This window comes from Mustelus asterias, unplaced genomic scaffold (genome assembly GCF_964213995.1).
Source record: "Mustelus asterias unplaced genomic scaffold, sMusAst1.hap1.1 HAP1_SCAFFOLD_220, whole genome shotgun sequence".
In the NCBI taxonomy this organism is placed as follows: Eukaryota; Metazoa; Chordata; class Chondrichthyes; order Carcharhiniformes; family Triakidae; genus Mustelus; species Mustelus asterias.
Genome location: NW_027590204.1, coordinates 496358 through 746450, shown reverse-complemented (window position 1 = coordinate 746450; position 250093 = coordinate 496358). Strand labels below are relative to the sequence as shown.

The 250093-nt window shown below is 46.0% G+C and overlaps 6 protein-coding genes, 3 non-coding genes and 2 pseudogenes across 15 annotated transcripts; 7 read left to right on the top strand and 4 right to left on the bottom strand.

Moving 5' to 3' along the window:
* The first annotated feature begins 36225 nt into the window (after positions 1-36225).
* On the top strand, positions 36226-36405 carry LOC144485794 (U2 spliceosomal RNA; annotated as a pseudogene).
* A 3183-nt stretch (positions 36406-39588) lies between these two features.
* On the top strand, positions 39589-39661 carry trnav-aac (transfer RNA valine (anticodon AAC)). The gene has a single exon. It is a non-coding gene; the product is annotated as a tRNA-Val (tRNA).
* Positions 39662-48067: 8406 nt separating this feature from the next.
* Positions 48068-48140, top strand: trnav-cac (transfer RNA valine (anticodon CAC)). Its single transcript has one exon. It is a non-coding gene; the product is annotated as a tRNA-Val (tRNA).
* A 3725-nt stretch (positions 48141-51865) lies between these two features.
* Positions 51866-73261, top strand: LOC144485791 (ER membrane protein complex subunit 4-like). 2 transcript variants are annotated; one of them, XM_078203878.1, is made up of 7 exons: positions 51866-52049; positions 52702-52813; positions 53020-53173; positions 56541-56701; positions 57483-57616; positions 69148-70327; positions 72931-73261. In XM_078203878.1, exons 1-5 carry the CDS (start codon positions 51970-51972, stop codon positions 57516-57518), a joined length of 543 nt encoding a protein of 180 aa, XP_078060004.1. In that variant the 5' UTR covers positions 51866-51969; the 3' UTR covers positions 57519-57616; positions 69148-70327; positions 72931-73261. The 2 variants fall into 2 exon arrangements, with proteins under 2 accessions (XP_078060004.1, XP_078060003.1); XM_078203877.1 differs by lacking the exons at positions 51866-52049; positions 52702-52813; positions 53020-53173; positions 56541-56701.
* Positions 61714-151553, bottom strand: LOC144485784 (uncharacterized). The gene is made up of 5 exons (XM_078203869.1): positions 150740-151553; positions 98652-99061; positions 90432-90445; positions 79167-80101; positions 61714-63958 (listed from the first exon to the last, which is right to left on the bottom strand). The coding sequence occupies exons 1-5, from the start codon at positions 151379-151381 to the stop codon at positions 62993-62995; spliced, it is 2967 nt and encodes a 988-aa protein (XP_078059995.1). The 5' UTR covers positions 151382-151553; the 3' UTR covers positions 61714-62992.
* On the bottom strand, positions 89875-89946 carry trnae-cuc (transfer RNA glutamic acid (anticodon CUC)). Its single transcript has one exon. It is a non-coding gene; the product is annotated as a tRNA-Glu (tRNA).
* Positions 103750-107975, top strand: LOC144485787 (uncharacterized). Of its 2 annotated transcripts, none has more exons than XM_078203873.1 (2): positions 103750-104646; positions 106406-107975. In XM_078203873.1, the coding sequence occupies exon 2, from the start codon at positions 106765-106767 to the stop codon at positions 107779-107781; it is 1017 nt and encodes a 338-aa protein (XP_078059999.1). In that variant the 5' UTR covers positions 103750-104646; positions 106406-106764; the 3' UTR covers positions 107782-107975. The 2 variants fall into 2 exon arrangements, with proteins under 2 accessions (XP_078059999.1, XP_078059998.1); XM_078203872.1 differs by lacking the exon at positions 103750-104646 and adding an exon at positions 105780-105878.
* On the top strand, positions 112593-127928 carry LOC144485775 (uncharacterized). 4 transcript variants are annotated; one of them, XM_078203857.1, is made up of 3 exons: positions 112595-112695; positions 119224-119315; positions 123888-127928. In XM_078203857.1, the coding sequence occupies exon 3, from the start codon at positions 124230-124232 to the stop codon at positions 124986-124988; it is 759 nt and encodes a 252-aa protein (XP_078059983.1). In that variant the 5' UTR covers positions 112595-112695; positions 119224-119315; positions 123888-124229; the 3' UTR covers positions 124989-127928. The 4 variants fall into 4 exon arrangements, with proteins under 4 accessions (XP_078059984.1, XP_078059983.1, XP_078059986.1 ...); XM_078203858.1 differs by lacking the exon at positions 119224-119315 and having other exon boundaries at positions 112593-112695; XM_078203860.1 differs by lacking the exon at positions 123888-127928 and having other exon boundaries at positions 117873-119238.
* LOC144485793 (small ribosomal subunit protein uS3 pseudogene) lies at positions 136358-137166 on the top strand (annotated as a pseudogene).
* Positions 151554-157352: 5799 nt separating the features above from the next.
* Positions 157353-159942, bottom strand: LOC144485789 (uncharacterized). The gene is made up of 2 exons (XM_078203874.1): positions 159303-159942; positions 157353-159135 (listed from the first exon to the last, which is right to left on the bottom strand). The coding sequence occupies exon 2, from the start codon at positions 158801-158803 to the stop codon at positions 157880-157882; it is 924 nt and encodes a 307-aa protein (XP_078060000.1). The 5' UTR covers positions 158804-159135; positions 159303-159942; the 3' UTR covers positions 157353-157879.
* A 79222-nt stretch (positions 159943-239164) lies between these two features.
* On the bottom strand, positions 239165-242329 carry LOC144485776 (uncharacterized). Of its 2 annotated transcripts, none has more exons than XM_078203862.1 (2): positions 242276-242329; positions 239165-240207 (listed from the first exon to the last, which is right to left on the bottom strand). In XM_078203862.1, exon 2 carries the CDS (start codon positions 239856-239858, stop codon positions 239268-239270), a length of 591 nt encoding a protein of 196 aa, XP_078059988.1. In that variant the 5' UTR covers positions 239859-240207; positions 242276-242329; the 3' UTR covers positions 239165-239267. The 2 variants fall into 2 exon arrangements, with proteins under 2 accessions (XP_078059988.1, XP_078059987.1); XM_078203861.1 differs by lacking the exon at positions 242276-242329 and adding an exon at positions 242043-242163.
* Between the last annotated feature and the right edge of the window lie 7764 nt (positions 242330-250093).

Sequence of the window (250093 nt, the reverse complement as noted above, 5' to 3'; positions counted from 1 at the left end):
CCCCATTCATCCCCAGATGGAGAAACAGAGCAGAGATCAGGACAGATTATCCAGAGTAGGAGAGACCGGGGCAGAGATGGGGTATTGGATATATATATGTAGATCTGGGGGGAAAGAAAAAGAGACACAGAGGGGGCTGGACAGGTTCAGAGATAGAGGCAGAGAAACGGGCAGAGAGAAAGAAACAGCGAGAGACAGAGGGAATGGGAGAGAGAGGTGTGACTGTGCTCGGAGTGGAAGGTTCCCTGTTCATATCGAATGTACAAACAGCCCCAATCCTGGAGTGACTCATTATTTTTATTTGGGGTGGGGGAGAGATGGAGGGGGGGGGGGAGCGAGGGAGAGAGAGGAAGAAGTGTGGTTCCCTCATTGCCCACTCACTTTAGCCCAATCCTCACTTAAAATATCACTTTGTATCTGGCCCTGCTCAGACTGTGTGTGGGATCTTGCTGTGCCCTCCTCCCCACCCCATATTCTCTGCACTGTGACAGCGCCCCACACTTTAAACATGAAAAGATGGAGAGGAAGGAGGGTGGGGTAGAGAGAGAGGAACAGAGAATGGGTGGGGAGTGTCGGGGGCTCAGTGGAGGGGGGTAGGGGGATAGAGACAGAGGCTCTGGGGGTGGAGGGGGAGGTGGGTGTCCTCCTGCAGTGTGGGACTCCCTGTGGATCCTGATTGCAGCATTCCCAGTCTCTCTCTCTCCCTTTCACTGTGAAGCACTCGGGAGGGAGAGGGAGCTGAAATTCAAATTCCTGAGCCTGGGGGAAAGGCTTGTTCTCAATCCCACAGTCCTGCTTGTGTTTTTAGACAGGGCGCTGGGATTTGTGGGTGTGGATGGAGAAGATTGTTCTGTTTAACTGGGGGGTGGGAGAGAGGGGGGTTTGTTCTTTCTACCTGAGGAATAATGCAGCCTCTGTGACGAGACCGCACTTCATGGCCTAAATCTCAGCAGCACTTTTGCATTCGCTTAATTCCCCAACAGGGTTTAAGTGGCTGAATTCAATGGTTCAATAAAATGTGAAGCAGCCGCTTCAGGGTGGGATTGTGGATTTTCCTGCCCGACTTGCCCCCTCTCATTTCCCTTTTGATTGTGAGTTTTATTTTAAACGGTCAGACAGAAACTTAGAGAGAGCATTTCAATCCAGATTCACCTCGAGGTAGAGAAACAGAGCAGAGATCAGGACAGGTTATCCAGAGACGGGGTATTGGACAGATATAGATCTGGGGGAAGTGTGTAGGAGACGGAGAGGGAGAAACAGAGGGGGGGGGGGGGAGAGGTGACTGATAGAAGTGGGAACTTCATTGGGGCCTCCTGTGTTTATTCACTGGCCTGTCTCTGGAGTAAAGCCCCCAGAATGCTTTGATGTGTTTAATAAATTCAATATCGGGACAGTCAGGAGGCAGTTGGAAGTTCATTGCATTTGAAACGTGTTCCCATTTTGTCAGGGTTTAATAATGAGGAGGTGAAAATGAATGTTTCCCCCACCCCCCCCAGTGAGATTGTGAATTTCAGCAAGTCCTGGGATCTTGCTGTGCCTTTTATTGTTTTTAATCAGCTTTTGTTTTGTGTTTAATCAAATTTCACTTTATTTTCTCTTTCTCTCTTCCAAGGAGAATTCCTTTGGAAACTTTGGCGATGCAGAGAGCGAATAGTTTTGCCGTGAGGAATCCTCGGACAAGAGCTATAACCAGAGAGAAAAATATTAATAAAAGTCCCCGTGTCTTTGTCGTTCATTTTTATACACAGATAGACTGGTGGGGCTTTTACACTGAGGGTTAGTGGTCTGTGTGTCAGGGGGAGGGGGTATTCCCAGTGATCCCTGCTCCAATGTAATCCCACAGATTTCAATCCCTCTCCCTGAAGCTCTGTCTGTGCAACTCCCCCATCCTCAGAACTGTTTCTCCACATCTTTCCAATCCCTGTCTCTCCTCATCCTTTATACCTCAGCCTCTCACAATGGCAGCATCTTTCCCCTGTCTTTCACTCTCTCTGAAACGTTGTCACTCTGTCTTGCCAAAGCCCCACTTTCTACTTATCTCCACATCTCACTTTGTATCTCAGCCTCTCTGGACATCTCCCTCTCTCTCTTTGTGGATCATTTTATCTCAATCACAGCAGCCTCCTCTCCGTCTCTCTCTCTATCTCTGCTCCCCCCTCTGTCTATCTCTGCTCCCTCTCTGTGACTCATTCTGTCTGAAGTACAGCAGCATTCTCTCTCACTCCCCATCTCTATATCTTTTCACAATAACTTCATTGCAGTGTTAATGTAAGCCTACTTGTGATTAACAAATAAAATTTTAACTTTAACTCTACTTTTGTCTCTTATCTCTCTCTCTATCGCTTCCCTCTCTCTATCTGCTTCCCCCTCTCTCTGATCTCTGCTTCCCCCTCTGTGAATCAGTCTGAATTACAGTCGCATCCTCCCCATCTCCATCTCTCTGATCTCTGCTTCCCCCTCTCTGTGAATCATTCTGTCTGAATTACAGCAGCATTCTCTCTATCTCCATCTCTATATCTCTGCTTCTCTGTCTCTTATATCTCTCTCTCTGCTCTCTCGTGGGGGACGGGCCAGATCACGGGTTTGCTGTTCACAAGCAGCAAAGGCCCAGGAACGCAGAGGGAGGGAATCAGGGGCAATTCAGAGGGATCCAGCACTGCTGAAAGGGGGGAGTGTGTAATACAGGGGCTTGTTCAGAGCCGGGGCTATTAGACAGAGAGGGAAGGGGCCGGTGGGGGAGGCTGTTGTACAAGAGCGGGAAAAATTATAACACAGGCTGACCAGAGTCAGGGGTTATCAGAGAAAGGGGGCAATGGAGGAGGGGAGGGGGAATCAGACAGGGGGTCTGTTGTACAGGATGGGGGTGGGGGATGTTATAACACAGGCTGCTCAGTGTCAAGGGAATTAGTCATTTGAACGTTAATGTTTAAAATGGGCAGAGTTTCCACATCCAACTCCACCAGGAGCTGTTTACAGGGGGGTGGTGGACGGGGATGGACGCGCGGAGGGGGGGGGGGTACTAATTAGAAAGGGGGGGATCTGTCAGTCCAGAGGCTGTTCACAGGGAGGGAGTGGGAATTTGCCAGGTTGAGAGGGGCGGGGGGGGGAAAGAGGGGAACTTAGAGGGATACGGGGCTCAGAGGGAAGGATCGGGAGATTTAGAGGGATTGTGAGGAGGGACGACAGATTTGGCTGGAGTGGGGGGGGGATTGAGGGGGATTAAAGGGGGAGAGTGGAGAGGGATGTAGGGGGAGACTCAGGGATTGTGGTCGGGAATTAGAGGGATTCAGGGGGATTTAAGGGTCTCATGGGGACTTTGGGATTTAGCGGGGCTGAGAGGGAGGGAATCGGGGGAATTCGGGAAGAGGGGGCTCAGAGGGGGATTTCTGGGGTTCTGAGAGACACAGGAGGGATTGGGGGGTTTACGGGGATTAAAAGACATGGTTTGGTGCTCAGACAGATAGAAGGGGTGGGATTGGAGAGGGAGCAGGATTCGGGGGCAGAGGAATGTGGCGAGGGTGGGTGCGATCTCGGGAGACATTCAGGGGGGATTCCAGAGGAATCTCAGGGGCTTAGAATCTGGGGAGGGTCTGGATGGGGTAGGGAGTCAGAGGGAGTTAGCAGGGGGGCGAGTCGGGGTGGAGGGAAAGGGATTGAGGGCGGGGTGGATTTATAGGGATTTGGGAGGGGGGAAATTCAGAGAGGGATTTAGGGTGGGGCCTTGCATCAGGGTTAGAATTGGGGGGGTGTCGAGCGATTCGGAGTGGGGGGGTGACTCAGAGGGATTCAGGGGTGGGGAGGACTGAGGAAGGATTGGGTGGCTTGATTTTGGCAGGGGGGGGGCAAAGGGAGCCTTTGGGGGGGGCTGAGGATTTGGGGCAGGAACTTGGAGGATTCAGGGGGCTGAGAGTCAGATTGGCAGTGGGTGTCAGAGAGATTGAGCGGGGGGAGGGGGTGCTTACAGAGTCGGATTAAAGGAGATCGGGCAGAGGGACAGGGAATCAGGTGGGGGAAAGAGGAGTTTTGGGGGGGAATTAGTGGAGATTGAGGGCAGCGGGTTGAGAAGGATTGGGAGTGGCTCAGAGGGCTTTGGCGGTGAGTTCCTGAGAGAGAGTGAGTGGGGGGGGGGGTGATTAGAGTGGGATTGGAGAAGATTGGGCAGAGAGGATCGGGGGGAGGGGCCGAGAGAGATTGGGCAGCAGGGAGGGTTAGAGGCGTTGAAGTGGAGGGATTTAGAGTGCGTTTCTGGAGTGGGGAATTAAGGAGGGGTTTGGGGGGGGGAGGGGAATTTGGGGGTGAGAGACTGAGGGTGGCGGGTTTAAAAGGATTGGGAGTGGGTTCAGGAGAAGGGTTCGGGGGGGATTGAGCTGAGAGAGGAATCTATAGGGCATTGGCAGGAAGGGGAGGGGGGGGGGGGGGAGATTCAGCAGCGGTTTTTGTGTCTGGTGGGAACAGCTGGAGACGGGAAGCGGGGGGGGCGCAATTCGGGGGGGGGGCAATGCCAGGGGGGGGGCAATGCCAGGGGGGGGCAATGCCAGGGGGGGGGCAATGCCAGGGGGGGGGCAATGCCAGGGGGGGGGCAATGCCAGGGGGGGGGCAATGCCAGGGGGGGGGCAATGCCAGGGGGGGGGCAATGCCAGGGGGGGGGGCAATGCCAGGGGGGGGCAATGCCAGGGGGGGGGCAATGCCAGGGGGGGGGCAATGCCAGGGGGGGGGCAATGCCAGGGGGGGGCAATGCCAGGGGGGGGGCAATGCCAGGGGGGGGCAATGCCAGGGGGGGGCAATGCCAGGGGGGGGCAATGCCAGGGGGGGGGCAATGCCAGGGGGGGGGCAATGCCAGGGGGGGGGCAATGCCGGGGGGGGGGGGGCAAAGCCCAGGGGGGGGAAAAAGCCCAGGGGGGGGGGGAGGGACAAAGCCCAGGGGGGGGGGGGGGAGGGACAAAGCCCAGGGGGGGGGGGGGAGGGACAAAGCCCAGGGGGGGGGGGAGGGACAAAGCCCAGGGGGGGGGGGAGGGACAAAGCCCAGGGGGGGGGGGAGGGACAAAGCCCAGGGGGGGGGGGAGGGACAAAGCCCAGGGGGGGGGGGGAGGGACAAAGCCCAGGGGGGGGGGGAGGGACAAAGCCCAGGGGGGGGGGGAGGGACAAAGCCCAGGGGGGGGGGGGGGGACGACAAAGCCCAGGGGGGGGGGACGACAAAGCCCAGGGGGGGGGACGACAAAGCCCAGGGGGGGGGGACGACAAAGCCCAGGGGGGGGGGACGACAAAGCCCAGGGGGGGGGGGGACAAAGCCCAGGGGGGGGGGGGGACAAAGCCCAGGGGGGGGGGGGGGGACAAAGCCCAGGGGGGGGGGGGGACAAAGCCCAGGGGGGGAAAGATTGAGACAGAGAGAAAGACAGACACAGAGAGAGAGAGAAAGAGCGAGAGAGAAAGAGCGAGAGAGAAAGAGCGAGAGAAAGACACACAGGCAGAGAAAGACAGAGAGAGAGAGTGAAGGACAGAGAGAGAGAGAGAGAAAGAGAGAGAGACAGAGAGAGAAAGAGAGAAAGGGAGAGAAAGGGAGAGAGAGACAGACAGAGAGACAGAAAGAGAGAGACAGAGAGAAAGAGAGACAGAGAGAAAGAGAGACAGAGAGAAAGAGAGACAGAGAGAAAGAGAGACAGAGAGAAAGAGAGACAGAGAGAAAGAGAGAGAAAGACAGAGAGAGAGAAAGACAGAGAGAGAGAAAGACAGAGAGAGAGAAAGACAGAGAGAGAGAAAGACAGAGAGAGAGAAAGACAGAGAGAGAGAAAGACAGAGAGAGAGACAGACAGAGAGAGAGAAAGACAGAGAGAGAAAGACAGAGAGAGAAAGACAGAGAGAGAAAGACAGAGAGAGAGAAAGACAGAGAGAGAGAAAGACAGAGAGAGAGAAAGACAGAGAGAGAGAAAGACAGAGAGAGAGACAGACAGAGAGAGAGAAAGACAGAGAGAGAAAGACAGAGAGAGAGAAAGACAGAGAGAAAGACAGAGATAGAAAGTAAGATTGAGAGAGAAAGATTGAGAAAGACAGAGCGAAAGATTGAGAGAGAGATTGAGAGAGAGAAAGATTGAGAGACAGAAAGATTGAGAGATAGAAAGACAGAGATTGAGAGAGAGATTGAGAGAGAGAAAGATTGAGAGAGATTGAGAGAGAGAAAGATTGAGAGATAGAAAGATTGAGAGAGAGATTGAGAGAGAGAAAGATTGAGAGAGAGAAAGATTGAGACATAGAAAGATTGAGACATAGAAAGATTGAGACATAGAAAGATTGAGACATAGAAAGATTGAGAGATAGAAAGACAGAGATTGAGAGAGAGATTGAGAGAGAGAAAGGTTGAAAGAGAGAAAGATGGAGAGGGAGATTGAGAGGAGGCTGCAAACAGAGAGAAAAGCAGGGCTGAGGCGGGAAAGGTGCGGACAGAAAGTGAAGAGGTTCATACTCACCATCGCACATCTTTTCCCTCGGTGATCTCTCCAACTCCTTCCATCCCCTCTCCCATGGTGGGGAGAGAGATCCAGGAACAGGGGCTTTGTGCTGGGAAAGGGGGGGTTACAATATCAGAGCTGGAACTCCATGCAAGCACACACTGACTCACTCACTCACAAAGACACAGCTTACCTGATACTTACCAACCCACGTGTAGAGAGAGACTGGACAATGCATCGCCAGCCTTTTTATAACCTCACTGAGTCCCACACCTCCCCAATCAATCCTTATCCAACCACAGCTCCTCCACCTCACCTGAACACACCTCCTCCTACCTGGCCCAGTCCAACACCAACCTGTCTCTGAGTGTGTGGGGGGGTGTTTGTGTGTGGGGGTTAGTGAGCACCAGGCAAATGGTTTATCCCAAGGCTCTCCCTCCCCCCCACTCCCAGCTTCACATCACCAGCACTGGGAGCTGAGAGAAGATGGGTTTCAATTAACTCGCAGCCCTGCACTGCCAGAGAGAGAGAGAGGCCAGGTCTGAATGTGGATTGTACAACTTGTTCATCCAGGACTCCATCTGCTACAGGTTTGCACCCTTTGCTGATTCTTGCAAAATTCACTTTTCCTTAAGTTGCCTGAACTGAAACAATATCTTGCAAAGTTCTTTGTTGCTGCATTTACAAATCCCAGTTCTGATTTACAATCTGCCTGTTGTCTGTCCGGGTGTCTGAATGTGTGTGTGTGCCCTGTGCTTAGTGGTTAATAATTCACCAGAGATCAGAGCTGCAAAATAAAGCGTTTAAACTTTTTTTAACAGAAGCACTGGCTGGGGGAGGGGAGGGAGAGAATGAGAGTGAAGTTTCTGTCTGATGAATGCTGTAAATGTGTCTTTAACCAGCAGCTCTGCAGAGAGACAGATGCAGGATTTTAAACTCTCTGGGAGCTGCAGGCAGGAACTCACACACACACACACACACACACACAGATAGACATCAGCTCCTGTTTCACACCAACAACCAGGCTGGAGTCTATGCAGCTAATTTCCATCCAGAAATGTACTTGATCCATGAAGTCAGTGAGGGTTACATTCCCATGACTTCCCATTCAGTCCAATCCAGCTCAGTTTGTTGGAATGCAGTGTGGGAGCCTCTGAGGGAGTTTGGCTCTGTGGGGGGGGTTCACTTTTCTCTCATTCAATCTCTCCTGTCTTCCACCCTCTCACAGACCTTCCTTTCGTCCCTGTCCCACCCGCCCCTTTCTCCAAACCTGTTACATTTCTAACTTTCCCCAGTTCACAGGAAAGGTCACAGAGCTGAAATGTTAACTCTGTTTCTCTCTCTCTCTGCACAGATGCTGCCGAACCTGCTGAGTTTAATTCCAGCATTTCCCTGTTTTCTAAGATTTCACAGAATAGTGTTGGTGCAGGAGGAGGCCATTTGGCCCATCGTGTCTGCACCAGCTCTCCAATGTGCTGTTAAATCAGAGATTGGTGTAAAACTGGGATCTGTTCCTGACTGAGAGCAAAACGGCAGCTTCACATTTCCAACCTGAAAATAACTGGCCAATATTTTGTGCAGATTGTTCCCAGTTCCTTGCTTGTGGTCTATCCCTAACTGCCCTTGAACTGAGCAGCTTGCTTGCTGGGCCATTCCAGAGTCAACCACATCGTGTGGACCTGGATTCACATGAAAGACTTACAGGGACTACCAGACCTGCTGAGATTTTCCAGCATCCTCTGGTCTTATTCTGGAGTCGGATAAATTCCTTCTCTGAAGGGCATCGGTGAACCAAATGGGTTTTAACGGCAATGGTTTCATGGCCATCACCAGGCCTTTAATGACAGATTTTTATTGAATTGAGATTTCACTATTTGCTGTGGTGTGATTGGAAGCTGTCTGCCCAGTGCATTACCCTCGGACTCTGGGCTCCCAGTCCAGTGACAATACCACCACACCATCAGATTGAGAGCATTTGTGTGATAGTCCCCAGTCTACCACTTTCAGGCCGGTCTCAATATGTTTAAAATAAACCGTTTTAAAATAAATCAATTCAAGTCTAATTAAATACGAGTTGGAGGAATTCACAGGAGCCTGGGGCAGTTTTCTAACACATTACCATCTTTCTATAGATAAGGAATCAAGTATTGTACACAATACTCCAGATGTGGTCTCTCCAATGCCTTGCACAATGGAAACATACTGGAATTTAGAAGAATGAGAGATCACTGACAAGATGATAAAAGGTACGGATAAAGTAGACGTGGAGCGGATGCTTCCTCTTGTGGGGCATTCTAGGACGAGAGGTCACAGTCTTAGGATAAGGGGCAGCAAATTTAAAACAGAGTTGAGGAGAAACTACTTCTCCCAAAGGGTTGTGAATCTGTGGAATTCGCTACCCCAAAGAGCGGAGGATGCTGGGACAGTGAGTAAATTTAAGGAGGAGTTAGACAGATTTTTAATTGGTGATGGGTTGAAGGGTTATGGGGAGAGGGCAGGAAAATGGGGATGAGGAGCATATCAGCCATGATCGAATGGCGGAACGGACTCGATGGGCCGAATGGCCTAATTCTGCTCCTATATCTGAGGAATTTCTGACCCGTCCTATTTAATAATACATTCTCTCGTAATAAATGGTAACATTTTATGACATTTCTAATTAATTGCTGTACCTGTATATTAGCCCCTTTTGATTCATGCCCAAGGACGGCCCAATCCCTCTGTCCCTAGAATGTTGTGATCTCGCACCATTTAGTTATTAAGTGTATTTTATATTCATCAGGCCAAAGTCGAGCCGGTACGATCGCCCCCTGTATCTTTCTTTCACACTCAGACTGAACAATCAGCCTTATTCTTGAGGCAGATTTCACAGAATATAATGTCCTCTCGCTGATCAAAATGAAAGAAGAAATTCTTAGTTTAAACAATTCCTGCTCGCTACACAGATTCCACAAACATTGAGGTGAATACAGTGTGGTAACAACAAAATGACAACAATACAGTTCAGTAACAACAAAACAAACTTAATTTAAACTTCATCTTTTTTTTTATTATATTCCTCAACCTAATTATTTTAATTTGATCAGTTTTTTGTTAGGGATGGGTAACTTCTGTTCTTTATAAACTGATTCACTCATTTTGTTAATTCTACATGGGTTCAGAGAATCAGAACCCAGACTTTATCATCCTTATCCTTTTTCTCCTTTTGCCACCACTCCCTCTGTTTTGCGGGAGGGTCGTGGGGATTCCAATCAGAACTAATCATTTCATCATAAAAGTGAAATACTGCGGATGCTGGAATCTGAAACAAAAACAGAAAATGCTGGAAAATCTCAGCAGGTCTGACAGTATCTGTGGAGAGAGAATAGAGCCAATGTTTCGAGTCTGGATGTCCCTTTATAAGAGCTCTTCTGAAGTGTCATCCAGATTCGAAAGATTGCTCTATTCTATAATGATTTTATCGATAAGTTTCTTGTTCTTAGTTTCCAAATGGCAGGTAAGAGACCTGTCCAGTCCCCACTCGAGCTCTGATTTTTCACTGGCCATGCTTGGGTAGGATTATAACCATTAGAATCTACTCTCAGAGATCTGCTTTTCAATCCAGTGCTACTTGGAGTATACCGTCACTTCACCGACTATCAGGTCACAAATTTATGATAAAATAATTCAAATAATGCCTGAGAATGCTTCTTAACCAACTACCTATCATCGTTTGTTGATTGATCAGGCCCACGTTTCACAGATTCAAGTATCTCAGCCGCTGAACACCTGCCGATCCTGGAATAAGTTTAATTCTAACTCATTCTGAGTAAATATTCTCACCAGGTCCTCTGTCGGGGCCCTGCTAAGCAGCTTTAATGGTTCATGATTGCAGAAACTGAGCAGTCACAGGAATGTGGTCAAGATAGTCCAGTCCCATAATGCCTCACATTCAATCTGCAGTCCTTCAATTATAACAGAATATGTGGCTGTATGTAGCTGCCTCGGCCACGATCAGCGCCAACACTGCCTTCCTGAACTGCTACAATGCCTGAGGTGTAGGCACACCCACAGTGCTGTTAGGGACGGATTTCCTGCTTTACATCCCTGACACGATTCTGACAGGTTTCGATAAGGTGGACAAAGGAAAGCGGTTCCCATCTGCTGATGGGACAAGGACAAGGGGGACACAGATTGAAGGTTTTGGGTCAGAGATGCGAGGGAGGGGAACGTGAGGAAGAATATTTTGATGCAGTGAATATTAATGGGCTTTAACTGGCTGCCTACGAGGGTGGCGGAAGTGGAGACAATAAACAATTACAAAGGAAATTTGATGGGGATTTGGGGGAGTTTCAAACAGAAATGCTGACTAAATATCTCTGAAGTTCCGAGCACCAGCCACTGGAGGCAAAGTCATGAGACCGGCCAGTCCAGCAGAAAGAAACCCTCCGACCCTCCCCATTGACCAACTGTGAGAATGAACTAAATGCAGTCCTGGATGTAATTGAGAGCAGAAACAATAACAGCAGAATCCAACCCCTGGAATCAGTTGTGAACTTGTTGGTGTCTCAGCAGGTGGGATGAAACTCTGAATCCCTTCCCACACAAATTGCAGAGGGTCTTGCAGAGGTATTTGCTTCATCCCTTTCCACTGACAAAGTTCTGGAAGACGAGAGATTGGCTAATGTTGTTCCATTGTTTAAGAAGGGTTGCAAAGAGAAGCCTGGTAATTACAGGCCGGTGAGCCTGACAACAGTGGCGGGTAAGTTACTGGAGAGGATTCTGACCAACCTTTGGATAGTCAAGGTCTGGTTAGGGAGAGTTGTCAGAGATCCTGGGTCACAGCAACTTTAGGCATTCTTAGTCGACTTGAGTACAAACAGCACTGGACACCACGCACAATCCAATGTGGGGCCTTTAATAACTTGTGCACAATGAGAAACCCTGTGCAGCTGTCCCGCAAGTGGTTCTGATGTTACAGAAAAATAACTTGGCAATAATAGTCAATTACAGCAAATCAGAAACCAGGAATGTTTCTAATCCTTCATTGACGGACATATTCGCCAATTAAATCCTAGCTTTTCACTCTTTCACATTCAAAATTGACTTCTGCTCATCTTTTATTTGCATAGCATATCCCCATATCTCGCCTTTGGTATTTGTTATGGAGAAATCTGGTCTTGCTCACCCTCTGGTGAAGGCCGAAAAGCAGAATGTTCTGGGGCCTACGTAGGTGAAGATTAGCCTGTTCGTGCTGAAATAGCAGACACTGACTCCTTTGAAGGTCTGCAAGCCGAAAAACATTTTCACTCGCTGTTACAGAGAAGGCAGGAAACTATAATCTGAGCATTTCCACATAGTCAGCCCTGCTTCGTGCATGTGTTAGAGTGGGCCAAGGCTGAGGCAGCTGTCCTATATATATTTATAGAGAGAGAATAGACCAACGTTTCGAGTCTGGATGACCCTTTGTCAGAACTCTGATGAAGGGTCATCCAGACTTTAAATGTTGGCTCTATTCTCTCTCCACAGATGCTGTCAGACCTGCTGACATTTTCCAGCATTTTCTGTTTTGGTTTAAGATTCCAGCATCCGCAATATTTTGCTTTTATATGTATTTATATATCCAAATGTGCTATGTTAACAAAATGGACCGTTACTAACCGAAATATAAAGCATCATGTGATTTAGCTGACTTGACCATATTCCTATAGTTATTCAGTCATTAAAGACACAGTCATGGAGCATTAAACTTGCCTCGCAGGGCCCCTTGTATCAACACACAGGCAGCTGCTTTGTGAGACTGCGAGCAGCACAGACAAGTCAGAGATAAGAGTGTCCTGAGAAGAGAGATTCATTGTGAAAGCTCAGGGACGGTTGATAAGGTGTAAGAACTCTATGATTCTAATGAACATTCTTTCCTCTCTCATTCCCCAAAAGCTGTAAATCTCCATTCCACACACTCTCCCTCCATTCTCACTCTGCTGTATCTAATATCCACCCTCCCAATTCTCCTGAAGGTGCTGATTGAGGCTGATTGACGGATCCATGCTCACTGCTTCCTGTCCACCACACACAAATCATAAGAAACAGGAGCTGCAGTTGGCCATTCAGCCCATCGAATTGCCTCAACCATTCATTGAGAATTGGCTGATCTACCACAGCATCATTTCCCACGCTATCCACCAGATGGAGAGAGAAAAGAGCCAATGTTTCGAGTCTGGAGAGAGGAAAGAATGTTCCATAGAAACTAGAATTGTGTGTTCTGAATTTCTATCCTGCACTGACACTGATGACTTCTGTAAACTTGTTTTACAGGATATTGAAAGAGGAATCACAGGCCGAAATCTCAAACGTCACATCTCGATCTGACAGTCACATTCCTTGGGACCTGAATATCATTGGCCTTTGAATCGAGGAGAAATGGTTGTCCGGCCTGATGACTTGAAAAGATTTCAAACATTAATGTGACTGTAAAAGCGCCAACACATTGCCACACAGGAGTGAGAGTGTTCCAGTGCACTGAGCTTGAACCAGTTACACAGCCTGAATAAATATCACACCATTCACAGCGGGGGTGGGGGGACTGTTCTGTGTGTGGACGAGTCTTCAACTGAAGAGAGAGGCAAGGACACCTGCACCATGGAGAAACCATGGAAATGTGCAGACTGTGGGAAGGGATACAGATACCCACATGAGCTGGAAGCTCATCGGCGCAGCCACACTGGGGAGAGACCATTTACTTGCTCTCAGTGTGGGGAGGGATTCACTCGGTTATCTCACCTGCAGGCACACCAGCGAGTTCATACTGGGGAGAGACCATTCACCTGCTCTCAGTGTGGGAAGGTATTCACTCAGTTATCCAGCCTGCAGGCACACCAGCGAGTTCATACTGGGGAGAGACCGTTCACCTGCTCTCAGTGTGAGAAGGGATTCACTGATTTATCCAGCCTGCGGAATCACCAGCGAGTTCACACTGGGGAGAGGCCGTTCACCTGCTCTGAGTGTGAGAAGGGGTTCAGTCAATTAGCTAACCTGCAGAGACACGAGCGAGTTCACACTGGGGAGAGACCATTCACCTGCTCTCAGTGTGAGAAAGGATTCACTGATTTATCCACCCTGCGGAGACACCAGCGAGTTCACACTGGGGAGAGGCCGTTCACCTGCTCTCAGTGTGAGAAGGGATTCAGTCAATTATCTAAGCTGCAGACGCACCTGCGTGTTCACACTGGGGAGAGACCGTTCACCTGCTCTCAGTGTGAGAAGGGATTCACTGATTTATTCACCCTGCGGAGACACCAGCGAGTTCACACTGGGGAGAGGCCATTCACCTGCTCTCAGTGTGGGAAGGGATTCAGTCAATTATCTAACCTGCAGACACACCAGCGAGTTCACACTGGGGAAAGGCCATTCACCTGCTCTCAGTGTGAGAAGGGATTCTGTCAGTTATCCAGCCTGCAGGCACATCAGCGAGTTCACACTGGGGAGTGGCCATTCACCTGCTCTCAGTGTGGGAAGGGATTCAGTCAGTTATCTAACCTGCAGACGCACCAGCGAATTCACACTGGGGAGAGACCATTCACCTGCTCTCAGTGTGGGAAGGGATTCACTGATTTATCCACCCTGCGGAGACACCAGCGAGTTCACACTGGGGAGTGGCCTTTCACCTGCTCTCAGTGTGGGAAGGGGTTCAGTCAATTATCTGACCTGCGGACACACCAGCGCATTCACACTGGGGAGAGGCCATTCACCTGCTCTCAGTGTGGGAAGGGATTCAGAGTTTCATCCCACCTGCTGAGACACCAAAAGGTTCATGAGTGATTCCAGGGGTTGGATTCTGCTGTTATTGTTTCTGCTTTCAATTCCATCCAGGACTGCATTTTGTTCATTCTCACAGTTGGTCATTGGGGAGGGTCGGAGGGTTTCTTTCTGCTGGACTGGTCGGTCTCACGACTTTGCCTCCAGTGGGCTGATGCTCTTTGAGTCTTGTTGCGAATACCTGGTTTCAGATTTCTCAAGGATCACAGAGTGACAGTGTTAGGAAGTTCAGAGATATTTAGTCAGCATTTCTGTTTGAAACGCCCTAAATGTCCAACCAATTTCCTTTGTAATTGTTTATTGTCCTTCACCCTTGTAGGCAGCGAGTTCCAGGTCATAACCATTCGCTGCATCAAAATATTCTTCCTCACGTCCCCCCTTTCTCTCTGACCCAAAACCATAAATCTGTGACCCCCCTCGTCCTTGTCCCGTCAGCTAATAGGAACAGCTTTTCTTTGTCCACCTTATCTAAACCTGTCAGAATCTTGTCCACCTCTATCAAATCTCCCCTCAATCTCCTTTGCTCCAAGAGGAACAACCCCAGCCTGACATTGACCATAAAGAACAAACTAACAGAATATGTTAATCCCTGAAATCAAATGGGAATGTTTAATTTATGTTTTAAAGAAATCAAGGAATTTACAAAAGTCATCACTGTCAGCACAGGAGAGAAATTGAGAACAGACAATTCTAATTTCTATGGAACATTCTTTCCTCTCTCATTCCCCAAAGCTGTGAATCTCCATCCCACACACTCTCCCTCCATTATCAATCTGCTGTATCTAATATTCACCCTCCCGATTCTTCTGCAGGTGCTGATTGAGGCTGTTTGACAGATCCATGCTCACTGCTTCCTGCCCTGGACACAGCTGAAAATTTCCCTGCAGGCTGCCAGACAGATAAATGTCTACATTACTGGAGTTAAATGTGTGGAATATACAGACTGAATTCACTTCCTTTCCCTTCAGTTGCTGCAAGTCCCCAATTTCCCCCAGAATGAGAAAAGAAATGGAAACGGGAAACATTGATTTCCTCCCAGATGTTGTCCAGAGGAGGAAGTTTCACTCTGAAGCTCATTGGCCAACTTCCGCATTGTGACATCACAATGGAGGCCTGCCTGAATCAACCAATCGGAATCACTCTGCTCCGCGGTGACGTCTCCGGGTTCCAGTGCGCAGGCCCTGGCGCGCGGACCCGGGAGCCCCGCCCCCACCCATTGTTCCCCTCTGGTGGCAAAAGGACTAAAATGGTCAGGATGATAAAGTCTGGGTTCTGATTCCCGAGCCCATGTAGAATTAACAAAATGAGTGAACCAGTTTATAAAGAACAGAAGTTACCCATCCCTAACAAAAACTGATCAAATGAAAATAATTAGGTTGAGGAAAATAATAAAAAATTAATAGATGAAGTTTAAAATCAAGTTTGTTTGGTTGATAGAGAAGTTTTTTAAACTTGTATAAAGTGACGTAATTGTGTGCCAAGTTTTTCCCGCTCACTCCCCACCCCTTTAGGTTCTGTAGAAAAGTTAATCCTTTCAGCAGACATTTGATTTGTTTTTAAATCACCCAGAAACTAATCTGTCTATTTTAGTTTATAATTGAGGATTTATAGGATCCAGTTAAATGTGGAAATTTACGCATAGCCTGGAGGAATTTGGAATAACTGAGAATTTTATCGTGTTGTCACCTCAACCTCAGGTAAAGAACAAAGATTTTTCCGCTGGTAACTTGTTTGCGATTTTGCCTATGAACCAGGTCTTGGAAGTTAGCTTGAAAAGGTTAAGTTAGAATGGAGGATCTTGTATCTTATTCAAGGAGTTGTGAGCTTGTAGTGCTCTGTCACTTTAAGAAGCTATAGCTGAGAGAGAGAGAGAGAACGCTGACGATTCATTGTTTGAAATTTACGAGCTGTGAGAACCTGCATGTTTCATTTGTTTTATGTGGATGTTTGTTAATGCGTTTTGTCATTGTTTTGGGCTACATTTGTTAAGGTTTATCTTTCTGGGGAATTAACCTTATCTTGAGTCTTTAATTAAAGGCATTTCTGGAAGTTTAAAAGCAGAACCACAAGAACGCTTAAGGAATTCATTCTGGTTATTGTTGTTGTAAAGCACATGCTAAGTTTCTCTGCCTGTGTATGGATGATATTTGTGGGTTGAATGCTTCAAGCTTTCAGGTTTTCTGTCTGTGATTTAAATCAAACAGATTTTAAATAAGTAAGTGTAGTTAATAAAGCTTTTTTTCATAAGTTATAAACCTGGAACCATATTTACTGGCCAGAGATATGATTCCAGGATATTTTACTAAACATGCAGGAATTTCAATCCCGATACAATTCACATGTGAGAATGAGAGTTTTAATTTGTAATGGTTATTTAAAATTTGGGACATGTGAAATGATTCTGACCAATCCTGTGTTGGATTGATCTTGAGTTAAACTTCCTGTCGGATCCAAAGATTTATCCCTGATGCAATTAACACAATGAAAAGGAAAATTCTGGAATTGGATACTGAAGGAAAGAGTTTAAAAGGAGAGATTATGAAATTGAAATGATTCCCAGACCATGTGGTCATTAGATTAAAACAAAGAAATGGCGCTGACATCCATGGTGGCACAGTGACAGTGACGGCATGGTGGCACAGTTTTTAGCACTGCTGCCTCACAGCGCCAGGGACCCGGGTTCGATTCCCGGCTTGGGTCACTGTCTGTGTGGAGTTTGCATATTCTCCCCGTGTCTGCTTGGGTTTCCTTCGGGTGCTCTGGTTTCCTCTCTGTCTGAAAGACGTGTTGGTTCCGTGCATTGACCTGAACAGGCATCGGAGTGTGGCGACTGGGGGAGTTTCACAGTAACTTCATTGCAGTGTTAATGCAAGCTTTACTGTGACAAATAAATAAACTTTAAAAAAAACTAATTTTGAGAACTTTTAATCCACCCTTTTTCAAATGTTTCACGATGTTGTGCCGAAACTTTTCCGAAACCAAGATCAAGCTATCCCACTCCCTATCATTCTAGTGTGCTCCATGTGCCTATCCAATAACCGCTTGAAAGTTCCTAAAGTGTCTGACTCCACTATCAGAGCAGGCAGTCCATTCCACACCCCAACCACTCTCTGAGTAAAGAACCTACCTCGTACATCCCTCCTCTATCTTCCACTACGAACCTTATAGTTATGCCCCCTAGTAACAGCTACATCCACCCGAGGAAATAGTCTCTGAACGTCCACTCTATCTATCCCCTGCATCATCTTATAAACCTCGATTAAGTCGCCTCTCAACCTCCTCCACTCTAAAGAGAAAAGCCTTAGCTCCCTCAACCTTTCCTCATAAGACCTACCCTCCAAACCAGGCAGCATCCTGGTAAATCTCCTTTGCAGTCTTTCCAGTGCTTCCACATCCTTCTTATAGTGAGGTCACCAGAACTGCACACAATATTCCAAATGTGGTCGCACCAAGGTCCTGTACAGTTGCAGCATAACCCCACGGCTCTTAAACTCCAACCCCCTGTTAATAAACACACAATAGGCCTTCTTCACAGCTCTATCCACTTGAGTGGCAACCTTCAGAGATCTGTGGATATGAACCCCAAGATCTCTCTGTTCCTCCACATTCCTCAGAACCCTGCTGTTGACCCTGTAATCCACATTTAAATTAGTCCTACCAAAATGAATCACCTCGCACTTATCAGGGTTAAACTCCATCTGCCATTTTTCGGCCAGCTCTGCATCCTATCAATGTCTCTTTGCCACCTACAACAGCCCTCCACCTCATCCACTTCTCCACTAATCTTGGTGTCATCCGCAAATTTACTGATCCACCCTTCAGCCCCCTCCTCCAAGTCATTTATAAAAATCACAAATAGCAGACGACCCAGCACTGATCCTTGTGGTACACCGCTGGTAACTGGTCTCCAGTCTGAAAAATTTCCATCCACCACCACCCTCTGTCTTCTATGAGATACAGTAAGAAGTTTAACAACACCAGGTTAAAGTCCAACAGGTTTATTTGGTAGCAAAAGTCACAAGCTTTCGGAGCCTTAAGCTCCTTCTTTAGGTGAGTGGGAATTCTGTTCACAAACAGGGCATATAAAGATACAAACTCAATTTACAGAATAATGGTTGGAATGCGAATACTTACAGCTAATCAAGTCTTAAAGGTACAAATAATGTGAGTGGAGAGAGCATTAAGACAGGCTAAAGAGATGTGTATTGTCTCCAGGACAGCCAGTGAGACTCTGCAAGTTCAGGCAAGCTGTGGGGATTACAGATCATCATTACAGATCGATTGTGACTGAGAGTGAGAGTGAGGAAGGTAGCTTGCAAACAGAGAAGGGTTATAGGCAGTGCAAGAGGGCAGGTGGACTGGGAACAGAGAAGGGGAGAGGTCAGACCATAGGATTGAGAGGTGTCTACTCTAATGCCAGGAGTATAGTGAATAAACAACTAGCTAAAGGAGGAGAGGGCTTGGGAGATGTTAGTAGCGCTTCAACAAACCGGGTCCAGATAAAGGCTGGCATAAAGACACTTTGCCTGAATGCACGAAGCATTCGAAACAAAGTAAATGAGTTGATGGCACAAATCCATACAAATGAATATGATCTAGTGTCCATCACAGAAACGTGGTTGCAGGGTGACCGGGACTGGGAACTGAATATACAGGGTTATCAGGCATTTAGGAAGGATAGACAGGTAGAAAAAGGAGGTGGGGTAGCTTTGTTAATAAAGGATAATGTCAGGATGGTAGTGAGAGACGACATAGGCTCTAAGGAGCAAAGCGTGGAATCATTGTGGGTGGAGATAAGGAATAGTAGGGGGAGAAAGACACTGGTAGGCGTGGTCTATAGGCCCCCAAATAATAACTTCGAGGTGGGGAGGGCTATAAACAAGCAAATAATGGATGCGTGCAAAAGTGGAACGGCAATAATCATGGGGGATTTTAACCTACATATTGATTGGTCGACTCAAATTGGACGTGGAGGGCTTGAGGAAGAGTTCTTGGAATGCTGTCGGGATTGTTTCATTGAACAGTATGTTACAGAACCTACGAGAGAGCGAGCTATCTTGGATCTGGTTCTGTGCAATGAGACAGGTAGGATTAAGGCTCTTCTTGTGAAGGATCCTCTTGGGATGAGTGATCATAATATGGTGGAATTTCTGATACAGATGGAGGGTGAGAAAGTAGGGTCCCAAACCAGTGTCCTCTGCTTGAACAGAGGGGAGTACGATAGAATGAGGGTGGAATTGGCTAATGTAGACTGGGCGAGCAGACTGGTAGGTAGGACAGCTGAGGAACAGTGGAGGATTTTTAAGGAGATTTTTTTAAGTACTCAGCAAAAATATATTCCGGTGATAAAGAAGGACTGTAAGAAAAAGGATAACCGGATGTGGATAACGAAGGAAATAAAGGAGAGTATTAAAATAAAATCAGATGCGTACAGAGTGGCCAAAAATAGTGGAGAATTAGTGGATTGGGAAAGCTTTAAAGAAAAACAAAGAACGACTAAGAAAGCGATTAAGAAAGGAAAGATAGATTATGAAACTAAACTAGCTCAAAATATAAAAAATGATAGTAAAAGTTTTTACAAGTATATAAAAAGGAATAGAGTGGCTAGAGTGAATGTTGGACCCTTGGAAGATGAGAGGGGGGATTTAATAGTGGAAAACGAGGAAATGTCTGAGACTTTAATTAAGTTCTTTGTGTCGGTCTTCACGGTGGAAGACACAAATAGTTTGCCGAATATTAGAGATCGAGAGTTGGTGGGAGGGGAGGTCCTTAATATAATTACTGTTACTAAGGAGGTGGTGCTTGGTAGACTAATAGGACTGAAGGTAAACAAGTCCCCGGGCCCGGATGGAATGCATCACAGGGTACTGAAAGAAATGGCTGAGGTAATAGCAGATGCGTTAGTAGTAATTTATCAAAATTCGCTGGACTCTGGGGTAGTGCCGGCTGACTGGAAAACAGCTACTGTTACGCCGCTGTTTAAAAAAGGAAGTAGACAAAAGGCGGGTAACTACAGGCCGGTTAGCTTAACGTCCGTAGTTGGGAAGATGCTAGAGTCCATTATTAAAGAGGAAATAACAGAGCACCTGAATAAGAATGGTTCGATCAAGCAGACGCAGCATGGATTCATGAAGGGAAAGTCGTGTTTGACGAATCTACTGGACTTTTATGAAGATGTCACTAGTGCGGTTGACAGAGGGGAACCGGTGGATGTGGTGTTTTTAGATTTCCAGAAGGCGTTCGATAAGGTGCATCACAAAAGTTGCTGCAGAAGATTGGGGTACACGGAGTTAGGGGTAAGGTGTTGGCGTGGATTGGGGATTGGCTATCTAACAGGAAGCAGAGAGTTGGGATAAATGGGTGCTTTTCTGGTTGGCAGTTGGTGAGCAGTGGCGTGCCGCAGGGATCGGTGCTGGGGCCTCAATTGTTTACCATTTACATAGATGATCTGGAGGAGGGGACTGAATCTAGGGTATTCAAGTTTGCTGATGACACGAAGGTGAGTGGGAAAGCGAATTGCGTGGAGGACGCGGAAAGTCTGCAGAGAGTTTTGGATAGGCTGAGCGAGTGGGCGAGGATCTGGCAGATGGAATATAACGTTAGCAAATGTGAGGTTATCCACTTTGCAAGAAATAATAGTAAATTGGAATATTATTTAAATGGAGAAAAATTACATCGTGCGACTGTGCAGAGGGACCTGGGGGTCCTTGTGCACGAATCGCAAAAACTCAGTCTGCAGGTGCAGCAGGTGATCAAGAAGGCAAATGGAATGTTGGCCTTTATCGCGAGGGGGATAGAATATAAAAGCAGGGAGGTCTTGCTGCAACTGTACAAGGCACTAGTGAGGCCGCAACTGGAGTACTGTGTGCAGTTTTGGTCCCCTTATTTGCGAAAGGATATATTGGCCTTGGAGGGAGTGCAGAGAAGGTTCACCAGGTTGATACCGGAGATGAGGGGTGTAGCTGATGAGGAGAGATAAACAGATTGGGTCTGTACTCGTTGGAGTTTAGAAGGATGAGGGGTGATCTTATAGAGACATATAAGATAATGAAGGGGCTGGATAGGGTAGAGGTGGAGAGATTCTTTCCACTTAGAAGGGAAACCAGAACTAGAGGGCACAGCCTCAAAATAAGGGGGGGCCGGTTCAGAACAGAGTTGAGGGGGAACTTCTTCTCTCAGAGGGTAGTGAATCTCTGGAATTCTCTGCCCATTGAAGTGGTGGAGGCTTCCTCATTGAATATGTTTAAATCACGGGTAGATAGTTTTCTGATCGATAAGGGAATTAGGGGATATGGGGAGCAGGCGGGTAAGTGGAACTGATTCGCTTCAGATCAGCCATGATCTTGTTGAATGGCGGGGCAGGCTCGAAGGGCCAGATGGCCTACTCCTGCTCCTATTTCTTATGTTCTTATGTCATGTGTGTGGAACTTGGCTATCAGTTTCTGCTCAGCGATTCTGCGCCGTCGTGTGTCGTGAAGGCTGCCTTGGAGAACGCTTACCCGAATATCAGAGGCCGAATGCCCGTGACCGCTGAAGTGCTCCCCAACAGGAAGAGAACAGTCTTGCCTGGTGATTGTCGAGTGGTGTTCATTCATCCGTTGTCGCAGCGTCAAAATGGAGGAGAGAGTTCAGGGTGTGAAGTTGAACTCAATGTTGAGTCCAGAAGGCTGTAAGATGAGGGGCTGTTCGTCCAGCTTGTGTTGGGCTTCTCCGGAACATTGCAGCAGGCCAAGGACAGAAATGTGAGCGTGAGACCAAGGTGGGGAATTCTAATCACAAGTAAGCGGAAGGTCAGGGCCAGGGAACAGGCTGCAGATGAATTAAAGAGAAACTATTTGGGTCCAGAATATTGTGAACATCCTTTTACTCTGGTTGTCTTTGATCCTCAAGTCATTTTCTGTTTGTTTTAACCATGTTCTGTTTCATTAATAAACTTTTATCAGTAAAATATTTGATTGTTCTGGACTTTTCCTGATGAGATTGATGCACTTTAGGGAAAGTGGGTGAGAGGGGTTGGCAGGTTCTTTAACAGAAAGTGAGTCCCTCTAAGGTAATTGGCAAAGGAGCCAGAGGGGGAGATGAGATTTTATTTTATATTTTTGACACAGCGAGTTGTTCTGATCTGCCTGAAAGCAGATTCAATAGAATCTTTCCAAAGGGTAAAGACTTGAAAGGGAAGAATTTGCAGGGCTGTGGGGACAGAACAGAGCAGTTGGATGAATCAGTCCTTTCAAAGACATAGCATGGGTATGATGGGCTGAATGGACTCCTGTCAATCTCAGACTCCTGCTTCTGTGCAGGTTAAAAGGGACAGATTTCAGTGCAGCCTCTTCCCTGTATCTGTATTTAAAGAGACAGGTTTCTCTTTAGCTCTGAGTGACTGATATAACAATTGGTTGGAGGCCCATTTCCCAGTCAGTCCTCCAGCACCTTCCTGTCTCTCTATTAGTGCCACGCTCATGGCAGTTTCTCAAGTGGGGCACAGGCCCTGTTATTCTCAGCTCAATTCAGCCCTTAGCTCCACCGCCTGGCTGTCATTGACACGATAAGTCGGGAGACAGAAAGGTGCCCGAGGCTCAAATGGGAAGTTGAAACTTGTGGCTCTAAACCAACACTTCAACATTTGTCATCAAATCCATGTTATTTATACTGAAGTTTTTATTATTAGGTTTAGACACTGGAGGCAAAGGCTGGGGCTTTTTAAAGGGTAACTTTCCCTTTCTAACTTCGTGTTGTCTATAATGTCAGCCGTGGCTCAGTGGGTACCATTCTCACCTTTGAGTCAGAAGGTTGTAGGTTCAAATCCCAGTCCAGGGACCTGAGGCAAAAATCAAATCCAACATTCCTCATCCAGCACTGAGGGGGTGCTGCACTGTCAGAACAGCCTTCTTTCAAATAAGATGTTAAACTGAGGCCCTGTCTGCCCCTCTCAGGTGGATGTAAAAGATCCCACAGCCACTATTTGGAAGAAGAGCAGGGGAGTTATCCCCGGTGTCCCGGTCAATATTTATCCCTCAATCAACATCACTAAAAACACATCATCTGCTCATTATCACATTGCTGTTTGTGGGATCTTGCTGTGTGTAAATTGGCTGCTGCGTTTCCCACATTACAACAGTGACTACACTTGAAACGTACTTCATTGGTTGTAAAGCACTTTGGGACATCCTGTGGTTGTGAAAGGCGCTATAGAAATGCAAGTGTTTAAATTGAAGATTTCTGTTCTCTGACCTTGTTATCTGGAACTGAGTTGATTTCAGCCACCCCCCAACTTACCATTGAATAAATTCACTTTGGTTCAGACAAGACTTTAACCAATTAAGGCAAAGGCAGAATTCTCTGGATAGTAAATTTAAAAAGAAGTTTACTCAATGAAAAGATTTTGTGAACAACTTTAAGACATTGACTTTTACAACTTCATGCAGATGATCAGTCCGTAGAAGCGTAACCCTCTCTGGTTCCTTCTCTGACAGGAATTTCCTTGGAACTCAGCCTCGGGAGTTTTCAGTATTTGGCTCGCAAGGAAGACCTTCGGAACCTCTACTTTTATCCACAAGGTGACCATTACCTCACGTCAGAGTTGGGCCTGTTGCAACATGACAATTGGTCAATTTGATCACGAGATTAATTTAATTGGTATCTAATTACTTGGACCACCCTTGCTCATTATCTTAGACAGGAATACAAGAGAACTGGTTCATGCTGTCCCTTTATCTGATTCTATACAATCCCTTATTCACACAGTTTCAAATGTTGAGGCTAATCAGAGCTTGAAGGTCTCTCTCGCCAGTACATTTATCCTCATTGCACATTCTTTACATACACAGCAATTAAACTTTTAAATTTTTACAGCAAATAAAACTCAATCTTTTACGATAACTACTGATTTGTTATTCATTGATTAACTATAACTCAATTAAGGCTCACTACTTACTCATCTGTTCATGACCAGCAGCTAATAAATACAGTAATACAATGTGGTTGACTCTCAACTGCCCTCTGAACAAGGGCATCTAGGGATGGGCAATACATGTTGGCCAGCCAGCGACGCCCATGTCCCACAATTGAATACGGTTAATACAAGATATACTGGTTCGAAAAGACACTTGCTGCAAGCCAATAGCTTTCCTTCTTACTTGAACTGAACAATCAACCTTATTCTTGAGCCAGATTTGACAGAATATAATTCCTCTAGCTAATCAAATTAATAGAATAAATTATTCATTTATACAATTCCTGCTAGCTATGCAGCTTCCACAAGCAATTAGGTGAATACAACATTCATTTTTAAAATAAAGCTCCAGTCACATGTTAGCATATAACATGACTTCCTGGACCTTGTTGCTTATAATGTGCAAAGAACCAGCATGGGCACAATGGGTCAAACTGTCTCCTTTTGTGCTCTCAGTCCCTCTTTTGCATTTGAAGAAAGTGGTAAATATCTGGAACTCACTTCCTACAAGTGGGGGAGAAGCAGAGTTGATGGAATGTTTCCAAAAGGAGATTGGACAGGCATTTCAGGGAAATAAATCCACAGGCATACGCAGTGAGAACAGGGAAACGGTTTGATCTGCAGAGAGTCAGCATGGACTCAATGGGATGAATGGCCCCATTCCCAATCCTAATGCCTGTCTGATCTAAAGAGAGAAATTTCAGCTGTTCCAGTCCCTCCAACTCACTGAAGTCCCTCATCACTGGAGTCATTCTCGTAAAGCTCCTCTGCAACCTGTCTAAGAATTTCACATCTTTCCTAAAGTGTGAGGCCCATATACAGGGTTCCATTCTAGAGAGATAGAATTGAACAGCAGGGAGGTTCTGTTCAACTTGTTTGGAGCCAGGGTTAGACTGCACTGGGAGCACTGTCAACATTTGTGATCGTCATTGATGAAATGGAAATAGAGGCACTGGAGAAGGAGCAACAAAAATTCACAAGAATAATCCCAGAACTGAGAGCATTTAACCCTCAGGAAAGGCTGGGGCTGCTTTTCTCTAGAAAAGAGAAGACTGAAGGGTGACCTGATACGATCATAAAAGGGTTCAATAATCCAATCATGATTTCTAGGGCGGCACAGTGGTTGGAATGTTACCTCACAGCGCCAAGGACCTGGGTTCGATTCCCAGCTTGGGTCACTGTCTGTGCGGAGTTTGCATGTTCTCCCTCTGTCTGCGTGGGTTTCCTCCGGGTGCTCCGGTTTCCTCCACAGTCCAAAAAGACGTACAGGTTAGGTGCATTGGGGCGTGCTAAATTCTCCCTCAGGTGTACCCGAACAGGCGCCTCAGTGTGGCAATGAGGGGATTTTCACAGTAACTTCACTGCAGTGTTAATATAAGTCTACTTGTGACTAATAAATAAACTTTAACAGGAGAAACCTCTTTACCCAGCGAGTGGTGAGAATGTGGAACTCACTACCACAGTGAGTGGTTGAGGTGAACATCATGAATGCATTGAAGGGGAAGCGAGATACATACATGAGGGAGAAAGGAATAGAAGGATATGCTAATGGGGGGAGATGAAGAGGGGTGGGTGGAGGCTCATGTGGAGCATAAATACTGACACCGACCAATTGGGCCGACTGGCCCGGCCCTGTGCTGTAGACTCAATGGAACAGAGACAAATGTATTTATTGTACATCGATCTGTAGTGGGAGGAGAAACAGTATTTACTATCCAGGGTTAAATGAATGTCCTTCATCAGCTTTTGTGGATCATTTCAGCGGAAATATCCTGCTGTACTCTCTGATGGTCCTCATCACATTAGAACATAGAATGAATCACCTCACATTTATCCGGGTTAAACTCCATTTGCCATTTTTCAGCCCAGTTTTGCATCCTATCTATGTCTCCTTGCAGCCTACAACAGCCCTCCACCTCATCCACTGCAAATCCACCAACATTCTGCAAATCCACCAACCTTTGTGTCATCCGCAAACTTTCTAATCAATCCAGTTCCATTTTCCTCCAAATCATTGATATATATTACAAACAGAAAGGTCCCAGCACTCATCCCTGAGGAACGTCACTTGTCACAGCCCTCCATTCAGAAATGCACCCTTCCACTGCTACCCTCTGTCTTCTATGATCGAGCCAGTTCTGTATCCACCTTACCAGTTCACCTCTGATCCCATGCGACTTCACCTTCTGCACCAGTCTGCCACGAGGGACCTTGTTAAAGGCCTTACTGATGTCCATGTAGACAACATCCACGACCCTACCCTCATCAATCATCTTCGTCACTTGCTCGAAAAACTCGATCAAATTAGTCAGACATGACCTCCCCTTCACAAAACCATGTTGCCTCTCGCTAATACGTCCACTTATTTCCAAGTTGGAGAAAATCCTGTCTCGAAGAATCCTCTCCAATAATTGCCCTACCACTGACATAAGGCTCACCGGCCTGTAATTACCTGAATTATTCTTGCTACCCTTCTTAAACAAAGGAACAACATTGGTTATTCTCTAATCCTCTGGGATTTCCCCTGTAGCCAGTGAGGATACAAAGATTTCTCTCAAGGCTCCAGCAATTTCCTCCCTTGCCTCTCTCAGTACTTTGGGGTATAAGAACATAAGAACTCGGAGCAGGAATCGGCCATCTGGCCCCTCGAACCTGCTCTGCCATTCAATAAGATCGTGGCCGATCTTTTTCTGGACTCAGTTCCACTTACCCGCCCGCTCACCATAAACCTTAATTCCTTCACTGTTCAAAAATGTATCTATCCTTGCCTTAAAAACATTCAATGAGGTAGCCTCAACTGCTTCACTGGGCAGGGAATTCCACAGATTCACAACCCTTTGTGTGAAGAAGTTCCTCCTCAACTCAGTCCTAAATCAGCTTCCCCTTATTTTGAGGCTGTGCCCTCTAGTTCTAGTTTCACCCGCCAGTGGAAACAACTTCGCTGCTTCTACCTTATCTATTCCCTTCATAATCTTATATGTTTATATAAGATCTCCCCTCATTCTTCTGAATTCCAATGAGTATAACCCCAATCTACTTCGTCTCTCCTCATAAGCCAACCCTCTCAACTCCGGAATCAACCTCATGAATCTCCTCTGCACCCCCTCCCGTGCCAGTATATCCTTCCTCAAGTAAGGAGACCAAAACTGTACACAGTACTCCAGGTGTGGCCTCACCAGCGCCTTATACAGCTGCAACATAATCTCGCTGTTTTTAAACTCCATCCCTCTCGCAATGAAGAACAAACTTCTATTTGTCTTCTTAATTACCTGCTGCACCTGCAAACCAACTCCTTGAGATTCCTGCATAAGGACACCCAGGTCCCTCTGCACAGCAGCATGCTGCAATTTTTTACCATTTAAATAATGGTCCATTTTGCTGTTATTCCTACCAAAATGGATGACCTCACATTTACCAACATTGTACTCCATCTGCCAGACCCTCGCCCACTCACTTAGACTACCTATATCCCTTTGCAGACTTTCAGCATCCTCTGTATACTTTGCTCTTCCACCCATCTTAGTGTCATCTGTGAATTTTGACACACTGCACTTGGTCCCCAACTCCAAATCATCTATGTAAATCGTAAACAATTGTGGTCCCAATACTGATACCCCATTAGGCCCTGAGGACTTGTCTACCTTAATGTTTCTCAAAAACCCCAATATCTCCTCCTATTTGATCTCAATATGACTCAAACTATCTACATATCCTTTCCCACGTTCATCATCCACCAACTCCTTCTCTTTAGAACATAGAACATAGAACATTACAGCGCAGAACAGGCCCTTCGGCCCACGATGTTGCACCGACCAGTTAAAAAAAAACTGTGACCCTCCAACCTAAACCAATTTCTTTTCGTCCATGAACCTATCTACGGATCTCTTAAACGCCCCCAAACTAGGCGCATTTACTACTGATGCTGGCAGGGCATTCCAATCCCTCACCACCCTCTGGGTAAAGAACCTACCCCTGACATCGGTTCTATAACTACCCCCCCTCAATTTAAAGCCATGCCCCCTCGTGCTGGATTTCTCCATCAGAGGAAAAAGGCTATCACTATCCACCCTATCTAAACCTCTAATCATCTTATATGTTTCAATAAGATCCCCTCTTAGCCGCCGCCTTTCCAGCGAAAACAATCCCAAATCCCTCAGCCTCTCCTCATAGGATCTCCCCTCCATACCAGGCAACATCCTGGTAAACCTCCTCTGCACCCTCTCCAAAGCCTCCACATCCTTCCTGTAATGTGGGGACCAGAACTGCACACAGTACTCCAAGTGCGGCCGCACCAGAGTTGTGTACAGTTGCAACATAACGCTACGACTCCTAAATTCAATCCCCCTACCAATAAACGCCAAGACACCATATGCCTTCTTAACAACCTTATCTACTTGATTCCCAACTTTCAGGGATCTATGCACACATATACCTAGATCCCTCTGCTCCTCCACACTATTCAAAGTCCTCCCGTTAGCCCTATACTCAACACATCTGTTATTCCTACCAAAGTGAATTACCTCACACTTCTCCGCATTAAACTCCATCCGCCACCTCTCGGCCCAACTTTGCAACCTGTCTAAGTCTTCCTGCAAACTACGACACCCTTCCTCACTGTCTACCACACCACCGACTTTGGTGTCATCAGCAAATTTGCTAATCCACCCAACTATACCCTCATCCAGATCATTAATAAATATTACAAACAGCAGTGGCCCCAAAACAGATCCCTGAGGTACACCACTTGTAACCGCACTCCATGATGAATATTTACTATCAACCACCACCCTCTGTTTCCTATCCGCTAGCCAATTCCTGATCCAATTTCCTAGATCACCCCCAATCCCATACATCTGCATTTTCTGCAGAAGCCTACCATGGTGAACCTTATCAAACGCCTTACTAAAATCCATATATACCACGTCCACTGCCCTGCCCCCATCCACCTCCTTGGTCACTTTCTCAAAAAACTCAATAAGGTTAGTAAGGCACGACCTACCTGCCACAAAACCATGCTGACTATCACCTATCAATTCATTACTCTCCAAATAACTATAAATCCTATCCCTTATAATTTTTTCCAACATCTTGCCGACAACAGAAGTGAGACTCACCGGTCTATAATTCCCGGGGAAGTCTCTGTTCCCCTTCTTAAACTTGGTGAATACTGACACAAAGTACTCAATTAATACCTCGCCCATTTCCTCTGGCTCCATACAGAGATTCCCTCCCCTGTCCTTGAGTGGGCCAACCCTGTCCCTGGCTACCCTCTTGCTCTTTATATATTCCACACTTGCTTCATGTGTTCCCAGCCTTGACAAGTGCTTCCTTTTTCTCTTTGACTAGACTCACAATATCTCTCGTTATCCAAGGTTCCCTAAACTTGCCATTTTTACCTTCACATGGCTGCAGGGTGACCAGGGGTGGGAATTGAATGTCTCAGGGTATTCAATATTTGGGAAGGACAGGGATAAAGGAAAAGGTGGTGGAATGGCACTGCTGGTTAAAGAGGAAATTAACACAGTAGTGAGCAAGGATATTAGCTCTGACAACGTGGAGCCTGTATGGGTAGAGTTGGGAAATATCAAGTGGGAATTCTCTGAGGTTTCCCCTGGGGTGCTCTGTACTTGTTGAACCTCACGCAACCAATACATAAACTGCGGAAGACAGTATATAGTTAAGGAATGAAAATGAATTTATTTGCTAATGCATGCATCAGGAGAGAGACACACAGTCAATGGGGGTTCACTGTCCTCTCAGAGCTAATATTGCAAGGTAAAATTATTATATTATTCTGAACATTTCAATATCCCGCCTAGTCTCGTCATTCAGACTGGAGGGCCCAATCACAACATTCAACATTATTACCTGAGCCAATAACATTCTACCGGTCAACAGGAATAAGAGATTATTAGTTTATTGCCCATGGGGTTCCTTCCCCTTTACCTGGGAAACCCAACCCACGACATCACCAGTAACCAAGGCCATAACTAATACCTGCAAATTTTAATGATAAAATGGTAAATGCGGGCAATTGGGATTAGCTAAGGGGTTTTAAAAAAAGGGTAGCATGGACAAGTTGGGCTGATGGGCCTGTTTCCATGCTGTAAACCTCTATGACTCCATAGTCCAGTCCCACAATGCCTCACATTCAAACTACAGTCCATCAATGATAATGGAATATGTGGCTGTATGTAGCTGCCTCGGCCATGGTCAACCCCAACACTGCCTTCCTGAACTGCTACAATGCCTGAGGTGTAGGTACACCCACAGTGCTCTTAGGGAGGGATTTCCAGCTACACATTCCAGACTTTCACTAGAATGTAAGTGGGTTCCAGATTGATATATTCCATTCAACCACTCCCAAAGTGAGTTATTCCAATTCCTTTATTGTCCAGGACAATATATTCACAATTTCTTTAAAACAGAAATTAAACATTCCCATTTGATTTCAGATATTAACATATTCTGTTAGATTGATCTTTATTGTCAATGTCAGGCTGGGGTTGTTCCCCTTGGAGCAAAGAATGTTGAGGGGAGATTTGATAGAGGTGGACAAGGTTCTGACAGGTTTAGATAAGGTGGACAAAGAAAAGCTGTTCCCATTAGCTGATGGGACAAGGATGACAAGCAAATTTAAAGTTTTGGGTGGGATCATAGAATCAGATAAACCCTACAGTGCAGAAAGAGGCCATTTGGCCCATCGAGTCTGCACCGACCACAATCGCACCCAGGCCCTACCCCCATATCCCTACATATTTACCCGCTAATCCCTCTAACCTATGCATCTCAGGACTCTAAGGGGCAATTTTTAGCATGGCCAATCAACCTAACCTGCACATCTTTGGACTGTGGGAGGAAACCAGAGCACCTGGAATAAACCCACGCAGACATGAGGAGAATGTGCAAACTCCACACAGACCCAAGCCAGGAATTGAACCCAGGTCCCTGGAGCTGTGAAGCAGCAGTGCTAACCACTGTGCTACCGTGCTGCCCACGTGAGGAAGAATATTTTGATGCAGCGAATGGTAATGATCTGGAACTCGCTGCCGACGAGGGTGGAGGAAGTGGAGACAATAAACAATTACAAAGGAAATTGGATGGGCATTTGGGGGGTTTCAAACAGAAATGCTGACTAAATATCTCTGAACTTCCTAACACCCTGTCACTCTGTGATCCTTGTGAAATTTAAAACAAGGTATTCGCAACAAGACTCAAAGAGCATCAGCCCACTGGAGGCAAAGTTGTGAGACCGACCAGTCCAGCAGAAAGAAACCCTCCGACCCTCCCCATTGACCAATATAATTGAGAGCAGAAACAATAACAGCAGAATCGACCACTGGAATCACTCGTGAACTCGCTGGTGTCTCAACAGCTCGGATGAATCTCTGAATCTCTTCTCACACACAGAGCAGGTGAACGGTTTCTCTCCAGTGTGAACTCGCTGGTGCCTCCGCAGGTGGGATGACTGAGTGAATCCCTTCCCACAATGAGAGCAGGTGAATGGTCTCTCCCCAGTGTGAACTCGCTGGTGCCTCCGCAGGTGGGATGAACAAGTGAATCCCTCCCCACACACGGAGCAGGTGAATGGCCTCTCCCCAGTGTGAATTCGCTGGTGTGTCCACAGGGTGTATAATCGAGTGAATCCCTCCCCACACTGAGAGCAGGTGAATGGCCTCTCACCAGTGTGGACTCGCTGGTGTGTCTGCAGGCTGGATGAATCACTGAATCCCTCCCCACACTGAGAGCAGGTGAAGGGTCTCTCCCCAGTGTGAACTCGCTGGTGTCTGCACATGTACGATAACCGAGTGAATCCCTTCCCACACTGAGAGCAGGTGAACGGTTTCTCTCCAGTGTGAACTCGCTGGTGAGTGCGCAGGGTGGATGACTGAGCGAATCCCTCCCCACACTGAGAGCAGGTGAACGGCCTCTCCCCAGTGTGAACTCGCTGGTGTGTCCGCAGAGTGTTTAACAGACTGAATTCCTTCTCACACTGAGAGCAGGTGAACGGTCTCTCTCCAGTGTGAACTCGCTGGTGTTTCTGCAAGGTGGCTAACAGAGCGAATCCCTTCCCACACTGAGAGCAGGTGAACGGCCTCTCCCCAGTGTGACTGCGCCGATGAGCTTCCAGCTCTGATGGGGCTCTGTATCTCTTCCCACAATCCGCACATTTCCATGGTTTCTCCATGGTACAGGTGTCCTTTCCTCTCTCTTGGGTGGACAATGAGTTGAAGCCTCGTCCACACACAGGACACTGGTACAGTCTTTCCTCACTGTGAATGGTGTGATATTTATTCAGGCTGTGTAACTGGTTAAAGCTCTTTAGTCAGTGCACTGGAACACTCTCACTCGAGTGTGGCCGTGTGTTGGTGCTTTTCCAGTCACACTGATGTTTGAATTTTTTTCAAATCAACAGACTGGACAATCATTTCTCCTTCTAGATTCAAAGGCCGATGATATTCAGCTCCCAAGGAATATGACTGTCAGATCTAGACGTGACATTTGAGATTTCAGCCTGTGGTTCCTCTTTCAATATCCTGTAAAATGAGTTAGAAATAGAAGTAGAAATTCAGAACAGACAATTCTAGTTTCTATGGAACATTCTTTCCGTTCTCATTCCCCAAAAGCTGTGAATCTCCATCCCACACACTCTCCCTCCATTCTCACTCTGCTGTATCTAATATTCACCCTCCCAATTCTCCTGAAGGTGCTGATTGAGGCTGATTGACAGATCCATGCTCACTGCTTCCTGTCCACCACATACAAATCATAAGAAACAGGAGCTGCAGTTGGCCATTCAGCCCATCGAACTGCCTCAACCATTCATTGAGAATTGGCTGGTCTACCTCACACTATTTCCATAGCGCCACTATTTCCCAAACTATCATGGAAGTTAGTAAGATAGAGGGTTATAGGTAAGCCTCGTAGCTAGGGACATGTTCGGTGTAACTTGTGAGCCGAAGGGCCTGTTTGTGCTGTAGCTTTTCTATGTTCTGTCCCCCATGTTGCTCAATGCCTCAAAAGTTACCAATCTCTCTCTTGAAAATATTTGATGACTGAGGCTCCACAGTCCTCTGGAGTGCAGAATTCAAAAACTTCACCACATCCTTGAGTGAGGAAATCCCTCCTCATCTTAACTTTCACTCCATTTTCCCACTTGTTCTCCATAACGCTTGACTCCTTTATCAATGTAATATCCACCTAACTCATCCTCGAATATCTTCAATAACCCTCAGCTTCCACTGATCCCTGTGGAAGAAAAATCCAAAGACTAATGATTCTAATAAGCAAGAGATGAATAACTGGAAATATATAATATATATACTATTCAGGCTGATTGACAGATCCATGCTCACTGCTTCCTGTCCTGGATGTGGAGACGCCGGCGTTGGACTCGGGTAAACACAGGAAGAAGTCTCACAACACCAGGTTAAAGTCCAACAGGTTTATTTGGCAGCACAAGACACTAGCTTTCGGAGCGCTGCCCCTTCATCAGGTGAGTGGGATTTCAGTTCACAAACAGGACATATAAAGACACAAACTCAATTTACAAAATAATGGTTGGAATGCGAGTTTTTACAGGTAATCAAGTCTGAAAGGTACAGACAATGTGAGTGGAGAGACGTTTAAGCACAGGTTAAAGAGATGTGTATTGTCTCCAGCCAGGACAGTTAGTGAGATTTTGCAAGCCCAGGCAAGTCATGGGGGTTACAAATAGCATGACACGAACCCAAGATCCAAGTTGAGGCCGTCCTCATGTGTGCGGAACTTGGCTGTCAGTCTCTGCTCAGCGACTCTGCGCTGTCGTGTGTCGTGAAGGCTGCCTTGGAGAACGCTTACCCGAAGATCAGAAGCCGAATGCCCGTGACCGCTGAAGTGTTCCCAACAGGAAAAGAACACTCTTGTCTGGTGATTGTTGAGCGGTGTTCATTCATCCGCTGTCATAGCGTCTGCATGGTCTCCCCATTGTACCATGCCTCGGGACATCCTTTCCTGCAGCGTATCAGGTAGACAACGTTGGCCGAGTTGCAAGTGTATGTACCGTGTACCTGGTGGATGGTGTTCTCACGTGAGATGATAGCATCTGTGTCGATGATCCGGCACGTCTTGCAGAGGTTGCTGTGGCAGGGTTGTGTGGTGTCATGGTCACTGTTCTCCTGAAGGCTGGGTAGTTTGTTGCAGACAATAGTCTTTTTGAGGTTGTGCGGTTGTTTGAAGCCAAGTAGTGGGGGTGTGGGGATGGCCTTGGCGAGATGTTGGTCTTCATCAATGACATGTTGAAGGCTCCGGAGAAGATGTCGTAGCTTCTTCGCTCCGGGGAAGTACTGGACAACAAAGGGTACTCTGTCCTCCTGTCCAGTGTTTGTCTTCTGAGGAGGTCCGTTTTTCGCCGTGGCGCATCGGAACTGTCGATCGATGAGTTGAGCGCCATATCCTGTTCTTATGAGGGCATCTTTCAGCGTCTGGAGGTGTCTGTTGCGATCCTCCTCATCCGAGCAGATCCTGTGTATACGGAGGGCTTGTCCGTAGGGGATGGCTTCTTTAACGTGTTTAGTGTGGAAGCTGGAGAAGTGGAGCATCGTGAGATTATCCGTGGGCTTGCGGTACAGTGAGGTGCTGAGGTGACCGTCCTTGATGAAAATGTGTGTGCCCAAGAATGCAACCGATTCCGGAGAGTAGTCCATGGTGAGTCTGATGGTGGGATGGAACTTGTTGATGTCATCATATCGTTGTTTCAGTGATTGCTCACCATAAGTCCAAAGGAAGAAAATGTCATCGATGTATCTAGTGTACAGCTTGGACTGAAGGTCCTGTGCAGTGAAGAGGTCTTGTTCGAACGTGCATGAAGATGTTGGCATATTGAGGTGTGAATTTGGTCCCCAAGGCTATTCCGTGTGTCTGGATAAAGAACTGGTTGTTGAAGGTGAAGACATTGTGGTCAGGATGAAGTGGATGATTGTAAAATTGCATCTGGAGATTGGCAGTTGTTGGCGTTGAGTACTGAGGCAGTTGCACCAATGCCATCGTCGTGGGGGATGCTGGTGTCGAGTGCCGAGACATCCATTGTGATGAGGAGTGCTGCTGGTTCAACTGCTCCATGTGTGCTGTTTCTGAAGGAAGTCCGTAGTGTCACGACAGAAGCTGGGGTTCTTTGTACAATGGGTTTCAGGATGCCCTCGACATAGCCGGAGAGTTTCTCACACAGGGTCCCATTGCCCGATACGATGGGACGGCCAGGTGTGTTTGCCTTGTGTATCTTCGGGAGGTAGTAGAGATCGCCAACGCGGGGAGTACGTGGGATGAGAGCACGGAGGGTGCTCTGAAGGTCCGGATCAAATGTCTTGATCTGTCTGTTGAGTTGACGGGTGTGTTCTTTGGTCGGATCTGCAGGTAACTGTCTGTAGTTTTCCTCATTGTTCAGTTGTCAGGACACTTTGCAATAATTCATTCTGTTCAGCATGATGATTGCCCCTCCTTTGTCTGCTGGTTTGATGACAATGGTGCGCTTGATCTTGAGAGCGCAGATGGCGTTGCGTTGTGCTTGGGTGATGTTCGGGGCTGTCTTGTGAGTGTGACTGATGAATCTGGCATTGACGCACCTCCTGACGGCTTGGGCATACATGTCAAGTCGAGGGCAGCGGCCTTCCGGAGGAGTCCAATTCGACTCTTTCCTCTTCGGTTGCTGTACCGTGGATCTCTCTATCGGCTGTTCCAGTTCATTGACTATCTCATTATGTTCGCTGTTGGCCTCTTGGGGTTTGTGGAAGAACTCCCGCAGCCTCATTTGCCTGATGAATTCCTCTGTGTCTGCTGCGAGACTGATGGGGTCTATTTTGGTGGTGGGGCAGAAATTGAGAACTTCGATTTCATCTGGTTGAAGTGTGTCCGACAAGTTGACAATGGACTTCCCTGCAGTGGTACTGTTTTCTACTGTGGTACCGGGGGAGGCTTGATTGCTGCTGGTGGTGATGCCGAGTTTCTCAAGTTTCCTGTTCTACCAAATGTGGCATTGTGACGATGGCTTTGTGCTACCAAATCGCTTCTCGGCCTTTTGGCTAAGATCAAGTGTAGTATGGATCGCCTGCACTTGGTTGGGGTCATTGGGTTACGCTGAGGCTTCATATGTTTCATATGAAGCAATTTTTAAAAGCGGCATCTCGGCCTTTTGGCTAAGATGCAAATGAGCTCAAGTCTTGAAGGAGGATCCTCCCCCTTCTCCAATCAGCTTGACTCATGTAGATCGGGCCCAGAACAGGGTGGTTTTGGTCTCCCGTCCTGTCTTGTCAGCCTGGATCGGAAATGTCTCAACTTGTTGAGACTCTGAATTGGATTTGATTTGATTGAATTGGAAAAGTACAAATAAATAAATAAACCTGTTGGACTTTAATCTGGTGTTGTGAGACTTCTTCCTGTTGTGGGCACAGAGAGCTGAAAATCTTCAAGCTGACAGTCACGTTACAGTTTTACATTTGGATATAAATGAGCAGACTGATGGTGTGTGTAATACACTGTATTACCCGGTTATAGATACATAGAGAATGTGAGGAGAATCTTTACTTCGGCAGCGAGTGGTGACCCAGAAGTTAAAAATTGAAGTGCAAAATGAGAAAAGAAATGGAAAGGGGGAGAAAAGGAAGTGTTTTACTCACAGATGTAGGAGACAGGAGGAAGGTTGAGTCTGTCTGAAGCTTAATCTTCATTCAGAGGGAGAGGAGCAGCAGCAACAATGGACGAAGCTCCATGCGGCCATTGACACAAGGCCCGGACTCTGATTGGCTGGAGGACCAGCGCCCATCCGGTCCTCCTGGCAACCATTGGTCAAAATGCCGCATGTGGACAATGAGGGGGCGGAACCCGAGCCCACGTGGGGGTGGGCGGGGCTCTGACCGCCAGCCGCGCTGAGCTGGTGTCCAATCCGCAGTGTGCGGCTTCTGTAACCAGTGATATTGCTGCCAATGGGACACTGTGTGCTGGGAACGCCCCTCTGAGTCATTGTGACGGCACAATGGAGCCCTGCCTCAATCACCCAATAGCAATCACTCTGCTCCGCGGTGACGTCTCCGGGTTCAGGCGCGCGGACCCGGGAGCCCCGCCCCCACCCATTGTGCCCCCAGTCTGTACATTCCACACATTGTTAGTCCAGTCATTTAGACAATTTCAATTCCACTCCGTTATTTTCCAGTTCTGTTCCTGTCCCGCCTGGGGTCACATCTACTCGACCTTTCCTACTCCTGAAGGAGCGCTGTCAGTTCTGGGTTACTAGTCCATAAAAGATGTAAAAGATTCTCCAGCTCTCTTTACCCCTATCCAACTTGTGGACAGTTCTTACTCAGTCTTATTTCTCCCAAGCCCTAAATGGGGCGGCACGGTAGCACAGTGGTTAGCACTGCTGCTTCACAGCTCCAGGATCCCGGGTTCGATTCCCGGCTCGGGTCACTGTCTGTGTGGAGTTTGCACATTGTCTGCGTGGGTTTCCTCCGGGTGCTCCGGTTTCCTCCCACAGTCCAAAGATGTGCGGGTTAGGTTGATTGGCCAGGTTAAAAATTGTCCCTTCGAGTCCTGGGATGCGGAGGTTAGAGGGATTAGCGGGTAAAATATGTGGGGGGTGGGATTGTGGTCGGTGCAGACTCGATGGGCCGAATGGCCTCCTTCTGCACTGTAGGGTTTCTATGTTAATTGTCCCAATCCATTATATGATCCATTTTACTGTAATTTTCCTCACTTTGTGAGCATGTGCAGTGTGTTTAATTGGATCCTGATTGTTTTGAACTCAGTTTCTCTGGAGTGTGTGTCAATGCCTTGATGGTGTCACAATGTTGTCTCAATGCCCTGGCCACATTAGCCATTTCATCTCCTGCTGTGTCTCAAGTAGCTGTGTGTGTTTGGGACCCGCTCTTCACTCCATCTCACCATGAATTTAGGCTTGCTATTTTTCACATGTAACAAATCACATCTGTACACTCACTCCGGTATCCCAAAATCATGTCACACATTCTTAACTCTCAGATGTGCTGATGAAAAGATCAAAGTGAGTGTCTGTCTTTCTTATCTCCTCTTGTTATGGTGCTGATATTTCATGTCGTGGCCGGGCTTTCAAATGTGGATTTCTTTAAAACAAAGTTCATGGATGTAGAAACGTTTCAGAGACCAAGTATTATGCTGGCTTTCCACTGATTTACAACTCAGCTCATACAAAGACCTCACAAAGAACAAAGAACAGTACAGCACAGGAAACAGGCCCTTCGGCCCTCCAAGCCTGTGCCGCTCCTTGGTCCAACAAGACCAATCGTTTGTATCCCTCCATTCCCAGGCTGCTCCTGTGACTATCCAGGTAAGTCTTAAACGATGTCAGCGTGCCTGCCTCCACCACCCTACTTGGCAGCGCATTCCAGGCCCCCACCACCCTCTGTGTAAAAAACATCCCTCTAATATCTGAGTTATACTTCGCCCCTCTCACCTTGAGCCCGTGACCCCTCGTGAACGTCACTTCTGATCTGGGAAAAAGCTTCCCACCGTTCACCCTATCTATCCCCTTCATAATCTTGTACACCTCTATTAGATCTCCCCTCATTCTACGTCTTTCAAGGGAGAACAACCCCAGTTTACCCAGAAATCTATTTTTAAATCGTTTTTCATCACTGAGAAACAGGAAACGCCACTCAGACAGATGAGGGAATCGAGTCTCAGCGCGGATCGACTGGACTTTCCGGTAAAGGTCGGGAAGTTATGCGCATGAATGTTTCACGCCCATAGTAAAAAAGGCTCAAGTGTCAGGAACAGATAATTCTTGATTTTTCTCCATTTCAATGTAGTTGACTTTGTTTAAAAGCTGGCCATAGTCAATCTCAAATTTGCGATCTGTATTACCCGGTGATTCGATTCGTTCTGTTGGGCAGTTATGTTTGCAATTCAGTGATGTTCAATTTCAGAGATATTCAATTCATAATGAAGACATATGTGTTAAATAATGCATTGATATTAAATAGTGAGACAAATACTGAGTACAATTGTACAATGAGCTTTGATAAAGTTTCACCTGGATTCGAAACATCCGCCCTTTTCACTCCTTACAGGTGCTGCCAGACATTGTGAGATTTTGCAGCATTTTCTCTTTTCTCATCCGCAGTAATTTGCTTTTATTACTGAGTACAATTGATTGAGACTGTTCGAAAAAAGATGAAAATTATGCATTAATGAATGGGCAGAAATCATTGCTCCCTCAGATATTTGCGAGACGAGCGCTTTTAAATGTTGATGTGTGGGATAAGTCGTACAATCAGATTGAAAGTAACGGTTATCTTCCAGAATTCAGTGACATGGGCTCTCAGTCTCACCATTGGAACCAACGTCAACACAGCGTAATTCAACATTGCAGACAGGCAGATTTGCTGCCAAGCTGTTTCTGTAGTGTAGTGGTTATCACGTTTGCCTAACACGCGAAAGGTCCCTGGTTCGAAACCAGGCAGAAACTTTCGTTAACCTTCCTCATGTCGTGTCAGGGAAAATTGCTTGATTCCAGTTTGTTGCTCATCATTATCCGAGCCTCGATGTTCAAGGCATGTTATCATTGCTCTGACATCACCCTCAAATCCTTTCTGTGAAATAAGCAACTTTTTGTTTTGACGCACTGACAGGAAATGTCGATTTTGACACCGGGCCCTTATTCGCATCTCGTTCAGTCTACAACAGAATTTAATGACTTTATAGGTGCAGACTAATATGGTTAATCACCATCTGAAATATCTGATCGGAGTGTGTGCTCAAAAAGACAGATACAAGTGATCCTGTAAGTGAACGAGAGGAAATGGCGCACATTTCACAGAAGATCTATTTTTAAATCGTTTTTCATCACTGAGAAACAGGAAAAGCCACTCAGACAGATGAGGGAATCGAGACTCCGCGCGGATCTCCTGGGCTTCCCTGGAAAGGGCCGGAATTTATGCGCATGACTGTTTCACGCAAATAATTAAAAAGGCTCAAGTGTCACGAACAGATAATTCTTGATTCTCCTCCATTTAAATGTAGTTGACTTTGTTTAAAAGCTGACGATAGTTAATCTCAAAACTGCGATGTGTATTACCCGGTGATTCGCTTCGTTCTGTTGGGCAGTTATGTTTGCAATTCAGTGTTGTTCAATTTCAGAGACATTCAATTCATAATGAAGACATATGTGTTAAATAATGCATTGATATTAAATAGTGAAACAGATCCTGAGCACAACTGTACAATGAGCTTTAATAATGTTTCATCTGGACTCGAAACATCCGCCCTTCTCTCTCCTGACAGGTGCTGTCAGACATTGTGAGATTTTGCAGCATTTTCTCTTTTCTCATCCGCAGTAATTTGCTTTTATTACTGAGTACAATTGATTGAGATTGTTCGAAGAAAGATGAAAATGAAGCATTAACGAATGAGCAGAAATCATTGCTCCCTTCGATATTTGCCAGAAGAACGATTTTGAATTTTGATGTTCGGAATAAGTCGCAGAATCAGATTGAAAGTGACGGTTATCTTCCTGAATTCAGTGACATGGGCTCTCAGTCTCACCATCGGAACCTGCAGCATCACAGCGTAGTTGAACATTGCAGACAGGCAGATTTGTTGCGCGCATGTTCAAGCTGTTTCTGTAGTGTAGTGGTTATCACGTTCGTTTAAGACGCGTAAGGTCCCCGGTTCGGAACCAGGCAGAAACGTTCGTTAAGCTTCCTCATGTCGTGCAAGGAAAAATTGTTGGATTCCAGTTTGATGCTCATCATTGTCCGAGCCTCGATGTTAAAGGCATGTTATCATTGCTCAGACACGACCCTCAAATGCTTTCTGCATAATAAAAATACTCTTTGTTTTGACGCACTGACAGAAAATTTCGATTTTGACACCGAGCACTTATTCGCATCTCGTTCAGTCTACAACAGAATTTAATGGGTTTATAGGTGCAGACTAATATGGTTAATCACCATCTGAAATATCTGACAGTAGTGTGTGCTCAAAAAGACAGATACAAGTGATACTGTAAGTGAACTCGAGGAAATGGCGCACATTTCACAGAAGATCTATTTTTAAATCGTTTTTCATCACTGAGGAACAGGAAAAGCCACTCAGACAGATGAGGGAATCGAGTTTCAGCGCGGATCGACTGGACTTTCCGGTAAAGGTCGGGAAGTTATGCGCATGAATGTTTCACGCCCATAGTAAAAAAGGCTCAAGTGTCAGGAACAGATAATTCTTGATTTTTCTCCATTTCAATGGAGTTGACTTTGTTTAAAAGCTGACCATAGTCAATCTCAAAATTGCGATCTGTATTACCCGGTCATTCGCTTCGTTCTGTTGGTCAGTTATGTTTGCAATTCAGTGATGTTCAATTTCAGAGATATTCAATTCATAATGAAGACATATGTATTAAATAATGCATTGATATTAAATATTGAAACAAATGCTGAGTACAATTGTACAATGAGCTTTGATAAAGTGTCATCTGGACTCGAAACGTTTTATTACTGAGTACAATTGATTGAGGTGATTCGAAGAAAAATGAAAATGATGCATTAACGAATGGGCAGAAATCATTGCTCCCTTAGATATTTGCCAGAAGAACGATTTTGAATTTTGATGTTCGGGATAAGTCGAACAATCAGATTGAAAGTAACGGTTATCTTCGTGAATTCAGTGACATGGGCTCTCAGTCTCACCATCGGAACCTGCAGCATCACAGCGTAGTTGAACATTGCAGACAGGCAGATTTGCTCCACTGTCATTCAAGCTGTTTCTGTAGTGTTGTGGTTATCACGTTTGCCTAACACGCGGAAAGTCGCCGCTTCGAAACCAGGCAGAAACATTCATTAAGCTTCCTCCTGTCGTGGAAGGGAAAATTGCTTGTTTTCAGTTTGTTGCGCATCATTATCCGAGCCTCGATGTTAAAGGCATGTTATCATTGCTCTGACATCACCCTCAAATGCTTTCTGTGAAATAAGAAACGCTTTTTTTTGGACGCACTGACAGGAAAGTTCGATTTTGACACCGAGCACTTATTCGCATCTCGTTCAGTCTACAACAGAGTTCAATGGGTTTATAGGTGCAGATTAATCTGGTTAATCACCATCTGAAATATCTGATCTTAGTGTGTGCTCAATAAGACAGATACAAATGATACTATCGGTGAACTTAGAGGAAATGGCTCACATTTCACAGAAGAATCTTTTGAAAATCGTTTTTCGTCATTGAGCAACAGGAAAAGCCACTCAGACAAATGAGGGAATCGACTCTGAGCGCTGATCGACTGGACTTTCCGGTAAAGGTCAGGAAGTTATGTGCATGAATGTTTCACGCCCGTAATAAAAAAGGGTCAACTGTCACGAGCAGATAATGCTTGATTCTCCTCCATTTAAATGTAGTTGACTTTGTGATCTGTATTACCCGGTGATTCGCTTCGTTCTGTTGGTCAGTTATTTTTGCAATTCAGTGATGTTCAATTTCAGAGATATTCAATTCACAATGAAGACATATGTGTTAAATAACGCATTGATACTAAATAGTGAGACAAATACTGAGTACAATTGTGCAATGAGCTTTGATAAAGTTTCATCTGGACTCGAAACGTCCGCCCTTTTCACTCCTTACAGGTGCTGCCAGACATTGTGAGATGTTGCAGCATTTTCTCTTTGCTCATCCGCAGTAATTTACTTTTATTACTGAGTACAATTGATTGAGATTGTTCGAATAAAGATGAAAATTATGCATTAATGAATGGGTAGAAATCATTGCTCCCTTAGATATTTGCGAGACGAACGATTTTAAATCTTGATGTTCGGGATAAGAGACAGAAAAAACTTGGAACTTGGCTATTGCGCACACATAAGGACGGCCTAAACCGGGATGTTGGATTTATGTCACATTATCAGCAACCCCACAGCTTGCCTCCTGGACTTGCAGGCTGTCCTGTCTGGAGACAATACAATCTCTTTAACCTGTGCTTAATGCTCCCTCCACCCACATTGTCTGTATCTTTAAGATCTGGCTGGCTGTAGGGATTCGCATTCTAATCAGTATTCTGTAACTTGATTTTTGTGGCTCTGTGCCCTATTTGAGAGCGCATTTCCACTCCATCTGACGAAGGAGCAGCGCTCCGAAAGCTAATGGTGTTTGCTACCAATTAAACCTGTTGGACTTTAACCTGGTGTTGTTAAAACTCTGACTGTGTTCACCCCAGTCCAACGCCGGCATCTCCACATCAGGGTAATAACCAGAGACAGACAGAGCTTCACCCCCATAGTTCCAGTCTGAACACCAGAAACAGAGGCAGTGATCACTGTCTGCATAAGACCTGGAAATTGAGAAGTTGAAACAGTCAGTGGACTGTTATGAGGTCGCAAGTGACTCCGTCTCTCCGCCCATTTTTAGATCTTCAAACATTCGCTTCCTCGAGAAGGGAATCGTGATTTTTCATAAGTGATCAGAGAGCGCCCTCCCGTGGACAGCAATGCCGCATATTGGAAACAGATACACACACGGCAACCTGCAAAGACTGACACATATCTAGATAATAGAATCATAGAATCATAGAATTTGTACAGTACAGAAACATGCCATTCGGCCCACCGAGTCTGTACCGATCACAAGTCTCCCAGGCCCTATTCCCGTAACCTCATACATTTACTCCGCTAATCCCCCTGACACTAGGGTCAATTTAGCATGGCCAATCAAACTAACCTGTACATCTTTGGACCGTGGGAGGAAACCGGAGCACCCGAGGAAACCCACGCAGACACGGGGAAAGCAGATACACACACGGCCACGTGCAAAGACCAACACGTGTAAGGATATATAACCATATAGATATATGCCCAGAGACTGACATCAATTCTAACGTCACTCGTTATAAATACAGAATTATTCTGTAGATTTCTGACACGTTAGTCTGGTTAGTTCCTCCCACAGTCCAAAGATGTGCGGGTTAGGTTGATTGCCCCTTAGTGTCCTGAGATGCGTGAGTTAGAGGGATTAGTGGGTAAATATGTAGAGATGGGGGTAAGGCCTGGGTGGGATTGTGGTCGGTGCAGACTCGATGGGCCAAATGGCCTCTTTCTGCACTGTAGGGTATCTAATCTAATCACTAAGGAAGATAAAAAAAACAGATTAACACAGCCACTGACACACTCAAGAGAAGTGCACTCATTGACTATCTCAAAAGCGTACTAGCTCCAGAGTAACTTTCTGAACTGGAATTCCCTAGGGTTATGTCAGTGCGGCAATATCGTGTTAGATATTCATTGCGATGGAACTGTCCATTTTAACAACAGGAACAGCCAGAAATCTATTCCTCATCAATGGTGATCATTAATTGATGACTCAACAGTGGACACTTTTGGAGAATAAGCAATAATGGATGTATTTATTTTAACAGCCAAACACATTCTGGATGTGTCCATATCATGTTTAAAGTTTATTTATTAATGTCACAAGTAGGATTACATTAATACTGCAATGAAGTTACTGTGAAAATCCCCTAGTCACCATACCCCGCCACCTGTTCGGGTACACTAAGGGAGAAATTTAGCATGGCAATGCACCTAACCAGCACGTCTTTCAGACTGTGGGAAGAAACTGGCGCAAATCCACACAGACACAGGAAGAACGTGCAAACTCCACTCAGACCCAAGCCAGGAATCGAACCCAAATCCCTGGCGCTGTGAGGCAGCAGTGTGCCACTGTGCCACCGTGCCACCCCGTGTGAGGTCGCTGTAGGTAAGATAGATTCCCCACCCATTCTCGAGGTTGCCAGATCGGATGTTTGGGACACAGGAGGACAACACAAGGAGACTGCTTCAGGTATAGGTGATTAATTCTCCTCTGTTATATTCCATACTCTGTGGAAAGTTGTGGAGTTAATATCATATATAATTCAGAAATAATGAGGAGATGCTTCATCCGATTAAACCCGTTTTGTAAATTCCATTTGAAATCAATTGCAGAAATAAATATATGCTTACGTTGAAAACTATATTGGGAAGCTATATCCAATACTTCATGCCATTGGGTCAGTGAAACGTTGTTACCTAAAGCAAACTGTACATGGATTCCACAGAAACTACTTCTTCAAATGGGGATTGGACAATGACTTGAAAGGGAGAAAAATCAGCTTCATGGAATGAGAGGAGGAAATTGAAATGAGAACAAAGAACAGTGCAGCACTGGAACAGGCCCTTCGACCCACCAAGCCCGCACCGACACGTCAGTTTGGTAACTCGTCATAAAATAATTGGATAGTCATGGTGGGTCGAAGGGCCTCTTATTGTTCTCTGCCATTGTCAACCATTTTCAATCATTACAACAATCTGAAGTCCCTATCTGCTTCAAGAAGCCGACCATCATCCCGGTACCTAAGAAAAATCAAGCAGCGTGCCTTAATAACTATCGGCCGGTGGCTCTGACATCCATCATGATGAAGTGCTTTGAAAAGTGTGTCATGGCACGAATCAATTCCAGCCTCCCGGACTACCTGGATCCACTACAGTTGCCTACCGCCGCAACAGGTCCACAGCAGACGGCATTTCCGTGGCCTTGCACTCAACCCTGGATCACCTAGATAACAAGGACACACTCCTATTTATTGACTATAGCTCAGACTTCAACACTATTATTCCCACGAAACTCATCTCCAAACTCCGTGACCTGGACCTCGGCACCTCCTCTGTGACTGGATCCTGAACTTCCTAACTCACAGACCATAATCTGTAAAGATAGGCAACAACACCTCCTCCACGATCATCCTCAACACCGGTGCCCCACAATGCTGTGTTCTCAGCCCCCTACTATACTCCTTATACACCTATGACTGTGTGGCCAAATTCCCCTTCAATTCGATTTTCAAGTTTGCTGACGATGCCACCGTAGTGGGTCAGATCTCAAACAATGATGAGACAGAGTACAGGAATGAGGTAAAGAATCTGGTGAACTGGTGCAGCAACAATAGTCTCTCCCTCAATGTCAACTAAATGAAGGAGATTGTCATCGACTTCAGGAAGCGTAAAGGAGAACATGTCCCTGTCTATATCAACAGGGACGAAGTAGAAAGGGTCGGGAGCTTCATGTTTTTAGGTCTCCAGATCACCAACTATCTGCCCTGGTCCCCCCATGACGACACTATAGTTAAGAAAGCCCACCAACACCTCCACGTCTTCAGAAGACGAAGGAAATTTTGCACGTCAGCTACGACTCTCACCAACTTTTACAGATGTACCATAGAAAGCATTCTTTCTGGTTGTATCACAGCTTGCTGTGGCTCCTTCTCTGCCCAAGACTGCAAGGAAATACAAAAGGTCGTGATTGTGCCCAATCCATCACACAAACCAGCCTCCCATCCATTGACTCTGTCTACACTTCCCGCTGCCTCGGCAAAGCGGCCAGCATAATTAAGGACCCCACGTCCCCGGACATTCTCTCTTTCACCTTCTTCCTTCGGGAAAAAGATACAAAAGTCTGAGGTCACGTACCAACCGACTCAAGAATAGCTTCTTCCCTGCTGCTGTCAGACTTTTGAATGGACTTACCTTGCGTTAAGTTGATCTTTCTCTACACCCTAGCTATGACTGTAACACTGCAAAGTGCACACTCTCGCTTCCTTCTCTATGAGCGGTATGTTTTGTCTGTATAGCGCGCAAGAAGCAATACTTTTCACTGTACGTTAATACATGTGACAATAATAAATCAAATCAAATCAAAATCATTCTTGGATCAATATGTCGACAGCAGTCCCAATGAGTGTTGCAACATTTCAAGAGAGTCCCATTGGGTCCTACAGACGCCAGCAGTTTCTGTAGTGTAATGGTGGTTGCATTCGCCTCACACACGGAAAATCCCTCGTTCAAAACCATGCCGAAATATTATTAAAATGTGTTCATTCAGGGTGAGGGAAGTTTACATGATTGAAATTTGTTGCTGAACATTATCCGAAACTCAATATTAAAGCCATGTTATCTTTGCTCTGACCTCGGCCTCAAAATCTTTCAGCAAAATCAGAGATCCTGTATTTTTATGACGCAATGAGAGGAAATAGATGTTCCTGTTTTGACACCGTGGACATATCAGCAACTCATTCAGTCCACAACAGAATTTAATGGCTTTGTTGATGCAGACTAACAAAGTTAATCATCACCTGAACCATGTCGAATAGTATTGTGTGCTCAAAAAGGCAGACACAAGTGAAACTGTAACTGAACTAGAGGAAATGACGCACATTGCGCGGAACCATTATTTAACATCGTTCTTCAGAGTAAAGAAATAGGGAAAACCATTCAGACAGTTGAGGAAATCGAGAATCAGTGCGGATCTACTGGACTTTCCTACAGCTGAACGGGATTAAGACGTCTGAGTGTTTCAAACACAGAATAAAGAGGGATCAAGTATAACTAACAAGTCATTCTTAAATCTATTCCCTTGAAAGATATTTGATTTTGTTTAAAAGCTGATTGTGGTCAATCTCAATTAAGCACCGTGACATGTGACTCGATTCATGTTTGCAATTCAATATTGTCTACTTCGGAGATATTTCATTCAGAATGAGGAGATATGTAATTAATAATAATATATTAATATTAAACATTGAACAACGAACAAATACTGGGTAGAACTGGTTGAAATTATTCGAAGGAAGATGAGAATGATGCATTAATGATTGAGCAGAAATCATTGCTTCCTTCGATATTTGCCGGACGACCGCTTTGAAAGGTTGAAGTTCAAGATAAGTTGAGAAATCAGGTTGAAAGAAACTGTTTTTGTCTTGTATTGAGTGACATGGGCTCTCAGTATAACCATTCAAACCTGCGGCAACACAATGGTGTTGAACATTGTGGCCAGGCCAATTGGTGGCGCTATACTATCAGTTGTTTCTGTAGTGTAGTGGTTATCACGTTCGCCTCACACGCGAAAGGTCCCCGGTTCGAAACCGGGCAGAAACATTAGTTATAGTTCTTCATTTAGCGTGAGGGAAGTTTTGCATGGTAGTTGTTGCTTAACATTATCCGATTCTCCATGTTGTAACCATGTTATCTTTGCTCTGAACTCGGCCACAAATGCTTTCAGCAAAATCAGAAATGCTGTGTTTTAAGACGCAATGAGGAAATAAATGTGTGTATTTTGACACTGTGCGCATATTAGCAACTTGTTCAGTCCATAACAGAATATAATGGTTTTACAAGTGCAGACTAACATAGTTAATCATCATCTGAAACATGTGTCATAGTCGTGTGTGCTCATAAAGACAGACACAAGTGAAACTGTAACTAAACTAGAGGAAATGGCGCACATTTCCCGGAAGCATATTTTTAAAATTGTTCTTCATTATAAAGAAATGGGGAAAAATCACTCAGGGAGATGAGTAAATCGAAACTCAGCGTAGAACTGCTGGACTTTTCTATAGATGAACGGGATTTAGGCGCCAGAATGTTTCACATGCAGAATAAAGAGGGATCAAGTATAACTAGCAAATCATTATTAAATCTTTTCCCTTTTAGGATGTTTGATATTGTTTAAAAGCTGACTGTCTCAAATAAGCACCATGGAATGTGTATTACCCAGTAACTCGATTTCTTTTATTGGTCAGTAATGTTTGCAATGCAATGTTGCATATTCCCGAGATATTCAACTCAGAATGAAGATGTATGTATTAAATACATGGATTCATATTTAATATTGAATAACAAAACAAATATTGAGTAACTCGCCAACGTTTCGAGTTTGGATGACCCTTCATCAGAGCTAAGGGCAAAGAAAATCAGACAAGATTTATATTATGAGGGTGGAAGGGGGGGGGGGTGCTGTAATTGGACAAGGGGAATGAAAAGGAGAATGCAGAAGGCTGAGAGAGGTGTGAAAAATGTTAATCAGAATGGTAGAGCAGAGGTACAGATGGTTTGCCCTGAATGGAGGGGGGGGGGGGGGGGGGGGTTGGTGGGGGGGAGGGGGCGGGTGCGGGCGAGAAGGAGAGCAGGGATGAAGAAGTTGAAAAATGGAAGTGAGAAAGAAATATGATAAAATGGATGAATGAGATGAAAAGAAGAAACAAAATGAAATAAAATAAATGGAAATGGGGTGAAGGTGGAGGGGAGAAACATGCTCTGAAGTTGTTGAACTCAATGTTCAGTCTGGAAGGCTGTAAAGTGCCCAATCGGAAGATGAGGTTCTGTTCCTCCAATTTGCATTGGGGTTCACGAGAACATTGCAAAAGGCCAAGGACGGACATGTGGGCAGGAGAGCAGGGTGGTGTGTTGAAGTGGCAAGTGACAGGAAGATCTGGGTCCTGCTTGCGGACGCACTGAAGGTTTTCAACAAAGTGGTCACCCAATTTGTGTTTGGTCTCTCCAATGTAGAGTAGACTGGATTGGGAGCAGTGAATTGAATAGACCAGATTGAAGAAGGTGCATGTGAAGCGCTGCCTCACTTGAAAGGGGTGTTTAGAACCCGGGAAGTGAATAGGGAGGAGCTAAAGCGGCAGGTGTTGCACCTTCTACGATGGCATGGGAAGGTGCCATGGGTAGAGGATAGGATGTTGGTTGGATGGAGGCATGAACCAGGGTATCCCAGAGAGAACGATCCTTGTGGAATGCTGGGAAGTGGGCGGGGGGCTGAGGGGAAGATGTGTTGGGTAGTGGCATCATGCTGGAATTGGCAGCAATGGCAGTGGATGATCCTTTGAATGCGGAGGCTGGTTGGGTGAAAAGTGAAGACAAGGGGAACCCTGTCCTGGTTCTGAGAGGAAGGGGAGGGAGTGAGACCAGTGGCTCGGGGGATGGGTGGACAGGGGCAAGAGCCCTGTCAACAACGTTGGGTGGAAAACCACAACTGGTGAAGAAGAAAGACATATCTGCAATGCTATTTAGGAAAGTGGTAAGATCAGAGCAGATGCAGCGGAGACGAAAGAATGAAGAGAATGGGATGGAGTCGTTTCAGGATGTGGGTGTGAAGAGCTGCAGTCACGATAGTTGTTGGAGTTGGTGGGCTTGTAATAGATACTGGTGGATAGTGTAACCATGAGAACCTGCGGCAACACAGCAGAGTTGAACCTTGCAGACAGGTCGATTGGCTGCACCTAACTGCTGGTAGTTTCTGTAGTGTAGTGGTTATCATGTTTGCCTAACGCGTAAGAAGTCTCTGGTTCAAAACCAGACAGAAACTTTATCATTTCAGGAAGTATGCATGATTTTGGTTATTTGCTGAACATTATCCAATTCTCAATGTTGTCGCCATGTTATCTTTGTTTTGACCTCGGTCTCAAATGCTTTCAGGAAAATCAGAAATGCTGCATTTTAAGATGTCGTTGCAGGAAAGAAATGTTTGTATTTTGACACCGTGCATATATTAGCAACTTGTTCAATCCATGAAACATGTCTAATCGTAGTGTGTGCTCATAAAGACAGACACAAGTGATACTGTAACTGAACTAGAGGAAGTGGTGCACATTGCACAGAAACATCTTTTTAAAATCGTTTTCATAATAATATAGGGAAAACCATTCATGCTGTTGAGGGAATCGAGGCTCACTGCAGATCTACTGGACTTTCCGATAGATGAATGGGATTTAGGCGCCAGCATATTTCACACCCAGAATAAACTAACTGATCATTCTTAAATCTCTTCCCATTAAACATATTTGATTTTGTTGATAAACTGACTGTGGTCAATCTCAAATAAGCATCATGGGGTGTGCATTAACCAGTGACTCGATCTGTTTTGTTGGCCAGTCATAGTTGCAATTCAATGCTGCATATGTCAGAGATATTCAATTCAGAATGAGGACTTGCAGAATAAATAAATGTATTGATGTTAAATGTTGAATAATGAACAGGGGTTCATTATCAGTTTTTGTTTCAGATTCCAGCATCCACAGATTTTTGCTTTTATTTATTCGCTCTGACTTGAACCTCAAAATTTATTCAGAGCGATCGGAAATACTGGATTTTCATGAGAAGAAAAAGATGATGTGTGGGAGGAAACAGGAGCACCTGGAGAACGTGCGGACTCCGCACAGTCACCCCAAGCCGAGAAACAAACCTGAGTCCCTGGTGCTGTAATGGCTGTCCACAGAGAGAATGTGGACAACCTGTGGTGATCCATTGTTGGTTGCCACCAGGAGTGCTGAGCCATGGTATGGCCAGTACGATGAGTCTGTAGATATGTTACTGTTGGGGTTAGGGTTGGGCTGTTCTACCTGTTAATATAGTCCTATGGTACACCCCAGTTGGCTCCGCCTCCTGGGAGAGGTATAAAGGTCACTGCTCTGCCTGGTGACCCTTTAGTCTGAGATTGTATATTGTATATAGTAGCTCCGTTATTGTTGGCAATAAAAGCCTTTATTTCCCGAGTACATCTTGCCTCCCGTGTGATATATCGCGCATCACAACCATGAGCAGTATTTTCCCCTGGTTTCATTCCTTCACCCTGCAGTATAAATATCTCCCACTTTCTATGTCTTTTTGCTTTGACAAAGGGTCATCTGGACTCAATATTGCAAATATCTCTGACATTAAGTGATGTCCATCGGGGCAAACGTGCTCCATTTGGCCAGAAGGTGAAGAGTCGGAACAGATGTGCCCCTAACAAAGATGACGACGATGTGGGGACGGGGCTTTGGGCGGTGCACGCAGGGCGGTGCACGCAGAACGCTGAGGCGGTTGGGATCGCACATGCGCATTGCAGCGGGAGTGTTTTGTTGACGGAAGCGTGCGGCTTCTTCTCTTGATCTGAATCAGATTTGAAAGCGGGGGACGGTTAACGGTCGGCGGCGTTGTCATGGCGGCAGGGGCGGGGCTTGTCCACGGCGCGCGCTGGCACAAGTGGACCTTCGAGCTTAACTTGAGCGGCAGCAGCAGGTGCGGAGGCCGCGCGGGAAGCCGGGGGCTCGAGTAGGAGGCAAGCCGGGTCAGCCCGTCTCTCCTGAGGGGAGGCCATCGCACACTGACCCGGGGATGTGGCACCAACCCAAAACTTCCCAACCCCGGGTTTTTCACGCCTCTTTTACCCCTCACCGAGCTCCTCAGCACAAAGCAGCCCCTCAAATCCCCCAGAAATCACTCAGACCCCACTTGGCATCTTTTCCCCAGGTCATGACCCTGAGATGCCCTTTTGGTTTCAGCCCCTCCACCTGATCAGGTGCCAACTGCGGTGGTGGTTGGAGGAACGATTGCTCGTTTCCAGGACCCGGTGCTGAACTGGATCTCTCTCAATGTCCCGCAGTGTTTGTTTTCAAGATACAATTTGGTACATCTGGTGATTTGTCACTTTGTCCCTAAATGGAGGGCAAGCGGATTGGCACCCTGATTATCAATTGACACTAATCCACTTCTGCCATCCTCCATTCCCGTGGCAGTTCAATGGACACAACGGCAGTGTGTGTCCGAGGTTTGCCCAAGCTTTAGTTCATGCTGGCACTATTGCCACCACGTTGGGGTTCTCAACAGAGAGACTCCCTCTTTAAAGAAGGTCTTGAAAGGGTGACCAATTTGTGTTTTCTGTTTCTCACAGGAGCCGTGATCAACAGTGTGGCCAGAGAGACTCCATGTACCCAGTCGCATATTCGGACAAACAGCTGCCAGACATCTGTGTCCAAGAAACAGACTGGATCCTGGTTGAGAAAGTAAGTTGGATTTGAATGTGTCTTTAGTGTGTGACTGACAACGCCCCTGGTTTGTCCACGGTGGTGAAGTACCTTGGTGAACCACAGCAGCCTGTGTGATAAAGGGTTAATCATCATGCTTACTTCAAGGCCTGGATATAAGATCAGTATATGGCCTCCCCTAACCGGCCCCCTTTACTGATACCCTGCTCACTTTCTGTTTTCAGCGCTGCTGGGACATCGCCTTGGGCCCATTGAAACAGCTGCCCATGAATCTGTTCATCATGTACATGGCTGGCAACACCATCTCCATCCTCCCTATCATGATGGTGTGCATGATGGCCTGGAGACCCATACAGGCCTTGATGTCCATGTCTGCAAGTGAGTATTGTATCGAATCTGCAGCTCAGAAACAGCTCTGAACCGGCATCACTTGAATGTAGCTTAGAATAGAGTTCTGGGAGTTGGGTAATTAAGGGAGTTAGAGAAGAAAGGGAAAGAGGTGCTGTTTTGCTTTCTAACTTTCTCAGCCGTCAGGAAGTGATCTTACTCTTCGACAGGAGAAGAAGCTAGATTTTTGGTGAGGATCTGCTAAGTGACTACGGTTTATTCTATTCTTAAGGATTAAAAAAGTACAGCAACTGGTGGTAAGGTTAATAAAATACTTAAAAACTAAAATACTTGAAAACAAAAATAAAATATGTAATTAGGTAAAATAATTAAACAGTTTATTCGCACACATTAAAGATGTGTCACAGCTGCAGCATGTGGGAGCTCCTGGCTGTCAGTTTGATCCAGGGCAACCATGTCTGCAGTAAGTGAAGTTCAAGCAGCTCTGGTTCAGAGTTTATGAGCTGGAGGCTGAACTACAGACACTGCAATGCATCAGGGAGGGGGAAAGTTACCTGGATTCTTTGTATCAGGGAGCAGTCACACCTCTTGGCCCAGGGTCTGCTGATTTGGTCAGTGGTCAGGAACAGGAGAGTGAGACAGATAAGGGAACTCACAGACAGGAGCCTTAGCCTTTAACATTGTCCAGCCAGTTTGAGGTATTTTCAGCTTGTTTGGATGAATGGGAGCTGCAGGATGGATGAACCAATTACCCATGGCACTGTGGTAAGGAAACCATTCCAGTGAGGGGAGCAAAAAGGAATGCAGTGATAATGGGGACAGTATAGTCAGAGGGATTGGCACATTCTCTGCAGTAAAGAATGTGAATCAAGGCAGCTGTGGTGTCTGTCTGGGGCCAGTGTTCAGGACATCTGATCAGGGCTGGAGAAGAAATTTCAGTGGGGAGGGGAAGGTTCCAGTTGTCCTCGTCAATGTAGGTATAAACAACAGAGATAAAGAAGGAGATTTTCAGTGTCGATATGAGGACCTAAGCACTAAATTAAGAAGCAGAACCTCAATGGTTATAATCTCTGAATTATTACCTGAGCCACATGCTAATAGGTATAGGACAGATCAGATCGGAGGGATGAATGCGTGACTGAAAGGCTGCGTTAAAGTTTATTTATTAGTGTCACAAGTAGGCTTACGTTAACACTGCAATGAAGTTACTGTGAGAATCCCCGAGTCGCCACACTCCAGTACATGTTCGGGTACACTGAGGGAGAATTTAGCGTGGCCAGTGCACCTAACCAGCACGTCTTTCAGACTGGGAGAAAACCGGAGCACCCGGAGAAAACCCACACAGATACAGGGTGAACGTGCAAACTCTGCACAGATAGTGACCCAAGGGGTGGCACAGTGGTTAGCACTGCTGCCTCACAGCGGCAGGGACCCAGGTTCAATTCCAGCCTCGAGTGACCGTGTGTGTGGAGTTTTCATGTTCTCTGTCTGTCTGCGTGGGTTTCCTCCGGGTCCTCCGGTTTCCTCCCATAGTTCAAAGATGTGCGGGTTAAATTGATTGGCTATGGTTCGTTGTCCCATAGTGTCAGGGGGACTAACAGAGTAAATACGTTGTGTTACAGGGATAGGGCCTGGGTGGGATTATGGTCGGTGCAGAAGCGATGGGCTGAATGGCCTCCTTCTGAATTGTAGGGATTCTAAGCCAGTATAGAACCGAGTCCCTGGTGTTGTGCGGCAGCAGTACTAACCACTGTGCCGCCCTAACTGGTGTGGGAGGTGGGTTCTGGTTCATGGGACACTGACATCAGTACTGGGTGAAGTGGGATCTGTACCATTGGGACAGTCAACACCTGAACGGTGCTGGGGCCGGTTCATGCGAACCCCATGATGAGGAAAATAGAGACGGTTTTAAACTAAATAGTGGACAAGGAATCAAATTTGGGGCAAGGAATGAAATTTATATGAAATTTATATGAATGACTGGATGATGGGATGTTTGGCAAATTTGCCGATGACACACAGATAGATGGAAAGTAAGTTGTGAAGCGGACATACAGAGAGTACAGAAAGATAGAAAGGTTAAGTGAGTGGGGAAATATCTGGTAAATGGAGTAGAATGTGGGCAAATTTGAAATTGTCCATTTCGGCAGGAAGAATGAAAAAGAAGCATTTTGTCTAAATTTTGAGAGATTGCAGAGCTCAGAGATTCAGAGGGATCGAGTCATAGAGGTTTACAGCATGGAAACAGGCCCTTCGGCCCAACTTGTCCATGCCGCCCTTTTTTAAAACCCCGAACCTAATCCCAATTGCCCGCATTTGGCCCATATCCCTCTAAACCCATCGTACCCATGTAACTATCTAAATGCTTTTTTAAAGACAAAATTGTACTTGCCTCTGCTACTACTTCTGGCAGCTTGTTCCAGACATTCACCATCCTCTGTGTGAAAAAATTGCCTCTCTGGACACTTTTGTATCTCTCCCCTCTCACCTTAAACCTATGCCCTCTAGTTTTAAACTCCCCTACCTTTGGGAAAAGATATTGACTGTCTAGTTGATCTGTGCCCCCTCATTATTTTATAGACCTCTATAAGATCACCCCTCAGCCTCCTACGCTCCAAAGAAAAACGTCCCAGTCTATCTATCCTCTCCTTTTAACTCAATCCATCAAGTCCCGGTAGCATCCTGGTAAATCTTTTCTGCACTCTTTCTAGTTTAATAATATCCTTTCTATAATAGGGTGACCAGAACTGCACACAGTATTGCAAGTGTGGCCTTACCAATGTCTTGTACAACTTCAACAAGACATTCGAACTCCTGTATTCAATGTTCTGACCAATGAAACCAAGCATGCCGAATGCCTTCTTCACCACTCTGTCCACCTGTGACTCCACTTTCAAGGAGCTATGAACATGTGCCCCTAGATCTCTTTGTTCTGTAACTCTCCCCAACGCCCTACCATTAACTGAGTAAGTCCTGCCCTGGTTCAATCTACCAAAATGCATCACCTAGCATTTGTCTAAATTAAACTCCATCTGCCATTCGTCAGCCCACTGGCCCAATTGATCAAGATCTGGGTGTCTGAGTGCATAAATCACAAAAGTCTAATATGCAGGTACAGCAAGTAATTAGGAAAACTAATAGAATGTTATCATTCATTGTGATGGGAATTAAATACAGAACTAGGGAGGTTATGCTTCAGTTGTACAGGTCACTAGTGAGACCACATCTGGAGTACTGTGTGCAGTATTGGTCACCTTATTTAAGGAAGTGTGCAAGTATGCTGGAGACAGTTCAGAGACGGTTTACCAGACACTGATACCTAAAATGGATGGGTTGTGTTATGAGGAAAGGTTCTCACATGTTCCTGAACTTCCTGCTTTTCCATTCTCGCTCTCAGTCTTTAGGGTCCTGGGGAATTCTTATCAGCACTGGCTGCAGTGTCTCATCTACTTCATCGGCAACCTGCTGGGGTTGGCCCTGGCCATCTACAAGTGCCAGGCAATGGGGCTGCTGCCCACACACGCCTCTGACTGGCTGGCATTCATCCAGCCGCCCCAGGTGAGATCCGCACTCTGTATGTGAGGGGGAGCCAGGAAAATAGGAAGAGGAAACCATTCAGGGCTGTGGAGCCTGAGAGGTTGAGTAGATTGGGCCCAATTATTTTTATTCATTCGTGGGATATGGGCATCACTGGCTGGTCAGCATTTATTGTCCATCCCTAGTTGCTCTTGGAGGGCAGTTGAGAGTCAACCACAGGAAATCTGCCGCCCTTACCTGGTCTGGCCTACATGTGACTCCAGAGCTACAGCAACGTGGTTGACTCTCAACAGCCCTCGAGCAACTAGGGATGGGCAATAAATGCTGGCCAGTCAGAGACGCCCATATCCCACAAATGAACAAAAACAAATGAGGGATGGGGGAGGAGTGCAGGGAAAGTGGGGATGTCTTTGGGAATTGAGAGATAGGAGGAAGAGTGTGGGGAAAGTGGGGATATCTTTGGGAATTGAAGAATGGGGAGGAGTGCGGGGAAAGTGGGGATATCTATGGGGAGGAGTGTGCGGAAAGTGGAGATATCTTTGGGAATTGAGGGATGGAGAGGAGTGCAGGGAAAGTGGGGATATCTTTGGGAATTGAGGGATGGGAAGGAGTGCGGGGAAAGTGGGATATCTTTGGGAATTATGGGATGGGGAGGAGTGTGCGGAAAGTGGGGATATCTTTGGGAATTGAGGGATCGGGAAGACTGCAGGGAAAGTGGAGATGAGGTTGATGATGAATTGTGGAGCAGGCTCGACAGAAGCTATTCCCACTCCGATTCTTACCACCTTCTCCTTTCACACAGAGAGTGGAGAACACGGGCGGGGGCCTGGTCCTGTGATGGTCCCACTCTCCTCCTGTCGCTCGCTGAGACACGGCCCGAGGACGATCGACACCGGATACAACCTACCGTCTGGCTAACCTGGGACCAGGCGTTCTGTAGGTAACATGCCCTCCCATCACTGCCCCCCCCCACGCACACACAGACATTGGCCCGTGCACCTGTGACCGATGTGGAATGGCCGGAGATATTGACAGCAGGGACTGTGTATTTTTTCACTGGGGATTCAGTTGTTTGTCATGTTGACCCCCTTTGCTGAGCCTCGGATAAGGGACCTGTTGGAGTTGACGATGGGACTGGAAGTTCCTGGATCAGTCATTCCAGGCTTATCCTGGTGCCTCTCATTCTCTCTCTCACCCAGGTCAGAAGGTCACAGGTTTGTGTAACCTGTTCCTGAGATTCGAGCTGCTGTAACAGGTTCTCCCAGGGGTCCCTCAAATCGTCTCTGAAATTTAAGTTCCCTGGCTGTGTGTTGCATCGTGCCTTGTGGGATCTTGCTGTGCAGTCACCATCTCTTCCTACAGAACGGCAGGAGGGAACATCAAAAGGAGGGAATGATTTAGCTCCTGTGCTTGTTCTGGGCTGTTCCAGAGCGCTCTGAATCAACACAGCAGCTTCCTGTTTCCAAAACACAGTCACTGCTGTTCACCTGGGAAACCCGGCAGGCACTGCACACAGCAGATCCCACAAACTGTCGGATAACCACCAAATGTTAGGCTGTTTGAAGGATAAAGATCGGCCCTCGGAAACCAGCGGGAGCTCTCCTTCGCTCCATCCAGTAGTGGCCGTGGGATTTTACTATCCACCTGACACAGCAGTGAGTGAGGAGGGGGGGAGCTTGGTTTCACTTCCTCCGCACTGACAGCCGGAGGCAGGTGATTGACAGTGTAGTGTGTGCAGCTGTCTGTGTGCCCACCTGGGCAGCATGGTGGCACAGTGGTTAGCACTGCTGCCTCACAGCGCCAGGACCCTGGGTTCGATTCCAGCCTCGGATAAATCATAGAATCCCGACAGTGCAGAAAGAGACCAATCGGCCCACTGAGCCTGCACCAACAACAACCCCACCCAGGCCCTATCCCCATAACCCCACGTATTTACACTGATAATATCCCCGACACTAAGGGGCAATTTAGCACGGCCAATCCACCTAAATCACACGTCTTTGGAGTGTGGGTGGAAACCGGAGCAACTGGAGGAAACTCTCACAGACACGGGGAGAATGCACAAACTTCACACAACCTGAGGCTTGATTTGAACCCAGGTCCCTGGTGCTGTGAGGCAGCAGTGCTCCCCATTGTCCCGCCCCTGTGTCTGTGTGGAGTTTGCACGTTCTCCCCGTGTCTGCATGGGTTTCCTCCGGGGGCTGTGGTTTCCTCCCAAACTTCAAAATGTGCTGGTTAGGTGGATTGACCATGCTAAATTGCTGCTTTATGTAACAAAATATGTCGATCAGGGTGATTAGTGGGGTAAATATATGGGGTAACGGGAATAGGGCCCGGGTAAGATGCTCTGTCAGAGAGTCAGTGCAGACTCAAAGGGCTGAATGGTCTCTTCTGCACTGTAGCAATCCTACGATTTTGTCTGTGAGCATGCACGCTTGTGCCTGAGTGTGTGTCTGTGTGGGTGTACACGCATTTCAGTTCATGTGTGTGTGTGTACCTGTGTGCGAGCACATACACACACACACAAAACATGTATGTCTGCTTTCGCTTTATTTAATGATTGTGTTTGAGTCGTTCCTCTGTGTGTGTTTGTGGGGGGAGGGGGGTGAGGGGAGGTGGTCACTAATCCTCCCACTCCCCATTCTGAGACTACACCCGAAGCAGGAGTGAACTGAAGAGGCCGGAGGCGAATCGATAACCTCGAGGTGAGTGAGGAAACAGTCAGTGTGAGTTTGATGCTGCTGTGAAGAATGTGTCATGTCTTTTCACTGATTCTGTAACTGTGGAAATAAAGAGTTTCAGCAAAATGGGATAAAAGCAAATTACTGCGGATGCTGGAATCTGAAACCAAAAGAGAAAAAGCTTTGTCAAAGGGTCATCCAGACTCGAAACATCAGCTCTTTTCTCTCCTGACAGATGCTGCTAAACCTGCTGAGATTTTCCACGTTTTCTCTATTGCTTTCAGCAAAATGGGGCCTCTGTAAAATGACAGCAGACAAAGACGAGACTCAGATTTCACTGACTTCACCAGCTTAAGACTCTCTTGTTCCACTTTAAACTCTGCAACACTCTCGCCTTTTCTCTCCCACAATATTCAGGCTTCAGTAACCCGAGCTGGTGGTTAAATAACCATTCCCTATTTGCTGACTCATTTCACCATCACTCCTGTTCTTCCAGCACAATCCTGATCCCCACTTCCACTGCTGAAGAACACTAACAGACATACCTCCCTCCGTGTTCGAGTCTTCAATGTTCACCTTTTCAGTTGGGTAGGGTTTCAATTGAGAATCAGAACACATCCCATTTCCATCTCCTCGTGGTGTCTGGGCCAGATCAGGTAAATTTTCCATTAAAAGGTCTGTTTAATCTTTCTCCCCAAAGTCCAGCATCTACAAGGGACAACTCTTCTGTCTAATTGAATAAGCTCCAATTTTCTGAATTAGTGCAGCTCCAACAACTCAGGAAGCTCAACACCATCCAAGACAAAGCAGCTTGATTGGCAATCCTTCTACAAACATCTACTCCCTCCAACACTGACTCACGTGGCAGCTGTGTGTACCACCTACAAGATTCACTGCAAGCACTCACCAAGGCTTCTTTGACAGCATCTTGCAAACCCGCAACCTCCAGCACCTTGGAGAAGGGCAGCAAATGCATGGGAACATCATCACCTGCACGTTCCCCTCCAAGTCACTCACCATCTATACTCAGAGATTGATTACAATGTGAAATTCACTGCCACAGGAACTAGCTGGACAACTCATCGTTTAAAAAGAAAACGTGATGAGTACGTGAGGGAAAGGAGATTAGAAAGATGAGCTGGAAGGCTGAAATGAGGGAGATGGAATGGGAGGTGTCTTGTATGAAATATAAACACCAGCACAGACTAGTTAAACCGAACAATGTCTTTCTGGTCTGGATATTCATAGAATCCCGACAGTGTAGAAGGAATCCATTCGGCCCATTGAGTCTGCACCCACCACAATCCCACCCAGGCCGTCTCCCCATAACCTCATGCATTTACCCTAGCTAGCCCCCCTGACACTCAGGGCAATTTAGCATGGCCAATCCACCTAACCCACACATCTTTGGACTGGAGAAGGAAACCGGAGGAAACCCACGCAGACACGGGGAGAATGTGCAAACTCCACACAGACAGTGACCCGAGCCGGGATTCGAACCCAGGACCCTGGCCATGTGAGTCAGCAGTGCTCACCACTGTGTCACCGTGTCGCCCAAGAATTAGAGAATTCTCTGTGATTCAATGTAATCTCTGACCGGTTCCTGATCAGTAAGTTCCAACATTTGCACTGCACCGGTTCAGAGTATAACCTGATGCTGAGTAATCACACTGAGATCCTGTCATGTGTAACATCACGAATTGTAACATTGTCATTGAAATTGGTGCACAGAAATTTTCATCAACCAGATCCACTCTCGAAAATGTTCTCCCAAACAATGCGCTCTCTCAGATCTTTTCAGCAAGGATCCACTTCCAGGATTTCAATCTCTCCTTTCACTATTCTTCTGCCTTAGATTATCACATGCATTCAAGCTTCCACGTAATCTCTCAGGTACCCAGCCATGCCAACAGAACACTACTGTTTCACAGGTGGTACCAAAGTCCTCAACCTTAGGATTACTTCAGAGTCTGGCTTTTCACCAGCTAACGTCACCATGTGTGTTGCCTTTAACTGGAAACCACTCTTTGCCCCTTTCTTTAACTTCAGGGAACAGTATCTTGTTCAGATTCCCTTTGACTTCAGTTTTCCTCAGACTTTTTTCATGCCCTGGTTTCTAGAACTATCTGTTCTTAAACTTCTGGGACTTTCTTTCTTGTCCTTACTCCATTGTTCTGCCCAGTGTTTCTGGCAGTTTCCTCTTCAGCTAACTCAGAAATTCTTTCGAACCCAAAATGGCCACTGGTTGCCAAGTAACAACCTAATCTTTTTTTACACGTGTGTTTTCACATTGTAAATTCTCTAAACAGAATACGGGCACAGTTTGAAATGAAACCAAAACCTCATACATGCAAACACCTTTATTTAACATTAATCTATGAAAGTTTTAACCCTTCTGTACACAGAAACACCGAATTAAACTCACTTAAATCTATACCTTATTTCTAATATCCAATAATACAAATATAGATTACTAAATCTACTGCTTGACAGAGAGAAACTAAAGAAAGATGAGTTTAAGCTTGGGAAAATTGTTAGACACAGTTTGACCCAGTGGAAGGGAGGGAAACAACAGAGGCAGCTGATCAGGTTGTCTCCATTTTAGTGACAAAGGAGCTCCATGAGCTCCTCAGACTTCTTGTTGTCGGTGAGGATGGAGGAGAGAGGGAGAACCCTTCAAAAGGAACTAAAACAGAAAATGCTGGAACGGTAGGCTTTGTCTGTATGGCGCGCAAGAAACAATACTGTTCACTGGATCCCAATACATGCGACAATAATAAATCAAACAAAAAATCAGATCAAAATAAGGTAATGTAGATACTGGAAATCGAACCTCAAAACTGAGTGAATCTCTTCCCAAACTCAGAGCAGGTGAATAGCCTCTCCCCAGTGTGAACTCGCTGGTGGACAGTGAGTTGGAATGATTCCCTGAACCCTGTCTCACAGTAAAAGCAGCTGAATGGTCTCTCATCAGCGTGAACACATTGATGAGACATCACTTTTCCACAGCTTTTATAGCAGTTCTCACAGTCTGGGCATTTAAAAGGTCTCTCCTCAGTGTGAAGCGGGGGTGGTTGGAGGGTAGATTATTGAGTGAATCCCTTCCAAAAGTGTCCTGGACCAGAACCCATAAATTATGTTCGGAAGCCAGATTAGATCCAAACAAAGTTTTCTATTTTGGCATAAATGTGAGGATAGGATGCTTCACTCCAGGAGTAATTCCACTGACAAATTAGGAATCTTTCATGGTAAAACAAACTTTATTTAATAACAGCTTAAATATAATTCCATAAAATGAAGCAGCTTAACTATTAACAGTTGAACAATATTTAAAAGTGAAAGGAAACAACTTTAATTTCTAATTTAGCACAATTTCAGTTCCAAATATGCAACATTCCTCAAATATGTAGATGCCACTTCAATTACAGTTAGAAACCATAAATATACTTGCTATAATGAGTATAGACTGTCCTGAAGCTTTCAGAGAGAAGACAAGTCTTAGAGCAGCTTGTAGAAACCCTCCATCTTCAAACAGTCCCCGGTGCTTCCAGCTCTGACAGGTAACTGAAACTCTCCTCACAGTCTGCACATTTTCATGGTTTCTCCCTAATTTTAAATCCAATTACAATAGTTAGTTGTGAATTCGCTGGTGCGTCAGAAGATTCGACGAGGTAACGTATCCCTTCCCACACTGCAAGCAGGTGAACGGCCTCTCCCCAGTGTGAACCCGCTGATGTATTGCTAGTTTAGATGACTGATTGAATCCCTTCTCACACACAGAGCAGGTGAATGGCCTCTCCTCTGTGTGGATTCGCTGGTGTATTGCTAGGTTGGATGAGTGATTGAATCCTTTCCCACACACAGAGCAGATGAATGGTTTCTCCCCAGTGTGAACTCGCTGGTGTGTCAGCAGAGTTGATGACCGACTGAATCCTTTCCCACACACAGAGCAGGTGAATGGCCTCTCCCCAGTGTGAATTCGCTGGTGTGTGAACAAGGTGGCTGACTGAGCAAATCCCTTTCCACACTGGGAACAGGTGAATGGCCTCTCCCCAGTGTGAACTCGCTGGTATTTCAACAAAGTAGATGAGTCAGCAAATCCCTTCCCACACTGGGAGCAAGTGAATGGCCTCTCCTGAGTGTGAGTTCGCTGGTGTATCAGCAGAGTGGATGAGTGAGAAAATCCCTTCCCACATTCAGAGCAGGTGAACGGTTTCTCCCCAGTGTGAACACGCTGGTGTATTGCTAGGTTGGATGACTGATTGAATCCCTTCCCACATTGGGAGCAGGTAAACTGCCTCTCCTCAGCATGAGTCCTCTGATGTATATTTAAGCTGGATAACTGAGTGAATCTCTTCCCACACTGAGAGCAGATGAATGGCCTCTCCCCAGTGTGACTGCGTCGATGAGTTTCCAGCAGGGATGGGTAATTGAATTCCTTCCCACAATCCTCACACTTCCATGCCATTTCCCTGTTGTGACTGCAATTATGTTCCCAAAGGCCAGATGATTGGTTGAAGTCTTGTCCACAAACAGAACACATGTACAGTTTCTCTCCACTGTGAACGGTGCTTTTTTCTTCCAATTTCAAAATACAATGATATTCAGGTTACAATAAATTGGCCGACTCATCAGATTCTGATATCATATTTTGTTTCAGTTTCTCAACTGCAAATCTTCTTCTTGTAAACCCCTGTGAAATTGATTTAAAACAGAAAAAAGTGAGTGAGAAAGAACCCACAAAAACACAACGGTGGGTTGTGAAATTGAGCTGAATGAATCTGCTCATTTGTGGAGCTGCCGTGAGGAAAGGGTAAACAAGAAAGCTGCTGGATTGTCATACAAACCCAACTGGTTCACTGATATCCTTCAGGGAATGAAACCTGCCACACAGCCTGGGTCTACATAAGACTCTTTTGGCACTTTGGGAGGAGATAGAGAGAAGTAGGAGTGGCTGAGGTGAAGGCAAGGGATTTTATACATCTACAACTTGACAAGAACTTTGACAGAATCTCACAAACCCTCAACTTCACCAACAAGAAGGACCGAGATAGCAGATGGGTATAAACACCATCACCTCCGAGTTCCCCCAACTCACACACCATCCTGACTTATCTGACTTCCAGTACTAAACAAACAGAAATTTCTTTCGTATAAATACTGGGAAGACTGAACCCACTGTCTTCAGTCCCCTCTCCAAACTCCACTCGCTTGCCAACAACTCTATCCCTCTTCCTGGCAACATGTCAAAGAACATGTTGTTTGTCATCTATATCAATGATCTGGATGATAATGTGGTAAATTGGATCAGCAAGTTTGCTGATGATACAAAGATTGGAGGTGTCGTGGACAGTGAGGAAGGTTTTCAAAGCTTGCAGAGGGATTTGGACCAACTAGAAAAATGGGCTGAAAAATGGCAAATGGAATTTAACGCAGACAAGTGTGAGATATTGCATTTTGGAAGGACAAACCAAAGTAGAACGTACAGGGTAAATGGTAGGACTCTGAAGAGTGCAGTTGAATAGAGGGATCTGGGAAGACAGGTACAGAATTCCCTAAAAGTGACATCACAGGTGGATAGGGTCGTAAAGAGTGCCTTTGGTACATTGGCCTTTATAAATCGGAGTATCGAGTATAAAAGTTGGAGTGTTATGGTAAGGTTATATAAGGCATTGGTGAGGCCAAATTTGGAGTATTGTGTACAGTTTTGGTCACCGAGTTACAGGAAGGATATAAATAAGGTTGAAAGAGTGCAGAGAAGGTTCACAAGGATGTTGCCGGGACTTGAGAAGCTGAGTTACAGAGAGAGATTGAATAGGTTGGGACTTTATTCCCTGGAGCGTAGAAGATTGAGGGGAGATTTGATAGAGGTGTATAAGATTTTGATGGGTATAGATAGAGTGAACGCAAGCAGGCTTTTTCCACTGAGGCTAGGGGAGAAAAAAACCAGAGGGCATGGGTTAAGGATGAAAGGAGAAAAGTTTAAAGGGAATATTAGGGGGGGCTTCTTCATGCAGAGAGTGGTGGGAGTGTGGAATGAGCTGCCGGATAAAGTGGTAAATGCGGGGTCACTTTTAACATTTAAGAAAAACTTGGACGGGTTCATGGATGAGAAGGGTGTGGAGGGATATGGTCCAAGTGCAGGTCAGTGGGACGAGGCAAAAAATGGTTCGGCACAGACAAGAAGAGCCAAAAGGCATGTTTCTGAGCTGTAATTTTCTATGGTTCTAACAAAGAACAATACAGCACAGGAACAGGCCCTTCGGCCCTCCAAGCCCGTGCCGCTCCCTGGTCCAAACTAGACCATTCTTTTGTATCCCTCCATTCCCACTCCGTTCATATGGCTATCTAGATAAGTCTTAAACGTTCCCAGTGTGTCTGCCTCCACCACCTTGCCTGGCAGCGTATTCCAGGCCCCCACCACCCTCTGTGTAAAATATGTCCTTCTGATATCTGTGTTGAACCACCCCCCCTTCACCTTGAACCTATGACCCCTCGTGAACGTCACCACCGACCTGGGGAAAAGCTTCTCACCGTTCACCCTATCTATGCCTTTCATAATTTTATACACCTCTATTAAGTCTCCCCTCATCCTCCGTCTTTCCAGTGAGAACAACCCCAGTTTACCCAATCTCTCCACATAACTAAGCCCCTCCATACCAGGCAACATCCTGGTAAACCTCCTCTGTACTCTCTCCAAAGCCTCCACATCCTTCTGATAGTGTGGCGACCAGAACTAGATGCAGTATTCCAAATGTGGCCGAAGCAACGTTCTATACATCTGCAACATCAGACCCCAACTTTTATACTCTATGCCCCGTCCTATAAAGGCAAGCATGCCATATGCCTTCTTCACCACCTTCTCCACCTGTGACGTCACCTTCAAGGATCTGTGGACTTGCACACCCAGGTCCCTCTGCGTATCTACACCCTTTATGGTTCTGCCATTTATCGTATAGCTTCTCCCTACATTATTTCTACCAAAATGCATCACTTCGCATTTATCAGGATTGAACTCCATCTGCCATTTCTTTGCCCAAATTTCCAGCCTATCTATATCCTTCTGTAGCTTCTGACAATGCTCCTCTAAGGAGCGGCATGGTAGCACAGTGGTTAGCACTGCTGCTTCACAGCTCCAGGGTCCTGGGTTCGATTCGTGGCTCGGGTCACTGTCTGTGTGGAGTTTGCACATTCTCCTCGTGTCTGCGTGGGTTTCCTCCGGGAGCTCCGGTTTCCTCCCACAGTCCAACGGTGTGCGGGTTAGGTTGATTGGCCAGGTTAAAAATTGCCCCTTAGAGTCCTGAGATGCGTAGGTTAGCGGGTAAATATGTGGGGGTAGGGCCTGGGTGGGATTGTGGTCGGTGCAGACTTGATGGGCCGAATGGCCTCCTTCTGCACTGTAGGGTTTCTATGATTCCTCACTATCTGCAAGTCCTGCCAATTTTGTGTCGTCCGCAAACTTACTGATCACCCCAGTTACACCTTCTTCCAGATCGTTTATATAAATCACAAACATGTCTGACCTGAAACAGGCTGTTCACAACCCTGGTGAAATATTTCACCCCAAGATGAGCTTCCAGCCACACATCCACATCATTATCACTATTTCCACCTCAGTAACATCACCCGACTCCACCCCAGTCTCAGCTCATCTGGAATTCTCATCCATTCCATTGTGATGTGAAACTCAGGGGAATGGGAGTACAGAGAGGGAATGGGACTGACTGAATTGCTCCACAGAGGGTTGGCATGGATTTGAACTGCCAAATGGATTCCTTCTATGTTGGAATGTCTCCATCAGTGGAAATAGGTAATGTTGACACAGTGCCTTTTATATGTCAAGACAAGAAATAGGGAATCATAAATAACATAGCACGTACCATATAACTACATTAAACATATCTCTGTCCCAAGCGAATTTACTGTTCATTTAAACAGTCTTCTCCTGGGAAAACTCCCCCTTTAATTGTGAACATTAGGTAAGAGGTTATCTTGTCAGACAAATAAATGTGACAACCTGAGGGAGCCAAAAGATGTCAATATCTTTGAGAGAGAGAAAGAAAAAGATACCTGGGTCTCGTCCTGCTCCTAATTCCGATGTTCGTCTGTAATAGTTCCAGTCTGCAGCCTCCCTGAATTCACTTCCTCTCCCTTCAGTTGCTGCGAGTCCCCAATTTCCCCCAGAATGAGAAAAGAAATGGAAAGGGGGAAACATTGATTTCCTCCCTGATGTTGTCCAGAGGAGGAAGTTTCACTCTGAAGCTCATTGGACAACTTCCGCATTGTGATGTCAATGGAGGCCTGCCAATGATGGGAAGAGATTTTGCAAAGTCCCCTCCCCCACTCAGCCAATAGGAATCAGTCTGCACCGCAGTGACATCCTCGGGTTCCAGTGCGCAGGCCCGGGCGAGCGGACACGGGAGCCCCGCCCCCACCCATTGTTCCCCTCCCTCTGCACCTCCTCGAGCCAAGGTTTCCGGGCAACCGGCTGGCGGCTCCGGCCAGAGCGAGAAGCCGCTCGGTGATCGCCCCCTCCCCCCTCTCTCTACGGCGGCTGCTGCTCCAAAAAGAGATCGAGAGCGACCGCTGGCGGCAGCCGCACTGCGCCTGCTCCGGACAGCTCGGCTGAGCAGCGCTCTCTGCGCCTGCTCCGGACAGCTCGGCTCAGCAGCGCTCTCTGCGCCTGCTCCGGACAGCTCGGCTCAGCAGCGCTCTCTGCGCCTGCGTGCTGGGCTGCCAGCTGAGGGAGTGGGGGAGGGGACTTTGCAAAATCTCTTCCCATCATTTTCTTCGAAGTCCCGCAGTTTGATTTGAAACAGAACAGCTTCTGTTTGTAGCTTCACCACAGACTCCAATTTCACCACAGACTCAAACTTCACACACAGACTCAAACTTCACACACAGACTCAAACTTCACCACAGACTCAAACTTCACCACAGACTCAAACTTCACCACAGACTCAAACTTCACACACAGACTCAAACTTCACCACAGACTCAAACTTCACACACAGACTCAAACTTCACCACAGACTCAAACTTCACCACAGACTCAAACTTCACACACAGACTCAAACTTCACACACAGACTCAAACTTCACCACAGACTCAAACTTCACACACAGACTCAAACTTCACACACAGACTCAAACTTCATCCTCTGGACAACAGCTGTGAGTAAAACACTTTCTTTCTCCCCCTGGGAATTACAGAGAGTTGTGGGACTCTGTAACTGGAATTAGAGCCAAATATACTGAGGGGGAAATGTTTGTGATTTTGTGAAACCTGTTTTTATTGTCTGAGCTTTTTAAAGTGTAATTTATCTTGTGCATTCAAATAGTGTTTCTCTCTTTGCATGATTTAGTGATGCTGGTTTTAGATTGATTTGTAAAGTATTTTTTAAAATGTGAAACCTTGTCCTTCAGTATTCCATTGGAACTTTCTGGAAATTTGTTTACTTTTTAGATTAGTCACAACAGAGATATAACTTGTGTTCATATATTTGGTATATTTATGTTTCGGTAATAAGATTCATTGTTTTATTCTTGTAATTATAGCATGTAGTTATGTTATATAATTCCAGTCAAAGAGACATTACAATTCAGAAAGATTGCTTTTAAAATCTGGAGTAAATATAGTTTTCTCAAATCTCCTTCCCATCACCTATCTAATTAAGAAATGCAGCATTGTATACCACATGTTTTTAGTCCAGTTATATTCAGAATTATCTGTTCTGAATTTCTATCCAGTACTGACGGTGATGACTTTTGTCAACTCCTTTTACAGGATAATGGAGGGAAGGATTTACAGATTGAAATCTCAAAGGAAACATCAAGTGAAGAATTAACAGAATTGTTTGATTATTGGTACCAGAATATTATCGGCATTTGAGTCCAGGAGAAATATTTCTCTCTTTTATCTGCTTGAAAAGATTTTAAACATTGGTGTAACACACACCCACACCAACCGCAACTGATCAGCAAACCTGGAGAGATACAAGGACACTGGCACCATGGAGAAACTGTGGAAATGTGGACATTGTGGGAAGGGATTCAGATTCCCCTCAGAGCTGGAAATTCATCGGCGCAGTCACACTGGAGAGAGACCATTCACCTGCACTAAGTGTGCAAAGGGATTTACTAATTCATCCGACTTAATGACACACCAGCGGGTTCACACAGGGGAGAGGCCGTTCATCTGTTCACAGTGTGGAAAGGGATTCTCTCGCTCCTCCAACCTCCGGATACACCAGCGAATTCACAGTGGGGAGAGGCCATTTACCTGCTCCAAGTGTGTGATGAGTTTCAGTCGGTTATCTCAGTTGCAGACACACCAGCGAGTTCACACTGGGGAGAGGCCATTCACCTGCTCTGAATGTGGAAAGGGATTCTCTCTCTCCTACAACCTACAGATACACCAGCGAGTTCACACCAGGGAGAGACCGTTCACCTGCTCTGAGTGTGGGAAAGCATTCACTACTTCATCTGACCTGCTGAGACATGAACGAGTTCACACAGGGGAGAGGCCATTCAGCTGTCCAGAGTGTGAGAAGAGATTTAATCGATTATCTCACTTGCAGACACACCAGCGAGTTCACAGTAGGGAGAGGCTGTTCAGCTGAGTGAGAAAGCAATCATTGATTCATCCAACCTTCTGACACACCAGTGTCTTCATGCTGGGGAGAGGCCATTCACTGGGTCTGTGCAGGATGGCATTCACTCAGTTATCCAATCTGTTCAGATACCAGCGAGTTCACAAGTGATTACAGGGACTGGATTCTGCTGTTATTGCTGCTGTTATTCACATCCAGAACTGAACCATGTTCACTCTGACAGTTTTATTATTCATTCGTGGGACATGGGTGTCGCTGGTCAGCATTTATTGCCCATCCCTAGTTTCTCTCGAGAGGGCAGTTGAGTGTCAGTCACATTGCTGTGGCTCTGGAATCACATGTCGGCCAGACCAGGTAAGGACGACAAATTTCCTTCCCTAAAGAACGCTGACCATCGACAACGGTTTCATGGTCATCAGTAGATTCTTAATTCCAGATATTTTTTAGTCAAATTCCACCATCTGCCGTGGTGGGATTCGAACCCATGTCCCCAGAACATTAGCTGCGTTTCTGGATTAATAGTCCAGCGATAATACCACTAGGCCATCACCTCCCCAAAGTGGGACGGTCGGAGGGTTTCTTTCTGCGGGACTGACCAATCTCATGACTTTGCTTCCAGTGGGCTGATGCTCTTTGAGCTGCTCCGCCATTCAATATGATCATGGCTGTTATTAATATGTACAGAAAATTGTAATATTCTAAATAGGATATTTAGATGGTGATACATTTTCATTTCTTCCTGAGGAAGAGGTTTGTGTCTGTCTAATCATTCCTGTTTTACAAATTAACTTTGAGCTTGAGAATTAGTTTTTAAAAAATGAAAAATCTGGGTTGAGAATCTGGTAAAAACACCCTAAGGGACTTTGCAATCACAAGGTGTGGCCCATGTTGATTTAAGGAGTCAAAGCTGGAAGGATAAGAACTGTAAAAGGACAGCTGGACTCTTCCTCTTTGAGTCACAGTGAGACATTTCTAATTAAATACACAGAGTAGCATAATTAACGCAAGATTTGGGACATTTAAACTCTTATTGAGCAGAGTACAGCAGCTAATGCTGTAAAAAGGGGGCTGGGCTCAGCCTCTTTTAGCAGGAGACCTGGAGACATTGCCGGAATTTTACCGGCACGCCCGCCTGCCCGAGGTTCGTAAGATCGTGCCCGAGGGCAACGGAGAATGCCGTTCTGTGAGCCTTGGCGAGCGTGCCGGTAAAATGAGGGCCATTGGGTCTGACACTTATTGTCCTGCCTTTGTTACAGAGGGGAACTCATCAGGCAGACCTCAGGGTCACATGTTTGGTTTTGAAATTACAAGTTAATTAATTTAAACATCTATTGGACATCCCAATTAGTCTCTGTTACCATGGGGATAAGTGATTCAGGGTGGAGCTTGGTTGGAATTTTGGGTGTTTCTCACAGAAAGCAGGCAGTCTGCAGTTAGCTTGGAAACCGTCAGCTGTGGGACCAGGAGCTGTGAACCAGCTATGGGACATGGAGCCGAGAAGGTCATTAGGAATCAGAGGTGTTCCCAATGTTTAAATCCCTCAGGAAGAACACAGTGAAGCCCATGCTTGAACTTAGAAGGCCACAGTTTTGAGGTCTTAATGGAAAGTTGGAGAGTTGTTTCATCAAAAGCTAATGGTCGGACCCCCATAAAATCTTGGAGCTTGGAGAATAGCTGGAAAAGTGAGGAGAATTGAAGTGAATCTTGGAGAGCTTTGACATTCCTTTGGGATGGTTCCTGGAACAGAAGTGAATGAACCTTCAAGAAGAAATTAGATCTAGCTCTTGGGTCGAAAAGGGTCAAGGGATAGGGAGGCAGGGAGGGATCAGGATATTGAAGTTGATGATCAGCCATGGTCACAATAAATGGTGGAGCAGGTTCAAAGGGCCAAATGACCTATTCCTGCCTCTCGTTTCGATGTTTCTATATTGTTAAATATAAGGGAACTCTTTTGTTGGGGTGGGGTGGGGTGGGGGGGGGGTGTAAAAAGTACAAACAAAAGCTGAAAAATACTGCAAAAACTCAGGACTGACAGCATCTGTGGTGAGTGAAAATAGAGTTCATGTTTTGAGTCCACGTGACTCTTCAGAACTAAAGAGGGGTCGAAAAGTAGAACTGAGTTTACAGCATAAATCTTCATAAAATATAATTGATCATGCTGATTTTTAATATTTCTTTTGTTTTATATATAAAGTTTGTTTTTGTTTAAAAACCTGCAATCTTCTGATGTAATCTTTTCAGTTAATCGCTGGGTGTTTAAATTTCTCTTGAAACGATGTTTCCAACCCGAATTGTAACAACTCACACAACAATATTTCAAAACAAATCGTAGAAGAAAAATATGATGTTCTTTATTTTGTACAAAGTATTACATTATAAGACACCGCTCTTCTAGGATCCACAATTTCTTAGCTCGAGCAATTATTTTAGTGAAACAATTCGATAATAAATGAATAAAAATTGTGCTAATTGTCATCCCTTCGAAAGCAGGTTTATCACCCAGCACAGAGGGTAATTTGGGATTTCTCCCAAACCAATTGACAAGGATTATACCCTCCAACCATCTGAAGTGAATTCTTTACATGAACCGTCCAGGCCAGTGCAGTTATCAACTTGCAGTTTGGCTGATCAGCTAAGATTTTCTGCAGCATTTCATCGATCACCGTGTGATTCCTTTCACAGAGTCCATCACTGAAAGGACTTTCAGCTGCCATGTTCATGACCAGAATGTTCATGTTTTCACACACGTCTCCAAACTCATCATTAACAAATTCCCCTCCATTATCAGCCAGAACCTTAGCTGGTGTCCCAGGTCCAGTCCCTGTCCACTTCTCAATGACTTGTTCTAGAATCACCCTTTTGTCCTTACCATGTATTATTGGAGAAAGACTAAGTTGGGTTACCATATCGATAAAGTGTAGAATTAAAATATTTCTGTCTTTGTCTCATACCTTTAGATGCGCAGCAACTTCTTCATGAGCCAAGGGAAGGATGTAACGGCTTTGTCCGATACTTTGTACTAATCTGTTCTGAGTCTCGTATCCTCTTCACCAACCAGCCCTGCATCTTGTAGCAGGATTTTTAATCTTTGTTCGATAGGACGAGCAAATTGTTTGTGCAGCTTTAAGACAATTTGTAATTTTTTTCTGTTTCTCTTCACCTGATGCCATGAATCCTTCTCAAACCCTATGATTAGAAACATCAGGTTTTGTTAAGAGGACACAATAATGTCCTGATTTGAGTAAATTGCAGATCACTGACTTTCCAAATAAAACAATCATACCTTGTTCCATGTCCAGTTGCATTTGTGCTCAACATTAAACTGAGCAGGTTCACTGTCAGACGCACCAGACTACACCAGTCCTGGAGTGCTGACTCCAGCTACTTTACATGGAATCAACACTCTCTTTAATGGCTTCAATCTATTGATATCACCAACTGGAAACCTTTCATACTCCTTAACCTTGTGTCACTCTTCACCATGAGGTGAATCTGGGTAACATCTTCAATCTGTTCCACACACTGTCGAGGTGCAGCCACTGTGGAATGGGATTATGAGGCAAGGTTAGACAGGTGAGGGTTTTGTCCCCTGGAGTTTAGATGAGTAAGAGGCAACTTGACTGAAACATATAAGATCCTGAGGCATTTTGACAGGGTGGATGTGGAGGGCATGTTTCCTCTAGTGGGAGAATCGAGAATGAGGGCTTACTGTTTAAAATAAGTTCATTTAAAGCAGAGATGAGGAAAGTTTTTTTTCCACAGGGTTGAGAGTTCTTGGAACTCTTCCTCAAAAGTTGCTGTCAGAATCCCTTTGAATATTTTGAAGGCAGAGCGAGATAGATTCTTGATTATCAAGGGGGTGAAAGATTAACGGGGTAAGTGGGAATTTGGGGTTGAGGTTACAATCAGATCAGCCATTATCTTACTGAACGACAGAGCAGACACGAGGGGCTGAGTGGCCAGTGCTTGCTCCTAACTCATATACTTGTATGTATCAAACACAGAACAGGTGACTGACTCTGTGACTAACACACTCATCACTGGACCAAATTCCTTATGATATTCCAATTCCTTCAGAGTGATAACCATCATCATTGTGTTCAGCCTCAGAATTCTCTGTGTTGTGTCTCACTGTGAAAGTTTATCACACGATGATGTTTTCATTCAGACATGAAACACCTGTTAATAGTTCCCCAGTCATTGCTGGGGTTCAATCACCTATTAGCGCTGTTCCAATCCTGTCTTTTGTTGCAATATCCAGACGCACTAAAGATGCTTTCACCCTCACACAAAACCTGTCAAAGTCCAATTATGCTTCACAGCCAACCAATAGATCATCTATCTTGTAAATCTCAATGAATCTTTATAAAAGATTCAAACCTTCATCAGTATCCAACTGATGGACATCCAGCTCACAAAATACTTTGCTTCTGATCTTTTTGTCAAGAAGTGACAGTGCCAAGGCCAGACCTTGTTTTCTCCTTAGTAGGGATGTAACCCGTGTCCACATCTCCACTTCATTCTTACATCGATCGTGTGGTTCAGACTTCAAGAACATCAGCGGGTAATCAGACCCTGACAATTCCCACTGGCTTTCAACCATTTCTCACAAAAGCTACTGGGATTGTAAGCTCCTGCCTGAAATATATTTTCCTTTAGTTTTTAAAATTCACCATGAGACAAACATTCCCTGTTACCATGTTATAATCCTGACAGCGTTATGGTGAAGGAAGAAACTGAAGCTAACCTTTATTTGGAATAGATTTATTTGCAGAGTAAAACATGACAAGTACATACCTCCCAACTCCACTCTGTGACAGTGTCTCTTTATTTGCACTCATCCAATCAATGCCCTCCATTTGTATATATTTAATCTCAAATAATTTAGTTAACACCCAGAGCAGATAATGGGTCTAATCTGAGTGATTGCCATAATGTCTCAACAGGGGTTGAATCATTCTTTTGCTCCCACACTGAGTGCCAGTAAATGGCCTCTCACCAAGATGAACTCTCTGGTTTCTCCACAGATGATGACTCAGTGAATCCTTTCCCAAACTCAGAGCAGGTGAATGGTCTCTCTCCAGTGTGAACTTGCTGTTTCTGCAGAGCAGATGACTGAGTGAATCCCTTCCCACAGTCAGCACAACTGAACAGCCTCTACCCCAGTGTGACTGCATTGATGAGTTTTCAGTGCAGATGGGTAATTGAATCCCTTCCCACAATCCTCCCATTTCCACAGTTTCTCCATGGTGCCAGAGTCCTCGTATCTCTCCAGGTTGAAGCTTCGTCCACACACAGAACATGTCTACAGTTTCTCCCCACGCTGCATGTTGTGATGTTTTTTTCAGGCCGTGTAACTCGTCTACAAAGAGTCAAATAGGTTTGAGAAACCCAATGCATTCCTTCTGAGCTGTAATGAGTCTGACTGGAAAGATACAGCGGAGCTACATGTAATATAGTTTAAGTTTATTGATTAGTGTCACAAGTAGGCTTACATTAACACAGCAATGAAGTTACTGAATATCCCCGAGTTGCCACACTCCGGCTCCTATTTGGATACACAGAGGGAGAATTTAGCATAGCCGATGCACCGAACCAGCATGTCTTTCCGACTGGGAGGAAACCGGAGCACCGGAGGAAACCCATGCAGACACGGGGAGAACGTGCAAACTCCACACAGACAGTGACCCAAGCCAGGAATCAAACCCGAGTGCTCACCATAATATGATAGTAAACGAATAAAAATAAAAATGTGCTGAATTAGAAAACCAAAAAAAAATGGTCCACCAATCACTTCAGTCTCCACATTTGCATGGTTTCTCCATAATGTGATTGAGAACGGAGTTGTTTCCTTCCATGTACAAAATTCTCTGCTGTTCAGATAATCTGATGCTTTGTACAAGTTTCCTGACCCCAAATCCTCCTCTTCTCAGACCAACTGTATTAACACCTAAACAGAGCTGAAGTTATTTTTCAATTCAGCAGAAACAGACCCAAAGGAACATGGTTTAGTCTGAATATGCTCAACAGGAAAATACAATCACAATAGTTCCTTGTGAATTCGCTGGTGTCTCAGAAGAGTGGATGAGGTAACATATCCCTTCCCACACCGGGAGCAAGTGAATGGCCTCTCCCCTTTGTGAATTCGCTGGTATATTGCTCGGCTGGATGAGTCAATGAATCTCTTGCCACACACACAGTAGGTAAAAGGCCTCTCTCCAGTGTGAACTCGCTGGTGTACTGCTAGTTTGGATGACTATTAAATCCCTTCCCACACTGGGAGCAGGTGAATGGCCTCTCCTCGTTGTGAGTTCGCCATTGTATTGCTCGGTTGGATGAGTCCAGCGAATCTCTTCTCACACTGGGTGCAGGTGAATGGCTTCTCCACGGTGTGAACTCGCTGGTGTGTCAGGAGACTGGATGACCAACTGAATCCCTTCCTACACAAGAGCAATTGAATGGCCTCGTCCCAGTGTGAATTTGCTGGTGTCTCAGCAGAGTAGATGAGTGAGCAAATCCCTTCCCACACTGGGGACAGATGAATGGCCTCATCCCAGTGTGACTGCGTCGATGAGTTTCCAGCAGGGATGGGTAATTGAATTCCTTCCTTGGTTGAATTTAAAATACAGATGGAGCGTGAGAAGGTAAAATCCAATGCCAGTGTCTTGTACTTAAACTAAGGAGACTATAAAGGGATGAAGGAGGAGTTGGCTGAGGTAGACTGGGACAAAAACTTTATGGTGGGACAATTGAGGAACAGTGGAGGATTTTCAAAGCAATCTTTCACAGTGCTCAGCAAAAGTATATACCAGTGATAAGGAAGACTGTAGAAAAAGAGATAATCAGCCATTGATATCGAAGGATATAAAGGAGGTATCAAATTGAAAGAAAATGCATACAAAGTGGCAAAGATAAGTGGGAACTGAGAGGATTGGGAAATCTTTAAAGGTCAGCAGAAAGCCATGAAAAAAGCTATAAAGAAAGGTAAGATGGATTATGAGAGTAAACTAGCTCAGAATATAAAAACAGAAAGCAAAAGTTTCTACAAATATATAAAACGAAAAAGAGTGGCAAAAGTAAACATTGATCCTTTCATTTAGGAGCAGATCCCAGTTTTACACCATCTCTGAATTCTCTCCAGGTAGTGAATAAGGCATAGTGTCATCTGCGAATTTTGACACACTACACTTAGTCCCCAACTCCAAATCATTTATGTAAATCGTAAACAATTGCGGTCCCAACACTGATCCCTGAGGCACACCACTAGTCACTGATCGCCAACCAGAAAAACACCCACTTACCCCCACTCTTTGCTTTCTGTTAGTTAACCAATCCTCTATCCATGCTAATACATTACCCATAACACTGCACCTTTATCTTATGCAGCAGTCTTTGGTGCGGCACCTTGTCAAATGCCTTCTGGAAATCCAGATACACCACATCCACAAGTTCCCCATTGTCCACTACACATGAAATGTTCTCAAAGAATTCCACCAAATTAGTCAAACATGACCTGTCCTTCATGAACCCATGCTGTGTCTTATCAATGGGACAATTTATATCCAGATGTCTCGCTATTTCTTCCTTGATGATAGATTCAAGCATTTTCCCTACTACAGAAGTTAAGCTAACCGGCCTATAGTTACCTGCCTTTTGTCTACCTCCTTTTTTAAACAGTGGCGTCACATTTGCTGTTTTCAATCTGCAGGAACCACCCCAGAGTCCAGCGGATTTTGGTAAATTACCGCTAGTGCATTTGCTATTTCTCCCGCCATCTCTTTTATTACCCTGGGATGCATTCCATCAGGACCAGGAGACTTGTCTACCTTTCGCCCCATTAACTTGCCCAACACTACCTCTTTCGTGATGAGAGTTTCTAGGTTCTCACCTGCCATAGCCTTCCTGTCATCAATTTTTGGCATGTTCTTTGTGTCTTCCACTGTGAAGACCGACACAAAATACCTGTTCAATGCCACAGCCATTTTCTCATTTCCAGTTATTACATCCCCCCTTCTCGTCCTGGGCAAAGAAATGGCAGGTGGAGTTCAACCCTGATAAATGCGAAGTGATGCATTTTGGTAGGAATAATGTAGGGAGGAGCTATACGATAAATGGCAGAACCATAAAGGGTGTAGATACGCAGAGAGACCTGGGTGTGCAAGTCCACAGATCCTTGAAGGCGACGTCACAGGTGGAGAAGGTGGTGAAGAAGGCATATGGCATGCTTGCCTTCATAGGACGGGGCATAGAGTATAAAAGTTGGGGTCTGATGTTGCAGATGTATAGAACGTTGGTTCGGCCGCATTTGGAATACTGCGCCCAGTTCTGGTCGCCACACTACCAGAAGGACGTGGAGGCTTTAGAGAGAGTACAGAGGAGGTTTACCAGGATGTTGCCTGGTATGGAAGGGCTTAGTTATGAGGAGAGATTGGGTAAACTGGGGTTGTTCTCACTGGAAAGACGGAGGATGAGGGGTGACCTAATAGAGGTGTATAAAATTATGAAAGGCATAGATAGGGTGAACGCTGGGAAGCTTTTTCCCAGGTCGGTGGTGACGTTCACGAGGGGTCATAGGTTCAAGGTGAGGGCAGGGGGGGAGGGGCGGGGGGGGGGGCGTTTAACACGGATATCAGAAGGACATATTTTACACAGAGGGTGGTGGGGGCCTGGAATGCGCTGCCAGGCAGGGTGGTGGAGGCGGACACACTGGGAACGTTTAAGACTTATCTAGATAGCCACATGAATGGAGTGGGAATGGAGGGATACAAAAGAATGGTCTCGTTTGGACCAGGGAGCGGCGCGGGCTTGGAGGGCCGAAGGGCCTGTTCCTGTGCTGTATTGTTCTTTATTCACCGTCATTCTAAAAACAGAAGTTGCTGCAAAATCTCAGTACGTCTGACAGAATCTGTAAAGACAGGAACAGTTAATGTTTCCAGTTGAATGTGACTCTTCTTCAGTGTCAAAACAGTAGCTCTGTTTCTCTCTCCAGAGATGCTGTCAGACCTGCTGAGTTTTTACAGCACTTCTTGTTTTTATTTACGAGTTCAGGACTCAGCCGAGACAATCCACAATACAAATCTTACAACTGGGCCAGGGTTTATTAACATCAGCAGAAACAGACACCAATGAAAATGGTTGGGACCTCGATGTGATTAACAGCAAAATTCAGTCCTTGCAGTCACTCGTGAACATGATGGTGTTTCAGCAGGTGAGGTGACTGAGTGAATCCCTTCCCACACACGGAGCAGGTGAATGGCCTGTCCCCAGTATGAATTCGCTGGTGCTTTACCAGGTTGGATGATTGACTGAATCCCTTGCCACAATCAGAGCAGGTGAATGGTCTCTCCCCGGTGTGAACTCGCTGGTGCCTCCGCAGGCTGGATGGATCACAGAATCCCTCCCCACACTGAGAGCAGCTGAATGGTCTCTCCCCAGTGTGAACTTGCTGGTGCCTCTGCAGGCTGGATGAACAAGTGAATCCCTCCCCACACTGAGAGCAGCTGAATGGCCTCTCCCCAGTATGAACTCGCTGGTGTTTCTGCAGGTTGGATAACTGAGTGAATCCCTTCCCACACTGAGAGCAGCTGAATGGCCTCTCCCCAGTGTGAACTCGCTGGTGTATCTGCAGGCTGGATGAACAAGTGAATCCCTTCCCACACTGAGAGCAGCTGAATGGCCTCTCCCCAGTGTGAACTCGCTGGTGTGCCCGCAGGCTGGATGACTGAGTGAATCCCTCCCCACACTGAGAACACGTAAATGGTCTCTCCCCCGTGTGAACTCGCTGGTGCCTCCGCAGGTGGGATGAACAAGTGAATCCTTTCCCACACTGAGAGCAGCTGAATGGCCTCTCCCCAGTGTGAACTCGCTGGTGTGCCTGCAGGCTGGATGACTGAGTGAATCCCTCCCCACACTGAGAGCAGGTGAATGGTCTCTCCCCAGTGTGAACCCGCTGGTGTCTCTGCAGGTGGGATGACTGAGTGAATCCCTCCCCACACTGAGAGCAGGTGAACGGTCTCTCCCCAGTGTGAACTCGGTGGTGTGTCTGCAGGTCAGATGACCGAGTGAATCCCTTCCCACACTGAGAGCAGATGAACGGCCTCTCCCCAGTGTGGCTGCGCCGATGAGCTTCTAGCAGAGATGGGACTCTGTATCTCTTCCCACAGTCTGCACATTTCCATGGTTTCTCCATGGTGCAGGTGTCCTTGCCTCTGTCTTGGGTGGACAATCAGTTGAAGCCTCGTCCACACACAGAACACGAGTACAGTCTCTCCCCGCTGTGAATGGTGTGATATTTATTCAGGCTGTGTAACTGGTTTAGTCAGTGCATTGGAACACTCTCACTCGAGTGTGGCAGTGTGTTGGTGCTTTTCCAGTCACACTGATGTTTGAAATCTTTTCAAATCGACAGACCGGACAACCATTTCTCCTTCTAGATTCAAAGGCCGATGATATTCAGTTCCCAAGGAATATGACTCTGTCAGATCTAGATGTGACGTTTGAGATTTCGGCCTGTGATTCCTCTTTCAATATCCTGTAAAACGGGTTTACAAAAGTCATCAGTGTCAGTGCAGGATAGAAATTCAGAACAGACAATTCTAGTTTCCATGGAACATTCTTTCCTATTTCAGTCCCAAAAAGCTGTAAATCTCCATCCCACACACTCTCCCTCCATTCTCACTCTGCTGTATCTAATATTCACCCTCCCAATTCTCCTGAAGGTGCTGATTGAGGCTGATTGACAGATCCATGCTCACTGCTTCCTGTCCTGGACACAGAGACCATAACAAATAGGAGCTGCAGTCGGCCATTTGGCCCATCGAGCCTTTTAAACTATTCAATGAGATAATTCGTTCATCTACCTCAGCATCATTCTCCACACACTAAACCCATATCCCTTGATATCCTCAATATCTAGAAACCAATCAATCTCTCTCTTGAAAATAGTTGATGACTGAGGCTTCACTGTCCTTAGGGGTTGAGAATTCCAAAGCTTTACCACATCCTTCAGTGAAGAAATCCCCCCACATATTAGCTTTTGCTCCAAAATCTTCTGTTCCCCATAACCCTTGACACCCTTGTCAGTCAAAGATCTGTCTAACTGGAATATATTCAATGATCCTCAGCCTCCACTGGTCCCTGTGGAAGAGAAATCCAAAAGACTAACAACCCTCTGAGGGAAGAGATGTCTGGAAATATATAACGTAGCTACAGTTCCATATTACAAGATATTCAGATCCCAAGGAATATGACTCTGTCTAGATGTGACGCTGAGATTTTTGCCTGTGATTCCTCATTGAAAATCCTGTGAAATGAGTTTGCAAAAGTCATCACAGTCAGTATAGGATAGAAATTCAGAGCAGACAATTCTAGTTTCTATCGAACAATCTTTCCTATTTCATTCCCAAAAAGTTGTAAATCTCCATCCATATCTATGGATTCTCACCTGCTGTTGTGAGATTACTTACTGTGCTTACCCCAGTCCAACGCCGGCATCTCCACACTCTGAGTGGAAACAGAGAGAAGTAGGAGAGGCCGGAGGTGAGGAGAGAGATTTTATACATCTATAACTCAACAGGAACTTTGACAGAATTTCCAAACCCTGTGAACACCATGAGCTCCAAGCTCCTCTCCAACCCACACACCATCCTGACTTGTCTGACATCCAGTACTGAAAGAACAGAAATTTATTTCATATAAATACTGGGAAGACTGAACCCATTGTGTTCAGTCCCCACTACAAACTCCACTCCCCCGCCAACAACTTTATCTCTCCTCCTGGCAACTGTCTGAGGCTGAACCAGGCTGTTCATAACCAGGGTGAAATAGTTCATCCCAAGATGAGCTTCCAGCCACATGTCCACATCATCATCAAGACCACCTTCATTCATGGAAGCATTAATAGTAATTAATTAATAAAAATGAATAATAAAATACAGTGTAGAAGGAGGCCATTCAGCCCATCGAGCCTGCACTGACAACAATCGCTATCCAGATATTTACCTGTTCATCCCCCTGAGACCAAGTGACAATTTATCATGGCCAATCCGTCTAACCGGCACATCTTTGGACTGTGGAGGGAAACCGGAACACCCGGAGGAAACCCACACAGACACGGGGAGAATGTAGAAACTCTGCACAGACAGCGACCCGAGGCTGGAATTGAACCCGGGTCCCTGGCGCTGTTAGGCAGCTGCACTAACCACTGTGCCACCGGGCCACATGTCAGTGTCATCGCCCGACTCCAGCCCAGTCTCAGCTCATCTGGAACCCTCACCCATTCCATTGTGACGTCACACCCTCACCCATTCCATTGTGACGTCACACTCACCCATTCCATTGTGACGTCACACTCTCACCCATTCCATTGTGACATCCCACCCTCACCCATTCCATTGTGACGTCACACCCTCACCCATTCCATTGTGATGACACACTCTCACCCATTCCATTGTGACGTCACACTCACCCATTGCATTGTGACATCACACTCTCACCCATTCCATTGTGACGTCAGGGCTTCACTCTCCGATCACAATCCCTGCCGGCCTCCCACATGCAGCCTCAATGGCGGCAGTCAGCCCGGGTCTAACACTACAAGCTGCCGCTCCATTTGGTACAAAGGGGGGGGGGGACCGGGAAGTTCATTTCCGGGGTTTGGATTTGAACAACGTGTTTACAAAGTCTCTCCACCCACCCGCTGGATTCATCGCTCCCCGCGCACCGCCCTCTACCTGGTATTGATCTCGCTTCCGAGTTAAAATCGTCTGTCCGGCGCCATTACCCGCACTTCCCGCCCCTCGTTCACTCCAATTGGTTGGAGGACCAGCCCGCTCCCGCTCGGTCCTCCAGCCCCGCCCCCTCTTCCTATTGGTCAGGAGCTGCCGTCAATCAGTGCCCGGGCATTGTGATGTGGAGCATGCGCAGTGTCATTGCTGTCCTTGGCGCTTGTTTGTCCCGGAGAAGCGGAGTCAGCGTTCGGCGGTGGCTGGGAGGATTTGGAAACACTTTGTGGATCCGCAAACCCTTCAGAATCATTGTCAGCTCCCTGGTTTGCAGCTGCGGGGCTTCTCCCTCCCTCCCTCCCGGGAACAGGCCCAGGTTAACGGCCCCATCCTGGCTCAGCCACTGGAGGATGGTTCACATCAGAGGATGGGGGAGGGGGACAATAAATAAGAGGTTACACTTTGGCCTCAAATCAATGAGGACTCTGATCTCTGGGAAGGGAGGAAACCCTGGGAGGTGGGCGGGGAGGATTCACAAACACCCGCTGGAGGCCCCAACACCCCCAGTAAAAAGCTGCAGCTCCCGGGTTTGCAGCTTTTTCCCGGGAGGGAGTTGGGGAAGTTTTGTGGAGACAATTCCCGGCTGGTTCAGTTTGTGGTTCCTGGAGCTCAGAAACCCTGAGTTAGAATCCAGAACCCCATATTGGGTGGTTGTTTTATAAAATACTTTTTATTTATTAAGCATCTGTTGAAGAAAATATTAATTTGTTTTGAAAAATCATTTTATAGCATTTGTGAAAATACCCATTAAAATAGCAATTCTCCCAATGTATTTCATAGAATCCCTACACTGCTGAAGGAGGTTATTCGGCCCGTCGAGTCTGCACCGACAACAATCCCACCTCGGCCCTGTTCCCGTAACCCCACATATGTAACCCGCTAATCCCTCTAACCTACTCATCCCAGAACACTAAGGGGCAATTTAGCATGGCCAATGCACCTAACTGGCATATCTTTGGACGATGGGAGGAAACTGGAGCATCTGGACAAAACCCACGCAGACATGGGGAAAACAGGCAGACTCTACACGGACAGCGACCCAGGTTGGGAATCAAACCCAGGTCCCTGGAGCTGTGAGGCAGCAGTGCTAACCACTGTGCTGCCTACATTGCTGATGAGAATTTTAATTTACTGACTTGGGAATTAATTCTCGGGAATAGTCATTCTGAAAATGACCATTAAAATGTGTTTTGATTTACCCCATAATGCCAGATTTCAGTTTGCATTTCAAAATTGAATTGAGAATGTCTGGGAGCAAATGGTAAAATGAGGTTTGAGACACCAGCTGCAATTATTTTCTGTGACTGATGATACCTTTGTGCCTGTGCAGGAGGTAATTCCCCTGCTGTTGTGGCACAAATAAAATGGAGCCTTTCCTCGGAACAGGCCCATGTTAATGGTCACCGCGGTGTTTCATTGGTGAGCAGAGCACGTGTGCCCATTGTGGTAACAACAGAGTCAGTGGGGCTGCACGTCCCCTGACTTGGAAGGAAAATAATTGACTCCTTGATTGTACTCTCAGTCTGTACATGGTCTGGAGGACTGAATCCAGCTGGAGGGAGAGGGAGCTGGGCTCAGAGTGGAGATGAGGCAATGTGTTTGATTTCAGCTCAGGGACAAGAGAGAGTGTGTGGGATGGGGATTACAGCTCAAGATAAATGAGATAGAGAAATGTTTCGTGGAAACTGAAATTGTCAGTTCTGAATTAGTTTTTTAAAACTCTTTTTGCAGGGAACTTGATGAGGAGGATTCACAGACAGGAAACTCAAACTAAACTTCAGATCAAAGTCTGACAGAGCCATTCAATTCATTCTGGCCTAAATATGATTGCTTTTGAAAGTGGAGGCAGAAATCATTCCCTGTTTTGTCAGTGGGAGAACATTTCAAAATTCAATGTGACAGCAAAAGAACGGAGACACACACACACACCCAAGTGAGAGTGCTCCAGTGAACTGACTGTGGATAGAGCTTTAACCAGTTACATAGCCTGAAATACATCACACCATTCACAGTGGGGAGAAACCATACACATGGTCTGTATGTGGGTGAGGCTTCAACTAATCATCCAACCTGGAGAGACAGAAGGACACCAGCACCATGGACAAACCGTGGAAATGTGAGGATTGTGGTAAAGGATTCAATTATCCATACTTGCTGGAAAACCATAGACACAGTCACACTGGAGAGAGGCCATTCATCTGTTCTGTGTGTGGGAAAGGATTCACTACCTCATCCCACCTGCTGTTACACCAGCGAACTCACACTGAGGAGAGGCCGTTCAGCTGCTCCACCTGTGGAAAGGGGTTCTCATGTTCATCCAACCTCAGTGCACATCAGCGAGTTCACACTGGGGAGAGATCGTTCACCTGCTCCTTGTGTGGGAAGGATTTTGCTGGGCCATCTGGTCTTTGGTCACACCAGCGAATTCACACAGGAGAGAAGCCATTCACCTGTTCTGTGTGTGGTAAGAGATTCACTCTGTCATCTAACCTGCTGTCACACCAGCGAGTTCACACAGAGGAGAGACCGTTCAGCTGCACTTCCTGTGGAAAGAGGTTCAGGTCTTCATCCAACCTCAGTGCACACAAGCGAGTTCACACTGGGGAAAGGCCGTTCACCTGTTCCACGTGTGGGAGGGAATTCACCAATTCATCCGGCCTCCTGTCACATCAGCGAATTCACACGGAGGAGAAGCCATTTATTTGCACATACTGTGGAAAGAGTTTCAGGCAGTTATCAATCCTCACTGCTCATCAACGCACTCACACTGGGGAGAGACCATTCACCTGCTCTGTGTGTGGGAAGGGATTCACTCAGTCTGGCAGCCTGCATTTACATGAGCTCATCCACACTGGGGAGAGGCCATTCACCTGCTCTGTGTGTGGGAAGGGATACACTCGGTCATCCCACTTGCTGACACATCTGCAAGTTCACAATTGTCAGCAGGAGTTGGATTTTGCAGTTACTGCTGCTGTTAATCACATCCAGGATTGATAGTCTGACAATATTTGGTTTGTTTCTGCTGACATTAACAATCGCTACAACTGGCTGAAGTTTAATATTCTGAAATGTCACTGATTTTCAGGGCTGCTGTGTCCCTTTTTAAAAGCACCATCTGTGATTTTTTTTAAATTCAGGAACTCTCAACAGGAACTTGTTTCTCATAAGTTTATGAACTTTTCCTGCAATCTTAAATTGATGTTTGGTGCAAACTGTACAATTCAGTGTCTGAAAGGTTCCACTGCTTAATATTTCCAATTAGAAAATGCTGACAATTCTTACTGACTTGCACATTATTCACAGTGACACTTCCACGATCACATTTAATTGTCAAGGAACATAAAACAATGCACAGATATTTGTTAGAACTGAACTTGAATATTGCTGAAAAGAGAGACCTGTTGCTGAATCTCTTCATCATGCACTCATCAGGACAAACAGAAGAATGCCAAATTTCAAATGATCACAATAGGTGGACCCTCATTGACTTGAAGCATCACCATGGAGAAATCAATAGAAGATTGTAGGTTTCTCAAGCTTCTGGGAAATTCAAAAAAGGTGCAAGGCTTGAAAATTCTCCTTTTGTTTGCAGGGAAAGGATCGCTGCGTATAAATGTAAGTTGCTTCTCACAACTACAACTGAGCCGTATTATGAACTCGACTGATTATCTTCAGTTGATTATGAGTGTGGCTATTGACACACTCAGGATTGTTCAGCAAGTGCAGCCCAATCTGTATTCACAGTAAACATTGTATTTTTGGTTTGGTGAGTGTTTCCTGCTGAAAAAATCACTACCTATTCTGACAAATCAAGGAACATGCTGTTTTATTCTATCAGCCACTCACTGGGATGTACAGCCTCGTACCCAGCACTGCACTGGCAAATATATTCATACCCAGCCTTGCTCATTTGTGTGGGAGGCTGCATGGCTTTTTGGTGCTGGCAGCTAATTAGTGGAAAGTATCACTCATGTAACCACGACATAGTCGCAGAATGAAACAGATTAGTGTTCCCTCTGTATTGTGCAGCCTTGTGATTGTGCTAAAGGCCATCACTTTCAGATCTGAAAAGTGCCTGGGTCAAGGTCAAATTACCCCAGAAAGGGACATTTTCTCTCAAATCTGAAGCAACAGGTGAAGCAAATCATTTCACACTGAAGCACATCTTCAACGTTGCGGTAGTTTGTTCAGGTACACACTTGGTGGTCACATGACTCTGGTTGTAGCATTCCTGAGCCTCATTGGAGGGATTCCTCACATGAGCCGAGTTTGAGGAGAGTATCTCTGGCCTCCAGTGATGCAGCCGCTGAATCTATTCCTGGAAAAACCACATTTGGACTATTGTGATAATGCTGTCTGAATCCATCAGGACAATTTTGTATTCAAGTGTGGGGGGAATAATGTTCACTGTTTTATATTCGGGTCTGGGGGGGATAATGTTCACTGTTTTATATTCGGGTCTGGGGGAGATAATGTTCACTGTTTTATATTCGGGTCTGGGGGATAATGTTCACTGTTTTATATTCGGGTCTGGAGGATAATGTTCACTGTTTTATATTCGGGTCTGGGGGAGATAATGTTCACTGTTTTATATTCGGGTCTGGGGATAATGTTCACTGTTTAATATTCGGGTCTGGGGGATAATGTTCACTGTTTTATATTCGGGTCTGGGGGATAATATTCACTGTTTTATATTCGGGTCTGGGAGATAATGTTCACTGTTTTATATTCGGGTCTGGGGGATAATGTTCACTGTTTTACATTCGGGTCTGGGGGGGATAATATTCACTGTTTTATATTTGGGTCTGGGGGGGATAATGTTCACTGTTTTATACTCGGGTCTGGGGGGGATAATGTTCACTGTTTTATATTCGGGTCTGGGGGGGATAATGTTCACTGTTTTATATTCGGGTCTGGGGGATAATGTTCACTGTTTTACATTCGGGTCTGGGGGGGATAATATTCACTGTTTTATATTCGGGTCTGGGAGATAATGTTCACTGTTTTATATTCGGGTCTGGGGGATAATGTTCACTGTTTTATATTCGGGTCTGGGGGGGATAATGTTCACTGTTTTATATTCGGGTCTGGGAGATAATGTTCACTGTTTTATATTCGGGTCTGGGGGGGATAATGTTCACTGTTTTATATTCGGGTCTGGGGGGGATAATGTTCACTGTTTTATATTCGGGTCTGGGGGATAATGTTCACTGTTTTATATTCGGGTCTGGGGGGGATAATGTTCACTGTTTTATATTCGGGTCTGGGGGGGATAATGTTCACTGTTTTATATTCGGGTCTGGGGGGGATAATGTTCACTGTTTTATATTCGGGTCTGGGGGGGATAATGTTCACTGTTTTATATTCGGGTGTGGGGGGGATAATGTTCACTGTTTTATATTCGGGTCTGGGGGATAATGTTCACTGTTTTATATTCGGGTCTGGGGGATAATGTTCACTGTTTTATATTCGGGTCTGGGGGGGATAATGTTCACTGTTTTATATTCGGGTCTGGGGGGGGGATAATGTTCACTGTTTTATATTCGGGTCTGGGGGGGATAATGTTCACTGTTTTATATTCGGGTCTGGGGGATAATGTTCACTGTTTTATATTCGGGTCTGTCAGCTGAATGACAAGAAACTTCTCACTGAATTTAGCAGTTATCTATTTGACTTAGACCGATTCCAAGCAATCTTCATTCAGAAAGTAGTAACTGTGAGATTAACAAAGTGGGATAGAGAAAGACTCAGTTTGATTGGTGACGCTGCCGGAGGAATGGAGAGCTGGAGTTCACCCAGGAAAGCAGCAAAGTTTAAAAATAATGAGAACCACCCAATGTTGCCCTTGTCCATCACTCCTTGTTTCAGTTAATCCATCCTGTTATACTCTCTATCACAGACCTTCCCTTTTAATCTCTTTACGGATAGGCAAGTTCCGCAGACATGAGGACGGCCTCAACCGGGATATTGGGTTCATGTCACACTATCTGTAATCCCCACAGCTTGCCTGGACTTGCAGAATTTCACTGGCTGTCCTGTCTGGAGACAATACACATCTCTTTAACCTGTCTTAATGCTCTCTCCACTCACATTGTTTGTACCTTTAAGACTTGATTAGCTGTAAGTATTCGCATTCCAACCATTATTCTGTAAATTGAGTTTGTGTCTTTCTCTGCCCTGTTTGTGAACAGAATTCCCACTCACCTGAAGAAGGAGCTTAAGGCTCCGAAATCTTGTGGCTTTTGCTGCCAAATAAACCTGTTGGACTTTAACCTGGTGTTGTTAAACTCCTTACTGTGTTTACCCCAGTCCAACGCCGGCATCTCCACATCATGACAATCAGCCTAACCCACACATCTTTGAAAAGGAAACCGGATCACCAGGAGGAAACCCACGCAGACAGGGGAAGAACGTGAAAACTCCGCATATACAGTAACCCGAGAAATTGAACCTTAGTCACTGGCGCTGTGAGGCATCAGTTCTAACTGTCCCAACGTGTCCTCCTTTCTACTGCATTCAATTTTACTGCAGCTCGCTGCGTTCAAAGGGCAGTGTTAGTATCAACCTGTGATTAAATCACGTTGTGGTAATTCTGCTGAACAACATGAATTTATCACCGTTAATGGACCGTGGGTTCCAGCCCCACGTTGAGCGCGATTGTTTTTAAACTTTGCCGCATTTCTGGCTGAACTCCAGCTCGCCATTCCGCCCGCAGTCTCATCACTCAAACTGAGTCCTTCTCCATCCCGCGCCGTTAATCTCACCGTTACTGGTTTCTGAGTGAAAACTGCCTCCACTTCACTGGAGGTCAGAAAGTTTGCTGTTTAATTCAGTTAAAGATTTTCTTGTCACTGAGCCCGAGATTTGGACCCTGATCTGCAAGACCTTTGTGTCAGTGGAAACAATGAAATCCACCCGATTATCAGCCAAATTCTACCCCGCATCACCATCTCCATCGTCAGCGCTTTCCAGTCCATCGCTTTTTTAAAAATTCTTGACATGTGACATTTCCAATTCAGACACAAAGGAGGAAATCTCCCTGATACTAATTGCGATAGAACTGGTGCTGACCCGGAAGTAACCCGGGATTGATGTTCAGGGTATAGCAATAAATCGACATTCCCTGACCGGGAATCGAACCCGGGCCCCGGCGGTGAGAGCGCCGAATCCTAACCACTAGACCATCAGGTAAGTTGGTACAAATTTTTTAAAACACTAATTTATACATGGACCACCTGCCTTTTATTTTATGTTGGACATATATTCACCAGAGCATGTTTCTCCTTCAAAGTTTAATGTTTAGTTCGAACACAAGCGACTGTTTCAGCCAATGAAAACAGCGAATTCTGTTAGTTGGAACATGAAATCGACAGTGAGGTGAAATAGTCCCGCAAGCTGCCATGTGACACTTTCAATATCCAAAACCCACCAACTCCATCACTGTGGCTCCTGTGAAACTTACAAGGTAACACACGGTAGGCGTTCATCACGGAGAGCAAGTGATACAAGTCATTTACGAAACACTATCATGTCGCTTCTCTTCCTGTTTCTGTTCTCCAGCTTCCTCTGACCGTCCAGCTCCCAGGGTCAATTAGCTGCTTAATGCAGACAGAGACAAGTAGTGAGCCCGAGCTATACCTGGAAAGCAGGGGCAGGGAATGTAAGACACACGGTACTGAGAGGAGATGGAGTTTAGAGATGACAGTATAAAGAGATCCAGATATCTCATCTTCCTGATCCTCCCAGTAACTGATTACAGGAATGTGCACACTGCCAATTACCCACTGTCACACTCTCCTTCCAGCCTTCAACACGGAGTTAAGTTTTGAAGTTTTTGAAGTATTGCTACAGTTGTTCAGGGTTTAGCACTGCTGCCTGATAGCCAGGGACCCCAGTTCATTTCCGGCCTCAGGTGACTCTCTGTGTGGAGTTTGCACGTTCGCCCCGTGTCTGCGCGGCTTTCCTTCCAGTTGTTCCGCTTTCCACCCACAGTCCAAAGATGTGTGGATTCAGTGATTGGCCATGCTAAAATGCCCCTCAGTGTCAGAGGGGTTAGCAGGTTAAATACGTGGTGTTGCAGGGATTTGACGTAGCTGGGATTGTTTTCGGTGCAGGCTCGGTGTACCGAATGGCCTCCTTCTGTGCTGCAGGGAATCTACCATTCTATGAATTTGATTGGGGAAGACATTATTTTCCCTGGCTGTGGAATCTAAGACTTTCGCAGTAACTTCATTGCAGTGTTAATGTAAGGCTATTTGTGAAACTAATAATGAATAATAAATGAATAAACTTAAATAATGTTTTGATTCTAATTGTTAAGTTTAATGTGATAATGGAAGCAAATTTAAATTACGTGTAATTTGTTTGAAATCAATATGCATTAAAGAATGTTGATAACACCGGATAACATTCCAACCGGTAACACTTGATGGATATATAGATGTACGAGACATGTTTTTTACACAGACAGTGGTGGGTGCCTGGAACTCATCGGGAGATGCAGTGGAAGCAGATACGATGGTGAGTTTTAAGGGGCGTCTGGACAAATACATGAATAGGATGGGAATAGGGGGATGTGGTCCCCGGAAGGGTAAGGGGTTTTAGTTCAGTCGGGCAGCATGGTCGATGCAGGCTTGGAGGGCCGAAGGGCCTGTTCCTGAGCTGTAATTTTCTTTGGTCTTTTGTTCTTATATATTTAATGACACCTCCGGGCCCATTGCCAACCCGCAACTGTTTGCCTATGAATGCTGATGAGGTCAAAACAGTGAAAACTACGTCTCTGGGTGGTCTTAAACTGATGTGGAGATGCCGGCGTCGGACTGGGGTGAACACAGCAAGAGTTTTAACAACACCAGGTTAAAGTCCAACAGGTTTATTTGGTAGCAAATACCATTAGCTTGAGAGCTCATTTCCACTCCATCAGACGAAGGAGCAGCGCTCCGAAAGCCAATGGTATTAGCTACCAAATAAACCTGTTGGACTTTAACCTGGTGTTGTTAAAACTCTTGCTGTGGTCTTAAACTACCAACTTTTCAGTTAACAGCTGAACGCGCTGACTAATTGCGCCACAGAGACTGACAAAACAGCTGCTAAAGGTATCCTAAACCAGGGTGCCAATGACCCAAATTCTATTTCTGCAAAACCTGTTCCAGAACTACAGCATGACCGCAGCGTTTATAATTCTATATAAGTCTCTTTGGTTATGTTGATCCCGCAGAATCCCACAGGATATAATACTTTCCACTCAATCACAAATAACATCATTCACAGCTGCACCGCCTTCCCAACATTGTGACCCATTTCCCTCAGGATTTCTTCCAGTATTTAATATTTTCCTGGTTTTCTCATCATTTTGAAATGAGATTCTCTTCAATGTACAACACAAATGGAATTGCAAATCTGACGGACAAACAATGGAAAACAATTCACTGGGTAACAGAAATCCCACACTGCTCATTTCCAGATTCACAACACTCAGCTTTTCAATCAAATGAACGAATTTATGACTGAAAAGTTTTGGAAAGTTGGTAAAAATATTGTTTGTGACTTACTCGGGTATTGTGTAAATGCTGTTTGAATATTCAGTGAGCGCACTATAATCGATCAACTTTTTGATGAGCGTTTGGTCGGTGCATTGTTATGTTTCACACCGTTTGGAGTATCCTGTGTCCCAGGGATGGGCAGTAAGCCGTTGATTGAAGCTGCAGTTGCCGCTTTCTGCTGGCAGCGGATGGGTGATTGGAGAGTGCGTGGTAAGATCCTGCTGCTTGTCCCTGTCCCACTCACTGTGGAACTGGGGTAGAGAGAATCATTGATCATTTTGTTTCCCCGTCTATGTTGCATTATAGGAAGGATGTGGAAGCATTGGAAAGGGTGCAGAGGAGATTTACTAGGATGTTGCCTGGTATGGTGGGAAGGTTTTATGAGGAAAGGCTGAGAGACTTGAGGATGTTTTTGTTAGAGAGAAGAAGGTTAAAAGGTGACTTAATAGAGGCATACAAGATGATCAGAGGATTTGATAGGGAGGATAGTGAGAGCCTTTTTCCTCAGATGGTGATAGCTAGCACGAGGGGACATAGCTTTAAATTGAGGTGTGATAGATATAGGACAGATGTTAGAGGTAGATTCTTCACTCAGAGAGTAGTAAGGGCGTGGAATGCCCTGCCTGCAGCAGGAGTGGACTTGCCAACATTAAGGGCATTTAAATGGTCATTGGATAAACATATGGATGATATTGGAATAGTGTAGGTTAGATGGGCTTTAGATTGGTTTCACTGGTCGGCGCAACATCGAGGGCCGAAGGGCCTGTACTGCGCTGTAATGTTCTATGTTCTATGAATCAGGGCAGCACTTACTCAGTTAATGGTAGGGCGTTGAGGAGAGTTACAGAACAAAGAGATCTAGAGGTACATGTTCATAGCTCCTTGAAAGTGAGGTCACAAGATGGAAAGTGGTGAAGAAGGCATTCGGCATGCTTGGTTTCGTCGGTCAGAACATTGAATACAGGAAGTAGGACGTCTTGTTGAAGTTGTACAAGACATTGGTAAGGTCACATTTGGAATACTGTGTACAGTTCTGGTCATCCTATTATAGAAAAGATATTATTAAACTAGAAATAGTGCAGAAAAGATTTACAGGGATGCTACCCGGACTTGATGGTTTGAGTTATAAGGAAAGGCTGGATAGACTGGAACTTTTTTCTCTGGAGCATAGAAGGCTGAGGGGTGATCTTATAGAAGTCTATTAAATAATGAGGGGCATAGCTCAGCTGGATAGTCAATATCTTTTCCCAAAGGTAGGGAAGTCTAAAACTGGAGGGCATAGGTTTAAGGTGAGAGGGGAGTGGTACAAAAGTGTCCAGAGGGGCAATTCTTTCACACAGAGGATAATGAGTGTCTGGAATAAGCTGCCAGAGGTAGTAGTAGAGGCGGGTACAATTCTGTCTTTTAAAAAGCACTTAGATTGGAACATGGATACGATGGGTATAGAGGGATGTGGGCCAAATGCAGGCAATTGGGACGAGCTTAGGGGTTTTAAAAAAAAGGGTGGCATTTAGAAGTTGGGCCGAAGGGCCTGTTTCCGTGCTGTAAATCTCCATGAAATTGTGGTCAGTGCAGATTCGATGGGCCGAATGGCCTCCTTCTGCACTGTAGGATTCTATTGATCATAAGTCTGACGTGTCTAGGTCATGAATGTGCACAACATTAATTCAGTGTGTCCTTAAATGTCAGCCATCTCCTGGAGAAAACATCCCTTTAATTGTGAACATTAGCAAAGAGACCATGCTTCATCCAGACAAATAAATGAGTCAAGCTGAGGGAGCAAAGGATGTCAATGTCTTTAAAAAAGAGAGACAGACAGACGTGGGCCAATCTTTCCAGCGTCTGCAGCCTCCCTGGATTCACTTCCTTTCCCTTCAGTTGCTGCAAGTCCCCAATTTCCCCCAGAATGAGAAAAGAAATGGAAAGGGAGAGAAAAGAAAGTGTTTTACTCACAGATGTCTTTTAGGTCAAACCAAATAAACAAAGCCAAATTAAGTCAGGACAAAGTAAAAGGGGCAGCTCCCCAAAAAGGAGGGGGAACAGCCCGAACAGAAACCAAAGTTCAAAGGAAACTTAAAGACATCAAATTAAAATGTGATTATCAGGGTTGATAACGCACCCCAACCCCTGCGGTGCCCAGCGGGCGCGGAAAGCGTCAACCTCGCCCGTGGACACCGCATGCTCCCTCTCCAGGGACACCTGGCCGCGAACGTAGCCGCGGTAGAGGGGAAGACAGTCAGGATGGACGGCCCCCTCGATTGCCCGCTGCCTGGATCGGTAAATGGCGCGTTTCACCAGGCCCAGGAGCAGGTTCACGAGGAGGTCGCCATCCCGACCCTCCCCTCTCCGCACCGGGTGTCCGTAGATCAGGAGCGTGGGACTGAAGTGCAGACAAAACATCAACAAAAGGTTCTTCAGGAAAACATAAAGGGAGTGCAGCCTAAGACACACAACATAGACATGGTCCACGGACTCCACAAGGCCGCAGAAAGGGCAGTCTTCGGAGCCCGTGAACCAGTGAATCCTACGGTTGTGGGGGGGGGGGGGTTTGGGGTGGGTGGGGGGGGTGGGGGCGTGGGGAGGGGTGGGGGGGTTGGGGGGGGGTGCGGGGGGTGAGGGTGGGGTGGGAGTTGGGGAGCAGCGTCGCGAGGCGACCGTGTTCCAGACAGTGAATCCGCACGAGGGACGACTCGGTGGGAGGCACGAGGGAGACCCCGCCTCGCTCTGGGCAGACTCCAAAAGTGCCCTCGTGCCCACCACCGAGCCGCTGACCTCCTCAGGGCGGTCGCCCCTCGACTCCGAGTCCCCCGCCGCAGGACGTACGGCGGGCGGCACGGAGCCGCCAACTCGCCCCAACCCCTCCCCGATCCCACCCCCAGGATCGGCGGAGGAGGGGTTCCCCCCGGGCTCACCTTCCCCGGTTTGCAGGCCCGTGTGCAGCGGCGACTCAGTCCCCCGCTCCGCCCCAGACGCTTGGACACCCCCCAGGTCTGGTACAACCTCTGGATTAAGGTCGGGGATGTCCAGCGTCCAAGGCCGGGACGGAGAGGACGAGTGGACCATTTCCTCGCCACCGCTGCACGGGGACACGAACATTGGGGTGTTGCCCCAGTTCCCCGGCATACTGAAAAAGAACTCCGGGTTGTAATCGGCTGGGTGGAACGGATACTAAACCCTCCCTCCAGGACCTCCTCCCGGGTCAGGCAGACAAATGGAGAAATGGACAAATAGGAGTAGACATGGCGGAGGGAGGGGTCCCAAAGGTCAAGCGGGATCGGCACCACCCTGGACCTGACCTCCCCCAGTGGATGGAGGTGGGGGAGGAGGAGCTCACCGGGTAGAAAGGGCGGGACGTTCGAGATGATGATCTTATGGGCAGTGGCCTCCAATGGGTCCACCGCCAGGAACGTCCCGCCCACCGTGAGCCCCCTCTCCAGGGCAAGGTGGACCGCCCGCTTGGCCTTCAAAAAGAATACGGCCCGGCCGTACATCTTAGAGGCCGCGACAATGGCTCAGGGGCCGACAACCCCAGCCATTGCCTTGACACAGGCCTCGATGGACATGTCGGGGTGGGCGTAGCACTTAACCCCGAGCTGCCGCGTGAGCAACGAAAAAGGTGGCAGGGCCTTGGGAGCGGCGGGGGCTCTGGCAGCCGCCACGCCCGCATAGGTGGGCCGAGAAGGCCCTGCCACCGGCGACGCTGGCGATGCCTCCATAGTAATCAAGGGAGTGCTACACCCACCCCGAGACTGCCCAGATGCACGGCAGGATGTATAAGGGGAGGGAAAAATAAGGGAGGGTGGGGTAGATGGATGGGGGTCTAGGTGCTCTCTCCCTGGAGCGAGAGAGGAGAGAGGAGGTCGGAGGAGCAGGAGGGAGGACGAGGGACAAGGCACGGAGGGGGGCCGGTGCCCCAGTCAGGGGGAAAGAGGGGAGGTGGTGTCAGTGTTGGGGGCAGCAGCAGTGGGTGGGGGACTTTACTCCTCCAGCCCTTTCGGGCGCAAACAGTTCAAGTCCGGGGTGTCTTCACCCCCCCCCGCAGATGGAAAAAACAGTCTGAATTTACTTCACCCCCCCTCCCTTTCAGGCACCGACCTTCTGATGATGAGGGCACCAGCCCAACCACTCAGTCCCTAGATGTTGAAACGTGCAGTCCTCCCTCCCATAGATGGAAAGAAAAAAGAAAGTCACTCCGTGTCCTCTCTTCCTCTCTCCCTCCAGGGAGAGAGCACCCTCCAGTGGACGGACGGACGGCAGGCAGGTAGACCAGACGGCAGGCAAGCAGGCCAGACAACAGGCAGGCAGGCAGGCCAGACGGCAGGCAGGCCGGCCAGAAAACAGGCAGGCAGGCCAGACGGCAGGCAGGCAGGCCAGACGACAGCAGGCAGGCAGGCAACAGCTCACCTTCCTCCCCCTTCCCACTTTCAGATGCTGGAATGACCAAATTAACATTTCTGCCTGGTTCTGACCCGGGGAACCTTGGCTCGATGTGGTGCAGGGGGAGGGGAACAATGGGTGGGGGCGGGGCTCCCGGGTCCGCGCGCCCAGGCCTGAGCACTGGAACCCGGAGACGTCACCGCGGAGCAGTGATTCCTATTGGCTGATTCAGGCAGGACTCCATTGTGACATCACAAAGGGGAAGTTGGCCAATGATGATGTAATTTAAACAATGCCTGAGATCACTTCACTTCTTGGTCAGACCCCCTTTTCAGTCCAATGCTACTTGGAGTTTACCGTCAATTCAACAACTATTGGGTTACAAGTCCCTCACAGTTCTGATCACAACTTCATGATAAAATAATTTAAATAATGCATGAGAACGCTTCTTACCGGACTACCTACCACTGGTCAGACCCCCTTTTTACAGATTCGGGAATCTCAGCCACTGAACACCAGCCGGTCCTGGAATAAGTTTCATTCTAACTCATTCTGAGTAAATATTCTCACCAGGTCCTCTGTCAGGACCCTGCTATGATGTGGAGATGCCGGCGTTGGACTGGGGTAAACACAGTAAGAAGTTTAACAACACCAGGTTAAAGTCCAACAGGTTTATTTGGTAGCAAAAGCCACACAAGCTTTCGAGGCTCTAAGCCCCTTCTTCAGGTGAGTGGGAATTCTGTTCACAAACAGAACTTATAAAGACACAGACTCAATTTACATGAATAATGGTTGGAATGCGAATACTTACAACTAATCCAGTCTTTAAGAAACAAAACAATGGGAGTGGAGAGAGCATCAAGACAGGCTAAAAAGATGTGTATTGTCTCCAGACAAGACAGCCAGTGAAACTCTGTGGGGGTTACAAATAGTGTGCTGACTAAATATCTCTGAACTTCCTAACACCCTGTCACTCTGTGATCCGTGTGAAATCTGAAACCAGGTATTCGCAACAAGACTCAAAGAGCATCAGCCCACTGGAGACAAAGTCATGAGACCGGCCAGTCCAGCAGAAAGAAACCCTCCGACCCTCCCCATTGACCAACTGTGAGAATGAACAAAATGCAGTCCTGGATGTAATTGAGAGCAGAAACAATAACAGCAGAATCCAACCCCTGGAATCACTCATGAGCATTTTGGTGTCTCAGCAGGGCGGATGAAACTCTGAAACCCTTCCCACACTGAGAGCAGGTGAATGGTCTCTCCCCAGTGTGAACTCGCTGGTGTGTCCGCAGGGTGGATAATTGACTGAACCCCTTCCCACACTGAGAGCAGGTGAACGGTCTCTCCCCAGTATGAAGGCGCTGGTGCGTCTGCAGGTTAGATAATTGACTGAACCCCTTCCCGCACTGAGAGCAGGTGAACGGTCTCTCCCCAGTGTGAACTCGCTGGTGCTTCTGCAGGTTAGATAATTGACTGAACCCCTTCTCACACTGAGAGCAGGTGAACGGCCTCTCCCCAGTGTGAACTCGCTGGTGAGTCCGCAGGGTGAATAAATCAGTGAATCCCTTCCCACACTGAGAGCAGGTGAACGGTCTCTCCCCAGTGTGAATTCGCTGGTGGGTCTCCAGCTTAGCTAATTGACTGAACCCCTTCCCACACATAGAGCAGGTGAAAGGCCACTCCCCAGTGTGAACTCGCTGGTGTCTCCGCAGAGTGGATAAATCAGTGAATCCCTTCCCACAATGAGAGCAGGTGAACGATCTCTCCCCAGTGTGAATTCGCTGGTGCTTCTGCAGGTTAGATAATTGACTGAACCCCTTCTCACACTCAGAGCAGGTGAACGGCCACTCTCCAGTGTGAACTCGCTGGTGACTCCGCAGGGTGAATAAATCAGTGAACCCCTTCTCACAGTGAGAGCAGGTGAACGGTCTCTCCCCAGTGTGAACACACTGGTGCGTCTGCAGCTCAGCTAATTGACTGAACCCCTTCCCACACATAGAGCAGGTGAACGGCCACTCCCCAGTGTGAACTCGCTGGTGTCTCCGCAGGGTGGATAAATCAGTGAATCCCTTCCCACACTGAAAGCAGGTGAAAGGTCTCTCCCCTGTGTGAACTCGCTGGTGTCTCTGCAGGTTAGCTAAATGACTGAATCCTTTCTCACACTGAGAGCAGGTGAACGGCCTCTCCCCAGTGTGAACTCGCTGGTGTCTCTGCAGGTTAGCCAATTGACTGAACCCCTTCTCACACTGAGAGCAGGTGAACGGTCTCTCCCCAGTGTGAACTCGCTGGTGTGCCTGCAGGCTGGATGACCGAGTGAATCCCTTCCCACACTGAGAGCAGGTGAAGGGCCTCTCCCCAGTGTGAGCTCGCTGGTGTCTCTGCAGCTGGGATACCAGAGTGAATCCCTCCCCACACTGAGAGCAAGTAAATGGTCTCTCCCCAGTGTGGCTGCGCCGATGATCTTCCAGCTCTGATGGGGCTCTGTATCTCTTCCCACAGTCCCCACATTTCCATGGTTTCTCCATGGTGCAGGTGTTCTTTCCTTTCTCTTCAGTTGAAGACTCGTCCACACACAGAACAGTCCCCCCACCCCCGCTGTGAATGGTGTGATATTTATTCAGGCTGTGTAACTGGTTAAAGCTCTTGAGTCAATGCACTGGAACACACTCACTCCAGTGTTGCAGCGTGTTGGCACTTTTCCAGTCACACTGATGTTTGAAATCTTTTCAAGTCACCAGACCAGACAACCATTTCTCCTTGATTTAAAGGCCGATGATATTCAGGTCCCGAGGAATATGACTCTGTCAGATCTAGACACAACGTCTGAGATTTCGGTCTGTGATTCCTCTTTCAATTTCCTGTAAAACAAGTTTGCAGAGGTCATCAGTGTCAGTGCAGGATAGAAATTCAGAACAGACAATTCTAATTTCTATGGAACATTCTTTCCTCTCTCCAGACTCGAAACATTGGCTCTATTCTCTCTCTATCTGGGGGATAGCGTGGGAAATGATGCTGCGGTAGATCAGCCAATTCTCAATGAATGGTTGAGGCAGTTCGATGGGCTGAATGGCCAACTGCAGCTCCTGTTTCTTATGATTAGTGTGTGGTGGACAGGAAGCAGTGAGCATGGATCTGTCAATCAGCCTCAATCAGCACCTTCAGGAGAATTGGGAGGGTGAATATTAGATACAGCAGAGTGAGAATGGAGGGAGAGTGTGTGGGATGGAGATTCACAGCTTTGGGGATGAGAGAGGAAAGAATGTTCCATAGAAACTAGAATTGTCTGTTCTGAATTTCTATCCTGTGCTGACACTGATGATGTTTGTAAATTCCTTTTGCAGGATATCAGAAGGTGAAGATTTAAAGACGAATATCAAACCAAACCTCACATCAAAATCTAACATAGTCACTCAGTTCATCGGGACCTGAATATCATCGAGCTTTGAATCTAGAATGGAAATGTTTCTCTGCTCTGTCTGCTTCGGGAGATTTTAAACATCAGTGTGACTGGAAAAGCACCGAGACACACACACACTGAAACATGCTCACACCTGAGTGACTGTGGAAAGAACTTTAACCAGTTAAACAGCCTGAAAATACATTGCAGCAGAGAGACCGCACCCATGTTATGTTGTAACTGAACTGATTGTCAAGCCTGGAGAGTCACAAGGACACCCGCACCATGGAGAAATTGTGTAAATGTGGGGACTGTGGGAAAGGATTCAGGTTCCCATCTGCACTGGAAACTCATCGGCGCAGTCACACTGGAGAGAGACCATTCACCTGTTGTGTGTGTGGGAAGAGATTCACTCAGTTATCCCATTTACAAACACACCAGGGAGTTCACACTGGGGAGAGGCCATTCACCTGCTCTGTGTGTGGGAAAGGATTCACTCGGTTAAACAATCTGCTGACCGACCAGCGCATTCACACCGGGGAGAGACCGTTCACCTGCTGTGTGTGTGGGAAGGGATTCACTCAGTTGCCCAACCTGTTGAGCCACAAGGTCACTCACACCCAAGACAGACCCTTTAAATGCTCTGACTGTGGGAGTGGCTTCAAAAGCTCTCGAGAACTGATGGTCCACCAACCCATTCACACTGACGAGAGACTGGTTAGCTGCTCTCACTGCACAAAGAGGTTTAGGAGGTCATCCACATGGCAGAGACACCAGCGAGTTCACACCGGGGACAGACCGTTCACCTGCTCTGTGTGTGGGAAATGGATTCAATCGGTCATCCAACCTGCAGAGACACCAACAAGTTCACAAGTGATTGCAGGGGTTGGATTCTTTCTCTCTCAATCTTTCTCTCTCTCTCTCTCTCAGCAGATTCGATGAATGATTGAATCCCTTCCCACAAGTGGAGCATATGAACGGTCTCTCCCCGGTGTGACTGCGTCGATGAGATTCCACCCCAGATGGGGCTCTGAATCCCTTCCCACAGTCTCCACATTTCCATGGTTTCTCCATGGTGTCGGAGTCCTTGTGTCTCTCCACAATCAGTGCACTGGAACACTCTGATACGGGTGTGAGAATCTCAGTGCTTTTCCAGTCAAAACCTCTCCTTCCAATATCCACTGAAAGGAGTTTACAAAAATCATCACTGTCAGCACATGATAGAAATTCAAAACAGACAATTGTAGTTTCTATGGAACATTCTTTAAATCTCCACCCACGCCCCTCACACATACTCTCTCTCTCTCATTCCATTTAGCATTCTGCAGCACGGTGGCACAGTGGTTAGCACCATCAGCTCCAAGTTCCCCTCCAACTCACACACCATCCTGACTTGTCTGACATCCAGGACGAAGAGAACAGAAGTTTCACCCATATAAATACTGGGAAGTCTGAACCCATTGTCTTCAGTCCCCACGCCAAACTCCACTCCCTGTCGGAGCCGGAACCAGGCTGTTCACAACCATGGTGAAATATTTCACTCCAGGATGAGCTTCCAGCCACATCATCATCAAGACTGCCTATTTCCACCTCAGTGACATCGTCCGACGCCACCCCAGTCTCAACTCATTAGACCATAAGACACAGTAACAGAATTAGGCCACTCGGCCCATCGAGTCTGCTCCGCCATTCAATCTTGGCTGATATTTTTCTCATCCCCATTCTCCTGCCTTTTCCCCATAATCCCTGATCCCCTCATTAATCAGGAACCTATCTATCTCTGTCTTAAAGACACTCAATGACCCGGCCTCCACAGCCTTCTGCAGCAAAGAGTTCCACAGATTCACCACTCTCTGGCTGAAGAAATTCCTCCTCCTCTCTGTTTTAAAGGATCGGCCCTTTAGTCTGAGGTTGTGCCCTCTATTTCTAGCTGTTCCTACTAGTGGAAACATTCTCTCCACGTCCACTCTATCCAGGCCTCGCAGTATCCTGTAAGTTTCAATAAGATCCCCCCTCATCCTTATAAACTCCAATGAGTACAGACCCAGAGTCCTGAACTGTTCCTCATAGGACAAGCTCTTCATTCCAGGGATCATTCTTGTGAACCTCCTCTGGACCTTTTCCAAAGCCAGCACATCCTTCCTTAGATATGGGGACCAAAACTGCTCACAATAGTCCAAATGGGGACTGACCAGAGCCTTACGCAGCCTCAGAAATATATCCCTGCTCTTGTATACTAGGCCTATCGACATGAATGCTAACATTGCATTTTCCTTCCTAACTGCCAACTGAACCTGCACGTTAACTTGAAGAGAATCTTGAACAATGACTTCCAAGTCCCTTTGTGTTTCTGATTTCCTAAGCATTTCCCCATTTAGAAAATAGTTGATGTCTCCATTCCTCCTTCCAAAGTGCAAAACCTCACACATTTCCACATTGTATTCCATCTGCCACTTCTTTGCCCACTCTCCTAACCTGTCCAAGTCCTTCTGCAGCCCCCCTGCTTCCTCAATACTACCTGTCCCTCGACATATCTTTGTATCATCTGCAAACTTAGCAACAGTACCTTCAGTTCCTTCCTCCAAATCGTTAATGTATATTGTGAAAAGTTGTGGTCCCAACACTGACCCCTGAGGCACACCACTGGTCACCGGCTGCCATCCTGAGAAAGACCCCTTTATCCCCACTCTCTGCCTTCTGCCAGCCAATCCTCTATCCATGCCAGGATCTTACCCTTAACACCATGGGCACTTAACTTATTTAACAGTTTCCTCTGCAGCACCTTGTCAAAGGCCTTCTGGAAATCTAAATAAATCAGGTCCACTAGTTCTCCTTTATCTAACTTCTTTGTTACCAGATATGATCTAAGGAGATCCATCAAAGATGCCAAAAGACAATACCGGACCAAGCTAGAGTCCCAGGCGAGCCACACCAACCCCCGCTGACTGTGGCAAGGTCTGCAAGACATAACAGGCGACAAGATGAAGGCATGTAAAATCGCCGGCTCCAACGCACATCTCCCTGATGAGCTCAATGCATTCGTTTTGAGCAAGAGGAAAGCGAGAGCATGCCCTCCACCCTGGAAGCCCTGGATGAACCTGTATCTGGGGTCTCCATTGCAGATGTCAGAGCAGCTTTCTTCAAGGTCAACCCACAGAAAGCAACTGGCCCGGATGGGATACCCGGATGTGCATTCAGATCCTGTGCGGATTAGCTGGCAGAGGTATTCACAGACATCTTCAACCTCTCTTTACAACAATCTGAGGTCCCTATCTGCTTCAAGAAAGATGACCATCATCCTGGTACCTAAGAAAAACCAAGCAGCGTGTCTTAATGACTATCGGCCGGTGGCTCTGACATCCATCATGATGAAGTCCTTCGAAAGGTTTGTCACGGTACGAATCAATTCCAGCCTCCCGGACTATCTGGATCCACTACAGTTTGCCTGCCGCCGCAACAGGTCCACAGCAGACGCCATTTCCCTGGCCCTGTACTCAACCTTGGAACAGCTAGATAACAAGGACACCTATGTCAGACTCCTATTTGTTGACTACAGCTCAGCCTTCAACACTATTAGTCCCACGAAACTCATCTCCAAACTCCGTGGCCTGGGTCTCGGCACCTTCCTCTGCAACTGGATCCTGAACTTCCTAACTCACAGACCACAATCAGTAAGGATAGGCAACAACACCTCCTCCACGATCATCCTCAACACCAGTGCCCCACGAGGCTGTGTTCTCAGCCCCCTAACATACTCCTTCTACACCTATGACTGTGCGGCTAAATTTCCCTCCAATTCGATTTTCAAGTTTGCTGACGACACCACAGCACTGGGTCGGATTTCAAACAATGATGAGACAGAGTACAGGAATGAGATAGAGAACCTGGTGAACTGGTGCGGCAACAATAATCCCTCCCTCAATGTCAACAAAACAAAGGAGATTGTCATCGACTTGAGGAAGCATAAAGAAGAACATGCCCATGTCGACATCAATGGGGACGAAGTAGAAAGGGTCGAGAGTTTCAGGTTTTTAGGTATCCAGATCACCAAAAACATGTCCTGGTCTCCCCATGTCGACACTCTTGTTAAGAAAGCTCACCAACGCCTCTACTTTCTCAGAAGACTATGGAAATTTGGCATGTCAGCTACGACTCTCACCAACCTTTACAAATGCACCATAGAAAGCATTCTTTCTGGTTGTAGCACAGCTTGGTATGGCTCCTGCTCTGCCCAAGACTGCAAGGATCTACAAAAGGTTGTGAATGTAGCCCAATCCATCATGCGAACCAGCCTCCCATCCATTGACTCTGTCTACACTTCCCGCTGCCTCGGCAAAGCAGCCAGCATAGTTAAGGACCCCAAGCACCCCGACATTCTCTCTTCCACCTTCTTCCCTCGGGATAAAGATACAAAAGTCTGAGGTTACGTACCACCGACTCAAGAATAGCTTCTTCTCTGCTGCTGTCAGTCTTTTGAATGGACTTACCTTGCATTCAGTTGATCTTTCTCTACACTCTCACTCTGACTGTAACACTACATTCTGCACTCTCTCATTTCCTTCTCTATGAATGGTATGTTTTCTCTGTATACCGTGCAAGAAACAACACTTTTCACTGTATGTTAATACATGTGACAATAATAAATCAAATCAAAAGCTCCTCAAAGAACTCTAACAGATTTGTCAGACATGACCTCCCCTTGACAAAGCCGTGCTGACTCAGTCCTACTTTATCCTGCACTTCCAAGTACTCTGTGATCTCAGCTTTAATAATGGACTCGGAAATCTTGGCAATGACCGAAGTCGGGCGAATTTGGAACCCTCACCCATTCCATTGTGACCTCACACTCCGACCCATTCCATTGTGACGTCACACCCTCACCCATTCCATTGTGACGTCACACTCCGACCCATTCCATTGTGACGTCACACTCTCACCCATTCCATTGTGACGTCACACCCTCACACATTCCATTGTGACGTCACACCCTCACCCATTCCATTGTGACATCACTCCCCGATCACAATCCCTGCCGGCCTCCCACATGCAGCCTCAATGGCGGTGATGCACTATCAATCAAGCAAAGACTAGTTTGTATGCAAGAACAAATAGGCTTTTATTCGCAAAAGACTTGGAGCACACACCCATGCTGATGAACTGGTCCAGCAACTGAGGCAGGAGGGTGGGGAGCAGTCACCTTCATACCTGGAGGCGGGGGGGGGGGGGGGGGAGGAGTCTCATGCAGGGCTGGCAGGGGCATGCCCAGACATGCCACACACACACAGGCAATAAGCTTAACAGTGGTTTACCACAGGCGGCAGTCAGCCCGGGTCTAACACTACAAGCTGCCGCTCCATTTGGTACAAAGCGGGGGACCGGGAAGTTCATTTCCGGGGTTTGGGTTTGAACAACATGTTTACAAAGTCTCTCCACCCACCCGCCACATTTATCATTCCCCGCGCGCCGCCCTCTACCTGGTATTGATCTCGCTTCCGAGTTAAAACCGTCCCTCTGTCCGTCGCCATTACCCGCACTGCGCATGCTTCAGGTCCTCCAGCCCCGCCCCTCATTCACTCCGATTGGTTGGAGGACCAGCCGCTCCCGCTCGGTCCTCCAGCACCGCCCCCTCTTCCTATTGGTCCGGAGCTGCCGTCAATCAGTCCCCGGGCATTGTGATGTGGAGCATGCGCAGTGTCATTGCTGTCCTTGGCGCTTGTTTGTCCCGGAGAAGCGGAGTCAGCGTTAGGCGGTGGCTGGGAGGATTTGGAAACACTTTGTGGATCCGGAAACCCTTCAGAATCATTGTCAGCTCCCTGGTTTGCAGCTGCGGGGCTTCTCCCTCCCTCCCTCCCGGGAACAGGCCCAGGTTAACGGCCCCATCCTGGCTCAGCCACTGGAGGAAGGTTCACATCAGAGGATGGGGGAGGGGGACAATAAATAAGAGGTTACACTTTGGCCTCAAATCAATGAGGACTCTGATCTCTGGGAAGGAAGGAAACCCTGGGAGGTGGGCGGGGAGGATTCACAAACACCCGCTGGAGGCCCCAACACCCCCAGGAAGACCCATTGGTTTTATTGTCAGTCTGCAGACAGCAGCTGGAGAACTGAACACAGACAGAGGAGAGGGAGGGAGAAAACTGGGAGTGGAGGAAAGAAATGATGCAGATGGTGAGATGGGTTTAAGCCCAGGGAGGAGGGAGAGTGTGTGGGACGGGGATTTCCAGATTTTGGGGAACAAGAGAGGAAAAAATGTTCCGGAGAAACTAGAATTGTCTGTTCAGAGTTTCTATTCCGGACTGACAGTGATGACTTTTCCAAATTTTTTTTGCAGGATATTGGAAGTGGAGGATTGGTAGACAGAAAACTCAAACCGAACATCATGACTCGCAAAGTCATTTTGTTCATTTGGAGCTGAAGATCATTGGTCTTTGAATGCGGGAGGAGAAATGTTTGACTCTTCTGTCTGTCAGCAAAAATTTTAAACATCAGTGTGACCGGAAAAGCATTGGAACAAACACACACCCGATTGGGAGTGTTCCAGTGAACTGACTGTGGAAAGAGCTTTAACCAGTCCACAGTCTGAAAGAACATCACACAGTTCACAGCAGAGTGAAACTACATGTATGTTGTGTGTGTGGACGAGGTTTCAACTGATCATCCAACCTGGAGAAACACAAGGGCACAAGCACCATGGAGAAACCGTGGAAATGTGTGGAGTGCGGGAAAGGATTCGGTTTCCCATCACAACTGGAAGTTCATTGGTGCAGTCACACTGGGGAGAGACCGTTCACCTGCTCCGAGTGTCGGAAGGGATTCACCCATTCACAGAACCTTCTGACTCACCAACGGGTTCATACTGGGAAGAGGCCGTTCACCTGCCCTGTGTGTGGGAAGGGATTCACTCGCTCATCCCACATTGTGACACACCAACTTGTTCACACTGATGAGAGACTGTTTCCATCTTCTGACTGTGAGAAGAGTTTTAAATGCAAAAAAGATCTGCTGACACACCAACGCATTCACACTGGGGAGAGACCATTCACCTGCTCTGTGTGTGGGAAAGGATTCATTCAGTCATCCCACCTGCAGACACATCAACTTGTTCACTCTGACAACAAACTTTTAAATTGTTCTGACTGTGAGAAGGGCTTTAAAAACAAAAAGGATCTGCTGACGCACCAATATACTCACACTGGGGAGAGGCCATTCACCTGCTGTGTGTGTGGGAAGGGATTCAGCTGCCCATCTGCCCCATTGAACCACCAGAGAATTCACACTGGGGAGAGGCCCTTCACCTGCTCCGACTGTGGGAAGGGATTCATTAATTCATCCAACCTTCTGATACACCAGCAGCTCCATACCGGGGATCGACCGTTCACCTGCTCTGAATGTGGGAAGGGATTCACCCGTTCATACAACCTTCTGACACACCAGCACGTTCACAGTGAGGAGAGGCCATTCACTTGCTCCATGTGTGGGAAGCGATTCACTCGTTCATCCAACCTATTGAATCACCAGCGAGTTCACACTGGGGAGAGGCCGTTCACCTGCTCCATGTGTGGGAAGGGATTCAGTCAGTCATCCAACCTGCTGACACATCAGAAAATTCACATTTACCTGCTCTGTCTGTGGGAAGGGATTTTCTCATTTCTCTTATCTTCTGAAACACCAGCGAGTTCACACTGGGGAGAGGCCGTTCACCTGTAATGTCTGTGGAAAGGGATTTATTCAGTCATCCCACCTGCTAACACACCAGCGAGTTCACAAACGACTGCAAGGTTTGGATTCTACACTTATTGATGCTGTTAATCATATCCAGGTCTGAATCATCTTCACTCTGACTTTTTTCTTCTGTTGAGGTTTGATATTCTGAATAAATGTGAAATCGACATTTGATTGAATCATTGTTGTAGATTTTTGTCTTTTCCATTTGAGTGTTTAACGTCACCAGGCTGGAGCTCAGAAAGGGCAATCTGAGGGAGGATCATACAGTAGGAACAGAACTTCATTCTTGACACAGTCCTTCAGGGTCACGCTGAGAGGGACAAACAGCACTTTGGTCTTTTTCGTCACTTTTCACTGACAGCAAAGTCCCCGCGTGGGTGAATCCTGAGGTGTGTAAAAAATGTGTCCCAGTCGTTCTTTTCCATGGTTCCGAGCTCCTAGACACGGAAAAGAAGCTCCTTTACAACTGTGTTTAGAGTCAGGAAGAACAATGGTGAATGCTGGAAACGTGCTGTCAAAGATTGGTGTAAAACTGGGATCTATTCCTGACTGAGAGTGAAACGGCAGGTTTAGGTTTCCAGACTAAAAATGCAAAAAAGTCTAAAACATTTTAATGTGTGTGTGTCAGTCCTGGTTTATTGAACAGAAACTGGCTTAAAATAAATTGGTTGAAGTCTGCATCAAAGTAGCAGCTGGAGACGTTCAAAGGAGCCTGTTAACTGCTGGGACAATTAGACAACAATTTGATTCCCAGATAGAGAAGGAGCTGCAGTGTGTGTCCAAGAATTCTCAGTTTTGTTGTGTGCTTCCCATCCACTATCCTTCTAAATAAACCTCACTCCTATCAGCCTTTAACCATTATAAACAGAACAGAGAGAAGCTGAGCAGCATCAGAGCCCTGACTGATCATTTAAGAATGAGTGATGTGTTCAGCTGAAGTTTCCTGTTGGTAGTTTTCTGGGTGATCTCCTTATTTTGATCATTCTCAGTGACCCCTGGGTGTGAACCTGCTCTCCTCTCTTTCCGACATTCAGTCACTTAACATCTCCTCTCTCTCAGAAACTCAATCGCTCAGCATCTCTCATCTCTCTCACACTCACTGAATTGTCTCTCTCCCTCTCCAGGCATTCACTCACACTTACCTCACCTTCCACCTCTCTTACACTCTAACCTCGCTCCTCTCTCATTTTCACTTAACCTCTCTCCTCTCAGAAACTGTCTTCGTCACTTAATGTCTCTCTATCGTTCTTTCAAACACTCACTCATTTAACCTTCCTATTTCAGATCTGCTTAAACTTATTCATTGTTTTCTCTCTCTCGTTATCTCTCTCTGAAAAAGCACAAACACGCTTCATCTCTCTTCGCTGTCTGAGAAAACATCTAATTGATGGAGATTCAATCCTCTCTGTTTCTCTCTCCCACTTCCTCTGACAGGCCCTGACTCACTTTAAATCTCCTCTTTTCTAATAACCCTCTTTGGGAAAACTCATTTGTTCTCTAATTCCTCCTCATTTCTCCCAGTGATGACCCTCAGTCCATCTCCCAATTCAGTGAATGTGTTAAAAGTCCAAATAATCTCCTTTATTGTTTAAAATAGGAATGGAGGTGACTGTAATGCTGAGACTGGCAGCAATCTGTGTGGTTGTTCTTGATGCTGTCAGAGTGAGTTCACCCTCACAGACAGGAAGACTGTTCATGGTGATAACATCAAACTGACGCCGGCTGTTTCACTCTCAGGTAACACAACTTCCTGTTTCCCTGCTGCCGGTTCCAAATCTCACATCTCACTTCTGAGCAGAAAATAAATCCAGGGACCACAACCTGGTGAGAACATCTGTCAATGCGGCCTGTATCTGTCCAGAGAGTCAGGGCAGAGTCACACAGGTCACATTGTGGTGACATTTACAAATGAGTCAGTTATTTCTGTTCAGAGTTTCCATTTGCAGATAAAACCAGCTGTGTCTGTGGATCAGTTTCTAAATCATAGAAACCCTACAGTGCAGGAGGAGGCCATTCGGCCCATCGAGTCTGCACCGACCACAATCCCACCCAGGCCCGACCCCCATATCCCTACATATATTTACCCGCTAATCCCTCTAACCTACACATCTCAGAACACTAAGGGGCAAATTTAGCATGGCCAATCAGCCTAACCCACACATCTTTGGAGGAAGGAAGGAGCACCCGGAGGAAACCTACGCAGACACGAGGAGAGTGTGCAAACTCCACACAGACAGCGACCCGAGCCGGGAATCGAGCTCAGGTTCCTGGAGCTGTGAAGCAGCAGTGCTAACCGCTGTGCTTCCGTGCCGCCCACTGAGTTCCCTCTGCTCTGATGTGGAGATGCCGACTCTGCTCCCCATAGCTGGGAACTGATAGCCTGCTCCCTTAAATTCTATATCATTCTCTCTGTATTGCTTGTTTCCTCTGTTTCTCAGCTTTTATCTTCGATTGCTTCCTTTCTACTTTTTAAAATCTTTCTAAATTTTTCTCTCAGTCTTTCTGTCTCTCCCTCTGTACCTCTCTCAGGCTCTGTGTGTTCCTATTTGATCAAGATGTTCAAAATCATGAAGAGTTTCTGATTGATTATAGAAGGAAAAACAGGGAGAAAAGCAGAAAAACCCGGCAGGTCCGGCGGCATCTGTTCAGAGAGAAACAGTTAACATTTTGAGTCCATATAATTCTTCAGGGCAGGAAAAACATGGGTTATCCATCTTAGATTAGGGAATGTGATGGAGCGATTTAATAGAGATGTTTAAAATGACAAATGATTTATTATAGTGTCAATGGAGAGTAATTATCTCCCAGGAGCAGGAAGTCTGTCGATGGAGAGAATCTATTTCCCAGGTGCAGGAGGGTCTGTAAGCAGATGATACAGAGATTTAACATAACTGACAACAGAACTGGAGGGGGTGATAAGGAGAATTTTTTACACAATAACTTCATATGATCTGGAATGCGCAAACTGACAGGTGCTAGAAGCAGGTTTAATAGTAACTTTCAAAGGGAATTGGATAAATACGTGCAGAACGTAAATTGGCAGAGTTCTGGTGAATGGGATTAATTGGACAGTTCATTCATCTTTGTGACATTCTGAATGTTTCTCTCCTAAGGTTTTAATGTTTGATCTTTTCGGTCATAATGTGTCTCAAACAGAAGATTAAAATATTGGGTTTGATGATCTGTCAGATCTCTTTCCTGTATGTCTGTGTAACTTGAGAACTGGAGATAACCATGAGGAGGAACTGATTATTTTCAGTTCCTCTAACAGATACACCTCAGATATCAGAAATCCCTGGAGTTCGCCATGTCCTCATTATTCTCGCCTCGACTATAACAGCTCTCAGTCAGGCCGAGTCAGTCACATGTATCTGTCGTGATGTTTCCACTTCTATTTTATCACTCACCTCCCAGTGACACTCACCACAACACAGACACCCTAAAATATCATTGCTCCCTTACACCTTGTCCTCCTATTGTAATCGAATGTTTGTTGGGCCTCTTGTCTCCCTTGTCAGATTACCTGCAGTTAAAATGACCTCAGAGACACTGAAACCAACCTTTGTGATGATTATACCAGACTCCAATCAGCCCCAGGAGCTGCAGTTGTAAAATACAGTAAGAGTTTTAACAATACCAGGTTAAAGTACAGCAGAAATATAGCAGAATGTAAAATACAGCAGAATTGGAATAACAGACAGGTTATTGTCTGATAATGACAGTGGCAGAGTAACACACACCGGAATCTAAATACATTATATCAATAGACCATGACTGACTCACACTATCAAATGAAACCTAAACTTTGGTTATGGTACACTAGATACTGACTGTATTACCATTACATTGGATCTAATGCTGTGTTCACTAACATACTACAACGTGACTCTTATTATTTGAACAAACATTGTATTTGTTACACTCAGAGTAAGTCAGTGCTTTGCTGTGTTGTCTCTGTGCTCCATCCCCACTCTGATTGTATTGGAGCCTGTGTGTGTCACTGTTACACTCAGAGTAAGTCAGTGCTTTGCTGTGTTGTCTCTGTGCTCCATCCCCACTCTGATTGTATTGGAGCCTGTGTGTGTCATTGTTACACTCAGAGTAATGATGTGGAGATGCCGGCGTTGGACTGGGGTAAACACAGTAAGAAGTTTAACAACACCAGGTTAAAGTCCACACAAGCTTTCGAGGCTCTAAGCCCCTTCTTCAGGTGAGTGGGAATTCTGTTCACAAACAGAACTTATAAAGACACAGACTCAATTTACATGAACAATGGTTGGAATGCGAATACTTACAACTAATCCAGTCTGTTGGAATGCGAATACTTACAACTAATCCAGACTGGATTAGTTGTAAGTATTCGCATTCCAACCATTATTCATGTAAATTGAGTCTGTGTCTTTATAAGTTCTGTTTGTGAACAGAATTCCCACTCACCTGAAGAAGGGGCTTAGAGCCTCGAAAGCTTGTGTGGCTTTTGCAACCAAATAAACCTGTTGGACTTTAACCTGGTGTTGTTAAACTTCTTACACTCAGAGTAAGTCAGTGCTTTGCTGTGTTGTCTCTGTGCTCCATCCCCACTCTGATTGTATTGGAGTCTGTGTGTGTCATTGTTACACTGAGACTCTGTCACTGTGATTATTGGACAAACAGCAAGTCACCGTCACAATGCCCGGTTGATTGACGGCAGCGCGGACCAATGGGAAGAGGGGGCAGTGCTGGAGGACCAATCTGGAGCGGCCGGTCCTCCAACCAATTGGAGCGAATGAGGGGCGGGGCCAGCTTTGACTGGAGCATGCGCAGTGTGAGTAATGGCGATGGACAGCGGCTTTTGTTTTGCGCTCGGAAATCTGTTCGAGGTGATTGGCGACACGGAGAGAGCAATGGATCGTCCAGGTGGGTGGAAACGCTGCGTAAGCATGTTGTGTAAGGCGCAAACCGCGGAAGAGAGCTTCCCGGACCCAGTTTGTACCGAGCAGGGCTGCGGCTCCTCATGTTCGTCCCGGGTTAACGTTCGCCATCTTTATTGGGGGCAATATGCAGCAGTGCGCACGTGCGGCCGCCATGTTTGTAGAGGGCAATGTTGTCAATGAGTGGGAGGAGCTTGTTCCCCAGTGTTCAGAATGGAGACAACTTGTCCATCAAATTGCAACAATCCTCTGAGTCCCAATGTCTTATTGATGAGGCAGAGCGGTGACAGAGAAGGAAAAAGAAAGGGAAATAAAAACAGTAGGTTTTAGGAAATAAAAACAGTGAGAGTAGGTTTCTTTCCCAGAAAGTTTATTCTTGTTTACCCCAGATTTAAAAAAATGCCAGGCAAGATGTTGGAATGCTCCTCTTGCAGAATGTGGGAGATCAGCGAGACCTCCAGTATCCCTGACGACAACGCCTGCAAAAGATGCATCCAGCTGCAGCTGCTAGCAAAGCGTGTTAGGGAACTGGAGCAGGAGCTTGATGACCTCCATCTAATTCGGGAGAATGAGGAGTTTATAGACAGTAGCTTTAGAGAGGTAGTTACACCTAAGCAGAGCACAGGAAATTGGGTTACTGTAAGGAATGGAAATGTGAAAGGACAGGCAGAGCAGGGTTCCCCTGTGGCCATACCCCTCCACAACAGGTATACTAAATTGGATACTGTTGTGGGAGATGCTTTACCTGGGACAAGCTGTGACAGCCGGAACTCTGATACTGAGTCTGGTTCTACAGCGCAAAAGGGTGGGAGGAAGAAGAGGGGAGCAGTAGTGTTAGGGGACTCAATGGTCAGAGGTACGGACAGGAGGTTCTGTGGTCGGGACAGAGACTCCCACATGGTTTGTTGCCTCCCTGGTGCCAAGGTCAGGGATGTCTCTGACATTATAGCCATTAGTGAAACTTGGCTACAGGAGGGGCAGGACTGGCAGCTCAATGTTCCAGGGTTCCAATGTTTCAGGTGGGATAGAGGCAGAGGGATAAAAGGTGGGGGGGTGGCATTGTTGGTCAGGGAAAATGTTACAGCGGTACTCAGGCAGGATAGATTAGGGAGCTTGTCTACAGAAGCCCTATGGGTGGAGCTGAGAAACAGGAAAGGTATGACCACATTAATGGGGTTGTATTATAGACCACCCAATAGTCAGCGAGAATTGGAGGAGCAAATCAGCGGAGAGATAGCTGACAACTGCAAGAAACACAAAGTTGTGATAGTAGGGGATTTTAACTTTCCAGATATAGATTGGGACTCGCATACTGTTAACGGTTTAGACGGGGTAGAGTTTGTAAAATGTGTTCGGGAGAATTTTCTACATCAGTATATAGAGGTGCCAACTAGAGAGGATGCGATATTGGATCTCCTATTGGGAAATGTGTTAGGGCAGGTGATGGATGTGAGTGTGAGGGAACACTTTGGATCCAGTGATCATAATGCCATTAGTTTCAACCTGATCATGGATAAGGATAGATCTGGTCCTCGGGTTGAAGTTCTGAACTGGAAAAAGGTCAAATTTGATGAAATGAGAAGGGATCTGGGAAGTGTGGATTGGCACAGGCTGTTCTCTGGTAAGGATGTAAATGGAAAGTGGGAGGCCTTCAAAGGAGAAATTTTGAGAGTGCAGAGTTTGTATGTTCCTGTCAGGATTAAAGGCAAAGTAAATAGGAATAAGGAACCTTGGTTCTCGAGGGAGATTGTAACACTGATTAAGAGGAAGAGAGAGTTGTATGAAATGTACAGGCAGCAAGGAACACATCAGATGCTCGAGGAGTATAAAAAGTGCAAGAAGCTACTTAAGAGGGAAATCAGGAGGGCTAAAAGAAAACATGAGGTTGCTTTGGCAGACAGAGTGAAGGAAAATCCAAAGAGCTTCTATAGGTATGTTAGGAGCAAAAGGATAGTGAGGGATAAAATTGGTCCTCTTGAAGATCAGAGTGGTAGACTGTGTATGGAATCAAAAGATATGGGGGAGATACTAAATGGTTTTTTTGCATCCGTATTTACTGAGGAAAGGGGCATGGAGTCTACGGAAATAGGGCAAACAGGTAGGGAGGTCATGGAACCGTTACAGATTAAAGGGAGGAGGTGCTTGCTGTCTTGAGGCAAATCAGAGTGGATAAATCCCCAGGACCGGACAGGGTATTCCCACGGACCTTGAGGGAAGCGAGTGTTGAACTTGCAGGGGCCCTGGCAGACATATTTAAAATGTCAGCATTCATGGAGAAGGTGCCGGATGATTGGAGGGTGGCTCATGTTGTTCCGTTGTTTAAAAAAGGCTCCAAAAGAAATCTTGGAAAATATAGGCCAGTAAGTTCGACGTTGGTGGTGGACAAGTTATTGGAAGGTGTGATAAGGGATAGGATCTACAAATATTTGGATAGACAGGGACTTATTAGGGAGAGTCAACATGGCTTTGTGCGTGGTAGGTCATGTTTGACCAATCTATTCGAGTTTTTCGAGGAGGTTACCAGGAAAGTGGATGAGGGGAAGGCGGTGGATGTTGTCTACCTGGATTTCAGCAAGCCTTTGACAAGGTCCCTCATGGGAGGTTAGTTAGGAAGGTTCAGTCGCTGGGTATACATGGGGAGGTAGTAAACTGGATTAGACACTGGCTCAATGGAAGAAGCCAGAGAGTGCTTGTGGAGGATTGCTTCTCTGAGTGGAGGCCTGTGACGAGTGGTGTGCCGCAGGGATCGGTGTTGGGTCCATTGTTGTTTGTCATCTATATCAATGATCTGGATGATAATGTGGTAAATTGGATCAGCAAATTTGCTGATGATACAAAGATTGGAGGTGTAGTGGACAGTGAGGAAGGTTTTCAAAGTTTGCAGAGGGATTTGGACCAACGAGAAAAATGGCAAATGGAATTTAACGCAGACAAGTGTGAGATATTGCACTTTGGAAGGGCAAACCAAAGTAGAACGTACAGGGTAAACGATAGGACTCTGAAGAGTGCAGTTGAACAGCGGTATCTGGGAATACAGGTACAGAATTCCCTAAAAGTGACGTCACAGGTGGATAGGGTCATAAAGAGTGCCTTTGGTACATTGGCCTTTATAAATCGGAGTATCGAGTCTAAAAGTTGGAGTGTTATGGTAAGGTTATATAAGGCATTGGTGAGGCCGAATTTAGAGTATTGTGTACAGTTTTGGTCATCTAGTTACAGGAAGGATGTAAATAAGGTTGAAAGAGTGCAGAGAAGGTTCACAAGGATGTTACTGGGACTTGAGAAGCTGAGTTCCAGAGAGAGATTGAATAGGTTGGGACTTTATTCCCTGGAGCGTAGAAGATTGAGGGGAGATTTGATAGAGGTGTATAAGATTTTGATGGGTATAGATAGAGTGAATGCAAGCAGGCTTTTTCCGCTGAGGCTAGGGGAGAAAAAAAACAGAGGGCATGGGTTAAGGGTGAAAGGAGAAGAGTTTAAAGGGAATATTAGGGGGGGGCTTCTTCACGCAGAGAGTGGTGGGAGTGTGGAATGAGCTGCCGGATAAAGTGGTAAATGCGGGGTCACTTTTAACATTTAAGAAAAACTTGGACGGGTTCATGGATGAGAGGGGTGTGGAGGGATATGGTCCAAGTGCAGGCAAGTGGGACTAGGCAAAAAATGGTTTGGCACAGACAAGAAGGGCCAAAAGGCCTGTTTCTGAGCTGTAATTTTCTATGGTTCTAAGATCTGCCCTCATTCTTCTGAATTCCAATGAGTATAGTCCCAGTCTACTCAGTCTCTCCTCATAAGCCAACGCTCTGAACTCTGGAATCAACCGAGTGAATCTCCTCTGCACCCCCTTCAGTGCCAGTATGTCCTTTCTCAAGTAAGGAGATCAAAATTGTACACAGTGCCACAGATGTGGCCTCACCAGCACCTTATACAGCTTCAACATAATCTCCCTGTTGTTAAACTCCATCCCTCTCACAATGAAGGACAACATTCAATTTGCCGCCTTAATTGCCTGCTGCACCTGCAAACCAACTTTTTGTGATTCCTGCACAAGGACACCCAGGTCCCTCTGCACAGCAGCATGCTGCAATTTTTTGGAAGCGCGGGGGGAGCTGGTGTGGCTTTCACACCGAGTGTGGATGGGGAACAGAGCCGGTGGGTGGAGAGATTTCATTAACACCAGACTCGGGTCGCAAAGTTCAATAAAAATCGAACGGTCCCCCATTTGGACCGAGAGGACCGATAGATTCGGTTGTTCTCTCGGTATCGGGCCGGGCTCGCCAGCCGCCATCTTTATAAGGGGCAATGTTACGGCAAGGACGCTGCCATCTTTATAGGGGCAATGTTACGGCAAGGACGCTGCCATCTTTATAAGGGGCAATGTTACGGCAAGGACGCTGCCATCTTTATAGGGGGCAATGTTCCGGCAAGGATGCTGCCATCTTTATAGGGGCAATGTTACGGCAAGGACGCTGCCATCTTTATCGGGGCAATGTTACGGCAAGGGCGCTGCCATCTTTATAGGGGCAATACCAGCAGCAGGAGAGAACTTTATGCATCTCTATGTTAAAAGCAAAATACTGCAGGTGCTAGAAATCTGAAATAAAAACCGAAAATGGTGGATTGTTATCCTGGACTGACAGTAATGTATTTACAGGATACTCGAAGGAGAGAATTCACAATTCAAAACATTGTATCTAGATTCTGTCAATTCATCAAGACCTTTGAATGTGCAAAGAAGCTGTTCTGTCTGTGGGAAATGATTTCAGCTATAAATGTGTCTGGTATTTGGATATAAGACTGATAATTTCAAAACCAAGACTCCGCTTGACTGGAAATCATGGCAAAGTACTGCAGATGCTGAAATCTGATGAAGGGTCATCCTGACTCGAAAAGTTGGTTCTATTCTCTGTCCACAGATGCTGTCAGACCTGCTGAGAGTTTCCAGCATTTTTTGCTTTTGTTGTGACTGGGAATCAATGTGGGTGAGCAGGCACTGAGGTCTTGGGGCTAACTGGACTTGCTGTCATAGAGTCACACAGCACAGAAAGAGGTCCTTCAGCCCATAAGGGAACAAGCGAGGAAAAGATGTTCCACAGCATCAGAATTGTCTATTCAGAATTTCTGTCCTGGACTTACGAGGATTAATTTTATAAACTCCTTTTACAGGCTATGAGAAAGGGAGGAATTCCAAACAACAACATCAAACCAAACATGACATCCAACATCTACTCACTTGATTCATCAGTGCTTGAATATTGTGGACCTTTGAATGTGGAATGAGAAATGTTTCTTTGTTCTGTCTGAGGATTTCAAACTGGAAGTTTTGAAACAATTGACTGGAAAAGCACTGAGTGAGAGTGTTCCAGTGAACTGACTGTGGAAAGAGCTTTAACCAGTTATACAGCCTGATAAAACATCACATCATTCAAAGCGAGGAGAAACCATACAGGTTTCAACTGATTGTCCAACCTGGAGAGTCACAAGGACACTGGCACCATGGAGAAACTGTGGAAATCTGGAGACTGTGGGAAGAGCTTCAATTACCCAATGCTGAAAACACATTACCATTGTCACACTGGGGAGACACCATTCACCTGCTCTGTCTGTGGGAAGCGATTCACTCAGTCATCACATCTCACTGACCATCAACTTGTCCACAGTGATCAGAGACCTTTTAAATGTTCTGATTGTGAGAAGAGGTTTAAAAGCAAGAAGCATCTGGTAGCACATCAGCTTGTTCACACTGGGGAGAGGCCGTTCCTCTGCTCTGTGTGTGGGAAGAGATTCAATCGGTCATCCCACCTTCTGACACATCAGCAAGTTCACACTGGGGAGAGACCATTCCTCTGCTCTGTGTGTGGTAAAGGATTCATTCAGTCATCCCAACTTCTGAGACATCAGCGAGTTCACACTGGGGAGAGGCCATTTACCTGCTCTGAGTGTGGGAAAGGATTCAGTCAGTTGTCTGACCTTCTGGTACACCAACGAGTTCACACTGGGAAGAGGCCTTTCACCTGTTCTGTGTGTCGGAACAGCTTTGCTCAGTCATCTACTCTTCAGAGACACCAACGAGTTCATACTGGAGAGAGGCCATTCACCTGCTCTGAGTGTAGGAAGGGATTCATTCAGTTATCCGATCTTCTGAGACACCAGCGAGTTCACAAATGATTGTAGGATTTGGAGTTTGTCATTGCTGCTTTTAGAGATATCCAGGACTGAACATGTGGCTGTGTAACCTGAGGTGTGTAAGAAATGTGTCCCAGCCACGCTCTTCCATGATTCAGTGGTCCTGGAGGGAGAACAGAAACTCCTTTACAACTGGGTTTAGAGTCAGGAAGAACAACGGTGAATATTGGAAATGTGATGTCAAGTCAGAGATTGGTGTTAAATTGGGATCTGTTCCAGACTGAGACTCTGAGAATAAATAGAAATGTGGAATGAACATTTAAAATGTTTGTGTGATATTCTTGATCAGACAATAACAGCACTCTACATTTTTATTGTCTCTTTAACACAGTAAATGTGAGAACTGACACTGTTTTCAGATGATGTCATTGATGGGAATATGTTGATGAGAAATAAGAGGCCAAGCCTCTGGAGACACCAGAGGTAAGTGTGGGAATGGGAAGGGAAGATATTAGAAGTGATTCTCTGACTCTGATTGAAGAGAGAAGAATAGTTTTAAAGTTTACTTATTTATTAGTGTCACAAGTAGGCTTACATTAACACTGCAATGAAGTTACTGTGAAAATCCCCTGGTCGCCACATTCCTGCACCTGTTCGGGTACACTGAGAGAGAATTTAACATGGTCAATGCACCCTAACCAGCACATCTTTTGGACTGTGGGAGGCAACCAGAACATCTGGAAGAAACTCACACAGACAAGGGGAGAATGTGCAGACTCTGCACAGACAGTGACTCAAGCCGAGAATCATAGCCGGGTCTCTGGTGCTTGTGGCAGCAGTGCTAACCACCATACCACCCATATAGATCCAGGAGAGAGCAGCCCCACCCAGCTGCACAACAGTGGAGAGGGATGGAGCAGGATGATGTGGGCGACCTTGTCAAAGGCTGCAAATCGGTCGAGGATGAGAAGGGAGAGTTTATCTTTGTCGCAGTCACATAGGATGTCAGTGGAGACTTTGACAAGAGCTGTAATGTGGCAAGGCAGAAACTTGATTGAAGAATTCAAATATGGAGTTCTGGGAAAGATGGCCTTGGGTTTTGGGAGATGACAAAACATTCAGTGTGAATGAGGGGCGGGGCTGGAGGACCGAGCGAGAGCAGCGAGTCCTCCAACCAATCGGAGTGAATGAGGGGGCGGGGCTGAGGGTGGGTTGCACTGTGGTGATCTGGAGCATGCGCAGTGCCGATCACTGAGGATTGAGGCGGTTGTGGAAATATTGCCGCTCGGTCCTCCAGCCCGGCCCCTCTTCCTATTGGTCCGGAGCCGCCGTCAATCAGTCCCCGGGCATTGTGAGTGAAACAAACCCTTCAGAATCATTGTCAGCTCCCTGGTTTGCCCTCTTTTTTTTAGGTCAAACCAAACCAAGTAAACAAACTCAGATTAAATCAGGACAAAGTAAAAGGGGCAGCTCCCCAAAAAGGAGGGAGAACAGCCCGAACAGAAATCAAAGTACGGGGCTTCTCCCTCCCTCCCTCCCGGGAACAGGCCCAGGTTAACGGCCCCATCCTGGCTCAGCCACTGGAGGATGGTTCACATCAGAGGATGGGGGAGGGGGACAATAAATTATACAATCCCGACAGTGCAGAAGGAGGCCATTCGGCCCAGTGAGTCTGCACCGACCACAACCCCATCCCTCACTGTTTGTATGTTCCCACAATTCTGGGAGACGCCAGCCTCACACAGCCTGACCTCAGTTCTGGCAAGACCCAGAGTTGCTGAGCAGAAACTGATAGCCAAGTTTCGCACACATGAGGACGGCCTCAACCGGGATCTTGGGTTCATGTCACATTATCTGTAACCCCCACGACTTGCCTGGACTTGCAAAATCTCACAAACTGTCCTGTCTGGAGACAATACACATCTCTCTAACCTGTGCTTAACGCTCCCTCCACTCGCATTGTCTGTACCTTTAAGACTTGATTACCTGTAAAGACTCGCATTCCAACCATTATTCTGTAAATTGAGTTTGTGTCTTTTTATGCCCTGTTTGTAATCAGAACTCCCACTCACCTGACGAAGGGGCAGCGCTCCGAAAGCTAGTGGCGTTTGCTACCAAATAAACCTGTTCGACCTTAACCTGGTGTTGTGAGACTTCTTACTGTTTTTACACCAGTCCAACGCAGTATCTCCACATCATGACATTTAAGGGAACAGTAAATTAATATAGGACAGATGTAGGACACTGCGGGCGTGCGGTGGACTGAAAGGATTGAGTATGTGGACTTTAAGAAAGAGGTTGTGCTGGAATCTTTGAATGGCATCAAGATAGATAAGTCGCCGGGTCCGGATGGGATGTACCCCAGGTTACTGTGGGAGGCGAGCGAAGAGATTGCAGAGCCTCTGGCGATGATCTTTGCGTCGTCGATGGAGACGGGAGAGGTGCCGGAGGATTGGAGGATTGCAGATGTGGTTCCTATTTTCAAGAAGGGGAATAGGGATAGCCCAGGTAATTACCGACCGGTGAGTCTAACCTCAGTCGTTGGTAAACTGATGGAGAAGATCCTGAGGGACAGGATATATGAGCATTTAGAGAGGTTTAGTATGCTCAAGAGTACTCAGCATGGCTTTGTCAAGGGCAGGTCGTGCCTTATGAGCCTGGTGGAGTTCTTCGAAAATGTGACTAAACACATTGACGAAGGGAAGGCGGTAGATGTGGTTTATATGTATTTTAGCAAGGCGTTCGATAAGGTCCCCTATGCAAGGCTTCCAGAAAAAGTAAGAGGGCATGGGATCCAAGTGGCTTCTGCCCGGTGGATCCAGAACTGGCTTGCCCAAAGGAGGCAGAGAGTGGGTATAGATGGGTATTTTTCTCAATGGAGGTCGGTCACCAGTGGTGTGCCCCAGGGAGCTGTTCTGGGATTCTTGCTGTTTGTCATTTTCATAAATGACCTGGATGAGGAAGCGGAGGGATGGGTTGGTAAGTTTGCCGATGACACGAAGGTTGGTGGGGTTGTGGATAGTCTGGAGGGATGTCAGAAGTTACAGAGGGACATTGATAGGATGCAAGACTGGGCGGACAAGTGGCAGATGGACTTCAACCCAGATAAATGCGTCGTGGTCCATTTTGGTAGGTCAAATGGGATGAAGGAGTACAATATAAAGGGAAAGACTCTTAGTACTGTAGAGGATCACAAGGACCTTGGGGTCCGGGTCCATAGGACTCTAAAATCGGCCCCGCAGGTGGAGGAGGTGGTTAAGAAGGCATATGGTGTGCTGGCATTTATCAATCAAGGGTTTGAGTTTAGGAGTCTGGGGATAATGATGCAGCTATATAAGACCCTCGTCAGACCCCACTTGGAGTACTGTGCTCAGTTCTGGTCGCCTCACTATAGGAAGGATGTGGAAAAGATTGAAAGGGTGCAGAGGAGATTTACAAGGATGTTGCCTGGATTGAGTGGCATGCCTTATGAGGATAGGCTGAGGGAGCTCGGTCTTTTCTCCTTGGAGAGACGAAGGATGAGAGGAAACCTAATAGAGGTGTATAAGATGTTGAGAGGCATAGATCGGGTGGACTCTCAGAGGCTTTTTCCCAGGGTGGAAATGTCTGCTACGAGAGGACACAGGTTTAGGGTCTGGGGGGTAGGTACAGGGGAGATGTTAGGGGTAGGTTTTTCACACAGAGGGGGGTGGGCGAGTGAAATCGGCTGCCGTCAGTGGTTGTGGAGGCGAACTCAATAGGGTCTTTTAAGAGACTCCTGGATGAGTACATGGGTCCTAATAGGATGGAGGGTTGTTGGTCGGTCGAGAAGGTAGGAATGTGTTCGGCACAACTTGTGGGCCGAAGGGCCTGTTTGTGCTGTAGTTTTTCTATGTTTCTATATGTCTAGTGTATATGGTACCCAGATTAGATATTTATGTTGCTGTAATAAAATACATTTATTATTATTTCTTGCATTGTAATATAAGGCTGCAGCGATGTTATACATTTCCAGTCATAAAGTCATTACAGCACAGAAGGAATCCATTTGGTAACTCGAGTCCAGTCTGACTCTCTGTATAACATTCCAGTCCCATTCTCACTCTATATCCCATTCTCCTGAAAGTTTATTTCCTTCAAGTGCCCATCCACTTTCATTTTTAAATAGAATCCATAGATATGGATGGAGAGTTACAACTTTTTGGGAATGAAATAGGAAAGAATGTTCCATATAAACTGGAATTGTCTGCTCTGAATTTCTATCCTATACTGACTGTGATGACTTTTACAAACTCATTTCATCGGATTTTGAAGGAGGAATCACAGGCAAAAATCTCAATCGTCACGTCTGGACAGAGTCATATTCCTTGGGATCTGAATATCTTGTAATATGGAACTGTAGCTACGTTATATATTTCCAGACATCTCTTCCCTCAGAGGGTTGTGAGTCTTTTGGATTTCTCTTCCACAGGGACCAGTGGAGGCTGAGGATCATTGAATATATTCCAGTTAGACAGATTTTTGACTGACAAGGGTGTTGAGGGTTATGGGGAACAGACAAGAAGATGGAGCAAAAGCTAAGATGTGGGGGGATTTCTTCACTCAAGGATGTGGTAAAGCTTTGGAATCTCAACCCCTGAGGACAGTGAAGCCTCAGTCATCAACTATTTTCAAGAGAGAGATTGATTGGTTTCCAGATATTGAGGATATCAAGGGATATGGGTTTAGTGTGGGAGAATGATGCTGAGGTAGATGAACGAATTATCTCATTGAATAATTTAAAAGGCTCGATGGGCCAAATGGCCGACTGCAGCTCCTATTTGTTATGGTCTCTGTGTCCAGGACAGGAAGCAGTGAGCATGGATCTGTCAATCAGCCTCAATCAGCACCTTCAGGAGAATTGGGAGGGTGAATATTAGATACAGCAGAGAGAGAATGGAGGGAGAGTGTGTGGGATGGAGATTCACAGCTTTTTGGGACTGAAATAGGAAAGAATGTTCCATAGAAACTAGAATTGTCTGTTCTGAATTTCTATCCTGTACTGACACTGATGACTTTTATAAACTTGTTTTACAGGATATTGAAAGAGGAATCGCAGACCGAAATCTCAAACGTCACGTCTAGATCTGACAGAGTCATATTCCTTGGGAGCTGAATATCATTGGCCTTTGAATCTGGAACGAGAAATGATTGTCCGGTCTGTTGATTTGAAAAGATTTCAAATGTCAGTGTGACTGGAAAAGCACCAACACACTGCCACACTCGAGTGAGAGTGTTCCAGTGCACTGACTAAACCAGTTACACAGCCTGAATAAATATCACACCATTCACAGCGGGGAGAGACTGTAATCTTGTTGTGAGTGAGGACGAGGCTTCAACTGATTGTCCACCCAAGAGAGCGGCAAGGACACCTGCACCATGGAGAAACCATGGAAATGTGGGGACTGTGGGAAGAGATCCAGAGCCCCATCAGAGCTGGAAGCTCATCGGCGCAGCCACACTGGGGAGAGACCGTTCACGTGTTCTCAGTGTGGGGAGGGATTCACTCAGTCATCCAGCCTGCAGACACACCAGCGAGTTCATACTGGGGAGAGACCGTTCACGTGTTCTCAGTGTGGGGAGGGATTCAGTTATTTATCCAGCCTGCGCACACATCAGCGAGTTCACACTGGGGAGAGACCATTCACCTGCCCTCAGTGTGGGAAGGGATTCGCTTGTTCATCCAACCTGCGGGCACACAAGTGGGTTCACACTGGGGAGAGGCCGTTCACCTGCTCTCAGTGTGGGAAGGGATTCACTCGGCTTTCCGACCTGCGGACACATGAGCACATTCATTCTGGGGAGAGGCCATTCACCTGCTCTCAGTGTGGGAAGGGGTTCACTCGGTCACATGACCTGCAGAAACACCAGCGAGTTCACACTGGGGAGAGGCCATTCACCTGCTCTCAGTGTGGGAAGGGATTCACTCAGTCATCCCACCTGCACAAACACCATCGTGTTCACACTGGGGAGAGGCCGTTCACCTGCCCTCAGTGTGGGAAGGGATTCTGTGATTCATCCAGTCTGCGGATACACCAGCGAGTTCACACTGGGGAGAGGCCGTTCACCTGCTCTGTGTGTGAGAAGAGATTCAGTCTTTCATCCCACCTGCGGAGACACCAGCGAGTTCACAAGTGATTCGAGGGGTTGGATTCTGCTGTTATTGTTTCTGCTCTCAATTACACCCAGGACTGCATTTTGTTCATTCTCACAGTTGGTCAATGGGGAGACTCGGAGGGTTTCTTTCTGCTGGACTGGCCGGTCTCACGCCTTTGCCTCCAGTGGGCTGATGCTCTTTGAGTCTTGTTGCGAATACCTGGTTTCAAATTTCACACGGATCACAGAGTGACAGGGTGTTAGGAAGTTAAGAGTCACTATTTCTGTTTGAAACCCCCTCAAATGCCTATCCAATTTCCTTTGTAATTGTTCATTGTCTCCACTTCCTCCACCCTCGTAGGCAGCGAGTTCCAGGTCATTACCATTTGCTGCATCAAAATTTTCTTCCTCACATCTCCCCCGCCTTGCATCTCTGACCCAAAACCATAAATCTGTGTCCCCCTCGTCCTTGTCCCACCAGCGAATGGGAACAGCTTTTCTTTGTCCACCTTATCTAAACCTGTCAGAATCTTGTCCACCTCTATCAAATCTTCCCTCAACCTCCTTTGCTCCAAGGGGAACAACCCCAGTCTGACATTGACAATAAAGAACAAACTAACAGAATGTGTTAATACCTGAAATCAAATGAGAATGTTTAATTTCTGTTTTAAAGATATTATGAATATATTGTCCTGGACAATAAAGGAATTGGAATAACTCACCTTGGGGGGGGTGTGGTTGAATGGAATATATCAATCTTGTATCCACCTACAGTGAGTGAAAATCTGGAATGTGTAGCTGGAAATCCCTCCCTGTGGGCTTCCTTACACCTCAGGCATTGTAGCAGTTTAAGAAGGCAGTGTTGGGGTTGACCATGGCCGAGGCAGCTGCATACAGCCACATATTCTGTTATAATTGAAGGACAGTGAGAGTTTTAACAACACCAGGTTAAAGTCCAACAGGTTTATTTGGTAGCAAATGCCATTAGCTTTCAGAGCGCTGCCCCTTCATCAGTTGGAGTGGAAATCTGCTCCCAAACAGGGCACAGAGACACAAAATCAATTTACAGAATACTGATTAGAATGTGAATCTCTACAGCCAACCAGGTCTTAAAGATACAGACAATGTGAGTGGAGGGAGCATTAAGCACAGGTTAAAGAGATGTGTATTATCTCCAGACAGGACAACCAGTGAGATTCTGCAAGTCCAGGAGGCAAGCTGTGGGGGTTACTGATAGTGTGACATAAAGCCAATTTATCTTTCAAGGGGTGAGTGTCTCAGAGGTATGCAACTGGAAAACATTTTCCATTCACCTCCTGCGTTGCTGCAGTATATAGATATTGTTCTCACTCTGCCAGCAGGGCTGTGGGATTAATTATTCAGATCTTAAAGACAGCCCAACTGGGCAGGATGTGCCAAATGGTTTCCATCTGTGATGTATCGTTCCACAAAACAGAATATTCAGCATAGAACATAGAACAGTACAGCACAGAACAGGCCCTTCGGCCCACGATGTTGTGCCGAGCTTTATCTGAAACCAAGATCAAGCTATCCCACTCCCTATCATCCTGGTGTGCTCCATGTGCCTATCCAATAATCGCTTAAATGTTCCTAAAGTGTCTGACTCCACTATCACTGCAGGCAGTCCATTCCACACCCCAACCACTCTCTGCATAAAGAACCTACCCCTGATATCCTTCCTATATCTCCCACCTCGAACCCTATAGTTATGCCCCCTTGTAATAGCTCCATTCACCCGAGGAAATAGTCTTTGAACATTCACTCCATCTATCCCCTTCATCATTTTATAAACCTCTATTAAGTCTCCCCTCAGCCTCCTCCGCTCCAGAGAGAACAGCCCGAGCTCCCTCAACCTTTCCTCATAAGACCTACCCTCCAAACCAGGCAGCATCCTGGTAAATCTCCTCTGCACTCTTTCCAGCGCTTCCACATTCTTCTTATAGTGAGGTGACCAGAACTGCACACAATATTCCAAATGTGGTCTCACCAAGGTCCTGTACAGTTGCAGCATAACCCCACGGCTCTTAAACTCCAACCCCCTGTTAATAAAAGCTAACACACTATAGGCCTTCTTCACAGCTCTATCCACTTGAGTGGCAACCTTTAGAGATCTGTGGATATGGACCCCAAGATCTCTCTGTTCCTCCACAGTCTTCAGAACCCTACCTTTGACCCTGTAATCCACATTTAAATTAGTCCTACCAAAATGAATCACCTCACATTTATCAGGGTTAAACTCCATTTGCCATTTTTCAGCCCAGCTTTGCATCCTATCTATGTCTCTTTGCAGCCTACAACAGCCCTCCACCTCATCCACTACTCCACCAATCTTGGTGTCATCAGCAAATTTACTGATCCACCCTTCAGCCCCCTCCTCTAAGTCATTAATAAAAATCACAAAGAGCAGAGGACCAAGCACTGATCCCTGTGGCACTCCGCTAGCAACCTGCCTCCAATCCGAAAATTTTCCATCCACCACCACCCTCTGTCTTCGATTAGACAGCCAGTTACCTATCCAATCGGCCAACTTTCCCTCTTTCTCACACCTCCTCACTTTCATCATAAGCCGACCGTGGGGGATCTTATCAAACGCCTTACTAAAATCCATGTATATGACATCAACTGCTCGACCTTCATCAACACACTTAGTTACCTCCTCAAAAAATTCTATCAAATGTGTGAGGCACGACTTGCCCTTCACAAATCCGTGCTGACTATCCCGGATTAATCCGCATCTTTCTAAATGGTCTAAATAAAGGGTCTGAAGGCAGAGCTGGTTAAGCCACACAAAATAAGGGACATTTGATTTTTTGATCTTTGATTTGTTTTGAATTATTGTTATTGCGTATTGTTATGATCCTGATTGGGACTGTTGACAGAGAAATTTGAACCCAGTGAGTAACAAAGAATTACGCCACAAAATTCTATGCATGTAAACAAAAACAAACTTTATTGGATATGAAAAACAAAAGAAAATTAAAAACCAATACGACAAACAGAACACTGTAGTTTAGAAAGACTTACATTATAAACTCAGTTCTACTTTTTAACTTCTACCCCCAAGATTTCCCTTCTAAACGATATCTTGAAGGTTCATTCAGTTCTGTTCCTGTGAACATATGGAAGGTACATCAAAGCTCCCCAGAATTCACTTTAATTCTCCTCAGTATTCCAGCTATTTTCCAAGTTTTCATGGGGGTCTTTTCATTAACTTTTGACTGAACAACCCTCCAACTTTCCTTCAGGGCCTCAAAACTGTGGAACTCCTCAGTCCAAGCCTGAGCTTCACTGCCTTCTTGCTGAGGGATTTAAACATGAGAAACAGCCCTGGTCCCTCATGATCCTCGAGGCTTCTACTCCCACAGCTGGTTCACAGCTCCCGCTCCCACAGCTGGTTCACAGTTCCTGCTCCCACAGCTGATTCATAGCTCCCGCTCCCACAGCTGGTTCACAGTGGGAGTGTCATTGGCCGAGTAATGCAGAAACCCAGCAAAGGATCCGGGGACAGGCAGCTGGTGGGATTTGAATTCAGTGAATCAATCTGGAATTATATAAAGTTAGTCTCAGTAACGGTGACCATGAAACTATCATCGATTGTTGTAAAAACCTGCCCGGTTCACCCTATTAATGCTCCCTATTAGGGAAGGAAATCTGCCATCCTTACCCGGTCTGGCCTACATGTGAATCCAGACCCACACAGCGATGTGGGTGACTCTTAACTGCCCCTCTGAAATGGCCGAGCAAGTCACTCCGTTCAGGGGCAATTAGGAGCTGAGCAACGTGTGCTGGGGCTTTGCCAGCAGTGTCCACATCCCAGGAAAGAATAAAGAATATTCCACGGAAAGTGATGGGTGATTTGAAATGAATTGAAAGTAGGTCAGGAGGTGCTCGTATCGTCCAGAGCTGCTTTTCAATGGATCCTCCTGTTTAAAATAAAAACACATCAGTGTGCCCCTTTCCCAGACACACTGACCTTGGAATATCACAATGCTGTTTTTAAACATTCCTTTGATAAAGAATCAGTCATTTAGAATTGTGAAACAGACAGAAATTAAATGTTCTGTTTTTCCTGGGATCCTCCTGTGCCTGGCACCGGTGTCCTGAACAAGGTTATTAACATTCTCTGGGTTAAAGGTTCCTCCTGTTTCTTGCTGTCTGTTGTGTCCTTTGTCACGGTCGGTACCAGGACATTTCTATTGAAAGGTTGTTAAGAAATTCCAGTGAATTCCAGCCCCTTGTGTAACGTTCCATTTGGTGTGCGTCAGATTCAGAGATGTCCACGTGTGTGTGAAAAGGGTTCTGGGTCAGGGTTTTAACCCTTCTTTCCCCGTTAGTAACAATGAGCCCTGTATTCAATTCTAAAGTATAAAGTCCTCATTAGATATCAATTCTACCTGTTATCTACATTTCACCAACCAGTCTATATTTTCATCACAGGACTGCAGTGGGAGCACCGTCAACATCTTACTGACGTGATCGATTTTATCGAGGGGGTGACGAAGGTGATCAATGAGGGTAGAGCAGTGGATGTTGTGAACATGGATTTTAGTAAGGCTTTCGACAAGGTCCCTCATGGTCGGCTCATCCAGAAGATTAAGATGCATGGGATTCACGGTGACTTGGCCACTTGGATTCAGAATTGACTTGCCCATAGAAGTCAGAGAGTAGTGGTGAGGGCGTTTTTCTGACTGGAGGTCCATTCCCAGTGGTGTTCTGCAGGGATCTGTACTGGGACCTGCGCTATTTGTGATATATATCAATGACTTGGATGAAAACGTGGATGGGTGGGTTAGTAAGCTGGCAGACGACACAAAACTAGATGGAGCTGTAGATAATGTCGAAGGTTGTCAAAGGATACAGTGGGATGTAGATCAGCTGCAGATATGAGTGGAGAAATGGCAGATGGATTTTAATCCGGGCAAGTGTGAGGTGCTGCACTTTGGGAGATCAAATATTAAGGATAAGTATATAGTTAATGTACAGGGGGATCTTGGGGTTCAAGTCCATAGCTTCCTGAAATTAGCCACACAAATATTTAGTCGGTAAAGAAGGCACATGGCATGCTTGCCTTTATTGAGTACAAGAGACAGCATGCCATGTTGCAGCTCTATAAAACTTTGTTTGGGCTGCACTTAGAATATTGTGTTCAATTCTGGTCGCCACATTACAGAAAGGATGCAGAGGCTTTGATGAGGGTGCAGAAGAGGTTTTTCAGGATGCTGCCTGGATTGGAGGGTGTGAGCGACTGACAAACGAGGGTTGTTTTCTCGATAGCGGTGGAGGGTGAGGGGAGACCTGATAGCAGTCTATAAAATGAGAGACACAGAATCTTTTCCCCCAGACTTGATATGTCTAATACCAGGGAGCATGCACTTAAGGTGAGATGGGCAAAGTTCAAAGGAGATGTGAGAGAAGTGTTTTTACACAGAGAGTGGTAGGTGTCTGGAATGCGCAGCTAGGAGTGGTGGTGGAGGTAGATACGATAGGGGCGTTTAAGGGGGTTTTAAATAAGCACATGAATATGTGAGGAATAGAGGAATATGGACCAAGGGCAGGCAGAAAGGAATAGTTTAATTTGGCATCATGTTCGACACAACATGGTGGGCTGAAGGGTCTGTTCCTGTGCTGTACTGTTCTATGTTCTATTTGTGATCTCCATTTAGAAAAAGGAAATAGAGGCACTGGAGAAGGGGCAAGAAAGATTCACAAGAATAATCCCAGAACTGTAATCACTTGTGAACTCACTGGTGTTTCACCAAGTTTGCTGACTGAGTGAATCCCTTCCCAGTCAGAGCAGGTGACCAGCCTCTGCCTGGTGTGACCTCACTGGTGGGACATTAGTTCCCGAGAGCTTTTGAAGCCACGCCCACATTTAAAGGGTCTCTCCTGGGTGTGAATGATGTTGTGTCTGGGCAGGCTGGATAACTGAGTAAATCCTTTCGCACACACCGAGCAGGTGAATGGTTTCTCCCCGGTGTGAACTCACTGGTGTTTCAGCAGTGTTGATGATATTCTAAACCTCCTTGAAAAGTGAGAGCAGCTGAACGGCCTCTCCCCGGTGTGAATGTGCGAGGGGATCATCAGTTCCTGAGAGCTTCTGAAGCCGGCCTCTCAGGCAGAGCATTTAAAGGGGCTCTCCTTGGAGTGAGTGGCTTTGTGTTTCAGCAAGCTGGATGAAGTAGTGAATCCCTTCCCACACACAGAGCAGGGGAATGGTCTTTCCACAGTGTGAACTCGCTGATGTTCCCACAGGTTGGATGGCCTTTTAAACCTCTTTGAGCAGTGAGAGCAGCTGAACGATCTCTCCTCAGTGTGAATGCGCTGGTGGGACACCAGTTCTCCAGAGCTTTTGAATCCGCTCCCACAGTCAGAGCATTTAAAAGGTCTCTCATTGGTGTGAGTGAGATTGTGTCTGCGCAGGTGGGATAACAGAGTGAATCCCTTCCCACACACAGAGCAGGTGAACGGTCTCTCCCCGGTGTGAACTCGCTGGTGTATCCGCAAGTTGTATAATGTTCTAAACCTCTTTGAGCAGTGAGAGCAGCTGAACGGTCTGTCCTCAGTGTGAATGCGCTGGTGGGACACCAGTTCCCCAGAGCTTTTGAATCCGCTCCCACAGTCAGAGCATTTAAAGGGTCTCTCATTGATATGAGTGACTCGGTGTGTCTTCAGGGTGAATGACTGAGTGAATCCCTTCCCACACTGAGAGCAGGTGAACGGTCTCTCCCCAGTGTGAACTCGCTGGTGAATCTGCAGGTTGGATGAAGTTCTAAATTTCTTTGTGCAGTGAGAGCAGCTGAATGGTCTCTCCTCAGTGTGAATGCGCTGGTGGGACATCAGATACTGAGAGCTTTTGAATCCACTCCCACAGTCAGAGCATTTAAATGGTCTCTCATTGGTATGAGTGAGATTGTGTTTCTGCAGGCTGGATAACTGAGTGAATCCCTTCCCACACACACAGCAGGTGAATGGTCTCTCCCCAGTGTGACTGCGTTGATGAGTTTCCAGATCAGATGGGAACCTGAATCTCTTCCCACAGTCCCCACATTTCCACGGTTTCTCCATGGTGCGGGTGTCCTTGTGACTCTCTAGGTTAAACAATCAGTTAAATCTCACACAGAACACGGGTACAGTCTCTCCCCGCTGTGAATGCTGCGATGTATTTTCAGGCTGTGTAACTGGTTAAAGCTCTTTCCACACTCAGTGCACTGGAACACTCTCACTCGGGTGTGTGTATCTCAGTGCATTTCTAGTCACAGTGATGTTTACAATCTTTTGAAGCCAAGAGGCCAAACAAACATTTCTCCTGCTAGATTCAAAGGCCGATGATATTCAGGTCTCAAGAAATCGAGTCACTCTGTCAGATCGAGATGTGATGTTGGAGATTTCTGTCTGATTTCTCCTTGTCTAATATCCTGTAAGTCAATTTAGAAAAAAAACATCACAATTCAGAATATGATCGAAATTCAAATCGACATTTCTAGTTTCTATGGAGCATTCATTAAAGACACAGTCATGGAGCATTAAACTTGCCGAGCAGGGCCTCCCGTATCAGCACACAGGCAGCTGCTTTGTGAGACTGCCAGCAGTACAGACAAGTCAGAGATAAGGGTGTCCTCAGAAGTGGGATTCATTGTGAAAGCTCAGGGACGGTTGATAAGATGCAGCAATTCTATGATTCTAATGAACATTCTTTCCTCTCCCATTCCCCAAAAGCTGTAAATCTCCATCCCACACACTCTCCCTCCATTCTCACTCTGCTGTATCTAATATTCACCCTCCCAATTCTCCTGAAGGTGCTGATTGAGGCTGATTGACAGATCCATGCTCACTGCTTCCTGTCCAGCACAGAAATCAGAACAAATAGGAGCTGCAGTCAGCATTCGACCCATCGAGTCTGCTCAACCATTCATTGAGATTATTGGCTGATCTACCTCTGCATTATTTTCCCCACACTGCCCCCATATCCATCGATATCTTCAATATCTAGAAACCTATCAATCCCTCTCTTGAAAATTTTTGATGACTGAGGCTCTATAGTCCTCTGGGGTAGAGAATCCAAAACATCACCACATCCTTGAGTGAAGAAATCCTCATCTGAGCTTTCTCTCCATTTTCCAGCCTGTTCCCAATAATTATTGACTCCCTTGTCATTCAAAAACTGTCTAACTCATCCTTGAATATATTCAATCCCTCCACTGGTCCCTATGGAAGAGAAATCTAGATACTAACAATTCTCTGAGGGAAGAGATTGTTGGAAATATATAATATAGCTGCAGTCCAAAATTACACAGCCAGATATAACAAGTGTATTTCATTACAGGGCTATAAATAATATATCTAATCTGTACCATATAACAACAGGGGAGTGGATAGCCTCGCGGTATTATCGCTAGACTATTAATCCAGAAACTTAGCTAATGTTCTGGGGACCCGGGTTCAAATCCTGCCACGGCAGATAGAACATAGAACATAGAACATTACAGCGCAGAACAGGCCCTTCGGCCCACGATGTTGCACCGACCAGTTAAAAAAAAACTGTGACCCTCCAACCTAAACCAATTTCTTTTCGTCCATGAACCTATCTACGGATCTCTTAAACGCCCCCAAACTAGGCGCATTTACAACTGATGCTGGCAGGGCATTCCAATCCCTCACCACCCTCTGGGTAAAGAACCTACCCCTGACATCGGTTCTATAACTACCCCCCCTCAATTTAAAGCCATGCCCCCTCGTGCTGGATTTCTCCATCAGAGGAAAAAGGCTATCACTATCCACCCTATCTAAACCTCTAATCATCTTATATGTTTCAATAAGATCCCCTCTTAGCCGCCGCCTTTCCAGCGAAAACAATCCCAAATCCCTCAGCCTCTCCTCATAGGATCTCCCCTCCATACCAGGCAACATCCTGGTAAACCTCCTCTGCACCCTCTCCAAAGCCTCCACATCCTTCCTGTAATGTGGGGACCAGAACTGCACACAGTACTCCAAGTGCGGCCGCACCAGAGTTGTGTACAGTTGCAACATAACGCTACGACTCCTAAATTCAATCCCCCTACCAATAAACGCCAAGACACCATATGCCTTCTTAACAACCTTATCTACTTGATTCCCAACTTTCAGGGATCTATGCACACATACACCTAGATCCCTCTGCTCCTCCACACTATTCAAAGTCCTCCCGTTAGCCCTATACTCAACACATCTGTTATTCCTACCAAAGTGAATTACCTCACACTTCTCCGCATTAAACTCCATCCGCCACCTCTCGGCCCAACTTTGCAACCTGTCTAAGTCTTCCTGCAAACTACGACACCCTTCCTCACTGTCTACCACACCACCGACTTTGGTGTCATCAGCAAATTTGCTAATCCACCCAACTATACCCTCATCCAGATCATTAATAAATATTACAAACAGCAGTGGCCCCAAAACAGATCCCTGAGGTACACCACTTGTAACCGCACTCCATGATGAATATTTACTATCAACCACCACCCTCTGTTTCCTATCCGCTAGCCAATTCCTGATCCAATTTCCTAGATCACCCCCAATCCCATACATCTGCATTTTCTGCAGAAGCCTACCATGGTGAACCTTATCAAACGCCTTACTAAAATCCATATATACCACGTCCACTGCCTTGCCCCCATCCACCTCCTTGGTCACTTTCTCAAAAAACTCAATAAGGTTAGTAAGGCACGACCTACCTGCCACAAAACCATGCTGACTATCACCTATCAATTCATTACTCTCCAAATAACTATAAATCCTATCCCTTATAATTTTTTCCAACATCTTGCCGACAACAGAAGTGAGACTCACCGGTCTATAATTCCCGGGGAAGTCTCTGTTCCCCTTCTTAAACAATGGGACAACATTCGCTAACCTCCAATCTTCTGGTACTATACCAGATGGTGCAATTTGAATTTAAAAACAAAATCTGGAATTAAGAATCTACTGATGACCATGAAACCATTGTCGATTGACCAAAAAAACCCATCTCGTTCATTAATGTGCTTCAGGGAAGGAAATCTGCCGTCCTTACCCAGTCTGGCCTACATGTGACTCCAGAGACACAGCAATGTGGTTGACTCTCACCCAGCTTCTGAAATGGCCCAGCGAGCCATTCAGTTCAAGGGCAATTAGGGATGGGCAATAAATGTTGGCCCAGCCGGCAATGCCCGTGTCCCAAGGATGAATTTTTAAAAAATCAACATCAGACACGTCTCTGTCCTATATTAGTTTACTGTCCCCTTTAATATATTTCAGAAATTAGATGGGCACATGAATGAAATAAACTTGCAGGGGAAAGGGAATATAGAAAGGGAATGGGACTGACTGGATTGTTCTATAGAGAGTCGGCATGGATTCGAGTTACTGAATGGACTCCTTCTGTGCTGTAATGACTCAATGAGTGAAAATATATAACATTGCTTCAGTGTTACATTACAAGATGAGAAATAATAATAAATGTACTTTGTTACAGAACCATAAATAATATATCAAATCTACAATATAACAACACTAGGCATATCTCTGTCCTATATTAATTTATTGTTCTCTTAAATGTCAGCCATCTCCTGGGGAGACCTGCCCTTTAATTGTGAACATTCGGAAAGGGACCATCCTTTTAGCCAGACAAATCAATGTGTCAAGCTGAGGGAGCAAAGGATGTCAATGTCTTTAAGAGAGAGAGAGACCTGGGCCAACCTTTCCAGAGTCTGCAGCCTCCCTGGATTCACTTCCTTTCCCTTCAGTTGCTGCAAGTCCCCAATTTCCCCCAGAATGAGAAAAGAATTGGAAAGGGGATAAAAGAAAGTGTTTTACTCACAGATGTGGGAGACAGAAAGAAGTTTGAGTCTGTGTCTGAAGCTCAATCTTCATTCGGCGAGAACAGCAGCAGCAGCTTTGCGGGTGAACAAACTCATTGTCTGGTTTCCGCATTCAGAAAATGGGGGGCTCTGGTTGGCTGCAGGAGAAAAGTACTTCCGGTCCTCCAACTCTTCCCATTGGTCAATACCTCAGCGTGCTGGTGGGAAGGGGCGGGCAGCCCTCCGCACATGCGCAGCTTCCCCTCTCCCTTGGACATGCGCAGTCCTTGGCCGGGGGGTGGGGGAGATCACCGAGCGGCTTCCCGCTCTGGCCGCAGCCGCCAGCCGGTTGCCTGGAAACCTTGGCTCGAGGAGGTGCAAGGGGAGGGGAACAATGGGTGGGTGCGGGTCTCCCGCGTCCGCTCGCCGAGCCTGCGCACTGGAACCCCAGGACGTCATCGCGGAACAGGCTGATGTCTATTGGCTGATTCAGGTAGGGCTCCGTTGTGACGTCACCGTGCGGAAGTTGTCCAATGAGCTTCAGAGTGAAACTTCCTCCTCTGCACGCGAGGGGAAATGGCGGCGCAGATCTCCAAGAAGCGAAAGTTCGTGGTAGACGGCATCTTCAAGGCCGAGCTCAACGAGTTCTTGACCCGCGAGTTGGCCGAGGACGGCTACAGCGGTGTGGAGGTGCGAGTCACACCCACCAGGACCGAGATCATCATCTTGGCCACCAGGACTCAGAATGTGCTGGGTGAGAAAGGACGTCGAATCCGTGAGCCGACTGCTGTTGTTCAGAAGCGGTTTGGTTTCCCAGAGGGAAGTGTTGAGCTCTATGCCGAAAAGGTTGCCACTCGAGGGCTTTGTGCTATTGCTCAGGCAGAGTCCCTGCGTTACAAGTTGCTCGGAGGCCTGGCTGTACGTAGAGCCTGCTATGGTGTTCTTCGCTTCATTATGGAAAGTGGAGCCAAGGGCTGTGAGGTGGTAGTTTCCGGAAAACTCCGAGGCCAGAGAGCCAAGTCCATGAAATTTGTTGACGGTCTGATGATCCACAGTGGTGATCCAGTGAACTACTATGTTGATACAGCTGTGCATCACGTACTGCTAAGGCAAGGTGTGTTGGGAATTAAAGTTAAGATCATGCTTCCATGGGACCCAAGTGGTAAAATTGGACCCAAGAAACCTTTGCCTGATCATGTCAGCATTGTTGAGCCCAAGGATGAGATCTTGCCAACTACACCCATTTCAGAACAGAAGGGAGGCAAACCAGGGCAGCCTGTGATCCAGCAGCCTGGACCAGTTCCAACTGCATAGTTGGTATGTCAGCGTCTAAAGAAACTTTTAATTTTCTGTATTTTGTTTGAATAAAACAAAAGAAAAACCATCTGGGAGGAAATCAATGTTTCCCCCTTTCCATTTCATTTCTCACTCTGGGGGAAATTGGGGACTTGCAGCAACTGAAGGGTAAGGAAGTGAATCCAGTCTGTACATTCCACACATTGTTACTCCAGTCAGATAGACATATATCTGTCTGGCCGCCTGCATGGAGATTTCCAGCTCTCTGTGTCCAGGACAGGCGATTCCCTTCTTTTTGAGGTCTGCCCCTTTTGATCTATCCCTCATTTAATTTAATTTGGTTTACTTGTTTTGCCAAAAAGATTAAAAGAATGTTTATTTGTCCCTCAGTTGATTTGATTTCGTTTAATTGTTTTACCGAAAAGATTGACAGGAAGCCGTGAGCATGGATCTGTCAATCAGCCTCAATTAGCACCTTCAGGAAAATTGGAAGGATGAATATTAGATACAGCAGAGTGAGAATGGAGGGAGAGTGTGTGGGATGGAGATTCATAGCCTTTGTGGAATGAGAGGGGAAAGAATGTTCCTTAGAAACTAGAATTATCTGTTCTGAATTTCTATCTTGTACTGAGTGATGACTTTTGTAAACTTCTTTTACAGGATATCAGGTGATGAGGATTTACAGACAGAAATCTCAAACCAAACGTCCCGTCCTCACTCAATTCATCAGGATCTGATTATCATTGGCCTTTGAATCCAGAAGAAGAAATGTTTCTCTGTACCGTCTGCTTCAGAAAGTTTTGAACATCAATGTGAGTGGCAAATCACCGAGACACACACATACTCGAATGAGAGTGTTCCAGTGCACTGACTGTGGAAAGAGCTTTAACTAGTTATACAGCCTGAAAAAATATTACAGCATTCACAGCGGGAGAGACTCTACTCGTGTTGTGTGTGTGGATGAGGTCTCAACTTTGAATCAAAACAATTCTGTGATTTCTTTTATTCATTCATGGGACATGGGCGTCGCTGGCTGGCCAGCATTTATTACCCATCCCTCGTTGAGTCAGAAGGTTTTTGTTTTAGTTTAGTTAGGGTATCATGATTGGTACATCATAGAGTACATATGGGAGAAGGAAAGCAGAGGGATTCAGTGTAGAAGTATTGAACAATCTGGAATCAGTGCTTATAAGAACATAAGAACTAGGAGCAGGAGTAGGCCATCTGGCCCCTCGAGCCTGCTCCGCCATTCAGTAAGATCACGGCTGATCTTTTTGTGGACTCAGCCCCACTTACCCGCCCACTCACCATCACCCTTAATTCCTTTACTGTTCAAACATTTATCTATATTTGCCTTAAAAACATTCAATGAGGTATTTATTTTGTTTGAGACTCTCCCACTCCTGAAAATATCTCACCATCTACCCTGTCAAGCCCCCTCAGGATCTAATATGTTTCAATAACTCCTTTGTCTTCAAAACTTCAAGGAACACAGACCTTGACAATTTACTCCCTCTTGATAGGACAACCCTCCCTCCAGGAATTAGCCTGGTGAGTCTCCTTTGGACTACGTCCAATATTACTATATCCTTGTTTAGGGAAGGGGATCAAAACTGTATGTACTATTCCAGGTGAGGCATCACCAACACACTGTACAGTTGCAACAAAACCTCCCTGTTTTTAAACTCCAACCCCTTTGCAATAAAAGCCAAAATGCCATTTTCCTTCTTACCTCATGTGGGACCTGCCTGCTAGCTTTTTGTGATTCATGCACAAGAACACCAAGATCCCGCTGTACTTCACTCATCGGCAGCCTCTCTCTATTTAGATAATCTCCCTGTTGATTCCTCCGACTGAAATACATGACCTCACACTTCCCACTTTAAACTCCATTTGCCAGGTTTTGAAGACAGAGGGGTGACTTTATTGCATCTTCCCCAACTCTTGACTCATCTTTCCCAGGCCCTATCCCTGTAGCCCCACATTTTTGCCCCACTAATCCACCTATTGGGACACAAAGGGGCAATTTAGCATGGCCAATCAATCTAACCCGCACATCTTTGGACTGTGGGAAGAACCTGGAGCACTCAGAAATCCACACAGACATGGAGAGAATGCGCATACTCCACACAGACTGTCACCCAAGGCCGGGATTGAACCTGAGTCCCTGGCACTGTGAAGCAGCAGTACTAACCACTGTGCTGCCATGGCGCCCTTTTAAAATAAACTACAAGCACAGATTTCTCTCGATCTACCCTCCTTCTTACATCCTCAAACAATTCAAGCAAATTTGTCAAACATGATTTATCTTTCATAGAACCATGTTGACGAGGTTTGATTCTATTCAGCTTTCCTCAATGATTAGCTATTTGCTCTTTGATTATTGACTCCAGCGTCTTGCCAATAATAGATGTTAAATTAACTGACCTATAGTTCCCTGCCTTCTGCCTTTCTCCCTTTTTGACCAAGGTAGTCACATTGGCTGATTGCCAATCTTCTGATCTCTCCCGAAATCTAGCAAGTTACGAAAAATTTCAACAAAATTCTCCACAATCTCTTCAGCAACCTCCTTTAAAAAGCTAGCGTGCGGTTCATTGGGTCCTGGTGACTTGTCCGCCCTTAGCCACTGAAGGGAAAGGAAGTGAGCCCAGTCTATATAATCCATACGTCTTTGGTCCAGTCAGATAGACATATATCTGTCTGGCAGCCTGCATGGAGATTTCCAGCTCTGTGTCCAGGACAGGAAGCAGTGAGCATGGACCTGTCAATCAGCCTCAATCAGCACCTTCAGGAGAATTGAGAGGGTGAATATTAGATACAGCAGAGTGAGAATGGAGGGAGAGTGTGTGGGATGGAGATTCACAGCTTTTGGGGAATGAGAGAGAAAAGAATGTTCCATAGAAACTAGAATTGTCTGTTCTGAAGTTCTATCCTGTACTGACACTGATGACTTTTGTAAATTCCTTTTACAGGATATCAGAAGGTGAGAATTTATAGACAGAAATCTCAAACCAAACTTCACATCAATATCTGACAGAGTCACTCAATTCATTGGGACCTGAATATCATCGGCCTTTGAATCTAGAAGGGGAAAGGTTTCTCTGTTCTGTCAGCTTCTGAAGATTTTAAGCATCTGTGTGACTGGAAAAGCACCGAGACACACACACACCTGAGTAAGAGTGTTCCAATGCACTGAGTGTGGAAAGAGCTTTAACCAGTTACACAGCTTGAAAATACATCGCAGCATTCACAGCAGGCAGAGATTGTACCCGTGTTCTGTGTGAGATTTAACTGATTGTTTAAACTACAGAGTCACGAGGACCCGAACCATGGAGAAACCGTGGAAATGTGGGGATTGTGGGAAGGGATACATGTGCCCATCTCGGCTGGAAATTCATCGACGCAGTCACACTGGGGAGAGGCCCTTCAGCTGCTGTGTGTGTGGAAAGGGATTCACTCAGTCATCCGAACTGCGGACACACCAACTAGTTCACACTGGGGAGAGGCCCTTCAGCTGCTGTGTGTGTGGAAAGGGATTCACTCAGTCATCCGAACTGCGGACACACCAACTAGTTCACACTGGGGAGAGGCCCTTCAGCTGCTGTGTGTGTGGAAAGGGATTCACTCAGTCATCCGAACTGCGGACACACCAACTAGTTCACACTGGGGAGAGGCCATTCACCTGCTCTCAGTGTGGGAAGAGATTCACTCAGTTACCCAGCCTGCAGACACACCAGCGAGTTCACACTGGGGAGAAGCCGTTCACCTGCTGTGTGTGTGGGAAGAGATTCAGTCAGTTATCCAACCAGCAGAGACACCAGCGAGTTCACACTGGAGACAGGCTGTTCACCTGCCCGAAGTGTGAGAAGGTATTCACCAACTCTTCCAGTCTGCAGACACACCAGCGAGTTCAAACTGGAGAGAGACCATTCACCTGCTCTCAGTGTGGGAAGGGATTCAGAGTTTCATCCCAGCTGCTGAGACACCAAGAAATTCACGAGTGATTCCAGGGGTTGGATTCTGCTGTTATTGTTTCTGCTCTCAATTACATCCAGGACTGCATTTTGTTCATTCTCACAGTTGGTCAATGGGGAGGGTCGGAGGGTTTCTTTCTACTGGACTGGCCGGTCTCACGATTTTGCCTCCAGTGGCTGGTGCTCGGAAGTTAAGAGATATTTCGTCACTATTTCTGTTTGAAACTCCCCCAGATGCCCATCCAATTTCCTTTGTAATTGTTTATTGTCTCCACTTCCTCCACCCTCGTAGGCAGCGAGTTCCAGGTCATTACCATTCACTGCATCAAAATATTCTTCCTCACATCGCCCCCCCTCCCCCGCCATCCCACATATCTGAACCAAAATCTGCACCCCCCTCGTCCTTGTCTCTTCAACCAATGGGAACAGCTTTTCTTTGTCCACCTTATCTAAACCTGTCAGAATCTTGTCCACCTCTATCAAATCTCCCCTCAACCTCCTTTGCTCCAAGCGGAACAACCCCAGCCTGACATTGACAATAAAGAACAAACTAACAGAATATGTTAATACCTGAAATCAAATGGGAATGTTTAATTTCTGTTTTAAAGATATTGTGAATATATTGTCCTGGACAATAAAGGAATTGGAATAACTCACCTTGGGCGTGGTTGAATGGAATATATCAATCTGATATCCACCTACAGTCCAGTGAATGTCTGGAATGTGTTGCTGGAAATCCCTCCCTAACAGCACTGTGGGTGTACTTACACCTCAGGCATTGTAACAGTTCAGGAAGGCAGTGTTGGGGTTGACCATGGCTGAGGCAGCTACATAAAGCCACATATTCTGTTATAATTGAAGGACTGCAGATTGAATGTGAGGCATTATGGGACTGGACTACCTTGACCACATCATAGAAATCATAGAAACCCTACAGTGCAGAAGGAGGCCATTCGGCCCATCGAGTCTGCACCGACCACAATCCCACCCAGGCCCTACCCCCACATATTTGACCCGCTAGTCCCTCCAACCTACGCATCTCAGGACTCTAAGGGGCAATTTTTAACCTGGCCAATCAACCTAACCCGCACATCTTTGGACTGTGGGAGGAAACCAGAGCACCCGGAGGAAACCCACGCAGACACGAGGAGAATATGCAAACTCCACACAGACAGTGACCCGAGCCGGGAATCGAACCCAGGACCCTGGAGCTGTGAAGCAGCAGTGCTAACCACTGTGCTACCGTGCCGCCTCATTCCTGCGACTGCTCAGTTTCTACAATCACGGACCATTAAAGCTGCTTAGCAGGGCCCTGACAGAGGACCTGGTGAGAATATTTACTCAGAATGAGTTAGAATTAATCTTATTCCAGGACCGGCTGGTGTTCAGCGGCTGAGATTCCTGAATCTGTAAAAAGTGGGTCTGACCAATCAACACACAGTGATAGGTAATTGGTTAAGAAATATTCTCAGGCATTATTTAACTTATTTTATCATAAATTTGTGACCCGATAATCGGTGAACTGACGGTATACTCCAAGTAGCACTGGATTGAAAAGTGGACCTCTGAGCGTAGCTTCTAATAGTTATAATCCTACCCGAGCATAGCCAGTGAAAAACCAGAGCTTACCTGCCATTTGGAAACTAAGAACAAGAAACTTATCGATACAATGATTAGAGAATAGAGCCAACATTGAGTCTGAATGACACTTCAGAAGAGCTCTTATGAAAGGCCATCCAGACTCGAAATATTGACTCTATTCTCTCTCCACAGATACTGTCAGACCTGCTGAGACTTTCCATCATTTTTTGTTTTTGTTTCAGATTCCAGTATCCGCAGTATTTTACTTTTATGATAAAATGATTAGTTCTGATTGGAATCCCCACGACCCTCCCGCAAAACAGAGGGAGTGGTGGGAAAGGGAGAAAAAGGATAAGGATGATAAAGTCTGGGTTCTGTAACAAAATGAGTGAACCAGTTTATAAAGAACAGAAGTTACCCATCCCTAACAAAAACTGATCAAATTAAAACAATTAGGTTGAGGAATATAACAAAAAAAAGATGAAGTTTAAAAAAGTTTGTTGTTACTGAACTGTATTGTTGTCATTTTGTTGTTACCACACTGTATTCACCTCAATGTTTGTGGAATCTGTGCAGCGAGCAGGAATTGTTTAAACTAAGAATTTCTTCTTTCATTTTGATCAGCGAGAGGACATTATATTCTGTGAAATCTGCCTCAAGAATAAGGCTGATTGTTCAGTCTGAGTGTGAAAGAAAGATACAGGGGGCGATCTTACCGGCTCGACTCGCCGCTCGATTAGACCGGTGAGTCAGGAAGATAGCGTGCGAGACTAAAGGATTGCTCTCTTCCCGGCCTGTGTTTTGCCGGCTTCATTCCCAGAAAGGGAGTGAAGGCTATTTGCACAGATTTGCCTACATTACAATGTGATTGGTGGGTTCAGCATGGCTGCTTCCCCCCCTCGCTGGCGAGACGTCACATCGCCGAGAATCACTACTGGTCTTCACCAGCGGGGACCAGGTGCTTGGGCCACACTGGGGGGGGGGGGGGGGGGGGGGGGGGTGGGGGGGGCAGGTGGGGATGGGCTCGGAGGCCATTGAAGCCACATGGTTGTCAGTGGCAGTGCCAATTGGGCAATGCCACATTCAGTACCCTCCTGGCACCCTGGCAGTGCCCAGTTGAGCACCATAAGTGTCTCATGGACAGTGCCAAAGGGATAGGTGGGGGTGGGGCTTAGTGGATGGGTATTTACAATGACTGGGGGCTTATGCAAGGAGGGTGGACGCCAAGGGGGGGGAGCTTTGCATGGGGGAGGGTGATCGGTGGGGGGGCGGGGTGGTGAATCTCTGCCAAGGGGAGTGGATGTGCACGGGGGAGCGTTCAGGAATTGGCCAATTGGAGGGGGCATCATGGTGATTGAATAAGCAGTGACCCTTAATTGAGTTACAATTAATAAATCAGTCGTTATAGTCAAAGACTGAGTTTTTATTTGCTGTTAAAATGTAAAAGCTTAATTGCTGTGTATGTAACGAATGTGCAATGAAGATAAATTTTTAAAGTTTATTTATTTATTTGTGTCACAAGTCGGCTCACATTAACACTACAATGAAGTTACTGTGAAAATCCCCTAGTCACCACACTCTGGCGCCTGTTCGGGTTACACTGAGGGAGAATTTAGCACAGCCAATGCACCTAACCAGCACGTCTTTCAGACTGGGGAAGGAAACAGGAGCAGCTGGAGGAAACCCAGGCAGACACAGGGAGAACATGCAGACACCACATGGACAGTGACCCAAGCCGAGAATCAAAACCAGATCCCTGGCGCTGTGAGGCAGCAATGCCAACCACTGTGCCACCGTGCCGCAGCTGGCGTAGTGTACTGGCGAGAGAGATCTTCAAACTCTGATTAGCCTCAACATTTGAAACTGTGTGAATAAGGGTATTGTATAGAATCAGATAAAGGGACAGCATGAACCAGTTCTCTTGTATTCCTGTCTGAGACAGTGATAGAAAGTGGTGTCAGTAATTGAGGATCCAATTCAATTAATCTGGTGACCAAATTGATCAATTGTCATGTTACAACAGGCCCAACTCTGATGTGTGGTAACGGTCACTTTGGGGATAAAAGTAGAGGTTCTGAAGGTTTTTCATGTGAACCAAATTCTGAAGCCTCCCAAGGCTGAATTCCAAGGAAATTGCTGTCAAAGAAGGAGCCAGACTCCCAAAGTTGATTTCCACAAGAATTCCTGACAAAGAAGGAGCCAGAGAGGGTTACTCTTCTACAGACTGATCACCCGCATGAAGCTGTAAAAGTCAATGTCTTAAAGTTTATTTATTAGTCACAAGTAGGCTTACATTCACGCTGCAATGAAGTTACTGTGAAATTCCCCTAGTTGCCACACTCTGGCGCCTGTTCAGGTACACTTAATGAGAATTTAGCATAGCCAATCCACCTAACCTGCACATCATTGGCTGTGGGAGGAAACCGGAGGAAACCCATGCCGACATGGGGAGAATGTGCAGACTCCGCACAGACAGGGACCCAAGCCAGGACGCTGTAAGGCAGCAGTAACCATTGTGCCACTGTGTTCAGTAAACCTTTTTCATTCAATAAACTTCTTTTTAAATTTACGATCCAGAGAATTCTGCCTTTACCACAAAGAGGTCAGGGAACAGATAAAGAGAAAACATTTGTGTCCAGAACATTGTGAACATCCTTTTACTCTGGTTGTCTTTGATCCTCAAGTAATTTTCTGTTTGTTTTAATCATGTCCTGTTTCATTAATAAACTTTTATCAGTAAAAATATTTGATTTTGCTGGACTTTTCCTGATGAGATTGATACACTTTCGGGAAAGTGGGTGAGAGGGGTTGGCAGGCTCTTTAACAGAAAGTGAGTCCCTCGAAGGTAATTGGCAAAGGGGTCAGAGGGGGAGATGAGATTTTATTTTTTGACACAACAAATTGTTCTGATCTGCTTGAAAGATTCAATAGTATATTTCCAAAGGGTAAAGACTTGAAAGGGAAGAATTTGCAGGGCTGTGGGGAAAGAACAGAGCAGTTGGATAAATCAGAGTGTTCTTTAAAAGAGATAGCAGGGACATGATGGGCTGAATGGTCTCCTCCTGCAGCCTGTCAATCTCAGCCTCCTGCTTTTGTGCAGGTTAAAAGGGACAGATTTCAGTGCAGCCTCTTCCCTGTATCTGTATTTAAAGAGACAGGTTTCTCTTTAGCTCTGAGTAACTGATATAACAATTGGTTGGAGGCCCATTTCCCACTCAGTCCTCCAGCACCTTCCTGTCTCTCTATTAGTGCGACGTCCATGGCAGTTTCCCAACTGGGGCGCAGGCCCCATTATTCTCAGCTAAATTCAGCTCTCAGCTCCGTCGCCTGGCTGTCATTGACACGAGCAATAGAGAGACAGAAAGGTGTCCCAGACTCAAATGGGAAGTCGAAACGTGTGGCTTTAAATGAACTGTTAGGATCTCTGACGATCAACAATTTTTAAAAATGAATTCTAAACCCAGTAAACAAATTAAAGAATCACATGACAAAACTTCAAGTTTTCTGATGTTTCCTCCAACAAACTGGAAGCAACAATGATTAAACACTTTTTCATAGGGAACATAGCCCTTAAACTGTAAAATTAAACTTTGCCCTTTTACTCTTAACACCATTAAATATCCACTCAATGGATATATTTTACCCTGCCTTGGAATGTTGACATACTTTCTCCAAAAACCAGCCCAAAGTGATTCTTTACTCCAAGGGTTTATTTCCATTGTTTTCCTTTTCCAGTCTGGCAACCTTTAATCCCAGAACTGTCCTTCACAGTGATGGTTCTCCTGGACATTTTCCCACGAACACAAGCAAGGCGAATCTTCCAGCCTTGGTTCAGAATTCTCAGGAATTTGTGACCAACATTCGACATCAGAGCAGAAGTAACCATTTGGCCCTTTGAGTCTGCTCCATCATTTATTTAGATCATGGATGATCTTTTTGTGTTGCGTTCTCGTGCTATACCTGATACTTTTGATGTCCTTATCGAACAAGAATGAGTATAAAGGCAAAATTCTGCTGTTGTTGGAAACTGAAACAAAAACAGAAAACGCTGGACAATCTCAGCAAGTCTGACAGCATCTGTAAAGAGAGAATAGAGACAACATTTTGAGTCAGGATTACTCTTTATCAGAGGTGAAGACAAGAAAAATCGGATAAAATTTATCCTGTGAGGGTCAAGAATTGGGAAGCAATCTATTAAACCTCCTCTGAACCACTTTCAATGCATTTGTATCATTTCTTAAATAGGAGACAAAGCTGCAGCCAGTGTTCAAGATGCAGTCTCAGCAACGCCCTGTATAACTGAAGTACATGATGTGGAGATGCCGGCGTTGGACTGGGGTAAGCACAGTAAGAAGTCTCACAACACCAGGTTAAAGTCCAACAGGTTTATTTGGTAGCAAATACCATAAGCTTTCGGAGCAATGCTCCTTCGTCAGATGGAGTGGTCTCTGTTCTGAGACCACTCCATCTGACGAAGGAGCATTGCTCCGAAAGCTTATGGTATTTGCTACCAAATAAACCTGTTGGACTGTAACTGAAGTACAACATCTTTACTTCTCTGTTCAATTTCTCTCGTAATAGAACAAAGAAAATTACAGCAGTAACAGGCCCTTCAGCCCTCCAAGCCTGCACCGACCATGGTGCCTGACTTATCTAAAAACCCCTACCCTTCCGGGGACCACATCCCTCTATTCCCATCCCATTCATGTACTTGTCAAGACGCCCCTTAAAAGTCTCGACCGTATCCACTTCCACTACCTCCCCCGCCAACGAGTTCCAGGCACCCACTACTCTCTATGTAAAAAATCTGCCTCGTACATCTCCTTTAAACCTCGCACCTTAAACCTATGCCCCCTAGTAATTGACTCTTCCACCCTGGGAAAAAGCTTCTGACTATCCACTCTGTCCATGCCCCTCATAATCTTGTAGACTTCTATCAGGTCTCCCCTCAACCTCTGTTGCTCCAGTGAGAACAAACCAAGTTTCTTCAACCTCTCCTCATAGTTAATGCGCTCCATACCAGACAACATCCTGGTAAATCTTTTCTGTACCCTCTCCAAAGCCTCCACATCCTTCTGGTAGTGTGGCGACCAGAATTGAACACTATATTCCAAGTGCGGCCTAACTAAGGTTCTATAAAGCTGCAACATGACTTACCAATTTTTAAACTCAATACCCCGGCCGATGAAGGCAAGCATGCCGTATGCCTTCTAGACTACCTTCTCCACCTGCATTGCCACTTTCAGTGACCTGTGTACCTGTACACCCAGATCCCTTTGCCTATCAATACTCTTAAGGGTTCTGCCATTTACTGTATATTTTCTATCTGTATTAGACCTTCCAAAATACATTACCTCACATTTGTCCGGAATAATAAAGGATCACATTCCATTTGTCAGAACTTTGATTTATTTGAACTAAGATTTATGGGGGTTCTCTTGTTTACAATAACCTCCCTAATCGTAAATCACACCAGGTTCCAGTGTCTTAACCATGTGGCAAGAAAGAACACTTTAAATGGTGAATTCAGAAAGTTTATTAATCATTAAAAATGTAACAAGTCAGAAAGATAAAAAAAACAGAGTGTTGATTCACAGTTAATAGAGAAAGCTTAACATTAACAATTGAACAGACTTCTCTCCATCCCTCTCAGACCAGGACATGAAGTGACCGCTCCAAAAACATGGATAACTTGTAAAACCAACAGCTCTCAACACCTCTCTGTAAACATATCTCCCTCCACCTCTCTCTACCAAGTTGGCTTCTCAAGACCACTTTTTTATACTTTAAAAATGTCGAAAGACCATCTGAGCCAATTCCCATAAATCTTCAATTATAAACTAAAATAGACACGAGTTTCCGGGCGATTTAAAAACAAATGAACTGTCTGCTGAAAGGGTTAACTTTTCTACAGAACCCAAAGGGGTGGGGAGTGAGCAGCAAACACTTGGCACACAATTACATCACTTTACACAAGGTTAAAACAAAACAAATGGTTTTAAACTTCATCTATTATTGTTTTTGTTATATTCCTCAATCTATTTAATTTGATCAGTTTTTGTTAGGGATGGGTAACTTCTGTTCTTTATAAACTGCTTCACTCATTTTGTTTATTCTACATGGGCTCAGAGAATCAGAACCCAGACTTTATCATCCTTATGCTTTTTCCCCTTTTGCCACCACTCCCTCTGTTTTGCGGGAGGGTCGTGGGGTTTCCAATCAGAACTAATCATTTATCATAAAAGTTAAATACCGCGGATGCTGGAATCTGAAACAACAACAGAAAATGCTGGAAAAGCTCAGCAGGTCTGACAGCATCTGTGGGGACAGAGTGGAGCCAATGTTTCAGGTATGGATGACCCTTCATAAGAGCTGTTATGAAGTGTCTTCCAGACTTGAAACGTTGGCTGTATCCTCTAATAATTTTATCGATAAGTTTCTTGTTCTTAGTTTCCAAATAGCAGGTAAGAGACCTGTCCAGTACCCACTCAAGCTCTGATTTTTCACTGGCCATGCTTGGGTAAGATTATAACCATTAGAATCTACTCTGAGGTCTGCTTTTCAGTCCAGTGCTATTTGGAGTATACCGTTACTGCACCGACTAACGGGTCACATGTCCCTCACAGTTCTTATCACAAATTTGGGATAAAATAATTTAAACAATGCCTGAGAACGCTTTTTAACTTCTTAACCAACTATCTGCCACTGTTTGTTGATTGGTCAGACCTCCTGTTCACAGATTCGGGTATCTCAGCCGCTGAACACCAGCCGGTCCTGGAATAAGTTTAATTCTAACTCATTCTGAGTAAATATTCTCACCAGGTCCTCTGTTGGGGCCCTGCTGAGCAGCTTCAATGGTCCGTGATTGCAGAAACTGAGCAGTCACAGGAATGTGGTCAAGATAGTCCAGTCCCATAATGCCTCACATTCAATCTGCAGTCCTTCAGTTATAACAGGATATGTGGCTGTATGTAGCTGCCTCGGCCACGATCAGCGCCAACACTGCCTTCCTGAACTGCTACAATGCCTGAGGTGTAAGTACACCCACAGTGCTGTTAGGGAGGGATTTCCAGCTACACATTCCAGACTTTCACTGGACTGTAGGTGGATATCAGATTGATATATTCCATTCAACCACACCCAAGGTGAGTTATTCCAATTCCTTTATTGTCCAGGACAAAATATTCACAATATCTTTAAAACAGAAATTAAACATTCCCATTTGATTTCAGGTATTAACACATTCTGTTAGTTTGTTCTTTATTGTCAATGTCAGGCTGGGGTTGTTCCCCTTGGAGCAAAGGAGGTTGAGGGGAGATTTGATAGAGGTGGACAAGATTCTGACAGGTTTAGATAAGGTGGACAAAGAAAAGCTGTTCCCATTCGCTGATGAGACAAGGACGAGGGGGGTCACAGATTTATGGTTTTGGGTCAGAGATGCGGGGCGGGGGGAATGGGAGGAAGAATATTTTGATGGAGTGAATGGTAATGACCTGGAACTCGCTGCCTACGAGGGTGGAGGAAGTGGAGACAATAAACAATTACAAAGGAAATTGGATGGGCTTCTGGGGGAGTTTCAAACAGAAATGCTGACTAAATATCTCTGAACTTCCTCACACCCTGTCACTCTGTGATCCTTGTGAAATTTAAAACCAGGTATTCGCAACAAGACTCAAAGAGCATCAGCCCATTGGAGGCAAAGTTGTGAGACCGGCCAGTCCAGCAGAAAGAAACCCTCCGACCCTCCCCATTGACCAACTGTGAGAATGAACAAAATACAGTCCTGGATGTAATTGAGAGCAGAAACAATAACAGCAGAATCCAACCCCTGTGAACTTGTTGGTGCCTCAGCAGCTGTGATGAAATTCTGAACCCTTTTTATACACTGAGCAGGTTGACGGTTTCTCCCCAGTGTAAACTCACTGATGTCTCAACAGGTGGGATAACTGAGTGAATTCCTTCCCACACTGAGAGCAGGTGAATGGCCTCTCCCCATGTGAACTCGCTGGTGTCTCTGCAGGTTGGATGAACGAGCGAAACCCTTCCCACACTGAGAGCAGGTGAACGGCCTCTCCCCGCTGTGAATGCGCTGATGTGTCCGCAGGACGGATGACCGAGTGAATCCCTTCCCACACTGAGAGCAGGTGAACGGCCTCTCCCCGCTGTGAATGCGCTGATGTGTCCGCAGGTCGGATGACCGAGCGAATCTCTTCCCACACTGAGAGCAGGTGAATGGTCTCTCCCCAGTGTGAATTCGCTGGTGTCTCTGCAAAGTGGATGACAAGGTGAATCCCTTTCCACACTGAGAGCAGGTGTACGGCCTCTCCCCAGTATGAACGCGTTGATGTGTCTGCAGGTCGGATAACCGAGTGAATCCCTTTCCACACTGAGAGCAGGTGAATGGCCTCACCCCAGTGTGAATTCGCTGGTGTGTCCATAGATTGGATAACTGGTTGAATCCCTTCCCACACTGAGGGCAGGTGAACGGCCTCTCCCCAGTGTGAATTCGCTGGTGTCTCTGCAAAGTGGATGACACAGTGAATCCCTTTCCACACTGAGAGCAGGTGAACGGTCTCTCTCCAGTGTGAACTCGCTTGTGTGTCTGCAGGTGGGGGAACCGAATGAATCCCTCCCCACACTCAGAGCAGATGAATGGCCTCTCCCCAGTGTGGTTGCGCCGATGAGCATCCAGCAGAGAGGGGTATCTGTATCTCTTCCCACAGTCTGCACATTTCCATGGTTTCTCCATGGTGCAGGTGTCCTTGCCTCTCCCTTGGGTGGCCAATCAGTTGAAGCCTTGTCCACACACAGAACACGGGTACAGTCTCTCCCCGCTGTGAATGGTGTGATATTTATTCAGGCTGTGTAACTGGTTAAAGCTCTTCAGTCAGTGCACTGGAACACTCTCACTTGAATGTGGAAGTGTGTTGGTACTTTTCCAGTCACATTAAGGTTTGAAATCTTTTCAAATCTTCCAGATTCAATGGCCGATGATATTCAGGTCCCAAGGAATATGACTCTGCCAGATCTAGACGTGACGTTTGAGATTTTAGCCTGTGATTCCTCTTTCAATATCCTGCAAAACAAGTTGACACAAGTCATCACTGTCAGTACAGGATCGAAATTCAGAACAGACAATTCCAGTTTCTATGGAACATTCTTTCCTCTCTCATTCCCCAAAAGCTGTAAATCTCCATCCCACACACTCTCCCTCCATTCTCACTCTGCTGTATCTAATATTCACCCTCCCAATTCTCCTGAAGGTGCTGATTGACGCTGATTGACAGATCCATGCTCACTGCTTCCTGTCCTGGACACAGAGAGCTGGAAATCTCCATGCAGGCTGCCAGACAGATATATGCCCATATGACTGGACTAAAAAATGTGTGGAATATACAGACTGGATTCACTTCCTTACCCTTCAGTTGCTGCAAGTCCCCAATTTCCCCCAGAATGAGAAAAGAAATGGAAAGGGGGAAACATTGATTTCCTCCCAGATGTTGTACAGAGGCGGTAGTTTCAATCATTGGCCAACTTCCGCATTGTGACGGCACAATGGAACATCGCCTGAATTAGCCAATAGGAATAAGTCTGTTCCCATGTGACGTCCTGTGGTTCCAGTGCGCAGGCCCCGCCCCCACCCATTGTTCCCCTCCCCCTGCACCAGATCCAGCCAAGGTTTCCAGGCAACCGGCTGACGGCTCCGGCCAGAGCGAGAAGCCGCTCGGTGATCTCCCCCTCACCCCCCTCTCTCTACGGCGGCTGCTGCTCCAAAAAGAGATCGAGAGCGACCGCTGGCGGCAGCCGCACTGCGCCTGCTCCGGACAGCTCGGCTCAGCAGCACTCTCTGCGCCTGCTCCGGACAGCTCGGCTCAGCAGCGCTCTCTGCGCCTGCTCCGGACAGCTCGGCTCAGCAGCGCTCTCTGCGCCTGCTCCGGACAGCTCGGCTCAGCAGCGCTCTCTGCGCCTGCGTGCTGGGCTGCCAGCTGAGGGAGTGGGGGAGGGGACTTTGCAAAATCTCTTCCCATCATTTTCTTCCAAGTCCCGCAGTTTGATTTGAAACAGAACAGTTTCTGTTTGTAGCTTCACCACAGACTCAAACTTCACCACAGACTCCAACTTCACCACAGACTCAAACTTCACCACAGACTCCAACTTCACCACAGACTCAAACTTCACCACAGACTCAAACTTCACACACAGACTCCAACTTCACCACAGACTCCAACTTCACCACAGACTCAAACTTCACCACAGACTCAAACTTCACCACAGACTCAACCTTCACACACAGACTCAAACTTCACCACAGACTCAAACTTCACCACAGACTCAAACTTCACACACAGACTCAAACTTCACCACAGACTCAAACTTCACACACAGACTCAAACTTCACCACAGACTCAAACTTCACACACAGACTCCAACTTCACCACAGACTCAAACTTCACCACAGACTCAAACTTCACCACAGACTCAAACTTCACCACAGACTCAAACTTCACCACAGACTCAAACTTCACACACAGACTCAAACTTCACACACAGACTCAAACTTCACCACAGACTCAAACTTCACCACAGACTCAAACTTCACCACAGACTCAAACTTCACACACAGACTCAAACTTCACCACAGACTCAAACTTCACACACAGACTCAAACTTCACCACAGACTCAAACTTCACACACAGACTCCAACTTCACCACAGACTCAAACTTCACCACAGACTCAAACTTCACCACAGACTCAAACTTCACCACAGACTCAAACTTCACCACAGACTCAAACTTCACACACAGACTCAAACTTCACACACAGACTCAAACTTCACCACAGACTCAAACTTCACACACAGACTCAAACTTCACCACAGACTCAAACTTCACCACAGACTCAAACTTCACACACAGACTCAAACTTCACCACAGACTCAAACTTCACCACAGACTCAAACTTCACACACAGACTCAAACTTCACCACAGACTCAAACTTCACACACAGTCTCAAACTTCACACAGACTCAAACTTCACCACAGACTCAAACTTCACCACAGACTCAAACTTCACACAGACTCAAACTTCACACACAGACTCAAACTTCACACACAGACTCAAACTTCACCACAGACTCAAACTTCACACACAGACTCAAACTTCACACACAGACTCAAACTTCACCACAGACTCAAACTTCACACACAGACTCAAACTTCACCACAGACTCAAACTTCACACACAGACTCAAACTTCACCACAGACTCAAACTTCACCACAGACTCAAACTTCACACACAGACTCAAACTTCACCACAGACTCAAACTTCACCACAGACTCAAACTTCACACGCAGACTCAAACTTCACCACAGACTCAAACTTCACACACAGTCTCAAACTTCACACACAGACTCAAACTTCACCACAGACTCAAACTTCACCACAGACTCAAACTTCACACAGACTCAAACTTCACACACAGACTCAAACTTCACACACAGACTCAAACTTCACCACAGACTCAAACTTCACACACAGACTCAAACTTCACACACAGACTCAAACTTCACCACAGACTCAAACTTCACCACAGACTCAAACTTCACACAGACTCAAACTTCACACACAGACTCAAATTTCACACACAGACTCAAACTTCACACAGACTCAAACTTCACACACAGACTCAAACTTCACACACAGACTCAAACTTCACCACAGACTCAAACTTCACACACAGACTCAAACTTCACCACAGACTCAAACTTCACCACAGACTCAAACTTCACCACAGACTCAAACTTCACCACAGACTCAAACTTCACACAGACTCAAACTTCACACACAGACTCAAACTTCACACACAGACTCAAACTTCACACACAGACTCAAACTTCACCACAGACTCCAACTTCACACACAGACTCCAACTTTACCACAGACTCAAACTTCACCACAGACTCAAACTTCACCACAGACTCAAACTTCACCACAGACTCAAACTTCACCAGACACAAACTTCACACACAGACTCAAACTTCACCACAGACTCAAACTTCACCACAGACTCAAACTTCACCACAGACTCAAACTTCATACACAGACTCCAACTTCACCACAGACTCAAACTTCACGACAGACTCAAACTTCACCACAGACTCAAACTTCACCACAGACTCAAACTTCACCACAGACTCAAACTTCACACAGACTCAAACTTCACACACAGACTCAAACTTCACACACAGACTCAAACTTCACCACAGACTCAAACTTCACACACAGACTCAAACTTCACACACAGACTCAAACTTCACCACAGACTCAAACTTCACCACAGACTCAAACTTCACACACAGACTCAAACTTCACACACAGACTCAAACTTCACCACAGACTCAAACTTCACCACAGACCCAAACTTCACACACAGACTCAAACTTCACACACAGACTCAAATTTCACACACAGACTCAAACTTCACACACAGACTCAAACTTCACCACAGACTCAAACTTCACCACAGACTCAAACTTCACCACAGACTCAAACTTCACACACAGACTCAAACTTCACCACAGACTCAAACTTCACACACAGACTCAAACTTCACACACAGACTCAAACTTCACACACAGACTCAAACTTCATCCTCTGGACAACATCTGTGAGGAAAACACTTTCTTTCTCCCCCTGGGAAACACAGAGACAGAGAAATTCTCTGGAACTGGAATTAGAGCCAAATATACTGAGGGGGAAATGTTTGTGATTTTGTGAAACCTGTTTTTGTTGTCTGAGCTGACTGGAATTAGAGCCAGAGCAGGAGTAATCCAGGAGAATGATTTGGAGATAAAGCAAAATCCTGCAGATGCTGGAGTTCTGAAAAGAACCGACCTGCTGAGTTTATCCAGCATTTTCTCTATTTATTATAATGATTTTGTTACCTGGGTTTGAATCCCACCACGGTTCAATAAAAATATTGATGAGCATGAATTAATTGTTGTAAAAACACATCTGCTTCTCTAATGCCCTTTAAGGAAGGAAATCTGCCGCCCTGATCCAGTCTAACCGACATGTGACTGGATTCACAAACAATTCAAGGGCTGACTGGGTAAACAGGGAATGTCACCATCAGAAAAACAGAGAATGTCACCATCAGAAAAACAGAGCCCCCTGGAGGGCAGAAGGGTTAGGACAGGTGATGGAGAAGGTTAAAACTGTCATCATTGAGAACAACACAGACTTTAACAGAACAACTGGTCCCAAAAACAATCTCTTGTAGTTAGTGTGGCAGGGTGTGGTGAATCAGGTTTAAAAAGAGTCAAATTATATATGTTTTCTAGTTTGGACAATCACATTTAAATCTGTAACTCAGATGAGGATATGAATTGGTGTTTGGTGGTAAGATCTAAACCTGTGTATTATGCCTGGAAGCCTTAAACCCAGAGTGAGAATATTTCAAACCAGGGTTCAAAATAAACGGCTGTGGAGGGTGAATTCACTCTCAAAAGAAAACAAAGAAAATTACAGCACAGGAACATCCCTTCGACCCTCCAAGCCTGCACCAACCACGCTGCCCGACAGAACTGAAACCCCCTACCCTTCTGGGGATCATGTCCTTCCGTTCCCATCCTATTCATGTACTTGTCAAGACGCCCCTTAAAAGTCACTATTGTATCTGCTTCCACCATCTCCCCCAGCAGCGAGTTCCAGGCACCCACCACCTCTGGGTAAAAAAACTATCAGGTCTCCCCTCAACCTGCGTCGTTCCAGTGAGAACAAACCAAGTTTCTCCAACCTCTCCTCATAGCTAATGCCCTCCATGCCAGGCAACATCCTGGTAGATCTTTTCTGTACCCTCTCCACCCTCTCCAAAGCCTCCACATCTTTCTGGTAGTGTGGCGACCAGAATTGAACACTGTATTCCAAGTGCGGCCTAACTGAGGTTCTATAAAGCTGCAACATGACTTGCCAAAAGGCCCGCAGAAATTATGTCTTGGGAGGAACTACTGGAAGAAAATAAATCATCCTGTACATGGGAGAGACAGAAACTGTGAGGACCATCTCCTCCAATCACAGATTCTGTCTCTCCCGGTGTTGCTACATCTGCAGAGACAGAGTCTCAAACTGGAGGAACAGCTTTGCCACCTATTTTGAGAAAAGAAGTTCACTGACTCAGCAGCCTATCGGTGATGTGTGGAGGAGTTGTGTCTTCCTGCTACAGAACTAGTTTCATAGCAGTGTGAGCCTCAAAAGGAATGATCCAACCATCGGCAGACCTTTCCTCATTCTGCTGAACAAGTTTCGATTATTTTTATATATCTCAGGAGGTGGGGTGTACAGCTCAGGAATTTGAGTAAACAGATATTGTGAACGTACTTACAATCACTTGGGTCGTCACATTAGAAATTGAGATCCATTCATCCAGGTTCATATTCTAAACTGCTTTTATTTACAGTTTAACGTTCACAGACAACATACAGAATCCCCGGTCAGAGCTGATCTCAGCTGGTGTAGTGAGGTTATTGATGGGTTATCAATGTAAATCCACACACAATGAAGATCAGAATCGGGAGAGATTTTTCCTGCTCCACCGTCTGAACCAGTAAACATCTGATTCAGTTACCTTGTGTCAAATAGTTAGAATTCTCATTTTGGAAAGAGAGTATGGGAGTATTTTTAAAATAAGTTAACAAAAAATATCATTCATAGATTCCAATTTAAAAGATTTAATATATACACAGTCTTCAGTATTTGTGCTATCTTATTCAAAGAAGTAAACGAACAGAAACACAAAAGGTAATGTTACTACGTGACTACATCACTAATAAAGGAGTTACTGAGAATGGAAAACGATCCCCTGGAAACCAAAAAATAGCCCTTAAAAATCAAAGAGCAGCTTTCCAGAAAATCTCAATACAAGCATTGAAAATAAATACTTTGTGCCCTGCAGATGGATCTTTCAGAGAATGAATTGTAGATTTTGCCCAAAGATCAAATTAGAATTGAAGCAAAAGTTCTTAACTTTATTCTAAACAGGTTCCTGTTGAGAGTTCTTCAATTAAGGGGGAAGATCACTGGTGGTGCTTTTAAAAAGTGGCATTGCAGCCCTGAAAATCAGTGACACTTCCAGAATATTAAATTCCAGCTAGTTATAGGGTTTGTTAACATCAGCAGAAATAAAATATTGTCAGACTGTCAATACTGAACAGCAGCAAAAACAGCAAAATCCAACCCCTGCAGTCACTTGTGAACTTGTTGATGTCTCAGGAGCCATTGTGACTGAGTGAATCCCTTCCCACACACAGAGCAGTTGAATGGCCTCTTAGTGTGAGTGCGTTGGTGAGCCAGCAGGTTGAAAGACTTTGCGAATCCCTTCCCACACACGGAGCAAGTGAATGGCCTCTCCCCTGTGTGAACTCGCTGGTGAGCAGAGAGGTTGGATGACCGATTGAATCCCTTCCCACACACTGAGCATGTGAATGGTCTTTCTGCAGTGTGAGTGCGTCGGTGAGCAGTGAGGTTGGATGACTGCCTGAAATTCTTTCCACAGTCAGTGCAGCTGAATGGCTTCTCTTCAGTGTGAATTTTCTGGTGTCTCAGCAGGGTGGGTAAAGCTGTGAATCCCTTGCCACACACAAAGCAAGTAAACGGTCTCTCCCCAGTGTGAATTCGCTGGTGTGCAACGAGGGAGGATGCCTGTCTGAAACTCCGTCCACAGTCAGTGCAGCTGAATGGCTTCTCCTCAATGTGAACTCGCTGATGTGACAGTAAGTGGGATGACCCAGTGAATCCCTTCCCACAGTTGGAGCAGGTGAACGGCCTCTCCCCAGTATGAACTCGCTGGTGTGACAGCAGGTGGAATGACTGAGTGAATCCCTTCCCACACACGGAGCAGATGAATGGTCTCTCCCCGGTGTGACTGCGTTGGTGCACAGTGAGTGCTGAAGAATGCCTGAACCTCTTCCCACAGGAGGTGCACATGAATGGCTTTTCCTCAGTGTGAATTCTCTGGTGAGACCAAAGGCCAGATGACTGAATGAATCCCTCCCCACAGACAGAACAGGTGAACGGTCTCTCACCAGTGTGACTGCGCCGATGATTTTCCAGCAGGGAAGGGTAACTGAATCCTTTCCCACAGTCCCCACATTTCCACGGTTTCTCCATGATACTGGTGTCCTTATGTTTCTCCAGGTTAAACGATCAGTTGAAGCCTCATCCACACACAGAACACGTGTACAGTTTCTCCTTGCTGTGAATGGTGTGATGTTTTTTAAGGCTGTGTAACTGGATAAAGCTCTTTCCACAGTCAACTCACTGAAACACTCTCACTCGGGTGTGCACGTATCTTGGTGCTTTTTCAGTCACACTGATGTTTGAAATCTTCTCCTCCAGACAGAAGACAAACATTTCTCCTTCCACGTTCAAAGTCTGAGGATATTTAAGTCCAAGTGAATCGAGACTCTGTCTGATTTTGATGTGATGTTTCTTCACCTCACCTGTAAAAGGAGTTTACAAAATTAATCACTGTCAGTCCAGGATAGAAATTTTGAACAGGCAATTCTAATTCTCTGGAAAATTTCTTCCTCTCTTGTTCCCCAAATCAATAAATTCCTGTCCCACAAACTCTCCCTCCTCCCTGGGCTGAAATCCAAACCCATCTCACCATTTCTTTTCTCCACTCCCAGTTTGCTCCCTCCCTCTCCTCTGTCTGGGTTCAGTTCTGATGTGGAGATGCCGGCGTTGGACTGGGGTGAACACAGTAAGAGTTTTAACAACACCAGGTTAAAGTCCAACAGGTTTATTTGGTAGCAAACACCTAATGGTAGCTAATGGCATTTGCTACCAAATAAACCTGTTGGACTTTAACCTGGTGTTGTTAAAACTCTTATTGGGTTCAGTTCTCCAGCTCCTGTCTGCAGACTGACAATAAAACCAATGGGTCTTATTGGGGGTGTTGGGGCCTCCAGCGGGTGTTTGTGAATCCTCCCCGCCCACCTCCCAGGGTTTCCTTCCTTCCCAGAGATCAGAGTCCTCATTGATTTGAGGCCAAAGTGTAACCTCTTATTTATTGTCCCCCTCCCCCATCCTCTGATGTGAACCATCCTCCAGTGGTTGAGCCAGGATGGGGCCGTTAACCTGGGCCTGTTCCCGGGAGGGAGGGAGGGAGAAGCCCCGCAGCTGCAAACCAGGGAGCTGACAATGATTCTGAAGGGTTTGCGGATCCACAAAGTGTTTCCAAATCCTCCCAGCCACCGCCTAACGCTGACTCCGCTTCTCCGGGACAAACAAGCGCCAAGGACAGCAATGACACTGCGCATGCTTCACATCACATGCCCGGGCACTGATTGACGGCGGCGCCGGACCAATAGGAAGAGGGGGCGGGGCTGGAGGACCGAGCTGGAGCAGCTGGTCCTCCAACCAATCCGTGTGAATGAGGGGCGGGGCTGGGGGACCGAGCCGGAGCGGCTGGTCCTCCAACCAATCGGAGTGAATGAGAGGCGGGACCTGAAGCATGCGCAGTGCGGGTGAACCAGATAAACCTGTTGGACTTTAACCTGGTGTTGTTTGACTTGTTGCTGTGTTTACCCCAGTCCAAAGCCGGCATCTCCACATCAGTGCGGGTAATGGCGACGGACGGCCGGTTTTAGTTTGGAAGCGAGAGCAATACGAGGTAGAGGGCGACGTGCGGGGAATGATAAATGTGGCGGGTGGGTGGAGAGGCTTTGTAAACATGTTGTTCAAACCCAAACCCCGGAAATGAACTTCCCGGTCCCCCCCTTTGTACCAAATGGAGCGGCAGCTTGTAGTGTTAGACCCGGGCTGACTGCCGCCATTGAGGCTGCATGTGGGAGGCCGGCAGGGATTGTGATCGGAGAGTGAAGCCCTGACGTCACAATGGAATGGGTGAGGGTGTGACGTCACAATGGAATGGGTGAGAGTGTGATGTCACAATGGAATGGGTGAGGGTTCCAGATGAGCTGAGACTGGGCTGGAGTCGGGCGATGGCACTGACATGTGGCCCGGTGGCACAGTGGTTAGTGCAGCTGCCTAACAGCGCCAGGGACCCGGGTTCAATTCCAGCCTCGGGTCACTGTCTGTGCAGAGTTTCTACATTCTCCCCGTGTCTGTGTGGGTTTCTTCCGGATGTTCCGGTTTTCCTTCCACAGTCCAAAGATGTGCCGGCGTTGGACTGGGGTAAGCACAGTAAGTAATCTCACAACACCAGGTTAAAATCCAACAGGTTTATTTGGTAGCACAAGCCACAAGCTTTCAGAGCGCTGCCCCTTCATCAGGTGAGTGGGAGTTCTGTTCACAAACAGGGCATATAAAGACACAAACTCAATTTACAAGATAATGGTTGGAATACGAGTCTTTAAACGTAATCAAGTCTTAAAGGTACAGACAATGAGAGTGGAGAGAGGGTTAAGCACAGGTTAAAGAGATGTGTATTGTCTCCAGCCAGGACAGTTAGTGAGATTTTGCAAGCCCAGGCAAGTCGTGGGGGTTACAGATAGTGTGACATGAACCCAAGATCCCGTTTGAGGCCATCCTCATGTGTGATTGACAGATCCATGCTCACTGCTTCTTGCCCTGGATGCAGAGAGCTGAAAATTTCCATGCAGGCTGCCAGACAGATAAATGTCTACATTACTGGAGTAAAAATGTGTGGAATATACAGACCGAATTCACTTCATTTCCTTCAGTTGCTGCAAGTCCCCAACTTCCCCCGGAATGAGGAAAGAAATGGAAAGGGGGAAACATTGATTTCCTCCCAGATGTTGAACAGAGGAGGGAGTTTCACTCTGAAGCTCATTGGACAACTTCCGCATTGTGACGTCACAATAGAGCCCTGCCTGAATCAGCCAATAGAAATCACTCTGCTCCGCGGTGACGTCTCCGGGTTCCAGTGCGCAGGCCCGGGCGCGCGGACCCAGGAGCCCCGCCCCCACCCATTGTTCCCCTTCCCCTACACCTCCTTGAACCAAGGTTTCCAGGCAACCGGCTGACGGCTCCGGCAAGAGCGAGAAGCCGCTCAGTGAGCTCTCCCGCCCCCTGGCCCAGGACTGCACATGTGCGAGGGAGAGGGGAAGCTGCGCATGTGCGGGGGAGAACCCACCCTCTGATCTTCATGCTGAGGTGTTGACCAATGGGAAGAGTTGGAGGACCGGAAGGACTCTGGTCTTCCAGCCAATCAGAGCGTGGGCTTTGTGTGAATGAAGATTGATCTTCAGACAGACTCAAACTTCCTCCTGTCTCAAACATCTGTGAGTAAAACACTTTCTCTTCAACCCCCTTTCCATTTCTTTTCTCATTCTGGGGGAAATTGGGGACTTGCAGCAACTGAAGAGAAAGGAAGTGAATCCAGGGAGGGTGCAGACTCTGGAAAGGTTGGTCCAGGTTTCTCGCTCTCTCGAACCAGAAAATGATCCATTTCTGCCCACTGTTTGCTGTTAGCCAATCTTCTATCCACTCCAATATGTTATCCCCGCAGCATGAACTTTTATTTGCTGCAATAACCTTTCATGTGGCACCTCATCAAATGTCTTCTGGAAATCTGAGTACAGCACATCCACCGGTTTCCCTTTATCCAATTCCCGATGGGGAATTTTAGAAAATTGAACAACACATCAACTATCTCACTCTGTTAAGACCCGAGAATGAAGCTCAGCAGGACCCGAGGACTCATCAGCCCACAGCTCCAACAGTTTGCTGAGGACCACTTCCCTGGGAATTGTGCTTTTTCAGAGTTCATCCCACACTTCTGTTTTCTGATTTCCAGCTGTTTCTGAGTTTTAACTGTATCCTCTATTGTGAACACCGAGGCAAAATACTTGTTCAATTCATTTCCCAGCTCCTTATTTTTCATTATCAATTCCTGGACTCGCTTTCTATTAGACAGTTAAGAAATGAGGTGGAGCAAGTGACTGAAGTGTCAGTCAGGGAGCACTATTGGGAGCACCAATAGTTTCAAAATAGTTCAGGAAAAAGATAGGACAGGTCCACAGGTCAAGGCCCTAAACTGGAGCAGGGCCACTTTTGTGGGCATTAGGCAGGATTTAGCAGATGTCGATTAGGTGAGTTTGTTTGAAGGGAAAGGAATGACTGGCAAATGGGAGGTTTTAAAAGTGTGATATCAAGAGTCCAGGGGCAGTATATTCCTGTTAAGATGCAGGGAAAGAATGGTAAATTTAAGGATCTCTGGCAGACAAGGGACATTGAGGCTCTGGTCAGGTAAAAGAAGGAAGCATACATTGGGTTTAGGCAATCGGGGACAAGTGAATCACTCTGACTATAAAAAGTGTAAGAAAATACTGAAGAGGGAAATCAGGAGGACAAAGGGAGGGTATGATATGGATCTGGCAGGTAAGATTAAAGAAAATTCCAAGAGGTTCTATAGCTATATTAAGAGTAAGACGGTGGCTAGAGAGAGAATAGATCCCCTTAAAAATCAGTATGGCCATCTGTGTGTGGAGCCACAGGAGATGGGTGAGATTTTTAATGAATACTTCTCCTCTGTGTTTACTGCAGAGAGCACCATGGGGGCTAAAGAAATAAGGGAAACAAGTGGTGATGTCTTGGGCACACGCATGTTACTTGGGAGGAGATATCTGCAGCCTTATAAAAGCAAATTACTGCAGATGCTGGAATCTGAAACCAAGAGAGAAAATGCTGGAAAATCTCAGCAGGTCTGGCAGCATCTGTAAGGAGAGAAAAGAGCTGATGTTTCTTGTCTAGATGACCCTTTGTCAAAGCTCTGAAACATCAGTTCTTTTCTCTCCATACAGATGCTGCCAGACCTGCTGAGAATGGGGAGAGACTGTGTGGGATGGAGATTTACAGCTTTTGGGGAATGAGAGAGGAAAGAATGTTCCATAGAAATTGTCTGTTCTGAATTTCTATCCTGTACTGACACTGATGACTTTTGGAAACTCATTTTCAGGATATTGAAAGAGGAATCACAGACTGAAATCTCAAACGTCACGTCTAGGCGTGACAGAATCATATTCCTTGGGACCTCAATATCATCGGACTTTGAATCCAGAAGGAGAAATGATTGTCCAGTCTGTCGATTTGAAAAGATTTGAAATGTCAGTGTGAGTGAAAAAGCATCAACACACTGCCACACTTGAGTGAGAGTGTTCCAATGCACTGACTAAAGAGCTTTAACCAGTTACACAGTCTGAATAAATATCACACCATTCACAGCTGGTAGAGACTGTAATCTTGTCCTGTGTGTGGACGAAGTTTCAACTGATTGTCCACCCAAGAGTGAGGCAAGGAAACCTGCACCATGGAGAAACCATGGAAATGTGGGGACTGTGGGAAGGGATACAGAGCCCCATGTCTGCTGGAAGCTCATCGGCGCAGCCACACTGGGGAGAGGCTGTTCATCTGCTCTCAGTGTGAGAAGGGATTTAATCAGTTCTCCAGCTTACGGACACACCAACGAGTTCACACTGGGGAGAGACCATTCACCTGCTCTCAATGTGGGAAGGGATTCATTCAGTCATCCCACCTGCAGACACACCAGCGAGTTCACACTGGGCAGTGGCCATTCACCTGCTCTCAGTGTGGGAAGGGATTCACTCAGTTATCCAGCCTGCAGACACACCAGCGAGTTCACACTGGGGAGAGGCCATTCACCTGCTCTCAGTGTGGGAAGGGATTCACTCAGTTATCCAGCCTGCAGACACACCAGCGAGTTCACACTGGGGAGAGGCCGTTCACCTGCTCTCAGTGTGGGAAGGGATTCACTCGGTTACCCGACCTGCGGACACACCAGCGAGTTCACACAGGGGAGAAACCATTCACCTGCTCTCAGTGTGGGAAGGGCTTCACTCGGTCATCCACCCTGCGGACACATCAGCCAGTTCACACTGGGGAGAGGCCATTCACCTGCTCTCAGTGTGGGAAGGGTTTCAGCGTTTCATCCCGGCTGCTGAGACACCAGCGAGTTCACGAGTGATGACAGGGGTTGGATTCTGCTGTTATTGTTTCTGCTCTCAGTTGCATCCAGGATTGCATTTTGTTCATTCTCACAGTTGGTCAATGGGAAGGGTCAGAGGGTTTCTTTGTGCTGGACTGGCCGGTCTCAGCCTCCAGTGGGCTGATGCTCTTTGAACCTTTTTGCGAATACCTGGTTTCAAATGTCACAAGGATCACAGAGTGACAGGGTGTTAGGAAGTTTAGAGATATTTAGTCAGAAGAAAACAGAGGTTGGCAGTGCAAAGGTACATTTCTGAAAGGAGGGCTGTGACAAGTGACATTCCTCAGGGATCAGTGCTGGGACTTTTGCTGTTTGTAATATATATAAATGATTTGGAGGAAAATGTAACTGGTTTGATTGGTAAGTTTGTGGACGACACAAAGGTTGGTGGAATTGTGGATAGCGATGGGGACCGGCAGAGGATACAGCAGGATATAGATCAGTTGGAGACTTGGGCAGAGAGATGGCAGATGAAGTTTAATCCGGACAAATGTGAGGTAATGCATTTTGGAAGGTCTAATACAGATGGGAAATATACAGTAAATGGAGAACCCTTCAGAGTATTCATAGGCAGAGGGATCTGGGTGTACAGGTGCACAGGTTATTGAAAGTGGCAATGAGGTGGAGAAGATAATCAAGAAGGCATACGGCATGCTTGCCTTCTTCGGCCGGGGCATTGAGTTTAAAAATTGGTAAGTCATGTTGCAGCTTTATAGAACCTTAGTTAGACCGCACTTGGAATCTAGTGTTCATTTCTGGTCACCACACTACCAGAAGGAAGTGGGGGCTTTGGAGAGGGTATGGAAAATATTTACCAGGATGTTGCCTGGTAGCATTAGCTATGAGGAGAGGTTGGAGAAACTTGGTTTGTTCTCACTGGAACAACGGAGGTTGAGGGGGGCGACCTGATAGAAGTCTACAAGATTATGAGGGTCATGGACAGAGTGGATAATCAGACGCTTTTTCCCAGGGTGGAAGAGTCAATTACTAGAGGCATAGGTTTAAGGTGCGAGGGGCAAGGTTTAAAGGAGATGTACAAGGCAGGTTTTTTACACAGAGCGTGGTGGGTGCCTGGAACCCGTTGCCGGGGAAGGTAGTGGAAGCAGATACGGCAGTGACTTTTAAGATGTGTCTTGACAAATATATGAATAGCATAGGAACAGAGGGATATGGTCCCCGGAAAGGTAGGGGGTTTTAGTTCAGACGGGCAGCATGGTTGCTCCAGGCTTGGAGGCAAAGGGCTTGTTCCTGTGCTGTAATTTTCTTTGTTCTTCATTCTGTTTGGAACATCCCAAATGTCCATCCAATTTCCTTTTTAATTGTTTATTGTCGCTACTTCCTCCACCCTCGTAGGCAGCGAGTTCCAGGTCATCACCATTCACTGCATCAGAATATTCTTCCTCACATCTCCACCACCCCCCCCCCCCGCCTCCCACTCCCCCTCCCTTGCATCTCTGACCCAAAACAAGAAATCTGTGTCCCCCCTCGTCCTTGTCCCATCAGCTAATGGGAACAGCTTTTCTTTGTCCACCTTATCTAAACCTGTCAGAACCTTGTCCACCTCTATCAAATCTCCCCTCAACCTCCTTTGCTCCAAGGAAAACAACACCAGCCTGACATTGACAATAAAGAACAAACTAACAGAATATGTTACTGTCTGAAATCAAATGGGAATGTTTAATTTCTGTTTTAAAGATATTGTGAATATATTGTCCTGGACAATAAAGGAATTGGAATAACTCACCTTGGGTGTGGTTGAATGGAATATGTCAATCTGATATCCACCTACAGTCTAGTGAAAGTCTGGAATATGTAGCTGGAACTCCCTTCCTAACAGCACTGTGGGTGTACGTACACCTCAGGCATTGCAGCAGTTCAAGAAGGCACCCTTGGGGTTGGGGTTGACCATGGCCAAGGCAGCTACATACAGCCACATATTCTGTTATCATTGAAGGACTGCAGATTGAATGTGAGGCATTGTGGGACTAGACTATCTTGACCATATTCCTGTGACTGCCCGGAAACACGTGTCTATTTTAAAGAACAAAGAACAATACAGCACAGGAACAGGCCCTTCGGCCCTCCAAGCCTGCACCGATCATGTGTTCCTAACGAGACCATCCGTTTGTATCCCTCTATTCCCAGTCTGTTCATATGGTTATCATTAAAATACGTCCCCTGCATATCTGTATTGAACCTTGCCCCCCCTTACCTTGAACTTGTGACCCCTTCTGTTTGTCGTTTCTGACCTGGGAAAAAGCTTCCAACTGTTCACCCTATCTATGCCCTTCATAATTTTATAAACTTCTATTAGGCCGCCCCTCCACCTCTGTTTTTCCAGGGAGAACAACCCTAGTTTACTCAATCTCTCCTCATAGCTAATACCCTCCATACCAGGCAACATCCTGGTTAACCTTTTCTGCACTCTCTCCAAAGCCTCCACGTCCTTCTGGTAGTGTGGCGACCAGAACTGGACGCAGTATTCCAAATGCGGCCGAACCAACGTTCTATACATCTGCACCATCAGACCCCAACTTTTATACTCTATGCCCCGTCCAATAAAAGCAAGCATGCCATATGCCTTCTTCACCACCCTTTCCACCTGTGTTGCCACCTTTAAGGTTCTGTGAACTTGCACATCCAGATCCCTCTGCGTGTCTATACTCCTGATGGTTCTGCCATTTATTGTATAGCTCCCCCTGCATTAGATCTACTAAAATGCATCACTTCGCATTTATCTGGATTAAGTTCCATCTGCCATTTCTCCGCCCAATTTTCCAGCCTATCTATGTCCTGCTGTATTCTCTGACAATGTTCATCACAATCCACAACTCCAGCAATCATTGTGTCGTCCGCAAACTTACTAATCAGACTTGCTACATCTTCTTCCAAATCATTTATATATATCACAAACAGCAGAGGTCCCAATACAGAGCCCTGCGGAACACCACTAGTCACAGACCTCCAATCAGAAAAAGACCCCTCCGCTGCTACCCTCTGTCTTCTATGGCCAAACCAGTTCTGTACCCATCTAGCGAGCTCACCTTTGATCCCGTGAGATTTAACCTTTTGCACCAGCCTGCCATGAGGGACCTTGTCAAATGCTTTACTAAAATCCATGTAGACGACATCCACGGCCCTTCCCTCGTCAGTCATTTTTGTCACCGCCTCAAAAAACTCAACCAAATTTGTGAGGCATGACCTCCCTCGCACAAAACCATGTTGTCTATTGCTAATGAGATTATTCAGTTCTAAATGTGTACAGATCCTATCTCTAAGAATCTTCTCCAACAATTTCCCTACCACGGACGTCAAGCTCACTGGCCTATGATTACCCGGGTTATCCTTGCTACCCTTCTTAAATAACGGGACCACATTTGCTATTCTCCAATCCTCTGGGACCTCACCTGTGTCCAATGAAGAAACAAAGATTTCTGTCAGAGGCCCAGCAATTTCATCTCTTGTCTCTCTCAGTAACTGGAAGTCCCTCCCTAACAGCACTGTGGGTGTACGTACACCTCAGGCATTGCAGCAGTTCAAGAAGGCACCCTTGGGGTTGACCATGGCCAAGGCAGCTACATACAGCCACATATTGTGTTATAATTGAAGAACTGCAGATTGAATGTGAGGCATTGTGGGACTGGACTATCTTGACCATATTCCTGTGACTGCCCGGAAACTCAGGTGTCTATTTTAGTTTAAAATTGAGGATTTCTGGGAATAATGTCTCAGATGGAGGCCAGATTATCAAATTCAGTTCTCTCAAATAATTCATAGACAAAGAAACAAGTATCTCCAAGAGAAAACTGTCACCTCATTCATCTCATCTCGACTTCCCTTTCACTCAAATCTTCATAAACACCCAAATGTATGGATTCCTTTAAACTACACTTTCAGGAGTTCTCGAGAATCTTTAGAGTTAAATAAATCATTAAATATTCTCATAATATCTTTTAACAGAAACCAAACATTTCTGTTTGATTCCAGGCATTATCAACTTTGTTCTTTCCCTTAAACACCAGGTAATTTCCATTTTAAATGCTTGAAATAGCAACTCACATCAGATATTTATCAATTCCAATCTCAAAAGCAGGCTTGTTGGGTTTCTGAAAAGTAAAGTCTTTTATTCTCTGCTTTAATTCTCAAAACTGCTGCCTTCACTCGGATTGTTTGTGAGTGAAACCGTCATCACCTGTTTAAAAAAACCCCATAAACAATCCATCTGGCTCTGGCCAAGATCCCAGTGAGTTAATGTGTCCAATCACAGGTTACATTAAAAAACAAAGGCTGTGTGGAGATTTATAAAAATCAGCTGTCTGCTGAAAGGGTTAACTTCTCTGTGGAACCGAGCGAGGCGGGGAGTGGGCAGAGGAAACTTGGCAATTGTGTCAATTTACATAATTTAAAAAACTTCTCTCATGTTATTTTCTTCAATTTTGTTCAAATTTCATCTCTTTTATCTCTCCTTTTTTGAACACCAATTTCAATTTTCAATATTTGCTACTTAATCAAAGTTGAAAGAAATACTTTGTGAAATGTGTTGTTAACTGAATCTCAACAATTTTAACTCGGATGTTTTGGAAAGTTGGAACTGGTTTGCTGCCAAACTGCAGCCTTATCTTTCTGTTTTGGGAGCAAATTGTCCTTCACAATTCTAACCTTGAACAAGTTAATTTCAAACCCAAATACATTCCTTTCACATTTTAGTACAGTCTGAATTTATTTCAAACAGAAACTCACGGCTGTTCAAATTAAATTAATTTTTATTCCCTTTCCAAACTAATTCTTCGAATCTGTGATGCTTGCAAACAACGCCCTGCCTCAACAATTATGACTCAAATGTCCGGTATTCCTTCAACTGAGCAAACCAACTTGGAGTAAGCGTTGTGGATCATGACGGTGCAAAGGTCATGGCTAACCTCACACACCTGCATTCCCTTATCACACAGGAGAGGCAGAGGAGAGGGAGGAGTGCTTTCAGTGATTCTTTTTTTGGAGAAAACAACTACATCTGCTCACTGGTGACTGATTTGTGTCTCAGGTTGTTTGATGTTAGCAAAACATTGGGAGTGGTCTGCTTCAGGGAGGTGTCACTTTGTGGCTGAATTAACTTCCTCAAAGTCCCCACGGCATTTTCTAACTCTTCACTTGATCTGATATTTTCTGACTGTAAATCAATATCTTGTTCCAGAGTTTGGCCGAACAGCAGTAGATTTTTCTGAGCTCCACTCACCCTATCATCTGCCCCCTGTTCCCAATGTAACTGATTGTCCAGGTCAGACGTGCTCTCCTGCCAGCAATCAGCTCCATTCTGCAGCTTATCCACCAGTTCCCTCAACTCTTTATATTTTGTACTCAGCTGTGAGGCACAGGTTTCCAATGTAACTGTAAATTAATTTATTCTGGACTTTTTCCAACTCACTATTTCCTTTCTGAATCTCTTTAGAAAACCGATCAAGGACCCGCTCGTAATCTCCGTCACATTCTTCTCCATCTCCCAGGGTATCTTTTGCTCCTGATGCCCTTGACTCCGTTGTCAAACTGTCAGTCACATTGTAGCAGATGCCAAAGCCATTGTTGTATTTGCTTTTTTGAGGCAGCAGTGCGAACCACTGTGCCACTGGATGGAATGCTGGCCCAGTGGAGAGATACATAGAAACTAGAAGCAGGAGAAGGCCATTCGGCCCCTTGAGCCTGCTCCACCATTCATCTTCATCATGGCTGATCATCGAATTCAATTTCCTGATTCCACCGCCCCCCCCACCCGCCTCCCATATCCCTTGATCCCGTTAGCCCCAAGAGTATATCTCATATCTTCTTGAAATCAGACAATGTTTTGGCCTCAACTATAGGGTGACATGGTGGCACAGTGGTTAGCACTGCTGCCTCACAGCGCCAGGGACCCATTTAATTCCAGCCTTGGGTGAATGTCTGTGTGGAGTTCGCATGTTCTCCCTGTGTCTGCGTGGGCTTCCTCCGGGTGCTCCAGTTTCCACCCACAGACCAAAGATGCCCAGGTTCAGTGGATTTGCAATGTTGAATTCCCTCTTCGTCTCCCAAGCTGTGTGGGTTAGATAGGTTAGCCATGGTAAATGTGTGAGATTACAGAGATAGGGCAGGGGAGAGGGCCTGGGTAAGGTGCTCTGTTAGAGAGATGGTGCAGACTGGATGGTCCGAATTGTCCCTTCTGCACTGGAGGGATTCTATGATTCAATGAACACAGGAATGGTCAGAATCATTTCACATGTCCCAAATTTTAAATAACCATTACAATTAAAACTCTCTCATACTCACATGTGTGAGTTTGAATCCGGATTAAAATTCCCACAAGTTTAGCAAAGTATCCTGGAATCATGTCTCTGGCCAGTAAATGTGGTTCTAGGTTCACAACTTTTGTGAAAAAAAGCTTTATTAATTACACGTCCTTGATTTAAATCTGTTTGACTGTGAGTATGAGAGAGTTTTAATTGTAATGGTTATTTAAAATTTGGGACATGTGAAATAATCCTGACCATTCCTGTGTTCATTGAATCATAGAATCCCTCCAGTGCAGAAGGGACCATTCGGACCATCGAGTCTGCACCATCTCTCTAACAGAGCACCCTACCCAGGCCCTCTCCCCTGCCCTATCCCTGTAAATCTGTTTGATTTAAATCACAGACAGAAAACCTGAAAGCTTGAAGCATTCAACCCACAAATATCATCCATACACAAGCAGAGAAACTTAGCATGTGCTTTACAACAACGACGACCAAAATTACTTCCTTAAGCGTTCTTGTGGTTCTGTTTTGAAACTTCCAGAAATGCCTTCAATTAAAGACTCAAGATAAGGTTAATTCCCCAGAAAGATAAACCTTAACAAATGTAGCCCAAAACAATGATAAAACACATCTGCAAACATCCACATAAAACAAATGAAACACACAGATTCTCACAGCTCGTAAATTTCAAACAATGAATCCTCAGCATTCTCTCTCACAGCTATAGCTTGTTAAAGTGACAGAGCACTACAAACATTTCACAATGTACATTAATGATTTGGAAGATGGAACTGAAGGCACTGTTGCTAAGTTTGCAGATGATACAAAGATATGTAGAGGGACAGGTAGTATTGAGGGAGCAGGGGGGCTGCAGAAGGACTTTGATGGGCTAGGAGAGTGGGCAAAGAAGTGGCAGATGGAATACAATGTGGAAAAATGTGAGATTATGCACTTGGGGAGGAGGAATGGAGGCATCGACTATTTCCTAAATGGGGAAATGCTTCGGCAATCAGAAGAACAAAGGGACTTGGGAGTCATTGTTCAAGATTCTCTTAAAGTTAACGTGCAGGTTTAGTTGGCAGTTTGGAAGGCAGATGCAATGTTAGCATTCATGTCAAGAGGGTTAGAATACAAGAGCAGCAATGTACTTCTTAAACTGTATAAGGCTCTGGTCAGACCCTATTTGGAGTATTGTGAGCAGTTTTGAGCCCCACATCTAAGGAAGGATATGCTGGTGTTGGAAAGGATCTGGAGGAGCTTCACAAGAATGATCTCTGGAATGAAGAGCTTGTTGTCGTATGAAGAATGGTTGAGGACTCCGGGCCTGCACTCATTGGAGTTTAGAAGGATGAGGGGAGATCTTATTGAAACTTATAGGAAAAACTAGAACTAGAGGGCACAACCTCAAGCTAAAGGGATGATCCTTTAAAACAGAGATGAGGAGGAGTTTCTTCAGCCAGAGAGTGGTGAATCTTTGGAACTCTTTGCCGCAGAAGGCTGTGGAGGCCAGGTCATTGAGTGTCTGTAAGACAGAGATAGATAGGTTCTTGATTAATGAGGGGATCAGGGGTTATGGGGAAAAGGCAGGAGAATGGGGATGAGAAAAATATCAGCCATGATTGAATAGCGGAGAAGACTCGATGGGTCTGGTGGCCTATTTCTGCTCCTATGTCTTATGGTCTAAGCTCACAACTCCTTGATTAAAATAAGACACAAGATCCTTCATTCCCCTTCATTATAACTTAAACTTTTTTTAGCCAACTTCCAAGGCCTGATTTTATAGGAAACATCTAATCTTTGTTGATTTAAAATCCCAAACATGTTGCCAGCTGCAAAATCTTTGTTCTTTATCTGGGGTTGAGGTGATAACACGATAAAATCCTCACAGTTATTCCAAATTCCTCCAGGCTCCGCTTAAAATTTACACATTTAAGTGGTTCCCATAAATCCTCAATCAAAAACTAAAATAGACACATGGGTTTCCAGGTGATTTATAAAGAAATGAACTGTCTGCTGAAAGGGTTAACTTTTCTACAGAACCTAAAGGGGTCGGGAGTGAGCAGAAAAAACTTGGCACACAATTACTTCACCTCACATATGATGGGGGTTTTTCTCGGAGGCTAAGTATTGAGTTGAACCCAGTTAATACAAAGATTTGCAAAAGACAGTATACTGGTTAAAGGCATTACTTATTGAGAAAGGCAGCTGAGCAGTCCAATTCCGTTCTAAAGTTACAATACATTGGCCGTGTAGTTATACTATTTTGAAAGTTCATTTCACCCGCCCACTCTGTCATCCTAACTGGATGCTCCAATCATGTTCGTGCACAATATTTACCTTGGCCAATAACATCCTATCTTCTGGAAGAATGGGAATTCATTGGTCTGTAGAATCTGAAAGTTGCTGCCCACTGTTACTTTGCAACATTCACTTACGGAAGTCCATAGGGTTCAAAGGTTGCTTTCTAACTGACAGCACGGGCGGCACAGTGGCACAGTGGTTAGCACTGCTGCCTCACAGCGCCAGGGACCCGAGTTCGATTCCCAGCTTGGGTCACTGTCTGTGTGGAGTTTGCACATTCTCCCCGTGTCTGCGTGGGTTTCCTCCGGGTGCTCAGGTTTTCTCCCACAATCCAAAGATGTGCCGGTTAAGTGGATCAGACATGCTAAATTGCCCCTTAGTGTCAGGCGGACTAGCTAGGGTAAATGGGGATAGGGCCTGGGTGGGATTCTGGTTGGTGCAGACTCGATGGGCCAAATGGCCTCCTTCTGCACTGTAGGATTCTGTGACTCTGTGATAACTTCTATTACATAGCTTATAGGGTTCAAAAGTTCCTTTCCACTGTCTGCTGAGCTATCCCTCATCAGTAAAAAATGAATAATTCTATTCATTCTAATGTCTGGGAAGTGGGTATTTTCTATAAATCATACTGATAAAAACTGTGTTCTGTGGCTTCACTGTTCTGAAAGAATGTGGCCTGTCTCACTCAGCTTTTATCCCATTATGCTTTAGGGCAGTCTGCAGTTTGGCCAAGGTATACATTTTAGTACAAAAAGTATATATTTAAATCTGAAATACATGTTTAAATTCTCTACCAGTGGTTATATGTGTTTCTATGCAGACAGTACCTTTGTATAATATAAATAAGGCACGTTGTGGTCCTTATTCTACATTAGTCTAAGTCAGTCCACCCTGTTTCAATAGCCTTTATTAGTTTTTAATCTCAAGGTATTCTGAACCCCTCTAACAAAATAACTTTAAAAAACTTAAAGTTTATAATTAATCTCAAGTAAGCTTACATTAACACTGCAATGAAGTTCCTGTGAAAAATCCCCTCTCTAACAACAAAAGAAACTTGATTTTAAACTTCATCTATTAATTGTTTTGTTATATTCCTCAACCTATTTTAATTTGATCAGTTATTGTTAGGGATGGGTAATTTCTGTTCTTTATAAACTGGTTCACTCATTTTGTTAATTCTACATGGGCTCAGAGAATCAGAACCCAGACTCTATCATCCATATCCTTTTTCTCCTTTTGTCACCACTTTCTCTCTGTTTTGCGGGAGGGTCGTGGGGATTCCAATCAGACCGAATCATTTATTATAAAAGTAAAACAAAAACAGAAAATGCTGGAAAATCCCAGCAGATCTGACAGCATCTGTAGGGAGAGAATAGAGCCAACGTTTCAAGTCTGGATGACCCTTCATGAGAGCTCCTATGAAGTGTCATCCAGACTCAAAATGTTGGCGCTATTCTCAAATCATTTTATCGATAAGTTCCTTGCTCTTAGTTTCCAAAAGACAGGTAAGAAATCTGTCCAGTCCCCACTCGAGCTCTGAATTTTTCACTGGCCATGCTTGGGTTGGATTATAACCATTAGAATCCACTCTTAGAGGTCCACTTTTCAGTCCAGTGCTACTTGGAGTGTACCGTCACTTCACCGACTACGGGTCACAAGTCCCTCACAGTTCTTATCACAAATTCATGATAAAATAATTTAAACATGCCTGAAAACGCTTCTTAACTTCTTAGTCAGCGACCTACCCCCGTCTGTTGATTAGTCAGACCCCTTTTTTACAGATTCCAGGTATCTCAGTCGCTGAACACCAGCCGGTCCTGCAATAATCTCATAGAATCTCTACAGTGCAGAAGGAGGCCATTCGGCCCATCAAGTCTGCACCAACCACAATCCCACCGACCCTATCCCCATAACCCCATGCATTTACCCTCGCAAGACCCCCTGACACTAAGGGGCAATTTAGCATGGCCAATCCACCTAACCCGCATTTCTTTGTACTGTGGGAGGAAACCGGAGCACCGGGAGGAAACCTACACAGACACGGGGAGAATGTGCAAACTCCACACAGACAGTAACCCAAGCTGGGAATCGAACCCGGGTTCCTGGCGCTGTGAGGCAGCAGTGCTAACCACTGTGCCACTGTGCCGCCCCAGTTTAATTCTAACTCATTCTGAGTAAATATTCTCACCAGGTCCTCTGTTGGGGCCCTGCTGAGCAGCTTTAATGGTCCGTGATTGCAGAAACTGAGCAGTCACAGGAATGTGGTCAAGATAGTCCAGTCCCATAATGCCTCACATTCAATCTGCAGTCCTTCAATTATAACAGAATATGTGGCTGTATGTAGCTGCCTCGGCCACGATCAACCCCAACACTGCCTTCTTGAACTGCTATAATGCCTGAGGTGTAGGTACACTCACAGTGCTGTTAGGGTGGGATTTCCAGCTACACATTCCAGACTTTCACTAGACTGCAGGTGGATACCAGATTGATATATTCCATTCAACCACACCCAAGATGAGTTATTCCAATTCCTTTATTGTCCAGGACAATATATTCACAATATCTTTAAAACAGAAATTAAACATTCCCATTTGATTTCAGGTATTAACATATTCTGTTAGTTTGTTCTTTATTGTGGGATGTCAGGCTGAGGTTGTTCCTCTTGGAGCAAAGGAGGTTGAGGGGAGATTTGATAGAGGTGGACAAGATTCTGACAGGTTTAGATAAGGTGGACAAAGAAAAGCTGTTCCCATTAGCTGATGGGACAAGGATGAGGGGGACACAGATTTATGGTTTTGGGTCAGAGATGCAGGAAGGTCACCCTCCGACCCTCCCCATTGACCAACTGTGAGAATGAACAAAATGCAGTCCTGGGTGTAATTGAGAGCAGAAACAATAACAGCAGAATCCAACCTCTGGAATCACTCGTGAACTCGCTGGTGTCTCAACAGGTGGGATGACTGAGCGAATCCCTTCCCACACTGAGGGCAGGTGAATGGCCTCTCCCCAGTATGAATGTGCTCATGTGCCCGCAGGTTGGATGAACAAGCGAATCCCTTCCCACACTGAGAGCAGATGAATGGCCTCTCCCCAGTGTGAACTCGCTGGTGTATCCGCAGGTCAGATGACCGAGTGAATCCCTTCCCACACTGAGAGCAAGTGAATGGCTTCTCCCCAGTGTGAACTCGCTGGTGCCGCCGCAGGCTGGATAAATGACTGAATCCCTCCCCACACTGAAAACACGTGAACAGCCTCTCCCCAGTGTGAACTCGCTGGTGTGTCAGCAGGTTGAATGACTGAATGAATCCCTTCCCACACTGAGAACACGTGAACGGTCTCTCCTCAGTGTGAACTCGCTGGTGTCTCTGCAGGTTGAATGATTGAGTGAATCCCTCCCCACACTGAGAGCACATGAATGGTCTCTCCCCAGTGTGGTTGCGCCGATGAGCTTCCAGCTCATTTGGGTATCTGCATCTCTTCCCACAGTCTGCACATTTCCATGGTTTCTCCATGGTGCAGGTGTCCTTGCCTCTCTCTTGTGTGGACAATCCGTTGAAGCCTCGTCCACACACAGAACACGGGTACAGTCTCTCGCTGCTGTGAATGATGTGATATTTATTCAGGCTGTGTAACTGGTTAAAGCTCTTTAGTCCGTGCGCTGGAACACTCTCACTCGAGTGTGGCAGTGTGTTGGTGCTTTTCCAGTCACACTGATGTTTGAAATCTTTTCAAATCAACAGACTGGACAATCATTTCTCCTTCGAGATTCAAAGTCCGATGATATTGAGCTCCCAAGGAATATGACTCTGTCAGATCTAGACGTGACGTTTGAGATTTCGGGCTGTGATTCCTCTTTCAATGTCCTGTGAAATTAGTTTACAAAAGTCATCAGTGTCAGTACAGGATAGAAAGTCAGAACAGGATTCTATTTATAAATGAAAGTGGATGGGCACTTGAAGGAAATAAACTTTCAGGAGAATGGGGATGTAGAGTGGGAATGGGACTGGAATGTTATACAGAGAGTCAGCATGGACTCGAGTTACCAAATGGATTCCTTCTGTGCTGTAATGACTTTATGACTGGAAATGTATAACATTGCTACAGCATTATATTACTGCAAGAAATAATAATAAATGTATTTTATTACAGAAAAATAAATAATTTATCTAATCTGGGTACCATATAATAACACTAGACATATCTCTGTCCTCTATTAATTTACTGTCCCCTTAAATGTCAGCCATCTCCTGCCCTTTAATTGTGAACATTAGGAAAGAGACCATCCTTTTAGACAGAAAGAAGATTAACGTTTCAGGGTGGGCAGAATGAATTACAGGGAATAAAAATGTATCAGATTTTGTTGGTTAATATAAGCTCAGAAGTGGAAGGGAAATGATCTCCAGTGGAAGAGAAACAGTTCCTGAACATTGTAAGACTAAGCTGGTAACTCAGCAGTGAACAGAGTTGTGAAGTGGTAAAAACCTCATCAAGACATAGCTTGCGGAAATAATAGTTAAAATACACCCATTATTAGAGGCAGAGGAAGGTAGACAATGGCAGAGAGCTGATCAGGGAGGGCAGAGGTCAAAGAGAGAAATGGATGGCCATTTAAAAATCCATAAAAAGCATGGTTAGCAAGTTTGCAGACGATACTAAATTAGGAGGTATCGCTGATAGTGAAGAAGGTTATCAAAAATTACAGGGAGATCTTGATCAGTTGATCGGTTAGGGAAGTGGGTCGATGATTGGCAAATGGATTTCAGTACAGATAATACAGAGTACAGAGGCACAACCTCAGGCGAAAGGGACGATCCTTTAAAATAGAGATAAGGAGGAATTTCTTCAGCCAGAGAGTGGTGAATTTGTGGAACTCTTTGCCGCAGAAGGCTGTGGAGGCCGGGTCATTGACTGTCTTTAAGACAGAAATATATATGTTCTTGATTAATAAGGGGATCGGGGAGATGGGGAAAAGACAGGAGAATGGGGATGAGAAAAATATCAGACATGACTGAATGGCGGAGCAGACTCGATGGGACAAGTGGCCTAATTCTGCTCCTATGTCTTATGGTCTTAAGTGTGAGTGTTGCATTTTGGAAAGTCAAACCAGGGTAGGACTTGTACAGTGAATGGTAAGGCCCTGGGGAGTGTTGAGGAACAGAGGGACCCAGGAGTACAAGTACATAGTTGTTGGAAGTGGCGGCACAGGTAGACAGAGTGGTGAAGAAGGCATTTAGCACACTGGCCTTCATCAGTCAGGGCACTGAGTATAGGAGTTGGGACACTATGTTATAGTTGTATGAGTTGTTGGTGAGGCTGCACTTGGAGTATTGTGGACAGTTTTTGTAACCCTGTTATAGGAAAGACATTGATAAACTGGAAAGAGTGCAAAGAAGATTTATGAGGATGTTGCCGGGACTCGTGGGTCTGAGTGATCACGAGAGGTTGGACAGGCGAGGGCTTTATTCCTTCGAACGTAGGAGAATGTAGGAGAATGTAAGGCTTTGTTTTCCAAGAGGGTGGCATTACAGAGAGTAGCATTTTCTTTAAAACATTGTAAAATGCAGATACAGTTTGAGAACAATATTCTGTTACACCAGTAGTAAAAAGTGATCTTAAAAAGTCCCCCTCCCCAAATGCTGCACATTTAGACAGAGTAGCATAAGTTTCAGAGTCCAACATTTTATACTTCATTGCTTCTTTTACTGTGCAATTGTAATGCCACCCTCTTGGAAAACAAAGCCTGACAGGTGTGTCTGAATGCTGGCTGTGTGCCTCAGAAAGTTGTATATTTTAAAGTTCAGCGGGGACCCCCCCAGGGGATGATCGGTCACACCCCCTCTCCTCTCTTCCCCCCCCCCCCCTCCCCCAGGGGATGAGACGTCACACCCCCTCTCCTCCCCTCCCCCCAGGGGATGATCGGTCACACCCCCTCTCCTCCCCTCCCCTCCCCCCAGGGGATGATCGGTCACACCCCCTCTCCTCCCCTCCCCCCCCCCCCCCCCAGGGGATGAGACGTCACACCCCCTCTCCTCCCCTCCCCCCAGGGGATGATCGGTCACACCCCCTCTCCTCCCCTCCCCTCCCCCCAGGGGATGAGACGTCACACCCCCTCTCCTCCCCTCCCCTCCCCCCAGGGGATGAGACGTCACACCCCCTCTCCTCCCCTCCCCTCCCCCCAGGGGATGAGACGTCACACTCCCTCTCCTCCTCCCACCCCCTCCTGCCCTGACCAGAGGATGACCTGGGTCAGAGAGCCGTTGCAGTCTCTGACTCCTGCTCTTTGGAGGCTGCTGCGGCGAACGCAGACTTTTAGTTTGCAGGTCGGTAAAAGCGTGGACGCGGGTCGGGCCAGAAGACGGTAAAGTGGGCTTTGGTGGTAGAGTTGGGCGCGCGGTTCATTAAGTCGATTTAAATGCATGCAAATGCATTTAAATCGGCGGGCTGCCCGATTCAGGCGTGGGCCCTGGTGTTGGTAAAGCCGCGATCTGCTCGGAATCGGGCGCAGATCGTGGTACAGGCCCGATGCCCAACTTTACCGCGATTTCGCACTTGAAAACAGGCACGAAGGTTTGGTAAAATCCGGCCCATAGTCTTTTTCCCAGGGTTGGAGAATTGAAAACTGGAGGGCATAGGTTTAAGGTGAGAGGGAAAAGATTAAAAGGGACCTGAGGGGCAACTTCTTCATGCAGAGGGTGGTGCGTACATGGAATGAGCTGCCAGAGAAAGTGGTTGAGGCAGGTTCAATAGCAACATTTAAAAAGCATTTGGATAAGTCCATGGATTGGAAAAGATTAGAGGGATATGAGCCAAACATGGGCAATTGGGACTAGCTGGGAGGGCACCATGGTTGGCATGGATCAGTTGGGCCCAAGGGCCTGTTTCCGAGCTGTGTTGCTCTATGACTCTATGTGTTGGCTGCGTCAGCATCTATTGCCCATAACTCATTGCCCTTGAACTGAGTGGTTTGCATTGCTGGGGGATGTGGTAATTTCCTTCTTTAAAGGACATTATTAAATCAGATGGATTTTCATGACAATTGTCATCAATGGACTTCTAATTCTAGATTTTTACTGAATACAAATTTCAACATCTGCAGTTGTGGGATTCGATCCCAGGGTTCTCACTGAATTGCCCTGGATCCCTGTATTACTAATCCAATGACATTATCACTGCACCATTGCCTCCCCATCCATGGCAAAGGAGTCAGCCTGAGATCCATGGAATCAGAGAATGCACTAAATTTAAATTAATGCCCAGTAACACTCACCCCAAAGTAATTTCATTGTTTTCAAATTTTAAATCTCCTGCTGGAGTCTGCAGCTGCAAAGATCTGAGAGATTGGTGTCCAGGAAAAATGTTGCAGTCTTCAAATCTTCTCCCTGTAAAGAAGAAGGCCTATCGTGTGTTAGCTTTTATTAACAGGGGGTTGGAGTTTAAGAGCCGTGGGGTTATGCTGCAACTGTACAGGACCTTGGTGAGACCACATTTGGAATATTGTGTGCAGTTCTGGTCACCTCACTATAAGAAGGATGTGGAAGCGCTGGAAAGAGTGCAGAGGAGATTTACCAGGATGCTGCCTGGTTTGGAGGGTAGGTCTTATGAGGAAAGGTTGAGGGAGCTCGGGCTGTTCTCTCTGGAGTGGAGGAGGCTGAGCGGAGACTTAATAGAGGTTTATAAAATGATGAAGGGGATAGATAGAGTGAACGTTCAAAGACTATTTCCTCGGGTGGATGGAGCTATTACAAGGGGGCATAACTATAGGGTTCGTGGTGGGAGATATAGAAAGGATATCAGAGGTAGGTTCTTTACGCAGAGAGTGGTTGGGGTGTGGAATGGACTGCCTGCAGTGATAGTGGAGTCAGACACTTTAGGAACATTTAAGCGGTTATTGGAAAGGCACATGGAGCACACCAGGATGATAGGGAGTGGGATAGCTTGATCTTGGTTTCAGATAAAGCTCGGCACAACATCATGGGCCGAAGGGCCTGTTCTGTGCTGTACTGTTCCATGTTCTATGTTCTATGTTCTAAATGACAAAAGTTATAGGTGTAATTCAAGGTTAGAAATTCAGGACAGAATTTTTTTTGGTCTGAGTTTGCTGTGTGTAAATCTTTCCCTTCTAATCCCCTGTAAAAGGAGTTTCCAAAATCCATCAGCATCTGTCCAGGACAGAAATTCAAAACATTCTCTCCTCTTATCTGGCACAGAATTACTTTAGCTGGGACAAAATTGCAGTGGAGGCATTTCGAGGAAGATCCAGTTGGTTGATTCCTGAAATGAGGAGTTTTGTCTTTGAGGATGAGCAGCTTGGGCCTGCACTCATTGGAGTTTAAAAGACTGAGAAGTTATTGCTACATCTGGGAATTTAAGGGCGGCACGGTGGTTAGCACTGCTGCCTCACAGTACCAGGGTCCCGGGTTCAATTCCAGCCTTGGGTCACTGTCTGTGTGGAGTTTGCACATTTTCTGTCCATGTCTGTGTGGGTTTCGTCCAGGTGTTCCGGTTCCCTCTCACAGTCCAAAGATGTGTGGGTTAGGTGGATTGGCCATGATAAATTGACCCTAGTGTCAAATGCATGGGGTTGTGGGGATGGGGCCTGGGTGGGATTGTGGTCTGTACAGACTCGATGGGCCGAATGGCCTCCTTCTGCACTGTAGGGATTCTATGATTCATATGATATAAGGTGCTTGACAAGGTAGATGCTGAGAGGATGTTTCCTCTGGTGTGGAAATCAAGTAAAAATAAAGGATCCCAAATTTAAGATGAAGAGAGATCTTTTCTCTCAGCGGGTTGTTGATCTTTGGAACTCTGTCTTCACCAGTGAGGATTGGAGGCAGGTCATTGAATATATTCAAAGCTGAGGTTTTGATCCACAAGAGAGTCAAGGGTATGGACGGGGTGGGGGAGCAAAGTCGACATGATCTTATTGAATGATGCAGCAAGCTCGATGGGCCGAATGACTGGCTCCTGTTCTTGGATAGTTGCGCATGCGCCCTGCTACCTATTGTCCCTCTGAAGATCGAGGTTCTGAACCAGCCCCTGAAACCACGCCCATTGTGACCCGCCACCGACAGCAGCGCATGCGCTCTCCTTCTCCGCTGAAACAAGATGGCGGCCGATAACCGGTGCCTGTTCCCGGGATAAAAGCCTGGGAGCTGTAAACCCGGGACCTGCAGGGTCGTATTCGGGCCGTGCGGCCTACAGCGGATGTTTGTGAAACCATAGCTCCCTCCCTCCCCCGACTCCATTTCTCCCGCAGCCCCACCAACTCACCTGGGGATAAAAGCGTCTCCCGCACTCGCAGGACTCCGGGCAAAGTGATACTGTGCACGCGCGAGACATAGCACTGCGCCTGCGCAATAGGCTCCTGTGTAATGAATAGGACACCTTCACACCCGCAAGGGCACCTGGGAATTAACGGCGTCATTGTCAAAGACAATAGTACGAAATTATCTTGTTCAATGAAGATCAATTAATTTTTAAAAATGCATTCCTCGGAATTTGTGCGCTGCCATTCTCTACTTCTAAAATTGATTTAAACCAGTGCTCTCCTGTGGGAATACCCCGAGTTTTAAAAACTTTTCCCACTGGTTTCCCTCTCTCTCTGCTCCCCTGAAGGTGCTCACACAGGTTGGGTAAATCCCACAGAGATTGGTTTCTTTCACTTTCTTTCTCCTGAACCTGAATGTTTTATAGAATGATACATCACAGATGGAAACCATTTGGCTCATCCTGCCCAGTCGGGCTGTCTTTAAGATCTATCCAATTAATCCCACAGCCCTGCTGGCAGAGTGAGAACAATATCTATGTACTGCAGCAAGATAGGAGATGAATGGAAAATGTTTTCCAGTTGCATACCTCTCAGACACACTCACCCCTAGAAAGATAAATTGGCCTGTGTACTAAGCAGATATTAAGGTTCCACTTAAAATTAAAACAGAAGGTGCTGGAAAAATGCAGCAGTCACCGGGGCCGAGTTAATGGTCAAAATGATGGTGCTGAGCTGACATTCGAAAATAACCAGCAATCCAACAAACCACTCAAAATATTGAATCAAACAAAATTGATCAAAGATTGAGCCAAAGTATTCTGTTTTCCAACATGGTGCTATGATTTTTTGTGATTGTTTTAATGTTCTCACAATTACCTGGTGTAGTCCGGGTTTATTTTATACTCACTCCCACCCATCGCTGTCCATGAAGCACATTACCCCCACTCTGATTCTCCATCCCATCAGAGACAACTCAGTCACTGACTGGAAATTAGGGCTTTTAATGAGAGCTCTGACAACTGAGAATGCACCGTCTGCAGAATCAACCCGAGCTAACAAACCCCAGACAGTGAACATTATCCCCCAGACCCGAATATAAAACAGTGAACATTATCCCCCCAGACCCGAATATAAAACAGTGAACATTATCCCCCCCAGACCCGAATATAAAACAGTGAACATTATCCCCCAGACCCGAATATAAAACAGTGAACATTATCCCCCCCAGACCCGAATATAAAACAGTGAACATTATCCCCGCAGACGCAAATATAAAACAGTGAACATTATCTCCCAGACCCGAATATAAAACAGTGAACATTATCCCCCAGACCCGAATATAAAGCAGTGAACATTCTCCCCCCAGACCCGAATATAAAACAGTGAACATTATCCCCCAGACATGAATATAAAACAGTGAACATTATCCCCCAACCCGAATATAAAACAGTGAACATTATCCCCCAGACCCGAATATAAAACAGTGAACATTATCCCCCCCCCAGACCCGAATATAAAACAGTGAACATTATCCCCCCCAGACCCGAATATAAAACAGTGAACATGATCCCCCCCAGACCCGAATATAAAGTAATGAACATTCTCCCCCCCAGACCCGAATATAAAACAGTGAACATTATCTCCCAGACCCGAATATAAAGCAGTGAACATTCTCCCCCCAGACCTGAATATAAAACAGTGAACATTATCCCCCAACCCGAATATAAAACAGTGAACATTATCCCCCAGACCCGAATATAAAACAGTGAACATTATCCCCCCCCCCCCAGACCCGAATATAAAACAGTGAACATTATCCCCCCCAGACCCGAATATAAAACAGTGAACATTATCCCCCCCAGACCCGAATATAAAACAGTGAACATTATCTCCCAGACCCGAATATAAAGCAGTGAACATTCTCCCCCCAGACCTGAATATAAAACAGTGAACATTATCCCCCAACCCGAATATAAAACAGTGAACATTATCCCCCAGACCCAAATATAAAACAACATTATTACCCCAGAGCCAAATATAAAACAGTGAACATTATCCCCCAGACCCAAATATAAAACAATGAACATTATCCCCCCAGACCCGAATATAAAACAGTGAACATTACCCCCCCGCCCCCGACCCGAATATAAAACAGTGAACATTATCCCCCAGAACCAAATAAAGAACAGTGAACATTATCCACCCCCCCCCCACTTGAATACAAAATTGTCCTGATGGATTCAGACAACATTATCACAACATTCCAAATGTGTTTTTTCCAGGAATAGATTCAGCGGCTGCATCACCGGAGGCCAGAGATACTCTCCTCAAACTCGGCTCATGTGAGGAATGCCTCCAATGAGGCTCAGGAATGCTACAACCAGAGTCACGTGATCACCAAGTGTGTAACTGAACAAACTACCGCAACGTTGAAGATGTGTTTCAGTGTGAAATGATTTGTTTAACCTGTTGCTTCAGATTTGAGAGAAAATTCCCTTTCTGGGGTAATTTGACCTTGACCCAGGCACTTTTCAGATCTGAAAGTGATGGCGTTTAGCACAATCACAAGGCTGCACAATACAGAGGGAACACTAATCTGTTTCATTCTGCGACTATGTCGTGGTTACACGAGTGATACTTTCCACTAATTAGCTGCCAGCACCAAAAAGGCATTCAGCCTCCCACACAACTGAGCAAGACTGGGTATGAATATGTTTGATGTGGAGATGCCGGCATTGGACTGGAGTAAACACAGTAAGAAGTTTAACAACACCAGGATAAAGTCCAACTTTATCCTGGGATAATGTTGGACTTTAACCTGGTGTTGTTAAACTTCTTACTGTATGAATATCTTTGCCAGTGCAGTGCTGGGTACCAGGCCGTACATCCCAGCGAGTGGCTGAATGAATAAAACAGCATGTTCCTTGATTTGTCAGAATAGGTAGTGATTTGTTTTCAGCAGCCCACACTCACAAAACCAAAAATACAATGTTTACTGTGATTACAGATTGGGCAGCACTTGCTGAACAATCCTGAGTGTGCCAATAGCTACACTCATAATCAATTGAAGATGATCAATCGAGTTCATAATACGGCTCAGTTATAGTTGTAAGAAGCAGCTTACATTTATATGCAGCGATCCTTTCCCTGCAAACAAAAGGAGAATTTTCAAGCCTTGCACCTTTTTTGAATTTCCCAGAAGCTTGAGAAACCTACAGTCTTCTATTGATTTCTCCATGGTGATGCTTCAAGTCAATGAGAGTCCACCAATTGTGATCATTTCAAATTTGGCATTTTTCTGTTTGTCCTGATGAGTGCATGATGAAGAGATTCAGCAACAGGTCTCCTTTTTCAGCAATATTCAAGTTCAGTTCTAACAAGTATCTGTGCATTGTTTTATGTTCCTTGATAATTAAATGTGATCGTGGAAGTGTCACTGTGAATAATGTGCAAGTCAGTAAGAATTGTCAGTATTTTCTAATTGGAAATCTTAATCAGTGGAACCTTTCAGACACCGAATTGTACAGTTTGCACCAAACATCAATTTAAGATTGCAGGAATAGTTCATAAACTTATTATAAACAAGTTCCTGTTGAAAGTTCCTGAACATAAAAAAAATCACAGATGGTGCTTTCAAAAAGGGACACAGCAGCCCTGAAAATCAGTGACATCTCAGAATATTAAACTTCAGCCAGTTGTAGTGATTGTTAATGTCAGCAGAAACAAACCAAATATTGTCAGACTATCAATCCTGGATGTGATTAACAGCTGCAGTAACTGCAAAACCCAACTCCTGCAGGCAATTGTGAACTTGCAGATGTGTCAGCAAGTGGGATGACCGAGTGTATCCCTTCCCACACACAGAGCAGGTGAATGGCCTCTCCCCAGTGTGGGTGAGCTCATGTAAATGCAGGCTGCCAGACTGAGTGACTCCCTTCCCACACACGGAGCAAGTGAATGGTCTCTCCCCAGTGTGAGTGCGTTGATGAGCAGTGAGGATTGATAACTGCCTGAAACTCTTTCCACAGTATGTGCAAATAAATGGCTTCTCCTCAGTGTGAATTCGCTGATGTGACAGGAGGCCGGATGAATTGGTGAATTCCCTCCCACACGTGGAACAGGTGAACGGCCTTTCCCCAGTATGAACTCGCTTGTGTGCACTGAGGTTGGATGAAGACCTGAACCTCTTTCCACAGGAAGTGCAGCTGAACGGTCTCTCCTCTGTGTGAACTCACTGGTGTGACAGCAGGTTAGATGACAGAGTGAATCTCTTACCACACACAGAACAGGTGAATGGCTTCTCTCCTGTGTGAATTCGCTGGTGTGACCAAAGACCGGATGGCCCAGCAAAATCCTTCCCACACAAGGAGCAGGTGAACGATCTCTCCCCAGTGTGAACTCACTGATGTGCACTGAGGTTGGATGAACATGAGAATCCCTTTCCACAGGTGGAGCAGCTGAACGGCCTCTCCTCAGTGTGAGTTCGCTGGTGTAACAGCAGGTGGGATGAGGTAGTGAATCCTTTCCCACACACAGAACAGATGAATGGCCTCTCTCCAGTGTGACTGTGTCTATGGTTTTCCAGCAAGTACGGATAATTGAATCCTTTACCACTATCATCACATTTCCATGGTTTCTCCATTTTCCCAGCCCCAATGTGACCGTGTCGATGGGTTTCCAACCGGGATGGATAATTGAATCCTTTACCACAATCCTCACATTTTCACGGTTTGTCCATGGTGCTGTTGTCCTTCTGTCTCTCCAGGTTGGATGATTAGTTGAAGCCTCATCCACATACACACCATGTGTATGGTTTCTCCCCACTGTGAATGGTGTGATGTTTTTCAGGCTGTGTAACTGGTTAAAGCTCGATTCACAGTCAGTTAACTGGAGCGCTCTCACTTGGGTGTGTGCGTGTCTCAGTTATTTTTCTGTCACATTGAATTTTGAAATTTTCTCCCACTGACAAAACAGGGAATGATTTCTCCCTCCACTGTCAAAAGCAATCATATTCAGGTCATGATGAATCGAATGGCTCTGTCAGACTTTGATCTGAAGTTTAGTTTGAGTTTCCTGTCTGTGAATCCTCCTCTTCTAGTTCCCTGCAAAAAGAGTTTTTAAAAAATACTTAAGAACAGACAATTTCAGTTTCCACGAAACATTTCTCTATTTCATTTATCTTGAGCTATGATCCCCATCCCACACACTCTCTCTTGTCCCTGAGCTGAAATCAAACTCATTGCCCCATCTCCACTCTGAGCCCAGCTCCCTCCAGCTGGATTCAGTCCTCCAGACCATGTGCAGATTGAGAGTACAATCAAGGAGTCAATTATTTTCCTTCCAAGTCAGGGGACGTGCAGCCCCACTGACGCTGTTGTTAACACAATAGTCACATGTGCTCTGCTCACCAATGAAACACCACGGTGACCATTAACATGGGCCTGTTCCGAGGAAAGGCTCCATTTTATTTGTGCCACAGCACCAGGGGAATGACCTCCTGCACAGGCACAAAGGTATCATCAGTCACAGAAAATAATTGCAGCTGGTGTCTCAAACCTCATTTTACCATTTGCTCCCAGACATTCTCAATTCAATTTTGAAATACAAACTGAAATCTGGCATTATGTGGTAAATTAAAATACATATTTTTTCAAAAGCTCAGTGGATCTGGTGTCCCACCAGCGCATTCACACTGAGGAGAGGCCGTTCAGCTGCTCTCACTGCACAATGAGATTTAAATGGTTATCTGCACTGCGGATACACCAGCAAGTTCACACTGCGGAGCGGCCGTTCGCCTGCTCGATGTGTGGGAAGGGATTGACTCGGTTATCCAACCTGCAGAAACACCAACGGATTCACAAATGATTACCGAGTTGGTTTCTGCTGTTAATCACATCCAGCACTGAACCACGTTCATTCTGACAGTTGGTGAAGTGGAAGGTTGAAGGGTTTTCTTTCTGCTGGACTGGCCGGTTTCGCCCCTCTGCTTCCAATGAGCTGATGCTCTTTGAGCCTGGGAGAGCACATTTCCAATGAAATAAGAACAAAGAAAATTACATCACAAGAACAGGCCCTCCAAGCCTGCACTGATCATGCTGCCTGACTTAACTAAAACCCCCTACCCTTCCAGGGACCATATTCCCCTATTCCCATCCTATTCATGTATTTGTCCAGATGCCCCTTAAAAGTCACTACGGTATCCGCTTCCACTACCACCCCCGGCAGCGAGTTCCAGGCACCCACCACCCTCTGTGTACAAAATCTGCCTTATACATCTCCTTTAAACCTTGCCCCTCGCTCCTTAAAGCTGTGACTCTTCCACCCTGGGAAAAAGCGTTTGACTATCCATTCTATCCATGCCCCTCATAATATTGTAGACTTCTATCAGGTCGCTCCTCAACCTCTCTTGTTCCAGTGAGAACAAACCAAGTTTCTCCAACCTCTCATCATAGCTAAACAAACAAATAAACAAAATGATCCACAAAATCTGACGAAAGACATTTATTTTATCCTGGATAGTAAATAGTGTTTTTCCTCCACTGCAAGTAGATCTAAAATAAATACAGAAAGAACTGGAAAAACACAGGTCTGGCAGCATCTGTGGGGAGGGAAACTGAGTTAATGTTTCACGTCCAATGTAACTCTACTTCAGAACTAGAGGGAGAAATGTGATGGGTTTGATACTGATGAGAAAGGGGGAGGGTCAGGTCGAACAAAAGGGAAAGTCAGGGATTGGTTAGAGGGCGACGAGATTAAATGTCAAAAATGTCCTGGAACAAAAGGCAAAGGGAGAGGTAATGGTTGTAGTGAAGAAAGAAAGCAGTTTTGTCACTAGATTAATTGTATCCTCAATTACTTGCCCCATTTTCTGTCATTATCAGGAATACAATAGAATAATTTCACACCATCCCTTTACCTGATTTTATACAATCCCTGTACAAATGTTGAGGCTAATCAGAGCTGGAAGGTCTCTCTCGCCAGTACATTTATCTTCACTGCACATTCTTTACATACACAGCAATTAAGCTTTTACATTTGACTGCAAATAAAACTCAATCTTTCATTATAACTACTGATTCATTATTGATTCATTAACTTTAACTCAATTATGGCTCACTACTTATTCAACCATCTGTTACTGACTGGTAGCTAATTATTACAGTAATCTTTAATTAATACATTTGGTTAATACAAGATACAATGGTTCAAAAATATACTTTGTGAAAGACACAAAGCTTTCTTACTAATCTTGATCAGGTTGAACAATCAGCCTCATTCTTGAGCCAGACTTTAGCAGAATATAATGTCCTCTAGCTTATCAAAATGATTGAAGAATTCCTTAATTGCTTGCTCAGCCGTGTCTAGAGGCTTTTAGCTTTATGATATAAAGTTCTCATCACATGTTCGAGTTTAACATGGCTTCCTTGACCAAGTTATATTTAACTGTTAATACAGATGAAAGTGATCATTTTCATTTCTGAGGCACCCCTACAGTTTCCCACATCATAACAGTGACCACACTTCAAAATAACTTGACCGTAAAACACTTTCCAAGATCTTGTGGTCATGCAAGAAGCTGCAGAAATGTAATTTCCTTGTTAGGAATAGTTACCAACTTGGATACATCACACTCAGTCCGCTCATGGAGATCATTAATAAAGACTGAGTCTTAATTTTGAGTGACAACTGTCACTCCATTTCCAAATCCCCTGTGAAAATCCAAACACAATATGTTGTGAAATTATTTGGTTTAAAACAGAATGAGTTGTTGTGATTTGGAATTCACTGTCTGAAAATGGTGCAGGAAGCAAATTAAACTGGATCTTTCAAAAGGGAACTGGACAGATTCGAAATGAAATATGGGATTAATGGAAGATCTTGTTCAAAGGGATATAATGGGTACAATGGCTGGAATGGCCTCCTTCTCTGCTCTCAGATTCATTTTCATTTGATGAAAGTGATAAATATCTGGAACCCACTTCCTACGATGGGCAGAGAAACAGAGATGATGGAATCTTTCCAAAAGGAAATTGGATGGGCAATTGAGGGAAATAAACCTACAGGGATACGGGGATAGAACGGGGCAATGGTTTGATTCACAGGAACCAGCATGGACTTAATGGGGTGGATGGCCGCATTCACGACCCTAATTCCTGACTGACCTAAAGAGAGTATAACCTGATGCGTAACCATAAAGCAAATGAAGACAACAGCAAAGGCTGATGGTTAGAAGAGCTAACTCTGTATCAGGCTGAGTACTGTGGGAGGATCAGGCTGAAGGGGTTCTGCACTGAGGAATGGACACAGGAGCTCATTGATTGGGGGCAGTCGCTCTGCCTCGAACAGACATTGAGTGAACATAGACCCCTGTGTGTTGTGCTCCTGAGAGAAATGCCACCCCCTGAGAGAGGCATGACTCCCTCAGCCTTTGTGACTAAAAGACAGTGATCCATATGACCATAAGATATCAGAGCAGAATGAGGCAATTTGGCCCATCAAGTCTGCTCTGCCATTCAATCATGGCTGATATGATTCTCATCCCCATTCTCCTTCCTTCTCCCCGTAACCTTTGATCCCCTTATTGATCAAGAACCTATCCATCTCTGTCTTAAAGACACTTAATGACCTGGCCTCCACAGCCCACTGTGGCAATGAGTTTCACATTCGCCACCCTCCTCTCAAGAAATTCCACCTCATCTCTGTTTTAAAGGAGCGTCCCTTCACTCTGAGGTTGTGACCTCGAGTTCTAGTCTGTCCCACTAGTGGAAACACCCTCTCCACGTCCATTCTATTTCGGTCTCTCAGTATTCTGTAAGTTTCAATCAGATCCCCTCTCATCCTTCTGAACTCCATCGACGATAGACCCAGACTCCTCAACTGCTCCTCATATGACAAACCCTTCATTCCTGGGATCATTCCTGTGAACCTCCTCTGGACCTCCTCCAAGGCCAGCACATCCTTCCTTAGGATGGGGCCCAAAACTGCTCACAATATTCCAAATGGGGTCTGACCAGAGCCTGATACCGCCTCAGCAGTACACCCCTGCTCTTGTATTCTAGCCCTCTAGAAGTGAATGCTAGCATTGAATTTGCCTTCGTAACTGCCAACTGAACCTGCATGTTAACCTTAAGAGAGTCCAGAACCAGGACTCCCAAGTCCCTTTCTGCTTGAGATTTCTGAAGCCTTTCACCATTTGGAAAATAGTCTACGTCTTTATTCTTCCGACCAAAGTGCATAACCTCACACTTCCCCACGTTATATTCCATCTGGCACTTCTTTGCCCATTTGCCTAGTCTGTCCAAGTCATTCTGCAGCCTCCCGACTTCCTCAACACTACCCGTCCCTCTACATATCTTTGTATCATCCGCAAATTTAGAAAGGGTCAAGACCTTCAAGTTTTTAGGTGTCCAGATCACGAACAACCTGTCCTGGTCCCCCAATGCTGACACTATAGTTAAGAAAGCCCACAAATGCCTCTACTTTCTCAGAAGACTGAGGAAATTTGGCATGTCAGCTATGACTCTCACCAATTTTTACAGATGCACCACAGAAAGCATTCTTTCTGGTTGTATCATAGCTTGATATGACTCCTGCTCTGCCCAAGACCACAAGGAACTACAAGAGGTCGTAGTGTAGCCCAATCCATCATGTAAACCAACCTCCCATCCATTAACTGTCTACATTTCCCGCTGCCTAGGCAAAGCAGCCAGCATAATTAAGGACCCCACGCACCCCGGACATCCTCTCTTCCACCTTCTTCCGTTGCAAAAATGATGCAAAAGCCTGAGGTCACGTACCAACCGACTCAAGAACAGCTTCTTCCCTGCTGCCATCAGACTTTTGAATGGACTTATCTTGCATTAAGTTGCTCTTTCTCTATACCCTAGCTATGACTGTAACACTACATTCTGCACTCTCTCATTTCTTTCTCTATGTACGGTATGCTTTGTGTGTATAGCGCACAAGAAACAGTACTTTTCACTGTATGCTAATACATGTGACAATAATAAATCAAATCAAAACAAAATCAAATCAAATTAAATTTAGCAATTATGCCCTCATTCCATCTTCCAGATCATTAATCTGTAACAGCGCATGTTCTGTGAATATGTGACTGAAAGCACATCTCAGCCAGCGAGACCCCGAGCAGAAGAAGATAAAGGAGATTTGCAAGTGTTGACCTGCAGGAACAACCAAAGCACAAAGAAAGGTCCCCAAGTCAGGAACTCAGAAATATTGGAACAAAAGCCTATCGGCAGGGAGCCTGATCAATTTGCCTTTTTGGTTTGATTTGATTTACTATCGTCACATGTATTAACATACAGTGAAAAGTTTTGTTTCTTGTGCGCTAAACAGACAAAACATACCATTCATAGAGAAGGAAATGAGAGAGTGCAGAATGTAGTGTTACAGTCACAGCTTGGGTGTAGAGAAAGATCAACTTAATGCAAGGGAAGTCCATTCAAAAGTCTGACAGCAGCAGGGAAAACTCTGTTCTGTTGGTACGTGACCTCAGACTTTTGTATCTTTTTCCCAACGGAAGAAAGGGGAAGAGAGAATGTCCAGGGTGCGTGGGGTGCTTAATTATGCTGGCTGCTTTGCCGAGGCAGCGGGAAGTGTAGACAGAGTCAATGGATGGGAGGCTGGTTTGCGTGATGTATTGGGCTACATTCACTACCTTTGGTAGTTCCTTGCGGTCTTGGGCAGAGCAGGAGCCAGACCAAGCTGTGATATGGGGCATCTGTAAAAGTTGGCGAGAGTCGTAGCTGACATGCCAAATTTCCTTAGTCTTCTGAGAAAGTAGACGAGTTCCTTGCACTGGGTAGTATTTGAGTCCAAGCTGTGAGTTTTGTGTTTTTTAATCAGTATTTTAGCAAGTGCTGAGTAAAAAGGCAGTTTAAATGGTTTTTGAATGTTCGAAGACAATCGGCTTCCAGAAAGTTAAGAAAGGAATAGTTCATTGGTGAACCCTTCAGCATGCAGGTCAGCGGGAGCACCCCCGCACATGCGCAGCTTCCCCTCTCCCTTGGACATGCGCAGTCCCGGGCCGGGGGGAGGGGGCGATCACCGAGCGGCTTCTCGCTCTGTCCGGAGCCGCCAGCCGGTTGCCTGGAAACCTTGGCTCGAGGAGGTGCAGGGGGAGGGGAACAATGGGTGGGGGCGGGGCTCCCGGGTGGCCCGGCGGAGATCCCACCCCCTGACCTTGATGCTGAGGGGCTGACCAATGGGAAGAGTTGGAGGACCGGAAGGACACTGGTCTTCCAGCTGATCAGAGCGCTGGCTTTGTGTGAATGAAGATTGATCTTCAGACAGACTGAAACTTCCTCCTGTCGCTAATATCTGTGAGTAAAACACTTTCTTTTCTCCCCCTTTCCATTTCTTTTCTCATTCTGGGGGAAATTGGGGACTTGCAGCAACTGAAGGGAAAGGAAGTGAATCCAGGGAGGCTGCAGACTCTGGAAAGGTTGGCCCAGGTTTCTCTCTCTCTCTCAAACCAGAAAATGATCCATTTCTGCCCACTGTTTGCTGTTAGCCAATTTTCTATCCACGCCAATATGTTATCCCCACAGCATGAATTTTTATTTGCTGCAATAATCTTTAATGTTTCACCTCATCAAATGTCTTCTGGAAATCTAAGTACAGCACATCCACTGATTCCATTTATCCAATTCCCGATGGGGAATTTTAGAAAATTAAACAACACATCAACTATCTCACTCTGTTAAGACCCGAGAATGGAGCCCAGCAGGACTCGAGGACTCATCAGCCCACAGCTCCAACAGTTTGCTGAGGACCACTTCCCTGGGAATTGTGATTTTTCAGAGTTCATCCCACACTTCTGTTTTCTGATTTCCAGCTGTTTCTGAGTTTTAACTGTATCCTCTATTGTGAACACCGAGGCAAAATACTTGTTCAATTCATCTCCCAGCTCCTTATTTTTCATTTTTAATTGCTGGACTCACTTTCTATAAGACTCTTAAGAAATGAAGTAGGGCAAGTGAATGAAGTGACAGTCGGAGAGCACTTTGTGTCCAGTGACCAGAACACTATTAGTTTTAAAATAGTTCTGGAAAAAGATAGGAGTGATCCACAGGTTAAGGCCCTAAACTGGAGCAGGGCCAATGTTGTGGGCATTAGGCAGGATCTAGCAGATGTTGATTATGTGAGTCTGTTTGAAGAGAAAGGAATGACTGGCTAATGGGAGGCTTTTAAAAGTGTGATATCAAGAGTCCAGGAGAAGTATATTCCTGCTCAGATGAAGGGAAAGAATGGTAAACACACAGCCATGGAGCATTAAACTTGCCTCGCAGGGCCTCTCATATCAGCGCAAAGACAGCTGCTTTGTGAGACTGCTGGCAGCACAGACAACTCAGAGATAAGAGTGCCCTGAGAAGAGAGATTCATTGTGAAAGCTCAGGGACGGTTGATAAGATATAAGAATTCTATTATTTTAATGAACATTCTTTCCTCTCTCGTTCCCCAAAAGCTGTGAATCTCCATCCCACACACTCTCCCTCCATTCTCACTCTGCTGTATCTAATATTCACCCTCCCAATTCTCCTGAAGGTGCTGATTGAGGCTGATTGACAGATCCATGCTCACTGCTTCCTGTCCAGCAGTCAAAAATCCTAAGAATTCGGAGCTGCAGTTGGCCATTCAGCCCATCGAACTGCCTCAAACATTCATGGAGAATTGGCCGATCTACCTCAGCATCATGTCCCACGCTATCCCCTAGATAGAGAGCGAATAGAGCCAACGTTTCGAGTCTGCAGAGAGGAAGGAATGTTCAATAGAAACTTGAATTGTGTGTTCTAAATTTCTTTGCTGCACTGACACTGATGACTTCTGTAAACTCCTTTTACAGGGTATCGAAAGAGGAATCACAGGCTGAAATCTCAAACGTCACATCTAGATCTGACAGAGTCATATTCCTTGGGACCTGAATATCATCGGCCTTTGAATCTTTGAGGAGAAATGATTGTCCGGTCTGGTGACTTGAAAAGATTTCAAACATCAGTGTGACTGGAAAAGTGCCAACACACTGCCACACTGGAGTGAGAGTGTTCCAGTGCACTGAGCTTGAACCAGTTACACAGCCTGAATAAATATCACACCATTCACAGCGGGGGGGGGGGGACTGTTCTGTGTGTGGACGAGTCTTCAACTGAAGAGAGAGGAAAGGACACCTGCACCATGGAGAAACCATGGAAATGTGGGGACTGTGGGAAGAGGTACAGATACCCATCTCAGCTGGAAGTTCATCGGCGCAGCCACACTGGGGAGAGACCATTCACCTGCTCTCAGTGTGAGAAGGGATTCACTGATTTATCCACTCTGCGGACACACCAGCGAGTTCACACTGGGGAGAGACCGTTCACCTGCTCTCAGTGTGAGAAGGGGTTCAGTCAATTAGCTAACCTGCAGAAACACCAGCGAGTTCACACTGGGGAGAGACCATTCACCTGCTCTCAGTGTGGGAAGGGATTCACTCAGTTATCCAGCCTGCAGACGCACCAGCGACTTCACACTGGGGAGAGGCCATTCACCTGCTCTCAGTGTGAGAAGGGGTTCAGTCAGTTATCCAGCCTGCAGACACACCAGCGAGTTCACACAGGGGAGAGACCATTCACCTGCTCTCAGTGTGGGAAGGGGTTCAGAGCTTCATCCCACCTGCTGAGACACCAAAACGCTCACGAGTGATTCCAGAGGTTGGATTCTGCTGTTATTGTTTCTGCTCTCAATTACATCCAGGACTGCATTTTGTTCATTCTCACAGTTGGTCAATGGGGAGAGTCGGAGGGTTTCTTTCTGCTGGACTGGCCGGTCTCATGACTTTGCCTCCAGTGGGCTGATGCTCTTCGAGTCTTGTTGTGAATACCTGGTTTCAAATTTCACACGGATCACAGAGTGACAGGATGTTAGGAAGTTAAGAGATATTTAGTCAGCATTTCTGTTTGAAACAACCCAAATGCCCATCCAATTTCCTTTGTAATTGTTTATTGTCTCCACTTCCTCCACCCTCGTAGGCAGCGAGTTTCAGGTCATTACCATTCACTCCATCAAAATATTCTTCCTCACATCCCCCCCCTTCCTCTCTGACCCAAAACCATAAATCTGTGACCCCCTCATCCTTGTCCCGTCAGCTAATGGGAACAGCTTTTCTTTGTCCACCTTATCTAAACCTGTCAGAATCTTGTCCACCTCTATCAAATCTCCCCTCAACCTCCTTTGCTCCAAGAGGAACAACCCCAGCCTGACATTGACAATAAAGAACAAACTAACAGAATATGTTAATACCTGAAATCAAATGGGAATGTTTAATTTCTGTTTTAAAGAAATCATGAATATACTGTCCCGTACAATAAAGGGATTTGAATAACTCAGCTTGGGTGCAGTTGAATGAAATGTATCAATCTCGCATCCACCCACAGTCTAGAGGAAGTGTGGAATATGTAGCTGGAAATCCCTCCCTAACAGCGCTGTGGGTGTACTTACACCTTCGGCATTATAGCAGTTCAGGAAGGCAGTGTTGGCGCTGATCGTGGCCGAAGCAGCTACAGACAGCCACATATTCTGTTATAATTGAAGGACTGCAGATTGAATGTGAGGCATTATGGGACTGGACTATCTTGACCACGTTCCTGTGACTGCTCAGTTTCTGCAATCACGGACCATTAAAGCTGCTGAGCAGGGCTCCGACAGAGGACCAGGTGAGAATATTTACTCAGAATGAGTTAGAATTAAACTTATTCCAGGACCGGCTGGTGTTCAGTGGCTGAGATTCCTGAATCTGTAAAAAGGGGGTCTGACCAATCAACAAACAGTGGTCGGTAGTTAGTTAAGAAGCGTTCTCATGCATTGTTTAAATTATTTTATCATAAATTTGTGATCAGAACTGTGAGGGACTTGTAACCCAATAGTTGTTGAATTGACGGTAAACTCCAAGTAGCACTGGACTGAAAAGGGGGTCTGACCAAGAAGTGAAGTGATCTCAGGCATTGTTTAAATTACATCATCATTGGCCAACTTCCCCTTTGTGATGTCACAGCGGAGCCATCCTTGAATCAGCCAATGGGAATCACTCTGCTCCGCGGTGACGTCTCCAGGTTCCAGTGCGCAGGCTCGGCGAGCGGACGCGGGAGCCCCGCCCCCACCCATTGTTCCCCTCCCCCTACACCACATCGAGCCAAGGTTTCCAGGCAACCGGCTGGCCGCTCCGGCCAGGGCGAGAAGCCGCTTAGTGATCTCCTCCTCCCCCCGGCCCGGGACTGCGCATGTCCAAGGGAGGGGGAAGCTGAGAATTGCAGGGCAGATCCCACCCCCTGACCTGAGGTGTTGACCAATGGGAAGAGTTGGAGGACTGGAAGGACACTGGTCCTCCAGCTGATCAGAGTGCCGGCTTTGTGTGACTGAAGATGAAGCTTCAGACAGACTCAAACTTCCTCCTGTCTCCAACATCTGTGAGTAAAACACTTTATTTTCTCCCCCTTTCCATTTCTTTTCTCATTCTGGGGGAAATTGGGGACTTGCAGCAACTGAAGGCAATGGAAGTGAATCCAGGGAGGCTGCAGACTCTGGAAAGGTTGGCCCAGGTTTCTCTCTCTCTTAAAGACATTGACATCCTTTGCTCCCTCAGCTTGACCCATTTATTTGTCTGGCTAAAAGGATGGTCTCTTTCCTAATGTTCACAATTAAAGGGCAGGAGATGGCTGACATTTAAGGGGACAGTAAATTAATATAGGACAGAGATATGTCCAGTGTTGTTGTATCAGACAGGTTTATTCCTGGTCCGGCAATAAATACATTTATCATTCCAATCTTGTCATATTGTACTGTAGCTACATTATATATTTCCAGTTATAGAGTCATTCCAGCACAGAAGGAGTCCATTGGACAACTCGAGTCCATGCTGACTCTCACAGTAACTTCACAGTTTTTTTGCACTTTTTTCATGATTTTCAAGTGACTTCATTGCAGTGTTAATGTAAGCCTCCTTGTGACACTAATTAATAAACAATCAAAACTAAACTATAAACCGCCTTGGCGAACACTTACCCGAAGATCAGAGGCTGAATGCCCTTGATCTTCGGGTAAATGTTCTCCAAGGCGGCCTTCAAGACTCACGACAGTGCAGAATCGCTGAGCAGAAACTGATAGCCAAGTTCCGCACACATGAGGACGGTCTCAACCAGGATCTTGGGTTCATGTCACACTATCTGTAACCCCCACAACTTGCTGGGCTTGCAAAATCTCACTAACTGTCCTGGCTTGAGACAATTCAGTAAGAAGTTTAACAACACCAGGTTAAAGTCCAACAGGTTTATTTGGTCACAAAAGCCACACAAGCTTTCGGAGCTCCAAGCCCCTTCTTCAGGTGAGTGGGAATTCTGTTCACAAACAGAGCATATAAAGATACAAACTCAATTTACATGAATAATGGTTGGAATGCGAATGCTTACAACTAATCAAGTCTTTAAGATACAAACAACGTGAGACAATTGAGACAACATTGAGACAATTCACACCTCTTTAACCTGTGCTTAACCCTCTCTCCACTTACATTGTACATGGAAAGACTTGATTACCTGTTAAGACTCGCATTCCAACTATTATCTTATAATGGAGTTTGTGTCTATATATGCCCTGCTTGCGAACCAAATCCTGCACACAGCTGATGAAGGAGCAGTGCTCCGAAAGCTCGTGCTACTAATAAACCTGTTGGACTTTAACCTGGTGTTGTGAAACTTCTTACTGTGTTTACCCCAGTCCAACGCCGACATCTCCACATCCAGGACAGAATGCAGTGAGCATGGATCTGTCAATCAGCCTCAATCAGCACCTTCAGGAGAATTGGGAGGGTGAATATTAGATACAGCAGAGTGAGAATGGAGGGAGAGTGTGTGGGATGGAGATTCACAGCTTTTGGGGAATGAGAGAGGAAAGAATATTCCATAGAAACGAGAATTGTCTGTTCTGAATTTCTATCCTGTACTAACACTGATGAATTTTATAAACTCCTTTTGCAGGATAGATTTGCAGAACGTGAGGATTTACAGGCAGAAATTTCAAATCAAACAACACATCAAGACCTGACAGAGTTATTCATTTGATCAGGACCTGAATATCATTGTCCTTTGAATCTAAAAGGAGAAATCTTTTTCTGTTCTGTCTGCTTCAGAATTCTTTTTTAACATAAATGTAACTGAAAAATCACTGAGACACAGATACACCCGAGTGAGTGTGTTCCAGTGTACTGTGTGGAAAGAGATTTAACCAGTTACACAGCCTGAAAATACACCACAGCATTCACAGCGGGGAGAGACTGTACCCGTGTTCTGTGTGAGATTGAACTGATTGTTTAACCTGGAGAGTCACAAGAACACCCGCACCAGGGGGAAACCGTGGAAATGTGGGGACTGTGAGAGGCGATTCAGGGTCCCATCACGGCTGGAATCTCATCGACACATTCACACTGGGGAGCGGCCATTCACCTGCTCTGTGTGCGGGAAGGGATTCACTCAGTTATCCAGCCTGCAGAGTCACAATCTCACTCACACCACTGAGGGATCCTTTAAATGCTCTGACTGTAGGATTGGCTTCAAAACCTCTGGAGAACCAGTGTCCCACCAGGTGTCCCACTGAGGAGAGACCGTTCAGCTGCTCTCACTGCAGAAAGAGGTTTAAAAGCTCACCCAATCTGCAGAGACACCAGGGAGTTCACACTGGGGAGAGACCATTCACCTGTTCTGACTGTGGGGAGGGATTCACTCAGTTATCCCACCTGCTGAGTCATAATCTCACTCACACCAATGAGAGATAGAACCATAGAACCATAGAAAATTACAGCTCAGAAACAGGCCTTTTGGCCCTTCTTGTCTGTGCTGTACCATTTTATGCCTAGTCCCACTGACCTGCACTTGAACCATATCCCTCCACACCCCTCTCATCCATGAACCCGTCCAAGTTTTTCTTAAATGTTAAAAGTGACCCCGCATTTACCACTTTATCCGGCAGCTCATTCCACACTCCCACCACTCTCTGCGTGAAGAAGCCCCCCCTAATATTCCCTTTAAACTTTTCTCCTTTCACCCTTAACCCATGCCCTCTGGTTTTTTTCTCCCCTAGCCTCAGCGGAAAAAGCCTGCTTGCATTCACTCTATCTATACCCATCAAAATCTTATACACCTCTATCAAATCTCCCCTCAATCTTCTACGCTCCAGGGAATAAAGTCCCAACCTATTCAATCTCTCTCTGTAACTCAGCTTCTCAAGTCCCGGCAACATCCTTGTGAACCTTCTCTGCACTCTTTCAATCTTATTTACATCCTTCCTGTAACTCGGTGACCAAAACTGTACACAATACTCCAAATTCGGCCTCACCAATGCCTTATATAACCTTACCATAACACTCCAACTTTTATACTCGATACTCTGATTTATAAAGGCCAATGTACCAAAGGCACTCTTTATGACCCTATCCACCTGTGACGTCACTTTTAGGGAATTCTGTACCTGTATTCCCAGATCCCTCTGTTCAACTGCACTCTTCAGAGTCCTACCATTTACCGAGTACTTTCTTCTTTGGTTTGTCCTTCCAAAGTGCAATATCTCACACTTGTCTGCGTTAAATTCCATTTGCTTTAAATGCTCTGACTGTGGGAGCAGATGAAAAAGCTCTGGAGAACTGGTGTCCCACCAGCGAGTTCACACAGGGGGAGAGACCATTCACCTGCTCTTTGTGTGGGAAGGGATTCACTCAGTCATCCAGCCTGCTCAGACACAAAGTCACTCACACCAATCTGAGGCCTTTCAAATGCTCTGACTGTGGAAGTGGCTTCAAAAGCTCTGGAGAGCTGATGTCCCAACAGTGCATTCACACTGAGGAGAGACCGTTCAGCTGCTCTCACTGTTCAAAGAGATTTAGAATATCTTCAGCACTGCTGAAACACCAGCGAGTTCACACTGGGGAGCTGCTCTCAGTGTGGGAAGGGATTCACTGAGTCATCCAACCCATGGGTACTTCAGTGAGTTCACACTGGGCAGAGGCTGGTCACCTGCTCTGACTGTGATTCACTCAGTCAGCAAACTTGGTGAAACACCAGTGAGTTCACAAGTGATGACAGTTCTGGGATTATTCTTGTGAATCTTTCTTGCCCCTTCTCCAGTGCCTCTATTTCCTTTTTCTAAATGGAGATCACAAATAGAACATAGAACAGCACAGCACAGGAACAGACCCTTCAGCCCACCATGTTGTGTCGAACATGATGCCAAATTAAACTAATCCTTTCTGCCTGTCCTTGGTCCATATTCCTCTATTCCTTACAAATTCATGTGCTTATCTAAAAGCCCCTATTGTATCTGCCTCCACCACCACCCCTGGCAGTACAGGGAATCCCTGTAACTCTTTCCTCCCCAGCTGTTGCTAAACCTCAGACTCTGCCTGTCATTCTGCTAATTAACCCAGAACCCCTTCCACACCATTTGTTAGTGGGTTTCTCCGACAAGGTGGCAATTATACTCCGGAAACCAATGTCACAGTATCAAGGTAAAGCTTTATTAAAAACCAGTGATCAATGGGAGAAATTATATTGATGGTCTCAGATACAGAATACCCAGACCGTTCTAATGTAATCATAAGACCATAAGATATAGGAGCAGAATTAGGCCATTTGGCCCGTCGAATCTGCTCTGCCATTCAATCATGGCTGATCTGATTCTTGTCCCCATTCTCCTGTCTTCTCCCCGTAACCCTTGATCCAGCTATTAATCAAGAACCTGCGTATCTCTCTCTTAAAGACACTCAATGACCTGGTCTCCTTCCAAAGATTCACCACTCTGGCTGAAGAAATTCCTCCTCATCTGTTTTAAAGGATCATCCCTTCTCTCTGAGGTTGTGCCCTCGAGTTTTAGACTCTCCCACTAGTGGAAACATCCTCTCCACGTCCACGCCTCTCAGTATTCTGTAAGTTTCAATTAGATCCCCCCCCCCCACCACCATCCTTCTAAACTCCAATGAGTACAGACCCAGAGTCCTCAACCGTTCCTCATACGACAAGCTCTTCATTCCAGGGATCATTCTTGTGAACCTCCTCTGGACCCCTTCCAAGGCCAGCACATCCTTCCTTAGATAAGGGGCCCAAAAGTGCTCACAATACTCCAAATGGGGTCTGACCAGAGCCTTAGACAGCCTCAGAAGTACATCCCTGCTCTTGTATTCTCGCGCTCTCGACATGAATGCTAACATTGCATTTGCCTTCCAAACTGTCAACTGAACCTACATGTTAACCTTCAGAGAGTCCTGAACCAGAACTTACAAGTCCCTTTGTGCTTCTGATTTCCTAAGCATTTCCCCAGACCACAATCCCATCAGGCCCTATCCCCATAACACCACTTATTTACCCTGCTCGTTCCACTGACATGAAGGGACAATTTACTATGGCCAATCAACCTAACCTGCCAATCTTGGACTGAGGGAAGAAACTGGAGCACGCAGAGGAAACCCACACAGACATGGGGAAAATGTGCAAACTCTACACAGACAGTCACCCAAGGCCAGAATTGAACCCGAGTCCTTGGCGCTGTGAGGCAGCAGTGCTAACCACTGTGCCACCATGCCACCCTTTATTCTTCAGTGCAGTTCCACTGTGTACTGTCGGATGTCTGTTCCTTCACAATTTACAAACCACCTCTGCAATCTCACATCGGTGTTCCAACTCCTTCTTTAACCCTCTGTTGGAGTCTCACGTTCATAAGGCATCTTCACACATGTCCCTCCCTGTTAAACGTTGCCTCTCATTTTATTTTTAACCAGACAGTGTTCTTTTGTCATGCTTGTTGGCATCTCTTTTCCCTCTCCAACAAATCATTGTTTTACATTTGTGGAAGGTTTATCAGGTCTTTTGGGATTGTGCTGTGTTTTTTACCAATCAGTTTCATCATCCTGGATTCCACTTTCTTACAAAAGAAGCACCATTAAATAATTCTGTCAGAATCTTCAGAAGTCAAAAGTCAGAGTCAAAGGGGTTCTTCATCTCAATGTCTTTGCTTATTTCCCCCTGTACAGTCCCAATGTCTCAGATGGTGGCCAGATTATCAAATTCAGTTCTCTCAAATAGTTCATAGACAAAGAAACAAATATCTCCAAGAGAAAACTGTCACCTCGTTCATCTCATCTAGATTTCCCTTTCACTCAAATCTTCATAAACACCCAAATGTATGGATTGCTTTAAACTACACTTTCAGGAGTTCTGGAGAATCTTTGGAGTCAAATAAATCATTAAGTATTCTCATAACATATGTTAACAGAAACCGAACATTTCTGTTTGATTCCAGGCATTATCAATTTTGTTCTTTCCCTTAAACACCAGGTAATTTCCATTTTAAATGCTTGAAATAGCAACCCATGTCAGGTATTTATCGATTCTAATCTCAAAAGCAGGCTTGTTGGCTTTCTGAAAGGTAAAGTCTTTTATTCTTTGCTTTAATTCTCAAAACTGCGGCCTTCACTCGGATTGTTTGTGAGTGAAACCGTCATCACCTGTTTAAAAAAAAAATCCATCTGGCTCTGGCCAAGATCCCAGTGAGTTAATATGTCCAATCACATGTTACATTGAAAAACAAAGGCTGTTTGGAGATTTATAACAATCAACTGTCTGCTGAAAGGGTTAACTTCTCTGGAACCGAGAGAGGCGGGGAGTGGGCAGAGGAAACTTGGCAATTGTGTCAATTTATATAATTTAAAAAACTTCTCTTGTGTTATTTTCTTCAATTTTGCTCAAATTTCATCTCTTTTGTCTGTCTTTTTTGTAAATGCCAATTTCCAATATTTGCTACTTAATCAAAGTTGAAAGAAATACTTTGTGAAATATGTTGTTAACCAAATCTCAACAATTTTAACTCAGATGTTTTGGAAAGTTGGAACTGGTTTGCTGCCAAACTGCAGCCTTATCTTTGCGTTTTGGGAGCAAATTGGCCTTCACAATTCTAACCTTGAACAACTTAATTTCAAACCCAAATACATTCCTTTCACATTTTAGTCCAGTCTGAATTTATTTCAAACAGAAACACACGGCAGTTCAAATTAAATTAATTTTTATTCCCTTTCCAAAATAATTCTTCGAATCTATGATACTTGCAAAAAACACGCTGCTTTAAGAATTCCTTCAACTGGGCAAACCAACTTGGAGTAAGGGTTGTGGATCATGATGGTGCAGAAGTCATGGCTAACCTCACACACCTGCATTCCTTTATCACACAGGCGAGGCAGAGGAGAGGGGGGAGTGCTTTCAGTGATTTTTGTTTTGGAGAAAACAACTACATCTGCTCGCTGGTGACTGATTTGTGTCTCAGGTTGTTTGATTTTAGCTAAACACGGGGATTGGTCTGCTTCAGGGGAGGTGTCACTTTGTGGCTGAATTCACTTCCTCAAAGTCCCCACGGCATTTTCTAACCCTTCACGTGATTTGATATTTTCTGACTGTAAATCAATATCTTGTTCCAGGGTTTGGCCGAACAGCAGTAGATTTTTCTGAGCTCCACTCACCCTATCGTCTGCCCCCTGTTCCCAATGTAACTGATTGTCCAGGTCAGACGTGCTCTCCTGCCAGCAATCAGCTCCATTCTGCAGCTTATCCACCAGTTCCCTCAACTCTTTATATTTTGTACTCAGCTGTGAGGCAACAGGTTTCCAATGTAACTGGAAATTAATTTATTCTGGACTTTTTCCAACTCGCTATTTCCTTTCTGAATCTCTTTAGAAAACCTATCAAGGACCCGCTCGTAATCTCCGTCACATTCTTCTCCACCTCCCAGGGTATCTTTTGCTCCTGATGCCCTTGACTCCGTTGTCAAACTGTCAGTCACATTGTAGCAGATGCCAAAGCCATTGTTGTATTTGTTTTTTTGAGGCAGCAGTGCTAACCACTGTGCCACTGGATGGAATGCTGGCCCAGTGGAGAGAAACATAGAAACTAGAAGCAGGAGTAGGCCATTCGGCCCTTTGAGCCTGCTCCACCATTCATCTTGACCATGGCTGATCATCAAATTCAATTTCCTGATTCCCCCCTTCCTTCCATATCCCTTGATCCCTTTAGCCCCAAGAGTATATCTCATATCTTCTTGAAATCAGACAATGTTTTGGCTTCAACTATAGGGTGACATGGTGGCACCGTGGTTAGCACTGCTGCCTCACAGCGCCAGGGACCCATTTAATTCCAGCCTTGGGTGAGTGTCTGTATGGGAGAGTGTTGTATCTCTCCCCTCTCACCTTAAACCTATGCCTCTAGTTTAAATTCCCCTACCTTTGGGACAAGATGTTGACTATCTAGCTGATAAAAGTCCCAGGGGGCGATTCTCCCAACAGAATTCTAAGTGCTGAATTGGCTGGAAAGTTGGTGTAAATCACTCAGGTTTTTTTCAGTGGGAGTTCTGACTCGACTCTCTCACACTCTGTGCAACGCAAAAGCCACAATCATGAATATCATTAAAAGCTCGGGGGATGGGGCCTATTCATGCCAGAGTCTGACAATTCCAGAACTCTGTGCATGTGCAGTGGCCCCGATCTGTCAACCTGCAGTTTGCCGGCCAGCTCGATTGCTGGCCAGCCCGTTGCCGATGAGCCGCGTCTGTGCGATTCCCCACACTGGCGATGAGCCAGAAGTGTGTGATTTCCCCCCCTCCCCCCTTGCCGATGAGCTGGGTCTGTGTCATTCCCCCAATTGGCGATGAGCTGGGTCTGTGTGATTCTCCAATTGTTGATGAGCTGGGTCTGTGTGATTCCCCCCATTGGTGATGAGCTGGGTCTGTGCGATTCCTCTCATTAGCAATTAGCTGGATCTGTGTGATTCCCCCATTGGTGATGAGCTGGGTCTGTGTGATTCCCCCCATTGACGATGAGCTGGGTCTGTGTGATTCCCCCCATTGGCGATGACCTGGGTATTTCAGTTAAATGTTTTATTGTACTTAATTAATCATGTTTCTATGTTTCTTCTCCCCAGGAATTTGAATTTTGAAGACTGAAATGTGACTCGGAACTCTTGGACCAGAGGGTTTCGACAGAGGAGGAGGATGAACTGAGGCCTGTTCCACAGGCCACACTCACGTGTGTTGTTGTCACTTTATTGACCTGAACGAGGTGGGGGGTGGAGTTTCAAGACCTGTGGTTAAAATAACCCAGCTTTGCAATTCGTCACAAATATGTTAACCCTTTGGTGGATGATAAAGCGAAAATTAACTCTGTAATATGAAACGGTCTGTTAGTTTGTTTGTATCCAAATTAACAGGAATTTGAGACAGAGCAATGAACCTAATTTTAAATAGAACGCACAGAGGCCTTTACAATTCAGTTTTTGAACTTCAGACGTTTGTCACTAATTCCTAGGGGGGTAGGGGGGGGCGGGTGGAGTTGGGGTGGTTTTCACTGTTTCTGCCTCTCTCTCTCTCTGACACTCTCTCTCTCTCACACTTGCCTTCACGCTCCACTCTCGCTCATGCTCTGACTCGCTCTCACTCTTGCTCTCTCCCTCTCTCTCTCTCTCTCTCGCTCTCTCTCTCTTGCTTCTCTCCCGCTCGCGCTCTCCCTCGCTCTCTCTCTTACTCTCGGCCTCTCGCTCTTCGCCTCTCCCTCTCAGCCTCTCTCTCTCGACCTCTGTCTGCCTCTCTTTGTCTACTTCTCTCTCTCTGCGTCTCTCTCATTCTCTGCGTCGCAATGTCCGTGATATCTCTTGTGTGTTACTGGATTATGTTTTTGAAAGGATAAAAGCAAATTACTGCAGATGTTGGAATCTGAAACCAAAAGAGAAAACGCTGGAAAATCTCAGTAGGTCTGGCAGCATCTGTAGGAGAGAAGAGAGCTGACGTTTCCAGTCAGCTTTGACCCTTTGTTAAAGCTCAAAGCTCAAAGCTTTGACAAAGGGTCGTCTGGAATTAAAACGTCAGCTCCTTTCTCTCCTTACAGATGCTGCCATGTTTTTAAAAGGTTTCGGCTCAGCTTCAAGAGGAAGTTTAACGCCTCAGAGGACTGGAGGGAAATCTCCCGATTTGGGACAATGCACACATACATACAGATTATACACAAAGATACACACACACAGACAGATGCACACTGATATGCACACGGATGCACACTGATGCACACACACATAGGCACACTGAGATACACACTGATAGACACTGATAGACACACAAATACTGATACACACTGATAGACACACACAGATACACACTGATCGACACACAAACACTGATACACACTGATCGACACAAACACTGATACACACTGATAGACACACATAGATGCACACTGATGTACGCACTGATAGGCACTGACAGACACACAAAAACTGATACGGACTGATGTGGACAAACACAGATACACGCTGATAGACACACAAACTCTGATACACGCTAACAGACACACACAGATAGAGACTGATAGACACACACTGGTACACACTGATAGACACACACTGATACACACACACAGATACACGCTGATATGCAAACAAATTGACACTCACGCATCCTGCTACACACACACACACACACACACACACTGATATGCACAGACACACACTGATACAAACACAGATACACGCACTGACGCACACACACACAATGACGCACACACACACACAGACATTGACAGACACAGACACACACATAGACATTGACAGACACACACACACGCACAGACTCTGACAGACAGACATACATAGACACTGACAGACACACACACACGGACTCTGTCAGACACACACACATAGAGACTGACAGATACACACATAGACACTGACATACACACACACAGACTCTGACAGATGCACACAGACTCTGACAGACACACACATAGACACTGACATACACACACACAGAATCTGACAGACACACATGCACACTCTGACAGATACATACATAGACACTGACATACACAGACACAGACTTTGACAGACACACACACAGACACTCACAGACACACATACGTAGACACTGACAGACACACGCACAGACACTGACAGGCACACACACACAGACTCTGACAGACACACATAGACATTGACAGACAGACACACACAGACTCTGACAGACACACACACACTCTCACAGACACACACACATAGACACTGACAGACACACACGCATAGACACTGACAGACACACACAGAGACACTGACAGACACACACACACAGACTCTGACACACACACACACATACACACACAGAAACTGACAGGCACATACACGTACACACTGATAGAAACAAACACACACCAGCTCCCTGATTCGTTGAAGCGTCTGTCGCTCAGCGAATGGTGCTCCCGGATTTGTTCTGGGGGTTACTGCCGCTAGCGGTATGCTGCTGCTGTCCTCATTGGCTGACACAGCTGTGAGTCAGAAAGCTCAGCCTCTGATTGGCTCATCCGCTGTCAAAATGAGGAGACCAGTCGTTGGTGGGAAGCGAGCGGTAATTCTGATTGGCTGATTCATGCAATCGTCGGTCTGGCCTCCGATTGGCTGACGTGGTCAGTTATCAATCCTGTCCCTGATTGGCTGAGGGGGGAGTGGTCAGTTAGCCATCCAGTCTCTGATTGGCAGAGGCAGTCAGTTAACAATCCAGTCTCTGATTGGCTGAGGCGGTCATTTAGCAATACAGTCTCTGATTGGCTGAGGCGGTCAGTTAGCAATCCAGTCTCTGATTAGCTGAGGCGGTCAGTTAGCAATTCACTCTCTGATTGGCTGAGGCGGTCAGTTAGCAATCCAGTCTCTGATTGGCTGAGGCGGTCAGTTAGCAATCCAGTCTCTGATTAGCTGAGGCGGTCAGTTAGCAATCCAGTCTCTGATTGGCTGAGGCGGTCAGTTCGCAATCCAGTCTCTGATTGGCTGAGACGGTCAGTTAGTGATCCCGCTCTGTGATTGGCTGTCAGTCAGTTTTATTTGCTCATTAATTGAATAATTGATGTAAGCGGATATTTCACCGCAATTCTTATCTGCTCCCTGAATTTGGATTGGGTCACCACGTAAATAAATGTGTTTGTGCAGGAATTTAAATCCTGCAGCATAAATCCAACTATTTGAAATGTAAATTCAGGGATAGTGAGGTAAATTAATCCTTTCACTGTCACATAGAAAAATTTTATAACATACACCGACCAGAGGAGAATGAAAGCTCCGGATATGCTGAAGAGCAAAATCATTGACTTCTTTCTGCTCTCCATCTCGGGGTCTCTGCGATTCTCTCCCTGACTCTGAGCCCTCAGTCCCTTCCGGACTCGACTGGTCACCAAAATGTATCTGACTGTCAGCGTGTTAATCAACAGAATTAAACCAAATGGGATCAATGGGGTTAAAACCTTATCAAACCAGGAAAATCCAATCCAGCCAGGATCAGTCCAATAGATTGCCTTTGTCTGACAACCCCACTGGACATTGCCGATTACCCTTTGAGGTTGATTTGTAAAGTACACGGGGATGTTTTTCACAGAGAGCAGGATGCCGGTTGTTGCCAGAACCACAGCCGCAGTTATCCCAGTGCAATACTTAGTTTTCAGTTTCTGGCAGCGAATGGCCACAAATCGATCAAAGGAGAAAGTGACGGTGAACCAGACAGAGCAGTCTGTGGCTGCATTCAGCAGGACAGCTTTAACGCGACACACAGAGGTGAGGTGCAGGAAATTCAGGGGGAAATAATAACCACTTATCTTGGTGAGAATGGGGTGAAATATGATGAACAGTAGATCCGCCGCTGCCATGGCCACCAGGTAGCGAGTGGTGCAGGTGGAGAGGCCACACTTTCCTCGACTTAGGATCACAATTCCCAGTAAATTAACTGTCAGAGAAAAAGGGACAAGAGCCGGGAAATTAGTGAGTAAACATTCTCCATGTGTGAACCGACAGTAAGGGGAGGATTTCAGCATCAATCCAATGAACAGGGGTTCCCAGGGTGGCGGTGTTGTTGGAGGAGTTGTGTGAGAGATTAACATTGCTGACTCGAAAGTAGCCAATGTAACACCGCTGGTTAAGTAGGGACTGGGGGACAGACAGCTCTGAATTACACATCTCTCACTTTTTGGAGCAAATCTGCAAATTCTGATCATTAAAATGTTTCAGAGAGATTGCATTTCTCATCTTATCTGTTTTACAGGATTACATAGAACATAGAAAGCCACAGCACAAACAGGCCCTTCGGCCCACAAGTTGCGCCGATCACATCCCCACCTCTAGGCCTATCTATAGCCCTCAATCCCATTAAATCCCATGTACTCATCCAGAAGTCTCTTAAAAGACCCCAACGAGTTTGCCTCCACCACCACCGACGTCAGCCGATTCCACTCACCCACCACCCTCTGAGTGAAAAACTTACCCCTGACATCCCCCCTGTACCTACCCCCCAGCACCTTAAACCTGTGTCCTCTCGTAGCAACCATTTCAGCCCTTGGAAATAGCCTCTGAGAGTCCACCCTATCCAGACCCCTCAACATCTTGTAAACCTCTATCAGGTCACCTCTCATCCTTCGTCTCTCCAGGGAGAAGAGACCAAGCTCCCTCAACCTATCCTCATAAGGCATGCCCCCCAATCCAGGCAACATCCTTGTAAATCTCCTCTGCACCCTTTCAATGGCTTCAACATCTTTCCTGTAATGAGGTGACCAGAACTGCGCGCAGTACTCCAAGTGGGGTCTAACCAGGGTCCTATAAAGCTGCAGCATTATCTCCCGACTCCTAAACTCAATCCCTCGATTAATGAAGGCTAGTACGCCATACGCCATTAGTTCAGACTGGACGGGTTTCCCAATTAGACCCAAAGTGGACAGAGATAGAATCTGAATCCCTCCCTGCACCCAATTATTAGAGCCCGCCCCGGATTTAACACGTCTCAGGGCTGTACAGCTGTTGGAGTTGGAAGTCAATTCAGGATTTTTCTATTTAATTTCCCCTCTCCAAATTTCTTCCCCATTCTGACTCTCCCCCGCAGCTTTTCCGCTTCTAATTTTCAGATTGTGTCCTCTGTCCGTCTCTTTTTTTCCTTTCTTCTCTCCCTCTCTCTGTGCCTTCTCCTTTGCTTCCCTTTCTGTCTCTTCCTAAACTCTTCTTCTCTCAGACCAGCTTTATTCCCTCTATCTGGATTTCTCTCTTATCCAGTGCGTTTCCATTCTTCATTCACATTATAACTTTCCCCCATATCTCCCTATCGCTCTCCAATTGTTCTCTCTCTCCTCCTGTTTCTCCCCATATCTCTCTATCTCACCCCAGTATTGCTCTCTCCATGTTGCTCTCTCCCCATTTCTGTTCATCTCCCTCCAGAATCTCTCCCTCTCCCTTTCCAGCTTTCTGTGTGGGGCTTTTAAGCACCGCATGATCCCATGGGCAGCACTGTGATCATATCCAGAGAGGACAAAGTGGCCGGGGGGGGGGGGGGGGGTGGTGGGGGGGGGGGGGGGGGAGACATTTCATTCCCCCAGCCTCGCGTTTGGTGTAATCCTCCACCCAGCCACTGAGCGCCATGTGAATTCTGAGTTTGGATGCATATCCACTCAGTGACAGAAAGAGATGAACTCTCCTCTTTAAACTGGAAAAAAGCTGTGTAAGTTCCTTTGGTTCACTTTTTAAAATGAGCCTCCCAGTAGTTATTAATTAATAAATTAATCGATTTATTGATCTATTGATTGATTTCTGTAAATAAGGAATATCAGTGGATCAGACTGAGGCTATTCTCCAGAGACAGGGAGCTGGGCACTGACCCTTAACTGGAGACCTCCAGATAATGTGATTCTTCCCACTCCCCTCATAGCAATATGATTTGTGGTCATGGCAATGTGGGTCACAAATATTGCAACGCTCCTTTCAACACAGTGCACATGAAAGAAGGGGGAAGAAGCAGAGATATGGACAGAAATAAGAAGTTAGAAGGAGAGATGGAGTAAGGGTGTGGTTGCAAAGACCCGGACAGAGATAAGAACACCCACCTTTACAATGAGTGAGAGCGACAGTGGCAGGAGGAGTAAATAGAAGGACGGAGGTGGAAGAGAGGTAGAGGAAGGCCCGAGAGGAGTGGAAAGTCAAAGCAGAGGTGGTGATGGAGGGAGCGCATTTGAGAATGAGAGACAGGATGTGAGGGTCTCCAGTGTGTAGTCACTAGATGCAGCTCCACTCAAACCCTGTCAGGTAGTCTGACTTGTGGAGAAACATCCTGGGAGGATTTCAAAAGTGTCCTGAAGTAATCAGCAGCCCCTTCCCAAACTGAAAGAGGGAGTTGAGCAACTTCTAGAGACTGAGAGGGAACAGGGGGTGGGCAGGATGCAGCAGGGCTGGCATTTTAATTCAGGTTTAGAAGATTCGCTCTGTGGAACTTTCTCTTTCTCCATTTCAATGTTTCTGTCTGACTGGAAGAAATGGAGGGAAGGAAAGAGTGAGAGGAAATAATGAGAACCAAGAGAGAGAGAGGTATAGCATGAAAGGATCATACAGAGCAGAAGAGGCACTTCGGCCCATCGAGTCCACACTGACACGTTAGAAATACCTGAAATGCCACCTAACCCCATCTGCCAGCACTTGTCTCATAGCCCTGAATGTAATGATGTGGTAAGTGCTCATCCACTTACTTTTTAAAGGGTGTGAGGCGAACCGCCTCCACCACCCTCCAAGGCAGCGCATTCCAGAACATCACCACCCTCTGGATAAAAAAAAGTATTTTCTCACATCCCCCCGAAGCTCCTTGCCCTCACCATGAAGCTATGTACCTTCATGACTGACACTTCAGATAAGGGGAACAGCTGCTCCTTATCCACTCTGTCCATGTCCCTCATAATCTTGTGCACCTCGATCAGGTCGCCCCACTGTCTTCTCTCCGAAAACGTTAATACCACAAGCCTACTCAACCTCTTTTCATAAGGTAGATATTCCATACAACATGCAGCATCTTGGTGAATCTCCTCTGCAACCCCTTCAGTGCAATAGCATCCTTCCCATAATGTGGCGATCAGAACTGCACACAGTACTCTCGCTCGGACCTCACCAAAGTTCTATACAACACCAACATTACTTCCTGCTTTTGTAATTTATGCCTCGATTGATAAAGGCAAGTATCCCCAATGCCATTTTCACCACCCTACTAACATGCCCTTCTGCTTTCTAAGATCTGTGGACAAACACGCCAAGGTCACATTCTGCCAGAGATCTTCCTGGAGTCCGAACATTCGTTGAGTACTTCCTTGTCAAATTACTCCTTCCAAAGTGTATCAGCTCAAACTTTCCAGGGTTACATTCCATTAAACGGTGTAAAAGACACTCCACACTGCTAACTGCACCTTGTGCGATCTTGCTGCAGAACTTGTTTTAAAACGTTGTCTCAGTGTTAAGAGAGAGTTTCATCTTTCCAGGGAAGTGAAGGGAATTCTCCAGACTTGGGACAATGTACACATACAGATTGGAAGGTGTGTGCGGCTTTTTGTTGGGTGCAGTGGGGGAAGGGGCTCACAGCTGGTGTGAGGATGGGGGCAGGGGAAGGGCTGCGTCTCATTTGATTAGTTTCACAGTGCAGCTGCTGTGGGATCTTGCTGTGCACGCACTGTCCTGGGCCCTTTGCCTGCCTTGAAACAATGATCAACCTCTTTGAAAATAGTTCACTGACTGCAAAGAAGGTTCCAAGGCCTTGAATATAAAAAAGCTTAAACTTGAAAAATGGGACTGAGGGAATTCATGAACACTTTGTGCAGAGGACTGAAGGGACATTCAGCCAAAGTCACATTGCAGCCTGTGGGATCTTACTGTGCGACCAATATTCCAGCCTCAGTTTGTACATTAATACAAGAAACACACACAGAAAACAATCATAAACTTTGAACTGAATTTTGAAACTGCCTCTGTGCTTTGGATCTTCCTGTGCACAAGTTATATCAGAAATCTCTAAACTAGCAGCAGTGAGGTCAGATTGAAAATTACTGTCATCACTGTAAATAATTATTGGTGGTCTGGAATGAAAGTTCTTTAACTTGAGGCGGTGTAATTGTGGAATAATAAATGTGTCTGAGGCAGAGAGATAAATGTGAGGGTGAAATGAAATGCACAGGGTTCCATTTGAACACAGTTTGCTGTAGTGGTGATTGTCGGCGCTCTCACTCTATCTCTGTTGTTGCGAAGCTGGGTTTGTGAAGTGTGGTCCCTTTAAGAGCGGGTTTTGTGTCCCTTTAAATTTGGACTTGTGTCAATGCTTGGAGGCTTAAAATGCAGGTACAGACAGAGTACCAAGACTGCAAGATTTGTCGCAAAGACCAAGCATCAAGGTTGCCTTAGTGACAGGCTTTGCAGGCTTTTGAATTTTGAGTTCAGCCTATCTGTTCAAAGAAGACACTCAGCTATCAGGAATCTATCAGATGTTAATTTATTGTAGTGGACAAGATCAGATCAGTCCTGGTGCAGGAAAATTCAGAGGTCATCACAGTTATAAAAATAGGAGATCAACCTCCTGCCTGCAGTTCAACTGAAGTTCTGCCACCTTTCAAAGCCGAGAGAGGGAAAGAACAGCTCTCTCCAGCTTTGAATGTCACTTAATAGACCTCTCTATTCATTTATCTGAATCAGAAATAACTTGCAGGCAGCAGAATAGAAAGACGAATGCCAAACGCTTTCCAAAGCCACAAAACCGAGTTGTGTACATTTTTGTGAGTGACTAAATCATGTTCTTTTTTTTCTGTTAATGAAAGTCCTTGTGTTTATTTGAACAGCATTCCAGTAGAATCTTACTGTAATCACAATGTTACTTCTTTAACTAAAGTTCCCTGTTGTTTAAATAATTCAATTATTAATTGTTCACTTCAAGTTAGGGTCAGATATTTCTGTTGTTAGCCACTAAATGCTAATGAAGAATAGTTCACACCTTCCCACACACCTTTCACAGATTACAAAGCAAGGTGTTCCTCTTTGAGAATTTGACGTGGCTTGTTAAAAGGGCATCAACCTCTGTCTCATGACACTGCCTCTCTACCTGTGTCTCTGTATCTCCATTGTGTGGCTTGTGAGAGAGGAAGTGACAGAGTCGGGAGACAGGCTGAGGAAGGGCTGATGTTACGGAGTGATCGAGAAAAGAGAGGATCAGGTTAAACAGGGGGAGAGATAGCTGAACATTGTGGAGTTGGGGTGGAGGGAAAATGGCACAGAAGTTGGGGGTAGAGATTTTCCTGTGTGCAGTCACTGCTGATGTCCCTGTCACATCTTTCCAGAAAGTATGATTTTCAAGCACTCCAATCCTGAGACAGCCTGTTTTGAAATGTATCCTGAGGAAATGAACAGCGTCTTCCCGATTGAGGTTTTAGCCACTTGTCGGCTGGGTTGGGCGTTGTGGAAACAGTTCTGCCCATGGGATCCTGCTGTGCATCAATGACATGCAGCGTATACAGAACTGCAAATGGTAACCACACAACTTAAAAAGCAATTTAGCTCAGTGACGATAAAGCACATGGGAGGTAGGAGGGGATAAAAAATCAAACTCCTGGCCTTGGTGAAGGCTTGTTCTCAATCCCTGTGTCCTGTTTGCGTTTTTAGACAGGGTGGTGCGAGTTGGAGGATTTATTATTTTTTGAGTGGAGTGGGAAGGGAAGGGGGTTCAATATCTCGGCCTCTGTCACCAGAACTTTCCATCCATTTGTTTCAATGTTGCATCCTGTAATTAATAAAAAATAAAATCCCCTTGCGTTTTGTTTTATTGTTGTGGGGTGTATGAGGGGTATGCGGATCGGACAGATGATGGGGAACGGTGGTCCTCATTTCCCTCTTGCCCATTCCATCCGTATGTTGGATTTTTTGAGGCTGGAAAGGACAGTTCTGTTTCACTGCGGTGGGAAGAATCCTGTTCTTTCTCCCCAAGGTTTGTTGCATTCTCTGTGACTGGGCCTCAATTGAAGCCCTAATCTCAGGGGCCTCGGGATGCCTTTTCCATTCGCTTCATTCCATAAAGTTACTGTGTTTAATTTTATGCGATCAATCGTTAAATAAAACTGCAGCAGCCACGTCAACTCATTTCACTCAGGATGCAATTGTCGGTTTTCCAACTCTCTCACCCAACGTTGTCGTCAGATTATGTCATCAGTGAAGGAGAGAGAGAAAAAGAGGAGGGTGTAAGAGAGAGAAATAGAGAGGGAGAGAGAAGCCCGAGAGGAAGAGAGAAGTGAGAAGATAAATTGTCGTTGGCAGGGGGGTGCGGTCGATTGGGGGGAGCGGGGACGTGGTTTGGGCATCTTCCACTGTTTTATGCCAGCCGAGCCCCCCAGTCATTGAAACATATAAACTAGAAGCATGAGTAGGAGCCTGCGCCGCCATTCATTTTTAATGCGGCTGACCATCAAATTTAATGTCTTGATCCCCCCTTACCCCAAATGCTTTGATCCCATTAGCCCCCAGAGGTATATCTAATTTATTTTTGAAATCAAAGAACGACTGTGAATTCCACATATTCACGACCCTCTGACTGAAGAAATTTCTCCTCCCCTCAGTTCCCTTATCATCAAACTAAGACAGCTAGTTTGAGACTCCCCCACTATTGGTAACATTCTTTGTGAGTGGACCCTGTTTGAATTTTATAAGTTTCTATGAGATCTCCTCTCACTATTCTGAATGCATTTGCCTGAGCAACATTTGGTAGGAGTGAATTCCATACATTCACCACCCTCTGACTGAATAAATTTCTACTCACCTGAGTTTGAAAAGCTTGGTCCCGAACCCTAAAACTATGACCCCTGGTTCTCGACTCCCCCACCATTGGTAACATTCTTTCTGAATCGACCTTGCTACATTCTGTTAGAATTTAATACGCTTCTATGAGGTCCCCTCTCACTCTACAAATTTTCATTGAACATAATACTAACCAATCTAATCTCTCCTCATATGTCAGACCTGCCATCCCAGGAATCAGCCTGGCAAACCGTCGTTGGACTTCCTCTATAGCAGGGACATCCTTCCTCAGATAAGGACACCAAAACTGTGCAAACATCTCCAGGTGTGGCCTCACCAATGTTCTAGAAATTGCAGCAAATCATCCCTGTCCCGAAATAGGAATAATCTCGCGATGAAAGCTTGCAGACCATTTGGCTCCATTACTGCCTGCTTTACATGCCTGGTTCCTTGTAGTGAATGATGCACGAGGAGACCAAGGTTTTGATGAGTACCACCTCCCTCAATTTACACCCATTCAAGTTATAACTTTACTTCCTAATATTCCTACCGATATCCTCACAGTCATCCACATTAAACTGCATCTGCCATGCGTATGACCACACACTCAGCCTCTCCAAATCACGCTGAATATACTCTGCATCCTCCTTACAGTTCACCCTCCCACCCAGCGCCGTACCATCTACAAATTTGGAGATGATGCATTCAGTAACCCTTCTGGAAGACTATTTAAACCACATCCACTGGCTCCCCTCGGTCAACTCTACCAGTTCCACCCTCAAACAATTCCAAGATATTCCCATCATGATTTCACTTTTGTAAATCCATGCTGAATTTGTCTGAATATGGCACGGCCTTCCAAATGCCAAGTTAGGAAATCTTTGAAATTTGACTCTTGCAACTTCCCCAGCACCGACGTTAGGCTCACTGGTCTATAGTCACTGTTTTCTCTCTACAATCCTGTCTGAATACCGGGCTTGCATTAGCTACCCTCCAATCTGTACGAACCAGCCCAAAGTCCAATAAAATTGGAAAATAGCCACCATTAGATCGGCTATTCCCAGGAAGACTTCCCTAAGTACTCTGGGATGAAGATTATCAGGACCTAGAGATTTATCCACCTTGAATCCCATCAATTTCCCCAAAACCATTTCTCTACAAATGCAAAGTTTCGTCTGCTTCTCTCTAAAACTTGTTCCTCTCTGAACTTTTGATATATTCTTCATGTCTTCCTTTCTGAAGATGGAAACAATGTACAATTTAATTCCTCAGCTATTACTTTGTTCCCCGTTATGGGATCTCCCGTTTCTGACTGCAAAGATCCTAGTTTGTCAATCTGTTTCTCTTTACATACCGATAGACATTTGTGACGTCAGTTGTCATGTTCCACGGTAGATTACTTTCCCACTCTTTTTTCTTTCCTTAATCATTCCCTTGCTCCTCCCAAAAGGCTGGATTGTTAAACAGTGACTGTGTTCCTGAGGGTGAATCGATGATGGTGTGTTTTAGCTTTTCACCAATCCACACCTACAATTGTGTTTTCTGTCTGGCTGCTCCCACATTGCAATGTAATTGTGGGATCTTGCTCTGCAGGATGACCAGCAGGATTTCTGAAATGACACAGGAACATTTTATTTTCCTCAGAGCCCCTCTAACCCTCCTGCTGCTGACCTTAATCTACACACCTTGCACATTGACCCACCTGCTAAGGGGATAACGTTTCTTCTTAACTATCCTATCTATGTTCCTCTTACTTTTGTACACGTCAGTGGCGACCACGCTCGGTGTTCACTGTGTGAAGGAAAGCAACCCTCGCCTAACCAGACTGTCTTCATTGCAGAAAAACTGCGGCCCAGGTAACATCCTGGTGAATCTCCTGTGCATTCCTTCCAGAGCAATCACATCCTCCATCTAGTGAGGCCAGTGTACTCCTCAGAGTATTCTCGCTGAAGACAAATGAGTGTTTCATACAGCGCCATCATGAACTCCCTGCTCCTAGCTTCTACACCTCGACTAATAAGGAAAATTGTCATGCCTGCCTTCTTAAGCAGCTGATCATCAGAAGTTACCCACTGGAATGGAAAACAACAGAAGGTTCATGTTTTTTGTTGAGTTCAAATAGAAATTAAATTTAAAAAAATCCAAAGAGCCGTTGTCCAGTCACAACCTCAACATAAAAATGAATAAATGAACTAACTTCAAAAGAGTAAAAAAAATGTCAAGTAACACAGGCATAAATAAAGAGCATTCATCACATATTCCAAAATTAAGATCAATCTTGACAGATTTCATTGAATAATTTTAGCAATTATCAGGAATGTTGATGTCCGACACATGGCGTTTCTAGATGCCTTCAGTGAGTTAACACTTAACAGACGCATGAGTGATCTCAGTGCAAGTGGAGTTAGAGAAACAGCAGCAGAATGACTCGAAGCTGGCTACAAAGATGCAACATAGGGAGTAGGAGTTAAAGGGATTTTCTCTGATTGCCGGAAGGTGGGCAGTGTTTTTCCACAAGGATCAGCGCTGGGGTCCTTTACCATTCACATGAACAACATGGAATCAGGAAGCAAAATTAACATTTCAAAATTTACAAACCAATCCAAACTGAAAATGAGAATGACCAGAGTGGAAGAATCCAACTCAACACAATAACACATTCATAATAAATTATAAATTTGCAAATTGGGTTTTAGAATTGGAAATTAATTCCACCACAGCTCAACGTCGGATTCTGCGTTCTGAACAGAACAATATGTTTCCCAATCAGTCTGTTGAAATCAAGTATCTGAATGCTTTCGAGGAGTTTCGGGCTTCAGGTGATCAGATACACAAATCGCTTTAAGAAGCAGCACAGTTTAGACAGAACCACAACAATCCAGAAAAAAAACATTGGAGTTCATTTATAGATTAATGGAAATGTGAACAAATCACAATATATTTGACAATCACTGAATACTGCACGGTTTGTAATTGGTTTGTTTAAATATCAGGAACGAGCTGAAACTTCTTTATTTTCAATACAAAGCCGAGGTATGGAGAAATTTCACATCATACACTGACCACCAAACAAAGCCAAACTCTTCCTGTTTTCAGCAAATTCCAGAGATAAAAGACTGAGGCAGCTCCACAGAATGGGCATCTCACTCACCAAATTAAAATAGTAGTTCTTTAAAATTGAACCAACTTATTTCATTCCAATTCTTTTCCTAAACACAATACAATTCTACATCGACAGATATAAATGGAGACTTCGATCAGATACCCTACTCAGGTGAAAGAACCACAATCAGTGCAATTTTACACTGACAAATATACCCTGCAATACTTGTTCACTGGGTGTCAGGTCTTCCACTCTGGTTAGTGATCCACATTCAAATTTCGATTATATTCTTACTCCCACTAAATATTATTTCAGAGAGATCGCCTTCACTGAGGTCCAATCTTACAATAGATAAGATTGAGTCGTTCACTCCTCAATACATTAATTTCATTGAGTAGTGAGCCCGTGAATAACATACAGAGACTCATTTTCAGTTGATAAAAAGGATTAAAACCACAGAGATATTTCAAGCCATTTGATTTCAGTAAATTACATCGTTGACCTGGTCTCTTTATAACAGTGACCATGAGATCAGCATGGAGCATTGTCAGTCAGATTTTAAATCAGAGAGCCGTTCACACACAGATTTGCACAACCTCAATGATTAGAATCACTCACCGGGAACACCAATAATGGCGATGATTGGGTAGAATATTTTCTCAGCTATCTGAACTGGATACAGCATCTTCGGTGTGAAGTGATGTGTCCCTTCGAGCTGCTGACAGTCTCTCTGACTTTAACATCTGACGTTATATATTCCCAAAGCCTTTAATTTATACGCCGTAATGTCACCTGAGGGACATTGCGGCAGCAACCTGGTTTGAAGTTTTTTTTTAAATATATGAACAAACAGATTACGACATTGAGTTCAGTGATGGAAAATATTTATTTTTAGTACTGACTTACTTTGAGTGGAAAGATGCTGTCCATTCAAACACCTTCAGTCCCATCTCGAGATCTCAGAAAGTTTCAGTGGCATCTGTCACTGGACTGTGATATTTCAGTGATTGAGTTTCAATTGTTACCGTGTCTCTCTGTATGATTTTTAACAGTGGGCATTCTGCAATGTGATTTAAGTGGGTTAGAGTTTGGCATGAATTGCAAAATTATGTTGATCAATAATTTGGAACTATTTAGTCTGCAAAGAAATTTGTTTTTTATCCCGAAATCTAATGCAGCTTCTCAAACTGAGAAAATATTCAGAAACAATGGGACATCTCAGAAAATTCAGACCCTGCAGCTGATACCAACACATCACCTCTGAGAGCGGTAAAATAACAGATTTAACTGTGATGAGCAATACACAGGCTCCAAATGGCACTGGACCTACATCTGATACAGTGTTCAGAAATGTGCTCAGATGTGGAAGGAGAGAGATAAGTACGAGAGAGAGGGACAATTTGTGGGATGGGCTGAATCTAGAAAGGGTGCGAGGCTGGGAAAATGAAAGGATAAGAGTGAGAGAGAAAGACTGAGTGAGTGAAAGTGAAAAAGAGGAAGACAGAAGGATAGATAGGGCGGGATTGCGGGCGTGATGATGGGGGAAGCAGTTATTGTGAGAGGAATGGTGTTCATGACAGTAACAACTTAGAGAGAAGTCAGCTCCGTTGGTTATGAGGAGAGGTTGCATAAACCAGGATTGTTTTCAGTGGAAAGACGGAGGCTGAGGGGTGACCTGATCGAGGTTTACAAAATTGTGGGAGGCACAGACAGTTTGGATAGTCAGAAGCTTTTCTGCAAGGGTGGAAGTGTCAATTACAATCGTGCCGTGATTCCAAATGCACGAGGAAATATTAAAGGAGATGTGTGGGGGATGTATTTCACACAGAGAGTGTCGGTGCCTGGAATGTGTTGCCAGAGGAGGTGGTTCAATCAGGCACATTAGCAACTTTTAAGATGCATCTGGATTGATACATTAATAGGAGGTAAGAGGGATACAGACCGAGTAAGCACAGCAGTTTTTATTTAAAATACGGCATCATGATCAGCACAGGTTTGGAGGGTTATAGAATCATAGTAACCATACAGCACAGAAAGAGGCCATTCGGCCAATCGAGTCTGCACCGACCACAATCCCACCCAGCTCTACCCCCCTATCCCTCCATACTTACCCACTAATCCCTCCAACCTACGCATCTCAGGACACTAAGGGCAAATTTAGCATTGTCAATCAACCTAACCCGCACATCTTTGGACTGTGGGAGGAAAGCGGAGCACCCGGAGGAAACCCACGCAGACACGAGGAGAATGTGCAAACTCCACACAGACAGCGACCCAAGCTGTGAATCGAACACAGGTCCCTGGACCTGTGAAGCATCAGTGCTAACGACTGTGCGACCCTGCTGCCCTAGGTCGAAGGGCCTGTTCCTGTGCTGTCCATTTTTTTGCCCTTTGTTCTTTGAGAGTGTGTGCATCAGGAAACACGCAACTGGGGTAAGAGAGAGACCGCAAGGCTGTGCTCCTGCTACAGGCTTACATGCAAAGGCTAAAGCGGGATGATCCATCAAATAATGTCATGTAATGTTGGTCTGAGGAATCGAAAGATCTCCTATGTGACTGTTTAGAGTCCGTGGACTGGTCAGTATTTAAAAACTCTGCGACCAGCCTGAACGAGAACGCCACTACAGTAACTGACTTCATGAGGAAGTGTGTAGAAGACTGTGTGCCCAACAAGATATTCCCTGTGTTTGCCAACGAGAAACCATGGATGAACAGGGATATCAACTGGTTACTGAGGTCTAGGTCTGAGGCGTTCAACTCTGACCGATAAAAGAAAGCCAGATATGATCCACACAGGTCCATCAAAAATGTCAAGAAGCCAGAACCGGACCAGGCTTTTGTCCCATCCGAGCCACACGGGCCCCCACCGGCTATGCCAAAGTCTGCAAGACATAGCAGGCTACAAGATCAGGGCATGTAAAATCGCTGGCTCAAACGGATCCCTCGCTAATAAGCTCAATGTGTTCTATGCCTGTGTTAAGCATGAGGTCAGCGGTAACATGCCCTCCACCCCGGACACCTCGGATGAAGCTGTGTCTGAGGTCACCATTGCAGATGTCAGGACAGCATACTCGAAAGTCAACCCATGGAAAGCGACTGGCCCGGATGGGGTCCCCGGACAAGCACTCACACCCTGCATGGATCAACTGGCGAGGGTATTCACAGTCATCTTCAAACTCTCTTTACAACAATCTGAGTTCCCGATCTGCTTCAAGAATACGACCATTATCCCAGTAGAAAAGATAAAACAAGCAGCGTGCCTTAATCACAATCGTCTGGTGGCATTTAAATCGAATTAATGAACTGCCCGCCCAACTCTATCAACATTCCCGACTGTACCACCGCGTTTGCCGATCCCAAATCGCGCTTTTAGCGACTTGCTAAATAAAAGTCTGAAGCGGGTGCTCCAGACTCTGAAGAGCGCGTTCAGTGTTTCCAACGGCTCTCTGGCTCAGACCAGTGAAGGGGGGGGGGAGGAGGGAGGCGGGCCAGCTCATTCTCTGGTTGGAGGGGGGAGGCGGGGAATTAGGTCAGATCGTTGTCTGGTTTGGGGAGGGGGGGGGTGGGGAGGAGGAGGAGGCGGGTCAGATGTATCTCTGGCGGGAGGGGGGGGCTGGAAAGGGCCGATAGTTGTCTGGTTGGGGGGGGGGGGAAGAAGGAGGAGGCGGGTCAGATGCATCTCTGGCGGGGGGGGGGGGGGGGGTTGGAGTGAGCCCAGACCATTATCTGGGAGGGGAGGGGGAGGACAGATCGTCGTATAAGGGTGGGGGGATGGAGTGAGCCAGATCGTTGTATGGAGGGGGGGGCGCTGAGGCCGAACCAGTCTCTGTGGGGGAAGGGGGGGAGGGAGTGAGGCCAGATCATTGTATTGGGGGGAAGGGAGTGAGGCCGGATCGTTGTCTTGGGGGGGAGGGAGGCGGGTAAAATGTATCTCGGATAGGGGGGGCAGATGGATCTCTGGTGGGGGGTCAGACGCAGCCGAGGTGATGGGGGGGCGGGGGGGAAGTGATCTCTGGTGGGGGAGGCAGGGGGTCCGCTGCCACTCTGCGGGCGATCGGTGGCAGGGGAAGTGGGCAGTGGTGGCGATCGGTCTGGGTAGTGGGGGGGTTAATAATGGGGACACACACACAACATTGTCCCCCTTATCTACCACCCCCCACTACCCAGACCGATGGCCACCCTGCCCCCCTCACCCCCCTCCCCCCCATCGATCGCCCACAGAGTGGCAGCAGACCCCCCTGAGCCCCCCGCACCCCCACCAGAAATCCATTTGCCCCCCCACCAGAGATCCATCTGCGCTCCCTCCCCCCCCCCCCCCCCCACGTCCTGCTCCGAGATGCACCCTCACTCCCGCTTGTCACTGCCGGGCCGCTTTCTCTGCTCTCTGCTTTCTGCAGGTCGGAAATGATCCGACACAGGCGCGCTTTTTCCAGTTTTTCTCTAACTGCGCATGCACAGTTCAGAACTCAGAACGTTCCAGCAGCGCTCAGTCCCGCCCACAGCGCAAATGGGACTGGAGATGGCTGAGAGCGTATGGGGGCACCTGAAAGCAGATTTCTAAGTCAGATCTGTACTCTGCCCAGATTCGGCACTTATAATGAAAATGGTAAAATCGGGCCCTTGGTCTGTTGTTGTAGGGGGCAAGGCCTCAAAATAAGGGGAAGCACATTTCGGACTGAGTTGTGGAGGAACTTCTTCACACAAAGGGTTGTGAATCTGTGAAATTCCCTGCCGAGTGAAGCAGTTGAGGCTGCCTCATTGGACGTTTTTAAGGCAAGGATAGATAGATTTTGAACAGGAAAGGAACTATTAGCTATGTTGAGCGCGCAGGTAAGTGGAGCTGAGTCCACGAAATGATCAGCCATGATCTTATTGAATGGCGGATCAGGCCTACTCTGCTCCTCGTTCTTCTGTTCTTATCTTCTTCTGTTTACGCCAGGCATCAGTTTTATTCATAACACTGGGCATCTTATTACAGAGACTGGCTGTTTACTGAGGTCATGCTAGTGCTTGAAATTAGTGAGCACGTAAATAATCATCGGAGAACTAGTGTGTGTGTGTTTGTGTGTGTGTGTGTGCACGTGCGCGCGTGCAAAACTTTACGTTTGTCTGTTAGTGTGTGCATGTGTGTGCATGGTTTTCTGTGTCCAATTTCGGTCACCACACTGCCAGAAGGATGCGGACAGGGTACAGAAAAGGTTTACCAGGACGTTGCCTGGCATTAGTTATGAGGGGAGATTGAATAAACTGTGATTGTTGTCCCTGGAAAGACGGAGGCTGAGGAACCATCGGATAGAAGTTAAAAAAATTATGAGAGGTATATTTTTTTTGTTCGAAGTGGTGCAGGACAGAGGGAGAGATTCTCAGCAGGAGTACTGAGGGTGAGTAAAGTGCTGTGATTTATTTATTTATTTAATCCGTTTTTTCGCGGGCTTTTTTCAAGGGTTTAAACTAAAGGAAGTGGGAGTAGGCTGCAGGGGATTCTGGGAGATTGTGTTTTTTAGTATAAAGGTCACTCTATACAGCGGGCAGCGTTGGGAGCGGGCAGTGGAGTGAGTGGGAAGCTGAGTGAAAGCTGTAAGGGCTTTGGCTCACAGGGCATAGGCAGAAAGGGCGAGCAGGGGTGAGCTTAATTCATTTTTGCTGTTTCTACCTGGTACTGGCAAGGTATCTCGAGGGGATGGATGTGCAAGCAGTGCAATCTTCCTCTTGCACTATGTTTGAGGTGAGGGACGACGTCAGTGTCCCTGCTGATTACATCTGTGGGAAGTGCACCCATCTGCAGCTCCTCCAAAGCCGTGTTAGGGAACTGGAGTTGGAGTTGGATGAACGTCGGAACATTAGGGAGGCAGAGGTGGCCATAGACAGAAGCTTTAGGGATACAGTTACTCCAAGGAATGAAAATAGATGGGTGACGGTGAGAGGGGCTGGGAGGAAGCAGTCAGTGCAGGGATCCCCTGTGGTCGTTCCCCTTAGCAACAAGTATTCCGCTTTCGATATGGTTGAGGGAGACGACATACCAGTGGTGAGCCGCAGTGAGAGGATCTCCAGCACTGTGTCCATCTCTGTGGCTCGGGAGGGTAAGGGGGAGAGCGGGAGGGCAATAGTTATTAGGGACTCGTTAGTTAGAGGGATAGATAGGAGGTTCCGTGGCAGCAAAAGAGACTCGAGGATGGTATGTTGCCTACCGGATACCGGGGTCCGTGACGTCTCGGACCGTGTCTTCCGGATTCTTAAGGGGGAGGGGAAACAGTCACAAGTCATGGTGCACATTGGTACCAACGACATAGGTAAGAGAAGGGACGGGGATTTGAAACAGGAATTTCGGGAGCTGGGCAGGAAGCTGAGAGCCAAGACAAAATATGTGGTCATCTCTGGTGCGTTGCCACGTGCTAGCGAGTTGAGGAACAGGGAGAGAGTGCAGTTAAACATGTGGTTGCAGGGATGGTGTAGGAGGGAGGGTTTCAGATACGTGGATAATTGGAACACATTCTGGGGAAGGTGGGACCTGTACAAACAGGACGGGGTGCACCTGAACCAGAGGGGCACCAATATCCTGGGAGGGAAATTTGATACGGCTCTTCAGGGGGGTTTAAACAATTTGTCAGGGGAGTGGGAAAAGGAGTTGTAGTCCAGAAGTCAGTGTTGAGGGTGGTGAGGTATTGGGGAAGGTATCAAGGTCAAGGGTGGGTACCAGTAGAAGGTGGTTGAAGTGTGTCTACTTCAATGCAAGGAGCATCCTGAACAAGGTAGATGAACTTGGGGTGTGGATTGGTACTTGGGACTGCGATGTTGTGGCCATTACGGAGACGTGGGTAGAACAAGGACAGGAATGGTTGTTGGACGTTCCAGAGCATAGATGTTTCAGTAAGTGTAGGGAAGCTGGTAAAAGAGGTGGAGGAGTAGCATTGTTAATCAAGGATAGTTTAACGGCTGCGGAAAGGCACTTCGAGGGGGATCTGCACACTGAGGTAATATGGGCTGAAGTTAGAAATAGGAAAGGAGCGCTCACATTGTTAGGAGTTTACTGTAGGCCCCCAAATAGTAATAGAGATGTGGAGGAAGAAATTGCTAAGCAGATTATGGATATATGTGGGGGTCACAGGGTAGTTGTCATGGGGGACTTTAACTTTCCAAATATTGATTGGAACCTTTGTAGGTCAAATAGTTCGAATGGGGCAGTTTTTGTGCAGTGTGTGCAGGAGGGTTTCCTGACACAATCTGGGGATAGGCCAACAAGAGGTGAGGCCACATTGGATTTGCTACTGGGAAATGAACCGGGCCAAGTCTAAGATTTGGTTGTGGGAGAGCACTTTGGAGATAGTGACCACAATTTGGAGTCTTTTGTTATTGCAATGGAGATGGATAGGGCCGTACGGCAGGGCAAGGCTTACAATTGGGGAAGAGGTAATTATGATGCGATTAGGCAAGAATTAGGGGGCATAAGATGGGAACAGAAACTGTCAGGGAAAGGCACTAATGAAAACTGGAACTTTTTCAAGGAACAAATACTGGGTGTCCTTGATAGGTATGTCCCTGTCAGGCAGGGAGGAAATGGCCAAGTGAGGGAACCATGGTTCACGAAAGAGGTGGAATGTCTTGTGAAAAGGAAGAGGGAAGCTTATGTAGGGATGAGGAAACAAGGTTCAGTTGGCTCGATTGAGGGTTACAAGTTAGCAAGGAATGAGCTGAAAAAGGGGCTCAGGAGAGTTAGGAGGGGGCATGAGGAGTCCTTGGCGGGTCGGATCAAGGAAAACCCCAAGGCTTTTTACTCTTATGTGAGGAATAAAAGAATGACCAGGGTGAGGTTAAGACCGGTCATGGACAGTACTGGGAACTTGTGTATGGAGTCAGTAGATATAGGCGAGGTGATGAATGAATACTTTTCTTCAGTGTTCACCAAGGAGAGGGGCCATGTTTTTGAGGAAGAAAAGGTGTTACAGACTAATAGGCTGGAGGAAAAAGATGTTCGGAGGGAGGATGTACTGCCAGTTTTGAATAAACTGAAGGTCGATAAGTCCCGTGGGCCTGATTAAATATATCCTCGGATTCTTTGGGAGGCAAGGGATGAGATTTCAGAGCCTTTGGCTTTGATGTTTGGGTCCTCACTGTCCACGGGGATGATGCCAGAGGACTGGAGAGTGGCGAATGTTGTTCCTCTGTTTAAGAAGGGGAGTAGAAATGACCCTGGTAATTATAGACCGGTTAGTCCTACTTCGGTGGTTGGTAAATTGATGGAAAAGGTCCTTAGGGATGGGAATTACGACCATTTAGAAAGATGCGGATTAATCCGGGATAGTCAGCACGGATTTGTGAAGGGCAAGTTGTGCCTCACAAATTTGATTGAGTTTTTTGAGGAGGTAACTCAGTGTGTTGATGAAGGTAGGGCAGTTGATGTCATATACATGGATTTTAGTAAGGCGTTTGATAAGGTCCCCCATGGTCGGCTTATGATGAAAGTAAGGAGGTGTGGGAGAGAGGGAAAGTTGGCCGATTGGACAGGTAACTGGCTATCTGATCGACGACAGAGGGTGGTGGTGGATGGAAATTTTTCGGACTGGAGGCAGGTTCCTAGCGGAGTGCCACAAGGATCAGTGCTTGGTCCTCTGCTCTTTGTGATTTTTATTAATGACTTGGAGGAGGGGGCTGAAGGGTGGATCAGTAAATTCGCTGATGACACCAAGATTGGTGAAGTAGTGGATGAGGTGGAGGGCTGTTGTCGGCTGCAAAGAGACATAGATTGGATGCAAAGCTGGGCTGAAAAATGGCAAATGGAGTTTAACCCTGATAAATATGAGGTGATTCATTTTGGTAGGACGAATTGAAATGTGGATTATAGGGTCAAAGGTAGGGTTCTGAAGACTGTGGAGGAACAGAGAGATCTTGGGGTCCATATCCACAGATCTCTAAAGGTTGCCACTCAAGTGGTTAGAGCTGTGAAGGAGGCCTATGGTGTGTTAGCTGTAGTCGCGGGCATTCAGCCTGGGATCTTCAGGTAAGCGTTCTCCAAGGCGGCCTTCACGACACACGACAGCGCAGAGTCGCTGAGCAGAAACTGATAGCCAAGTTCCGCTCACATGAGGACGGCCTAAACCGGGATATTGGATTTATGTCACATTATCAGTAACCCCCACAGCTTGCCCCCTGATCTTGCAGAATCTCACTAGCTGCTCTGTCTGGAGACAATACACATCTCTTTAACCTGTGTTGAATGCTCCCTCCACCCACATTGTCTGTACCTTTAAGACCTGGCTGGCTGAAGAGATTCGCATTCTAATTAGTATTCTGTAACTTGATTTCTGTGTCTGTGCACTGTTTGAGAGCACATTTGCACTCCATCTGACGAAGGAGCAGTGCTCCGAAAGCTTATGGTATTTGCTACCAAATAAATCTGTTGGACTTTAACCTGGTGTTGTGAGACTTCTTACTATGTTTACCCCAGTCCAACGCCAGCATCTCCACAGCTTAGCTGTTATTAACAGGGGGTTGGAGTTTAAGAGCCGTGGGGTTATGCTGCAACTGTACAGGACCTTGGTGAGACCACATTTGGAATATTGTGTGCAGTTCTGGTCACCTCACTATAAGAAGGATTTGGGAGCGCTGGAAAGAGTGCAGAGGGGATTTACGAGGATGCTGCCTGGTTTGGAGGGTAGGTCTTATGAGGAAAGGTTGAGGGAGCTAGGGCTGTTCTCTCTGGAGCGGAGGAACTTGAGGGGAGACTTAATAGAGGTTTACAAAATGATGAAGGGGATAGATAGAGTGAACGTTCAAGGACCATTTCCTCGGGTGGATGGAGCTATTACAAGGGGGCATAACTATAGGGTTCATGGTGGGAGATATAGGAAGGATATCAGAGTTAGGTTCTTTACGCAGAGAGTGGTTGGGGTGTGGAATGGACTGCCTGCAGTGATAGTGGAGTCAGACACTTTAGGATCATTTACGCGGTTATTGGATAGGCACATGGAGCAAACCAGGATGATAGGGAATGCGATCGCTTGATCTTGATTTCAGATAAAGCTCGGCACAACATCGTGGGCCGAAGGGCCTGTTCTGTGCTGTACTGTTCTATGTTCTATACATAAGGTGAACAGTTGTAAGCTTTTTCCCAGGGCAGACGTGACAACTACAAGGGGTCAGAAGTTCAAGATAAGGAGGGAAAGATTCAGTGGAGATGTGCGGGGGAAGGTTTTTACACAGAGGGTGGTGGGGGCCTTGAACGCACTGCCAACTGATGCAGTCACTTCAGCCACATTTAAGACATATCTTGATAGGCATATGAACAAGCGGGGAATAGCGGGATATAAGCGGTTGATCAGGATAGGTAAACATGATCGGCGCAGGCTTGGTGGGCCGGCCTGTTCCTGTGCTGCAGTGTTTTTTGTTCTTTGATTGTGTGTATGTTTGCGTTCTCTTGTGTCTGTTTGTGCGTGTGTGTGTGTGTGTGAGAGAGAGAGAGAGAGCGAGAGAGAGAGAGAGATTATCAGTGAGATTGTGTTTGTGAGCATGTGTGAGTGAGCCTATGCGTGTGTGTATGTGTGAGAGAGTTGGTGGTCGCGAATTTCACACATGAATCACCCTCTGGATGAAAAGAAAATCTCCTCACCTCAGTTCTAAAAGGTTTACCCCTTATCCTCAAACTATGACCCCTAGTTCCGGACGCCCCCACCATCGGGAACAGTCTTTCGGAATCCACCCTGTCTAATCCTGTTAGAAATTTATCATTGATATAAGATCCATTCTAACCCTTTTAATCTCCAATTGAGTGTGAGATGTGTGATTGGGTGTCAGAGTTTGTTACTCTGAGCGTGCATGCGTGTGTGCATGTGTATGAGTATCTGTCTTTGAGTGTGAGAGTGTAAGATTTACTGACTCAGTGTGTGATTGGCTGTGTGAGATAGTGTGAGAGAATGTGTTTGTGAGAGGGTGTGCGTGTCAGCGAGATTTTGTCTGTGTGTGAGAGAGCGAGAGCTCTGCATGTGAGAGACTGGCAATGTGGGAGAGACAGAGACGGACAAATTGACCAAGTGTCTAATGGAGACAGACACACAGAGAGACGCAGGGAAAGATTCGCTAATATTAAAATGATTGTGGATTTGCAATGGGCCACAGGCAGTTTTAGAATTCATGACCAATTTCATCATGGAGTGACATTCTGGAAAATTGACACTGCGGAACACAGAAGCACACACACATAAACTTGGACAGAGACACACACACACATATAGAACACACACACACACGCACACACATATAGAAAACACACACACGCACACACAAAACATGGTGGCAAAGAAACAGACAATGACTGATTAACATTTTGATTTCAAACAAATAAAAGCCCTGTGTAAACTGTCACTGGAGTGTGGGGTTAACCCAGCAAACTCACACAGCTGGGGCAGGATTAAGCACAAGATGGAGACTCGAAGATAAGGCAGGGCTGACAGCAAACTACGCACTGTCAGCAATGAGAGAAAGAATCAAAGAAATACGATGTCTTCAACAACCCTGCAGATGGAGTGCAGTATAGATCAGCATGGTTGCTGCCAGATGGGTCTGTCCGCTCCAGGATGGCCCTCCTGTCGCAAAAGTTCACAGTAATGTCCACCGATGCCAAGCCGGCATTCTCTTCTGACCACTGTCTCCTCCTGGACGAGCATCACCAACTGAAAACCCACAAAGTGGGCGAGGCGTACACTGAAGCTGAAGGTAAAACTTTTGACCCTGGAGAACCTTGAATAACTCAGAAGGGATTACAAAGGTTGGAGAATCGTGAAACCCTTATTTAATTTGATTTATTATTGTCGCATGTATTGCGAAAAGTTTTGTTTCTTGCGCACTATGCAGACAAAACATACCGTTCATAGAGTACGTAGAGGAAAAGGAAACGAGAGAGTGCAGAATGTAGTGTTACAGTCACAGCAAGGGTGTAGATAAAGACCAACTTAATGCAAGGTAGGACCATTCAAAAGTTTGACAGCAGCAGGGAAGAAGCTGTGTTTGAGTCCGTTGGTACGTACCCTCAGACTTTTGTATCTTTTTTCCTGACGGAAGAAGGTGGAAGGGTGAATGTCCGGGGTGCGTAGGGTCCTTAATTATACAGGCTGCCTTTCCCGAGGCAGCGGGAAGTGTCGATGGAGTCAATGAATGGGAGGCTGGTTTGAGTGATGGACTGGGTTTTGTTCATGATCGTTTGTAGTTTCTTGCTGTCTTGGGCAGAGCAGCAACCATATCAAGCTGTGATATAATCAGAAAGAATGTTTTATCTGCTGCATCTGGAGAAGCTGGTGAGAGTTGTAGCTGACAGGCCAACTTTCCTTAATTGAGTCTCCATCGCTTTTTTGGAAAGCTATTAAGGGGAACCCCAGGAGGTTCTTCATCCTGAAAGGAGTTCAGAATGTGAGAGAGAGATGAGGGGAATGTCCCGACCCCGAAAAACCATCTGCTCCGGCTGCCGTCTATGGGGGTGGATACCAGGGAGGATTGCCAGGAGTTGAAGAAACCAGGAGATCTCCCGGATAATTTTTTCCCCGTGAACGAAGGTAATGGTCCTCTTTCCAACACTCTGACTTTGTTACTGTGGGGAGAAGTTGGCCCATTGTCCATATCAGTGACAGGGAACTCAGTGCTACCTTACAGAAAGAGATAGGGAGAGCACCTCGCCTCACTCGAGTTAACACAGGCCTGGATTACATCAACTGCTTCACCAACAGAGTCGAGAAACCACTTACTGTATTGAATGTTCCTGAATTCCAGCAAGTTACCTGTTCAATTCTTCTCCAGTCTCTGTCAATTGCCCTTGCTCTTCACAATGTGTTTTGTCTCTGTCTAGCAGTGGTAGTTCACTGGGAATGTTCCAGAGACCTGAACACTTGAGGCAAACACTGGTGCACTACTGAGGGCGCACTGTCAGAGGATCAGTACTGAGGGAGAGCTGCACTGTCAGAGGATCAGTACTAAGGGAGTTCCGCACTGTCAGAGGGTCAGATTGAAGGAGTGCTGCATTGTCAGAGGGTCAGTGCTGAGACAGCACCGCACTGTCAGAGGATCAGTCCTGAGGGAGTGCCGCACTGTCAGAGGGCCAGTTTGAGGGAGTGCTGCACTGTGGGAGGGTCAGTACTGAGGGAGTGCTGCACTACCAGAGGATCAGGACTGAGGGAGTGCTGCACTGTCAGAGGGTCAGATTGAGGGAGTGCTGCATTGTCAGAGGGTCAGTACTGAGAGAGCACCGCACTGTCAGAGGGTCAGTACTGAGGGAATGCCGCACTGTCAGAGAGTCAGTACTGAGCTGGTGCTGCAATGTCAGAGGGTCAGTACATTAGATAGTTAACCTAACCCTTCGGTACCCTCCTTGGCACATGGTACATTTGAATATGAATTTTGCTCTACTCCCTCATCTCCACCAATTAAGTATTCGTGTCCTGCACCTCAAAATGGTTTCGTTATAATAAATACAAACAAGATACTGTATGATAATGCTTGTAATGAATTGGACCCAGTTGTATTAGATTTCACGAAAATGCATTTACAAGATTGGTGTCTCTCTCAACTTAGAGAATTATATTTGCATTTAACACAGAGGGCCCGATTTTACTATTTTCATTCTAAGTGAAATCTGGGTAAAGTACGGATCCGACTTAGAAGTCTGCTTCCAGACGCCCCCATACACTTTCAGCCATCTCCAGTCCTATTCCCGCTGTGGACGGGGCTTAGTGCGGCCGGAACGATCAGATCTCGGAACTGATCATGCGCAGTTAGAAATAAATTGGAGAAAGTGCGCCCGTGTCGGACCGCACCCGACCCGCAGAAAGCACAGAAAGCGGACCCGGAGTGACAAGCAGGAGCGAGGGTGTATCTCGGGCGGTGGGGGCGGGGGCGCAGATGGATCTCTGGTGGGGGTGCAGGGGATCCGCTGTCACTCTGCGGGCGATCGGTGGGGGGAAGGGGGCAGGAGTGGCGATCGGTCTGGGTAGCGGGGTGTGGTGAATAAGGGAAACAGTGATCTGTGTGTGTATCCCTTATTCACCCCCCAACCGCCCCACTACCCAGACCACTACTCCCACTACTCTTCCATTTGGGCAGCACCACAAACAGTGTCTTGTTATTTATTTCATTGGCAGCTGCCCCGGGTGCTCTTGATGCTCCTGCTGCAGCACCTTTGCTCTTAATGATGGGGGAATGAGGCTCTCAGAGCCCAGAGTAAACATCCAGCAACACCCACAACTCCCGGCTTCCCCCATCTCCAATAAGAGAGACCTCTATCTCAATTTGAAGTGTGCCTTATCTCAATTTAGATTGCTCACTATCCTGATTTAGAGTACCCCATCCCAATTTGGAGCATCCCCTAACTCGAATAAGAGCCTTCTATCTCAATTTAGATTTGGAGACCGACTATTTCAGTTATGGGAGCAGCGAATAATTATGAGTGCCCGAATCTCAAATATGAGTGCCCGAGTCAATTAGGAGTGACCCCTGTCAATTCCGGGTGAATTATGAGTGCCCTGGTCAATTAGGATTGCCCCCTGTCAATTCTGAGTGCCCCCTGCCCATTTTGAGTGCCACCAGACAATTAGGAATACCAGTCTCCATTATGAGTACCCCCTGTCATTTCTGACTGCTCAGGTCAATTAGGTGTGCCCCCTGTGAATTACCAGTACACGTGTCGATTTGTAGTGACCCCTATCTCGATTTGGAGTGCCCCCGATCTCAATTAGGAGCATCTCCTATCTCGATTTGGAGTGACCCCCATCTCGATTTAGAGTGTTCCCTGTCTCGATGACAAGTGCCCCACATCTCGATGACAAGTGCCCGCCCCCCCCCCCCCCCCCCCCCATGACTATGAGGAGTGCCCCAATGTCAATTAGGAGGGCCCCCTGTCAATTACGGGTGGCCTCGTCAATTAGGGGTGACCCTGTCAATTAGGGGTGGCCCGCCAATCAGGAATACCTGGGTGAATTAGGTGCGCCCCCTGTCAATTATGTGCCAGTGTCAACTCGGAGTGCCCCCGATCGATTATGAGTTCCAAATGTCAATTTCCAGTGCCCCGGGTCAATTAGGAATGCCCTATATCTCGATTTGGAATGCCCCCTATTTTGATTTGGAATGCTCCCATCTCAATTTGGAGTGCTCACTATTTCGATTAGGAGAGGCTGGGTCAATTATGAGTGCCCCTTGTTAATTATGAGTGTCCCTTGTCTATTATGAGTGCCCTCTGTCAATTAGGCATGCCCCTACCTTGACTAGGTGTGCCATTATCTCGAATTGGATTTCCCCCATTCTAGTTGGAGCGCACCCCCATATCCCGATTTGGAGTGCCCCCCATATCTGGGTTTGCGGTTCCTCCCATATCTCGATTTGAAGATCCTCCAATCCCTCGATTTGGAATGCCCCCCATATCTCGATTTGGAGTTTTCCAACCTCCCCGTATCACGATTTGGAGTGCCCTGCATATCTCGGTTTGGAATGCCCCCCATATCTCGATTTGGAGTGCCCCCTATCTCGAATTGGAGTGCCCACCCTATCTTGGTTTGGAGTGCGCGCCATATCTCGATTTGGAGTGCCCCCTATCTCGATTGGAATGCCACCTATATCTCCATTAGGAATGCCCCCTATCTCGATTTGGAGTGCCCCCTATCTCGATTTGGAGTGCACTTATAGCGGTTTGGAATGCAACTTATTTAGATTTGGAGCAGCGACTCTTTCAGTTACGAGTGCTGAGTCTCAATTAGGAGTGCCCCTGTCAATTAGGAGGGCCCCCCGTCAATCAGGAGTGCCCTTGTCAATTTGGAGTTCCCCCTGTCAGTTAGGCGTGCCACCTGTCAATTAGGAGTGCCCCCTGTCAATTAGGCATGCGCCATTCAATTAGGATTTGAATATTCCAGGGTATAAGTGTTTTAGGCGAGACAGAGGAGGGGCTATGAGAGCAATGCTGGTTAGGGAGCATAATACAGCGGTACAGAGGGTGGACAATTTGGAAGGGTCAGGTAACGAGTCACTGTGGGTGGAGCTCAGAAACAGGAAGGGCGCAGTCACTATGCTGGGGGTATACTCCGGGCCTCCCAACAGCCCACGGGAAGTTGAAGAACGGATATGTAAGGAGATTCTGGACAGGTACAGAAAAAATAGGGTTGTTGTAGTGGGAGACTTTAATTTCCCTCACATAGACTGGAAATCGCTTAGGGCTGGGTACCTGGACGGGGAAGAATTTATAAAATGCGTACAGGAAGGTCCTTTGGAATAATATGTTGACAGGGCAATTGAAAGGGGGCTATACTGGACCTAGTCCTGGGGAATGAGCCCGGTCAGGTCATCAAAGTTTCAGTGGGGGAACATGTGGCAAATAGTGACCACAATTCTGTAAACTTTAGGATAGTAATGGAAAAAGATGAGTCTTGTCCTTTGGGTAAGGTGCTGAATAGGGGGAAGGCTAACTAAAGCCGGATTAGGCAGGATTTGGTGGCTGTTGATTGGGAGAGGCAGTTCGAGGATAAATCCACAACTGGCGTGTGGGAGTATTTTAAGTAGCAGTTGATAGGACTGCAGGACAAGCATGTGCCTGTAAAGAGGAAGGATAGGAAAGGTAGGAATCGAGAGCCGTGGATAACCAGTGAAATTGTGGGTCTAATCAAAAAGAAAAAAGAGGCATACATGAGGTCCAGGCAGCTAAAAACAGATGGAGCACTGGAGGAATACAGAGAAAGCAGAAAATAACCTAAACAGGGAGATAGAAGGGCAAAAAGGGGTCACGAAATGTCCTTGGCAGACAGGATTAAGGAGAATCCTAAGGCATTTTGTACATATGTTCTGAACAAGCGGGTTAGAACATAGAACATAGAACATAGAACATTACAGCGCAGAACAGGCCCTTCGGCCCACGATGTTGCACCGACCAGTTAAAAAAAAAAAACTGTGACCCTCCAACCTAAACCAATTTCTTTTCGTCCATGAACCTATCTACGGATCTCTTAAACGCCCCCAAACTAGGCGCATTTACTACTGATGCTGGCAGGGCATTCCAATCCCTCACCACCCTCTGGGTAAAGAACCTACCCCTGACATCGGTTCTATAACTACCCCCCCTCAATTTAAAGCCATGCCCCCTCGTGCTGGATTTCTCCATCAGAGGAAAAAGGCTATCACTATCCACCCTATCTAAACCTCTAATCATCTTATATGTTTCAATAAGATCCCCTCTTAGCCGCCGCCTTTCCAGCGAAAACAATCCCAAATCCCTCAGCCTCTCCTCATAGGATCTCCCCTCCATACCAGGCAACATCCTGGTAAACCTCCTCTGCACCCTCTCCAAAGCCTCCACATCCTTCCTGTAATGTGGGGACCAGAACTGCACACAGTACTCCAAGTGCGGCCGCACCAGAGTTGTGTACAGTTGCAACATAACGCTACGACTCCTAAATTCAATCCCCCTACCAATAAACGCCAAGACACCATATGCCTTCTTAACAACCTTATCTACTTGATTCCCAACTTTCAGGGATCTATGCACACATACACCTAGATCCCTCTGCTCCTCCACACTATTCAAAGTCCTCCCGTTAGCCCTATACTCAACACATCTGTTATTCCTACCAAAGTGAATTACCTCACACTTCTCCGCATTAAACTCCATCCGCCACCTCTCGGCCCAACTTTGCAACCTGTCTAAGTCTTCCTGCAAACTACGACACCCTTCCTCACTGTCTACCACACCACCGACTTTGGTGTCATCAGCAAATTTGCTAATCCACCCAACTATACCCTCATCCAGATCATTAATAAATATTACAAACAGCAGTGGCCCCAAAACAGATCCCTGAGGTACACCACTTGTAACCGCACTCCATGATGAATATTTACTATCAACCACCACCCTCTGTTTCCTATCCGCTAGCCAATTCCTGATCCAATTTCCTAGATCACCCCCAATCCCATACATCTGCATTTTCTGCAGAAGCCTACCATGGTGAACCTTATCAAACGCCTTACTAAAATCCATATATACCACGTCCACTGCCTTGCCCCCATCCACCTCCTTGGTCACTTTCTCAAAAAACTCGGTGGGTGATATTTGTATCTATTCTCCTGGAAACTGAATGAATCTTGTTCCAAACTGGGTTCAATATCAGACATTTCAGGGAGTCAGGAATCATTCGCCCCTGAACCTACACTGGTGAAACCCCAGGCAGTTCCTCAGTAAGGATTTTTCTGGTTCCTCACCATATATTAGTCAGGATACTGAAACCCAGCTTTTTTACAGTCCACTCCTGGAGGTCCCACTCCCTGAGCCGACAAAATTCAGCAGTGTCAGTGCTGAAGTTTCACAGTGGGAGTGATTCCCAGAGTAACTGTCAATCAGCTCACCATTGATGTCCAGGTTTGTGTATTTTTAGTTATCCTGATGTCTAACACACACACATCAATAAAACAGGGAATTCCTGCAAACAAACTGCAGCTTCTTCTCTGTCTGGACAGACAATGTTTGTTGAATAATTGTCCCAATGGTTAACAGGCTCCTGTGAACTCATCCAACTCGTATTTTAATACTGACTTTAACAAATATATATTAAATAGGTTTATTTTAAATAAGTTAAAACCAGCCTTAAAATGGTAGATATAGTATAATAACCATAGTACTTTTCAGACTGGAAACTTTAACCTGCTGTTTCACTTTGATTTAGGAGCAGATCCCAGTTTTACACCAATCTCTGATTCATGTATCCAGCATTCACCGTCATTCTAAAAACAGAAGTTGCTGCAAAATCTCAATAAGTCTGACAGAATCTGTAAAGTCAGGAACAATTAATGTTTCCAGTTGAATGTGACTCTTCTTCAGTGTCAAAACATTAGATCTGTTTCTCTCTCCAGAGATGCTGTCAGACCTGCTGAGTTTTTACAGCACTTCTTGTTTTTATTTACGAGTTCAGGACTCAGACAAGACAATCCACAATACAAATCTTACAACTGGGCTCGGGTTTATTAACATCAGCAGAAACAGACACCAATGAAAATGGTTGGGACCTCGATGTGATTAACAGCAAAATCCAGTCCTTGCAGTCACTCGTGAACCTGATGGTGTTTCAGCAGGTGAGGTGACTGAGTGAATCCCTTCCCACACACGGAGCAGGTGAATGGCCTGTCCCCAGTGTGAATTCGCTGGTGTGCCTGCAAGTTGGATGACTGAGCGAATCCCTTCCCACACTGAGAGCAGGTGAACGGCCTCTCCCCAGTGTGAACTCGTTGGTGTCTCAGCAGGCTGGATGGATCACAGAATCCCTTTCCACACTGAGAGCAGGTGAATGGCCTCTCCCCAGTGTGAACTGGCTGGTGTCTCAGCAGGCTGGATGAATCACCGAATCCCTTCCCACACTGAGAGCAGGTGAACGGTCTCTCCCCAGTATGAATGCGCTCGTGTGCCCGCAGGCTGGATGACCGAGTGAATCCCTTCCCACACTGAGAGCAGGTGAATGGCCTCTCCCCAGTGTGAACTCGCTGGTGTGTCTGCAGGCTGGATGGCCGAGTGAATCCCTTCCCACACTGAGAGCAGGTGAATGGCCTCTCCCCAGTGTGGTTGCGCCGATGTGCTTCCAGCTGTGATGGGGCTCTGTATCTCTTCCCACAGTCCCCACATTTCCATGGTTTCTCCATGGTGCAGGTGTCCTTGCCTCTCTCTTGGGTGGACAATCAGTTGAAGCCTCGTCCACACACAGAACACGGGTACCGTCTCTCCCTGCTGTGAATGGTGTGATATTTATTCAGGCTGTGTAACTGGTTAAAGCTCTTTAGTCCGAGCACTAGAACACTCTCACTCGAGTGTGGCAGTGTGTTGGTGCTTTTCCAGTCACACTGATGTTTGAAATCTTTTCAAATCAACAGACTGGACAATCATTTCTCCTTCTAGATTCAAAGTCCGATGATATTCAGCTCCCAAGGAATATGACTGTCAGATCTAGACGTGACATTTGAGATTTCGGGCTGTGATTCCTCTTTCAATATCCTGTAAAACAAGTTTACAAAAGTCATCAGTGTCAGTACAGGATAGAAATTCAGAACAGACAATTCTAGTTTCTATGGAACATTCTTTCCTCTCCCATTCCTCAAAAGCTGTAAATCTCCATCCCACACACTCTCCCTCCATTCTCACTCTGCTGTATCTAATATTCACCCTCCCAATTCTCCTGAAGGTGCTGATTGAGGCTGATTGACAGATCCATGCTCACTGCTTCCTGTCCTGGACACAGAGACCATAACAAATAGGAGCTGCAGTCGGCCATTTGGCTCATCGAGCCTTTTAAACTATTCAATGAGATAATTCGTTCATCTACCTCAGCATCATTCTCCCCACACTAAACCCATATCCCTTGATATCTTCAATATCGAGAAACCAATCAATCTCTCTCTTGAAAATAGTTGATGACTGAGGCTTCACTGTCCTCAGGGGTTGAGAATTCCAAATCTTTACCACATCCTTGAGTGAAGAAATCCCCCCACATCTTAGCTTTTGCTCCATCTTCTTGTCTGTTCCCCATAACCTTTGACACCCTTGTCAGTCAAAAATCTGTCTAACTGGAATATATTCAATGATCCTCAGCCTCCACTGGTCCCTGTGGAAGAGAAATCCAAAAGACGAACAATCCTCTGAGGGAAGAGATGTCTGGAAATATATAACGGAGCTACAGTTCCATATTACAAAATATTCAGATCCCAAGGAATATGACTGTCTCGATGTGACAGTTGAGATTTTTGCCTGTGATTCCTCGTTCAAAATCTTGTGAAATGAGTTTGCAAAAGTCATCACAGTTAATATAGGATAGAAATTCAGAGCAGACAATTCTAGTTTCTATGGAACATTCTTTCCTATTTCATTCCCAAAAAGTTGTAAATCTCCATCCATATCAATGGATTCTCACCTGGTGTTGTGAGACTTCTTACTGTGCTTACCCCAGTCCAACGCCGGCATCTCCACACTCTGAGTGGAAACAGAGAGAAGTAGGAGAGGCCGGAGGTGAAGAGAGAGATTTTATTCATCAACAACTCAACAGGAACTTTGACAGAATTTCCAAACCCTGTGAACACCATCAGCTCCAAGTTCCTCTCCAACTCACACACCATCCTAACTTGTCTGACATCCAGTACTGAAAGAACAGAAATTTATTTCATTTAAATACTGGGAAGACTGAACCCATTGTGTTCAGTCCCCACTACAAACTCCACTCCCTCGCCAACAACTTTATCTCTCCTCCTGGCAACTGTCTGAGGCTGAACCAGGCTGTTCACAACCAGGGTGAAATAGTTCATCTCAAGATGAGCTTCCAGCCACATGTCCACATCATCATCAAGACCACCTTCATTCATAGAAGCATTAATAGTAATTAATAATAATGAATAATAAAATACAGTGTAGAAGGAGGCCATTCAGCCCATCGAGCCTGCACCAACAACAATCCCATCCAGGCCCTATCCACATATTTACCTGTTAATTCCCCCTGATACCAAGTGGCAATTTATCATGGCCAATCCGTCTAACCAGCACATCTTTGGACTGTGGGAGGAAACCGGAACACCCGGAGGAAACCCACACAGACACGGGGAGAATGTAGAAACTCTGCACAGACAGCGACCCGAGGCTGGAATTGAACCCGGGTCCCTGGCGCTGTTAGGCAGCTGCACTAACCACTGTGCCACCGGGTCACATGTCAGTGACATCGCCCGACTCCAGCCCAGTCTCAGCTCATCTGGAACCCTCACCCATTGCATTGTGACGTCACACCCTCACCCATTCCATTGTGACATCACACTCTCACCCATTCCATTGTGACGTCACACACTCACCCATTCCATTGTGACCTCAGGGCTTCCCTCTCCGATCACAATCCCTGCCGGCCTCCCACATGCAGCCTCAATGGCGGCAGTCAGCCCGGGTCTAACACTACAAGCTGCCGCTCCATTTGGTACAAAGGGGGGGACCGGGAAGTTCATTTCCGGGGTTTGGGTTTGAACAACATGTTTACAAAGTCTCTCCACCCACCCGCCACATTTATCATTCCCCGCGCGCCGCCCTCTACCTCGGATTGATCTCGCTTCCGAGTTAAAACCGCCTGTCCGTCGCCATTACCCGCACTTCCTGCCCCTCATTCACTCCGATTGGTTGGAGGACCAGCCGCTGCCACTCGGTCCTCCAACCCCGCCCCCTCTTCTGATTGGTCCGGAGCTGCCGTCAATCAGTGCCCGGGCATTGTGATGTGGAGCATGCGCAGTGTCATTGCTGTCCTTGGCGCTTGTTTGTCCCGGAGAAGCGGAGTCAGCGTTAGGCGGTGGCTGGGAGGATTTGGAAACACTTTGTGGATCCGCAAACCCTTCAGAATCATTGTCAGCTCCCTGGTTTGCAGCTGCGGGGCTTCTCCCTCCCTCCCTCCCGGGAACAGGCCCAGGTTAACGGCCCCATCCTGGCTCAGCCACTGGAGGATGGTTCACATCAGAGGATGGGGGAGGGGGACAATAAGAGGTTACACTTTGGCCTCAAATCAATGAGGACTCTGATCTCTGGGAAGGAAGGAAACCCTGGGAGGTGGGCGGGGAGGATTCACAAACACCCGCTGGAGGCCCCAACACCCCCAATAAGACCCATTGGTTTTATTGTCAGACAGGAGCTGGAGAACTGAATCCAGTAAGATTTTTAACAACACCAGGTTAAAGTCCAACAGGTTTATTTGGTAGCAAACACCATTAGCTACCATTAGGTGTTTGCTACCAAATAAACCTGTTGGACTTTAACCTGGTGTTGTTAAAACTCTTACTGTGTTCACCCCAGTCCAATGCCGGCATCTCCACATCAGAACTGAACCCAGACAGAGGAGAGGGAAGGAGCAAACTGGGAGTGGAGAAAAGAAATGGTGAGATGGGTTTGGATTTCAGCGCAGGGAGGAGGGAGAGTGTGTGGGACAGGAATTTATTGATTTGGGGAACAAGAGAGGAAGAAATGTTCCAGAGAATTAGAATTGCCTGTTCAAAATTTCTATCCTGGACTGACAGTGATTAACTTTGTAAACTCCTTTTACAGGTGAGGTGAAGAAACATCACATCAAAATCAGACAGAGTCTCGATTCACTTGGACTTAAATATCCTCAGACTTTGAACGTGGAAGGAAAAATGTTTGTCTTCTGTCTGGAGGAGAAGATTTCAAACATCAGTGTGACTGAAAAAGCACCAAGATACCCACACACCTGAGTGAGAGTGTTTCAGTGAGTTGACTGTGGAAAGAGCTTTATCCAGTTACGCAGCCTTAAAAAACATCACACCATTCACAGCAAGGAGAAACTGTACACGTGTTCTGTGTGTGGATGAGGCTTCAACTGATCGTTTAACCTGGAGAAACATAAGGACACCAGCACCATGGAGAAACCGTGGAAATGTGGGGACTGTGGGAAAGGATTCAGTTACCCTTCTCTGCTGGAAAATCATCGGCGCAGTCACACTGGGGAGAGACCGTTCACCTGTTCTGTCTGTGGGGAGGGATTCATTCAGTCATCGGGCCTTTGGTCTCACCAGAGAATTCACACTGAGGAAAAGCCATTCACCTGCACCTCCTGTGGGAAGAGGTTCAGGCATTCTTCAGCACTCACTGTGCACCAACGCACTCACACCGGGGAGAGACCATTCATCTGCTCCGTATGTGGGAAGGGATTCACTCAGTCATTCCACCTGCTGTCACACCAGCGAGTTCATTCTGGGGAGTGGCCGTTCACCTGCTCCGACTGTGGGAAGGGATTCACTGGGTCATCCCACTTACTGTCACACCAGCGAGTTCACATTGAGGAGAAGCCATTCAGCTGCACTGACTGTGGACGGAGTTTCAGACAGGCATCCTCCCTCATTGCACACCAGCGAATTCACACTGGGGAGAGACCGTTTACTTGCTTTGTGTGTGGAAAGGGATTCACAGTTTTACCCACCCTGCTGAGACACCAGAAAATTCACACTGAAGAGAAGCCATTCAGCTGCACTGACTGTGGAAAGAATTTCAGGCAGTCATCCAACCTCACTGCTCACCGACGCACTCACACTACAGAGAGACCATTCACATGCTCCGTGTGTGGGAAGGGATTCAATCGGCCATCCAACCTCTCTGCTCACCAGCGAGTTCACACAGGGGAGAGGCCATTCACTTGCTCCGTGTGTGGGAAGGGATTCGCAAAGTCTTTCAACCTGCTGGCTCACCAACGCACTCACACTAAGAGGCCATTCAACTGCTCTGTGTGTGGGAAGGGATTCACTCAGTCACAATGGCTCCTGAGACATCAACAAGTTCACAAGTGACTGCAGGGGTTGGATTTTGCTGTTTTTGCTGCTGTTCAGTATTGACAGTCTGACAATATTTTATTTCTGTTGATGTTAACAAACCCTATAACTAGCTGGAATTTAATATTCTGGAAGTGTCACTGATTTTCAGGGCTGCAATGTCACTTTTTAAAAGCACCACCAATGATCTTCCCTCTTAACTGAAGAACTCTCAACAGGAACCTGTTTAGAATAAAATTAAGAACTTTTGCTTCAATTCTAATTTGATCCTTGGGGCAAAATCTACAATTCATTCTCTGAAAGATCCATCTGCAGGGCACAAAGTATTTATTTTCAATGCTTGTATTGAGATTTTCTGGAAAGCTACTCTTTGATTTTTAAGGGCTATTTTTTGGTTTCCAGGGCATCGTTTTCCATTCTCAGTAACTCCTTTATTAGTGATGTAGTCACGTAGTAACATTACCTTTTGTGTTTCTGTTAGTTTACTTCTTTGAATAAGGTAGCACAAATACTGAAGACTGTGTATACATTAAATCTTTTAAATTGGAATCTATGAATGATATTTTTTGTTAACTTATTTTAAAAATACTCCCATACTCTCTTTCCAAAATGAGAATTCTAACTATTTGACACAAGGTAACTGAATCAGATGTTTACTGGTTCAGACGGTGGAGCAGGAAAAATCTCTCCCGATTCTGATCTTCATTGTGTGTGGATTTACATTGATAACCCATCAATAACCTCACTACAGCAGCTGAGATCAGCTCTGACCGGGGATTCTGTATGTTGTCTGTGAACGTTCAACTGCAAATAAAAGCAGTTTAGAATATGAACCTGGATGAATGGATCTCAATTTCTAACGTGACGACCCAAGTGATTGTAAGTACGTTCACAATATCTGGTTACTCCAATTCCTGAGTTGTAAACCCCACCTCCTGAGATATATAAAAATAATCGAGACTTGTTCAGCAGAATGGGGAAATCTCTGCCGATGGTTGGATCATTCCTTTTGAGGCTCACACTGCTATGAAACTAGTTCTGTAGCAGGAAGACACAACTCCTCCACACATCATCGATAGGCTGCTGAGTCAGGGAACTTCTTTTTTCAAAATAGGTGGCAAAGCTGTTCTTCCAGTTTGAGACTCTGTCTCTGCAGATGTCGCAACATCGGGAGAGACAGAATCTGTGATTGGAGGAGATGGTCCTCACAGTTTCTGCCTCTCCCATGTACAGGATGATCTTTTTCTTCCAGTAGTTCCTCACAAGACTTAATTTCTGCAGGCCTTTTGGCAAGTCATGTTGCAGCTTTATAGAATCTCAGTTAGGCCGCACTTGGAATATAGTGTTCAATTCTGGTCGCCACACTACCAGAAAGATGTGGAGGGTTTGGAGAGGGTGGAGAGGGTACAGAAAAGATCTACCAGGATGTTGCCTGGCATGGAGGGCATTAGCTATGAGGAGAGGTTGGAGAAACTTGGTTTGTTCTCACTGGAACGACGCAGGTTGAGGGCGATCTGACAAAGTCTACAAGATTGTGAGGGGCTTGGGCAAAGTGGATAGAAGCTTTTTCCCAGGGTAGAAGAGTCAATTACTAGGGGGCATAGGTTTAAGGTGCGAGGGGCAAGGTTTAAAGGAGGCAGGTTTTTTACCCAGAGGGTGGTGGGTGCCTGGAACTCACTGCCGGGGGAGGTAGTGGAAGCAAATACAATAGTGACTTTTAAGGGGCGTCTTGACAAATACATGAATAGGATGGGAATGGAGGGATCTGGTCCCCAGAAGGGTAGGGGGTTTCAGTTCAGTTAGGCAGCGTGGTTGGTGCAGGCTTGGAGGGCTAAAGGGGGTGTTCCTGTGCTGTAATTTTCTTTGTTTTCTTTTGAGAGTGAATTCACCCTCCACAGCCGTTCATTTTGAACCCTGGATGAAATATTCTCACTCTGGGTTTAAGGCTTCCTGGCGTAATACACAGATTTAGATCTTACCACCAAACACCAATTCATATCCTCATCCGAGTCCCAGATTTAAATGTGATTGTCCAAACTAGAAAACATATATAATTTGACTCTTTTTAAACCTGATTCACCACACCCTGCCACACTAACCACAACAGATTGTTTTTGGGACCAGTTGTTCCATTGAAGTCTGTGTTGTTCTCAATGATGACAGTTTTAACCTTCTCCATAACCTGTCCTAGCCCTTCTGCCCTCCAGGGGGCTCTGTTTTTCTGATGGTGACATTCCCTGTTTACCCAGTCAGCCCTTGAATTGTTTGTGAATCCAGTCACATGTCGGTTAGACTGGATCAGGGCGGCAGATTTCCTTCCTGAAAGGGCATTACAGAACCAGATGTGTTTTTACAACAATTAATTCATGCTCATCAATATTTTTATTGAAACGTGGTGGGATTCAAACCCAGGTCCCAAAATCATTATAATAAATAGAGAAAATGCTGGATAAACTCAGCAGGTCGGTTCTTTTCAGAACTCCAGCATCTGCTGGATTTTGCTTTACCTCCAAATCATTCCCCTGGATTACTCCTGCTCTGGCTCTAATTCCAGTCAGCTCAGACAACAAAAACAGGTTTCACAAAATCACAAACATTTAAAAAAGGAGGTAGACAAAAGGCAGGTAACTATAGGCTGGTTCGCTTAACTTCTGTAGGAGGGAAAATGCTTGGATCTATCATCAGGGAAGAAATAGCGAGACATCTGGATATAAATTGTCCCATGGGTAAGACGCAGCATGGGTTCATGAAGGGCAGGTCATGTTTGACTAATTTGGTGGAATTCTTTGAGAACATTACATGTGCACTGGACAATGGGGAACCTGTGGATGTGGTGTATCTGGATTTCCAGAAGGCATTTGACAAGGTGCCGCACCAAAGACTGCTGCATAAGATAAAGGTGCACAGTGTTACGGGTAATGTATTAGCATGGATAGAGGATTGGTTAACTAACAGAAAGCAAAGAGTGGGGGTAAATGGGTGTTTTTCTGGTTGGCAATCAGTGACTAGTGGTGTGCCTCAGGGATCAGTGTTGGGACCGCAATTGTTTACGATTTACATAGATGATTTGGAGTTGGGGACCAAGTGTAGTGTGTCAAAATTCGCAGATGACACTAAGAGCAAAGTGTGCAGAGGACGCTGAAAGTCTGCAAAGGGATATAGATAATCTAAGTGAGTGGGCGAGGGTCTGGCAGATGGAGTACAATGTTGGTTAATGTGAGGTCATCCATTTTGGTAGGAATAACAGCAAAATTGACTATTATTTAAATGGGAAAAAATTGCAGCGTGCTACTGTGCAGAGGCCAAGCTGATTGGAGGAGGGAAAGCAATTCCTCCTCCAAGACTTGATCTCATTTGCATCTTAGCCAAAAGGCCGAGATACTGCTTTTAAAAATTGCTTCATATGAAACATATGAAACTTCAATGTAACCTAATGACCTCAAACAAACCTCTGCAAGACGTGCCGGATCATTGACACGGATGCCATCATCTCACGTGAGAACACCATCTACCAGGTACACGGTACCTACTCTTGCAACTCGGCCAACATTGTCTACCTGATACGCTGCAGGAAAGGATGTCCCGAGGCATGGTACATTGGGGAAACCATACAGACACTACGACAACGGATGAATGAACACCGCTCGACAATCACCAGGCAAGACTGTTCTCTTCCTGTGGGGGAGCACTTCAGCAGTCACGGGCATTCAGCCTTGGATCTTCAGGTAAGCGTTCTCCAAGGCGGCCTTCACGTCACACGATAGCGCAGAGTCGCTGAGCAGAAACTGATAGCCAAGTTCCGCACACATGAGGACGGCCTAAACCGGGATGTTGGATTTATGTCACATTATCAGTAACCCCCACAGCTTGCCTCCTGGGCTTGTAGAATCTCACTAGCTGTTCTGTCTGGAGACAATACACATTTCTTTAACCTGTGTTTAATGTTCCCTCCACCCACATTGTCTGTACCTTTAAGACCTGGCTGGCTGGAGGATTCGCATTCTAATCAGTATTCTGCAACTTGATTTTGTCTGTTTGCACTGTTTGAGAGCACACTTCCACTCCATCTGACGAAGGAGCAGTGCTCCGAAAGCTTATGGTATTTGCTACCAAATAAACCTGTTGGACTTTAACCTGGTGTTGTGAGACTTCTTACGCTGTGCAGAGGGACAGGGGTGTCCTTGTGCAGGAATCTCAAAGAGTTGGTTTGCAGGTGCAACAGGTAATTAAGAAGGCAAATGGAATTTTGTCCTTCATTGTAAGAGGGATAGAGTTTAAAAACAGCGAGATTATGTTGCAGCTGTATAAGGTGCTGGTGAGGCCACACCTGGAGTACTGTGTACAGTTTTGGTCTCCTTACTTGAGAAATGATATACTGGCACTGGAGGGGGTGCAGAGGAGATTCACGAGGTTGATTCTGGAGTTGAGAGGGTTGGCTTATGAGGAGAGACTGAGTAAATTGGGGCTATACTCATTGGAATTCAGAAGAATGAGGGGAGATCTTATAGAAACATATAAGATTAAGGGAATAGATACGATACAAGCAGGGAAGTTGTTTCCACTGGCGGGTGAAACTAGAACTCGGGGGCATAGCCTAAAAATAAGGGGAAGCAGATTTAGGACTGAGTTGAGGAGGAACTTCTTCACACAAAGGGTTGTGAATCTTTGAAATTCCTTGCCCAGTGAAGCAGTTGGGGTGACCTTACTGAATGTTTTTAGGCAAGGATAGATAAATTATTGAACAGTAAAGGAGTTAAGGGCGATGGTGAGCGGGCGTGTAAGTGGAGCTGAGTCCACAAAAAGATCAGCCACGAGGCTCGAGGGGCCAGATGGCCTACTCCTGCTCCTAGTTCTTATGTTCTTCCCACAATTCCCACATTTCCATGGCATCTCCCTGTGACTGCAATTATGTTCCAAAAGGCCAGATGATTGGTTGAAGCTTTCACCACACCTGACTAAACCTCTGACTAACCTGAGTAAAACTGAGGATAAAGTATTGGTGTCTGTAAGGGCTAAAACAATACCCTTGGCTTCCTTGCAGATCTGTGGCACCAAGTTCAAGACTCCTTCATGAATCATCCTCTTGGCCTCTTGCCTGTCAATGAGAATCTTATAGGTTTCAGAATGTTCACTGCTCATTCTTCCAGACCTAATGAGTATAGGTGCAACCTTTCCCCAAAAGACAACGAGTTGGATTCTGTGGGATCACTTCCCCAAAACTGGAGAATCCCCCCCTGAGGTCAGAGGACCCCCCGGCCTGCTACGATTCCTGTGGTGGGTGGGATGGGAGAATTCTCCCCTACACCTTCACAACCTTTCCTCAAAAGCCAACACCTTCATCTTAGGAATGGGCCTGGTGAACTTTCTCTGAACTCATTCCAATGAAAGCATGTCATTCCATAAGTAGGGAGACCAAAACCGCACACAGTATTCCAGCTGCTATCTCAGCAATGTCCTGTGTAGGTGTAGCAAGTTCCCTTTTTCAAACTCCACCCCCTTGCAGTAAAGTCCAACACTCCATTTGCCACCTTCTTTACTTGCTGTACCTTCATCCTATTTTATCACGATTCATGTACAAGGACACC

Coding starts and splice junctions, on each gene's coding strand:
- LOC144485791 (XM_078203877.1), top strand. CDS start 69,374: ATGGAGAAACTGTGGAAATGTGGACATTGTGGGAAGGGATTCAGATTC.
- LOC144485787 (XM_078203873.1), top strand. CDS start 106,765: ATGGAGAAACCGTGGAAATGTGTGGAGTGCGGGAAAGGATTCGGTTTC.
- LOC144485775 (XM_078203858.1), top strand. CDS start 124,230: ATGGAGAAACCATGGAAATGTGGGGACTGTGGGAAGAGATCCAGAGCC.
- LOC144485784 (XM_078203869.1), bottom strand. CDS start 151,381: ATGGAGAAACCATGGAAATGTGCAGACTGTGGGAAGAGATACAGATAC. Junction 99,062..150,739: donor AGGGATTCACTCGGTCATCC/GTCCTGCGGACA, acceptor CTGGTATCCCAG/CTGCAGAGACACCAGCGAGC. Junction 63,959..79,166: donor CTCACCTGCTGAAACACCAT/CATGTTCACGAG, acceptor CCTGAATATCAT/TGTATTTTGAAATTGGAAGA.
- LOC144485789 (XM_078203874.1), bottom strand. CDS start 158,803: ATGGAGAAACCGTGGAAATGTGGGGACTGTGGGAAAGGATTCAGTTAC.
- LOC144485776 (XM_078203862.1), bottom strand. CDS start 239,858: ATGGAGAAACCATGGAAATGTGGGGACTGTGGGAAGAGATACAGAGCC.